A 230,565-nucleotide genomic window follows, 5' to 3' on the forward strand; every position below is an offset into this window, starting at 1 on the left:
GAGGCTGAGACGTCGTTTGAGGAGTTTTAAAGTAGCGTCTTCTCTCATCCAGTGAATACTGTCTGCTGCCAATCAAATCATTTGCGTAAATGAACTGGTTAAATCCATACCTCCAGATAAGGGGCTTTAGTTTGTTGGGAGTCTAGCTGTTGATTCAGATGCAGTATGCTTTGTGTTTGTGACTTGCTTCCTGAAAATGCTCCCTTTTTGCTTCAGATGTCCCGTCACTACATTGTGCCTCAATCCATAGAAACAAAGTTATTAATACTTTTTAATTTATAAAGGTTTTAAAAACCATTTCTCACGCTATGGGACTTCAAAGAACCTCAGAGAGAGACTTCATTGATGAATGGAGAAAACATGGAACAATTTTGAACCTTCAGAACAGATACTGGCCTTACCAAATTTACTTCAGAAATGCATCAGTGATTCATCCAGTAGTACACAAAACATCTTCTAAAGAACTACGGGCTTGATGTTCATGATTCAACAGCAGAAACAGACTGTGCAAAAATGGCATCCACACAGGAGAGCCAAACTGATAACAACTGCTAATCCAAAAGAACACAAAGGACCATTTGAGGTTTACTGAAAATCCTAAAGGTTCTTGTGACCATTTACATTGGAGCCATGGTTTAAGAGTGGAACGGTAGCTCCAAAATAAAGTGGCCTGGTCAACATTTGGGCTTAAATTAGATTCAGAAGCTGTGGCATGACCTTGGATAGGCTTGGATTCAATTAAATGTGGTCGAAATGAAACATTTCTGCAAGGAAAAGCTTGCCTAAACTCCTGTACTGTGATGTTGGAGAATTGCCAATTATTGCAAAAGCTTCATTATAGTTGTTGCCACCAAGAGCTCAAGTTTGGATAGGAATTATTTTCTCTCTTAGAGCCAAGTTTGTTTGGATAACTTTATTATCTTGGCAAATGAATCAACATTTTTTTGATGTTGCTGCTTTTTATATTTACTTTGTCTTTATAGGACACTAAAATATTTAAGGGTGACAAAATAACAAAATCATTTTCAGACTATTGTAGATGTTGAAGGATTTCAAATGTTATTTAATTCTTTAGTTTGTAGCTGTTGATCAGTATTGCCTGGGCCTGGTTTTTCTTTATTAGCAATAAAATGAATTGCTCAGTACATTAGAAAAATACTGAAAACAACAGAAAGGGAACACAATAAAAATCCAAGGAGATGCAAAAGCTGTAGTAACATTTTCTTGGCAAACACTGACTAATCAGTTCAAAGAATTCCACATCAAGTAAAAGTTATTTTTGATGTATCTTTTCTACTTTGCCAAAGTGTGACAAAAGACTGAAAGTCTGACTTTAGGTGAAAATAAATTGCGTTTAACAAACACTAAAATCGAACAGGAAGATATTACTCATTAGAAATGAATAATAAAACTGATGATATTGGTGCGTATAAGAAATCACACTGCTTTTTCTTTTTTCAATTTCTAAAAATTAAATTTTTCTAGAAGTAGAAACCACTTTTCATGAGAGAATGAGATGAGAGAAGACAGACAGGAAGTTACCAAATTACTGGACAACTATTGTTTTCTAAATGAATTTGTTTCCTATTGTATAGGAAGTGGGAAATAATTTTGTTATAAATGTCCATTGGACTAAAGCTCAGTTATTAAACTGCATATATTCAAAGCTACTGGATGCACAAAAGAAATATGGTGGAGATGTTCAAGACAAGTCCACAAATGAGCTTTCTTCTTGTCTGAATGTCTTTTATGTTTTTCAGATAAAGCTAACTACTGGCAGCTGCAAGTTTAGATATTGAGTTTTACTCTAAAAAACATTCCATCAACCACGCTTTAAACATTTCAATTTATCTTAGCATAGAAGCTGAGAGTGCCAGATCCTTGTTTGTTGGTTTATTCAATACTTAATTTTTGTTTCTTTTTGTCTTTATACATTCTTGTACAACCTTCATTTGTTTTGTATTATCCTTTTCACACCTGGTCTTAACTTGCTAATTGCTACACCTACAAAGTGTCAAATGTCACCATCTTTAAAAATGTCCTCTTGATTTTCTTTGTTCTTTCTCAGACGCTTATCTTTTGTTTACCTCCATCTGAAGTTTAGACGTTGTTTGAATTGCTCTCTCTCTCTCGTTCCTTTGATTGTTCTGTTCAAGCAACACCTTTTATTTTTGGTTTATTCAATTAAACCCTTTCAGTTTTCTCACCTCTCTGTTGCTTGCAAACTTTGTTTTGAGCTCTTAATGCGTGTAACTATAACAGCTAGAGTGTCTGACACTTTGGATGCCTCTCAGTAAATTAGAATATAATCTAAGACTTAATTCATTTGAGTGAATAAATATGAATGCTACAACAAAAACAGTACATATATTCATTACGGCATAATACAATGTAATTTTTAAATTTCTTTTTATGGCTTACAGCTAATGAGTTTCTAGCAATTGTTTTAATACATAAGAACAATACAAATATTTTTAATGCAGAATTGCTTTGCTAAAACCAACAAAGACTGCAGAAAGTTGTGCAAGATGCTGATCCATCAAAGATCATTATAGAAGAAGCTCACTGCTCAGAGTTCTGTACCTAGAGGCGGTCTTGGCCTTTATGGTGCCCTGGGCAAACCACCTTTCTGCCCCCACCAACCCTCAGCGCACACACCAAACTGTTGACCAATTTGCATAACGCCTAGTTCACATGGCCTGTTTTTTTCTTTCTTTTTTGCTGCGATTTTTCACCAGTGTTACACACCTGCCGTGTGTGGTGTGTTAAGACCAATTGGGTTCAGTCGGTACAACGTTGGGCTCTTGCTGCCCACCATGAGATGTTGCCCTGAGTGGTTGCCCATGTCACCCATGTCAGAAACTGCCACTACCTGTACCCAAGCATGTAAATAGAAAGTTTAATGAATGGAAAGACTATGATTGAAAAGAGTTGACAAGCAACAGGAAAGCTGCCACAGCCTTGGGAGGACTGTGGCACTTCTACTCTTTATTTATTTTTTCTGTGTGTGTGTTTGGGGGAGATTCTCAGATAATGGGGACTGAGTGCAGTTGCAGTTGGAGCTTCAAGAGCTGCGGACAAATCTAGGATGTGTGTTGTCCTTGGCAGGCTTCTTGTTTGAGCCAGTTTAGAGTAGATTATTCTAAATAAAACAAGGAATCTGCCATTGGCTGCTATTTGCAAATCAACCAATCCAAGTGGGCGATTTATTTTCCTTGGTGCTGATTGGTTGTATTCCCCAAAAGCAAAAGTAAGACTCCAAATATTAGCTTCTGTGGTTGTTTGACTGTGGATATTAAAGTGCATTTAGTGTTATCGTAGAAATAGATACTTATCTATGGCTATGGTCTCTCCTTTCCCTGTAAATGCATGAGATAAAGTGTAATCTTGTAACACCATCAGTTGTTTCCAGTGCAAGAGGAATCTCAAATCATTGGTTCAAAACAACACAGCTACTATTTTATTCCCCCCCCTAATTTCATCCCATTAATGTCAGTGAGTGAGGCGACAATAGGAAAGCATTTCAAGCAGGAAAAGTCTCAGATTTCCCTCTGAGGATCCAGGATTATGAAGCCAAAAACAAAACCAGCTACATGAGACTGAGCTACCAGATCCCAGGAGTTCAACATGGAGAACCACTACAAACATGATCAAAAGGAGGAATCAAACCCTTTCAGTTTTGACTATTTTACTTCAATTATCATTAGGTTATAGTGCTCTAAAATTTCTTTGAATGCATGACAGGAATAATGTGCAGTGCCATGTCCAGTCAAGCCCAGCTGCCTGTTGGTTATTGGCAGTGATTGTAATACACAATGTGGCCCTCTTCCATTCCTGCCTCTGTCTGTGCTTATTCTGCGAGTATGTTCAACTCGTGTTATGCAAAGCATCTGAGGCCAAAGAAATTAGCTCGTCCTGGCCAGCAGCCATATTGACTTGGGAAGAGGGCGGTGTGCTCAGAGTCCCGGTTGTTTTTGATGCACTATTACTCCAATATAAAATTTGAGCTGCATTTCATCAAAGCGTGGACTGAACTCGTGCTTCCTGTCTGGGAGCAAATCGATGTTCCCAACGCTCCTTGAGGAAATGAAAGAACCGTCTGGACGGTGTAATGAAATCTAAAACTGGGGATTTTATGAGATGCAGCGTTTGAGTGGCGTCTATCAAAAGCGTCTAAAAACAAAGTGGAGAGTCAATATGGATATTAACGATACTCTCCCACACAGATGTAGACAAATCAATGATGATAATCTCAAGTAATATCCCTGGAAGCTGTTCTTGCATTTATTTTAACTGAATTATCGTTATCCCTGTGAGGTTTCCGTGACATATTAATTGCTTGCCTAAGTGTTCTGTTTTCTAAGCACTTTGATTAATTGTCTTTGTCTTATCTGTCCATCATTATTGATCCATTAAACACACACTTAATCTTTGCTTTTTGGAACTAGAGATTTAATTACATCCGCCGATGCTGTACTTTCTGCCTAAGCACATTCCTTGCTCACCAAACACTTGTCACCTGTCTTTGCCCGTTACGATCCAGGGAGTTTTCTGCCTGTACTGCTAGCAAAGCAGTAAGTGTACATATGCAAACAACCCAAGTAAATGGACGTCCTCCAGCTGCGAGTCTCAGTGACGTGGTTTTTGTACACAGTAGGGGACTTTCCCTCTGTTCTCTGAGGTGTTTTCTCTGTTCTCAAATGGTCCTCAGGCTATTTTAGAACAAAGTGGCTGTAATGCTACATAAGGAAGTATGTACAATCATGGTGCACATTTAATTTGAGGCAATTTTTCTTATTTTTTTTTATGGCGCTTGCTCACAAAAATTAGATTGCTTATAAATATATTCTGCCCCCCCCAAAAAAAACCAAACATGTGTCCGCCGGCCAGTAATTTTTTTTTATTGCAGGCAAGACCTGGGCGTTTTTTTGTGCTCCTAAAGATGTTTTCACACTTTATAGCCCCAATCCCCGCCTGTGGTGGCGCTGCACCAAGAACTACTGAAGGAAAGTACACAAAGATGTCTGAAGAAGCCCCTAATTGCAACGTCCTCCTTTGCAAAATGTCAACAAAAATGGAGAGGCGTCACTTATGAGGTTTTAGGATTTAACTTTTGTCTTTGGTAATAGACCACCTGCCTTTTCTCCTGCTGGTGTCTTTATAACAGGTTAAAATGTTACTTAATTCCAGGACAATGCAGCTGAAATGTGTGAGCAGAAAAGACACACCTCATGGTCCCTCATGGTGGCTGCTCTGTCATGTTAGCTGTGATTTCTTCTGTTTTTAGACTTTAGTTACTATTTTTAAGGGGCCGGGGGGTTGAGGTACTACATATTTGGACAACCATTTCCTCTAGTTTTGGATGCTGTGCAGCTGCAAGGATTTTTGCTCTCACTTTTTTCCTCCCGGACAGTGGCTATAATGCGCAACCTTAACAACAGTGCATCGTTTTTACAACTGGGAGCGACTGATTAGCATCTGAAAAGTCAAGTAATTCCTGAACTGTGACCCTAAATCTCACAGGAGTTTAAATGTTGGTCTTTAAGCAATTTTTTAAAATTTTTTTAGTTGGTTGCAGAGTTTTGAAAAATACATCAGTAGAAAAAAAGGGAATCCTGGATCTCTGATTGAAAATACTTGCTCCGGCTTTTTTAGGGGGAAAAAAAGTCCCCATGATGGTGTTCTCACCAGGTAAATACATAAGTAGAGAGAACACAGCTGAGAGTAAGGGCTTCACTCATGAGCAGAGGAAGCTTGAGAGTCAGACGCAGGATTCAAACTGCACTAACACATCAAATCTGATTTTAGAAACACATTTTTAGAAAACAGCATTGTAAGAAATATGTTTTAATCGGAAAGCAGATTTTTGAGTGAGAGCACCTCTCTTGACATACGAGAGGCAAAGTAAGAGATATTTCCCACAAACTAATGTTCTTAGATTCTAAAAAGAATAAGTCCTTCATATTTTACTGCTAACTTCAGAGAGTCACTCAGGATGTTTAAGATAAAGAATCAATATCCCAGGAGCTTGTGCAAAGGTTTTGAAACGTAGCAGTTAACACATACTAGATTAGTGGAGATATATCAAAATAAAAGAGGACTCTCTCTTTTTATTAAATAATAGCTTTAGGAATAACTACAAAAGATTTACCAAGCTCAGGCACTTTGGCACATTTAATCATTTTGGTGGACCTCAAATATTTCTGTGTGAATTAATTCATGTCAAAGCAATTTATTTTCTTTACATAAATCTGTGTGAAGCCAAGGTCAGACTGCTACTATCTACACCGAACAAAAGTTTGCAAAAATTGTTGATTGAAACTGCAGCAGAATTGAGCAGAAACAAAGGAAGAACAAAACACAAAGCAGGTCGGTGAACTCAGTATGATAGATTTATTTCACACCTCAACACTTTTTAAGAACTTATTCAGCTGCACTTGTAGTGAGATTTTACACAGTTGCACAAAAAATTTAATTAGGGAATTTATAAAGAAATGTATTTTTTTTTTTGTTTATGTAGGGTGGATGACTGGGTATTGGAGTAAACACAATTTGAGATTTAATTCTAAAAAAAGGGAAAACAAATCTTTTGACTTCAAGATGAATTTGTGTTTGCAATTATAATCTTGATTAAAATACACTGAAGTTTATGATGAAAATGACAGTTTAAGGTACATGTAGACATTAACAAAGCCATGTATATTTCCGCACTAACTTGCTAATTCACCTGGTAAACATGCATTGCTTCTATTTAAGTCTAAGACATAATTTTCCACTTGCATCTGTGGTTTCAACAGTTATTACTGGACTGAACACCAGATATTTGGTTAGTAATATTCACTAACATTATATAGCCCAGCACTAGATGTAACGAATAGTGTGAACATGTTTCAGACAAATTATTTACAGTTTTTTTTCCTTTTCTATTTTTCAAGCAAAGTGGATGTCTTTGAATGGAGCTAATTGGCTTGGCACTGAGAGCCAGAGGCAGCCTGCAGAAGTCAAACATAAGTTTCCACTCTATCCAACAAGCTTTTCTTCCAGCTTTGAAATGGCCTGAAGTCTCTTAGGAGAAGTTTGTCACGTAGGTGGTCAAATGGTAGCTTTACTGAGTTGATATGTAAACGTATAATTTTCACTTTTTCAGAGTACCAAACAACAGCTTTTTTTTTGGTAAATGCCTTCACTGGTTTCAGGTCTACTAAAGTAACAGCATTAGATTAAAACTGAAAGCTTCAGTCAGACAGGTTAGAAACACCAACAGAGAAAGACCTTTTTCAAACTAACTCTAGTTGTAGCCAATCAACATTTCACTGATGCAGGCAAAAAAGGATGGGAAAAAAAATGAGGCAAACATTTAAAGCTAAAACATCAGTAGTAGGCCATACAAGAGAGGCTAAGTGTCAACACCACTTACTCATCAATTTGTACCAATCAGATGGGACTCTTCCCACCGTACCCGAGTTAAGAAGGGAAATGGTTGTCAGGATGAAGAAGTGCTTGTACCTTTTTCTTTTCATTCAAGAAAGTCTGAGTCGAAGGCTACAAGGCAGAAACTGAAACTCCAATAATAAGGACTTGGAGCTGTCACAAAGAATGGCATTAGTCTTCCTGATTGTCTATTGAACAAATCTGTAAGGTCTTCCTGATTGTCTATTGAACAAATCTGTAAGTGCTCACTGTTCAACACCCAGAATCGTATTACCTGTCTTTATCACTCTGATTAGTGTTTTTTTTTTTTTGACCTGATGTTAAGGTTGCCAAACCACCAGAGGTGAGAAAAGGTTGGAACAGAGTTGATGTGTGATCTATAAAATAGAATCATCAGGGACTTATCGATCTGAAACTTTAAGGGTCTTCTCAGACAAGAGAGTTGCTGCTGTTCCCTTTCTTGCAGGTTCTCTGAATGACAGGTAAAATTTTACTTGTCACCCAGAATTGTCACACGGTAATTGTAATTTTCAACAGTATTCACTTTGATTACTGTTTCTTGACTGGTGTTGTGACGCCTTTGTCTGAAATCATTGCACAAGTCTTTAGTTTTTTTTGTTTTGTTTTTTCACATTTATTTAGAGAAGGGACCCCCAACTCCTGTCCTCAAGGGCTACCATCCTGCAATTTTTAGATGCATCTACGTTGAAACACACCTGGATCAAATAAACTGCTTATTACCAGCCAATTGCAGAGCTGATTGGATGCTGGTGAGGGAATTCAGACATTTTGGAAAAGTTGCAGGACGGTAGCCCTTGAGGACTGGAGTTGGGGACCCTTGATTTAGAGGAACGTTCTAGACCTCTATGGCACCAAACGTGCACGTTCCACTGCATCAGAGTTTAATGTATAGATCACTGCAGCATTGCTCTCATTTACCTAAATTTGCATCCCCAATATGTGGCACATATTTGGGATGTTAGTGACAGGTCCTGCATGTCATGAAGATGGCATTCTTCCCCCTCTGCATGTGTGGCTTCTCTCTGGGTACTCTGGCTTCCTCAGAAAGTCCAAAATCAAAATCATTTAATTTGCTGCATAGTAGTTTGTACTGTGTTGCTTTGTGATGGACTGGTGACTGAGTGTGGATCAAGATGCTAGTAAACTGTTAAGAAAAACAAGTTCCATCCAGTGTAATGTCTTAGAAATGAAGCATTGCAAGAAATTCTGCCATTGTTTTTTGTTTTTTTTGTTTTTTTAAATCCACCATAACTGCTTCATAAACAAAAGATGTATAATTAATTTGGTGTCAAACAGCAGGTACTGTTGTTTTTAAGTCTTGTTTTATTATTGAAATGTACTGTAATCTTTTTTGTATTGTTTAATAAACAGCTCTTACCTTTTTATAGAACTAGAAGTGAAGCTCATAAATAGTACGGTGATTTAATTAGTGTTAGTTGGTAACACTTCGGTGATACAGTGACAACGGTTGTCTTTCCGGTGATAAATGGTGTTTTCCTGTGATAAACATGTGAAGCCTGGAGCAGAGCTTAGTTTATTAATTACATCGTTAAACACAGAGAAGATAGAGTTGTTTTACACATTTGTGATGCTTTACAATTTCACAAAGCTGTATCTTGGTTAGCTGAAACACCAAAGCCTGTGTGCCATATCCCTAGAACACCCCAGCAACCAGAAAAGATGATGATTTTTGCATTTTTGGCAAACTTTGCAGAGTTCTGATGACAAACGGGCTATTTTTATGTCTTGTGTGGGTGGTACACCGATTAGAATGTGTCACCTTGTGTCACCCGACTGTCTGAAACAGTCATCACCCTTTTCCCCCTCTGGAGTCACTGATGCACCGCCCAACCAGGGGCTCCAGAAGGGGAAACACGGCACAAGAGGTTTATTACACACGGAGGCTGATCACAGCTTGGGAGCAGGGCGACCCTAAAGGCGAGGCATCCATGCATTTAAATAATCTATTGGGCCAACTCCTGCATTTGCATATCTGGGCACTTCCATGCCACTGGGGCACTATGATTCACTTCCCCACACCAGACAGTGCTCTTACGAGTATAAAAAAAGGAGGATATAAAGCTTGTTTGACTGCTTGTTTCTTCTTTCTTCTTAAGCCGTGTGTAATAGACGTAAAGACATCTGACCGTGGAATTATTTTGCAGTTTCACTCTGGAAAGCAGGCGTTTTGTTCACAAGGAGGTACCTGACAGGCCTTTAAATGGAGAAGAAGACTGACATGCGTGTCAATTTAACAATTTGCCGGTTTCAGTTCGGAGGGGTGGTTTTGTGGTGTGCAATGAAGCAGCAACACATGCTCTCTGCTTCTCACCTACCTCTCATGGATACTGTAATAGATACAGCCTCTGAAGGACTTGGGGATGGTCAGACTGCTCACCTGTTAAAACTGACTTTCTCAGTCAATCTTTGACAAAGTATGCCGCCCGTTCTGCAAGCAAAGGATCTTGGGATTATTGGAGGGTATTTATTATTTGGAGTTGTAGCTGTACGTGACACACAATGGGAAGTAATTAAATCTGAATTCTGACCTTATGTGGTGCTACAACAATTCCCTGTTGTGTACTTCAAGTGTTTTTCTTAACAAATGTCGAGTGCTGATATCCAGCGGAGCACAACACCGACTCAACAGCAAGCGACGGGAAGGGAACGTGGGGTAGTCATGCTCACACCACTGAGGCTATTGTGAGGATTGTCAGGGAAGAAGAAGAGCACAGAGGAGCAACAGAAATGAAAGATGTTAGTCTGCCAGTTTGTCACAAAGGCGGTGTGCTCCTGTGTGATAGACTGGCAGACCGTACCAGCTCTATATCCTCTGGGACATGCAGGCGTCTGTTGTAGAGTGACATTCTTTAAAGAAGCTCTTCTTGCTTTATGAGGGCAGAGGGAAGCTGCTGGTTGTGTGTCTTATTAGGGCTGCTTGTGTCTGCAAAAGGTTTATGACCTGAAACGGACAGAAAGCCCACAATCAACATGATGACCTAGTGGATGGCAGCAGCAACGATACAGCAGATGGATTCTCTAAGTGGCGTCTGAGCGCATCTGAAAAGCTGAAACCTCTGTATAATGACAAGCAGAAACAAGGGTACTGCAGAGAGAAAAGAAATTGGAAAAGAGTTCAGATCAATCAACCAGTCATTATGGTGTGTGACAAAACAATTAGATTCTTCGGTGCAGTTTTGTTTTAAGTCATCATCTAAATGCATGCATTTGTGTTTACTGAATCAATTTTTGCATAGTATTTGTTTTGATGATATAAATTATTTACAATAAGTGTGACAAAAATTCACTGGTATGAAAGTCTTATCTAAAGTAGACTATGCAAATGTCTTTGTTTTACTTAAACTTTTACATTGAATGTTTCAAAAAAATAAAATGAATGCTACTTTGTTTCTTTTTTATACAAAAAATCACTACTGTGCTGATCATAAGATCCTGATTTTTGCTTAAGTTTATTAAGGAAACAGATCACTGGACTTCATACACACTTTTTAATGATTTCCTCTCACTTTTCCATTTTATATTGACTTCAGCTTAACTGTTTGATTTTGTAGCATGTTTGCAAATGATCCAATGGCAAAACTGTAATTTGAAGGAATAACTCAAACAACAAAGATGTTCTTGTTTTCTCCCTAACAGTGGGCACAGTCTCTGAATCTCAATTATGGGGATTCAGTTGAGATTGCAATTGAGTTTAGAGCCTGGCTTTCCGAATTTAACCCAATTCAAATACACTAGTATTAGAAGACGATTAACTGGCTAGAAGGCAGTGTTCCAAAAACATCTCTAAGGTGTCAGATGGAGCGTTAGAAAAGGCTCTGAGCCTTATTCAACTTCTGCTATAAAACTCTTTATAGGTAAACAATTTTTTTTTCAAGGACTCTATGCTTTGTACTTGCCTGTTTCAAGTTAAACCATGGAAGAAGAGAAGTGAGAGAACCTTTAACACTGGGAGACAGAGAAAAAGTAGAGATTTCGGTGCGTAACATATCTTTACAGGGAAGAAAGAAATGTCTCAAAACTAAGCTTGATGGCGGCAGGAGCTTGGGTTTTATCTGAAGTTATTACTGTTCAGTTTTTCAATTGTATGATGTCAAAATACAACCTTTAATAATTAAGCTCAGATGCTCTGAATGTTCTGCAAAAAAAAAAAAAAAATCCCCTCAGAGAAGTTTTTAAAATCTCCTTTGTGAGACTATAGATATATTATTAATATGTCCATGACAAATGATGACTTTACATGGACTTTTGCTGTTGAGAAAGAATTTGTGCATTTCTCTCCTTTTAAACAGCACATGAGGAGATCTCTTGTGTAAATGCTTGAACAGCTGCCAGTAACAATCCTGCTTCCTTAAATCAAAACACCGTATTTTCAAAATCCTTATTTCAATGTTTTGCTGAACATTTCTTCGCTTTTGTATCTTTTTTTATTTATTTATTTATTTTTTGCTGTTGTATGTCGGTGTCTAGGGGCAAAACAAGTTTATGAATGTATGAATATGAATGTATTTAATAGTTTGGAAAAATATCTCAGGAAAGCAAAAACATGTTGTGTCCTGCAGAGTAAAAAATAATAGCTATGGAGAGTATATCCATGGCAGAGGTCAACGCCCCACTAAATACCTTCCTTCACTTTATGTGCTCTAACTTTTTCTCAGATACTGTTTGTCTTTCCTAGTTACTGATCCTAATTAACAGTCTCCAGTGTATAAGCTTGCAAGCTTCTATGAGCCACATTTTTTGACTGTGATGATGCTTATATAATGCATTCAAAAGGTATGTATTTCTACTACAAACTTCAACGTTTACCAGAATTGTATATAAACGTTCAACACAACGTATCTGGGATGACAAAGAAAAAGTATGCATGCTCTTTTGTGCAAAATGCCTTCATTTTAATCACCTTGGATGGCGATGTGTCTGTGGACGGCAATTGTGATGTCGTGTTATAGATTCACATCGGGTTTAGATCTGGACTTTTTTGTAAATGACTCTGGCTGTATGTTTAGGGGTTGTTTTCCTGTTGGTCAACCACTTCACCCACATTCTGAGTGTTTTGCACCCTGTAACAGACTGTCATTTATTCACATTGATTCATCTTCCCATAAACTTTTACCAATTTTGTTGTCAATGTTGATGAAAAAACATCTTATTCCGTTCAAAAACCTTCAAATAATTTTGGCCTATCTGACTTCAGGCTATGGCAAAAAGCAGGACTAGAAATGATTGAGGACACTTAACTCAACAATGCATGTTCACTTCTTACCTATATTCTGTCACCATTGTTGGTAAACCTTGAAACTTGGAAACTGAATTGAAAATACATGTTAGATAAGAGCTCAGCATTAAGAAAGCACTACCTCCATCAATTTTGTGAAGTGGGATAAAAAAAGAAAAGGAAGTCACATCGGCAGAAATGATTTCTTATTCTGTAGATGAAGAATTTTAGAATTCCAAATGCAATGCTTTCTGACTGCGTATTTTTAAATGGATGTCAATTGATGTTCTATAAAATGAATATTCTGCTGATTTATAAACCGGGAAGAGTTTAAGTATTTGCATTCTTGTTTCTGATATTTTGTTAGTAACTTTAAAGTAAGGGGTGTGTCTGCTAGCTTTCCTTTCGGTCCCGATCTCTGAAAATGTAAACATTGTAGTGTGGTATAACAATGTACCAGGAGCATGTTTATTCTAAACTCCCTTGCGCCTGATGATTGATTTCTGTTAGCTCTAAGTGCTGACTCAGTTGAAAGAAGAAAGTCGTCTGAAGGGGGAACAAATGGGCTGAGAGATGCACACACAGAACCATTAAAGACGTTGAGCTCAGACTAACTACAATGGCTTTGATCTGCCTGCAAAATACTTTGCATTATTCTCAGTCATTGCAATTTGTTTTCGTTCACAGTCTAATCTTTAAGTTTCAGTCGACTACGTTTGTTTTGCCTTCACACACCTACCTGGAGGCCAAAACTCAGCTCATGCAGCAAGATTACTCTTGTACTGTTTTATAATTTGTAAAAAAATCCATATGAACAAACCACCAAAATATTCAGAGGCCAGTGCCAGAGAACCAAATGTACCTCACATTGATCTTATTTTTTTTTCTTCTCTTTTCCTTCAAAGGTTCTTCAACTTTTGGACATTTATTTAATACTCCAAATTGTCCCTGAAAACCTAGAATTCACCTCTGAGAGAGATAGGAAGAAAGACATTTGAATAAAGTTAAATGTTTATCCACCTGTAGAAGTTTACTTTATTTACATTCTTGTTTTAATATTGAACTAACTGAAATATACTTGATACTACAAAATAATAATTGACCCTATAAGTGATCAGATGCAATATGATCTGATCACTCAAAGTGCCAATATTTGTATTTTGTGAATTTATATTTTTATATGTCTTGTTCCTTTCTATTACGTGTACAATTAAGTCTTGCTTTCGAAGTTTTTAAGATTTCTAATAGATGCATACAACTGAGTGGCTTATCAATGCCTACAGTTTGGAGATTTATAAAACCTTGAACATTCATCATTTTCCTTCCACTTTACCAATGTGTCTTACTTTGTGTTGATAAAAGTGAAATCCCAATAAAATAAATTTTGCAGTTGTAGAGTGACAAAAAAGTTAAATGAATTTTCAATGCACGGCTTATGCAACTTAAAAAAATATATTTTCCCAGTTTGCTGAAATACCAAAAAAGCTGCTTGTCTATTGAAAAGGCAAAACCTGTGTCCATGAATTTGCTTGTGATGGTCACTGATAAATAACTACTGTAAACACTCCTTTTGTGATAGCCGTTTTCCACTTACTAACTTTTCACTGTGGTATAAAGTGACCATGGTAAATCATTTCACTACTTTTTCTCAATCAGTGAAACTTCTTTGTAATTCCTGAAAGCCGGAATGCTTCCCCCAGGACCTCAGCTCTTTCAGTGATTAGGGTAGCTGAACTCTTGCACAGTGGGCTTTTTGAATTAAGCCCCCCGCCTCTTTGCGGTAGACCACTCACCAGGCTGATGTTGCAGGCTAATTGGCCTCAGGGCTGGTGAGCAGTGTTCACCAACGGTCCTCAGGGATCAGGATAAACCGGTAGAAGGAAAGGGTTGCTGTGCATCCCCTACTGTCAGTGGCCACTCAAGGCATGGACTGCTAGTCCTTATAACTAACCCCTGCTGTGTGTGGTCAGGACCCGGGCTTTAGCCGTAAGAAAAACTGGAAATTATTCAGTTCATGTTGGAGGAGATAAAAATAAAAAATAAAGTAACAAGAGATGCAGGATAAGACACTGTGGACTACTAATTGCAGACTGCAAAAGTTAGAAATGTAACTTTTGTGCAGTTAACAGACTAAATATTGTAGAAGAATAACCCCTTTACCATCTTAATTCAGTCTATTTTTCCAACTCTCTTGGAAAAATGGACTGAACTTGTATGGTACTTTTCTAGTTATGTTGACCACTTAAGGACGTTTACGCTAAATGTCACATTCACACAGCAAATGACATACAACATGCCAACATGCAGCATTTTACCCAACAGATCTCTAGACTATAACTAACCAGAGTACACCCAAGCTGTCTTAGGCTCTTTTTTTAAACATGTTTTTAAATGTCATTCTCAAAATTAATTTGCTAGAAGTCCAAACATTTAAGCAGTTGGATATTGGATTAAATTCTTAGTTCTTAATCTCTGCTCAAATATCTTTAAGGCGAGACCCAACGGATCTCTAATGCAGAGGTTTAGACTTTTCCTTGTGAAAGATTATGGTAACACATGCAAAAAACACATTTTTGGTTTCTGTTTTTGCTAAATTATTTTTACTAATTGTGTTGTGTAAATAGAAAGCACACACACAAAACAAACATTGCAAGTGGCCCAGAAAGCTCCATTAGCTGTGGAAATGGTCTCCCCTAAACTTTGAACCTAAGATTCAAAATCCAAACTTTGCTCCCCATCCTTGCATTATAAGGATAGTTGATCCTAACCCCAATAAGCTTCCATTCAGGACAAACAGCTCCTTTAGAATACCTTAAGAAGCACAAACATAAAGGTCTCCTAGTGGTAATTACAGGTTTGAAGACCTGAGGGCATACCCACATCTCCAGACCCTTTTTACTGCAGTACATGGCCTACCATTTAATACGCAGGCAGTATAGAACAGTATAACAGTAATGAGGGCAATCATTTTATGCTAGTACCAAACCTTGTTTAACTGGAATCACAAGCTGAAATGACGAGCAGAAGAATCATGTCGGAGTGTGTGTGAAGGCACCAGTTAAATTTACGGTGCAGTAAACAAGGCATGAGAAGGCAGTATAGCAAAGACTCTACCATGGTATGAGAAAGTATTTCACCCCTCGCAGTTTTCTTCTTTTGTTGCTCTTTTTTTTGTCACAGTCCAAGAAACTTTCAGATCAAAACTCTGGGTAGATGTGAAAATGTTTAAGTAATTTAATTTAATAAATTGAGGGGGGGAAAAGCAACATGCTGTGTCCAGGAAAGCGAAATTGATACTATACACCACTATGTGTATTTCAACTTCACTGTTGGCAATCAGAGCTGGCGAAATATGACAATAGCTGCATAACAGTGGTTGCATTAATGTAAATACTGCAGTGGCAAAATTTTATTTTAAAGGATATGGATTTTTATTCACAAGAGATATGTTAATTGATTAACATGATATTCAATTATTTAAATATCATGTTGATCACGCTCGCTTGATTCACAAGCATGAATCAAGCAAGACAGATCTTTAAACTTTGAACTGGTTGAGAGAGCAATTAATAAATACAGCACCAGTCACATCTGTCAGTTTTATTTAGACAACTGTTTGCTATATTCACTCCTTCTTTCTTATGACCCTAAATTATATAGTCTGTCACACACAAGGATTTAAAAGAGGAATGAAGTCAGATGAGACTGTTCACACAGAGGTCACTTTTTGGAAAAAAGTCAAATGAGTATATAATTTAGAACCACGCATTAAAAAACATCTTTTGATTAGGAAAAAAAAATAAAATTGTGCTGTTCATACTGTCATATTAAAAATATCAGAAAAAGGTCTCATATGGGCAAAAAAATTTTAGATTTTTTCCATTTTTGTCTGGTGCTCCATAAATTAATCTAGATAGATTATGGAACACCAGCAAAACACAATAAGGGCCATTATTTAGATGGAAACATAGAACAATGAAAAACCAAGTAAATCCAAGAGTGGATTTTTTTTAGTGACTGACCCAAAACAACGTTTAAATAACTGCAGGCCTCACTGAGTTGAGGTCAGTGTTACAGTGTTCAGGAATTAAGAAAAAGTTTATTTGTACCGCACTGTTTCACAAATAGACAGGCACTTGGTCTTCTGTAACATTTGAAAAAGTTGGAACTTATAACCTTGCATGTTGTATGCACTGGTATAAAATATTCAATATTTTTTCACGTAATATCTGTGGCCTGAAGGTTGAGAGGCGGTCATAGCTGAAGTCTATCCTTGGAAAGGTGGACGCAGTCTGAAAAGAACTTTTACTATTTAGTATAATGCTATTGTACTGGATTCTCAGCAGCAAAATCAGGCGGTAGTGATGGACAGCTGAAAAGGAAAGTAGCTTGAAAGTTGGCGAAAAACATGGGTGTTTTTTTCTTTTTTTCCCCTTTCCTCAACAGATTCCACAGGAATTTTAAATAAGAAAAAGCACATTGAAACTGTCTAGATTTGTGGAGATGCATTATTAGAGGTGATGATGAAATGGGAGCAGAATGCTGTAGAAGGTGACTTTGAGAGCTTAATTTACTGTCAGGAGGAAAATAAAAGGGGTGACAGGTGAGAGAGAACATCATAAAGATGAAGCTGAGGGAGCAGCTGTCAAAGTGTTTCTGTATTTTATGAAACATGCAAAGACTCCTATGCTTACAGTTATGTCTGTACTCACCCGACGTAAAGTTCTTGGAGAAATGAAAAATGGAGAAGGATGTAACCAAAAAAAAACTGTCAGAGGGAAATGTAATTACAACTAAAAAAGCTTGACTTCTTTAAACTAATATTTCATCAAAGCACATTTTCATCCAGTTGCATCAGTGATCTTTGTCAGGAGTCCATCAGCATGCCACATCTTGACTCAAAATTTGACCGCTCTTCCTTGCAAAAGTTCTCCAATTTCATATTATGTGATGCCACATCATGTCCATGGTCTTCTTTAGAGCTGTTTTTCTGTCGCACCACTTTCCTTCCAGTAGATCCATCCATTTTGTGATTTGGATGCTGACTTTGCCTCCTCCTTATCTTAAGCTTTCCAGCAGAACCTGAAGGTTTACGTGATAAAACACTACAGAAATATTCTAAACTTTATCATTTACAAAAGAGTTTCAGCTGAAGAAAATCAAACCCACAACATAATTCTGCCGCCACCATGTTTTACACTGTGGTTGTTACTGCTTAGTGATATGTAGTGCTTTTTCTGTTGCAGACACGCCTTCTGAATTAAATTATAAAAAAACTTCTGTGTGTGGCTCTTTCACATTATGAAAAATATTTTAATATCCTCAATCAGTTTTGACATAAATTTCCTTTTGTCTCAGATTTATTAATTACTTCTTGTTATTCTTTAAGCGGAGTGTTACAGAAAGCCGGCAAATTAATGCAAACACGCACCGTCTTCGGAGATTTGCAGCACTATTCAATAAGGTTTAGGATTATGACAAATCAACGACAGCTCAAGCACCACAGTTCTAGGGTGGCACTCTAATTTAAACTTCAAGTCACAAGGGCATGCTTTGGATGAATAACATAGCAGACTTGTGCTGGAAGATGGTGAATTTCCGTCCGTTTTTCCTCGTTTGTGTGACAAGCGAGTCCACTTTCTTGTTGCTAATACCCAATTAGGGAGATCATTATTGATTGAGGTGTTGAAAGTTGACTGCTAATCTCCCTTCTGTCAGGCTGAGGCGATCAATAGGTGAACGTAATGAGCAACCTGGTTCCTCGGCGCTAATAAACAGAATTAGATTCTGACCGGGGTACATATTTGTAAACCAATAGATGGGCAGATTCAAGTCTTGGATATCTGTTTACTTCTTTCAAAAAGCAACTTTGTTAAGCACACATGACAAATGGCATTGTCAGGCTGAAAAAAAAAACTATTCAACTTATTTGCTAGCAGCAATGCTAATGTCATCAACAAGCACTAATGTCTGTTCAGAACACCTGTTTTGCTCCATAATCTGTTGTATGGACATCTATCGAACAGTTTTAGCACCTGCATTTAAATTTCTAACGCCCCTGGGTGCCTATAAACAAAGCTTGATTAAGAGTGAAGGTAAGCTAATGCCACCAAATGCAAGAGAACAGCATGATTATGGCTAATTACTTCCAGAAGGCAATTTTCTCCCCCTTACACTTCGTTTTACTAACTTTATGATGAAAGTTAGTCATGACTGAACAAGTGACTGTATTTGACCCATCAAGGTCAGCTAAACAATAAAACAGAGTAGAAACCCTTTATGTAAGACGTAATTCGCTTCAAGGACGGAACAATTGTTCTTCACATTTGGATCCAACCAAGTGATTAGATTTAATACTCGTAGAAAGGCATCTGTTTTCCATTTGTGACTTTAACATTATTCTTCCCATCCTGTGAAAAACACAGGATGGAAAACATGTACTTAAAACTAACAAATGTCACCTGTTTTAGTGTAGAGAAAAATGTCATGTTGCCTCCTTGTTGTCAGTTTTCTCTGAGAAGATGCTACACGGCGCCACGCCGCAGTCTCTAAGGGCCTCCTCAGTCTGTTTTCAGATGCGGTATTAAAATGCAGGCAAACTTTAGGAAATATGACACACTCTGCAGCACATTAAATCTTGACTTGTGGGATTGGTGGCAGCCACAAATACAAGGACTGGTGATAAATAAAACCATGGTGGCGCTACCTTTTTGTAAGAGAGATCTATAAGCTCCCTTGTTTTCAAATGAGTCGATGCAACCACTTCCTACTTGCTCTTATGAGCTACTGCATAATGGTGTTTGTGGATTAAATGATATTTATGTAGCTGCCAATATTTCACAAACAAGTAACATTACCAATAAATCTTATTCAAATTCAATTCATGTCAATTCAATTTATTTATATATCAACAATTCACCATGAGTGTCATATACAGGCACTTTGAATCTTGATGGAATGAATTTACCTTTTTTTTTCCAAATACATTCTTTCCAGTTTTATTCTTAATGTCAAACAAGTCAGTTTATTTATTGAAATACACCATTGTTTATAAGGAAACCCACCAGATTGCTCCTGGACGATCATGTGTTGACAGTGGACAGTTGATTGCATTGTGCTGTTGACTTTGTCACAATCCCCCACATTGAGCATGCATGTAGCGACAACAAACAGGATAATTCCCCTTTAACAGTAAGAAACCTCCAGCGGAACCAGAAAGGCACAGAGTGAGCAGGATTGTAATTTCAAACATAGTAGTGAGATTTTATTTCTACAAATGGCATCGAGAAAAACAACTTTTAAGATTCTGAATTGTTGATTTTCTTATCAGTTGATTTTTTGATTGCATTGTCAGAGATTACTACAGAATTGATAACCAAATCAAATGTCATCCATCTTTACAATGTCTTCCTTCTACCTAATATCTGAGAATCAAACCTCATTAAGAATGATCCTTAGGTGTTGCCATTGATGTACAGTTGAATTCTGGTATTTCCACAGAGGGGCATCCTGATCAAAACTACCTGGACTGACTTTTTTCACCTCAACAGGTCCAGTCTAAGCTCCTTCTAGGTGATGCAGCTTTTTATCTCTGAGGATCAACTCACCCACTCTACTGGATGTTTATCCCAGCTGCATGAATTCAGGATCATGTTCATGGTGCACACCATTCACAAGGTTTCACAACATGGACTGACAAAATTGAGAGCTTTGCTGCTTGGCTCTGCTGTCTTTTAGATGAGACTGACTGAATAAATGGCTACATTAATGCAGAAAAAGCTTCAATATGTCTGTCCATCACCTGCCCCATCAACATCACCCTTGAGTAAAACATCAAGATACCCAAATCCTTCTGCTCGAGGCAGAGACTGACCCACAAACATGAGGAAAGTTCTTCAGATTTCTAAGCCTCTTAAAATATATTTAGCCTTCTTGTGCATGTCTAAACTAATATTCGGTTGTACAGACACTATTTCTAAAACCTGCTTCATATCTGTGGTGCATGAATTCAAGTCAACTGTGTAGAAAATCTTTGAACAAGTGTTCCAGCCCAAGGCGCTAGAAGATGCCACAAATCCTCTGTAGTTCTTGCCTCAGAAGCAGGATGTTGAATGTTACTGATGAACTAAAGCCCAGGAATGGGCCTGATCCCTTCATACCATTAATCTTGTTGGTATGTGTCCAAGATACTTCTCACTTTCTGGTTTGTTAAGCAAAAACCTGGTAGAACAACAAGTCTACTGAGCTTAACAAATAAACTAAATTGGTTGCAAGAACTGCACCAATGGACAACATAGAGAAGCATTCTTGTAATGACATGATGCGGGGGAATATTGGAAAGAATAAGAGGTTCTTAAAGGAACAGATGCCAATTTTAGATGTCAGATATGACTGATGTGCATATACAGCATTTTTATAACGATTAAAGGTAACGTAGTTATGTGATTGTTTTATAAAATGTCAGAGTCTAGCCAAGACGGCATAATAACCCTCGTTGACAGCTTTGTTTCACGGGAAACAAAGCTGTATTGTATTGTTTCAATTGTAACAATACATACAGGTAACTGTTTCATAACCCAGTGCGGAACATTGGTCCTTGCCATATTTTCTTTTCTTACATCCATTTGAATGGTGCTTATTAATTTTCTTCATCATTGGGTTTGAAATAATTTCAGCTTTATAACATTTCATCTCCGCAGAGCAGATTTTCCCTTTGTACACTTGTTTCAGTGTATTGTGCTGTTCTGAACAATGTGTGGAATGAGTTGCTACGCTCAGACATTTAGAGAGAAATCCACTGTAAGCAGTAAAATATTTACCACCTCCAAACTTAAAAAACAACAGCTGCTTTTTTCTTATAAACCCGAGTTGATTAAACTGCATACTGTCCTTATTTTGAACTGTTAATAACCAAATTACCAAATCATCAGCATTGACATCATTTCTGTTGAGTCTGCTAGTTTTTCTAATACTTTGCTATACCTGATAAAAATTATTCAGTGTAGAAATATATTTTTTTGTACCTCAACAGGGATAATAATGTTGGACTGCTATTATTTTAAACATAGCTGTATGTGTTGACACTAAACATACGTTTTTTTTTCTCTCCTTTTTAAGATAATTGCCAACAGAAGTCCTAACATCTTGTGCCAGGTGAAAACAAAACCAGATCCCATAATGCATCTGCATCCAAACAGCTCTGCTACTTTTAAGCTTTTAATTTCTGTATAGCAACCATTTACTCTATTTGGCTGCACCATGTTTTTTTAAAATGTATATTTAAGTACTCTATATTGTGCAATAGAAACGTATATCAGTATAACATACACATAATCATGCAAACAAGTACTTACAAGTCAACACTTTCAACTGGGTTAGTTTGCACTTTGCCTTCGTTCTGCAAGTTTGGACTTTCATCACTTGCTAGCATTGGTGGAGAGTCTTTTTACAGGTAAACTCCTGCAAAACTTTTGTCTCCTCATTTGCAAAGCTAGGTTAAGCTTATGTAAAAGAGATGCATTTCTGAGTACATTGGAGGCCCAGGAACAAACATTTCCCTCTCCTTCCCTCCCCTTGACAGACGAGTGACAGCTATTTAAATGCGAACTGTCATTAACAAACACAACCCTGCGCGACACCTGCTTTAATCACGGCAACAAAGGCGCAGCGAGTGGCCGAGTAGGAGCCCCCTCTGTGTGTGATATTCAAATGATTGGGAGGTGCAACATACAAAAACAACAACATCAAAGAATAGGCTGTGCAGGGAGAGAGATATGCTGCGGCTTGTGCCTCCCACCACCACTATTAATCAGCTTCATTTTTTAAAGAGAATAAAGTGCGAAAGGCCTCAAAGTCACTAAATCACTTAGCCTGAGATCGGCATGAAATTATTATGCTTCTTTTAACATGGGCCTTCTTTTTCTTCAGATATCAGAGTTTAAGAAAGTCGTTGTAAATGCCTGCACAAAAAACATTCTTGAAAAAAAAAAAAAAAAGAAAATAACAGGAAACATTTGCTAGTTAGGCAAATGTCTTTGACTTGTTTTGCTACACGGTCGTGGTCCTAACTGGTATTGTTCTGCCCGGTCATAATTTAAATGAGGAAGTCATTGGGCTGTGACTTCTAGCATCCAGGCCAAGGCCTGTGCACTTGTAACTAATGCATTGCATTTGTTTTGATTAGTTGCTGTCTTTTTCTTTGCTTTTCTTTTCAAACACCCCCCTCACCCACCAGCTGCGACTATGGCGGAACATCAAGCCGTGTTTTCAGCAAGTTCCCCTTTGTTTGCTCTGCCACAAATTTGCACAGATTAAAATCAGCAAATGAAGATAAACATTTCAGAGCGTTTCCATCACCCGTTTGTTCCTCAGCGATGTGTATCATCGGTAAATATAAATCCCGGCTGCAAAAGGCTGCAGCGGCTTGCAAATGTTCAAGGAACTAAATCCCCACACAGCAGCTCTCCCTACACTGTCCTGTCAACATACGTGCTATGCAGTTCAGACGTTTGTACATATCGATCATAGATATGAGCGATATATTTTAATGATGTAAACATCCACAGTTGTAAGTTGGAAAATTACAACTGTTCTGCTACTCGGTCGTGTAGCAAAAAACGACAAAGTAGTCGGGTAATTCTACACTATTCTAGGGTAGAATTCTACCCTCCAATTCTTCCTGGAAAAAGAATTGTAAAACCTCAACCATGTGTATTTTGTAGTGATTAAGTCTCTGATTTAATTTTGGCTGGAATGTTTTTTACTCTTTTTAAAAAATAATTTTTATGCAAATTGTTTTCCTGGCATGGGACGCAGCTTTTAAACACTGGTTTTTACATTTTCTGAGTCCTTTCCAAACTACTTTCTCTGTGTAAACAACCTGAAGTGTCTCCGTTTCTGCCACCCAGTCACTGTTTGTTTATTTTTCCAGCTGTTATGTAGAACTCATTAGTAATGGCATCATTAAATCAGTCCCATTGCATGATGCTTCCATCACCATTCTTGACAGTTATTTCAGTTTTCTTAGGTTTGAATGTATCACCTTGACTTTTCCAAATGTAATCCTCATTGTGGCAAAACGCAGTTCGATTTTCTCTTCATGACTTTTGCTTTAGCTTAAGACCATCTGCAAATTCCAAATGTTCTTGGAGGTGTCAGTTCCAGAGAGAGGACTTCTGTACTGACCAACGTCCTCTCATTCCAAGCAGATGTAAAACCGCTTTCACTGTTTACAGTGACATTAGAAATTGCGCATCTGGATTTTTGGATGTTCTTGAACATCCCAAACATTTGTCTTTCACTTGTGATTGACGGTTTTTTTTCCAGATGGTTAAAACTTAAACATGTGAGGTTGTTTTGCTGTGCCAGTGCCAGTGACACTGTTACATTAGATATAGTGAATTAAACATCCAAGATTTTTTTTAAAAACTTTAAATCCCCCAGCTAGCTGGCTAGAAGATCACAGGGTTTTCCAACAGAATAATGATCCCAGACGCACATCAAATCTGGTTTGGGATTGGATGACATAAACCAGCACTAAGCTTTCTGCAATGGGCTATATAGCAACTCCATTTACTATTCAGGAATTGTGATTAAAACCCAGGTCTATGCCAAGAGACCAGCGAATTCAAACTAATTCTACCATTCCACCAGAGCGTGTAAATATCCAGCTGGAAAGCTTGTTGATGCAGAAAGTGTGCGGTCTCTTTGCAACTTGATAAAGAACATTCACCGAGTATTGGTGAGGGGGAATGCATTTGAGCTGCAGATAATCAACAATGAATTTAAACTTATACAGCCACTTTTGTTTATGAAATACATTGCAATAAAGTTAATGCATTGTTTTTTTTCCTTTTGTTTTTTTAGTTGAAGCATTGCTTCTTTTTGGGACAATTATTCCTTCTGGTTTTGGAAGCTGTGCAGTTGGAAAGATTTACCCTATTTTGTTTTTCTTTTCAACAGTAGTTACCATGTGTAACCATAGTGACAAGCTTTTCTTTTATTTTTTTGTAACCAGGAGAAGCTGACTTACATTTCAAAAGCTCAAATAATACGTGAACTATGACCAGAGTTGCAAAAGAGGCTTCATGGATGCAGAGCAGGGCCAAAGAGCAGAAAGAGAAGTTCAAACAAAGATGATGATCCTGACTCCATCTCTCTGCCCAGCTTTCTGACCATACGGTCAGAGATTTAAAGAGGTGTGGCATAAGTGAATGAGTCATGTATGACAGTATGGAGTCATGTATGAAGAAAAGGTGTCTTCAGTCAGAGGCTTCTTCTTCACTTCGAGACTGACTGCTTCTAAAAATACTTTCTGCCCATCATCATCCACAAGTTTCTGAAGGTATTTGTTAAATGTTGTTGCGCTACAACATTTAACATTCCTTTGCAGTTTAGTAAGGTATTTTTGAATCTGATTTAATAAAAATTCTTAAATAAATCCCGCAAATTAACATAACTTTTAAAAATGTTATATGTATGGTGAAATACACTCCCGTTTCTGCAGATCTGTAAAGGAAGGATTAATTGAATTTCTTCCAATCCTCTTTGAAATGCATTTTCTTAAAAGATAAAAACTCATTTAAGAAACAATCCTGGAAACCCATTTGAATATAAACTGCTAACTCCACAACCCACTATTTCTCTCACATATGGCACTAATCTGACCAAATCCTGAGGAGAGGCATACATCTGGGCAGCAGCCCAAGCAGCAGAAGACACCTGCATAGCTGTTAATTGCCTTAGCACAAGTTTGGAACCACAGTAACTGTAATTATTAAGACATCTGGCACAAGAAGGGAATACATCATGAGCCTCTTTGACTAATCAAATTTAATCACACAACCAAGCTGTTGGAGATAATTAATGGCCGCGGATTACAACTTCAGTCATCTGTCGATTGTTTGTCATAAAAGTTGTAATCACGATGTTTCACACTAAACTATATAAAGGTTAAAGAAAAGGTGATTGTCAAAGTAAATGATTAGCAGTTTTTTTTTTTGCTTCAGAGAAGATTTACCTTTTCTTTTTTTTTGTTGCTGTACTTTGAGTGAGCTGCATCTTTATCAGATCTTGTGAAGGAATCTTCAAAATCTTGTGATTCTGATCCACACTCATTAGTTTTCCAGATCTCCAGTTTTTTATGAGAAGTTTGTTAATCATATTAGAGGCAGAAGTTTAGTTTTTTTTTTTTTTTTTGGTAAATTAGTATAATGTAAAACTTCCATCAAACATGGCAGATAGAAAGATCTGCTGAAAAAGTTTATTTAATGAAGTGAGTTAATGTATGCATAACCTCATATGAATTCTGGGATTTAGCATAGAGATACTAAAATATTTAATCTGAAGTTCTTAAAATGCAGTAAAGCTACATAAAGTGAATGTATAATGACAGATAAAAATGATACTATTTAATTTTCTAACTTTTTGTTAGCAGTATTTTTCTAAAAGACAGTGATGGAAGTTTTCTTTTTTCTTTGCAATTAATTCTGAGTCTCAAATTAAATCTGAAAGGTATGGAGTTGGTTAATTTTGAAGGATGAATATTCTGCAACAACAATGTTGCTCATTTAATAAGCATTCCTAAATGAGTTTAGTCTAAAATAACTTTTTTTTAAAAATTTTAAATCAAATTTAAGGAGCTGTACTGTGTAAAGTTGTGACTGTTACATTTTTGCAGAATAGAGAATGATACAATTTTTTACTTCATTTTCATAATTCCATAATGAAGAGATTTAACCTTCAAAATCTGAGATGAAAGATGAAAGATGAAAGATTTTCTAGGTTTTTCAGTGTTCAAGGTGGAAATTGAAATTTATCTACACACATGTTTCAGTGTGGGAAAAAAATCTGTTGTTTCTAGCAGAAAACAATGCATTCAAAGAAAAAAAAGTGGAAACATGTTAGAATATTTAAATTTAAAATAAAAAATTGTAAAAGATGGTGCACTGGGTGGGTCCACCATGTGCAGAGGGCATATTCCTCAATGCGGTTGTCCTGGTTTTTATCCTCTGTCTCGGTCCATTTGCTGCATGTCTTCCGCTTTTCCTCCCCACTATTTATTTGGTCAGGTTTACAGTTTGTTAAATTTAGTAGCGTCAAAATTTTCTTTAAACAAAACAGCCTTTCGTTGCCATTCTAGAAATTAAACTCTTCTTGTAGTTGTTGATCAGCTTCTTCCCATGTTTCTACTGGTTTTGTGACGGTTGATTTTTGGTGATGAGCTCCCGGTTTTTGTGGTTGGAAGGGCTCTTTGTCATCACCCTAATCTTTAACTCCCTCCACAGATTCTCTTTCGCAAGAATGACATGCAGGCATTCTTGCTCTTTCAAGACTCATGAACATCAGTGACTTTTTGTTATTCGTCGGTTCTAGGGTTTCTGTAATTGGGGTTACTACCTTTTTTTTTTACTGTTGGCCCTCCAGTTGGCACATAATGCCCTGTGTTGGATGCTAAGCTAGTTTTTAAATTAAATATAGTATACAGGACACCATGAAGCCAAAAGATGGGATTAGAAATTCAACTTCTTTATAATTAGACAGTTTTTGGTAATCCTCCAAAACATGCTGGTTGTAAAATTTAAAAAGAAAGGTTTGGCTGCAAAGAGGCAGCTTGTTCTGCAACCAGCAAAATTTCCTTTATATGATGTCATAAAACTCATAAAGCCAAGATCAGGAAGAGGTTTGGGGAGCTTTTTAGTCTAAGAATAAGGCAATCTAGCTGACATTTAGCTGAAAAATTGGTGGAAGTCACTTTAATATAAACCCATTGATTTCTTCTTGACAATAATATTTGTTAAAAAAAAATAAAAAAAAAATAGACAGCCCCCCCTGCATTTCCTGGCATTTTTATGCTATTATTTTTGTCAGTAGTACAAACATACATTTCCAGACATGGCTGTTATTTCCATTTTCTTGTTAAGGCGTTTAGTATACAGAGTGGTTGCTTTGCATTTGAATTACATGACAAGTTATCTAGTGTACAAAACATACATTTTTCTAAGTACAAGTAAAAAGGCAATATATATTTTTTTAATACAACTAACTCCATACATGTTTAACATTAAAAGCTCCTAAATGGCAGCAGTAGTAGTTGCAGTAGAAAATGCACTTGAGAACTCAACAGACTGCATTGCACTTTAATTCAGTCAATGTCTGTATTGATTTTATTTACATAGCAGATTAAAGGAGGGCTCAGGTTATCCCCATGCATCGCTGGGTAGTTTTTTTTTTAGTTTTTTTTTAAACCATACATGTTGGGTTTACTTTGGTTGGTTTGTAGCATCTGAAGCATTCTGTTTGGAATCCTGCACATTACCATAACACTGAATAGTGATCATAAAGCTAATATCCCAGTCACTTATACGTGATGTGCCTTTTGAGTCAGATCCCAAAAATGGTTTTTATTTGTCTCCTTTTGATAAATATACTCCCACATTCTCATGAATGTCAATAAGACTCCACTCCATGTCTTTTAACAACATTTAAATGTGTTATTTTGTTATGGTTCAGGCAGCTCACATCAGTGACTGAGAAGTCATTAAAGCCCAACTTTGAGCCAAATGACAAAAAATAGGGAATACATTTTTTCTCTCACCTTACAGCGAGCTATCGCAGCGGGGCTTTTTCCCCCCAGCCTTTGGATATCTGTAAACAGCTTTGTTTTCCAGAAGGCGTGCAAATGGAAACCTGCTGTGCCTTAGCACATCTGGGAATGCTGCATTTTCTCTGCAGTCAGGGACAGGGTGGTTGGAAATGATAGCAATAGCAAAAACAATCATACTGAAAATTAGAGGGATAAATTGTTTCTTGATCAGATGGATAACTTGAGTTTGTAAGTATTCAGTAATTATCTAAAGTTTTTAGCCCATTTTACCAGCTGATGTCTTTCTTTGCCAGAATTAAACTCACACAAAATGGGAATTTTAATAATCATATTACAATAGTAGTGTTAAAGAAGCAGATAAAATGCAGCGAAAAGGGCCAAAAAATAAAAGATAAAAAGGATTTTGTTTCCTGTCATTACTAAAAATGGCATAACAATATAAAAAGTGACAACAAATAATAAAAAAACCTAAATCATAGCAACAGGCCAAACATTACAAATTTGTATTAACCAGTTATGCAAGAATAAAATATAAAAAAAAAATAATTTTGCATGACATTGTGAAGAAAAATTGACACCATGTTTTGGGGGGAAAAAAATCAAAGCAGTATTCAAGTTGCAATTGTACAGTAAAAGTCGTTTCTGAGTAGGAATCGGTGTCACAAGGACACAACACTTTACCGAGATAAAATTTGACAAACACAACAAAAAAAACAACTCAAGACTGAAAAGAAATCTCAAATGATCTGGGCACATTCCATGTGGTTTCCTAAACACACAATGTAAAGTTAATCAGGATCTTTAAATACTCTCCTCTACACTTGTGTTACTCACCAGGAGAAATAAAAACTAAACATGCAGCAGGCCAGATGCAACAGTTGTGTGTTCATGTCTTTCAGGTGTATATTCGTGCTTTGCTTTGATAAAAAAGACCATCATTTTGAAATTTTCTTCATAACTAGTTTAGCCCCGGGCTCAAAGCCTTAGCAAATCTGCAAGATGTCTCTGTTCTTCCACAAGGGGAAAATTGATTTCAAAAGCAGACAGTTCTGTCCCTTTCTGTTTGAATACAGCAGCCACATCCGGCTTGCAGAAAGCAACTCGAGAGGCAAATTGAGCATTTATATTGGCTCGAACTTGAACGCAGCCAACGCAAGGCATCAATTTACCCTCCTAGGTGAATATGAAGTAATAAACAGAGGGGCTCCTTCAGGAGTGAAGCATCAAGCTACACATGAGTTTTGGATGACTGCTGGGCGAGAAACCAGACTTATTCATTTTTATAAATATATATATATATATATATATATATATATATATATATATATATATATATATATATATATATATTTTTTTTTTTTTTTTTTGCATGTGTATTTAAAAAAGCTCAAACCTTGGGTCTCTGCAGGTTTTATTACCAGAGTTTAACATGCCACCTTCAGAGTCCAGAAAACTCAGCACAGACTTAAATGTTTATATCACAGCTGCTGGAATATATGAAGATTCTTTGGTGTAAATGCAGGTAAATGTAAAAGAGGGAAAACAGAGAAAACCAGAAACTGAAACTCATCCATCAGGAGAGGTTGGACCCTTCAAGGAAGTTTTGTTTATAAGTGTTTCTTATCGGAAGTGTTCTTGAAACGTTTTGCTTACTGAGACTTACAGTATGCTATTGAAACTTACACTACTGTAGATGATGTGTAGAATGTATATATCTTTTACAGGAGAAGCACACTCTCCCTGAAAAAAATAAACAAAACACTTGAACTGCAATTATTTGAAAATGTGCTGCAAATACTTTTTGCAAATAAGAAAGCATTTTGTATTCTTTAACATTTTCCAAGGTTGGAACAAACACAGAGAGGCATCTTTTAAAATCCTGGAATGTTCAGGGTCACACATCCTTAACTATTATCGCTTCTGTTGACAAAATGGTACAGTCATTATCTTGTTGAAAGACCCATAATGAGTCATTTCAGTTTTCTGAGTTGCAGCACTTTGAGCACCCAATCACAGTCAGGATGAAGGCAAGATTACAATAGCAGTGATATTAAATGAATGAAAGGTAGGAAGGATTTACAAATCAAAAGGTGAGAAAACTGCTGAAATCTGACAAATGACTGAAAATTTGTGAAGTAATTGAATATATTCTACCCTTGTTGGACTGACGAGATAAAAAAAAACAAAAAAAACTTCTTTTTTTTTTTTAATTTTCAAAGTGACTTTACTACAGTCCTACCTCAAGCTTAATAGCTTAATATAATATATAGCTTAAATTCTTATATGGGAAAATCATTACAAAAATGGGTGTGTAAAATGTGTTTAAGAGAAATTTTAATTGGTACCTCATCAGTAATGCTTTTGTGTATTTCTGGATTTTATTTTGAACATTAAATACTAAACTAAAAACTGCAGCACATGTAGAACGGAATCTACCTGATAAAAATATTGATCAAAAATATTAATGTAACTGTTTTTGTGTTTGTGTAAGCTAAATGTTTTATTTTTAAGTTGAATCTAAAAATAATTTCTGAATTTTCTGAATAGTCACTTCATTCAAAACCGAACAAATGAAGTTTACGTTTAGTACATTTACATAAAAACAGGAATTTAATAACAGATCTGTTGATCTTCAGTGACCTTACAAAGCTGGACAACTAATAAATTCCCTTTCATTTGTCATGCATTATTAGATTAGAGTTTCATGTCTTCATATCTGAACCCAAAGAAATGACCTTAAAAATCTGCCACAACCAATCCTTCCTAGTTGAATTTTCTACAAGTTTTGTGATGGAAACTGATAACAATCACCTGTATTTTCCTTTCCATCCTCAATCTGCCCACACACACTTTACTTCCCCTTTCATGCCTTTCATGTTTTGAATCTTATCCTTGGCTTCTTGTTCAGTGCACAGAATTTACTGAAATTATTTGGATTTCTTTTGTTCCTTCTCTTTTTTTCCCCCGCTCTTTTTGCTGATTGCAGGGAGGTAATAAGTACCTGAAGGCTGAAGGGAAATAACACATTTCACCTACAAGGCTACAGCGAGCAAATTTTACAAACATACACAGGCTTAGCAATTGGTCAGTTATTCACTGGCTTTATTTAAGAAAATAAGTAAAATAACAAATAACAAGCCTTTTTTATTGACAAGAGCCAAAATCATTAAATTTGAACCCTCTGTACCTTATTAAAAACCTCAACTGAGGCTGTTTTATGCAGCCCAAACATGTGCTCTCTTTTAAAATCAGAAATTAACATAAGAAACAGATATTTTTAGATTCCTCCGTGTCTTTTACCTCGAAAGCAAATGCAACTTTTAGTGAGATTAGAGAAGCCGCTGCACAGTTCCATCTCCTGTGACTTCTATTTATACTTTTAAGCAACTTATTCTATGAAGAATCAAAGGGTTTAATCACCATATTTTTAACATTTTTTAATTACTTCATTCACTTGTGCATTTCATTATTTTTCATTATCTCTCAAACGTCAAAGAAAAATATTAATAGTTTATCCATTAATTGTCATTTTGCAGGCTTTTGGGTTTATATAATTAAAAAGTTAGCGAAAGATATTTATGTTTCTATTTTATTTTATTTTTAAGATATGGATTTCATAATGTATTTTGCAGAACAGAATAAAAAGCACAACACGTTTACTGAAGTTTCTGGTCATCCGTAACTATGCAGTTTTAGTTATTACTTCATTTTTTGGAGGGGGGGGGAGGAGGCTGAAAAGAGTGCCACCTAGTGGGATATTTCACACCAACTCTGTGTAAAGTCATACAGCAGAGCGACATTTCATAACTACTTTGACAAGCAATGATCCAAAGTATCTCTTTATCTCACTTGTAGTATATTTTAATAATGTCAATATATAACCGCAACACATACTTCCTATTAGCAGGAGTTTATTTAACGTTATCTTGGTTGACAAGGTAATCTATAATATCTTATTACAGTCGACTGAATTGGGGATTTGAACCAGAAAAAATGGAGATAACACATTGTCCATGCATGATGCAACTTTGGATCAAATCTCCAAATATGTTCTTATTTTTTGTCCTTATGACATGGAAAGTGTACAAACTAGAAGAAAGATAATTTGTATGCATAAACAAAAAAACATGTGCCTGAAGAACAGACCCCTAACAATACTTTTAATACTGAAAGACCATGAGGGAAACGTGTGGTTCCTAATCACTTTCTGGTTATCTATATTATCTATAACTGACTGATATCTAAGAAAGATGCCAAAACGGAGAAAATCCCCTGAAGGAGCCGTGCGAATGCGGTCCTGCTGGCGAGACGTCAAATCAGATTTACGTGAACCGCTTTAGGAGATAAACCAGGATGTTCCACGTTTTGGGGTGTTCACATCCATTTGTGTAATTAACTGGGACTGCTCCTGCAAGGGACGATGGTTAATAAGCTCCAACTGGAACACGGAGAGGCAGGTGAACCTGTGGCCCCTGAGATGTTAAACACAGACGAATAGATGCCACGGCACACGCGCAGCCTTGTAAATCAGATAAAATGCGCAGAGGAACGGGACGCAAATGGGCCTGACAGTGAAAGCTCAATATCGCACAAATGGACGGGGCCCTCTCATCGATATTGAAAAACCGGTAACCTTTCCCAGTAGCTGGCTCACCTCTTCTAATGCTAACACACTTGACGTTCATTTACAGGCTTTACCCTCTTCACAGCCCTTCAAAACCTTTACATGTGAAGGCTGGCCATAATGGGCTGTTGGCTAAATTAATGTAGATTTTTTTTATAGCTTGGATAAGAAGGATGTGAGATGGATGTATTATCTACTTACTGGTAGTATTCCTCGCTGTTACATATGTGATCCTATCATTAGAAAGGACTTTTATTTCAGGGTAGAGAGGCCGGGGAATGCAAGGCCGGTTGTTTCATTTCCATCTACAGTAGAGGCAGTGACCTGCTGACCGCCCTATATACTGTGTAAATCAAGGCATAAATAGATAGATAATTTCAAGAGCAGTTTTAATGGAATCCAATAGCTCTCCTTCAACTGTGACCCATTTACATTCTTTCATTCTCTACCGCCTCTTCTGCCTTTAAATAAAACTCGAGGGGCTTTACTTACACAGGTAAAATAAGAGAGAATACCTTATTATTATCACACAGCAGCGGTAGGATAAAGGTTTACACTCTTTGGTGTGTGTAATTTTAGGTTGTATGATGCATTTGATTTGTTTTTCCGAATGTGGAATGAATAAGTAAAACTTGAGTGAATTATAAACAAGCACTAGATGCAGAAATTTGAATTTTGCCCAGATTTTCCCTAATCCGCACTTAAAAATCAAAATCTGGAGATGAATAATTATGTGTCTCAATGGCTCACAGAAGCAGCTGACAGTTTTCAATAGCCAGATTATTGGGTATGCATAATTTTTGCAAATATATTTTGTTAAAAGTCTGTGAATAAAAGCTTTGTGACATGAAGCTTACACTGACCATACTTTGTATTTACAGCACAGATCCTTCATGTTGTGCTCCAGACTGCTCCCTTGGAAATGGTAAATGTTACCATAAAAATATAACAGACATACACATATTTCTTTCAATTTCTTTTTCTGAAGACCATCATATAATATTTAGTGTCAGTAATTCAGAATTCTGAATACTTTTTAAAGTACATTTTTACCCCAGGTCCTGTATTAAAAATAGATTTCTTTTGTTTGGTTGTGGCCTAGCTCGGACGAGGAGGGCTCGTCCAAAAACCAACTGAAAATATTTTTTTTTTCTTCTGAAAAACCTGGGTACAATGCTACTTGACATGCTTCTTGCTGGTATTTCCAAAGTAGCGATAGATGTGAAAAAAACATTGCTGTCCTCCATTATCAGGAACAATGAATAATTACTGTTTTGCTGATGGGCTAGTTGTAAAAGGTGAAGTTATGTAAGTTCCATCCATCCATTTTCTAACCCTCCTGTCCTTTGTGTGGTCTGGAGGGGTGCAGGTGCTTATCTGCAGCAAACGTTTACGGACATATCACCAGTCTGTTGCAATGCTTTGACTTAACTAAGCCAATTTTAGCTTGGCCAAAATGTACTAAGCCATATGAACCTTCCCAGCCTTTTCAGTGGCCACACTTTTTAGGGTGATGTCTTATGTTTTGTTAAATTAAGTCATACATATGTCAGTATTTGCACTACACATCACAAATGGTTGTGAAATATACATTTTTATAATGCAGCAGAACAACAGACAGTTGTTTTACACAATTACCCCCCCAAAAAAGTATATAAATAAACAGAATAAATTACTTTTCTGTCAGTTTTCAGTGTTAGAAACACACTTTATTATGTGTGAATTGACATTTTATATTTTCTGATTGCTTTTCTGCAGGGGGCATTTCCTTTGCAAATTAGCTGTGGAAAATGACCAGGTTTATTGGAGGCGAATCTATCTGAGGTGTCTGTGAATATTGTTCAAATTATGTCTGATAGAACATTAAAAAGATTTCTTTGATCACGAGACACATCATCTCAACACTGAAATATTACTTTACTTTACAATAGTCTTAATTGTTGAAAGCAAGAGCAGATTGTGTGTGCTGTTTCTCTGTGTTTTCAATAGGACCTTTGAAAAAGAGTAAATCTTCAATGTGATTTTCATGGGAGGTTAGAATTTTAGCTAGGGTGTGTATACTTTTTACATCTCCTTTATCAGGACTTACAAATTTAAGCTCCATGTTTAAATAGCTGCAGTGGTTTTAAATATGCGCTGGCGTTTTACATGACTGTAGCGTTTCACATTGAGCTGCCATGTTTCATTACACTCCATCGATGAAAAGTAAAATCAACACTAATGCACTTGAGAACATTAGGGATCTGTTTCATGTCATAAATATTGGTTCTAATACATAAAAGACAGCAAAGACAAAGCTGGCAGGAAAACAGAACAAACATGCAGTGGCTGTGACAACCAGCGTATTCCAGGTTGTATTTCCTATTTCCTTTGTGTCCCTTTTTTTTTTAAACATTGTAAGCATGTATGCATCACTTACCCTTTAAATGTGGAGCACTAACAATGTAAAAAAGAATAATCTATCAAAGGGTTTAAAATGACTGCCATCCACCTATTTTATCTTTTTATAAACGCAGTAATGAAATGGCATTCTATACTTTGATAATAAGCCCGCAATAAGGAGTTTCACAGGAAGGAGACTCTAATCACGTTTTCTGTAATTGCATTGCTTTATGGCTAATCTGTAGAGGCTATAACACCCATGCTTGGCACTTTTATGAAGTGAGATTGTAAGACAGGAAGAGTGGAAAAGGATGCTTTTCTTGCTGGTTTTTATTTTATTAGCTTTTTGGTGAGATTCAGTCGGTAACCCCTCACCGTGGCCTTTTACTTCGCTTACGCTTCTCTGTGATTTAAATAATGAAACTGTCATGTTTTTCACAGAAGAGAGTGCCTTGGTCACCATCCTCTGTATCCTCCAGAGCTGAAATATAAAGAGATATTTTTTTGGTTTGTTTGTCTTCTTTTGTGCCACGTGTATGGAACTCCAAACGTTGTCAGGGAATTACCTTATAGAGCATGTCTTTTTTAAACTTTAATGTGTAAGTAAGAGATGAGACTCATGGAGAACTCCTGACAAACATTGCAATTCAATTTAAATGCCAAAAAATCCAAATGAAGCAGTTGCATGTTTTGGAATAAGCTTCAATGACTGAAAAATTACTGTATTTAGCTTTATTGTCATCCCACCAACTTTGATTTGGCTTCATTGTCCTTGCCATACCCATTGCATGATACCTCCACCACCATGTGGACAGCATGTTCATGTTCATAGTGAATTGCAGTCTTGTCTAATTGGAGTATGTTTTTCTTGCAACCCTGCCTTAAAAGCCAGAATTTAGAAGCACATAAATAAAAATATCAGTTTAGTTGACTTTTGAAGGACATTAGTTGTCTTAGATTTAATTTAGAGGTATCTGAGTGAAGGGGGCTGACAAAAAATTCAGGCCACTCCTGTCATATTTGTGTTGGTAGACACCTAGTCTATCACATAAAATCCCAATAAAATAGATTATAGTTTATAGCTGCAAGGAGACAAATGGGAAAAGATACAAGTGTAAGACAATTATTTCAGAAAGTATGGATGGATGAATTAGTCTCTTTCCTACCCAATTTCTCTCAATTTTGATTCAGTTTTTCTCTCTAGGAAGACCTGTAAGCCTACTCTCCCAATGCACATGTAATTTTCACAGCCTTTCTATAATATTCATTCATTTTCATGGGTCCTTGGTGATTTTCCTGTGAATTCACTAAAGTCCAGTTGCTTTTCCCCACTCCTCTGTTCCAACATTCCCCCAACCCCACCATCCATCTCTGCTTTCCTGACTGCTCTGCTGCGGCTCTGCACAAGTAATTAACACGAGAGCTACATCTGGGGAGATACCGCGAGCCACGTCGAAAAATTAGGCAGCAAAATAATGAGGGTTGAGGGACATGTTGGTCTGTGGTGCAGCACTGGAATCAAAGGACTTTTCACAGCTAATTGGAGAGGGGTTAAACTGCTTGGCTGCCTCACCCCTGTCCTGAGTCCTCCACCCAAACCTGCCCCAAGGAGATTAATGCCTTCCTTTTTATTGTAATTTCATGTTTCATTACCACACCAAAGTGTTTTTCCTCTTCTTTACTCCAACATCCTGCAATGTTGGGGAAACTGGTAACTTAGTCTGCACTCTGCATGGGGGCCAATTTAAACTCCAACCAATTACTTCTTTTTCTACTTTCTAGGGATTTGATAGGCCACCCAGCTGTGTTCCTTTCTTCATAGCTCGGTGTCCTCACAACTAGCTATAAGATTCCCACCGTATAAATCAATGCAATCTTCTTTCCGTTTAGCCAAATTAGCACAGTGTGAGAAGTAGACACCCCCCTCTCTGTCCGCTCCCTGGTTACAATGATGCCATCAGCAGCATGAGTCTGTATAATGAGCGCGGCCACGGTCAGCCGCTCAGAGGAATACAGTAAACACGCATCTCTCTCGGTGGCCAAGCTCGTGTGGATCGTCTGCATGGTGTTGCTCAGGATGACTGCACAGCAGCTAATTACAAGTCAGCCGCTGTATTTATGTGTATATTCAAGGAAAAGTCCAACTAACACTGTGTTAAGATCAAACCACACCAAATGAACAGTGCTGTGTTTGTTTTTTGAACTCATAATGTGTTTAAAAACTGTCACTTTGCGCCACTGATCTTAAAGTACAAGTCATTTATTGTAATTTAGTTTTTGGGGGGAGCAAGTGGAGAGTACATGGTTGTCTTATTAAAATATGCTAATACAGCATGGAGTAGGATGCCACTGTAGTATTGGCTTTTACAAACCTTTCATAAATCCCAATCCCAATACAAAGTCTGGATTTTTACTCTTAATTTCTCAAGATAAATGATTATTATAAAGTTGTCAAAAATAATGACAGAATATTTTTTGGAGATTTTATAAAACTTTCTTTAAATGGAGAAGTTTACATACACTGAAATTAGCATGGCTTTAATTTGGAAAAGCACCAATCTTGGCTTTATGAACAAATTTCAACCAAATGTGAAATGTGTGTACGGTCCTTTGAACAACGGCAAAAGAGCTTGTGAAGATGACGGCAGAAAATGGCAAGGGAATTATTATCAACAGAGAAGTTGTGAACCAAAATGGCCTGGGAGGTCACTCAGAGAGGTAGAAGCAATTACTCCAAAACCATCATCAAAAGTCTGATTACAGTTTCTAAAGGCACATAGGGATAAATACACTTTAATGTTTGAGAAATTTCCTATGACCTGATGGAAACAAAATGAAAATTATTTGCAGATTAACAAAATTCAGTACATGTGGAGGATAATCACCAATTACAGGATAGTGACATAATGTTGTGGGGAAGTTTTGCTGCAGAAAACTTGAGGAAATAACTTTATATTTAAGTGTTGAAGCAACATCTCAAGAAAGTTATGTTTCTAAGAACAGCAACCTTTATAATCCAAAGAGCCATTTTACCCTGATTTCACAAAAAGTTAGTTTCAAGCCACAGATTTTACATGACCTTTGGACAAAAAACAACTCATGTTGTTTGAAATGTGTTTATATTTAAAGAACCACTTTAATTCTATGATTGGCTTTCAACATAATAAAGCCATAACACCTTTGCTAGAAGAGGATGAATACATTTGGGTATATGGGCATATATTTTCAACAATTAACAATAATCAGGTCAATTTCTCTATTTGTAGTAAAATGCTCAAAGTATGTTAAGAAAACATCCCCATCGCCATAAAACCATTGCAAGCCTGACCTGTAGAGCCCAGGCAGATGGATTCTGTTTTGCTGTTTAGGCCACATTCAGATTATTCGAATGTTGCAGCTGAAATGGAAACTTACTTGACAATATACATTTTGTTCAGTCTTTCATTCCTGTTTTGATAAACCTGAGTAAACTGAATACTCAGTTTGCTGTTATTGACAGATTTATCCCTCCTGCCATCTTCTGATGTTACAGTCAAGAATTAAAGTGTTGTGTATTCAGAATGTATTCAACATATCTTGGATGTAAGGACTGCTTATATAAAGTACTGTTTTTGTCCAACCATTCTTTCTATTCTCTTTTTATTTCCAGAATCAACAAGGTGTTTTTGTCCACACAGCCTAAGATCATTCACTGTTTTCTCCCCCCTTTTGTTTTTTGTTTACCATTCTCTACCAAATTGTCAATTTACATCAATTCTTAATAAATGAAATGCTTTTGCAAATTTGCTACAAAATGCAAAAAGAACATGCAGTTTCCAGTCTATAATCAGAAAATGGTTTTGGCATTAGCTTAGGAACAAATTTGATAACAGTTATTAAAACTGCCTTTTAATGTAGAGGTTTTTAAAAGATCTAGTTTTTGAATCCCTATTCAGTGTATTTTCATTGTAAGAAACAACTGTTTTATTTTTTTCCACAAGGACTGAAACAAGGGTTTAATGTTATCTTTTGAAACCATTGGAGCCATTTGACAGAGAAAACTGAGATGAGTGTGTTTTACATCGGATTGTAGTTATTCGGTAGTTAAGATTCTTCAAAAAATGGTAAGTAAGTCTTTTGTCGTTGCTGAGGTACCATGACTTAGATCAGTTTAGGGGTGGAGGATAACAGGAAGGATACATAACCTCAGAATCTACTTTACAAATCCAGTAGTCTGTGAAAATGACAGGATTCTTAGTCTTAAAAGGACATGTAAAACAAAGAAAAGCATTTTCTTTGTTTTAGGATTTTTTTTGGAGTGATTTTGTTGATTTTGGAGAAGTATGAAAAATGAAGATGGAGTATTAAAAGTATTTACAGTTTAAAAATGATAACTGCTCTCATTGGTCTGACCTAGGACAATAATGGGTCTGCATGCTGGTCGGAACCACCTGGAGATTAATCCGCTGAAGACAGTGGACATCCACAAGAACACTGTCACAGTGCCTCTCAGTTTCCTAGGAAGCACCTTTTCTCAAAATTTGAGACTGTTCTCAAACTGCATTTTTTTACACTACTCAAAAAGTCCAACTTGGGTGAGGAGCTGCTGGTCATCCTCTACGCTGCCATTATTCAGTCTGTCCTGTGCTCGTCCACTACTGTGTGGTTTGGCTAAATCACAAAACACAACAGGGCCAAACTGCAGTGAATAATTAGATCTGCAGAGAGAATTTACAGGGCTGACTGTCCCTCCATCTGGTTGTTGTACAAGTCTAGGGAGAGGAACAGGGAAGCTAACATCTCTCCACATCCTGGACACAAACTGTTCAAACCTTTACCTTCAGGTTGCTATTTGCAAAATCCAGCTGCAGCAGAGACAGTTTCTCTCCCCAGGCTGTCTCTCTGATGAACACTTGACAGTCCCAGAGAGCCCAGATCTATATAACACTGTATATACCCATATTTACATAAAAAACTTTGTATTTCTTATCAGATTTTATATATTTTTAGTAAAAATGCTGCATTAAGAGCAATGTGATGGTGAAAGTGAATGAGTCAGATTTCTTGCTTTTCTGCAGAAACTTGGCAAATTGTGATTAATAATTTGCCAAATCAGCTGATTTTATAAATTCATTCTCTATTTTCTTAGAATGAGTTGGACCAACCAATGTTTTCTTTGAACTTTATGAAAGAAAGAAGCTATGCACATAAAAATACTCCATTCATTAAATGTCAGAACTCATGGAATGCGAGTTTAGATAAGTGTGACATTTTGATTTGGAAATATTTGACTGACAAAGGAAATAAAACAGAATTTCTGCTCACATGTACAACAGTTAAAGATTGTAAAACAGGCATCAGCGTTCATGCATCTTGGAAATAAAGTATTTGTCTTACCTGAGCAGTTCTACACCTGTGAACGGACAAGAGGCTCTGCTGTCGGCCATTACCAGAATCCACTATGGGGACTAACATAAAAGACAAATTAACTCAAAACCAGAGATTTATTTTAAAGTGCTAAAATATTGAACAGTGTTGCCTCTGTTTTTCATTGGAAACATTTAACCAAGCAAAAAATATCAACTGTCTTTTTATTCATACTTCCTCAAAGAACACAGGAAAAAACAAAAATTGTTTTTAGCAATTTGATGAATAATAACTGTGATGCCAAAATGCATCAAAACCAAACTGTAGTCCCTATACACAATGGCACCTTTTTTAAAAAAATCAAAATGACTCTATGTGTGAATCCACTTAATTGGATTCTCTAAAAGCAGAAGAGCAAGCTAAAATGACCCTTTATTGTACTAATTCATCAAGTCACTTTACTCAAAATGTCATGAGACTCCATTATAAGTGCCTGTCTCCATTTAGACTTCATTCTCTGCTCCCTTTATTGTGCTTCCCAATTATGTTCCCAGTCCAGGCGATGCAGTTGATATGGGATGGAGGACATTGCTTTGTTCGGTCCCCAGAGGGAGGCTGGAAGAGCCTGAGCTGCTTTTGCTCTTGTGACAAGTTTTCATGCAGAGTTTTATGAGCTGGCCAGTAGTGGCAATAAAGTTTTTCTCTTCTTACTATATACAGTTGGTATAAAAGGAAACTGTGTCATGTGAGCTCCATCAGATGAGATTTAACGAGAGTATAAATTTGCCTGAATATTCATGTGCCTGAGGCACTTCACAAGGACAGCGAACAACTAGAACTTCTTCAGGAAAATAGAATGTACCTTGACTATTCCTTAATTTTAAAAAAATGAATGATTTTGGTATATTCCATGCAAAACAAAAAGGAGATGCTTTTTTGAAAAGAGCTGCATTCAAACTTGAGAAATTGACCTACCAGACTTCAGCTACGGTTCGCATATTTGTCTTTTATTCTCTTGTCTTCTGTTTGGATTGTAAAATCCTAAGTTATCAACAATACATCTGTGATGAGAAGGTTCATTGAAACTCTTCTAGAAGAGACCTTGTTCTGTTGAGCTTTCTGTTTTTGTGATGAGCCACTTGAATATGCAAAAGTAACATTTTCTCTCCTGAAAAGTAAAAAATAAAATAAAATAAAATAAATGTTCAGGGTCCCCTAAAATGCAGTTTCTGTGTGGACATGGGCCCATGAACAGGTAAAACATTTCCCATAAAAACAAAAACACATTCCTATAGGGCAGGGTGTCCTACCTTTATCTTCAGCAAATAATACATTTTTGTTCTTTTTTTAATGAGTGGAATAATTTCAAATTTTGCTCTTTAGGTTTGTTTTTAACACTTTCTTTCCATTAATAAATTAAAAATAAAGATTAAACACCTATATTTGAACATCTTTAATGAAGATCAGAATGTTAAATTGGGAATTCAACATTTTTTATATCATTATGTTTATCAAACATATCAAACACATGTTGGAAGATGAAAAAGAAATATGATCAATATAAAAACACATAAAAAATAAAAGTTATCTTGAAGATTGGAAAAGCAATGAAATAATCCATTGCTTCAAGTCTCTAATATATGATGAGCAAACCAGCTTCATTTCAAGAGCCATAACATTTTTTTTCTTATGAACTCATCATGAAAATTGCTTTATGCCCCCTTTTAAGTCTCATTTTACTTCACCACTTCAGTGCTATAAGTATTTCCTCTGGAAAGAAAAAAAAGCCATGACTGACAAGCTGCCTTAACACACAAGAGTCAAGTAAACGCATCTCAGAAGCCGTAACAAGTTCATCTGAAACACTTGCAATTTAGTGTATGACTGGTATTAAATTACTTTTCCCATAAATCCATCAAAATAAAATAAGGAGTGGGGGTTGGGGGCGAGGAGCGGATATAAAACCAGGCCTACATCTGCAGCTACTCAAATCTGCATTCTGTCTCAATAATGAAATCTGAAAGAAAGCCCTTGAGAGATTAGGGATTCCCCTGTGCCAACAGATGTTTATGAAATGAAAGAGTTTATAGGAGGGGAGACCAGAGGAAGGGACAAGGAATCAGCCAAAGTCTAATCTTGAAATGGAGAAAAAATGTTCGGGATCCTCTCTCTCTGTGTTTTGCGTGGCGGGCATGAGAGGACAATGAAAGGGGGGCCGGTTTTCTACATTGTAAATGTATTAGAGAACAATCACCAAGCAGAGGACGAGGGAAGAGGGTGCTGCATCAGGATCAAGACTCATACAATGTTGCCTTGTCTTTATCTCGCTGCCACAGTCTCTGACAGACCTGCTGGAATTGACTCGCAGTCTCTTATTCCCACAAGCAGAAATCACAAACAGCTTCCCACTCATTCAAGTGCAGCTTCATTACCGCTTGAAATATGCGGCTCTGATTCAAGGATACATTGCTCTTACATTTCTCGTGATGTCACATTTGCATCCTAATTCACTCCACATAGAACAGCTGTGTTGCTTCTGTTGCCGCTGTAAGCGTTGCAAAGTTAATTATTTGATAACCCTTGACAACTAACTCTGACCTTGAGCTATGATAAAAACATCAAGCCATGATAAAACCCCAAGAAAGAAATTGCCTTAAGATGGGAGATGCAATCTTCAGTTTGCCCGCCGCACCAACTCAACAAAAAGAGCACTTGTTAAAGACCTCCACTTTATCAGGCCAGAGCTGTCACATCTGATTAGGCTCACAGGAGCTGTGAGGGCGACCCGGGAACGGCAGGGACACCAGGAGATTGGTTGGTGCCAAAGTTATGGGACTCACCACTACAACCTTCATCCTTTTTCCACCAGACGATCATTTGGAAGTGAAGTGGAGAATTATGAGAGCTACTTATGACAGAAAACGGTGTTCATTAGAGCATGCTCGACTTTACTGACACCTATAAAACCTCAACAAGCCGGAGAGAGAGCTTCGGCGTGGAATCACAAATGAACACGTTGGTGTTGTGCTGACAGATGAGTCTTAATTGTTACCTCTGGCGAATGGGACTTCACACAACAGAACAAAAGCTTCCCTCCCGGCGCCCCTCGTTTGATGCAATGTGACGATGACCTTGCTGCAACGCACCCTCCTCTAGATCCTTCGGAGTTTATCTTGACAGACTCCCAAAGACTTTCTCTCTCAGGTGTCTCACTGATAGACCAATTCATTTAACTCTGTCAGGATCCAAAGCTTTAGAAGCTGCTGCCTGATGAATCTCTATTGTTTTTCTGGCTGTTTGCACTCCTTGAGGTGAGCTGCATTGCTGTTTCAATAGCCTTTAGACTATTACCGCTTAAAAAATGGGTCTTTTTTCAATCAGCACAGGCCTTTCTGCATGTATTCACTATAACTGAAATCACAAAGTTGGCTTGAAATACAGAGCATTTGTTGGGATAAACATTCACAAGCACCAATTGTACACAAAAAAATGTATAAAAAAAACAGTGTTATGAAAGGTATTTGCCATCTCTCAGCTCTTTTTGTTAGTTTTTTTCCTCTTTTGTCAAACTGTTGAATATTAGAAACGAAATACATCAGACAAGAATAACTTTAACAATGAGGTTATTTTCTATAACATTGATCCAAACCAACCTGTAGACAAGTAATCAAGTAATTGCCCCCAAATAAATTGCAGCTTATTCTACCCTCGTCCTGCCATCAAACATTTTCAGTTCAGCCTTACTGGAGACTTTCTGAGCATGGACAACCAGTTTACAGCACCGCAAGCAGAACAACAAGTTTCACAACATCTCATACAGATTACAGTCTAGACTGTGACTAGGCCACTTCAGAACCTCAACTTCTTTTGAGCCGTTCAAAGGTGGACTTGAGTGCTTTGGATCATGGATTACCCAAGTCTGCTGCAGCTTAAAATCACAGGCTTACATCATTAATTTTGAAGATGTGAATGATTGTTTAGTTAGCAGAAAACTTGTCCTTGGATCTGTTCTTTGGATGCCAGTTTTGCTCAGTCTCATTCTTATTGTTGAATTATGAACACTCACCTTAAGTGAGAAAAATTGAGCTTTCAAAGCTTTGATTGGTCTGCATTTTTTCTCTTTTTGGTGACCAACTGGATGAATTGCTAATGTGCTTTTATTAAAGAAAGGTTCACTATTTCATGTTTTCTCAACTTGAGGATACTCTCTCATCCAGGTATGTTTTATTTCTGCTGAGGTTCCAAAGCCTAAGAAATGGCTTTAAAAGCCTTTCCAGACAGGTGACAATTATAATGTTTCTTGTCCGTACTTTACCAAAGGAAATGGCATGATTTTTTTTCTTTTTTTTTAGATCTTTTTGCATACTTTGTGTTGCAAAGAAGTTCTTTAAGATATTTCATCCCAGGGTGCAGCCAACCAATGTAGTTATTTTGTTAATTTGTTGTTCAAAAAGTTAAGATTACTGCTTTAGATTAACTTCAGCACAGTCATTTTAGCGTATCCCTGGTCAGAAAATATACAAGGTTGTTTTTAGTGATCCTTTTCTTACCTGACTCCTGGTGGAGCTCAGTTATGTTATTTTTAGATGGTTAAAGTCACTGCTTCACAGTGACAATGCTGTGTGCTTCCCACCATGTTTTATGCAAAGTAAAACTGCCCGTATGTGGTTTGGGACTTTGAGTCTGAGCTGTTAAAGTGGAAAATAAAAATAATAAAAAGCAGATTTCAGTGTAGAAAAAAATGTGAAGTAGGAATAAAAAAAGATGTGATGCTAACTCATATGTTCTTCATGGATTTATGTTAAGATTTTATTTGAAGTTCCTTGGTCTGTTTTTGTTCTTCTTTCCTCACCTGATTTCATTCACTAATTATCACACCTGCCTGTGGTTGTTTTTGAGTCTACAGCCTATTTAATTCCGGGAACTACTTTCAGTCACTTTTTGTCAAATCTTTATGTCCCATTTTCATGGGAACTCCAGATGTTCTGAAATGAATGTGTTTAGCGCAGAAAAGCAGGATAAGCATGATTTTACTAAATAAGCATCCTTATGTTGGAAGTATGATTAAACCTAGTAAGGTTTTTCAGCTGGTGATTAAGAATCCATTTCATAAAACAATAAAATCATGTTAAAAGAGCTTAATTTATTAGATTTTAAAGATGTGTGTTTAAAAGGACTTGAGGGAATATGAATTATGCCCATCATTTACATCGCAGTGAAATGTTACAAACATTCCCAGAGAAAAATGATCAAACATTTTAAAGACTACTACTAATTCAACAAATGTACTGCTGTCTGAAAGCAAGACAAAGTCATAAACTACTTGATTGTATGGTTTAGATGACCTTCATGTGTCCTTGATTCTCTTTTTCTGTTACTTAAGAAAGAAAATTGCATAATTTTCTCCTTTTCTGGATTAAAAAAATGAGATTAGTCACTTAAATCATCTAAATTAAAACAATATGTTCTTGATTGGATCACAATGTTGAGATCATTATCACACAAAAGACGAGTTGGATGTTTTAAGACAGTTCAGAATGATATTTGCTACATACCTCGTCTTTCTGTGTTTATCCGTTTGTGACTTATGTTCACAGAGTTTGACTAGTTTTGGAATTGGAGCTGATTAATCTAATTTCTCAAAATGTCAGGTTATTCTTTAAAGCCTTGCTTTATCTGCTTTGTCCCTTTAATCTGCATAACCTTAGTTGTGATGTCACCGAGTAAAGTACCGGGAGCACATGAGCCTGACAGAGTGAAGAACAATAGCAAAAATTTCTACTTTGATGAAGGATTCCAGTAACAGAACACATTAACTGATAAGAATGATTTAACAGCCACACAGAAAGGTCAAACACAGGTAAAAGTCTATCAATTATGCTTGAAAAGTAATTGTGAACACCAATAGATATTTTCTAAAAAAAAATGTTACACATGCCGAGTTATTTTTGTTATTTTTGTTTTAGGACATTATAAAAGTGATCTGGTTGCTTTATAATCTGGTTGACAATACAGACAAATACAGCTAAAGCTGACTTGTCTGTCTTATTGGAAAGTTATTCAGTGTTTAAATTATATGAAGTTTTTTTCATTATTATTATTTTTTTTATTCAGACTTGCATTTGTAACATAGCGAGTACAAAAAATAAAGTAGCAGTCAAAACAAACATTTTTTTTCCATTATAAAGTACAAACTTATTGTGCTAGCTGTAGTGAAATACTACTCCTGCTGAAACTCCATATTTATATTTACAAGAGCTATAGTAAGTACAACAGCATGGCTAAGTGTGACATGAAGTTAGAAAAGCAGCTTTAAAAGCTGTGAAGAGTTTTTTGCAATCCACAATCCCCTTACAAGAAAGCCAAATAACTTCTGATCTCAGACACGTTCTCTTTTTCCATACGTTTTTCACTTGATTTAGACTAAAAGCTTAATGTTAGGCTGTAGCCAGATCCTCATTTCGTTACAGTTTTTGCCTGCATTGCATCAACAAATCACTACAAGTAGTCAAGTCTGGCAGAGCAAACTCATCTCAGAGCAGCTGGAAAACCTCATTGCTAGTCGGAGAGTTAGAGTGGTTTTGCCTGGTTCAGCAGTGGGCATGCTGGTGTTAGATGAGTCATTGATCCTCCCCAGCAGGCTCCTCTACGGTGCAATTCCTCCATGTTCTGCCTCTCCCCTCCCCCACGCCATTGACTATCTGCCATAACGTTCCGCCGTCACAGCAGGACTTGATATGTAATGATCCTCTGATGGAGGGATGTAACATTTATCATGTGCTGGCAGATGTGGCAGGGTGGGATCTGAGGAGAGAGCACAGGCCAAAGCCAAAAAGGAGAAAGTGTGCATGTTTAGACAGGAGCTTCTTTAAAACTGACAGCGGGAGATATGCAGGATTAAGAGAAAAGTGACAGCAATATTGTCCTCAGGCTCACTATATAGGAAGATGGACGCTGTGCTTTGCTCAGTATTAAAAAAATAAAATAAAAAAATGTCACTTGATGGCAACATAGGGGATACTTTGAGACAAACTTTTCCCATTGAAAAGTGAGAAGGGTCAAAATATGACCATGATAGCCGTATGATATCAGAACCTGCAGATCATGGTCTCTAATCCAGACTCAATTTGAGCTGATTTTTGTTTATTTGCACTGCAAGTTTCCACTCAATTTAAACAGACTTCAAAATGTCCTTGTTGTAAGAACAAATAAGAATGAAAAACTCTTTTGCTGGTTAAAAATACTGTAATTAATGTTTTACAGTCTTTGCCTGTAAATATATAGAAACTATTCCTATCTCTGGTGTGCACTCACTGGAACCACTGCTGCTGTCATTTTCTCTCATAGAAAGTTCTCCTGGCTCACAGGCTTCAGAGTATCAATGTGTTTCATTCCTCCATGAAATCTTATAGTGAAGTTATCAAAGCTTTCAACTATGGTTAGACTGTTTGGGTACCATTTTCCACTGGAAAGTACTCCTTGTTCAGTGCCTCTGTCTTTCCCGGCTTTTCCTTTCCCATTGAAAGTATACTTGTGTTTTTGTGTTCTCTCTCTCATTCTTTACTTCTCAACCCCAGTTGTTTTTGTCTATTCTCTACATCGCAGCTTGCAATATCCCTACACTTTGATGTGAACTCAAAACAAGACAAAGTTCTACATAGACATTTTTTTGAGCCTCTATTTTTAAAGCCATGTGAGCAAATCCAAAGCCTGATTGGTTCTCAAAAATTGTAGTATAAGAATATGTGGATGTGACATGCACAAATGACCCTAAATACATTGAAAGATGAGTTGGGAAGCATTTTGAAAAAAAAAAAAATAAATTCTCCATATAACAGAGGGTGCTGGTTCATGTAGCGGACATTCGCAGCTCATATTCAGATTTAATTATCTTAGAGTGCAGAAGCCTGCAGGAGTGAGGTCAGACGAAGGACCTCAGAAGTAATGAGAACGAAAGACTTTTAAGGAGTGAGGTATACCGTTCGACCTTCTTGGACGGAGCTGACCAGTCGCCAAACACATACCAGCTGCAATTCTTGGCATGATGAGGCTCTGCAGTCCTGTCTAAATTATGGATTTCAACAAGTACGATATTTGTAGGAGAGCGTGAAAAATAGCGTTGTTCTTTTCCCTGAAGTTTTCTGTGTCATCCAAACTCATTGCTCCATATTCCTAAAATGTTTATCTCTCCACTGTTCACAATGGGAGCATTATCCAGCCATCGTTCTATTGTGCATTTTCAGGATTCTGCATTTCCATTGTAGTGTAACCTCAGTTTCACTGTTACTCGTTTATATTTTCCTAGTAAGCTCATACAGGAAAATTAAAACACAAAATATCATGAAAAAGTTCTAGATTTTTTTTGTATTTTAGAAAGTAAAAACGTACAGATTCAATGCAGATAGAGTATTATTCCAAGAATTCATTCCATCTAATGTTGATACAATTCAAACATAACAGAACACCATTATATTCAAGCACATCAGTGGAAGGTTGAGTGGAAGGAAAGTGACGATTTGGGGTGCCATGTCATCTGCTGGTGTTGGTCCACTGTGTTTTCTGAAGTTCGCAGTCAACTCGATCGTCTACCAGCAAATTTGAGATAACTTTTACTTTTCTGGTAACAAGCTTTACGGAGTTGATCATTTCCTTTTCCAACACTTTGCGAAAAGTACCAAAAGCTGGTCCAGTGACCATGGTGTTACCATGCTTGACTGGCCAGAAAACTGGCCAGTTAGAATATCTTTAAATTATTGTCAAGAGGAATATGCAAGACACCAGACCAAGCAAGGCAGATGACCGGAGGGTAAATATTAAAACAGCCTGGGCTTTTATTACACAGTCTTTACAGGATTTTCTGATTGTGAGAAGAATTTGTGGTTCCATCAATTGCAGTAAATTATCTGGATTATGAAGCTGTAATGTCCTCCAGACCAACACATAAAAACACCTTCCCTTTTGTCTACTCAGTCTAAATAACATTTCCCTACAGCTCCTGGGTATTAACTGAATCCATTTGGCAAATGTTAGATCGGTCTAACAGAAAAAAAAACCAAAACAAAACAAAAAAAACTAGTTGAAGCTCAACTTACTACAGGTCATAAAATAAATATCAACATTAGTGTATGTATGTATTTCAACATGTCTGAATAAACCCAGTTATTTATGTAAAACATTAGGTATTCTGTATATAATCACACCATCATGAATCATTAAAATGCCAAATTAATGACATGCATGCTCATGGTGAGTGTATGTGTATTTCTGACTTGCAATATAAAGCTGAATAATTTCTACTACAGTACTCCGCTATGCTTAAATTGTCTAGTCATTTTTGCCTTTGGGCATGAATAGCCCAACATGTTGCCATATGCTTGGGCTACAAAGTCCTAACCTTTTTTTCTCATCTTCAAAAAATACTTTGTTTTTGTTGTCCTTTGTTAAATTCAGAGTCCTAAATTCCCAAGGTTTTCCCCTGTATTTGTTGTTCTATGAAGAAAATTTTTTTATTTGGTAGAAGGTCAACTGTATTAGATCTTGAATCGTTTTTTAAAGTACAAAAGTTTGACCTCCGTTTTGACGGTTCAAGACCAGAAAGGTAAAAGCACTTCCAGGTTGGGACTCTTGCCTGACCTCTGTCTGGAATAATAAAGGAGAAATATTCAATAATACATCACAGAAGCTTTTTGTAAGAAGAAATCTGAGTCTTTTTACTAGACAGCTGAGAAAATACACAAAAAATGGGATTTAAGAGCAGCGTATCCCTCTGAGACAAACTCACGTCGTTTTTGATTACCGAGATGTGCAACTGTCCAAACAGACCTGCACTCTTCTGAATCAGAAATTAGAATCTTACGCCCTTAAGTGATTCACGTGCAATTTGGCGAATACAAAAACATCCCAAGTGTGCCTTTGCCTCCAGCTAATGATCTAAATTACATCTGAAGCAAGAAAAAAATAAAAAAAATAAAAACTGCTGTGTAAGTTAAAATAGTGACTCTGAGGTTGAATTATTATGTGTCCCTTCATGTGGCACAATGCTGAATTAAATAGCTGCTTTACTCATTTGAAGAAGAAGAAATGAAGAAGCAAATGAGAAGTGGAAAAAAGGAAAACAATGTCAAAGGACACTGAAAGAGATGTGTTAATTTACTGAAGGAGTCTGGAAGAGTTAATTAAGCCAGCTATAGGGAAGAGGAGAAAGTGCTGAGTCCTGGAGACACAAAATATTTATTCATCAGCCTATTAATGTTTAATATCTTTTTTTGCTCTGTTTTTTTCAAATGCAAGTAGGAAAGGAAAAAGCTTTGAACATTTGACCTTATATGTAAAAAGTATGAGGTGAGCCTGAAAACCCGTAGGGATTGTCTTAATCATTAAGAACCAGCTGCAAAACAAAAAAGGATATTAAATAAATGGAAAATATCTCACATCTCAAGAAAATGCTTTTGTACTCCTGGAGTTTGGTTTTCCACCACCTCACATTCAAACAGATCATCTACAACTGCATCAGAGCAAGGGCTATAACACTTCAAAGAAACATTTCTACACATTGAACTTCCATTGCATTTTGTCAGTTTGCAACCAGAGACTTGAATGTGTTTAGATCGCCTTGTGTATGAATGGTGCCATATATGTACATAATGTTGCTTTGTTTTAATTGAATTCAATGTGATCAATGAAAAGTAACCCATAACTGAAGTGAAAAGAAAACAATGGTTTTTAATTTCATACAGTAGTGAAATTTTACTTCCACATGGTGAGTCTATCCTTGGATATAAAATTGTTTTCAAGATACAACAGAAATGAAAGAGCAAAGGTTATGCGGCCCCTCATGACACAGGAAATCACTGACTTCACTTAATTTCTTTTTGCTTAGTCCCAGGAAACATTTTGTTGTGTAAACTTACAATCTGGGATCTGGGTGTGCTTGTGGGATGTTGTCACATACCTTGTCTTCTGTCCTTACCTCCAAGGTTCCCTCCCAGGTTACATCTTGGCTCTTTTCCCTCTGTGACTCTATCAAGCCACCTTGTGCAATAATCCACCCAGAATACCTCATCCAGGCAACTGCAAGGCTCCCAACTTCCTTAAATCCTCCAACCAACCTGTCTGCCCTCCAACACTCCACCGTCTATTCACAACACCCTAAACTTCGCTCATTCCTCCCTGACTACAAACTGTCCTCTGCAACCAGTAAGACAATATTCTCATTCTGCTATGTTCATTCCTTAAATGTTCTGTTCTGCTCACCACTTGCCCTTTTGTCTCAGTAATTCAAACCTCTCTTTGTTAAAGGAGCCTCCCCTGACATTTTATTTCCAATAAACTGGTTGAATATTTAGCTTGATTCCTGAGACCCAAAGCATTGGAAAATGTCCTTAGGAACACTAGGATCTTTTACTAGTCCTCACAAAATGAGATTGAAATAGAAATAATTGGTTTTGTTGCAAAAACAGCACCAGCTGAATTGTATTTGAATGAAACTGTTGTGTATTTTTTTCTAATATTTTCATTGGTGGCTCACAATCTGGCATTTTTATTTGCAGTCATCCCAAGCAGATAGATATCAGCATCGTATGTTGAATTACTTTATTTAAATGGAAGCATGTTTATTTATCAAAGGTAGCATCACATTTGTACCATTCTCTTTTCATTTTGAGGTGACTGAACCTACAGTGTCAAAGGCTGGGATAATGTTTTACAGCAGGGTCTTAATGATGCCGTTTGTCCATGTTTCTTTATCAAACCATTGCATTTTTATTGAGATTAAAATACACACTAGTGGAATATGTTTTGGGTAACTTCTGAAGGAACTGATTGTGCTGGTCTATATTTAGGGCCATAAGAATAAAGGGCTTAAATACAAATGCAGTCCGCATTTTACAGACGTTTGCACCTTTTTTATCATATTTATCTTCACATATACAATTATCCATTACTCTGTGTTGGTGTATCTCATAAAATCAAAATTAAATATGTTGAAGTTTGTGGTTTTAATTGTGACAAAATGTGAAAAGGTGCATGATTACTTCTGCAAGGCCGTGTGCATGAAGGATCTCTTGAAGATCGTAGACTTTTGGTCTCATCTCTGCATTCAGCACCAAATATCTGTTGATTATATGTTACACACAACCGTACATGCTCCATCGATCCCACGAAACGCGTCAAGTGAACCAACCTGGTATGGCTGAGGAGGAAACCCTCGTACATCTGATTTGTCAGCGGCCCTAATTATATGGCGACAAACGGGTTGCCAATCACGAGAATATATTGTGTGGTTATATCTCAGGAACTCATCAAGTCAACCCAATTAAAAGCTGCAATAAGAACAGACATTGGCAGCCAACATGGCTCTCATTCACTTAATTCATGATTGCCAATTAAAACAGAATAGCGTGCAAAGTTGTAAAGCTGTCAGAAGGGCCCAGCTAAATTACCCTTTTCCACTTTGAATGATGGATGCGTTCACTGCTCTCCCTTATCTTATTTATTCTGAGTGGTATGGGATGGGTGGTGGGTGGGACGGAGGGAGCAGGAAGAGTTTAAAGAGTGTGACGCTAATAAAGAAAGTTCCTCCTTTCAGAAAATTAGAATCTCCTGGTGGAAGACTGTCAAGCTTTCTACGAAGAAATATGTAATTAAATCACACACTTTGGACTGGATCCTTGTAGATAACTTAGTCATATTTAAGATTAAAAGTATAAAGTGAGATAACACTGCAAGTTAATTGTGCTGTTCCCCTTCCACATCTGCTTTGCAACAAAATACCCACCGTGCTCACAGTTGGCTCTTTGTCTATTTCTCTTTGCACAGAGTCATTTCCTCTATCATTGATTCTTTTTGATTCCATGTCAGTGATTTTGGAACTGAAGTTCACAGATTTAAACTTGAATTGTCTTCAATGTCTCAATGCTTTAGAAAGTGTCTAATGCGAATGTGAATCATGTCCCTGTAAACCCAAACCAGTGACAATGTCAGTCATGTTGTCTTGTGCCAACAGACCTTGCCGTTTTTCTTCCACACATGCAGCAGCATAACAAGAGCCGACCACTGTGATTAAATGCGCCAGATCATATTTACCACCTCCTACAGGGCTGGCATGAGCATTGCATTATTTTTCCAGAGCTTTTTCAATTCTGCTGTTGTGTAAAGTCTTGTTTTTCAGATATGCAACAGAATATGTTTTTGGAAACATTATGTAAACAAAGTTTTAGTATTTGAATGCAAAATGCAGAGATACACTTTACTATTAGCTTTTATTGCTAATGGTAATGAGCCTGTTTGTTGAGTGCAAAATTAGAAAATAACAGAGTTATTGGATGTTATTACTAAATCCCGTTTTCAACTTCAACAGCAAATACAATGCATCATAAGAAGAACAGGGCTTGATTCACTTTTCAGCTTTGCTATATACTGAATAATAATGTTTTTTGTTTTTTGCTTTTGATCTGTGTGTGTTTGAATTAAAGATTAATTCAAACACATATATTAAAGACGTCCTGAACTACTGATCTTTCTCTGTCTGGGCTTGGTAGGTAGCTATTATGGTTAATTTGCATCATATTTATGCTGTAAATCATGGCAGATATTCCAAGTACAAGCAGGTATACTGGTATCACCTTAAACACATTTTAGGTTTTTGACACTTTAAGTAACTTAAATAAAATATGAATGTAAAGACTGGTTTTAATTCATCATCTCATCATTTTTATCACTGAATAAATATACTCTGCTTCAAGTCTAGTGCTGTGATTACAAATACATTTATTTTACAGTTTTCCACATGCTTACTAAAGGTGTAAAACCAGTAGGAGGCTTTACTTTACTACAGGAATCAAACTATATTTAAACCAAAACTCATGTTTCTGCTTTAGTTTAATTTCTTTTAGAGGAACAAGAATGTTTGGTTAAATGTCTGAAAAGCAACTTATCCTGGCCGTGTCTTCTGCACCATTAGCCACTGTTGCCACACTATTGATGGCCTAATTAAGACGTGTCAAGCCGCAATATGTCACATTTTTTAAAAGGCTGAAATTGATAGCTCACATTAATTTTCAGTTTCTCCAAATGACCTTTAATTTTGCTCACAAAATGCGGGCTCGTGTCTCCGCTGGCAACATCCTCCCCATTTCTGCTTCTAAAACAATATGTCAAACCCCCTTTGACAACACACGGGAGGAAGCTACCTGCTCGCAAAAGGGGAGCGCCTGAAAGCCTAAATTGAAGTCACTGTCAGACTTCAACTATTCATCAGAAAATGATAGGCCATAGTCACCCTCTAGAATATTAGTTTAGCATTTTTATTCTCCTTTCATGTTTGATCAATATAGCCTTTGATAATAACCGTCCCTATGTAGTCTGGTGCTTTCAGCAATTTGCTTTTGTCCAACTTTTTTTATTGTGTTCCTCCTGGATTGTGTCGCAAAAGCAAAACAAGCCCCAGATCCAGTCACGGTGCTTCAAGCATCTGGAAAAAAGTGATGGTTTCCATTTGGGCCCCCGTCGCTGAGGGTTTGTTCTCGTCCTCAAGAGATGTGCTCTGTAGGCCAAGGTCTTTGCAGCAGATTAAAAGAACGTGTCACTAATGTCACCCCGCTGACGAATCAATGGTGAAGCGCAGGAAATGAAAGCAGTGACGGACACATCAGCTCCTGTCACTGCGTGTCTGCTCGGAGCCTTCTCTTCATCCTTGGCAGCCGCCGGGACCTGAGGGGGACCCTGTCAGCTGGAGCCGCCGTGGCTCCCGGCACAATCCTGAACCACGGGGGGAAAACCCACGGGAGCCGCACTTGAAAAGGGCTCACAAGGCTTCTGAGCATCAACTCAATCAACTTCGGATACTTTGTTGCTGCGCTGGGCCAAAAGTTTGGAAAATCCAGCTTCGGCTTGAGGTTTAGAGAGGCGAAAAAAAATCATCCAAGTGCGAAGAAAAACAAACAGATGGCAGTAAGTTCATAATGTGGTGTGACAGATTTAGTTTTTTATGTAACAGAGATAAGCAGCTTATCTCATTCTAACTCTCTTTATTCCTGATGATTACATCAATTTTTGCGATAATAGATTTGATCACCATTTATCTTCCTATTCCAGCTATTTATTCATAATTTTAAGTATTGTAAAGTCACAAAGACTTAGATGTGCATCTCTTCTCATTAGTGGAGATGCATATGAGTGTCATCTGAGTGTATATTTAACTTGCATGTTCTGGCTATTGCAGTGCACTTTTATCTTTCATGTGAAACATAATGTGATTTATAACGTTGGCCCACCTACAAACTTTACTTTTCAATTTACCGGCTGTTGTTTGATAATCTTTTGGGCTTCGGGTTAGTTTTATGAGGGGTGAAGACTTAATTAAGAATCTGTCACAGGTTTGTAATTGGCTACAGGTCTGGACTTTGACGCATACTTACATAAGTACTTTGCTTCAAATGCGTCCATCATGTTCATGGTTGTTTGTGATTGTGGTCCTTCGGGGAGTTGAAATTCCACCCCAGTTTTAAGTTCAATACATCCCTTAAGTATTTCTTACAAGTTTTCTATGTATTTGCAGCTCTGTGCATCTTTATTTGCTGAAACAAGTTTATTTCCACATTATGATTCTGCCACCATCATGTTTTGCTGAGAAAAATATATGTTTAGCATGTTAGTTTTCCACCAAATTCACTATTTTCACTTAAAATATGGTAAGGGGACCATCCTTCACATGTTTGACTTTGACTTTAATTGTGATAAAAATCACATTTATTTGTGTAGCACATATCTGCAAAAGGGCAGTTTAAAGTGCTTTGTATGAAAACATCAGAACATCGTAAACACATAAAAACCAGTAGCAAATATTACATTTTGTCAGATAACATCATCTAGTTTGTCAATACACATCAAATACACTGATCCGTGTTCTAGTTATCTTGAGGCAAAAGCAACTCTAAACAGGCGGGTTTCTACCCTGGATTTAAAGGAAGTCAGTGTTTAAGAATTTTTGCAGTTTTCTAGGAGTTTGTTCCAGATTTGTGGGGCATAGAAGCTGAATGCTGCTTCCGGTTCTGGGGATGCAGAGCAGACCAGAACCAAAAGCTCTGAGAGGTCTGAAATGTTGGGGCAGCAATAGCAGGCCTTTAATATATTTTGATGCTAAATTTGTGGATCATTCTTAACAGCTAGGGAACCAACCAATTTCAGCTATGCAATAAAAAGTTAAAGGCCAAAGTGTCTCTTAGGGTAAAACCATGCATATCTGACGTAATTATAAAAAGGTGAAAAAAGGCATGTTTTTGTGGATTCAGTGAACTCTCCTATCTCCACAGCTCTCTTCCCATGTGACTCCTTTTGGTTGATCGAGTTCTTTAGATTGTCTCTGTTTTGGGGGATTTGAGGTTCACTTCCTGAAGCAGCTGGACAGCTCCGACACCGCAGGGTCACCGGCCTTGGCTTGACGGGAAGGCATTTGATTTTCAGGATCAGGACGTTTTTGCTCCAGCACAAGCAACCACCTGGGCTTGTTTGTCTTCACCTGAGTCTTTCAAGAGGAATAAAACAGCGCTGCTTGTTTCCTCGTTACATGGTGGCCAGGAAGCGCGGGGGCTTGTTGAAGCAAACAGAATGCAGATGCTTGTGGCGTGGGGGAAAGAAGAGGAGAAACAAGATGAAGGGACGAGGGGGGCGATAACAAGCTTTTTTTTGCCAACCAGGCAGCCATGAGTCCTACTGCTCTGCTGGAGTGAATGCAACAGCACCAGCTTTTTCAGCCTGACTGCTGGAGCAGATGAACACACATCTTCCCCACCATGGGAGAGGAGACTGTCATGACAAAGCCAGTCCCTTTGCCTTTTTTTATAGTTTACATCCCTTCCTGCCCCTCTTTCTCTTTCTGTCTCACCCTGTCCCCATTTCTGTTTTGCTTGTGTTAGCTGTTGGTTCTTCCTTTCTCTTGGTCTTACATATATAATAAAAATGAAAGCATGACACATTTGGCACCTTTCAAAGTAGTCCTTTTTAAAAGCCAGGGTTACAGCTGGCAAACACAACTTGAATACACTTTGCAATCTAAAATGCACCTTTAAAATCAGTTAATTAAAAGTCAAGTGATGTACCTAAACCATGTTAAAAAGGCAATAGAGGTATATTTCATTGTAGTATTTCAGAAATGACTCACAGCAAATGTATCAAAAACACATTGGAGACTTCAGGTGCAAATCCAGAAAGTCTGTAGCGTTCTACGTCCTTCTGATTGTGGCAGCTGCAGTCACCTTGAATTTCAATCAATTCCGGCACATAAAAAGAATCCAGGTTGAGAAAAAAAAAAAAAAAAGTTATTGAAGCATTAATAGAAACTTCCTCAGCAGGAAATTTCACATCGTTGCTTTTTAGTATGGATGGCCTACAGAAAAATGGAGAAAAAATTGTTTTTATACTCAATCAGAGCAGTCCACTGGTGTATTCAGGTCATATATAGTTGCTACAGCAACATTTAGTTAGAATTTCTCACAATTGATTGCATAATGAGGTTATAATAATTTACACCCTCATCTCAAAAAAGTGGAAAGTCTTAAAGACATTTTGTTTCAGCAATTCATTTGAAAATGTGAACTATATATATCATATATATAATTTAATTCTTATTTATGAGTCTGGCATACATATCTAATGGAAATCAATTATTATTTTTGATGCTATGCATTATGCTGAATACAATATAAATATAGTGTGTCGTAGAAACCGTGTAGAAAGAGGATAAGCCACAGTAGGTCATTTGTTATGAAGATGGCTGCTCTGAATGCTGAATTGAAGAGGAAAACAAGTGGAAGTTAAAAGTGTTATGCATTCTGCAGCATACATATTACCTCTTCAGTACAACATTCTACTGTTAAGTTAACAGTCGGATACTGATACATGGCGTATACATTACGGTCAAGTACCCATAATGAACTGTGAGTGGATAGTCAGAGATTAAAACTTCAAAAATGCAAAGAAATGCACTGCAATCTCACAGATTCAAAATCAATTACAGATGTTCCAATTTGACTTTATTTTCCAAAAGATGCAGTCAAGCTCAGTTGTCTTGTTCAAATAGGCATAGTCTTTAAGGAAGCCCAGCAGATTGCATCAAGTCACCAAGTTGCAGCATTCACTTCACCTAAAACAAAAGTCTTGTGTCAGCTGAAGACTGATGCCACCGAGTCGTTAACTTTGAAGCAATCCATTCTCTTACAGAATATGCACGGAGTGACAGCAGGAAGGAAAACTCCTCTACTAGAAGCACAGTGAGGAAAGAGGTCAACAGCTTAAGCCCAAAGCTGCATCACGACAGAGGTTGCTTATGATAACATAAACACTCTTTTATCTTTTCAAAAATGGCAATCCATACAGCATTTTGGATGTTAGATAAGCAATACTGAAGTCATAATTTGTGTATTTGTGATCTTGTGTTCAGTTCAAAAAACGATGATTCCTGAAGTCCTCTACATTTTTGATTTGGTGCTTAAGAACAAAAATCCTTGCCTTGTAAGTTTAATGTAGAGCAAATTCGACAAGAAATTATAGGATAAATGTTGACAAGCTGTTTTCCCTTATGTAGAGGTTTCATAGTTACATATTTGTGTGGATTGAGAGCACAGCCGGAGCTGCCACTGCTTCCCTGTTCTATGTCACACAGAGCACTGAATGCAGCGAGCTCGGCTGAGTCATTAGGATTCGGCTCAGGATGCTGCTTCGTTCGGCACAAACCGAGGTGAATGAACATGTCTGTCTGCAGCTAGACGCCTCTCTTTCACAACCTGCTGTGACGTGTCTGGAGGGAAATTACTGAGAATGACCTTTGTACCTGTCTGTTATTCAAACCTTCTCACAATCTCAACTATTTACCCCAACATTTCTCCGTATCTTTCTGGGCTCTCTGCCCTCCGGCTCTCTTGAGGAAGACGGTGGCTTTATTTCCGGAGCCGCTCTGCAGAAGTGATGTCGCCGTCTGAAATATGCCACGTGTTCATGATAAACTTTCAGTAACATTGATTATTCACACAGATGCAGAAGATTGTCCTTGAAGAATGACTGTCTCTGCGGCATTGGCAGCCAGTGTCACAAACCACCAAGTCATAATTTTGCTTGCGTGCAAAATTGCATCTGCAAGCGTGACAACATTTGCAACACAGTGTATATCAAGGAGGATTAAGACAATTTTTATATGGTGGATACAACCAGTGGTAATGCTGAATCTGCTCGTGAGAAAATATGAGAAAAATAAAACGTCTACATTCGGAGCAGGGTGAATAAAAATCTGTTACAGTAAATTATTCCAAGTCTAACCTTCTGCAAGACAACTTCTAAGCTGCAACTCAGCAATATCACCCACCCTCGCCTGTAATCTATTTAACCCCAAGGGAAAAGCAGAGGTATGGACTAAATTGGTGTAATCTGAATAAGGGTTTCTTTTAGCCAGTGAGGGAACGTATCCACCTCCATCTCCTGCAGACCTGACAGACAATAAGGATATGACCATCTGAATCAATACAGCCAATCCCCCGTGATTAGGTCATCCATTAGTTCAGTTGATCTTTCAACCACCTTGATTTGCATCTGATGAAAATGTTATTGCTCAATACTTGTTGGATGATTTGTTTAAATCTTTTGCTTCTTAAGGGGACTAGGAGTAAGAATGTTTTGCTCCAGCATATGCAAATGAGTCCTATTTTATTTTACATTTTTCAGTTATGGTCCAGAAAGTGCGGGGGATTGGGAAGAGGTGTCAGAATGCTGGCCTTCTCTCTTGTACATCAAGACCTTTCTGCTGCATATGATCCTCTCCTGTCTGTCTCTTCAAAAGTCAAAATGTGTTGAAATGCAAGCTGGTGTTGTCTGCTGTCCAAACCTCAAGCCAGCTGGGACTCGGGGCCTTGATGAGTCTTAGTTCAAAACAAAAAAGATTAAATAAATAAAATAAATCTACAATAATACTTTAATTAGTTCTGTAAAAGCAACTTATTATACAGTCTTGCTTGTGTGCAAAAGTAGTGTTCTGCGATTGAGAAAGGAGGATTGTATATATGTGTCGCAAAGCTGGCAGTTCTAACAACATGAGCTCTTCAAGAAAGACTCCCAGAAAGATGGGGAGTTAGTTTATTCAATTTTTTTCTTATCCTTCTTCAGGAGGCTCCTCTGTAAGATCAGACACTGATGCTGGACAGGGAGGCCTAATTTACAATATTTGCACTAATGCATCCTGAAGGTGTTTGGTTTGGTTGAGGTCACAATCCTGTCTCATCCATAGGTTTAAAGTTTTCTAGTTTTTTAATATGTTCTATTCTCCATACATTTGGCCTGTTTAGATACTTTTGTGTTTAAATTCAGCCATGTTAGGTCCATGTTATTATTCACCTCTTTTCTTCATTTAACTGTCATCCATTTTATTGATTGTACTGACCTGGTTTTCATGTCACTAATATGACCTTTTCAGTATTTAAGCATTCCAGTTTCATTATTCATTGCCACATCTGTTTGTTCGTATCACTCTGGTTCTATGTCTTGTATGCCTGATCTGCAAATTCCTCAATTTTGAAGTTCCTGAAGTTGGCTCACCTGAGTAAGCAGACATGCACACATCGGGCCACCCTGCATTGTGCATATCGCTGTGGAGTTGGAGCTGAAGACACCATCAGACACCTGTGTCAACAAAGCCACTCTCATCTGGACAAAGCAGGCAGCACTGTGAAGACAAAATTCAGCCTGATTTGCTTTGTCAAAAACTCCAGAAGACATTAGTGGAGGCCTCAACAATTGCTGAATCGTCTGACAAATAGATCAGTTTGAGACTAAAGGACTTTGCGTCTAACCAGGTGGACAGCAGCACAGGAGCAACACTGTACTCTCACCATTCCGGCTATGTACAGAAATACTGAAGTGACTGTAGTTTTTGGCAGTATCAGAAATGATCAAGAAGCTGAGTACTCAGAGCTGGTGGACTACTTTGTGGCATGGTGAGGGAATAATCATCTCACCTTGAATGTGAACAAAACAAAGGTATTGACCGTAGACTTTAGGAGGAACAGGGTTTCACACTATTTATCCATCAAGGAAGAAGTGGAGGTGGTTAAGGATTATGAACACCTCTGTGTTCGTCCAGACAACAGGCTAAACTGGAGACTTAACAGTGATATTGTCTACAAGAAGGGACAAGACCTTAGCTGCCTCAAGAAAGCTAAGGTCCTTCAAAGTTGTCAGCAAGATGCTGCAGATCTTTAAAGACTGCCATCTCTCCTTCCATCATCTGTTTGAGTGGCAGCATCAGAACCTGGGTTTGAAAAGCTCAACAGCCTGATAAAGAAAGCTGGTTCTGTTCTGGGGACGACTGTGGAACCTCTGGAGATGATAGTGCAAAGAAGGATAAAATCAAGAACATTATGGACAAACCTGACCAAGCCTTTCATGAAACTGTTACACAACAACAAAATGTCTTCAGTCTGAGGCGTCTTCAGAACTGTTGCAATACAGACGGCTACATGAACTCCTTCCTGTCCATCAGCATCTACAGCAACTCTTTGAAGAACATGGAATATTATGATATACAACCACACTGAATTTTCCTCTGAATTAATCATTAAATTCATTTATCTTCTGTCATTTCTGTGTTCTGATCTGCAACAACTCCACTACATGAGAGAGGCACCCAATTCTTTGCTTTGCTTTAAATTTGGTAAGATAAGGTTTGGATCCAGCTGTTCACTCATTAAACCTTCTCTGTGACTCTGTCCATAATGTTCTTGAACTAAACACGTTTAGTTTGGAGGTCTGTAGGGATCAACTTTGCAGAATGTTGGCAACCTTTGTGCGTTACCTGCCTTGGTCTGCAGAATGAGGTCTGCTGACTGCATTCTGTGACTTTTAAATAGCCTTCCACTTCAAGACCTTTCTTTCTGACATTTTCAGTAGTTTCCACTTTGCTATAACACCACCAGCAGATGACTATATGATATTTAGTAGCGGTGATGATGTTGATTGACCTACAAAATACATGTCAAAGCGGGTGTCATAGTGATTTGACCAATAAGATGTAATTGGTTGTTATGCCTCCCTCTCACAGGTTGCCAACCAGATTTAAAACACAACAAACTGAATTTAATTGAGTATAAATACTCAAAAAATAAACAACAAATCTGTTAAAATTACCATTATGAACAACAACCCTCTGTCTGACTCATTTTTGTGAACACTGAGACAGTTATTTTTTGGTTTTTAGAGTATCAAAAGCAGAATAAAATCAATTGCAACATAAATAAGACCTTTTTCTTTGTTCACAAAAAGATATTTTACCGTTGAACATCAAGCTCATTTTTGACCATTTCACCATTATTCTGCTTTTCTACTTGTACTCGTCTTTTGTGTTTATGCAGTGATGCTCCCAAAAGCACATGTTATGACAGCTCTTTAGCTGTGAGCACATCAGTGCGTTTTGTCCACCGGGAAAATCAATACCTTGTTTAGAGCTGAAATTGGACAGTCAATGGGCACAATCATCTGTTTCCAATGACAGTAAATGCCAGTTACTGGAATCAGAATGTCAACTGTTTGCGACCGACCAACAATCAACACTGCAGATCAATTTTTCCACTTACTTTGCAGTTATAAACATCAAGCCATATAAACCCATACATTATGTATGGTTAGAGGAGTACAATGGATCCAGGTACAGGCCAAGATGCAAATCTGCAATGGCTTAGAGGCAAGTCCAGACTGTAAAAAAGAGAATTTACAGCACCACAAACATAGGATTAGCTATTTCTAGCTTGCGGGGATATCAAACTGCTAGTGTGTGGAGAAGTTGGTGAAAATGAATTTAAAGCAGTGATCTGACTAGCAAAAATACAGTTCTGTATACAAACTTCAGCATTTGCAACATAAATGAGAGAATTCAGAAAAATAAATACAAAAACATAACTAGGGTTTAAGAGTTAGATGTACAGTAGTAAAACAGGAAGGACTGGAGTTTTCAAACACACATGTCCTCATTTTTCTGCTGTCTATTTTTGTTCTATCTCTTGATTAGGTGCAAATTTATTCCTATCCTTGCTAAATTCTTGTCCTGCTTAAAAAGGCATGTCCACAATTAGTCAGTTTGTCCCTGTCCATTCTGTTTTTTGGACTGCAACAACTGTAATGTACAGTACATAGGTTTAACTAAATTTTAAGATTTTTGTGTCAGAAATCAGAAGCAACATTGGATTGTTTATAAAAATAAAAGGAGAACTACTTTTATTATTAGCTGGTTCATTTAAAAATTGCAGTTTATATCGGTGAAGATAAAAATAATACACAATGGACAACAATTATTTAGCTAAAAAACAACAGCAAACAAGCCCCATAAACTTAAAATTCCAACCACCCATATATGTAATTTATTCCAAAAGTGTTGAAATGATTTGGAGAAAACTGCTTGGATTTCTACAGGGTACAGCTCCAGAAAATCTGTCTGCAAACTGTGGTTTTCCTTTTCTTTTGCTTTGAGAGTAATAGTGTCTTCCTTTCTCTACAGTCTCTCTGCTCATTGGTACAAACCTTGCTTCACTGTGAATAATGATGTTCTCTCAACAACTTTACATAGCATCCTCACAAGGTCTTTAGCTGTTTCTGGGGTTGATACAAACTTTGTTGTTTTTTCTTCTAAAAAAGAAAAACTGTTAAACTCTTTTCTCTCTTTCATTAACTAAAATAATTTTAATGTTGCAAACATGAAAAGCTTAGTCAGATTTATTCTCACAGTGGGACAAAATGGTTATTTTTCTTTTTATACAGTCTCCAGTTTTAATTTTGTATAATATTTAATCGTGCGACCATTATTGTCCCCAAGTTAAAACTGCTGCAGTTAAAGTGTAGGTTGCAACAAGATATCTATTAATCTGTTGTTGATCATTGGTCCAGTTAGAAACATGAATCATCTGAGCTTTTGTTGAAACAGAGAAGAGTTCCAATACACCAAAAATATTCCACCTCTTTCATTGTCCCTTATCAGATCCAAGAATATTTTAATTGAGTCCAGGACTGAGATTGGATTGGCTCGGTTTAGATCAGTTCACTGAAGTAAGATTTGCACTTTTCAAAACCTCTCATCTGAACCCACTTAAGATGGACACAAAATCTTTTTGCGTTGCCCACAAATGAATGTTGCTCTTGGCTCATCGTTGGGTTAAGTTAAGCCACCAACACAAGGAGGTTAGCTTTAAACATTAGTTTATTTGTGAAAGGTGTAAAATCATCAATGCTGACAGTAAAATGCAGCCTGCCACTCCACAACATATTTTCAAGCCTCTCTTTTTTGCTGATGTGACAACTTCAAAAACAAGAAAAAAAAAAAAACAAAGTGTCGGCTAAACAACTTGCCCTATGTTTTCATTTGAACAAAACAAAATGGTTTCTTTTTTCAGTACATTTTTTTATGTTTTACTTTGGGATTTCTAACAAACAGAAAAAAGAAATCCAACCCTGTTGTCCTTGGGGATCATATTTCATTATTCTTCCATCAGACGTTATGGTGTCCCTTCGCTGTTTCTCGTTAGTGTTTGAACAAAACGACCCATCGAGATATAAATGTGTGTGTGTGTATGCGTGTGTGTCATTGGGGAAAAGATAACAGTAGTCCAGGTGATTAGAGGTCACTGCATCCTGGCTGGGGGTGGAGCTGGGTGGGTGGGTGGGTTGTCATGGAGGCGTGGCCGTTAAATGCTGGAGTGGGAAACGGAGGGGGTGTGTAGCGGGGACGCAGGGCCACATCACCTCGGGCTTCTCCTGACCGCCTGTGATTGATGGGGAAGAGCTGATGAGCCAAGCTCCCAATGTCACTCTACAATTAAATAACTCTCACCGCCGAACTGCTTTGGACCCCTCCTCCTCCTGTACTGTCATAAACCTCCCCCGTCTCCTCCCTTTCACCTCTTTCTCTACTCTCATGCTCTTCCCACTCCCCTCCTTTCACTCTTTGCCACTCTTTAGATTTTTTATTTTTTATTTTTTTTGAAGACATGTGACAATCTCAGTATGATCCACTCTAAAATGTCTCCTTTGCTTTTGTCACTTGTTTACCACAATCCAGGAAGCAGGTGTTTTTCCTCAGCTGCTGGTTGTCCAGTTCAAACTTTGCCAGCTGTTCTTCCAGGTATGACAGACAGAGGCTGCTCTTTCTATTAGTTCGGGTCAGTGCTCCCTTCCTAAACGAGAAGGAGCTGCACTATTGTAATGCGCCTGTTTCCAGAAATGCAAATAACGCTGAGGAAAAACACAAAGAAGATAATCCGTCCATGACTAATGACTCTAATATGAAACCTAATGTGGAAACAGGTGTTTAAACTTGGATAAAAATATATAAACCATGTGCTCTGAAGCAAACTCCAAAGAGAAAGCTGGAAGAGACTGCAAAGATTTTACTTGAATAGTGTGATGATGCATACAGAGTTTGCTGCATATTGCCACTAATTAGGCCTATGACTAATATTGGTTTGTTCACAGTGGGCTGTAGTTCATAGAAGCCAACCTTATTCTGCATTCTTTAGTCACCCAATGAGCTCACTTTGGGTAACGTATAAAACTCTCAGCGCACAAATGTGTATCTTCTGGATAACATTTGGGATGTTAGAGGGAGTGAAGATGTGATAAACGGACTTTTGAACATAAATGTTCCATGCATTTCAATCATATTCGTCATTCTATAAAAAATAATCTGAAAAGTGTCTGGGTTTTATTTAGGGGTATCAGATTAAAAAGGACAAAAGACAAATGCACCCCAGACTTTTCACTGATTTTATTTGAAAAGCACATGATCAGTTTCCTTCAGCTTTTGCTTGTTTTTTTTGTGGTTCTTTGTCTTGGGTTGTCATAACCTCTAGTAGAACATGGAGGTGGCAGTTGAATGATATGGGAACGCTTTTCTTCAGGAATGGCAGAAACAAAGTTCAGAGCTGAACATGGAGTCGGCTAAATGCACAGAAATGATTGAAGTAAACCTGTTGGTGGTCAGAGATTGAGGTTTGCCTCCAGCCGGAAAATGACTGCAGACATCCAGAACCAGAATAGAAATGGTGTCAGGATCCTGTGTGTGTGTGTGTGTGAGTGAGAGAGTAACGCATCTTCTCTAGCGAGGATCTTGGTGAGGAGCCAGGGCAGTCGACGCACGTGGAGATCATCAGCCTCATCAGGGTGTGGAAACAAAGGAGATGCAGATCCGTCAACCACTGCTGGAGGATTAACGCTACCGGTAGTCTCTCTCAGGCTCTCTCTCGTTGTCTGCTAGTTTAGCTGATGTTTAGTCTTTGAGCTTGTTATCTTAGTCTCTCAGCCTTGTGTTGCTCTGTCCAGGTTTCATCAAGGAGATTTCCTAGTTGGAGTGATCCCTCTGTTTCCTCCTACCGAGTCTCTTTCCTGCAAGGAACCTGCCTGCCTGCTCCGCCCATTCCCAGTCATCATTAGACTCTATCTGGACCTTCGGCCCACTTATCCCCACCAAAACTCCACACGGGATCCAGGACAACCTTCCCCCTACGGTTCACCTGAACCGCCTTACAAGTAAGCCGCTTCTATTTGCTTAAGGAGCACTCACCCCAGACCACCAGTAACACCGCTCTGTTTCAGGTGCCGCAGTTCGCGCATAGCTGTCAAATCCCGAGACGCTACGTGGACCTGTCTTTGTTATCCGATCATTTGTTAATAAATTCCCTTCTTCTTACTTGGACTTGTTGAGTCTGCATGTGGGTCAGAAGATTAGAGCCGAACATGGCAGAATCCTCCAGCCAATCAGACCCAGCAGAACCAACTCAGGATCCCAATCTGGATCATGCTGTGCTCGTCCGTCATGATTCCATGCTCAAGTCCTTATATGAGCAACAGGTTAACACTAACCAGCGCTTAGACCAGTTTTCCCAGATTCTCAAGGACTTTTCCCAACGACCGGTTTCTGCAGGCCCTTCTCCCGCAGTTCCGCCACCGGCTGCAGTCCCGCCTCCTGCCCTTGCCAGCGCATCCGCCTCACCGGCGCAGACATCTCCCCTCCCCGTACGATTCAAAGAGGTCTCGCCACCTACTCCGGAGCCCTACGCAGGAGAAATAGGTAAATGTGGAGGTTTTTTGTTACAGTGCTCTTTAGTTTTTTCCTTTTCACCCCAGGGTTTCCAGACAGATGCAGCAAAGATCTCCCGTAATTGGGTTGTTAAGGGGAAGAGCGCTTAAGTGGGCGGAGGCTAAGATGGGACAACAAACATTGTTTCAGGGCACTTATGATTCGTTTTTGTCTTCGTTTAAGCAAACCTTTGGTTATACAGAGTCTCGTTCAGAGATTACCCGCAAGCTTTGGAAGTTAAGGCAGGGTGGCCAGGCTGTGGCAGATTTCGCTATTGATTTTAGAACTTTGGCCGCTTCTTCCGGCTGGAACACGGAGGCATTAAAGGGAGCCTTTCTGCAGGCTCTGAATGACAATATAAAGGACTAATTGGCTTATCGAGATGAACCAGGATCATTGGAGGATCTCATTACACTAGCTATTAGGATAGATAATAGGATCCGGGACAGAACCCGATCCAAGAAGGATCTGCATTTCTGTTCTAACATGGCTGAATCCAATACATTCTCTACAGATCTGAGCCCTGAGGAACCTATGCAGATAGGTAGAACCAGACTCACCCCTGAGGAACGACAGCGTCGTTTGAGATCTGGAGCCTGTCTTTATTGTGGTCAGACAGGACATTATGTCGCCAACTGTAAGAATCTGCCAAAAGACAAGGCTCACCATTAGCTACGGGAGGAGTGGTGGGCAGCTCTAAGAAGAATTCCCGTTTTACCTTACCATGTTCATTGATAACTTGTAACCAGTCCTTCCAGACATTTGTTTTAGTTGATTCTGGATGTGAACAGAACCTCATGGATAACGATCTGGTTAATCAACTCCACATACCCACAGTTCCCCTTCCTACTCCAGTTTTGGTCTCGGCTCTGGATGGTAAGGCTTTACCAGTTATAACTCATCGCACTATTCCCATCGAACTTTTAGTGTCGGGAAATCATCGGGAGATGATAACCTTTTTTGTTTTTCCCTCACCTCAGTCGCCAGTGGTTCTAGGCTATCCATGGCTCAACTGCCATAATCCTCACCTTGACTGGAGGAGCAGTCGGGTGGAGTCTTGGAGCAAACACTGTTTATCATCATGTCTGCAATCTGCTCTTCCCCCAGCAGTTTCTCATCCAGAGGATGAACCCTCCCCAGTCGACTTGGCCAACGTGCCATCCGAATACCATAACCTCCACATGGTTTTCAGTAAGTCCAGAGCTCTCTCTCTCCTCCTCGTCCATACGATTGTCCTATTGACCTCCTTCCAGGAGCACCTCTGCCCACCAGCCGTCTGTACAGCATATCCAAACCCGAAAGAGAGAGCATGGAGAAGTACATCAGTGAATCCCTGGCAGCTGGCATAATCCGTTCATCTACCTCACCCGTGGGAGCCTTCTTCTTCGGTAAGAAGGATGGAACACTCAGACCTTGTATCGATTACAGGGCGTTAAACCAAATCACTGTTAAGAATAAATACCCACTACCATTACTCGCTTCAGCTTTGGAACTCGTTCAGGGGGCCACCATATTCACCAAGCTTGATCTCCGTAATGCTTACCATTTAATCAGAATGCGAGAGGGAGACGAGTGGAAAACGGCGTTTAGGACACCACTCGGCCATTTTGAATATTTGGTTATGCCCTTTGGTCTCATGAATGCACCAGCAGTGTTCCAGTCGCTAGTTAATGATGTCCTTAGGGATTATCTTAATCAGTTTGTTTTTGTCTATCTTGATGACATCCTTATTTTTTCGAGATCCTTAGAGGAACATAGGGAGCATGTTCGTCTGGTTCTTCAGCGTCTTTTGGAGAACCAGCTGTTCGTGAAGGCTGAGAAATGCGAGTTCCATGCGTCGTCAGTGACATTCCTGGGTTATGTTTTGAGCAGCGGGCAGGTGAAGACGGACCCGGCTAAGGTTCAGGCGGTCTTGGACTGGCCAACCCCAACATCTCGTAAACAACTTCAACGTTTTCTGGGGTTTGCCAATTTCTACCGTCGGTTCATTAAGAACTATAGTCAGACTGTCCTACCTCTCACCAGCCTGACATCCACCAAGGCTAGTTTTAGTTGGTCACCTACAGCAGAACAAAGTTTCTTAGAACTGAAGAGGAGGTTTGCTGCTGCGCCCATCCTCATGCAGCCTGACCCCCTGAAGCAGTTTGTTGTCGAGGTGGATGCCTCCGATTCTGGAGTGGGGGCAGTTCTGTCACAAGTTTCTTCCAGTGACAACAGATTACACCCCTGTGCGTTCTTCTCCCGTCGTCTATCATCAGCAGAAAGAAACTACGATGTAGGAGATAGGGAACTTTTGGCCATGAAGATGGCTTTTGATGAGTGGCGTCACTGGTTAGAGGGGGCTGAGCATCCCATTGTTGTCTGGACAGACCACAAGAACCTTGCTTACCTTCAGCAAGCTAAGAGGTTGAACCCCAGACAGTCCCGCTGGTCTCTCTTTTTCTCCAGGTTCAACTTTACTATCTCATACAGGCCAGGTTCCAGAAACACCAAGCCAGACGCACTTTCTAGACTCTTCTCCTCAGATCATGACGCACCAGCTGCCACCATCATTCCACCATCGTGTAGTTGGAGCCCTTTCTTGGGAGATTAAGGACCAGGTGCTGGCAGCTCAACAGACCGAACCTGGTCCTGTTAATAAACCACCCAACCGTTTGTACGTCCCTCTTCAGTCAGAGCTTCTTATTCATTGGGCTCACACAGCAAAGTTTTCGTGTCATCCTGGCATTAATAGAACTGTCACCCTGATCAGACGGAACTTTTGGTGGCCATCTTTATTTAGAGATGTAAAGGACTACGTGCTGGCCTGTTCAGTTTGTGCTCGTAATAAGACTCGGAATCAACCTCCTAGTGGGTTACTTCACCCACTTCCTGTTCCCAAACGTCCCTGGTAACATATAGCTCTCGATTTACTGGGTTACCACCTTCAAAAGGCTTCACCACCATCCTAACTGTCGTAGACCGTTTCTCTAAGGCCTGCCACCTGGTTCCCTTACGAAAACTCCCCACCGCCATGCAGACTGCTCAGCTCCTGACCAAACATGTGTTTCGCCTGCATGGCATTCCGCTGAAATTCTTTCTGACAGAGGTCCGCAGTTTGTTTCGAGAGTTTGGAAGGGTTTTGGGACAGCCCTGGGAGCCAAGGTTGCCCTTAGTTCTGGGTTTCACCCCCAGACTAATGGTCAGACTGAGCGTCTGAACCAGGAGCTTGAGGCCGCCCTTCGTTGTCTCTGTTCTTCGCACCCTTCCTCCTGGAGTGTACACTTACCTTGGGTGGAGTACGCCCACAACAGTCACACTTCAACTGCTACTGGTCTTTCTCCTTTTGAGTCTCTTGGTTATCAGCCTCCTCTGTTTCCGTCGGATGAACAACAAGCATCAGTCACCTCTGTCCGCCATCACCTCCGCCGTTGCAGACACATCTGGGCCCTTACTAATGCTGCCCTCAACCGGACGGCCGAGGTGAATCGCAGATTGGCAGATCGTAAGAGAACCCCTGCCCCTTCATTCTCACCTGGACAGGAGGTTTGGCTTTCCACACGTGATATCAATCTCAAATCATCAAATCGCAAACTGTCCCCTCGATTTATTGGTCCTTTTAAAATAACCTCTGTTCTCAGTCCTTTAGCCGTGCGCCTCAAACTGCCTGAGGGATTGAAGATTCATCCTGTTTTTCATGTCTCCCTCCTTAAGCCTGTTCGTTCTAGTCCTCTTTGTCCCCCTTCCGGACCCCCGCCGCCCGCCCGGGATATCGATGGCCACCCTGCCTATGACGTCACTAAGATCCTGGCTGTTCGTCGTCGGGGTAGAGGATTCCAGTATTTAGTGGACTGGCGTGGTTATGGGCCTGAGGAACGGTCTTGGGTTCCCCGTTCGTTCATCCTCGACCCTGATCTCATTCGGGACTTTGAGGCTTCGCATGGGTCGTCCTTGTCCCGACCGCCAGGAGGCGGTCTTTAGTGGGGGGGTGGTGTCAGGATCCTGTGTGTGTGTGTGTGTGTGTGTGTGTGTGTGTGTGTGTGTGTGAGTGAGAGAGTAACGCATCTTCTCTAGCGAGGATCTTGGTGAGGAGCCAGGGCAGTCGACGCACGTGGAGATCATCAGCCTCATCAGGGTGTGGAAACAAAGGAGATGCAGATCCGTCAACCACTGCTGGAGGATTAACGCCCTCTCTCAGGCTCTCTCTCGTTGTCTGCTAGTTTAGCTGATGTTTAGTCTTTGAGCTTGTTATCTTAGTCTCTCAGCCTTGTGTTGCTCTGTCCAGGTTTCATCAAGGAGATTTCCTAGTTGGAGTGATCCCTCTGTTTCCTCCTACCGAGTCTCTTTCCTGCAAGGAACCTGCCTGCCTGCTCCGCCCATTCCCAGTCATCATTAGACTCTATCTGGACCTTCGGCCCACTTATCCCCACCAAAACTCCACACGGGATCCAGGACAACCTTCCCCCTACGGTTCACCTGAACCGCCTTACAAGTAAGCCGCTTCTATTTGCTTAAGGAGCACTCACCCCAGACCACCAGTAACACCGCTCTGTTTCAGGTGCCGCAGTTCGCGCATAGCTGTCAAATCCCGAGACGCTACGTGGACCTGTCTTTGTTATCCGATCATTTGTTAATAAATTCCCTTCTTCTTACTTGGACTTGTTGAGTCTGCATGTGGGTCAGAAGATTAGAGCCGAACATGGCAAATGGTTTCCATCACAGTATCATAATGACTTACAATGGCTAAATGCAGAATGTGTGGCAAGACATGAAAACTAATGTTCACAGATGTTCTCTACAATTACAGAATCAGATATTTTGCAATGTTGAATGAGCAAAAAGTGTCTAGCCTTCAAATGTTAAGAACTACCCCAAATGAATAACTAGGGGGATGTACAATACTATCCCACATTTTATGTTTTTCTTTATAAAACAATTGAATAAAACTGCATATTTTTGCTCCACATTTGCAATTAAAGTCCCACTAAATATATTATTAAAGGTTATGTCACCCAACTTTAAGAAAAATAATTCTGGTGGAAAACCCACCAGGCACATCAACCTAAACACAAAATCCCTATAGTGCCATAAATTTGTAGCAGCATCAGGATGTGGGAATCTATAAAATGATACGTTTCATAAAATGTCGAAGTTTGTTGTTGTAGTAGAAAAATAGCAAAAGTTTAGTTTTTCACAAAGTGTACATGAGAAATGCGCTGTTTTTACATGCTACTGGCAGGATCTAACTCTCAACGCAGCAGGAGGTGAATGTATGATTCCTCTCATTGGTTAAAGATGTCAAGGAATTTGCATTGACTTATTTTCTCTTCCACTTCCTCCTCTTACCACTACCAAGGCATTGATTTAGCAGCATACATGCCATCTGCTGCCAAAAACTTGGCAGCTAAAATTTTTTGGTTCTCCGTTGCTTCTTGCCAGACGCACCGCGTGTGTCTTCTGGCTTTATCACCTCGCCAACTTATTTTTTGGTTTACAAAAAAAAAAAAAGGAGAGAGCGAGGACAGAAAAAACTCCATCCTCTCCAGTAAAGAGGGGATTTGGCTCGGATGAGAGCGTTATTTCCCGTCTCCAATCCGCTCCTGCTGCCGCTGCCGCTGCTGCGCGTCCCTTGTCGCTTGTACAGTACAAGAGGGATGTAGAGACTAAACCCCGAACCCTGCAGCTGGGGTTCCCTGCACACCACCGAAGCGACAGTGCGCAGGAGAGAGATAGAGAGCGAGAGAGAGAGACAGAGGGAAGTATGGAGGGAGGGAGGGAAGAGGAGAAGGTGAGAAACAGAGACGGGGAAGAGTCAGAAGCGCCATCTCCCTGCTGTGGCTGAGCGTTTACGCGCGATCCGAGAACACGTCTCCAGCCTCTCCGGGACTAAATCCACCATGATAACTTCCAAACTCCTAATTCTCACATAATCTGGCTTTCTTTATGGGCTGCAATAAGAGAGGGAAGGTGCAACTTTTACCAACGGAAATCATCCATGTGAAGTTCCTTTGGTAAGTAAATGTTCATGTTTTATTTTTATTTTTTAAATAGAATGTGCATTTATATATATTTTTGGATTCATTTCCACTCTGTTGCTCACTTAATTCATGCATTTGCTTGGATTATCTGTGCATATTTCATCCCATCGTTTATCCTGTCATTAGTATTCCACGGACACGGGTTTCCTGCGGCGGGCGCTCACGGGGATGTTTACTGTCGGCGCTTCCCCGCTGCCTGGCGCCCCATCATGCGCTTATTTGCCACCTCCTGATGTTCTTAATGTTCGCTGCTGGTCTGTTTCCCCCATCAAACTTCTAATCGGTCTGCCGAAATGATTCGCGCATGTCTTAGTTCTTGTTTCATTTCGTCGGGGGAAACCGTGGCTGGCTGATCGGATCCAGACGCGCTGCGAACTTTTCCTGCACGCTGCAGCTGTGTTGACAGCTAATGCGCAGTGATTGATGTTTAACAGGAGGGTCAAAAGCAGCGAGGTCACAGAAAATTTATCTTTGAATAACTTTGGCTGCGTCCATGTAAATGCCGCGCAGTTTGACCAAGTTGTGGGCTTTGGAGTGAAGTCGATTTGCATGATTTTTACTCAAGTCTCCGTTCGGCTTTCTAAACAAAATAGAGTGTGTGGTATTTGGCACTGACTGCATTTAGTTATTTCTTGAGTGCACTAGAGTTACAATTTCATTTCTATTTAATAAAAACCCTATTCAAAATGTCATTTTTTTTTTTTTTTTTTTTTTTTTTTTCCACTAGGTGAGGATGATTTTTCTTGTAAATCTGATTGTTTGCATGGTTGGAGGTGGAGGTGAGGAGTGGTATTAACTTTTTCATGACTTTTTAGACATTAATTAACATTGCTGCAAATTTGTTACACTCTCAGGCTCAGATAATAAATCATTCTTCAAAACAAATATTTATTTTTTCCTCCTACATGGGATTTATGAGGAGCAACGTTTTGTGTCATAAAAGGTTTAGAAACTCAGAAAATGTATAAATATTTATGCATGGGGATGTCTAAAGTTAAAAATGGAATTTATTAAAAAAGACGACAAAATACAGAGATACATGACAATCTTAATAAAAAGAACATAATTTTGGTGTCCAAAGAATATGAATTAGGAATACAAATTTCTTAAAATATTGGGAAATCTGGCTCCTCGCAGACATGCTGTCCTTGTTCACCCTGTTGTTTCTGATTTCAAACTACAGCTTTTGGATATTGCATTTAAATTTCAATTCATAATTGGTTTTGGTGGCAGAAGTTTGGACACATCTGGCAAAGGGGATGGTGGGGGCATGAGGGAATGGCTAAACCAATAACACTGTTGACTCTTGCTCAAACTCTTTGTATACAATTCATTTGTATTAATGAAAAAGCAAGCTTAATCGAATTAATTTAATATATGAATTGCTAAATTACAATGCTTTTTCTTACTAAACTATTAATATTCTGATTCATTTATACTTACGTCATTTTGAGAATATTTTTTCAGTGAGTCACTTTTAAACCATTATTCTCGGCCGCAGCTCCTGATATATGAGAGCAGCATAATGAATTTAAGATTCCTTTCTAACCTTTTTGTTTTTATCTCTAACAGAGTCAGTGCCCTCATCCACCCAGACCCCACCCCTTTGAAAACTTAGTTGAAGAAATTTATTTTTTAACTCATTTTTGTGCCTGCTTAATATCCAATTTTAAATATACAGTGTTTGTGCAGCAAATGCTTTATTTGCATGCGCCACATAACGTGACAGACCCCCAATGGCTACATAAAATTGATCACCTCATTCGAATGCATGTGTGAACTCACATTTGCTGGTTGTCAGCGTATCAGAAACCTTGATACTGAGAGCTGAAATGCAACTGAAGCCATGGAAGTGACCCCATTTCCAAGTTTTATTTACATCTAATGTGGAAAAACAGCTCTTAAGCCCTTTATGGTTAGAAAGATAAGTCTAGGAATAGAGATGTTTCTTCACACAAAACCACCAGAGGCAACTAGCATACTTTTCTCTATACTTTTTAATACTTATTTTTCCATAAAAGCAAACTTACTTTTGCTTTTTCTACAACTTAACCTCCCAGCATCATAACTATCTGTATGTAAACATATTTATATTCTGCTGTGAAGTTCAATCAGCTGCATATCTGCTTGAGAAAGTTGTATTAAAGCAAATCAATGAAGGAATGGTAGGAATCAGTGAGAGGATCCTTTCAGCCAGAGGGCTCAGGTTCAAGCTTCTGGCTCAGCATGAGTCTGTGCTCTCTCTCTCTCTCCCTCAGTGTGCGTGTTGTAAATAATCTGAAGGATAACGCGGAAGCTCCTGCAGACAGTAAAAATCAATGAATCTTCTTATTACGGTTATTACAGTTATGTGGCAACTACTTGTTTTATTTCAGGAACACAGAGAAAAGCATCACTGGTGTGTGTGCTCGTTACCTGAATCAAAAAAAAAGAAGAATCTTGATTTAGAAGCTGTCTTAAAACATATTTAGCTTAAACTTTGCACAACTTTTTATGCCATTTCCCGCTTCACCTTCCGAGTGATGGATGAGCTGACGGATATGAGAGAGCGTGCGATTGCTAAAGTGAGAGCTGCGGTGCTGGTAATCCTGTTGTGAGGCTGGAAAATGGGATTAGAGCAAGAGAAACAGAGCCAAAGGAAGACTGGAAGATGCTTTACATTCACAGCTCTGGCTCACATTTTCACTTAAATTAATGACATCACTTTGACACTGGTCAGCAATGAGTCTCTGGAGGTGACCCAATGCTGATCCAGACTCACCTGCTGTCAGATCGTTGATTCTCTCTACTGATGTCTGAAAGTACTGAAATTCAGCATCTGTCTCAGAATAACATGTTGTCCCCAGGTGTTGGCAGCATTATGCTGTGGGGTTGTTTAGAAAGTGACAAGGCAGATAGCCTGAGTTATTGAGACATCGTTGTGTTGTCTGAATATATTTAAGCTAAAGCTAAAAAGCTAGGTTTTTTTTCTTTCCTGTCTTCAAAGTTAGAAATATTTTTTAGTTTTGTAGCAAAACATTGCAAATATTTTACTTGCAATCAAGTTTACGTAACTTCCACATTAAAAAAAACTATCAGATTGTCTCTTTAAAAGAAAAAATTGGAAGTGCTGTCCCTTTGTAAAAGTTGAATAAGTCAGTTGTGTATGAATGTTCAAGAAGTTTGCTCAAAATCTAGGAAGCTCCCTTTCTACAATATGACAATACCTTGAGATATTTTTTCATTGTTTGTGCTGCCAACTCCACTATGAAACATGGAGGTGATGGCACCATGTTGTGACTGTTGTTCTTTTCAGTAAGGTAAAGGAAGTTACCCAGAGTTGATGATACTTTGTGAAAATGTCTGATTTCACCCCCCACCTGGAAAACATGTCATGTAGGAACATTTAGATGGTTTGAAAGCATAACATTGGAAAGACTTTCACAATATTATGAATATTCTTACCTTCACAATATTATCTTCCTTATTCAACAGAAAACAAAATGTCTCTAAAAGTAGATTTGTAAGGTGTTTTTTCTTTGAAAAGTGAAACAAAACTCTTGAACGTGCCTGCAAGAATTAGCCTCCATCTGTCAACACATTTATTCATAAACAATGCAAGTTAGAAAAACTATTGTAACGATAAAATTAGAAATAATAGTTGAATGTGACTGAGATGGTTGTGTTATGCTCTACGTGGCAGAACATTTCTCATATAACACAGAGGTGGCAACATGATGCTGTGGTATTTTTCAAAGCAGCCAGAAAAAATGGCCGCACTTGGTTATACTTTGTGTTGATAATTTATTTCAATTAAATATAAGAGGCTCGCTTATTGCAATCTTTAAATTTGGACTTGTTGACACTAAAACATTACATGCAGGGTAAAACAACCTCATAAAAGAGGAAGCATTATGTCTCTTTAAAAGCATATTTAAGTTATTTTCGCTTTAAAAAGTGACATAAAACGCTGCAGTTTGCCAGCAGTAAAGACTTTTGGCTCCACAGTCACACTTTTTTATTTTTGAAGAAATTCTGCCTTTTCTTATCAGCACTCATCATTCTTGCTCAAAACAAGATAGAAACTCATCTACTATGATAATACAATTAGATATGACTTTTTTACTTTATTTTTTTAATCAAGATTGTATCTTTTTATACTCATGCTGAGAAATTGTAAGCCTACATGAAGATCTTGTCATCACATCCACGTTCATGTTTTGCCAGTCGAAAATTTCATCTAGATTTTATGCTTTATTTCTCCAAAATGATAAACTGCATCAAGAAGAAAAATAAAACATTGATTTCTTCGGTGCGTGACATGCCTAATAAATTAAAATCAACTCGATGGTAAATCAGAAGAAACTCATTAAATAAAAAGCCAATATCTGCTTTAGTGAGCCCACTTCTTGTATGCCAGAGCTGCATTATCTCCAAGCTGTATGAGGCTCCCATCTCTCCTCTCTCACTTTGGAGCTTTAGCAAAATGACATGCAATAAGTCGGCTTGACTCGACCCCGTCGAACAACACCAGCGCTGCGGCCGGCCTTCGCGAGTCATGCTGCCCTGCAGCCACATCTGCTCCACTTTTCACCTCTGCCACTAACTCTCAATAAAGAGTGTGTTTATGTGTCCATATTTTTCGACTTTTTCAGTCGATTGGGATGAGTTCATGCATTTTTTTTTTCCCTCCACAGCGTGCGGGCTGAAAATACACACGAGTATCAAGTAAATCTGCAACTGGTGAGGATTTCTCTTGCAAACATTCAGCTGTCTGTGCAGAGGTGTTTTTGCAGCTGTGATTTATTTCTGTATTAATTATTAGCGTTGCCTAATGACTTTCCTGTGGTGAAGCACAACAAATCACTTCCACAGGATGTGTGTGGTGTGCGTTTTTTTTTTCTTTCTTTCTTGCTTGAGGGGAATTGAGAGGAAGTAAAATGAGAAGTGGAAAGATCTGTGTGGGAAGAAAGAGGTCACTGTATGCCAAAGCAATTACCTTTCTCACCCAGGGCTGTGCCAATACTCTACATAGAGGAGAGACACAGAGAGGTCAGAGAGGAAACAAACATGCACACGTGTGGTCAAAAACACCATCCTGAAGTTCACATTCACACATAAATCTTCGGAAAACAGTTCCATGCAAAGATATTCACACCCATTGACCCTTTGCACATTTTATCAGATAAGAGTTTCAACTACCGTATGTTGTTTAACATCATGCACATGCATATTTGTGAAGTGAATGGAAAAATGGCGCTTAGTTGTCAAACTGTTTTAGTTATGAAAATCTTAAAAGGGTGTTGTGCTGTTGTATTCGGCTTTGTTTAGTGTAACACCCATAAGAGGAGAGCATCATGTCCTTTAGCCTTTTCATGAATGTATTTGTGAATGTAATTAATTATTAAAAGTTGTGTCATAGACAATCATATAGTTTTATTTTAGAAAAAATGGATTCTGTTCATAACATCTTTTATTGTCCATATAACAAATTGTTGAGCAATAGCATTGCCTGTTAGAGTCAACTGTTGCATACTTACCTTGCTGCTATGCTTGGTGTTGCTGCAGGTGAAAAGCTAGACCCAAAATATATGCACAAAACCAGGCTATTGAAAGTTGTGATTTCCGGGACAGATGGCTTTTATGCTTGTTTATAGGTCTCCATTTTGCATTTTTTCCTAACATTGAGCTCATCACTCATCAATCTGTAAAATGATTCCCTCCACAAAGCTGTTCCATGTTACAAGAAATTTTGGGGCCTTCTGGTGTCTGAAACACATCAAACATGTGGAAGATGCAAACTGGTGGTAGAATAAAAAAAATCATTTGAAACAACCAGAGACAACAAACCTAAACATACGGCCAGAGCTAAAATGAAATGGCTCAGGCCACTAAATGTATCTACGTATTAAAATTGATGTTCCTAGATGCTCTCCGTTTAATTTGACTCTCCAGCTGTGCAAACCATTTCCATCTATTTCAAAATGATGCACTATGTGTTGGTTTATCACTCAATATCCCATTAAAATACATAGCAGTTTGTGGTTAAAGGATGTAAATGTGACAAGATGAATATGTTTGCGAGGCTCTGGATGTATTGCAGAAGATACTGTTGGACCTCAAACAGCAGCCGTCATATGAAGTTCCCAGGATGCTTTGTGACATGAAGAACATTATCTGTCAAAGCCCGCCGCTGTCCTCGGCTCTGACAAGTCATCATGTTCTGGCGTCATCAGGGGGGTTGAGAGTCGGTTGTAGCACGTTGATGGCAGCGAGACAAACCCATAACCCCACCCCCACGCCTTCCAAGCCCCCTCTCGCCCCTCCACATCCTCTCTTGCGCTCCAGTCGGAGCAACATGGTTTTTCCCACTCGGAGTGGAGGTCAGGATCGCCGGGCCTCCATGCATGCTGCTGACAGCTCAGATTTATTTTTAATCACGGTGATGAGAGCGTGCACCGCTCAGATCATGTGGCTTGCTAGAGTTGAGTGGCGAGTCCTATTCACCGTCACCATCATCTTATAGAAAGGGAAAATATGACAAAATAATGACCTTGGTGAGAGGAGGCCTGGATAATTGTTAGGCTGCTGAATGGTGTTTGATTGTTATGCTGTCGTTGTCCCGCTCAGTGTGAAATCTCTTTGCTTGGATTCATTGAAAAGCCCTGTCATTTCTCCCTCCATCTTACCCCTATTAACACTTTGACCTCACCTGATTCTCTTTGCAGCATCTGTAGGTGAGAATGTGTGCATTGCATTTACTGCCTGTCCGCTCTATTCATTTTTTCACCTATTTCCTTAGGATTGCTGGAAAAATGCCATTATCATTGCATCGGCAGGCCCATTACGTGCTATCAGAAGTGACTGCGGTCATAGAGGCAATTCTGCTGACACTCCTCTCTTTTCTCTCCTCTGTCTTTGTCTTTCCCTTCTTTTCTGTTCTGATAGGTGCCAATTACAAAGAGTCAGTGTCCAAACCCCCAGTCAAGTCCCCGGTGCACCTCTCAGCCAGCTCTCTGGGTCCAAAGCGGCACGAATAATCCCACTTCCCTTCTCCGATAAAGGAGAAAGAGGAAGTTGTGCAGCAAAATGCAGAATTTGAGTCATTTTCAACCCGTGTGCTCTTTTCAGGGTCCAATTGCTGCTGCTTTCTTGTGAAACGCAGAGTCCGGACTGTTCAGATAAAAGCCCAAGGGTTTTGACATTTCAGTTCTTTTTAATTTTTGCTCCTGTTCTTGCTTCACTGCATTTTGGAGGGGAGCCCAGACGATGGGTTGGTGTTGTTCAGGCATATGCAGAGCCCTGGCTCTCCTGGTGCTCCTGTTTGTCTTGAGGGGGAGAGGTTGCTGCTGTTGGGGGCTGAGTCCCAGCTCTGGGGATGGGGAGAAGTCCCTGCGCTCTGATCCGGACTCCTGGGAGGCCCTGCACAGGAACAAACGCAGCTGGGTATGGAACCAGTTCTTCGTTTTGGAGGAGTACACAGGAAACGATCCTCTTTACGTCGGCAAGGTGAGTGATCCGTGACACGGGTTATCAAAGCTTAACAGTCTAGAGCAGCAAGGGACAGACATCAGCACAGTGATGCCAAAATATATTCATACCCCTCTGCTTTTTCCAAGTTTTGCTACATTATAGATTTGTTCTAAATAGATCATTTTTTCTAAAAAAAAAACACAAAAAAAAAAAACCTTTTCAAAAACTTGTTTTCAGAGATTTAGGTAAATTTCCAAAAAACTGTAACATAATTTTGCAATGACACTGAAAACCATTGCATCCAAGTTGTACTGATCATCCTTCTGATGCTGCTTTCAGAGAACATGGGGTAAATTCAGTTGCTTCTGCTCACATCCAGAACTGAGCAGTTTGTTTTCTTGATCAACTTGATTAAATCACACCCTAGCAGAGAAAGTTTAAGCCTAACGACCAGGATTCAAACATGAGCAGAGGATATTTGTGAAAAAGGCAAATAATTCTGATTGCAGGAAGATATTGCTGGGAGATGTGAGACACATTTGAAAACAAATACGAGTTTCAGTATCAGAGCTGAAATGGAAGAAGTTTTAAACCCCCAGGATCCTCTTTAGATCTGGGGAAAAAAAATCAAAGAAGTCACCAAGAATGCATTGGTCACATTAGTGAAGTTTTGTTCAGTTGCGGAGCTAAAAGTGCCATCCAGAAAGTCAACCAGTTCTGACGAACACCAGCTATAAGACCTCCATGATGGATTAGCCACAGGCAAACCACTGTTCAATAAGAGGTATATAGAAACCTGCTTACATTTGTCCAAAATAGAACATAGCGAATGTTAGACTAAGGGAAATCATAAAAAAATCAAATAAAATAAAAACTTTAGTCAAATGAAATCAAAATAGAACCTTTTTGACAGGACGTTCATTGCTAGGTATGGAGAAAAAACACCACCATTATGCTAACAGGAATGAGAAATATGTTTCCAGTCACTAGGTAAAATGGCAGCAGCCAAATAGAGAAATTCTTCGAGGATACCTGCTCCAAAGACTTGATGATTCATCTTCCAACCTGCTTGATACAGCCAAGATAACAGAGGATCAAGCGTACTCTTGAGGAGCAGGCTGTGACTGTCCTTGCATAGCTAAATCAGAGCTCAGACTTGAATCCAAATGAACATATCTGGAAATGCTAAAAACTGGCATCTAATGATGGTATCCATTCAACCTTGACAGAGCTCGAGACAATCTGCAGGGAGAAAATACCCCAAAACAGATGAGCCAAGCTTGTAGATACCTAACCAAGAAGCCTCGATGCTGAGGTAGTTGCCAATGGTTGTTAAATTGTTTAGCCATGGTTGTGAATACCTTTGAAAGATAACAAGCTTTTGGGGGGAAGAGGATAGTTGCTTCTGCAGGAGATCATTGTGAAGAAAATATAATGAAGAGATCTGAATACTTTCTAGTGAGAATGTATATCAGCTGTGTCTGAATCTTTCTTTGCTTAAAATATTTCCTTATGTCTGCAGGTTTGGTGCACCTGTATGGTAATATGTATATCAATAACCTGTTAACACAGAGACCTGCAGAAACTGGGACACAGCAGAGTTTTTACAGAGTTGTGCATATTCCCACTGTCCTATATAAAATGCTAAACAAATGAAAAGACTCCTCACAGACTGTGTGGGAAGAAAGGAACTCTGCATTTTATTTCAGAAAGCTTGGTTTTAAAAAAAAATATGCTTTTAGTTTTGAGATCTGCATCAATGTGACAAGGTAATTTGCATTGTAATAAGTCCCCAGGAAAAGTATAGATTGCACAAATGTACCTTTTTGCTGCCCTGCCAATGCCCAAGCTGATAGGTCAAAGATATGCCAGTTTTGGCAGGTAAATAAGTACAAAACCCTCATAAAAACATTTAAAACAAGGTAAAAATATGGGGACTAATCCGTCTTTTATGAGAGTTGGCAGTGCAATCGGTTCTTCACAATTCTCACTTTTTTTGTTCAAAGACCAACAGTGAAAATAGCCTACAGGTTTGTTTTTTTTTTAGAAAATAAAATAAATAAAATAAATAAATAAAATACATGCTTGGAGCATCATACATATATATATATATGCAAATATATATTATGGAAACTGAGTGAAATCAAAGATTCAGCTCTACCATCTAACTGGAGGAAAAATCTCATAAATGTTACTGCATAGAAGTGCAAATTAATCTCTGGTAATCATTTAGTTTTTCTCGTAGTTCTCTCTCCTTATGCTCAGTGTTTTCTTCAGGTTTAGTCACTTTGTCTTTTTTAGTAACAACGCAGCTGCAAGGTTAGCGCTACTTTACTGCAAAGTATCTTTAAACTCCGTAGAAAAGACATTTCTTGTAAGGTTACATGGTACCAACAGTACTAATAAAAAGTTGAACGTGAGCATGAGTTAAAACGCATCATTCTTTTACAGTTTTAGGAATTTTTAAAATATGTTTAGAGGATACATAGAAAAAATATAAGCCATGTCTCTTCACTTGTTACTTTCACATACAAATTGGCACTGTTTCACATACAAACAGTTATCTGCAACCGAAAGTTAGAAAAGGAAAAGCATCACCTTATAACTCCCATAAGCTACGGCTTCCAAGGTTTTGGGATTGTTTATTAATACATTAGGCACAAAATTAAAAAATAACAGCTAAAACCAAATCTGCTCTTGTTGTTAAGAACAAGGTAGCATGTGCAGCATAGCCAGTCCTTACTGGCTAGAAAAATATAATCAAAACTCATATTAGTTATTGTTTTAAAGCTTTCAACATTATTTTGTGTTTAATGCCGAGGACAAAAATTAAAATGAACTAAATGTCACAGAAATGTAACATTCTTACACTGTAAGATTCTTACAGACACTGATTAGTGTGATTACTGTTATTACCTTGTTAGGGTTTGACACTGGTTTTTCACATTCTGTTACTTGAACATAGACGATTAATAACACCGATAAAATGCTGGAGTCTTTTGCTCCACATGGTCACAAGGAGGAGATTTTAGGGTAAAAGTATATCAATATATTTCTAATTCCATTCTATCTGAAAATCCTGCTGAACATATATTGTGTCTTGCAAAATGCTTTTGCAAAAAGAGCTTGAACTTCCTGGGGATTAGCCTCCTTTCTCCACCCAGGTGTACGCCTTACGGACAAAACATTCATACCACTGCAGGTGAAGTGATAAACATTGATTTGCTTCCAAACTGTGCAATGTTCTGCAGGAAAGTATTAGTTTTTGACACTCGTGAGAATGTTACTCTGTATTGCACCGCCTACCTTCACAGAAGAAATAGATCTACTGGGAAAATTTGTAGAAATCAGATCAAAGAGCCTCACTAACCTCCACTACCAGCTTCTGCATCTCCAATACCCTGACATAAACTAAATGCATTCTGCAAATTAAAATCAGACATTATTTTGCTGAATAGCAGTAGAGTCTAACTGGAGGGACTGAATATACTTTCAATCTTGGGAAAGGTTTGATAACCCTCTGAGTGAGGTGGAAAGGGATGTTTGGGATTTTATCCCTTACCTCTTAACTCCGTGACCCAATCTCAGAAATTCCAATGACAATGAATGGATGGGTAGAAATACATAGAAAGTTATTTTATGCCTTTATAAAAGCATAAAATTGTTTATTTGCATGCTAGCAAGAGATACACCAGGAAACTTACCAGAGATTATACGTTGCCAATTTTCCTTTGATAAACTAAACCCTAAAAATATTTTCTGTTATTGAATGCATCAATCTTATAAACTCCCTCCATTTTACAAAGCAACTATCAGCATTCATTATGATTCATCTTTTTATAGGTAAGAGTTTTAAAGATATGCTTCGATCCATAAATTACAAAGATCTTGCAATGGATTTAGTTTTGGTTGAATTCCAAACTACCTCTGAAACAGAAACTGAAACACATTTTTTAATCTGTTTTTGTTGCTGAGAATAAAAAATTGTAAGCGAGGAGAATCACCATCAGTGTTGGCCACAAGAAACCTGATCAGAGCATTTCTATTTGTAACTGTTGGTGTGAGCTCATAATCCAAATATAAAACAGCTAAAAGCGTCTTAAAATTGTTGTATGAAGAGTGTTAAGAGAAAGGACTCTTTACTTTAAAATAGAATATTAATGTGCAAGTTCTCTCGTCGTGTAACTGTGCAGGCTGTTTCTTCTGAGCTTTTAGCACCACCAGTATAAATGGGGGCCCTCCTGCTGCAGAAAACGGCACATGCATGTGCAGTACAAGCCAGATGGTCCTCGGATTGGTCTCTAGATCCCCGTTATCTTGCAGAATTTTCTGGTCTTATTATTAAATTAGTTTTCATCTTTCCGCTCATCTGCGGGATAATCATTCTTATCCGCCGCGTATTTGCCGGGTCTGCTCTCGCAAGCCCATTTCCTCACCGTCTCTGAACTGAATTAGGATCTCCAGCTGGAATTAGGATACATTTTACTGTCCCATTGTTCTTCTCTGCTTTTGTGCCAGGAAGATGCTGCGAGGGGAAAGCATCTAAATCAGACCGAGCATATTTGCGGCTCGGCTGGAGTTCAGCTAAGGGTCATTTTTATGTCCAAGTGTCCGTCGTGAAATATTGTCATTTGTGATCTGTGTGTCTCCTGATATCTGTTAAGTCTGACTGCAGGGAGGGGCAGTGTGGACCTTTATCATCTTCTGATGCTTTGTCTTTGTCTAGAGTAGCCCTGTTTCAAAATTAAATAGATTTTGCTGAAGAAGCTGAAGTGCCTTTTTTCTTTTGCACTGTCTTGGGTCTGATTGCTTTTCTTGTTAGTAAATCCTGAAGCATGCAAACAGACTGATTACTTATTCATAGACATGTAGTTGAGAGCTTCTTATCTACATGGAAAACACACATTTATTTTCAAGTTTGTTCCAAGAGATTCTCCTTGTTTTTCTTTTCTACATGTGTGGAATGATTTTTCAGTTAGTTTGCTTTTTAAGGGTTTGCCAAACAAATGACACAGTTCTACAAATAAATAATTCATCAGATAAATATTGATGTGTATGACAAAGAAAACTGTGAACTAAGTATCATGTTATAAGTTAAATTAAAGTCAATTGCAAGTATTTTTAGGTTAACTTACGGACCTCAAAGGGTAATTTAACTCAAACAATTCTTGGAAAATGTTTTTTGATAGTCATTACTATGAAAGGTGACACCAAAAACCATAAGGTTGTTAAAGCAACCTTTTAACACCAAGACATTTTAAAACAGCCTTTTGTTTGTTATTGATTACACAAACATTAAAATGAGTATGTATATTTTGTTTGAATAATTGCATTGTAACTATGCATGCAAAAAACAATCCATTTTCAGCACCTTTTCAGAAATTCTATTTTGATTCATGATGCAAGTAGTGTGACGAAACACAACACTGAAAGTGTGAAAAGTTACACGATCTACATCTTTACATCTAACCCCCTACCCAGACTAAGTCTAACCCTTTCAAAAATACTGAAAATGTGATTCCTTTTCTCCCGATGGGAGGCCCAGGCTGCCCAAGAACTTGAGAGGCTGTCACATTATTTGTTCCCTCAGATCATAGCTGTCACACAGTGTGGGTTTGTTTGGTATTGCAAGGTCACAGTGCTGCTGTAAAATATCTGGGCGGGACACCCTGACCTCGAGCGACAAGGGAGGTCCTGCCATGTCAGGAAAATGACCTTAATAGAAATGAATTCTTCATGCAGCCTCTGCAATAAAAGATGTAGGGAGACAATGAAATAGATGCAGCTGCGGCTCTGAATTTCCAGCACTTTTACTGGCAAAACCAGACCACCAGAGTGGTATGAGCAGTAATTGCTTTCATCACTTGTTTCCTCATATCTAACATGGCAAACAATGGAAATCTGTGTCCAAACAAAGGCACAGTCTGCTGCACGACTTGCAAGGCTGGAAGCAAAAGGAAAATATGATACAGTTGGTTGGAAAATGGGAAGTCATCGCTTTTGGCCCCGGCCTCTCCCTTTGCATCTGCAGTCTGCTTGGCTTTAATGCATTCTGTCAGATTCTGAATTCCACAACCAAATCTCTCATTACGCCTTGGCACTCAGCCTCGGGTAAGCGTGCTGGCCTGGAATCAGCTGCAGTCACATCAAGCTGGCGGAAACATACATTAAAGGGGCTCTGAAAAGCTAAACAGAGATTGGTGATGCTTGTACTTAAACAAGCGACAACGCCGCAGCGATTCAGTCACTTAACAAACACTTGCACTTTTGGTAAACATGATGCTATTAACAGATTCTGCTGGGTGTTCATGCTGCTAAATATTTGCAAAGCATCTGCTGAGTAAGAGAGGTTCAGAGGTAGTGTTTATGCAACGTAGCAAAAAACTTAGTAGTTATATACAATTTGGAGTGTATGTCTTTATGTTGCATTAAGTGTTGTTGCTTTAAATCTTGAATTTTTATGTTTTCGTGTTTGCAAGCATTCTACCAATTTTTGAATAACTTCATATGCACATGTAATGAACCAACTATTTTTTTTTGTGAATGAGGCCCAGTTTTCTACCATTTGATAAGAATATGACATTTTACTAAACTAACTGTCATAAAAGGTATTTTTCATTTTAATAAAAATGCACTCTATATGACAATTATTCCATGACATTGAAAATCAGATAGGAAATAAATGACAGACGTCAAGAAAGGAGCACACTCCCTATTACATGTTATAAAGCTCAATAGTTCCCAAATGGGGTCTCACCATCAGGATGGCAGCATATCCATGCTGAGTGGAGGAGCCTGGCAGTAGTTAAGGTATCCATGATGTGTGGTCTGCACACAACTTTTTGAATGCCAATCATGTTTCATGCCAAAGCTACACCCACATCACACACATTAAGCTGGCAGATCTCCAAGGCATTTATTTTTCATCCTTTTGGTCCAATACTACTCTGTGTGGCATCTTGCTGTTGCTATGGCTGTAATTAAAATGATCTCATCTCACAGCCTGACAAACACACCCTTACACTTATAGATCATGGAGCACTATGCTACCTATGGAATATTGTTCCAAGCTTGTGGGAAGTACGTACACCTCGAAATTGCACCAAATAGGCAGGTAGCTGGTAGAGCAATGGAAATTTTGAGTACTTCAGCTATTTTGTAATTATGCAAACTGTTAAAGAGAAGGCCTGGGATCGTATTTAGCAATCAACAGATGAGTTGGAAAAAAAGGCGCCCTAGTGGTCATATACATTCATATTTGATATATTTAAATATCATTAAACAGTCATTTATTTCACTGACTGAATCATAAATAAAACAATTTATATAGATTAATTACACAAGTTAATTATTTCAAGCAGACATTTTTGTTAATTATGAAAAATTTCCACTTACAGCTAATAAAAACACATAATTTAAGATGAAATATTACATCAAACTAATAAAAAACTTTTTAATACAGAAAAGCAGGTTTAATGGAAAATATATTTAATACAGGCTCAAAGATTATTTTCAGAAAGTACATTTAATCTGACAGACAAGCCTCATCGTAACACATTTTAATGAAAAAGACTATAAATATTTTCAGCAATTTAAAACACACAAAAAGAAATTTGCTCAGAAGATTGCACAAGGTTGAAACTATTGCATTATAAATGGCAGTATACATTACATGTTGCTAAAAAACTCATGAAAATGGGATGTTCTATCTTGAGCAATCAGGCTTAACTGAAGGTTGAGGTCCAGATACTTCTCATATTCTTTGGAAATTTCTTCGACGGAAAAAAATACCTTTTGAAAAGATGTCCAACGAAAGCAACATAGAACATTTTGTCATAAAGCCTTATTTGACTTCCATGTAAAATAAAACTTTCTTTATGTGTTTCTGTCCAGTGACATTAGAACAGTCTTGGAGATCTCGGTGACTGTGGGGCAGTTTCATTCCAGTGAGAAGGGCACATAAAGATTAGACATAATTTGCACTAAAATCTCTAGATGGGTACTTTATCATGCTTCCTTTTATTTCTCAGCATTAGCACATTAGCTACAATGATTGTTCATGATGAGCCTTTTTTGACCTCATGGGGAGATTTTGGGGGCCTGAAAGATAGCAGTTTATTCAATATTCAGGGGGGACAGGGTAATCCCACAGATAATTACATTGAACTGAGCACAATATGATGCAGGCTGCTTCATTAGCATTCTACTTGGCGTTTACTGTCAAATGGGTTAGACTCATAGAGCACAGGGTGCTGCTGCAAAGGTCAAGCTCAATGGCATCTCCTCACACTCGCTGGTGCTGCAAACACACCAGAGCAGCAGCTGGGGAGCGAGAGCAGCTTTGTGAGCCAGAGAGGAAAGAGGCTAATTCAAACTGACAGAGGGAGGGGGACATCATACACCGTTGCCCAGGGACAGGAGCTCACATTGCGGGGAGCTTGTAAGGCATCCTCGAGGCCTGTGGGGATGGTGGGAGAAGCCTTTATCTGAGCCTGGGATTCAAAGAGGATAAAATACAGCAGCAAAAAAGCTGACAAGAGGGTGGTTATCAGCAGGGCAAGAGAGAGGAACATTGTTTACACTCAGTCTCTCCCATATGTGTATTGGGGGGCGGGGGGCCTGGAGTCAACACTGCATTGGTGACTTTTAGATGTGAAATTTGAAGCCTACAGGGCAGTGAAGGCACAATGAAGACACTGCAGTTCAGACGGAGGTCTAGTTAAGACCAAAACAGACTGCAGACTCGACTCAACAGTGACTCCCAATTCTGGCTCCTTAAACCAGCATTAAAATTTGGTGCATAGATCGGACTGGCAGGGAAAATGAAGCTGCTCTTCTTCAAATCCGCCAGGCAATATCAAGATGACAAAATCTGGACAATAAGTGAAACTAAACAAGCCCTTTCTGATTGGAAAGAAGATTAAATACGGTTCTGTCTCGTTTGTTTCTTTGAGACGGTACAATCAATCAATTCTGATGTCCATCAGTTGATTGGAAAACTAAATCCAGGATAGAGACTGGAAACAATAGGGCACAGCGCTCAAGTAACAGAATCCTCCAACCAGCACCTTTAAGTCTCTCTAATGAACTACTTTAGTTGGTTGCATTCAGGTTTGTTTCTGGGCAACCAAAGGATTCTTCTGGAAGTTACCGCCTTCCTTTGACAAATCAAAGAGGATTAACCACAATGAAAATATACAAGAAGTATTACATTAAATTAGTTGTGGAAAAATTCTTCCATGGTTTTCTTAGTTGTTACTATTAAAATATGGCAGTTCTCATACTGGCAAAAATTGTCAATTTGTTTTTCTTCCAAACTGATATAATCTCGTATGCAGAGCTAGTCATTTTGAGTATGGATCTTAGTGATTAAAAAAAACAAAAAAAACAAAAAAAAAACCAATATTAATCAAGCTGCCTGTTTGGTCTTATATTAATTAAGACACATACATAATGATGAATAAGAGCAAAACAACAATTTATTATTATTATTGTGCAATCCCAATGTTACTGAAATGCTACTGCTAAAACTTGTTAGCTTCTTTTGCCTTAAAGAGATTTAAATTAAGTTTGCTTTTGTGCTTGAACCAGTTTGTTGTAAATCCCATTTTTGGAAATATCTTGCAAATTAATGTTGATCACTTACTTGATATACATTACTTTAGTCAGATTCAACATGTTATACACTCATAATTGTTATTTCTGTAACAGTCTCATCTACTAGCAACAAACTTGAAGTAGAAATGCATCATTGATTGTCTTTGTGTTGTGTACAGAATAAATACTCTTATGGTTTGTAATGTAATCCTATATAGGATTTAGTGATATTGTGGGCAGTAGAAATAGTTTTGCGTAGAAGCTGTTGTATTTGATCTTTTACGGGGTGTGTGCATGTTCTTTAAAGAGCATACTTTTATCTGAATATGCCTTTACTGAAGTTTCCTGAAGTGCTGATGTATTGACTTTTTAGCATCCCCAACAGGTCAGATCTTGAATAATTCAGGAGAGGTCCTCCGCCTGTGCAGAGAGTATAGATGTATTATGAATACACACAAAAGTTAAGTTTCCAAATCTCTGTATTCTTCCTCAACAAAGTGGATAACAAGTGGCCTGGAGACTATTGCATTTGGTCTGATGGAATTATCAAGCATTTCTCTTTGCTTTGAATAAAGTTAGCAAGTTTCATTTGGCAGTTCATGCAAGTTTGATAAACCTTTACTCTTTCCAGTCCCCATAGATGGGTATGATAAGTTTAAAAAAGGATGGTTTGGGAGTCTCTTTACTTTTTGTGAAATGCTTGACTATATTTGTGCAGATGGACGACCATAAATGGACTTGATATAATCTGAGAGGGAGAGAAATAATCTTGAGATGGGCACTGAAGCTACTTCTGCTCAAGATGCAATGAGATTTTAAGATGTACATTTTTCACGGCTAGACATTTTACAATAATATCAGTTCTTACTGATGTCATTTCCATCTCAGTAAATTTGTAGATTGTCGATGTGCCTGAATACAGCAGTGAACTGGAAACAAAGGCAGTCACATATTACTCCTCGAATATAAAAGCTAAGATATTGAATTTCCCATCTTTATGATGCCTGTGTCATTCCAGCATCCCTTAGGTAGATGCTCATTATGCCAAGTATGGTTTCAAATTGATTTGTTTTGTATAACCTGCTGTTGCTGGTGGGACCCTGGGTTTAAAGTCTATCAAAACTCCCAGAGATTTGATTTTGACAAAGACTTCCAGGCTGCCTCCTAATTTGATTGCTTTCCACTTCAAGATGTATTCTAATTTCAGGAACGTATGACTGACAAAGTAAGTTTCCTCTTTTCAGGTTAAGAGAAGAAGAAATTAAGGGTTAAGCAAATGTAAAGTCAATTAGGTTTCCTTGTTCAGTGCACTATTTCTTGAATCAATGACAGATGCTACATTAGAGCACCAACCAGGAATTCTTGTATCCCAGGCGGAACATGGAAAGCAATGTTTGTGATTACAATTTTGTAAAAGAAATTGCTCAAATTAATAGCTGCCATATTGTTGAACAAGCATTGTTGTTTGCTGGGATTGAGTTTAGCATGATTGCATGCAGACATTGAATGAAAATGACAATAATTTTCCAGGTTTTTAGTTTAATGTTAAAATTGAAGTTTCAATGAATTAATTAGTTGTTCTTTATAAAACATCAACAAGTAACAGGTTGAATTTAAGTTGAAACCTATTGTGACCTCACAGTATATTCCTCAAATTCTCTGACTGACCTTAGCATGCTAACATAACTATCTCACAATAATTATATCAGAAGCTGGATTCAGTTTTATATTTATATTTACATTTGATGTTGGTTTGGTGAAAACGACAAGACAGAATATCTGGAATAAGGATATGAAAGTCAAAATTTTAATCTATGAAACCATCAAACATTATTGTAGATGACGGACAGTTATATAATCCTGGGAGTCTCATGTTGAACCTGTTAAATTCTGGTTCATATTCAGAAACAGCTCATCTCCATCAACTTTGTTTTGATTTCATTTTAAAGATTCAACATGGAATGTTTTTAGGCATCAGATCTAGTCTTTTTACATTTCAATAGACTCACAAACATTATGTGATCATAGCAAAAAGTGGACCATAGGCAAAGCTCAGAGTGTCATTAGAGACACGTGATTCCCATCGCTTTGCATTTGGTTGGTTTAGGGCTTGTTTAGGAGTGAAGTGAATATGGCATTAAACAACAGCGGCTAATGTGGATACACAGACATAAGTTTTAGCAGATTATAAACTTAAGAATATTTTCCAGCAGATGTTCATTTAAGATCAATATGTTTGATTACAGGCTATTTTGCTAAGGTTGAGGTTCCAAGGCAGTGTGAACAGTGGTCTCTCACCAGATCACGGCCCAGTTTTTGCAGATTCATCTGTATGAGTTACCCTGGAGCAACGTTCACTTTCCTTGGCACTGAATGGCAAAAAGAATAAGGAATAGTGTAGATATTAGCCTCTGTTCTCATGCTATTACAGTTTCCACTGTGTGAATTAAAGCATATTACAGCACAATTTGGATTAAAACTATTGAAATAGGCAGTTACAAGCATATTCAAAGGAGCTCTCACATTTTTGTTGACTCCAGCTACGGACGTGCTGTTGTGGCCCATAACCCTCAAGAATGCTGGTGGTTCAAAGTAGAACGTAAGAATGTGAATTTGAAGTAACATGAAACATTTGCCATATGTTCAGTATTAATATTAAACTATTTGATAACCTGTGTGACAAAGGCAAATGCAGAAACCTGTTGGGGGTAAATGTAACCTGTTGGTAACTAGCACATGCTTAGAGGGCTTTTTTCCCCCTTCAGGATCACAACACAACAATGACCACAATCTCTCAATTTCTGTCTGGTTTCCACAGTTGCCAGTTGTCTCTTAATCCAAAGAGACACTTTTTGGCTTCAAGTATATAGGAGATTTTCATCCTGAATATACAACTGATGGATTTGCAGCAGTTGTGTGATGCTTTCAAATATTCACCAAACTCTCCAAATAATATTGCTGTCCTCAATGAATCAATACCATTCATTATCAAGGCAGTCCTTCAAAATAAAACCAGGACATACCTGGTACCAGCTAGTTGTACCTAAAAAAGTGCCTGATGGGAGTAAAAAAATAAAAAAAATAAAAAAAGAACAGGGTTCAGTAAAATATTTATTTGACTTCAAAACCGGAGATTTTCTTTTCCAACATCTTTCTTTTTCCTTTGGAAAAAAAGTCAATGAGATACATAAATGTATTATGTCACATTAACCTGATTACAGAGCAGTCTAGCTTTTATTTATGTTTGTGCACAAGTATGCATGTTGAAGCTGAAACTCTCTGCGTCTATTCTTCTCCAGCTACACATTTAAACATGCTTGACTCATCCCCACTCCACCCTCCCTTTTCTAGACATTTACCATCCAGTGGATGAAGGGACCCTAATATCCTAAAACCAGGGATGCATTGGCCACCTCTCTCTGTAATTAAATTCAGTTGTAATGAATCATACCCCCCTCCTCATAATCCTAAAACAGACTCTATTTCCACTGGGAGGGGAAATGACCTACATGTACTAGAAAAGCTCTTAGTGTAGTCTTCCTTGCTACAGCTTTCCATCTCGGAAGTAAGACAAATGCTCACAAACCTTTTAAAGCTATGTAAAAAGTAGATGAGTGCCATACGCTTATTTCCATATCAGTGTTGTTCATTATGCATCGCATAGATCACATGGGGCGTAGTTTACAAAACCTGCCTGCAGCTTTGAGCGGCTCATAACACAACGCAGTGTGTGGGTTTTTCTTAATAACATGGTCAAACATCCCTTTCTTCAGACTTTTCTCGTTCAGCTAATGTTTTGTGACTTGAATAGCAATGCAATGCGCAATGGCTCATTGCTTGGTGGAGATGAATGCGTGCATATAACACAAGGTAATTAGGGTATTGTAAGAGCAAGTCGGCAGGCTAATGCTTTTGATTCACAATGGTGCCACTGTACCTTTGCTCTTTGTGCTGTATTTTATCATTTGCAGACCGTGTTGGTTGCAGCCCAAGATACTGTCAGCGACTCATTGTTTAAAAAAAAAAACTGCAGCTGGCAGCAGGGAGAACACAAATATAATGTGAACCTTGTTTTTCCTCTTTTAAACATCCTCAGATGGAGAAGGAAAAGATCAACCCGGCGTCTGTGAAAGAAAGCCCATTAATTACGATTTCTATCTGTTTTATGTTTGAATCACTGTGTTCAGTTCATTAGTCTTACTTATTTAATTGCCCCAAACCATTAATTGAATGAATGAATTCCGGCTTTTGTTCTTGCCAAATAATAATGATTCAGTATAAAGCATGAAGCGCTAGAAGACTATTTTAGTGTTGTCAAACTGCTGTTTATTTTGGCACATATTATGCTTTCTTTTGTATGTTAGTCTTTTAAAGAGCAGAGCTGAAAGCTTCTAATACACATGGTAGCATGTGGTGGATACATTATCAGAATAATAACACCAAATCCACAAACACCTGGCAGGAATAAAGCTCATTAGCTCCTAATTCTGTTTTCATTTTGATTAGAGCTCTTGATGGTTTAGTCGTGGTTAGCAGCATTGGCACGGGTCTCATCATTATTGTTTGGTCATTTGAGTTGAGGAAAGACTTGAAACTGCGACAATTGTCAGCACACTGAACGTGCTAGTATGAAGTACTATCTGTTCTTGCTACTTTTAAATGTTTGAGATCATCAAGCAAAATTTTATAGCCGACTAAGATGATCTCAGTTAATACAAAATGCAGTTTTTCAAATGATTATTCAAGGGAACAAATGTAAGGAAAGAAGAACTAATCAAACCAACCTAAACCAACTGTGAAAAAGTTAATTTCCCCTTAGGAACTGGTTGGCAGTAACAACTATCATCAAGCTTTTGAAATAACTGGCAAAGTCTTTGCAGAATTGTTCAAAATTAGTTTTATCTGTGTGATATTTTTAGCATTTTAAGTTTATGGCACAATATCTCAATCAGATTTATGTTCAGACTCTGACTAAGCTACACATTTAATTAGTTTTTTTCTGTTAGACTTTCAGAGTTGCTGGTGTTTTTGGGGTAATCATCCTGTCACAAACCACAAGTAAACTTGAGCTTAAGGTCATGAACTGATGGCTAGACATTCTCCCTCAAGATTTTCTGATGCAAGGCAAAATCCATTTTTCCATTAAGAGTGACACTTAATATAGGTCCTGATGGAGCACAGCAGCCAACAATGATCTTAATAAAATTGTCATTTTTTCAGAAATCTCGTGAGTTTAGCCCAGATCTAACAGGACACAGCACTTCCAAGAAGTTCCACTTCATCATAGAAATTTGAGATGGGCCTTTGTGTCCTTTTTCATCAGTAGGTGTTCACCTTAGATCTCTCCCATGGATGTAATTTTCCGCCAGTATCTTCCTTTTTATCAAATTATAAACATTGACCTTCACAGCGAGACATTATATTACCCTAACTCTTGTTCTGGATTTTTTTGCGACCTCATGGAGGAGTCGCTCATGTCCTTTTGAAGTGATTTGGGCAGGCAGTTCACTTTTGGGATGGTTCACTACTTTTCCATGGTTTCTCCATTTGTGGATAATGGTAGTCACTATGGTTCAAAACCTTAGAGATACCTCCTAACCCTTTACAAATGGAAAGATATGATGGACTGTATTTTTCATCTGTTCTGAAATTTCTTCAGATTTGTGCAGAAATTGTTCCATTTTAAGATCTGTTAGCCTATTTAATGTGGTCAGACATGATCTATTGAAGTGATTTATTTATTCTACATCAATCAGTAATCAGGTGAGGGTGTGTCTAATAAACCAAACCAAAAATCTAAAAGTCTAACATCAATTTTAAACAAGTACTCCTTGCCATTGAGAATGGAGGTAAAACTACAAATCCGAATCAAGTCATTAATAGACCTAACCCTAACCCTAACCCTGTTAGGTAAATGAGGTGGCTAAACAATATCGCAATAAAACAGAGCATTTACAGAAGTTGATTTAAGAAAATATGATTTTCTCTAAAGTGGAGACGTCAATTAGTGCTGCTAAAACCAACTCCCTATGTTTTGATTCAGGTCATGATTAAGATTAGGGATTTTTTTTTTACTTTTAAGGCTTTGATCCCAGGTAGAAGAGAACAAACATTTTTCCTGAGCAATAATGGAACCAAAAAGCTAGGATATAGGTTTTTCAATTATGGAAAAATATATGAACTGCATACTAATTTAATTTTAATCAATTTTAAGATTGTATTTATTCTTTTTTGGTTTTCAGAAAAATATAAGCAGTCATTTCTGTATTTATTTTTGAATTTATTTTTGATCTGAGACATATACGATTTTCTAAATGAACAGTCTTGCAGGGAATTCATAGTTTGTACAAAGAGACCCAAGCAATTCATAAAAACCCTGTGCTGAATACATCGAAACAATTTTTACAATATAAATAACTCTAAAGTTTTCAGTTACACTCAGCTCTTTGGCATAAATACATTTCTCTTCATTGATGAGCTGCTGATGTCTTTGTCAGTCGAATGACTCACTGCTTCATTCTTTTCTGAGACTGCTTCTCTTCCTATTTCTGAAAGCCACTGGCCTTCCTCCTTCAAAAACTGTGTGGCTTACATGAGGTTTAGCTTAATATATCAACCTGTATAAACACTATTATTTCAGCTTGATGCTTTCAACACATAATGACATTCTAACTAGTGGTGCATTGGTCATTATTACTCACACAGATCTTCCTAATTTAAGTAGCACCTCGTCAACTAAGTGATCCCTTTTTTCTCTTAAACTATGTATTAATAAAGTATACTAATGTGGTGGGATCTGGTACATGCTGTTTTGTCAACCAGGGAAACAATGTTTGGTTTATTGTGTAAAGCAAGCACTACGCTGGTTTACACAATGCTTGGTTTTAACTCAGAAATAAGACTGAATTAAAACTCTAGAATATACTATGCATTAATTGTGTTTGCAAAAAATAAAAAAATGAATAATTCTTAATAAATTAAAAGCAAAACTTCTATAAGGACTAAGCTATTTTTGACGCTACAGTAGAAACTGCTTTAGAAAGGTAGACAAGTAGCCATTTAAAAAGTCAAGGAGCTGTTACTGCAATAGCATGACAATGATTGGTTGGATCGTTCCTGAACCTTTTTGTGTTTGTTTAAAGCACAGCTGAAATGAAACAACTGAAACAGAATTATATTTTGGTAATCTTGTTCAGTTGGAGTTTTGCATAATTTGCTTGATTTTTCTTTTTTCTTTTCTTTTTTTTTTTTTACAAATGTCTTAGCAGGACATTTGTAACAGGAGTTTTGAGCACATATGGCTACATGTCATTGACAATCATGGCTAAAACAGTGAGTATGAGTGGAGAAGTGAGACATTCAGCCACTGTCTGACAGTCATTTCTGTGTCACGTTCTGTCATTTTTGTGTCATACAATATCATTTTGAAGAGGCATGTCTAGAAGGGTTGCTTTTGTGTCAGAAAAATGCATTTAAAATTTATCTGCTTTGAAAAATTTGGGGTTTCTGTTTGTAACTGATATTTTCCCTGTGAGATATTTCACTAAAAATAAAAAAAACATTATGGTATAAACATTTAGAAGATTGTTATTTTGATTCTGATTTATATTCCATAAACCGTAGCCATAGTTATTCACACTAAACTTGCTGAGAAGTTTTAGTCTTAAAGTACTAAAGGTATGGAAATGGAAATGTGTAATTAATACAAAGCCTTTGTTTAATGACCGGATGAAGGTAAAAAATTCTAATCGAGGAAGTTCCAGTGTCAGCTTTGTTTGAGTTACAGGGACGACTCTTAAGACTTAAGTGTTTGATTTAGATCCCAGATGCATCATTGAACCAAACTAACTCTCTTTCTTCTTTGCTGACTTCATGTAATTCATTTTAGAAATGTAATACATTTAGGATCAGGCTTCAGGATTTCTTGGCTCATCAAACCATAAATACGGTTACTATATTGAATGTGCTGGTGGCTGAATCAATCCAGTTGGATTTTCATTTTCTTAGCCCGAAGCATTCATTCAATTTCAGGGACAGCAGAGATAAGTAGATGTTCTTCTGCAAGTAACATTTAGATGAAAAGTGCTTGTTTCAGTATTTTTCTGATGGTATGGAGAACAATGGAAATTCCTGATTTTTAAACATACTGTATAGATTTTATTTTAATGGTGAGTCTTTCTTGCTATCTATTCTACTTTTTCTTTCATTTTATGTTGCTCTTCAATTTGAGAGTGGAGTAGCTTAGCGAAATGTGAGTTTTCTTTTATGGTTAATGTTTAATAAAGTTCAGTGAGTTGTTTTACCCATCTTGAGATGATGAAGACATCTTCATCTCAAGATGGGTACATCACATTCCACCTTTTTCAAGATAATATAATCAAACAAAAAGGTGGAATGTGATAGAAATTAGATGTAACTGTCACCTTTTAGCCAACACAGAGGAGACTGCTGCAGACAGTCAATGACATCCTCCACAAGATGGTTAAACCAAAACTATTGAAAAATAGGTTTGATCTTCATAGAGATCCATTTTTGGATATGATTGTAGCATAGCTACAATGCCTTAGTGTAGTCTTAAAAATCTCAGATAAAAATATATTTAGAACCATTAACTTTCAGCTTCTTCCAGTCACTACTGCAAGACAATTTTCGTTCTCTTTTGTAGCAATGGAGAGATGTGTTCTGTGGCTCCAGACACCCTGTCTTCATTTTTAAATGTTAGTTTCTTTTCATTGTAGAGTCTTTTCACACTAAATTGTATTCAATTTTAGAATATATTCTACCCAACGATATCATTTGTACATATCCATCTGAGATTTTGTAGAATCTTGTGGTTGAACAGAAGTTTGAAGTATTTGCTGTGACGATACTCTGTACTTGGAAGCCAGCCCATTCATTTGCTATAGCGGAGATGAGTTCATATCCTGACAGTTCTAAATTATGCCGAGGGGATGAAGCTATGCAAAGACTACCGGGTGATTCAGAGATGGATTGGGCTGTGATCTAAGGTTGTTATTGAATTTGGCTCCTGATATCCCTCAGAATGAAGAATGGAGTCAGGAGAGTGATTTGGTCTTTTTTTTTTTTCCTGATGCGAGACTAAATATATTCACTACTGGAGGGATTGTGTACACATCAAAAGTCTTCCTTCCCAAAGGTTCTCTCATGTTGGGGTTTAATAAGGTATTTTATTGTTTGAAGTAGTAGTGCTTGTTTGAGTTGTTTATAGTCCCTTTGGATTGAAGCAGCAGTGCAGTCAGTTGTGCGAAAGAAATGGCATTATTCTCATGTTTTCCTTTCCTCCTCAAAACTGGGCTTCAGTTACAGTTAGGGTTTTTTATTCTCTCCTCAAAAAAATAAAGAAAGGTTTGAGTCACAGAGTTCACAGTGTACTTCAATGCTAGAGGTGGGCACACTTGTTTATAGAGGGAGCTGCCACACAGAGAAAGCAGGGAAGAGGGGAAAAAGCTCACGTAACATGGCTTCAGTGCTTGAACATTTTAGTTTTTTAAAGTGTTATTACAGCACTGGGATGAGTCACTGGTCAACGGCTTTCTGCTCTGCGCAATCTAAGTTCTTCATGGTATTATCTGCTGAAGCAACAAAAGCGCTGGAAAGACCAATTGCAATCAATTTGTATCACTCCTTTCCAACCAAAAGTGCAAATTTGGAGCCAAAACTCACCAAATCATCAAATTTGGAACATCTGAAATGTCTCAGTATCTATTAAGCCCTCTCTTGGTCTAAACCCCACATGAAGTCAACCACTTTGGATCTAAGTCACCATTTTGTTTCTTTTAAACAGTATCAAAAAAACAACAACAACAATCTAATCTTAAGGTTTTTAATATGCAAACCTCAGAATTACTCAGCAGAGTAGGCATTGGAGATCAAAAGTTATCAAAAGCTTTTTGCATCATCAAAGCATGTGGACGTGGCCAAGCCCCAAAATCTGACTATTCACCATAAAAAATCAAGATGGATTTACATCCACACGCAACCTTATAGCTGTTTTTCCAAAGAGAAGTTTTGTGGAAACATGCAGCACTTCATATGAGCAAGCGATTTGGACCTCTGAACGGTTGCAATAAGAAATTCAGGGACTTCTGAAACATTTATGAATAAGTCACGGCTACACTTTGGGTATGTTTTTGATGAGGAAACATTATAACATGATGTATGGAGGACATGTTGTTTGGGAATTTGTATAATTTCTTTATTTTTATATTCCATGAGCACAGGCACCTTTAAATTCCTCCATAAATTGGTGACCCCGACGTGACAGAGAAATAAAAGATTTCTCTGTGTGGCCTGAGATACTTGTATAAGAAAAGCGCTGATATTGCGATTTCTGTGTTGAGCGCTGAGAAGTATAAAAAGAGGCCGAGGAGACAGAGCTCTTCAATAAGAGAAATAAGAGATTTCTGTTGTGGCCTGTGATGTTATATTGAAATAGAGTAAAATGTTCTGGAGAACTGAGTTTATTAGGTGACATTTGTGAGTAAAAACTGCAGTATATGTTTTCATTATTTACTTATTTTTTATATCTTTCTTTCTCCTGACTGTGAGTCCTTGAGTTTAAAATTTAATGCAAATTTTATTCCCTTTTGAAAATAGTAATTTTAACAACAGTCCAGTTTTTTATCTTTTCTTTGACTCAGGTAAGACACTTCTTATCATCCGTCTGGTTCAGGAGTGGCTTAAAAAAAAGCTATGCAAAATTTGTAGTCTATATCATGGACTGTTGGCTTATGAAGCTCTGACTTGTACTGCAGTCCTTGTAATTTCTAATTACAATTTACAGCTTGTAAATTGTAATCTTAATTATAAACAGAAATAAATAAATCTTTTTATGTAATGTTTATAGGAGGTAAATTACCTTTTTAATGATATTCTAATCTATTGAGGTGCACCTATTCCCTGATTTATTACACTGAACAAAATGTCAAGAAATATTTATTCCTTGACATTTTGTGTTTTATACACAGATTTAAAATTTGGGGTAAAATGGAATTTTACATTTTATGTGATCAGATACTAACATGGCAAACTGATATTAAGTTAGTTAGTCAGGTTGTCTATTCTGGTAGTTAGCCTGTAGTACCTTCTAAAAATCCATGTTGACTGTGACTTGCTAGCTGTTTTTATAAAACACTCTAACCGCAGTAAATAGTGTGAAGTACTACTTTGGTTTCCATACTAAGTGTGTCTGTTTTGTAAAGAGGAATTGTTTTTAAAAAGAACATATCAAAAACCTGGGGGTGGGGGGTGTATAGGAAAACAAGCCAGAGAAAGCTTTGGTTACTGCGATATGTTTTTTTGTGTATTAGTTTAGAACTTTAAATTGAAGGAACGGAAGAGTGGAAAATTATTGTTGGTTCAAACCTTTAAGAAAAACAAAAAACAAAACCTGTTACCTGAAACCAACCCATGTCTATTGAGGGACAGACATGTTGTCTTTTGCAGAGCAAAAAGAGTTATGTAATATAGAAAAAGTGCCTTATTTTCCATCACTGACGCTATGTGATGGGAAAATGCTCTGAAATCCAATCATGAACATAAAAGCCTTCAGCAACAAAACTAGGAGTCCTTATATTGGAAAACAAAAGTGACATTAACTATATTGACTGCCGGCTGATACACTGTAAGCTGTCTGCAACACTAAATTCTGCTCAGCTGCGAGAAACTGTGGAGAGGCTTACTTGATTTCCACAGTCCTAATGATGTTACCTGTGCAAAGAAGAAAGCTCTGCGTGAAGCAGTGCAAGAGCCAAACAGTTATTTAGGAGACAGGCATCAATGCAAGCACTTATTATTTATTGTCGCAGTGCAGACTCTGATATTAAATTCAAGCAGCATTGTTTCATCATAGTCAATTGTAAATTGGGTTAATTGAAGTTTTTTTTATCTAAGATGACCAGATCTACATTTATATTATACCATGCCAAGTTAAATCATCCTTTTCATCAAGTTAAACAGCTATTCCATGTAGGTTTAGATTGGTAACAAAAATCTTTTTGAATTTCATTGGCCCTACTCTTCAGATTCTTACTTAAATTTTATTAAATGCAAATTAATTTCTTTATCTTAGCAGCACAAATTATCATGACAGGTTAGTAGTTTGCAAATATAATGAGAAATTGGATCAAGCTGAAAATCCATTCATATAATTACAACGGATATTAATTTTTCAGGACTTTCATGCAAATCACCACCTTTAATGGTGTATTTAATTTACCAAAAATTAAATTAAGTTACCTAAAGGCCACACAATGCAGAGGTCGGTCTCTGAACTCCTGATTAGTTTCTGCACAACTCTGCCCAACAATTCTGAAAGTACTGCAGGTGTCCTCTTAGTGCATTCTCAGAAATCACTGGGTAAATAAGACAAGAAGCCAGGGTCAGTTGAAATTAAATGTTGCACAGAGAGCTCTTAGCATTAATTATGTATAAATGAAAGAACACATCAGAAGAGATAAAAAGGACAAGAATGGGTAAACAAATCTCAGCTGAATTTACAGTGTGCATGTGAAGTGTGAGTGAGTGTGCAGCACCTTGAGGATGATTGGAACAAGGTGAATTAGTGGTCATTTACAAATTTAACTCATTAATACACAATCACTGTAAATACACCCACGTGGCTTTGAATGCTTAGCAACATTCCTTTTGTTATTACCCAGTGGATTAGGTTTGATTTGTCTTGTTTTAAAATATGTTTTTAACCAGTGTGACATACATTATGATAATTCTGGGCACAAATACTATGCTTTAACAATCCAATAAAGGGTGTAGCAAGGTGTGAACATTTCTGGATCTAAAGTAAATGCAAGATAAAATTGTGCTTATTTCAGTTTTGTTATAATCCTAGGGTGCTTGGATTTAGTTATATTTGTGTCTTTAATGACTCCTTGATATTTATTACATATGGTTAAGTCTTGCCATATTCCATTCAGTTTCTGTATGGATTATTGCTAGAAAGTCTTGCCATATAGGTTCCTTTATATGTGTTCAGTTTTTGTATTCTCTCTTTCTGTTCTTTATGCTTCTTGGATTTTGTTTCCTTTTCTCTGCATTGGTTTTTTCTCTTATTTTGTTGTCTCAAGGACTCAGTTTACACCCTAAAGTTAATTATTCATCTTCCCTCAGTCTACTTGTTGCCTTCCCTCCCAGCTGCACCCTGTTAGTAATCAACTGCCTGCCCCTTGTCTACAAGAATGTCTACAATCACACCCTGCATTTAAGTTTGCATTATTCTTTGCTGGGTTCTCCTGTTAAGTCCCCAACACTCCATGTGTACATCACGCTCTGTTGTAAGTTTGCCTTTTTTGATAAATATCTCCATTTTACATCTGTCCATCTCTGCAATTGAGTCATTTCTATAATCTAAACAACAGAACACATTTGATTTTCTTAGTGTTTGTCAATCCTGAGGCTGTGTTTTTGTTTTTTTTCCCTTGGTAACAAATACATCAAAAAACCTGGTATTACTTGAAAACTATGTATTGCAACATTGACTATTTGCTACAAGTATGTGTAGTACAGGATTTCTGTGTAATTTCAAAGTCAAAATGTTATATTTTGCCAAGGTCAAATTTCCAGTCTTCTCTAGCTTTATTTCAAAGACATTTATACATTGGTTGGGTTTTATTATGAAACCTACAAACAGTTAAAAAAATATGAAGATGAAGACAATGAGAGGAAGGAGAGAATGGGAGATAATTATAAAAATTGAGCAAAGGTTAAAAAAACTAGATGGATGGATGATGGATTGATAAGTTGTCTGACGTATGATTGGATGAATTGATGGAAGAATGGTTGTTAATATGGATGGATGGGTGATTGGATCAATAGTAAGTTGGATGGATAGTTGGATTGATGAATGGACAACCATATAATGGGCAAATGGGTGAGAAATAGGTAGATGAATAAATGTATGTTCATAATAATGGACAATTTAATGGATGGATAGATGTATAGATGGATGGACAGATGGATGTACAGATGGTTGGATAATGGTGAAAAGATGAATGGATAGTTCAATAGAAGGATTGTTTTGATTCATAGTTGGCAAGATGGGTGGAAGGACAGATACTGGGCAAATAGAAGAAAAGATGGATGGACAGATGATAACTGGAAAGGTGAACAGAGAGGCAGCTGAACAATTAGACGACTTGGATACAACTTTTACAGGATGGGATAGGTATCTGACAAAACAAATATTTTGCCAAACTCTATTTCTTTCATATGTTTCCAGAATTTTCAAGATTAGGAACACTGGAAATTAGTGTCAACTATTATTATTATGGCCCCTGGGCATAAAGGTGTATACTTTAGGACAGATGGCCTGTATTACTGTTTCTGACCTCTCCTTAAATAAATTTATAGGATATATAAATAGTTTTAATGCTCACATTAAACCAAATTGATCAATCTCTCGCTCTGAGTAAAAAGAATAGAACATAATCACAGTTCAGATGACATTTGTTATCTTGATGCAACTTTCTACCTCTATGTTGCTGACAAATCACTTAATTTTAGGTTTGTTAATTTTTTTAATGGCTTACTGATCACCTTTATTAAAATAATAATCTTCAGTCAAAAACGGTTGACTGAAGACTAAGCAATCAGAGGAATAATAATAACTGACAATCAGCTAAAATGTCTTAAAATCCTGTAGTAATGTAAAACATTTTTTAATGCTGGTTTCATATTTACAAATCTGTCTTTATAATTAAACTAGGGGTGCAGTGATTTCCTGGTTGATATTTACATGTAAAGCTGATGTTATCCACTTTAGCTAAGGTCTAAAAATCAACCACTCTTCTGCTCTCCAGCGAGAGAAGCTTGACTGACTGACTGACTGACCAGCCGGCCTGGTCATGTCTGCATTTTTGCAGTTAACAGTAGTCATCCCCCTGTTACCACCTCAGCGACTTTTAGATTTAGCGATACTTCAGACAAATAAAAATGGTATCAGCCAAAATCAGGAGCGCAAGGTCAAGCTTTTTAAAGATTGGTTAACGGTGATCTTAAATACTTTTAAAAACTTACTCAACGTAACCATTTTATCAGAACATTTAGGCAAAGAAATAAGTTAAAAAATTGAAAATGTCACGATTTCATGTAGTTCTTGTTTGATATAGTGTTCCAAACCATGAGGAGGTCTGACTTCCGTGCTTTACCCAAACTTCTGCTGACTCTTCATGTGTTGGCCTCGGGGTCCTTTCAGCAGATGGTGGCTCATGCAGTAGAGTTGTCACACTCACTTTTGTACAGTCTGGGACACTTAAGGCAACAGCATGTAGCAGGAGAGGCACACTGCCTTTCCACAAGTGGCAGATGAAATCAAAGCTAACTTGTTCTTGACAGCAGAGTTTCCAAGTGTCATGTGCACAGTAGATGGATCTCTGTTTTCCATAATATCACATTTAGGCAAACTAGAAGACATTTCTTCTTCATGGATGTTGTCAGTGGTCTTCTCTGTTCCACATTGTTTTCATGGGTATTTATCCCAAGCACAGTGAGAAGAAATCAATTATTTTAAATCTCTAAATCTAGCAGTCTCATTGTAAGCACTGCTTCTTTGATATTACCGTACTCAAAAGAAATGAAGCAACATTTACCAAACAATTTTTGTAAATTTGGTCAGCTAATTGATATTAAAGCTTAACATTAAAACATGATAGTTTATTACTTTAAAAAGTAATAAAGTTTAAAATATCTGAAGCAGATGTTCTAAAAACTTACTTACTTACTAGGTTTATGGAACTAATTAGAATGTGAGTTAAATACTTCATAATTTTGTCTTCACTTCTTATATTAACAGTAAATGTTTCAATTCAAGAACATTGAATTTATATTATAATGCGGCAAAGCAACATCTCAACAGGAAGCATAACTTGCCTTTTTGTTATTTTGAAACATGTCAACTTTAAAATTTCACATACTACAATTTTTGATCTTAACTTTTAAATATAGCAGCTTAATCTGTAAAATGTCTTCAGTCAACAGAACATTTTCCACATCAGAAACCATGTCTTATTTTAGTAGAAAATTGTCACAGGGCAATCCAGAGCAACATCCGGAGCACCTGCACTCTTTCACTGACAAAAGTATAACATTGAACAGATACAATAAACTTGCTGTTCAGAAGCATAGAAGCAGTATTCAAGTTTGTTGCCAGGGAAAGAAGTTTATTTTTGAGTCATATGTACCTGGAGCTGGGTTTTGGGCATATTGTATTGAATCCCACAAAAAGTCTTTCAAAGACTTTGAAAGTTTTCATACGTTTGGAGGCATCGTGGAGATTCATGGCATATGTCAGACCAAGGAGCAGGAGCAAATGCATGCTTTGGCTAAACTCCCAAGATAATTGAGCGCCAACACTCCCTCGATAATTATGCTCACTGCATCTGGATGGCGAATGCAGATAATCATGAAGCAGTTTTAGGTGCCTCATCCACGCTGGTTTCTGTGCTTCCCGTAATGACATGCATACAGAAATGGGCAAAAATATTTCAATGCAAAATAACATAAGTACAAACAAACTGCACAGATATTATGCTACTTTGTCCAAATGAGTTATATAATATAGAAAAAATTGCCTTAAAAAAGCTTAAAAATGTGGTTTAGAGTTTGGAATAAACTGAAACTTTAATAAAAGATGGCGTAGCATTTCAAGTTCAATGCAAGACTCTTATTAACATGTTAATGAAAATGTTTTGCAATGACTTCATTTGAAATGCAGCAAACAAAACAGATATTGTACAATCCAGGGCTTATCATCCATCCTGGAGTTTCTACTATTTGGCTGTTTGTTGGTTTTACTACATACAATTTCAGCTCACCTTTCAATACAACTCATCACATCAAACATGTGCAACAGACTCAGATAAACAATTCTGTCAATTTAAAATAAATCCACAGAGTGATCACATGAGCTTCAGTCCACTCCCTCCCATAAAATCAATGATTCATGCCAAAGTAGATATTTCTTCTCTACATGGTAGATATTTGAGTCATACAGTTATAGAATTATTAAGAAAACCTTGCAAACTGCACTAAAATTTTATGAAAATTTAGAAGAGTAGGTTATTCAGACAAAACTAACACAGATTAATAAAGATGCTAAGAGCAGGTGCCAAAATTACAACAGTGTAACCTTAAATAGTACAGTTATCTACAGACTCTGAAAAAAATCTGATGCATTTCCGACCCACGCTAAGCACAACTCCTTGTATTGCAGGAAATTGGTATGTTCTTGATTGTATTTCTGACTTAAGCTGTTAATTCAAGTTTTATAAACATGTCATTTATAAGCATTCTGCTCCATTAACTCCAACATGGCAGTGCTACAGTAGAGCTCCGTATAATTACCAGTAAATTTTGGACAACTTTTCTGATTTAAAAAAAAAAGAAAATTGCTCTTGTCAATTTTTTTTATTCATTGGACAACATTAACAGTTAAAACTATATTAGCAGCATTTTTGCTTATTTGCATCTCTTTGTAAATGTGCACACAAGCGTTCGGAGGCTGCGTCCTCAGAGGCTGCCTGTGTCTCGCCTGATGTGACTGATACATCTTACTGACTCAGACGAAGCAGAAACTTCACAGGCTCATCTGAAAACCTCTTCACGGTCCCGCTATGACTTTTACTAAAGGCCATTTTCAATAAATGTCAGGCTCCAAATATTGGTAAACAGTTTTAGCTCTGATCAAATTCCAGAGGGAAGTTATACACCATGAGGTTACCATGTCTGTAGGATTACAGGGGTTCCACTTCCGAAATGGCACATTAAACAAATGGAGCATTTCCCTGTGGTGATGGCAGTATTTATTCCCACCACTGTGGAGGACTGCCCTTTCACTTCATGTCCCTGCTTTTCCAAATGTTAAAGCCGTCCCTTGCCTAGCCTATTACTTACGAAAGGTTGTTTCACCACACTACAAAGAGCACTTCTGGAAGACAAGCTGGTGAAATTCTTTTATTTAGTTGTAGCGATCAACCTTTTATGGCACATTATATATCCTCAGTTTACTCCTTGCTCTTACAGGTAAATTTCTCCTAAGCACTCTTTAATGTAAAAGTTGGCATCGTGCAAATTCTTGCCTTCTTTGATATGTACATGTAGTTGTATTGATGTTTTTTTTTTTCTATATTGGCTCAGAATCTATAGAGAAAACTATAGTTTTTTAGAGAAATACAAGTAAACGGTTCCTGAAATTGTGGGATTTATGGTGAATGGAGTAGGTGGTTATCTGTGTCCTGATGCAGATCTGTACTATTTGGATTGTTCATTGTCCTTGTCGGTCATCTTCCCCCAAGGATTGGGAACGACTGGCCGCTGAGAACGGATTATTGATGTTATTGTCATCGACGGTCACCTCAGAGTGCTGGAAGTCATCAGTGCTCTTTATGGGTTCACTGGTTTTTAATAAAATTCATATGTACCAAAAGAACTGTAAAACAGTTTCAGTGGACAGTGTTGAGCATTAAAACATATATCTTTTGTGCTTAATAATACTATAGTAATAATATTTCTCCATTCATTGCTATGACAATGAATGGAGAAAAGAATATAACGGATATTCCATTCTCCATCGCAATCCGTCTCTCATCACAATGTCATTTAATCATGATTATTTAGCTCAGATTATTTCTACTGAAGCATCAGTAAAAAGTGAAAATGAAATGTGAAACTTGACTATGAAGTGGGCTATTTCTTATGTAAAGGTGAATTTTTTTTTTTTTTTTTAATTGCGTTGAGGGATTACTATCCTTAAAAAAACTAAATATAAAGCTCTGACGTGGAGTGAAATTTTTAGGACGCTAATCCATACCTGAAGGGGGAGCATAATTAAAAGAACCAGAAGAGGAGATTAAATCATTTTTGGTGCTTCCGCATGTAATCAGTTTAAAGCCAGGTTTTTGTTTTTTTTTTCCTTCTTCTGAATACACTTTTCCTGACATTTCACTTACAGACAGGTTATTTGTTCAGGCATATGAACACACATTTTTAGCTCTTTCACAGATATTTATGTAAAACCTACTGGATTTGCTTTGAATCTGTTCCATTAAATATGCACATACAGCAGATACTGAGAAGAAAAGCACCCAGATGGAAGGCTTTGGAGAGAAGAAATGGAATAACTACCCCAGCATAGTCAGTCTGACTTCATTATATGGAAGTGGGACATGTATATCTTGAGTAAATGTAAGAAAAATTAGTAAGTAGGAAAGTTGCTGTTTGAGTCCTTTAGTATGTAATAATATACAGTTAGGCCCTGTTGTGACGCTGTCTTGCTGTGCGGAAAACTGCTGTTTATTCTTTTATCATGCTGAAGGTACAACCTTCTCTCATCACATGATTTAGTGATGGAAAGAAGAACTTTGTGTGTACTGATAGGCAGGAATTATGATTTTTCAAAACATTGTGGTAAATAAAACATTTGAGCGCTTATACTTTTTGTATGAAGTAACAAAGAACAAAATAAAACATCAGGTTAGAAGTCTTAAGCTGAAAAATTCCCAGTCTTACACATAGCTTTCTTTATACAGATAGGAAATATATAATTGAATGAAATTGCATCTTGCTACAGCTAAACACTGATTCTTGTGAAAGTGAAGTCGGTCTAGAAAAGCCTCATCTTTTTGCTGTCAGCATCTGACTTTTCTGAAGTTGTAAAGAAAATAGTTGAGTTGTTTCCAAGTTGCATTGAAGCAGCAAATGAATAAAAACTTCCGCTGATCGTAAAAATTTCAAAACTAAGCAGTGTTTTCTAAAACGCAGTTTGATATTTTTAAACATGCAAACTATTTACTGTATAAAATGTCTGAAACATTTACTTGTAAAGTAATAAAAATATGATTCTGAGGTTTTCCAAAAATGTAATTTAAAATATTGTCTTGTTCTCATGAATACCGACATCATGCATCATCTTGTCTTGTGAGCTCGGTGTATCAGGCCATCTCTTGTAACTAGTGCTGGAGCGCTCAAACACTGCAAATAAATGAGTCTTATAGTGTCAGAGAATCTGTTTGCAAGATTACGGAGATTAATCTAGTTCATGTCACTAACCTGGTCACTGGCACATTGTTTACAAAGAAATCAACTGAGAACTGATCAACAATTTACTGTAGAATACATTTTTAATGTATTGAAGTGGTTCAGAGCTGGCTATCTTCTTGATCAAACCAGAAAACAGCTGCCTCTGGATGTAGCCCTGTTTAAGCGCTGCAACCACTTTGATAATAAAATAATAATAATTTAAAAAAAACACAGAAAATGCACTTATTGCATATTTTACATAAGGCAGGGCGTGAAGGTAAAATACAAACGGTACAAATTGAATAACAGTAAATGAAAAGTAAAGGATATTAAGATAATTCTTCAAACCAATCATAATTTTTATACCTTTTTTCCAACCATTCAGACCTAGAATGTGTTTGGATTTGGAATTTGAGCATATTACTATTCAAATCATACACCTGCAAGCAGTCCAGATAAAAAAAAAGAAAAAAAAAAAGCCAAAGGTCCATGAACACAAACGTCTTCCTGCTTTGCATTCTCAGGAAAATTACATATTAATACGACATTAGCTACTCCTTCTAAAGGGTGAAATTTGCACAATACCCAGTTTGACTCACTTGGGTATTCATATTCGCATATAATGTTTATAAAATTGTGGGTCACAAGCCATATGTACGACCACTTTTTCATGGTGTCTCATTCTGCCCTAATTATACTTGTATAGGACAACATTTGTCAAAGTTGATGGGGTATGGAATTAGAAAAATGTTTCTAAAGGAAATGAGGTGGTCATCAGTCTAACAAAAGCTGTCTCATATTTGAAAAGGTATTGGATGGTAAAGTAATGATTGCACTGACGAAAGCCAAAGGAGTAAATATCCTTTCCCCGCCGGTCAGCACTTCATAGTTTAATTAACAAAGACTCTGACGACTCTCCTGAGTGTCGTGTGACCTCACAAGTGACCCTAGCTACCCCAAAACACCTATAATGTATTTTATTGCTGTTAAGGTGCCGACCATTAGAAACCACCAGGACTCTTCCCACCAGCACCCAGGAGATGCATCCACAGAAAGCAGATCTTTTAAATACAGTTCTTCTTTTCAAGCTATTTAGTCCTTTTCAGTTGAAAGAAATGCATGTCAGGTGGAAATAGTCCACCTAAATATTATTTTTGTTGGTAGAGTTCAAAAGTTGAAGAACCTTTCATCTGTTTAAAACAAGCTTTGTAAAGCAGAGTTGTTGTTTTTTTCTTCCCATTCCAAATGGAAGTCATGACCTGAGGAAACTGTGACACACACATGTGAGGAAACATTTGTGTGTGTAAAAGTCTACAGCGCAGTGAAGTTTACACAAGTTCCTGACATGAGAAAAGTTGTACAAAACTATTGGTATTGATTCATTTTAACTTGGAGGGATACAGGTTTATACAAACTTGTTCACGCAAAAGTAAAGATTTTATATATATATTTTTTTTATCATATGCTTTGTAAGTTGATTTACAATGACAAAAAAAATAAGATTTCTTAGCAGGGATGTCTCAAGTGTGACCCTGATGCCATTTGTGGCCGTTTGAATGTTCTGGATTTTCATTCCTGAATTATATTCTCACAACTTTTCCTTCTCCTGTGCCAGAATTTAGCTATGATAGTTAATATTTCTTCACTGTCACATTAAAGTTTTTGTGGTTGGAAGGAGATACCAAAATCCTAATGTGATTGCACATTGATTACATCTAAGCACTTCAAATGTTATGTTAAAATAGACAAAGTCTCTACTTGTTAAATGTAGAAACTAAAACATGCATGGCATAATCTACCGGCAGAGGTTTTTTTTTTTTAGGTTTTTTTTTATTAGAACATGTCAGTGAAGAGGATGAGCAGCTCTAGAGTCTGAAAGCTGGGGGAGGTTGAGAACAGCAGGCCAGGCTATATTTATAGCCCACTTTAACCTCCCCTACTGTACTGTATATCCTGCAGATGACCTTACCTGTAGAATTTAGGTCTTTATGCCTGCTTGATATATGTGGCTCTGTCATTGTTTGACTCAGATGCCTGTAGCAATATTACCTAAACTAATTTGTCTGAATTTTACTGGAGACACTTTACTCTGACAGCTCTTTAAAAATCTGGGATTTAATTACGGATTGTGTACATGTTCCATCGGTCAGTTCAGATAAAAATCCTTTTAAAGTAACCGATTGGATGAGATGCTGTATTTGACAGCTTCCTAAGACCGTAAAATTCACAGTCTTAGTTTTTTAGATTTTTTTTTTCTATTGGGTAAAATTGTATAATTTGATCATGTGATTTTAGATAAATATAATCCTCAGTACCATGAAAACAGATGTTGATCTTGGGGAAATTAGATAATATGATGACTGAAGATTCAATATGTCTCAGTAACACAACACACTGGTACAACAGAACAAGCTTCGACCTCGTCTGTTTTGTCTCTCTCTGTCATTTAGACACAGGAGTTTTTTGTTTTGTTGTTTTTTTTGCCTTTATACCTTTTTTGAATAATTTATTTTTCTTATTTGTGGAAAAGCCTGCTCATCTCTCTCAGTCCACCATACCTTAATGGTTTCTTTCTTCCCGTTGCCACCTTATATGGAAATAAAATTTCTTTTGATTGTCATACGTGGCTTTTCTTCACTTGCACACAAAAGCAAGACAAAAACATCCAAGGAGGTTTTATTTGATGAGAGAGAGGTTTCATTTTTTTTCTGTTTAACGCTTTGAAAAGGATCCCTACTCCTGTCAACCAGTTTTTTCCCATCATTTTGATTAAAACAGGTTAAAGCAGACAAAGAGAAAAACTCTCAGAAACCCATAAAGTGGCAGCAATATCTATTTTCAAGCCAAATAGTGGCATTTTATAGCACAATCAAGTAATGGTTACCATCAATTGCTATAAAAAATGTTGTATATATGAAACATTAAAGAAGTTTGACCTGCTCTTTCTTCAGGTCATCACATTTCTCAATTATGCCATTCATATGTGGTCTTAATAGCGTTGGATTGAGACGTAGTCCGTAAGAAAAGCTCAGCAGATGCACAGTTCCACCAGGTGTTTGCTAACTGCTGCTGCTGTCTAGAGGAGCTGAGTAGGGAAGGCCTGAGTTGGAGACTGTAGCTCACCAATATCTGAGTAGCTTTGGTTTGTTCAGGTCCAAAATGAGCAGCCATTTTGCTGAGAACATTTAACCCCCTAACCTACGGCGGAACGCCCGCATGTCATTTACCGGTATTTGATCTACTCTTAGTTTACTGTTAAGGTTGTTTCACTTTAATAATTATCCACCAGCAAATAATGACAGAAATTTTGGTTTGATCAAGAGTTTTATTGACCCACTGTCAACTCCTGACTAAACCAACTCACTCAAGGCTGTAGGAGTGAGGTGGGTAATTGGTGGTGTAAGTAAAAGCATTGTTTTACACATGAAGACATTACATTTGTCATTATTAACTAGTTGTAGCAATGCGTCACAAGAATAAATCTTAAGGATCTTTGAAAGCTGGTTTATTCCCCTTTAAATCGTTCCACATTTTTAAGAAAAATGCATCTCAAGGTTCAGCAACAGAGTTAAGTGTGTTGGTGACGGCAAAGAAAAGTCTGCTGCTGCATAAAAGATCTGCCAGAAACTGAATTAGCTTTGCAGGTTCTTGGTGAGGTCTAATGGGATGTGTTAGGTCACAGTACCGGTAGTATCCTCAATTTTGCCTCATCCAGATTTAGTTTCCCAAACGATTTCAGTATGCTCAAAACTATCACTGTGAGGTTGTGCTGATGGCTTATTTGGGTCATTTGTGGAACATGAGGAGTGGTGTTATGATCTGGTCAGAGGAAATTTTAAACACAGCAGGATTTGTGGAAGGATCATTATGGGAAGGTGCTGCTGACCAATAGAGGTTGAAGGAAAAGCACCGGGACAAGGTTGATAAGAAAAACATCTGATTTTGGTCACCAAATGTTTTATTGTTGAATTTATTAAACAAACAAAAAAATAGGTGCACAGGTTTAAGCTAAAAATGATTTTCCAGAAATGACTACAAGGTAAGAAAAAAGATTTGCTCAAATCCTGAGAAACCATAAAGTGGTAGTAATCCCTATTACTGCCACTTTAATGCTAACATAAGAAACTGCATAATGAAAGACAGTTAATGAAAAATGTGGAAAAGCATGGACTTTTATTTAAGTAAGAAACAATATTGAACAATATTTGGATTTTCAGAACCATATCCTACTGTAGTGTATACAAGTTCCATCCGTCAATCCATCCATGTTCCAAATGGAAATCTTAACCATGAATTCAGTTTGAGTTGATCATATATTAAATTTCAGAATCTTATAAAAACTATTCCTTTAAAGCACTTTATGTGTGCAAACTCATAAAGTGCATTTTGAAAAAGTCTTTCTAGTAGCCAGCTACTCCTTTTCCATTGTTGTAAAACTTCCTTCCTGACCAGTAAGGCAATGCAAATTAATTTATAATTCATAATCTATGTGCAAGACAATTGAACAAATGAAATACAAAGCAAAAATTATTGACCTTGATGTTCCACCATCCTCCAGTGCAAGGAAAATTGGCACGTTGTTGGTTTAATGGATTGAATCTTTGTTTATGTGACTTCTCTGTTATTTTTTTAAAATGTATCTGTTTTGTTCAGCCTTTTACTTCTAAAATAGATCTCTTTGTGTGGGATGACCTTTCAGACTACAAATATTTGCTAGGTTTTTCTGTTAATCTTTTAGCTTTGCAACGCTCTAGCCATTAAACAAATTGGTACTTTTCTTATTTTCACACATAGAAGCAATCAGCTGCACTCAGTTGTAACTACTAAGAAAATCATCAACTTGAAAATTATTTCAGAACTTACTTGATAAGTAATTTAATTACTTATCAGAGAAGATGTGTAGAGCCAGTGTGTGTAATTTTAACCTGAAAATTGATTTCACACTCAAGATATGCAACAATTATATGTATTTTTTTTTTCTGGTAAAGTATTATCATTTTTAAATTACACATTTCATATTATGGTCAATTAAAACAACAGGCAAAAGAATAATTTAGAAGGTTTTGAACATTTCAGAACCATCATTTATGGTAAAGCCAGTAACAACCCCATCTTTAATAAAAAAAAGCTACTGCACAGAACCTGAATTTTCATCCAGATCCTTTTTACATTTTTTTTAATTATTATTTTTACTTGCAAATATTACAAATAAAAACTTCCCATGAACTGCAGTAGGACTCTTAAAAAAAAACAGGTCTAAACAGTGTTATGAAAACCTATTTAGGACTATAACTGCTTGTTTCTTTGTCTTGAAGCAGGAGCACATTATTTCCTGCCAGATCCTGGTTGAAGGTTCTTTTGCACCAAAGACGAGGACTGTAATGTGTTTCGGAAAAGTGTGGCCAACTCATAAATAAACACATTTAGCACCTACATTAGTATTTTTATTTTTTTCTCATTCACACAAAGAACAAAAATTGCCTCAATGAGGTATTGGATTTCCATGCGATTTTCTTTGCATGGGGGATCTCGTCTCATACCTTTTAAGGTGGGAGAAAATCCCGATTCAATTTCCACATACGGCAACAGAGCCATTATGTCCCTGGTGTTATGACTCAGTCAGCAGGTGCAGATATGAGCTGTCGCTGTCTGTTGGAAACAAAACGAATGAATGGCAGTCACAATACTGAAAATCATTTTTCTCGACTTTCACCAAAAGCCGATTCTCTCGTGTGTACAGCTGCCGCCTCAGAGACACAGCGGTCTCATCCCTGCTGAAAACGGCGCCTTCAGCATTTTCATATTTATCCTCTAAAAATAACCGTCTGCACTTTGCTTTGTGTCTGCTGTCAAGTCGTGACACATGTCTCTATCTGTTTGCACTGGAACTAGTTGCAACCCTCACCCTATTGGAGCATTTTAATCAATAATTTGCTGCAGAAGACACAATTTCTCCTAAGCATAAAGAGTATGTAGCTCCTTTGAGGACAATATAGTGACACTTCAATTATTTTAGTTTATATTTCAGCTGCTTTTTCTGCCAGTGTACAGACACACCTACTGATCTATGTCAACTGACATTTCAGGTGCATTTTTTTTCTCTTTCACGTCTAGCAGAACAGCTGTCGTAATCATTAAAGAAACCTTTCAGAATTGCTTGTGGGAATTTCTTTCATCTCTCGATGTTTTCAGATAGAAAACTAAAGCAAATATTTGCTCTTCTTTGTAAAGCTTTCTTAAAGCTCTTATCAAATCAACAATTTACAGCTCTTATTTTGCACATTTTGGAAATGAACTAGATTTACTGTCCCTTACAAAAGTATAAATGCACCTTAAGACATTTTCCCTGAAAAAACAATCTTAAGAATATTTTTTTGTCATATTCTGATCTGTGTTTGGGTTGCTTTCTTTCAGTAGGGACAGGAAAGTTGAAAAGAGTTGTTTGGAAGATGGGTGAGGCAAAAAAAAAAAAGACAAAAAAAGGACAAAGGCTCTGGAGAAGCTGTAGAGAATTACAACTCTTTTAATGGGATCGCTATTAGCATGTCTCAGCAATCCACAAATCGGGGTCTGATATTAGACTGGCAAGAAGAAAGCAATGGAGACGTCAGACTGAGAAAAAAGACAGAAAATGATGAAAGATGGTTCAAAGAAATAAAAAGCAACTGTCAGCTGAGTTCAGGTATTCAGCAATCCCCTGGATTCTTCATACATTTGGTCCAGAACAATCCTGTCTGATGTTGCTAGAATAAAACTTTTGGCCCACGTTTCCAAAAAGTGTCAAAACTAGCCAATGGTAGCATCATGATTGGGGACTGCTTTTCATTGGCAAGAATCAAGATTTTTGTCTTTTTCATACTGATTTTGAAAAATGTTACATTTCTCAAAAATCTTTGGATGTCTGAAAAAGAATAAAAATAAGAGCTTTCATTTGTTTGAATTGCAGTGATACTGAACATCCATCCAAATTAACAATACAATAACCTCTCTAGAAGAAAGCTACAGGTTTGGAATGATCAACCCAAAGCCCAGAAACAAAATTTTACAGGTTTTCTGTGGTATTAGGTAACCATTTTATAGATTTGGTAAATCTGTGCGATGTATATTGGAAAAATATTGTCAAATTGGTGGCTACTTAAAAATGAATGCAGTTATTCAATCAAAATGGCCTTAACTTACTTATTAAAGGATGTGAAACCCTATGTAGGTAGGTCATTACATTTTTTTTCAGAACAGCATCTTTATTAGAGTGATTGGCATGTCTGGCATCTTCTTTAAAAGAATATTAATTGTGGGAAGGGAATAATGCAAAAAATAAGAAACAAACAAATAATATATTTATATTTGAGTTAAACTCTGACTCACAAGAACAGTACATTTCATTTAGAATATCTTCAATATTGATAAAACAAACAAATGCACAAGCTCATTCATTCAGATCACGAAGAGTAATTACAGAGAGCTAAGCCCAAATTTAAAACATTTCAACTTCACCTGTGTGGCAGTGGTCGACCTTACATGGGATTCATCTTGTTGCATTGCAGAGCTATTTTACCTCTGCACAACACAGACATGGATGGGTTTGGAAACGGAGTGCAATGCTCCAGTCATCTTACTTGAAAGAAGCTGAACACCTTCAGTCCTTCTGTTTTTCCCCAAATGTTTCCTGACCTGAAGTCAGGGTGACCTCACTGGATCTTCCTCCCTTGCAAATGTTTTATCTGTCTAAAATATTTTTTACTTGAGAATAAACTGAATGTTGAACTACACTGTTTAGAACTTGCTCTCAAACTTATCTTAAGTCTTTTGCGTGCTAATACTTGACTTTTCTGATTGTTGAATGTTGGTTTATTTTGTTTGTTTTATGTTTCAATGTCCCTCAAGAGAAAGCCAATAAAAGTTCTGCTATTACAGTATTGGTTACAGTAATATGATGAAGTGGCACTTGCAAAGGTTTCCACATTTTCTTTATTGTTTATATTTTGTCACGTTAAAACTACAGATTTCAGACCTCCTTAGGAGAGTGAGATGGCTTAGATCAGAACACATTCATGAAATGGTCCAGTCAGTTTTCATTTCCCTGATTGTGAGATCTTTAAAGGACAGAATATCTAAAATATTCCCTAAAACTGGATGTAACACACAATTTCCTTCTTCACTCCATATCCAACTTCACCTTTTACCCCCTGCACAAAAAAAATTACTCAGAAATTCTCTCCACAGATGCTTCAGTTGTCTCTGATAATGACAAGAGACAAATAAATAAAAGAAAGCACAATTTCTTCTGGCATACCTGTCAGAAAATTACAGCATCCACATAAGTCTGCTGTCGTAAAAACTGGTGCATACACAAATGTGACTGATTCGACCTGACACCTGAAATATTTTTTCCTGCTTTATTGAAACTACAGGATATATAAGCTGGCAGAATCAAAAAGTGTTAAATAAAAATTTAAATCCTAAAAAACGTACAAACATAAGTATGCAAGTGAAACACATTTATTCTTTTTAGGGGAAATATGCGACAATGTGTACAAATCCCATGCAACTGTGCTCTGCTTAGTGAAAACCCACAGTCTCCCTATAATTATTACTAATTCCCCACCTCCCAGTTGGAAATGAAAGAGCCAGTGAGCCTCGCTCTCAAAGCACAGCTCCATGGCTACTCACCAGAACATGGCCAAGTGAATAGATGAAAAACCAAGCATGTCTGGAGCCGATGTCACTGACAGCTGCTCCTTCTGCAAATGTAGCTCTTTTTTTGTGGTGGAGTGACCCTTTTATTCTGTCTAATGCTTGGTTTCATTAGATTTTTTTATATGTTTTAGTTGTACTTGCTGTACAGTTGGACGCAATAATGTTAAGCACTCAAGAAGTTAAAATTTTTGACACGTTATTGTTTAGTCTATAATTTACACTCAGAATGATCTCACAGTAAATCAATTTTTCCTAGAATCATTTTTTAAGATTTAGCTCTCTGCATGTTTCTTCCATATCTTTTGTTTTTTGATTAGCTGTCGAAGTTGGTGCTATCTTTTATTACCGTGCAAATTGTGACATCGTCATGTAACCTAATTCTGTAACATTTGGCCTAAAACCATTTTAGCATTGTCCTCTTTGTTGTAAACCTTAACCCCATTTTAATTGCAATTAAATATGTCATTATTATTATGTTGGTTTTTTTTCTTGAGAGAGTAATCTTGGGTAAGTGGCCAAGTCTGTGGAGGCTAACAACAGTTCTGTTTTCTCCATTTTTTAAGAAGAAGCATAATGCATTGTGTTTTGGGATGTTTGGGCTACTTTATGTTGTCAAATGGGCACCATTTATGTCATCAGGCACTAATCAGGCCTTGGTTTCATCAATGAAGTTGACCTAATAACTAGTACTTAACTCATTTGTGATCTGAGAAACGGGGAACATACTATTTTCAGGTACTGTCAAGTTGTTTCATGGAAGTGACGCCAGCTTTCAGAGCACTGGAAATGTTAAATGTGTGTGAAAGGTCATATCTGATGTTTGTGTTCACTAAACACAGGCGCCAATTAGTGTGGAGGGCCCCTCGTTATTGCCCTACCATGTTTGTCGAATTCTTGATGCATGTTTCTATTTGAACTCCTTTGTGAAAAATCTGAGAGTAGTTCTTTATTGATGGCTCTTAGGTAGTGGAGGGGAAAGCTGTTTCTCTGCTGCAGACTGAGTAATACTTGTGCTATCGTGTCCATTTTGAGGCGTGGAGGCTTCGCCGAGTGCACAGCATTTTATTCTCCTAAAAAAACTTTGTTCAGCAACCTTGAAACATCTGTCTCGCTCCTTGTGTATCTTTACTTATTTGAACTTCTAACAGGGATATATGTTTTTTTTTTTTCCTTTTGGTACTTTGCACATTCAGCAAGAAAGAGCCACTTTTGCACCTTCATGCATTTGTTTTCTTCATGTACCTGATGGTGAAAATCAACAATTCAAATGTTTGATCTCATCAAGCAGAAATTCCTGTTTAAATACTCTGAATCTTTGGGTTGTTACTGGTTCTTTCATGCTTTCTGACCTGCCTTCTCCGTCGCCGCGCGGTGCACTAGCAAATTCAGAAGTTAACAGGCTGGTCCCCGGAGAAGTGCCAGCACACAAAGTGATGATAAGTGTCAGGACTGATTTCAGAAGACTCTGTGTTTAGATCCCACCCCGCCTCGCAATTCCCCGGGGTGCCTTTGAGCTACACCACCAAGCAGCGCTGTGCTCCGTGCTGTGTTACAGCTTGCCCTCAGGGAACCAAAGAGGGAAGAATCACTAAGCTACTATTATGATTTTATTTTTTGATTTTTAATTTTTTGCAAGTGAAGCAGCTTCATGAAAGTAATAAGAACTGAGTCTCCAAATAGCACCTTAAAGTGAGAAGCTGGTATTTTCAAATGAGGCAGAGAGATAAAATCATTTATTCGGGTCTTATTCTTAATAAGAACCCCCCGCCTGTACATATCTCATGCAGCTTTTAGTAGCGACGAGATGTGGCGAGGTGAAGCAAGTAGCCTTTCTTTTTGAGAGGCTTTTACCACCGATGGGAAAGTTAGAGACACAGCAAGCCAAACAGTTCACTGAAAAGACCACATGGTGTGTTTGACCTGCTGACCTGGTCCGCTTTGTCCTTCTTGTCTGTGGCATTCACTGGAAACAAACTGCCACGGATGGCTTCCTCCAGATTAAATGTTGACTCTCTCCAAGACAGACAATTTACCTCGGCTTTGCTCCCGACAGCAGGAGATGGTGAATAAACATGGCGGGCTCCGTATAAGAGAGGCCACGTATATATGTGTACGTGCTAAAGCATGAGGACACAGCCAGTGCAATCATTGTGGCCCCTCAGTGCAGCATCTATCAGGGAGCTGATGGATTCCATTAATAAAAGACCTTTGGTGTTGTATCCTCTGTACAGCATGTAGTCTGTCAGTGCCACCAAAATAATATTGACCTAATCATTCTCCTCCCCTGGAGCACCGACTTACAACCTGAAATAACGTTGTTATTTATCCCATAATGAGATGTTGACATTTACAGATAAATTGAAAGAAGACTTTCGCCAATATCATTGCGCGAGTACAGGGTAATAAAAATAAAATGTTGTCCAATAGGCATTTTCTGATGTTACTCTACACAGAAAACAATGAGTGAAGCGAGTGACTAATTAAAAACTGCAGCAGACATTTTGTGCATGCTATGATTCAAGAGGAGGAGCGGTATTGAATGCCTTCAATAGATTTTTAAGAACAATTTTTTTGCTGAATGGAGTAAAACAATAGCTTTTTTGTCCTCCTTAGCTCCAGCTCAATTACAGTGAGAAAAAGTAAGTCTTGCCAAACCACAAGGCAACTGAAGAGGAAGGCAGACATGCTTTGTCCTGTCTCCTTTCATTAAAAGATCCTGACCAAGTTAGAGATTGAAAAAGTGAAGAGTTCTTGCTCTCGGATCGAACTTTGTTTAAGAGTTCGATGAGGTGGCAGGCTGACTCAGAGCCACAGCTTTCCAGTATTTATCGGAAGCTCTGGAGCTCTGTGACGAAAAGGAATATTTACTCATGATAACATAAACTGTTGTGCCATCAATCAATATGTTATGATGGTCTGTGTCAGATATGGACTTGACATTTAGTCAAACCAATTCAGATCACATATCTAATCTTTGTATCTGTGCTAAATTTGTTATTAGAGAATCTTTCTCATTCAGCACATGACCTTGTATGCTGAGGGATTTCATTTTTATATTGTCCACTCATTCAACTCTGCACACTTTAGTATAGGCCAGCAAGTCAATTGTTTCCTTATTTTTTCTCTTTGTTTACTTAAGATCTATATGGCAAGAACAGAGTTGTTTTTTCCCCCCAGACCTGCAAAAAACAAAAAAGCTTAGAGTTTCCTGTTCTTGACATATTTTTAGCAGAATGTTTTTAAATCTCCAGATGCAATGGAAACAACAATATGATGTAGACAGAGAATGAAAGTGACCAGAGAAAGTAGTCTTGCACGTATTATTTGTTTACTTAGATTTATAAAGGCCAAATGGCAAAAAGGAGTTCTAAATAAAATTTAAAACAATTCAGCATAGTTCTATAAAGTTTTAAGAACTTTTTATTTTACAACCAACCTATACCATGCATTTTCTTAAGCATCACTCTTCAGTCTTTTCATAGAAATAGTTCCTCTTTTAATCTCTTTTGTCATGCTTCGATGTTGAATTAGATAACCTTTATTCCTATATGTCTCTGTCCTTTTTTTATGTTTGCTATAGGCGTCCATTTTCTTGAGATTGATCATAAGATAAAGTTTTGTTGAATTTTTGAACTGCATGAATGTATCTGAGCCAAGGTAAGAACTTTGGATAAAATAAGCCAATTTATTTGCAAGGGCAGGGAATTATTACCTATTCTGTTCTTTTCAGTCACTAAATCTCAAGGTACAGCTGAAGAGAAGTGTTTGTGAATCTTAACAATAGAGCCTCAACTGGGACATTAATATGTTCAGTGTAGGCTGGACTGGAAATCTGCAGCTTTTGTTGCAGTCAATTTTACTTGAATGAAAAACATTATAAATAGGAGACTTGTGAAACACTGGTCATTTGGTAAATTTTAATTATGTTGTTATGCTCTCAATAGTAACATGAATCACTGGATAGTGGATAATTATTGCCCAGTTTCAGTGATATTGTTCTACATTGCCATTTACTGATTCCTGGAGGCTTTTATTTGCAGCCTGCTTGTGTAGAAATTAGCCGGAGAACTACAGCCCGACAAAATATGTTTAGGAAGCCTAAGTGGAAACTTTATTTGATCAAAGTAAAACAAAATGTCAAAAAAATCAGAAAAAACATGCCCCCGAAATGCGTGCTGTGGATTGTCTGGATGGTCATTTTTCAGTTTGTGGTTATAAAAAGAGACATTGACACTTTGCAGTGAGCTGACAGCTAAAGAGAATCTGCCTGCTCATCTTTGAACTCCAAACGCTTCCTTCACTTCATGTGTAAATAAAAAGAAAACGGTCCATCAAACATTTTGACTTCAACTATGATTATTCAAGGTTTGTTTGTGTCATCATGGTTTCTATTTCTTTCTTCAGAGTTTTTCAAGGATTATTTTGTCATAGTCATGATTTGAAAACGGGAGTCCATGTCAACTTTAAAGACCTGAAATGCTCTAGGATTTCATCTGTTAGAAGAACAATTTTTTTATTAACTTCACAGCAGAGTAAACATGGTGCAGCAAAGTGAAAAGTATTATCACAAGTAGTGTTATGTATGAAGTTGTTAAATTTGATACAGAACTGTGAAAAAAATATTTCTTCCTTTTCTGTTTTTGCTTTTGTCACACTTTGAAGTCTCAAATCATCAAACTGATTTTGAGACTAGAGAAACATATCCAGAGTAAATACAAAATGCAGACTGCAGATAAGAATTTGATTTAGAAATAGTTAATAATGGTCCCAACTAACCTGGCCTTATATACTGCAGAATTGCAGATTGCCTGGATGTTGCAGAATTGCAGAATTAATGGTTGTATTAACTAAGCAACAGCCCATCACTGTGCTACGTCCATGTTAGATTGTTGGTATGGAAGGTGATGGTCTCTTTCTGATATGCTGCAGTCATTTTATGCCAAAGGTAACAGGATGCACATCTTCTAAAAAATTTATTGTTTTGTCTCGTCGGCTGCCTGGAACATTTTCCTAAACATTTTTGCTATCCTCAGTTTTTTTTTTCTTTTGGAAAATGTGAGAAAAGCCTTTATGTTCTTCTTTTGTCAGCAGTGATCTTTGTCTTGGTACTCTCCAGTGGGTGCAATTTTTTGCTGTCTCTTTCTTATTGTAGAATCCTGAACACTGACCTTACCTGAGGCAAAGTGAACCTTGAGTTGTGTTATATGTTGATCACCTGGGCGGTAGACACCAACAAATTATTCCAATGTATTTTTTAAACATATTAGACAGTTTTAAAGATATGTCTTCAGATTTTAGGTGTGGTTTCTAATATAGTCTGTTTTAATACAAACTTATACATTAATGACATTTCTAATGAGGTTTATTAAAAAATAAAAAACAAAGAAAGAAAGTAAACACTGAATTCTTACCACTAAAGCCTAACATTCACAGTAGTATTTATATTTAGAAGTATTTTTCTACTTTTTGGCCATTCTGTGCATGCTGTGCAACACGTCTTAGATACTGACATTAGTTGTTTAAATGGTTGGATTATTTTCTTTGGTAGCCATTATACAATTCATCGCTGAACAGACATAATGCTTGTAGTAAAGTTTTAACACGGCATTACTTTCATAAGAATGATATTTTGGGCTCTCAAGTTGCTTCACCTCGGTTTCCCATCTTTCAATGTAATCTAGTGTATTAAAAACACATTGCGTAGTTCCAGAAGTATGCAAGTCAAGAGGACGTCGTGGAAAATTGAGCTCTGACAAGTCTTTGAAGGATGTGAGTTGTTTGTTGAGGAGCTTTTATTTTGAATAGCACATATACTTTGGGATCAAGGGTGTGGAGTGCAGCGTTTTGATGTTTTTTGTTTTATTCATTTAGACTATCATTACAGTGCCAGTTCTATAAATAAGGAAATTTAACCTTTCTACTTGTGACATCATTATATAAATATTGCAATTAATTTTTGTTAACAGAAAACTTGTGCCAATCTTTTAATGAATGGCGTAACAAATTAGTCCTTCTGCACCCACATACATTGTTAAATATGTGCTAAGACACAGCAGTTCTGATTATTTTTTTCTAGGAAGAAACAAATCTTTGTGATGCCCATAACTTGCTTCTTGTTTCTTTCACACTTACACTCTGCTGCTGCAGCTGTAAAAGAAGGACTTCAGAAAATAATGCAGTTGAATCTTTTTTTTCTTAGAATATATATATATAGTTTTTATGTAGGGAAATATAGATCACTTGTTGTCCTCTTGATTTAAAAAAAAAAGAAAGAAAAAAAAAAAAGACTAGATTCCTAAACCAAACTTAAAGACAAACAAATCAGTCCTGCGCTCATTTTCAGGGGATTATGTTTAGTGGGCAGCTGCAAGTTTTCCAGAGTGGATGAAAAAGAAAATAAAAAACATTTTCACAGAATAGAATACGCAAGGCTGCGCTGCCAAAGACCTCAAAATGTGGTCTCTGAAAAGTTTGAAATGTTATCAAGAAGTTCCACAAACATGAAACTTTGAAAAGATTTCATGGAAGCAGTTCAAAAAGAGCGCGGCAGAAGAAAATATGTGAAGGTTAGTGGCATTTGTGAGAATGTGAAGCGCTTCAAGGGTGATCCAGTTCAACCTGGAGTAGCTGTCTCAGCCTTTGCTGTACAACACAACCTGGAACGAGAGGATATTCAAAGGCAAGAAAAAAAAAATACTGAAGGAAGTGGAGAAACATCTGGACTTAACATGTCAAGCATAAAATATGTCACTTTATGGACTGTTGAAATAAACAAAGTGGTAAGCCTGTAAGAATATCAGGAAAGAAATCCTTCATCAGGATATAGGATATCAGAACAGCACATTTACAGATTTGCCAAAGAAAATGTCATTTGGAACTTTACACTTATTTTATGGAAATTAAACATAATAATTTATTAATAAAAATGGTTACAAATACATGCACAAATCATACCTTTTCCCTACATTTATGTCCTATAACGTTTATGTATTGATTCTTTTTTGTATATATGCTGTTATCACTTGGAAACTAAGGCTAAATTCCTTGTTGCAAATGCAATCCTGGCCAGTAAAGCTGATTCTAATTCTGATTGTTTGTGTTAATCTGTCATATAAAATCCCTGTAAGGTACTTTGAACATGATGGTATGCAAACTTTTTCAAAGTATGTCATGGCAAATCACTCCAAATCTCTAACTGCACCTTAGCTTATTAAGATTTATGGAGAAACTATTGTCCAATGATGTAATGAATGTCTATGTGGTGCACTGATACCGGGCTTCATTAACTTTAAGTTCAGGATTTCCTTAAATATATTAACCTTGGGCCAGGTTGCAGAAACCCAAAAGACCTAGGCTTTTCAGAGATTATTTATACAAAAATGTATCTCTATATTTATATTTGATGTCTTTTCTTTAAAGTAAAAGAAAATGCAAAACAATGTGCATTACCTCGGTTTAATTAATTACAATAGGTTTTGATGTCTATCATGTGATTTTGTTTGACTTTATGACGATTTTTTCTTTAGTAATGACCATTGCATACTTATATTGCATTGAGTGTCAGCATTTAGTTCTTGAGAACAAATGTGTTTTTTTAATAAAATGATTAATGCATAATTATTCTCCTGATCTGATTTGAATGTCTTCTACAAACACCAGGTATTGTGTTATCTGTACACATTTACAAATGAGCAAATGCCATTGTTTGAATATTAAATACTTCATTAGGCTTGACCTCAAAATTGCATTTGATACACAAATGTGCTAATCTATGGGAAAATCATAAAATGTGCAGAAACACGACACACTTTAAACTATAATGCAGTTAAATCAATGAACTTGGCTTGTTATCTCTGAATAGGTTATATGAGGTATCACTCTCACTGGTGTAATCATAATTTAATCATTGCTTTAGTGAGGATCCTGTGGGACAGAAGCCCTGAAGTCATCCTTTATTAAGCCAAGCTTTTCGACTAAAATATTAAAGAAATTTTGCTCCAATAGATCATTAAGTACCTTATATGACAGTTCCTTGTTCTTATCTTTTAACAGCTGCACTCTGATGTGGATAAAGGAGATGGCAAGGTGAAGTATGTGTTGTCTGGCGAAGGGGCCACCTCTATCTTCACTATCGACGAGAACACTGGAGACATCCATGCCACGAAACGCCTCGATCGGGAGGCCCAGGCTTACTACACCCTCCAAGCTCAAGCCATTGACCGGATAACCAACTTACCTGTCGAGCCAAGGTCTGAGTTTGTGGTCAAGGTTCAGGACATCAATGACAATGAACCAAAGTTCCTGGACGGGCCGTACCTGGCAGGGGTGCCAGAGATGTCACCTTTAGGTAAGCCTCCCTTTTTTTATTGTAAACATGATTGGATGAGTTTCTCTTTCAACTCTCGGATCACTTTCTCTTTGACTTGCCCTCGCTCTAACGTCTCCGTTTGATAATTTTCCACCTCGCTGAATCTGTCTTCCTAGTTCTGCCTCTAGGTCATCAGGTGGGTTGGGACGTGTCCTGTGTTAATATGAGTCCAACACTTTGCAAGGCTGAAAATTGTGCTCATCAAATTTGACTTAAATGAAATGTTGCTTGTTCATGAGCTCTGTGTAAATCAAGGTCAAGGTTAAACTTTTACTAATTTGCGCTTCTCATGGTCAGATATTACGCCTGCGAATATGTTAACAAATAGGAAGTGTGGCATTCTTCTGTTCAAGGTTTACTGTGACTTGATAAGAGTGAAACTTATGTGAAAAATGTTAAGAGTCGTACGTATGTGACATCTGAAGTGCATTAAGATAAGCACATAAAGAATGGACTATTGAAGGACTCCAGAAAAGTACATTCTTGATTTGAACTACGTCTGTGAAAGGTTACAGCTGGCTCCGTTTTTAAGATAAGACAACAAAATATTTTATGAAAATGGTGTTGCAACACTGCTTGTGACAGCCACAGAAAATCTTCTCACTTCAACATATTAACCTACTTTAATGTTTTGTTTTTTTTTGTTTTCTGGAACCACAAAATTTTTTTTAAGCTATTAGCATGAGAAAATAATCAGATAGTTGTCAACGCTATGTTTTACATTTGATTTGATTTTTGATGAGTCACATAAGTTATTTTGCCTCGTTGAATTTATTCTGTGATAAAATCCAATGAAGAATTCTTTGAGAAACTACAACTTAATCTTATGCTAGCTCAATAGACTTCTTATTATCTGGGGTTGTCATTATATTTTTCCTAAAAAGAATGGATAGCAGCCTATTTTTCCCAGGGAAAGCTTCACCCAATATTCTGTTCATTTTTTAGGAAAGGCAGGTAAAATGCTTGTGCTTGGTTGACTAGCTATATGGTAGGCAGTTGCATTATTGCACAATGAAGTGTAGCAGGATGGTAACATCTTTGCAGAGTTGCACAACCCCAGGCAGTATGTTATATTAAAGTTTAGTGCATAAGAATGAAGGTGTTTTTGGAGATGGTTGGCCAAAAACCTCCCCAATATTGACTGTCTGACTGCAAGAAATGCATACAAATGTGATCAAGGACATATAAAGTGTTTCATTGTTGTTTTTCTTTTCTTGTTAGAAGTTTGTATTTTATAATCAAAATTGCAAAAATTAAAATCTATTAAGTGTATTTTTATTATTTTTTGTATCGCCTAATACCTTATGTTTATCACAATACCCATTTTGTATAACAAAATCTGCCTTGGAGGTTTGTTAAATAGACCAAAACAAATGGTAAAAACATTATTTATACAAAGAGAAATGTCTCTTGGCATTATGTGAGTCTCCTCCAGCCATATTGAGTTGTTTACAGATTCAGATCTTTAAACAGATCACCATCTCAGGACGACATCACTAAGCATAAAAGAGCTTAAATTTACGAATGCCATCCAAGTCCTAGACTGTCCCATGACATCAGAGCTGCATGTAGTATTGCACTGAAACCAATCCTGGAGGAGCAACTACCAAATTAATTCATGGTCAAAATTTCTTCCGCAGTTCTGAATTAGTCCCTACTATCTTGTTGAAAATATGAAGACATGTAAATGAGTAACAAAAACATCCCAAGGCCTTTTAGTTGAACAGGTGGTTGAAGAACACAACATAGTCACCTTGTGTTTTCTTTTTAATCGGAACATATTGTAACCAGTTTGGCAAAGCTAATTAGAATCTTTAAGTTCATTTTTAAAGGAAGCGTGTTCAAAGGGATAGAGAATCACTTGCTAAACTGACTTTGTGTTTCGTCACTTCTAACCTAAATAGCTAACCACAAAAGTCCATGTAGTAAAGGGCTTATCAAAGTAATCATTGAAATATATTGACAAAGCATTAAACATTAAGACATGGAAGCAAACTAAATTTTGGTTCTTTGAGCTTTTTTAAGTACGAGCCAATCCACTGTATAGTGATGTGAAGCCCTATGAGTAGCAATTTACATATTTATTGCTTTAAATATGCCAGCACACACCTCTGGGCTTTGAAATGTTGATGAGTGACATGTGTTTGAAAACTAACTTAAGGTCTAAATCCATCCCGACACCCATGGGCATTTTTTTTTTCCTCCACAAATTGGTGTTCATATTAGCTGAAGCTTTCGAGTACCTGCCTGCTGAAAATGTCAAATTCTAATGAACACATTTCTATCCATCCATTCACTTCCCTCTTCACCATGACAACAAGGTTGGCAAAAGCATTCCAACATCCCCAACTTCCGCCAGATTCTCCTGGGGGATTCCTGAGGTGATCCGAGGGATGCTGGGACCTGTGGTCTAATCACAAGTGAGACACAGTATTAGCAAAAATCTAAGGATTAGAGCTGTGAAAAAAATACTCTTTATTGTCAATTATTTATTTAAAATTAGCAGTTAATTAAAATTACAAATCATAAAACAAAGTCAGATTCCTGATACTTGTGGTCTTTAAAAAAGGGAATCAGGATTTTTTTTTTTTATTTTAAACAAAAGTCTTGATTAATGTTGTGTAGTTCTTAGTTGGAAAGTATAAAAGGGTGTTTGAAATGTTTGTACACTAAAAATGTGAACCCTATAAATTCCATTGCCTAAACTTTTAATTCAACACAAAATAAATTGATTTTAGGCAGAAAAAAAAAATCTTTACTATAGTAAACACCGTACCTGTATTTATTTCTCCAGCATCAGACAGCAGTGAGTGGAGCCAGTGAATTGGCACAAGGGGCAGACTGGGGCACAGAGAGTTGCCAGGACCTTTTCATCTTGGATGACCCACTTTTCATACAAAGCATTTGTTGACAAGATCAAGTCTTTGGAAGAATGTTTTTTTTTAAGGATGGGTTTTATTTGTACTCTGATTGGAAGTTGGAAATCATCCAGTTTTCTCAGAAGTACAATAAACACAAAGACTTACATGTCTTGAACTTGAAAGAAAGGTGGAAAGTGTGAATGCCGTAAATAAAATCAACTTAACCTGTGCAAAGAGATAAAGCAGCAAAGAGTGTAAACATGCTTTTTTTGTATTTCATTGCACTCTTTATTGTTTTTACTCCGAATTCTCTGAAACCATAGAATAATAAATCACAGCCTACAAACTGCAAAAAAAAAAAAAAAGAAGTTCTTATGTTTAAGATTTTTTCCAAGAAAATAGTAAGAGGCACATTTAATTGGATGACATTGGTGAAACTCCATCGGAGATGTAAGTGCTTGTGGTTAAGTGGTTACTGGAAGGAATGTGGGTGAGTGAGCTCTGCCCACTGAGCGAAGCCTTGAGGAGAAGAAATGACAGCTTGAGATTTTGGTGAAAAGTAAAAGGTGAGAGACCAACTTTTTCAGTTTGCTTACAAACTGACATCTCACTCTTAAAAGAAAAAAATAAACATTTTCACCTGTCTAAAACTGTGGGTTGCATCCAGTTGGTGAGTGTAAAATTTAAGTCAAGTGTAAATAAATTCACAGATGGATGAATGTATTGATCGATCCTCTTGACATGAGCAGGAAACACTTTGTAAATTAAATGTGAAGTAATGAACTCGCAATCTAAAATGGAAAGGCATCAAATTTAACTTGGATGCAGATGAAAGATTTCAGTTTGAGTTTGTTTATTATTTGCATTTTTGAAGAATATCGCTACCACTGAAATATTTTCAAACTGTTAAATGCAGCCAGTAACTGTAAGAAGCACCGGCTTGTGATCAACAGAAATTGTAAGAGATTTCAGTTTATGCGTTGAGAATTTCTGCTGCTATAATTAATGTCTTAGTTTTTAGAAGATCTGTTTGTTTTACCTCACATCCAAAAGTAATGAGACTTGAATTACTGCAACACTGTTGTTGCTCATTATGGTATTTCTGTCTTTGACATGCTCATATTGATAAATAAATTATTTATATTAAAGAATAAGGAAGAACTCATGACTTCTGATGAATTAGTGATATCTTATCTATGTTGTAGTATGAATTATTTGATGTTAACCGACTTTTTTTTCCCCATTGCAATTAACAGCGCACATCATGTAGAAAATTAACAAAAATATTCTTCTTTATTAATAACAGCTAAGCTGAATGGAGTTGTGTTGATAGCTGTGACTGAATCGCTTTACCATAACCTCTTTCACATGGAGTGCATGAACAGAGTTAAAGCCATCTTTGCCTCAGCGCCTCACACAGACAGCAGCATCCAGGTATAAGTCAGTGATAACAAAGGAGCTCAGGCATTTTTAGAACCTTCAAAGTCAAAATGAGTATTTAACCAGGCATACAGTGACACCAGGAAGCCTTCCAAAGGAAGCAGCGCTTTGCTTACAGCACAGGCGCAGAGATCTCTAAAGGATTACACAGCTGACTGTCAACTGGAGGTACAGAGCTCAGGCTTAAAGAACCAGAGGATTAGAGTACAAGGGCTCCAAGTCTTGTGTCCAACCCGAGATAACACAGGAAGTCGGTGCGCGAACTACAGAGGAGGGCACGTTTACACCCTCGAGTACTGAAAAACGCAGTGACCTGAGTCACTTTATTTACTCTGCCACCTCCTGTGAAAGTCTTCAGTGCAAGTTGTGCAGCCAACAAGAGAATAATGCATCACCTCTCTTTGTAAATATCTGCCCAGAGCAATCACCAATGCGATAAAGAAGAGGGAAGGGCCAAGCACCTCCTGTCCTCAATAATTCCTTTATAGATGCCTTTAAATCATTAATGGTCACAGCTTTGCCCCACTGATGAATGAGTTCAATTTAGAGAAAATCATGAATTTAATTAAAGTAATTAGAGACAGAACTCATCCAGAAACACTGAGACCTTTCGGCCCTAGGATCTCTGAAGGCTTTTGTCTTAATCACTGGAGAGGTGTCAAATAAAAGACAAGAGAGCTCGAGGACAGTTGGAGGTGTGACAGTCATGAGGCCAGGCCCTCTCCTGCTGCACCGCAAAGGGCCAAAAGAGCAGTTAGAGGGCTCATTACAAGCATGGGGAATGTAATGTCAACCCAAGGCCACAGCTCTTGAATTTACTACTCCAACTTTATCCAGCTGTCATACTTCCTGTCTAATTCATAAAAGCACCAATGAAGGATGAAGTCTTTTTCATTATTTAAAGTTGGAATTGGAAGATCCTTTGTTGTAAATATGCAAAGTTTTTGTCACTATTCATTATTAATGAGCATTTCAGGTGGACATTTAAGACTTAATCCAATCCAGCGAAAGAGCTCTGGAAAATTTATTTCTACAAACGTTTCAGTCTGAAAATTGAATTGTTCAATAAAAAGCATGGTATTAATGTTGAGTTGTCATGCATGTAGTCAAACCGAAAGGACTAGGAAGTGTAAACTCAGAAGCGGTGGTACCGGTACAGGGCAGCCTTGCTCCTGTCAGACTGCCTCAGGGGAGCTGTAGCTACTATCCTGTAGCCTGCCACTATCATTGTGTGTGTGTGTGTGTTTGCGCGTGAATGAGTGACTGACTATAGTGGGAAGCGCTTTGTGGTCCTCTGGACTTGATAAGGTGCTACACAAGTACAAAGCCAAAGACAACTTAAAAATACATTGAGTGTCTAGAAGTGTCAAACTTAAGGCCCGTGGCCAAATTAGTCCCGCTGTAGCTATTCATGTGACCCTCTATATTCTTGGGGGTCACATAAATTGAACTTTAAGATAACAGATGTTATTTTTAAGTCAAATCAAACCTGTTTTCATTTGTATAGAACCAAATTACAGCAATGCAAAGAGACGCTAAAAATATTCTGAGTAAACTTGGAATGTAATACATAGTTTTATTATTACTGCCACAACCAGACCTTTGAGGACATTTATGATCTTCATGCTACCTGAAATGCTGGCTGATAACTTAAGAGATGTTTTACATCATCAAACTTATATCTACATGTTAATTTTTTAAGGGGAAAAAATTATGAACAATATCAAACCAACCTTATGTGAGAAAGTAATTTTTCTCTGGTGGGGTGCATGTTGGGATGGTTTTGGGCCCAGAGCTTTTGATGCATCTGTGGGCCTTGGGGCCTCTTAAGCTCACAGAGAGGTTTTGGAGGAATTGTGGTGTTGCTGTTTCTGTAGTGTTGGCCCGAGAGAGCTGTTACTAGGTTGGACTCTGTCTTTGTTGCTTGGCTATATTGTGAAGAATGCAGTCTCAAACTGCAAGTGTCGTACTTTCTGTTTATCTAAGGGCCTGAAGAATTCCTGCCTCTGCTTTATGATAGGCACACCACATTTATTTTAGTAACTGACACATGACAGTTGTCCACCAGAGAAAAGGAAATTATTAGAAAGTGTTTTTTTTTTCTATGCAACTGTGGAGAATGGATGAAAAATGTGAAGCTCTGTGCCATCACATCAATGAAGATGGACAAACATTAACAGGGGGCATTGACAGGCTGACAGCCTGGTGAAGCAGAAAGAATCAGTTCAGATATCTAGATGCTCATCTGTGATTTTTCTGTTTTTTCCTTTTCTTTTCATCCATTTTACCCTGCTGGCATTATAACAATATTTATTTATGTTACAGAGGACACCAAAACAGCTAAAAAGTTCCAAGTTAAAGCTGTGCTCTGTGCAGTTCTTTATGAAATTCTAATTTAAATCTCCTTACATGAAGTGATAAACCCGTAATAAAAAAATCTGACGTTCCCTTAGTTCTCTTCCATACAGTCATACAATTTGACCTTGGTGTGTTAAACTACCAGTAATATAACCTGTCAAAACTAAGAGGTGATGATATAATCTAGGTGTCCTTCCCCAGCTGGCTTGGTGATAACTTCCCCAAGGTTTTTTATTTTTACTTTTTGCCTTTATTTTGTTCTCATCTAGGGCCAAAGCCTGTTAATTCTGCTTTATGACCAAAATGGAGAACTCTAATGTTCAATTTCATGATCACTTCATTCTGTAAAAGCCTGTAAAACACATCTCTTGTAAGAAGTGAGACTTTTATTGGAAACTTTTCTCTTGAGTAAAAAAAATAGTTGATAAAACAGCACTTTCTGTCGTATATTTCCATTGTGCCAGATGATGTGGAATATTAAATATATCAGGCTGTTACTGTGCTCTAAAAAAAGTATTTTCTACTAGCAGATTTCTGCTCTTTGGCACACTAAACTGCTTCAATTCATTATACAGTACTACAATCATCAACTGATTTAGATTTAGAAGGAAAAGAAACCAAACTTTCCCCATGTGAATAAGTAACTGCCCCCAAATTTAATAAAGGGTTGTACTAACCCGGTTTGTTGAGTCTTTTACATCCACTGTGGAGGAATTTTGCCATTCTCTTTTTTTCTTTTGTTTTTTACTGTATTGTTTGTAAATCCTAAACCCTGCTCCAACCATCCCACAGTATGCCAAATGAATTTCAGTTAGAACTTTGACTAGGCTCGAGGGTTCGACATTTTCCTTTGTACTTCTATACAGGTTCTTTTTGACCTATGATCCAAAATAAGTCAGTAGTCATGGCGATAAGGGAGTGGTAACTATCTGATATTGAAGCTAGTTTGATGATCTGAAACATTAAGGTGAACTACAATCAGAATCTATGAAGGCCAATTAATTTTCCAGAGGACTGTATTCCCATGCTAGGCTGGAAAAAGCCGTGCTCTGTTAGAATGTCTGTTTTTTTTTTTTTTCAAGGTTATTTTAACAATGCCTGGTGTTGATGATTTTACTGCTGCCAAGTTAGAGACTGCCTGTAGGCGTCAGCTTTAGGACCAGCACTGACGTCTGGTCTAACACAGCAAAAAATACCCTGAGCCATCACAGTTGTTTGTGATAATGTAAGAGTTTATTAAATAGCTTTTCCTCCACATTATCAGATGGATATCAATTCTTTGACCTAAAATTGCTTTCTTCATGCACATTAAACGAGCCCAGTTGGAACAGAAAGGCTCATTTATACCATAATGAATGTCTTACTGAAATTGAATGGCACTGATTTTTGCTGATTATGCTTTTGCCTGGAAAATGTTTCTGTGCTTCACTTTCTGAGCCAATAGCTGTCAGTATAATTCACATGAGTCAGGTGTAACGAGGAGCAAAAAAAAAAAAGAAAAAAAAAAAGAGGGTTTATGTTCTCTGTTTTGTACTAAAAGAAGTGTGGGAGAAGACAATGCTGTGCTGAATGCAGACACAATTTATCAGTTGTCAGTGGGTGTGTGAACAGTTGGGTTTAAGAACAGATTTCAGTGTTGGATGCTTGGTGGAAGTTTGGAGATTTACAAGAAACAGCAGGATACCATTACAGGACCAGACCACGTATCTGGACTTTTATAGCAGTGCACAGTGTCAGTTTTGACCTGGAGGTAGTAATCTCAATCATCATTACTGTTGCCTTTTCCAGTATTGTCTGCAGGTTATGATTCTTTCCTTTCCTCCATGTCTCCTTGCAGGACTACTATTTGGGTTTTTTTTCCAACCATTTTTTACTGTTCTGTCTTAATAAATGAAATCTGAACTTAATAATAAAAAGGATTACGATATAATTGCTCATCAATAAGACCAATAAAAAGGATATTAATGTCAAAACATTGCATTACGGTGAAGTTATGACCTATACATTAGTCAGTGATGGCATAATAATGGAAATTTTGTTCAAAAGAGAATGTACCGTACAAAAAGGAGCATGAGTACCACGGGGAAAAGAACAGTGTATGTTAAATGGTACAGTTTGATATTTCTGTGGTGTTCTTGTGCCATATTCAGATTTTTGGAAGAAACTACTTTTTTTTTATTTTTTATTTTTTATTAGCTACACGCCAATATACAAAAATAATAAAAACAAATGCTTCATATCACTTTAAGGTAAATAATCTATTTAATATTTGAGTCTCACTCGTTGAACATGATAATTGAAATAGCTTCACTTTCTGATTATATTATAATATGGTTATATAAACTTGATAACCAGCCAATTGTCTGAATAGAAACTGTTAATAATGCATCAACACGCTAAGAATAATGAATAAATCACCATATATTAATTTTAAAGTGTGTGATTATGAATTTGGCTAATCTTTCCAAAGTGTCAGCTTTAGGTTACTCTAATTTAAAAAATGTCTGTCTAGCACACATGCACTTTTATATTGCATGTGTGCTATTAATATTTCTGTTGCTTGAAATAATTTGCTCCATGCATATTCCATAAACTTTTAATCTATATTTTTAATTAGTTATATAATAACTGGTAAAGTTAACTAGTCTTTGACAAGTTTGAATAGACACATCGTCTAACCATCAAAGTATAAGACAGCTGGATGGCTTCTCTGACTTTTCGCACCAAATCTAAATAACGTCTTCAGTTCAGAACGTGGCTATGATTATTTCAATTACTTACATTTCACTTTGATCATACAAGTGAATTAAGTTGAAACTGGAAAAAAAAAACATCATCTAAGAAAGTCACATATATTACACTGAGTTATTGACTTTGCAGCAATCTCATATTTAGCAGCAATGAAATGGAATAACTCCTTAATATTGCAGCATTTACTGACTTTACGCTGCCTTGCCTTATTTTGTTTTTATTTGTTATCATTTGTTTTGTCTCTTCCAGATGTCTGAATGATAACATTTTTTCTGATCATGAACTACAGTTTCAGTCCAATTTTGTGCTTTGTCTTTTATACCACAACCAAACACAACTTTGAGTTAAATTATAGTGTTCAAAAACACATTTCCTTTTACAAACAGCAGCACAACATACTCATTTAAATACCAAAAGCACAAAACATTTCCTTCTGTGCTCTGTAAAAAATTGATGACATTTTGAAAGAACACCCTAAACAAGCAAAGGAAAACACCTCAGATGTTTGCACCCTATGGCTGCAATCTTTCACTTGTTTTAAGATATAATTTGAACTTCACAGTTGCAGAACAATATAGTCTCCAGGAACAATTTTTCCATCCTAACTCTGTTGGATGTGACACTGCCTGTGCAAGTCTTGTATTGTAGTGTAAATACAGGAGTATTTATTTCTCATTTGTTTCTGGAACTGTTAATAGATTCTTATTTAGCCAGAGTGGAATAAGATAAAAAATTAAAAAAAAGCATCCTGCTAACATTACCAGGGGGCATATTTGACTTTTCTGAAGCCCTAGAGAGTTGCACTTTTTTGAATTTACTTTGTTGTTGTTGACTGAGACTTCATAAAATGACAAAGAAAAGGGCTGCTTGGTGATCTGTGCAAAGCAAATGGCTAAAAGTCTCAAGTGGACTGTAAAAGATCGAGGTAATGGTTTAATTCTGTTTCGGTTTCTCTGTGAATTTGTGGCAATAACAGGGTTGTATTTGTTCATTCTTGTTGGGGGGATAAAAGTGTTTGAAACTCAGTCAAGCAACTTGCATGAAGCAATATACAAATTCAGAGTAATCACCAGTCTCAATGAAAGAAGACAGTGTGAAGACAATGACTAATGAGATTATTTAGTGGCTGAGAAGTTACATTTTCATCCCTCTCCTCACTTGCTTTTCAAGTCGCATTTGTCACACACTGAGCTGATATGACTATTTCCACATTTAGCCCAGCATGACTTGGTCCTTGAATGTTGTCTTGGAAACTAATGAGTGGCCGTCTGCTCACAGGAACCATGGTGGTGCAAGTGGCAGCCACAGATGCAGATGACCCGACTTATGGGAACAGTGCCCGGGTGGTCTACAGCATCATCCACGGGCAGCCATACTTCTCGGTGGAGCCCAAGACAGGTAGGTGTAATTTCATCCCACCCTCTTACAGTCATCACACACAATTACTGTAAATGTCAGACAGTGTGGATATCTCTGTGTTTGTGAAGTAGGCTCGGTGAAGAAAGTGCTGTATTATGTTGTGTAATAATAAAGATTCCTTAACAGTCATATATCCACTTTTAACAATCTGGTCCTACACTAAAGCCAAATAAAGTACATTTCATCAAATTGGAAGGTCAATAGAAAATGCTACACATGCTATACTTTGTTCTGTTGTTGCCATTTTCATTGTTAGAGAAAACAACCTGTAGAGTGTTGAGCATTATTAAACATCTGGACCAGACAGCTTATGGCTATTGATTTGAAACAATACATAATATTGGATCTGTCTGTTTTAAATCTCACACTACAGCTGGTGCCCTTTTGTCCTACTTGAGTACCCGTCCCCCAGAATGTCTAATTACTTTGAAGAAAGTAGATATTAGCTTCTGCGTGCTAGAACAGTTTCCACTGTGCATATGTTTGTGAATAAAGGTTTTAGTTGCTGTTTGATTTATTAAAAACCAAGATTATAAGTGTTTTTTGAGGGGTCTCAAGTGTTTTAACTATTCATGGACAGTTTTGGTCCCTAACCGCTGCGGAAACTTGGGATCCACATTTATGTTGTTACAAATAAATGTACATTATAAAATGAAATAAATATAAAAAGCAGTTTTTATGTTATTTATATACATGTTATTTCTGTATGTAAAGGGAAAAACCTAACTGAAACAACCCAATAAGATGTGAAGATGCATATACTGTCATTCTTAAATCATAAATTACACATAAATTAAATGGATTTTAGAAAGCTGGCTTCAATTTAAATAAATCACATCACATCAAGTAGAACCTGTCTGACAACATAAAATTATTTAAAAAATTTTGTTTTGTCATTTGTGTATTTAATAAGGGGAGGGTGACCCTTTGATTGATTACTATTATTTTCCTGATAAGCCCTTACTGCTTGTGGCCCACATGGTAAAGACTTTAAAGCCCAACTTCAAAGATTTCCATTTCTGCTTCACATTCACACATGGATTATGTGTCCACTTAATGGTCTTGCCATCTTTGGCTGAATGCTGAAATGTGTTATGTATCCTGGAATTGTTTTTATCATTATTGCCTTTATATGAAATATATTGCTACCAAAACAAAAACAAAGTATGAGCATCATCATTCAGTGTTTGCTTTCCCCCTTTTTCTTTCAATAGTTTTCATGAAATCAGTGTCCCCATAAACTGATTGCTTTTGTTTTTTAATTTATTTTCAGACATTATGATGCACTACATATACTAACTTCAATGCCAACTGTGGAAGCGAACACTTTACCCTGCAGTTAGATTTTGAACATCTGTAGATGTAGTCAGTTTAACTAACACATTGTCATACTTGTGATAACAGCTGTGAGAGGGGAAAATTATACACTTGCACAGCTTTAAATTAGCTATTTAATGTAAAATCAGGCTTTTGTCTGACGCTGTATTTTGACTGAAAAATTAAGATGTTATCTAAATAATTTAAGTGCTCCACAGGCCTTGAGAAAAATATTACGCTCCCATCATTATTTATTTAAAAAAATCTCATTGATTAATATCTTGGTTTTTTATTGTTTTGTTTTGTTTTTAAAAGTGATGTGATTTTTTTCATTGTTAGTGGAAGCAAAGCATTTCTATCAAAGCTTACTAATCCACATATTTAAAAAATATATATCTAGAAGACCCGCCCTACGTTTTTACTGCAACACATATGGGGGTTTCTACTGGAAATGTACCTGCCACAAACCCAGTTCTTGACCATTTAGCCTGAAGGTTTGCATCCACCAAATTGATCAATATGAAATGGATACAGTTAATATGCATTGTGATAACCCAATGTAATGCAAAGTCTGCTGAAATCAAACAAAGTTCAATCAGTCTTTCAGAGACCAAATACTTCCATTAATTGAGTCTATTTGATTGTAATTTAATCTCAGTATGAATGCAGCCTCAGATGTTAGAGAACATAAATGAACAAACAGCATCATAAAGACAAAATAAAAGGACAGGAGAAAGTTTTAGAAAAAAATTATGGCTGGCTTTGAACCTTGCACACAGAAGTATGAAATTGATAATCTGAAAATTTTAAGAGCTTGTTGAAATTCCAGACCTACCAAAACACAGGCTTCCATCCAAACTAACAGGCTAGGCAATGAAAGCATTAATCAGAGCAGCAGCCAACAGGCCCATTTAAACTCTGGAGGACTCAGGTTGGAGGATCTATGGGCGAGAAAACCATTAGTTGTGCACTCTAAAATTTGGTCCTCTGTGCCAGAGTGGCAAGAAGAAAGCCGATGTAGAAAGGAAGACCTGAAGAAACATGTTTGCAGTTTGCCACAATCCATTTAGACAAAATAGCAACACTTGAAAGTAGATGGTCAGATCTGAAGAAGCCAAAATTGAACCTTTTTCGGTCAAATGTCGAACAGTATGCGTGTTGAAGATGTATAAAACACAGTAAAGCATAATGGTGATGTAATCGTGCATCAAATCGGCCCAATTCCGATAGTTTCACCTGAAAAAAATATGCGTATGTGGTACTAAGTTGTATATGTGTCCGATAGTTTTCAAAGCGTCTGCAGTCTGAATGGTCATATCTCATTTTATCCGACTCTTGCATCATTAACATGACAGATTAATATTAATTCTGCACTGAATAATCCAGGTGCATTACATTCAGATGTAAACAATGGCTCAAGCCAGCAATGCTAACTCTCAGCTTTCTTCTTTCTTAGTTTCCTTCATTTTTGTCACCTCTCATTGCTCGACATCTTTACAATCTGTTCATAGGTGGCTGCATCTATTATTACATCCGTGAACACTGCACTGCTGTGTGACATCTATGTTCTTATTCTGTGCATGTGGGTAGTTTTGGGATCGTAAAATGTTCACACAAAAATCTGACTGCAGCCGCATTTAATTAGCAGTATGAAGAACATCTACACACAAACAGACACACACAACAAAAACGCACAAAAAACGAATTCAGCAAAAAATCTGAACCTGCTGTGAATGCAGTCTTACCAGCCAGAGCTACATGTTATAATGAATTAAATTAATTGTTTCCTCAAGTATTTGTATCTTTAAATATGTTTAATTGTTAGAATGAACCAGTCAAACTCTAGGCTAGTCAAAAAATTGCTGTTCATAGATGTTTGTTATTTGATCACACTGAGCTTAAGCTACTTAGGAAAGAAGAGCAAGCAAAAATGTAAGTGGCCACGTGTGCAAAACTGACAAACCTCAAAAATTCCCAGCTAGCAATTTCTGCCTTCTTCACAATTATGTGTTCCTGTTCTGTTTCCCAAAATTCCAAACAAAGACATAATTTATAATTGCAATCTGACAAAAGTTTGAGATATGAGGTCTTAAACTGTATGCAACAAGCTAAAAAAGAATAAAAAATGACAGCAGTTTTACAAATATTGGTGTTGGAAATTTAATTTTAATCCATGCCTACTTTTTTCAGTTTTAGATGATACATTAAATTCTACAACCTAAATAAATGGGCTCAAAACATAACTCGAGCAAGTAATGTAAAATGGGATAGAAAAGATCTCTGTTTCAAAACAAGAAAAGTCTGTAAAATGGGTTTTGAAAAGCGTGCAACATAATTTGTGAGGTGGTGTTGTGTTGTGTAATACTACTCCATGCCACTAGGTGGAGCCGCTGGTAGGGTGTGTGAGAGAACGGTAGGCGAGTGAAGAGAAATAATGAAGAGAAGGATAATGGCGTTGTATTCGTTCTGTAGTTGGATTTGATGTGCTGCGTTAAATAAAGGCACAGATGTTCAAGAACGTGTCTTGTTTCTACACCATTACAAATTGGCGACGAGGGATCCTGCGTGTGCGTTTTTTTTTTCTTCTGCTGAAGTTTTTCTACCTACTGAATTAGCATGGCTGCTAACGTCCACCCACCGCCGTCGTTTTTGCCCTGCCCTGGAGAACCTGCTCTACCATTCAACATGTGGATGCGTATGTTCAACAATTACTTGCTCGTGATTAATGCAACAGGGAATGCTTGGCCTGACGCCAGAAAGAGAGCGACTTTATTGCACTGCTTAGGAGCAGAAGGACAACGAACGTTCTACTCATTAACGAACACAGGTGACACGTTTTCTTCTGCTGTTGCCGCTCTAGAAAAACACTTTTCACCGAAAGTCAACATTGTTGTAGAAAGGCATGCTTTCAGAAAGCGAACACAATCACCACATGAGACTGTTGAGCAGTACGTGACTGCTCTACGTGACCTTGCTTCTAGATGTGACTTTGATGATAAGACCGAAGAAATGATCCGTGATCAGTTAGTTGAACACATATTCAACTCCAGAATAAGAGAGAGACTCCTACTTGAACCTGATTTGACTCTAGATAAAGCTGTTACTCTTGCAGCACAAATGGAGTCGGCAGCTTCCCAAGCTAAAGCGTTAACAGCTAATAGTGATGGCCATGTCCAAGCCATACAATCTCGTTCATACTCAGCTACGAAGAATAACAATTCCGTCCTTCGACCTACCAAGGCATCTTCTGCTACGTCGATTCCTGCTAAAAGTTGTTTTAGGTGTGGTTCAAACAAACACCTGGCTAACTTCCGCCAATGCCCTGCTGCTAAAGCTACATGTAAACTCTGCCAAAAAGTTGGTCACTTTGCCCGTGTCTGCTGCTCATCTAAGACGAGACAGGTCCGTGAAGTGCAGCTACCAAATCTGACTGTACTGTACTTGAGAGACACTTTGCATGCATCAAAAACCCTACAGTGTGACATTGAATTACGCACCACAACTTCACCTACCAAGACACTTCGACTCACTGTCGATACAGGCTCTGCAGTTTCCATACTGCCACAGGAAACCTACAAAGAACATTTCAGTGGTACACCGCTACGTCCCCCTGACCTTCGTTTGGTTACGTATACAAAAAAAACAATTCCTGTTCTAGGATGTTTACAAGTTGAAGCGAGTAGAGGACTTACTACTGCACCAGCTACTCTTTTTGTTGTAAAACAGGGAACTCCTCTTCGAGACTTGATGGAAGCACTGCACATTTGCATATCTGGAAACGCTGTTTTGCCACCATGCACTGCCCCTACTGCTCCCGTGATGACAACAGATGCATCACAAGCATCACTTACCTCTGCTGCGGCTGCTGCTGATATAGGTTGCGTGAAATCATTTGTTCATAAAGTAAGACTGGATCCTACAGTTAAACCAGTACGACAAAAGCTTAGACGCCTTCCCTTTGCGGTGAGGGCTCCAGTTTCAGCTGAACTGAACCGCCTCCTGAAAGCTGGAGTCATTGAACGCATTGATGCATCGCCATGGGTTTCACCAATCGTAGTGACAGGACGCAAGACAGGAGGGATACGCTGTGCAGACCTCCGTGAACCAAACAGAGCTGTTATTACAGACTGCTATCCCTTACCACATGTGGATGAGTTGTTTGTCAGTCTACAAGGTGCAACTCTGTTTTCTACAATCGATCTAGCCAATGCATACTACCAGCTACCCTTGCATGAAGATAGCAGAGATTTAACTGCATTTATCACACATGAGGGTCTTTTCAGATTTTGCAGAGTTCCTTATGGCCTTGCCTCCGCTCCTTCAGCATTTCAAAAGATGATGGCTGAGATTCTAAAAGATCTTCCTGGTGTCCAGAATTACCTGGATGACCTCATCATCTATGGTAAAACTCCTGATGAGCATGACGGTAACCTGAACGCTGTTCTCCAAAAGCTCAAAACTGCTGGTCTTGTGCTGAATGAAAACAAATGTCATTTCAGAAAGACATCTTTACGTTTTTTGGGTCATGTCATAACTGCAGATGGCATTCTCCCTGACAAAGCACACATTGACGCTGTTTTGAATGCTCCTCCACCCACTGATGTTGCTGCATTGAGATCCTTCCTTGGGTTGGTCTCTTGGTACTCCAAATTCTTGCCCAATTTTGCAACAATTGTGGCACCTATGCGTTCTTGTGGAAGTGGGACAAGTAACTATATATGGACTGCAGAAGCACAGAGAAGTTTTGAAGAAATTAAGCAGCTTCTGGTGAACAGCCCTGCTCTTGCACTGTTTAACCCTTCTTTACGTATTATTATATCTACGGATGCCAGTGATTACGGATTGGGTGCTGTCTTTGCACAGGTTCAGCCTGATGGAACAGAGAAGCCTGTGGCCTTTGCTTCTCGCACACTGTCTGCAACCGAAAAGAAGTACTCTACTGTCGAGAAGGAGGCACTTGCATGTGTGTGGGCTACAGAGAAATGGAGAACATATTTGTGGGGTCGACGCTTCACCCTTCGAACAGATCATCAAGCTCTGACCACACTTCTGAGCACAAAAGGAATGAATCGAGCTGGACTGCGCATTGCACGGTGGTCAGCTCGCCTGCTATGTTTTGATTATGATGTCATTTACCGACCTGGTTCTCAAAACTACACAGCTGATTGCCTGTCACGCCTGCCTTTGCCTGCGACGTCAGATCCTGTACCGGATGTGGATCCGGAAGTGGTCGCTGAGATTTCTGCTACTCTGTCCGCTCTTCCTGTTACTGATTTTGATTCAGCTTGCTTCTCCTGCCCTGAACTGATAGACCTGCGCGCAAAATGGAAAAAGGCTGGCCTGCCTCCATTAAATCGGTCAGTGATACACTTGCGCCATACTACAAGATCAGACATGAACTTTCCACTTACAGTAATTACGTCCTCAGAGGTGCGAGACTCATTGCACCACTTTCTGTCAGACATACTCTGATTACACTTGCACATGAAAGTCATCAAGGAATTGTGCGAAAACAACGTTTGAGAGACCTTTACTGGTGGCCAAAAATGGACTCACAAGTTCAGGATGCTGTAAAGTTATGTGTAATGTGCCAGTCAAATGATAAAACTGCCCAAACACGCCCTGCTCCTCTTCAGCCTGTGCCACTGCCAGATGGGCCATGGAAAAAACTTGGACTTGACATTGTAGGTCCATTTGACACAGCTATTCCGTCTTGCAGATTTGCTATTACATTGACTGATTATTATTCTAAATGGCCTGAAGTTGCGTTTTCACATACTGCCACTACGAATGATGTTATTCAGTTCTTGTCAACTGTTTTCAGTCGTCATGGAAACCCTGAGAATATTGTTACAGACAATGGCACTCAGTTTACATCTGGAACCTTCTCATCATTCCTCCAGAATAGAGGAATATCTCACACCAGAACTTCTGTCTATTATCCTGCTGCCAATGGTGCTGTTGAAAGGTTTCATCGTGCTCTCCGCTCCTGCATTCAAACTGCAATACAGCAGTCTACGTCGTGGAAAGACACTGTCTCAGAATGGCTTCAAGTATACCGTGCAACACCTCATGCAACTACATTCACCTCTCCATATGAACTTCTCTTTGGGAGGAAAATGCGTACTAAATTGAATATTCTTCCTTTGCCTCCTGCTACATCTTCACTGCACGACAAGGCACAACGTGCAGTTCTGAAGCAGCAAACCAAAATGAAACGCTACGCTGATGCCAAGCGCGGTGCAAGAGTACCTTCATTCCAGATAGGAGAGAGGGTGAGGATACGGAATCCATTACATGTTCCAAAAGGTCACCCTAAGTTTACCCTCCTGCAACCATCACAAAGATTAAAGGTAAACACACCTTCACGCTGAGTGACGGAAGGAATTGGAACGCATCCCACCTTGCACGCTGCACTGCAGTTTCTGGACAAGACTCTACTATGACAGGACTGGAAAGGGTTCGGCCTGATTCACTTCCTCATAGGAAGCTTCCTCGTGCAAAACACAAACCCGGTTGGCACAGAGACTTTGTTATGTCTTAAAAGTTATGTAGAAAAATAACTGTTTCGTAAAGTTATATTTACTGACTTTCTTTGATAAAATGTTATTTCATTTACTGGTTACTAACATGGGTTAATTTGTTTTATTACGGAATTATTGAGAAAAAATCTTGTTAGAGTTAAAGGGTTATGTAATCCTTATTAGTACATTTGTTTCATATTTCTGTTGCTACAAATATGCAGATAATTTCAAGTGCATTTGGATAATGGGTTGTATTAGCAAATTCTGTTCAAGTATACTGTAGAGGAAGTTTAAACCTTAACAAGGGAGGAAATGTTGTGTTGTGTAATACTACTCCATGCCACTAGGTGGAGCCGCTGGTAGGGTGTGTGAGAGAACGGTAGGCGAGTGAAGAGAAATAATGAAGAGAAGGATAATGGCGTTGTATTCGTTCAGTAGTTGGATTTAATGTGCTGCGTTAAATAAAGGCACAGATGTTCAAGAACGTGTCTTGTTTCTACACCATTACAGGTGGTTTGTTGATTTGTAGGGCGTATTACTCTGAGAAAGTGCAGCTGCAGTCCTTGCTACATCTTCATATCTGGCTCATTAGCCACTGCCCTGCCGAGGCTTTGCAAAACTCATGCAAAGCAGTCTTGCAAGGAAACAGAAAAATAGAGGCCATTCCATAATATTAGGCTTCATCCTCTGCCTAGAAGCAACACGTCCACACATGTTTTTGCATCTTTATAAATGTAGTTCCAAATCATGGACTTGGAAAAAGCACTGCAATGCAGGGACACTTTTATCTCTCAGACACAGAAATCAGAGGGATGCTTCACAAAACGAACTCTTCCATAACCAATCATTTTCACCGTAAACATTCATTAAGCCACAACACTGGAAAGAAATAGAGCAATTCTGAAATAAAAATAATGTGCATCACAATAAAGAAAATAGCTTTGTGGCGTGCTGGCATAACGACTTTTGCAGCCTGAGAAGGAAAAGATGGGACAAACATCAAAGTTTAACATGAGCTGTAAAAAGCCTGCATACAATCACAGGGAATGTTGTTTGTTCCCTCTTTCAAGAGAACTTCATCTAATGAAGCTTCTTGCTGAACCTTCATTTGCCAAGTTATCCATATTAACATATTTTGGTTTGAACAATCAAAGTTTTGATACCCTAAATAAATATTCCTTTTGTTGGTAGTCTTTATGTCTCTGCAGTCCCTCTGAAAACTTTCCATAAATCTTTGGATATAAGTCAACATCCAAGAAGCAAAAAAGTCAATACCTCGGTAGACTAATTAAAGAGTTAATGTGTGGTGATGTCTTTCTCTTCAGGGAAGTGCGCTTAACTCTTTTTTTTTTTTTTTTTTACACTGGTAATATAAAAGAACAACTTATAGCTAGTGGAAGATTGTTTCTACAGAACACTGTATGTGCTAAAGGGGATTCATGGACTCTACAGTGTTTATAGTCAATTTATTTTTCAATTAAAAAAATTCACATCACTGAGAGATGGATCACTAAACAGATTCAACACTGAAAACTTGGAAGTTCCCGTGTGGCTTTGCTAAAATATATTTTCAATGCACTTTCTTAAGCATTGTGATTTTGTAGGATTATCTCACTTACAACTTTTAAATAGTTTTGTATTCTTACTAACAAAGTTGCAGAACACAATTGTCATTTTCCAAAAAAGCTAATTTAGCTTATATGCATTAAAGGCCTAGAGTTTCTTTTATTATTAGACGCTCAAATTGCCTTGGTTCTTCAGACCTACCTGACGTTTTAACAGTATACTTCAAAGCTGTTGTTGTCCAGGTTTACACCGAGGGGGTGCAAACCTGGACAACAATGACAAACCGACATTGCCTACTGCTGCTGGCTTACTGCTGGAGGACAATTATCATCCTTCCACTGCAATCATATGGAACAAAGTGATTCAAGCAATAAATGACTAAAAATGTTCTTGTTGAAGATTTGCTACGGTACCAGCACACCATCTATAAAGGTTGTCTTAGATGCAGTCCAACCTGAATGCAAACTAGGCTGATGAGAGCAGGTTGTTCTAGCAGACTGAAAACTGGTGTTTTATGCCCTATCCAACAATTACAGAATTTTTAAAATACATAAATAAAATATTTATTTTCACTTCTTTAATTTGGAGTGGAACCCCACCTCTTCACCTATCCAGCTTGTACCTTCCTCCAACAGTCACTGGGGAAGAGGTTATGCTACACACTTATTTTGAAGAGGTTTTTTTTTTACAAGTAACCCAAAGTGAAAGAGATTTTCAATAAATGAATATAATGAGTAATAGCTATTTTTTAAAGCTAATCTGTCGTCTGCTTGTACCGCGTTATTCGACAGCTAATTAGTATTGTTTGTCGTTTAACCCACAGTAGTTTGGATCCCAACTGTCTGTCTGTGACATTGTCGGCTTTTAAACGCAAAATTTGGGGATTACTGCCTTAAGTGATTAAATCCATCAAAAGAAATGTGATCCAGCAAAAATTTTCTAAACTGGAGGAGGTCTGATAAAAATTCGATCACTTGCCTCTAGCTGTTCGATGCTCTCTAACAAAGTTGGTGAGAACACTTGCACCCATTGATGACTCTTGAATGAGATTTCATTAGATCAATATCAATTAGAGTGAGAGCAGACATTTACATAAATGATGTTCAAACGGCGTGTCTGCCCCATAAACCTCCTATTATTCTCATATCATGTTTTCTAGACTCTCGGCTCAATGACCAGAGCTAGTACTTTCACATCCTCAGCTGAGGAGTTTCATTAAGCTAAGTGGATTCTTTGAATCCCCAAGGTTGATATTTGGAAAGCTTTAATGGGATATAATTACTTGCTTTGAGTGGTCTGTGTTCTTTCACAGTCAAGTGCAATACTCACTAGGGTTCAGTGTATATTAAGTACATTTTCATCGGAGCACACACAGTATGAAATGCAAAGGCACAAGAACATGTTCACCTTTCTGTATGGATGAACCGAGCTAAGAGCGTGCAAAATTGTTGTTTACTACCCTTCATTCTGAAAGGGACTCTAAGTAAAACGTTGTTATGGGCTTGATGAACAATATTTAGGCTTCTGAGTCACTAATTTGTTTTGAAAACATACAAAGTTGTGTATCTAAAGAGTGTCATAGATTACTCATACCCATTAAGCCTACCTAGTAACAACAATTTCAATGTATTTTACTGGGAATTTTATAGAGCACACGAAGCAAGCACATAACTGCATTGTACAGTCTTGTATATGCAGACATTATTCATGGTTTAAACATTCAGAATTACATTGATGGTAGTCCTCTGCCTTATGAATAGGTTTTGTTATGTATTACATGCAGTGTGAGAAGGAAGCAAAAGAATCCAAATGGATGATTTGTGATGCTACAGAGCTCTGTGTATCACTTCTGACAAATGACATTTAAATGGTGACTTTAAAACTTTCAACATCATAGAAAAAAGAAAGGGAAAGCATCGAAAATCAGAAACTGATTCAGGTACTACATGTAATAGATTCACAATCCCTTCCCCCACACCTTTTTTGTAACAGTTCTCATCCGTTCCTACAGTTTTAAAAAACTATACCGTCTACTATCGACACCAGCTTGTTCTGGATTGCAGGAGGCTGGTGTCTGTTTCTGGGTGTTGTTGGGCAAAAGGCTGGATACACCCTGGATAGGTCATTAGTCCATCACAGAAAAACTTAGAGATAGGCCAAATAAACATACACACACACACACACACACACGCCTACACACCAAGTCACAATTAAGAAATATCTTTTAAAGATCAATTAACACAACAGTTGTGTTTTTGGACTGTGGGAAAAGACAGGAGTACCCAGAGAGAACACCATGTAGAAAGATCCAAGGATTTAATCAGTGTTGCCAGAAGCTGCATTATGTAACTTTTACAAATAGAAAAATGTTTTTTTTTTTCTTTTTTTACATTAAAGCTATCATTAGACTGTGACGCTATTATAAGAGATCGATGACCTCTGAAAACCACCAACCTCCCCGTTTCTCTCTGCTACGCTACAGCTGGTTTACTAGAACAGAGCCTTCCATGAATGCTCAGTCTAGTTAGTATGGCACCATTACCACATTTAGCAGCGTGTATCCGACACTGAGTGGCAGCTCTAAGATCTTCCTCCTGGTGTTGATTTGTTGTCTTTGATTGAGAGCGATGCATTTTTGCAAACAGGGAGGAACTGGGAGGAGGTGGAGAACCTCGATCTTTTCACAGATTTTCAGTCTCATATTACAACATGGTGACAGTTTAAACAAATCTGTAAAAGTTACATACTGCAGCTTTAAAGGATGGACGGAGGGAGGGATGGGTAACATTTAAATTATGTGACAAGAAATAAAGTCTTTATATTCAAATGTTTTTCTGTGCTCAGTTAGACTTTTTACTTTCCACACTTCATAGAAACTCTGCTTTAAAGTAACTTTATCCCTTTGTGCATCCTGCAGGCATTCATACTTGTGCCTTTAACATTCAAATAATGTATAACAGTCAAAAAATTCCCACAAAGTTTGTTTTATCAGGTTTTTGTTCTCACGCTACGGATACACATCCATTTAAGCTTCCAGCATTCTTCTGCCTATTAGCACTTGTTGCAGCAGAGTAGGAGGCTCACATCAGCTGTGGGTATTAAAGGCAGTCAGCCAAGAAATTGATAGTGTAATTATTCTTAGTGTTAGGGGCAAAATATCATGAGCTGATTACAGTTCACTACAACAGAACTGCAAACTGTGGCATTAAAAACAACAAATCAACTATTTCTAACATTAGTTAAAAAAAACAAAACTTTTCTTTAAAGAAATTACGTCTTCAAGGTACTTTTGAAATTATAAATACGAAATTAAATTTCACCTTTATTTGTAAAACAAACAAACGAAAAAAAAACAAAAAAACAACAACCTGTAGTTGCAAAGTCTCCTGAGTGGGTGAGTCAGTATCCAGCTTTTCCAAAGAACCTTTAGAGCTATTATTGCTGTTATTTGCAGTTTACTCTAAACTGTGTCTTTTTCCGGAGGTATTCAATACCTCTGCTCATACCGGCTGTTAAATGGCCTGTTTTTTGTGTGTGCTTGCTCTTAAGTCTGTAACATCCCGTTGGTTCATATATCTTTCAGAATACACCCCGGGGATGAGACACTAGCTGTTAGTCAGCAGCCCAGGATTGAGTGTATAGCAATCAGTGCTGTGCCTCCATCTTTATAAGTTTCTAATTAGTCTCATTTGCAGTACAAGCCTAGACCATGGCCCCTGCTGACTTTGACAAAGTACCGGAGCCGGAATACATTCTAAGCTTTACGCTGCAATTCTGTGCTGGCGATTAACTGGCTGAGGGCTGATGGCTTTAGAAGGAATTCATGTGACCCCGTGTTCAGTGGGTAGCATCCTGTCTCTTACAAGTTACCGAAGTTCCTAATCCCAAATTGAATCCACAAGGTGCCCTTGGGAAAAGAGCCTAATCCTGAATAGCTTCAACAACTTCCAAGCAGTGTATAATGGAAAATACAGTTTTAAGGTGCTTACTTAGGACTGTATTTGGTAATATATATTGGCTGATTACCTGCAGTTCAGTCTGAAGGTGAAGCTGAAATGGTAATACTGTCAAGGACTATGCTCTAATTGATGACAGACCTCAAGGAGGTTTTTGAACAGCTGCCTCCAACGCCACGCACCTCAGCAATATGGTAAAGTCCTTTGGAGACAATTAAACGAGCACATTAGCACTGCTAAGCATGCACACACGCATAAACCTCTAGTAAGCTGCAATAACAAGAGCGGAGTTCAGGTTATAGGAAATGCCAGGTGCCTGAATGAGAGGATTAATTACATCCTGAGGGTAGTATTTAAAGATGTGACAAGGCGACGTGAGTATGACATCTGAATATGACAGGCACTCAGGTGGAAGAGGAGCCGTGGCGGACTGAGCCGTGTCTGCCCGTCGGACCAAGAATCTAATTAAAACCGAAACAGGTCACACAAAGGAAAAAGCCATGTCCAATCCTTATGTGGCATACAGCTGTGAATTTTCACACTGAGGTCAGAAAATGATGAGATTGGGTTAGTTATGGATATTAACATGTTTCTTATTTTCTTTTCCTAAAACATGAATCTCACTATGTACCCTTTTTTATTTTTTTATTTTTTACTTTTTTTTTATTATAGTACACGTTGCTTTACACTGCGTGGTTGCTGTGGCTACTGAACTAAATCAAGAACATTACAGCTGAAGGCTAGATATAAATCTGGCTATCTCCTGCAGTTCAGGCAGGTAATATAGAGCATCGTTTCCCAACGGTGGGGTCTGGACCCCACTCTGGTACATGGAAAACAAGCCAGGGGATGTGAAATGATCCTCAGAAGTCATCTTCTGCCCCAATTGTCCCAAATAGATTTAAAAAGCAGTCACTGATAATGAATGAAAATAGTTTGGTATTCCTTGTTGCTGCTTATTTCATTGCTATGGTTTTGTTTCCTGTGTCTGCTTCCTTTAAATATTTCAATGTAAGGCAAAACAGCTTTTCAAAGCAGGATGTACTGTCTATAGCAGTAGACTGACAGTTCATGTATTTGCACTAAATCACTAAATATACCATGGTTGCTTAAGTGTACATGCAAAGTAGTAGAAATCACACATCACCAAACTAATGTAATAATAGCTAGTAATTAAAGCAAGCAGATGGATATTAAGGTTTCTGCGTTGACATAATTAAGCAGAAGCCAGTGTGATTTTAGTATATGGAAACTCAAATGGTTATAAAATACGTGTCTGTTTATGGTAAACTGTTTCTGCATTTATTTAAACAGTTGACATCTAGCATCGTCTTAATTATATTGATGGAGCTGTACTTTTCTCCCACTCCAAATAATAGTTTTATCTTGCAGGAAGACAAAAGAAATATATAAAAATGTTTTATATAACTTAAACACTAGACCTACATTTTTTACAAACAAATCTATTTTAAAAATACATTTATTTTTCTTCCTATTTTGGGTGTGTGACAGTTGACTCTTTTGTCCCCATCTGTCCATTCATCCATCCATCCACCCTTGTGCTATCTGCCCGATGCATCATAACTCCATCCAGTTGATTTGATATCAGAATCTTCATACATCGTCAAATTGCTAAGAGTAAATCTAAATGCTTTTAATTTTAATCAGAGGCATAGCACACAGACAGTTATATTTTCCATCATTCTGATGTCACACTGACTGCAGCTTGTTTTCTTTCACACACTGGTTTTCATGATGCATGAGTCCACCACTCTGGCCTTTTCTGCCCTGGTATCATGCGGCTCTTTCAGTCTTGTGGATCCCTGGGTGGCTATGGTAACTCGTGATTAAAGCACGAGGCTTGAATGTCACTCAGTAATAAAGTACCAGAGCTGCAGGTTTTATTCCCTGTTTGTCTGACTGTTTTTTGTGTCTGTTGAAAGAATCTATTCCTTGTAAGTGGACCGCCTAAGGGCTCTGCAAATCACATACTGCACCCTTCATGTTTAAGTGTACATCACCTACATCAGGAGATCTCATAGCTGCACGCTGAGCCAGAGGGCTCCTCTAAAGCCAGTGCTTTTATTTTCCCCCCGTCACAAGACAAATGTCAAGTATCCAGGCTTTAGGAGGGAGCGCGGCCCACCCGTCTGCCGCCAGTGGTTTGGAGACAGCTAGATGAATGTGAGGCTACAATGCGTCTGGCTCGCACCGGAGGCAAGGAGTCACGGTGCAATGAGGAGGCCGTGCTGTGATAACGACAGAAGGGTTTTAATCATCACCGCTCCCCGGGAATGACACCAGCGCCGCACGGGGTAACAGAGACAGAGAGCAAGGTGGGGTGGGGTGGAGGAGGGCGACTGGCACCCAGCAGACAAACAAGCAGCTTGTAACATCCCTGTGTGGATTAGCACTGTTGCTTGGTGTGAAGCTCGTGTTTTTCTGGAAAGCCAGCAGGAGAAACATGTTACCCTTTTATTGTGTTTTGCTTTATATTTTTTTCAGCATTGCAAATTGTCTAGTACCTTTTGGTGTTGATTTTCTGAAGAGTGTAGATTTCAATTGTCCAGTATTGGGACTGAACCCATGACCTAGGCATTACAAGCACTGCACTCTGACCAGCTGAGCTATCCAGCCATACATAATTTTGAGTTTTTATCGATGTAAGAAAAATGTACATAATCTTGACAAAAACAGTGAAATTCTAATGTTTTTCAATATGCATAAAGATTTAATTTAAAGCCTCCTGCTATTTGGAAGGGTTGATTTTCTGAAGACTTTATGCTTCAATCTGCCAGTATGGGGATTGAACCCATGACCATGGCATTATTAGCACCACGTTCTGACCAGCTGAGCTAACCAGCCATACATAATGTTGAGTTTTCATCAATATATGAAAAACGCACATGATCTTATCAATAAAGATATGACAAAAGTGCTCATATTCCAGTGTCTTTCAAAATCAACTTGAATCATAGTTTAATTTAAAGCCTTGTGCTATTTTTCAGTTTTGATTTTCTGAAGAGTGTAGGTTTCAGTTGTCCAGTATGGGGATTGAACCCATGACCTCGGCATTATTAGCACCACATTCTGACCAGCTGAGCTAAGCAGCCATACAGAATTTTGAGTTTTCTTTGATGCAAGAAAAACTTACATGATCTTGACAAATTCCGTGCTTTTTAATATCAATATGCATAATGGTTTAATTTAAATCCTCCTGCTATTTTGAAGGATTGATTTTCTGAAGACTTTATGTTTCCATATATAATGTTGAGTTTTCATCAATATAAGAAAAACTTTGAAAAAATAGCTCATATTGTAATGTTTTACAAAATTAATATGCATAATAGCTTAATTTAAAGCCTTCTGGTATTTTTAAACATTATGTCTGTTTTTTCAGGCTTATTAAGTCAAAATTAAAACTGTAGAGTACCTCACAAAATTGATTTACAGCCCTTGAACTTTTGTACATTTTGTCAGGTTACAGACAGAAACGTAACAATTTATATGATGGAACAACGCAATGTAGCGCATAACTTTGAAGTAGACAAATCTTCTCAAATGTAGAGACAGAATTTTTTACCCACTTAAAAAAAAAAAAGCTCAAGCTCAGACAGATTGATTGTCTCTTAACATATTTTTTTCAAATTTTGCCACATATTTTCAATTTGTCTGAAGTCAGAGCTTTGACTTGACCACTGCAACACATACCGCAAATACAGTATTTGTCAATCTAAGTCACTCCGTTATAGTCCTGGGTGCTGTATTTAGTTTTCTTTCTGCAAGTTGAATATTTGCCCAGTACATTGTTTTTAACTGATTTTCCTCCCAGATTTTTCCGTATTGAGCTGCATCTGTCATCCAATAAACTATGAGTTGATTTGCTGTCCTGGCTGATCTAAAGCATCCCTAAAGTGTCGTGGCATCATCGCCTTATTAGACAGGGGGTAATGTGTTAATAGTCACGTCATTTTTTTTGTCATTCCAGTATTATGCTGTTGTCATTTTTCTCTGCACATGGGATTTCACATTTTGGCAAGAAAGCCCAATTTTCATCTTATCTGAGAAGACAACCTTCTTCTCTTTCCCTACCGACTTCTTTACATAACTTGTGGCAAACAGCATCTCTACTACTGTTTTTCCCCCACAACAGTAGCTTTCTTCTTAACCTTTTGTTTAGGAAGGCCGAGTTTGTTAAGTAAAATTCAGGTGGCCTCAGCATGAGTTGTGAATTTCTCCAGCTCCTCCTGAGTTACCGTGGGTGCACTGGCTGTTTCTTTGATTTATTGTCTCCCTCACTGGGCAGTTAGATCAGATGGACTTCATGTTGCGGTAGATTTACAGTTTTGCAGTACTCTTTCCATTTTCAGAGATGCTTAAATCTTTGCAGTTTGTGTGATAGATTGTACATGATGGAGATGATTTATTTTAGCACACCTTTCACTTTATCATTTAGCACTACCTTTTATTGGTGTATCAAATGATATTCAAATGATATGCACTCTAGTTGTAATATGATAAAATATAATAATGTTAAAGGGACAATATTACTTTTATGCTTTGGTGGCAAAATTTATTTCTCCCATTTCCAGCTCTGGAAACTGAACATATTTTTATTTCCTAAGCTTTTATGGTAATCGCAACATTACCCAGCTTCCTCTACATATTCAGTTGTCCCGGATATTTAAAGATGCCAATGTTTTTTCCATGTCGAAACATGCATGCCTGATGATTATGAAGCACAGAACCAGAAGGGGAAAAAAAACTTTTGTTTGCATCTTGCTGATATTTACTGAGCTTTGTGGGATTGAAGTCAGTTATCTGATGGAATTTAGTCACCAGGGGGATCAGTCGATGATGTGAGTTGCGCTCTTTAGTTGGCCCACTCCGCATACAGATTTTAAGTATACATGTATGGATGCATCAGATAAATACAGCAAATGGTTGAATATTAAAGCATTTGCTTCTAAAAAAAAGCATGTTATTTAGAGGAGAAAGGCATTTATTTTTCTCACAACCGAATGTTGCACTCTTCATTAAACGCCATGATTTATAAAAAGAAGTGAGGATTATTGTTTTATTGACCGGCGTCATCCCAGTGTGAACTCACAAGCTGTGGCTTTACAGAAAAAGAAGTGAGCAGCTCACTATAATTTAACTAACTGAGCCATTTACTTTGAAAGCCAATACCATTGTCAGGTGGTGGGTCTGTAATGACATTATTAAGGAATAGCAGAGAAAATAAATTAAATACCAACAGGAAATCTTTTTTTATTTTTCACCATGACCAATGGTCAGAAGGAGGCTTCATTTTCATCTTCGTCTTCCCTCTGCGCAAAAATTTAATGTGTGAGACCTTTCTCATAACACAGCATAGTGGGAGAAATGTGGACAGAAACCCAGTAAACGGAATAAAATCCACAATAAAACACTTACACTCTTTCAGAAGTTTTCTGTTTTTTTTTTGATGGTCACACTGAAACAAATATAGCTACTTTATAGTTGGAAGAGTGAGCTCAAATGCCTCCACAGAGACATAAAAGACTAAGTGTTTATCATGGCAAATGGCTTTGCCTCCAACAGTGACACAACCAGAGCTTCTTCTTTTCCTCTGGCATTTCCCTTTAGAGGTCGCTACAGCAAGTCATCTGTTTATATCTAACACTCTGTTCCACATGTTCTTCTTTCACACCAACTACCTTCTGTAGTGGCACAACTAGATTTTTTTTTCATATTCTTTTTAATATTGAATATCCCCAAATTTAATATTTTTGTGGCGATCAGTAAACATTGAGTGTGGGAAGAAATATAATCTACAAGAAAAGCAGCACTGCTTCCTTAAGATACAGTGACTTCCTCACTCCCATTTCTCCAAACAGCTGTCACCAGAATATGTGATTTTAGGGAATCATACAGACATTCTGTTAGTTTCACTTTTACCCCATAAAACCAATCTGTATTTTACTAATGAGGGTTTGACTACGGCACTCAACAGTATTCAAAGATGTTAATAAGACAATTTAAACTCTGACACTCTAGTTAGTTTTCTCACAGTAGCATGTTGTTTGAATGACTCTGTTGATTGAATGACTTTTCTCATTATTTCATATAAAGTCTGCAGCAGAGCAATTTGTTGATGGTTATGTTTATATCTGTTCGTGTCATGTTCAAGGTGGGTGTGTGAATGGGTTGTTCCCTGACTCTTTTGCTTTCAAAATGTGGTATTCACATCCATCGTGTGCACTGATTTCCTCATAAGGCACAGATGGTATAACCTAACAATAAAGTATTATTCCCAGATTAACCTGATTATTATGGTAAAACACTGAGGATTATCACCTGGAGAGAGAGAGAGAGAGAGAGAGAGAGACAGTAATGAGTTACTGCTATCAGGAGAAATCAATAAATTTTTTTTATACTGACATATGAGACATAAAACATTGACTCAATGAAAGACAAAAACACTTAGCAGACATAATATAAGATCACAACACCAACGGTCACCTCAGTGGTCTGGTTGTTGACTCTCATCTTGAGTTATCATTTGAAGCAACTGAACCGTGTTTTGCACTCAACCCTACGGTTTGAGAAATTGTGTTCCTTAATTTTGTGATTTGTCCTGTTCAATGATCATGGGGCAGAATTTGCTTCCCAACAGAGAGAGTTTTTGTGAGTGAGAAAAATCATACACAGACATTCCTTACAGATAGTGCTTACTTTATTACTTTTCTGTGTTGCAAACAAGACCAACACATCCATTTGACATATTTTTATTAAAAATATATTGTCAAGGAAACAGTCTGTTAACTGAGTGATTGTTGATTAAGAATGTCATAACCACCCTACTGTATTAGAAAAGTGCATTTTAAAATGAGATGTTTGAAACTAGTGGAAAGGTTGCTTTTCATATATGTTGCATATTTTTAGTTATTTCTAAAATACGGTATTTGAAGCCATACACGTTCAAGGAAAACTATTTTTTTTTCTTTTCAGAGTTTCCAATCACTTTCATCTGAAAAAACATCAACAAATAAATTAGCAGTAATTACTCTGGAAAGAGAACGCAAACTTATGAGTAATACTGAAGAGCCAAAACTGCTAAAGAAAGTTCATATACCACAGAGAAAAAGACACAGTTAAAAGAAAATACTTTTTCATCCTTTTAAAATGTCAAGGTAGCATCTAATGCCTCATCAATTAAAGATGGCACGTAGCTCAGCTGCGCATTAATATTAGCTACTTTCATATCTAATGTTTGCTAGCAGATTATCTTAAAAGGTATGCCACCTATTCCCTGATTGTGTCATTTTCCTTTTTATGTCTTGAGTTTCAAAAACACTATCTGAAAAGTACCACATGTGTATTCTCCCTTTGTCAGCGGGCTGCATTTCAGGAATTTAAACATCCTTAAACATTTCTATGTCACCTGTAGATAAATTTCCTCTGTCTTTATTTTTTGTGTCATGCTTAATCAGATCTTAAAATAATTTTGTATTGTATGTCAGATAAATATAGCCTGGGTAGATACAATAAAGTCTGTTTTATACTGTGATTTTATGTATTATGGGAAGAAAAGCTCTACAAAACAACCTAGTTCTGTGGAACAAAGTAATTGCAACAAACTAACTAGACCATAAATCTAATTACATGTTCCTCGCTTTGGTCAGAACAACTGCCAAAAAGCAGTTGTGAAAACTATTAATTCTTTCAACTTGTTGTGATGGGATTTTGGCTAAGTCGTCTTCTTCTGTGCAGAATTATTTAGTTCAGTCACAATGGAGCAATGGTGCAGTATAAAGTCATGCCATAGCAGCTCAATTGCATTTAAATATGGATAGTGACTAATACCACTCCAAAATTTATCTTTTTTCTTTGTTCATATTTGCCACTGTTGAGAATAAATAAATCGACACCACTCATAAGTTGACTTGCTGGCCTGTATGGATCATATTCTTATCATAAGCTGATGTTCAGACATTCTCATTAGGATGTGTTTGAATACATGAACAATCAGCTTCTTCAGCAATTACCTTATATGGCTTACCCTCCTTGTGAATGGTGTTGATGACTGTCTTCTGGACATCTGTCCAGTCAGCAGTCTTCCCCATGAACATGTAGCCGGCTGACCCGAAGTGAGAGACCATTTGAAGGCTCAAGAAACCTTTGAGTCAATTAGCTGATTATGGTGCAACAGCATTGGATTCCCGTAATTATCTTTTCAACATTATTCAAATTTTCTGAAACAGAATTTTGGGTTTTCATGATCTATAAACCATTATCATCAAAATTACAAGAAGCAAAGGCTAGAATAACGTCATTCTATGTGGTTATTCCATATTATATAAGAGTTTCATTTTCTGAGATGACTGGCAAAAAATATTGCACTTACATTCAATATTCTGATTTTTTTTTTTTTTAGAGGTACTAGTATATACACCAGGGCTGACTGCCTGAAAGGAAATGAGTGAGCGGAGATTAGAGTTTGGGTCAGGTAGCCTCACAAATGTGAATGGGCAGGTGGGAAAGAATGACGAAGGAAGGAGAAGAAAAATAAATGAATTTTTCTTAACATGGCGCTTTAAAGTCAGATCAGTGTTTGTGAAAACAAAAATTTCAAAATGAAGAGTGTACATATCAGTCCACAATAAGCACAACAGCTCAGGAGGCGTAAGCCTAAAATACTGGTATCTAGGGAAATCCCACTGTGCAGTTGGAAGCCCACCAGTGTGTGGAAGAAGACGGAGGCGTGTTGTGGTATATCTGTTTCAGGAAAGTTGTAATCTGAGTCGTTGTGCTGCTGACTGATAGGATATGTCTGTACTCATCAGATCAGTGTTGTCTCACTGTGGGGAAGCTGACCGTTTTGGCTCTTTTATCCAGTGCCATCCATCAGAGTAAGATTACGTTATTATGCTATCCCTGCATGGGCCACGGTCTACTCAGTTTTCAGATTCGAATAACTATAATGATAGAAATAAATATTGCTGTCTCATTTTATATATAAAAAAATGTATACTTGTGACTCAGTCTGAACATTTATTTTATGAAGTATTTCATTGAGAAGTCAGTAGAAGGTCAACCAACGAAAGCAGAGAAAGCTGCATTGCTTTAGTTTAATTTAGTTTGATTGCTAACTTATAATAATAATATATTTCATTTAGAAGGGCTTTTTCTAACACTCAAGATCATTTTGCGGAGAAAGTAAAAAAAAAAAAATTATAGACTTTCTGTGGCATAAGGAAACCGATATCCTTATGCCACACAATACGGATATACTGTGGACATCTATTCTTATGTACAAGTACAGACAATAAACTCATTGAAATCTATCTGACTGGAAAGATTTATAAAGACAGCTCCTTTTGGACTCCAGAAAACCACAGTAAAGCCATTATCCACAAAAGGAGAAAACATGGAACAATAATGGACTTTCCCAGGAGTGGTCAGTCTACCCAAATTGCTCTTAAGAATTCATCAGTGATTCATCCAAGGTTTTCAAAAGAACCCAATACAACTTCTAAAGCACTACAGTCTCATTTACGCCAGATAAGTTCAGTGTTCATGATTAAATTATAAGAAAAAAAAAGGGAAAAATGTCTTTTATGAGAGCGTTTTCCAAGCATTTGAATGTTGTGGAAGACATTATAAGAGTCACATCCTATGTCAGTATCCACACGTTAAACATGAAGTTTGAGGGAAAAATACATGTAACTTGTAATATATGGGAACCGGAGGATATCTGCCTTACCATTCACATACTCTGTTATTAAATTGGATTCCATGCAATGTTTTATGTAATTTCAAGGATTAGACTTAGAAATTCATTAGGTTTCAGCTCTGAGAACGAGGCCCTATTTTCATCCTCTATATCAGACTGCGAATTTGATAAAGTATGAAAATATGATTCATTTATTCAAGAACTGTGCGCGGCGGCTTTATGTGGTTCTTAATGAGTAATCTTCCATACTCTGTGGGAATCTTTAATAAGTGCCATTTAATGAATGAAACACGTTGTGTGGCAAATCATTAACTTTGAAAGCACCCCTGATTGCTTTTGAAGGATTACAACTCTTTTCTTTGATTTAAATGGGTTGCGTTAATTTTTCTGGAATTATCTTTGTATTTAAGGGATAAACTCTAGATTAGAAAAGTGCCATAAATAAAAATATTTTCCTCTTTAGTCATTTGAAATGTTTACCTCTTTGCTTTTGCAGCTTGTATTTAGAGGGATTCAGGTGAAACCAGACAAATGGCAGTTATTTGATGCCAGCGTTGTCACATCTCTTATCTTTTTTCGATAGAGATCAATCATGACAGCGGAAACAGACAGATGATTCCTCCCCTGGCGGCCAAATTGTCCCCTTGCATGTGCTCACTTTTGTGACAGTGTCTGAACATTTGCCTCATCATACATCAAACTACTAAACTGTTTGGATTGACAGCACTTTTCAAGCAAAGAACACGCACCAATCACAGCCAACGTAGACTTTCTCTTTGACTTGGAGAATCCTCAGAATTGCCTACTGAAGGATTGATGTAAATCGTCTTTAGCAGTGTGAAATGACATCTTCAGATCACCTAGACGTTGAAGGACTTGAGTGGTGCAGTTGCCTAAAGGCTTAACAGGTGATAAAATGTCAGTATATTTTACATTTAATAACAGCTAAGTAATTTAAATCTCCTGCTCTTGATCATCAGATTTACAATAAAAACAGTGAAATGTACTGTGTTGTGAAAAAGTTATTGCCCTTCACTGATTTAATGTGTTTTTATTTTGTTGTCTGATACTGGCCTGAATAACCAGGCCAATATCAGACAAAGCTATCCAAACTAATCAGGCCATATGTAAAAAAATATATACATGCTGAGAGTCCTCTCATCTGTAATGTAGGGGTGAACCCTTTTACTTGCACACCTTTTAACACCATGCTTTTTTTCCCACACAACTTTCTGTTATTATGCTCGGATACAGCACTTAGTGATTACTTTTTGTGGCTAATCTTCATTGTGGAAGATGTAAATAACTGAACACATGAGTGTGTGTACTGACCAATGTTTCTGAAACAAAAAAAATAATAATATTGATTTTAAATAATACTCTATTTTTCAAGATGAATAGAAATGAAAACTTGAAATAATGCCACTCTATGTAATCTATGTATGAGTGTCACTTTCTTATTTTAATGAATGGAATATTTTGATGGTTCTCAAATTTATTATAACACTTTAAATGTTCCATAAAGGAGAGATCCCATACTACTGTAATCAAAGAAGAATACTGAGATGAAATTTGAGAAAATGTTTGCCACTCTTATCATCTTCTCTCTCTTACTTTGCAGGTGTCATAAGAACAGCTTTGCCCAACATGGACCGGGAGACGAAAGACCAGTATGTGCTGGTCATTCAGGCCAAAGACATGGTGGGCCAAATGGGCGGCCTCTCCGGCACCACCTCTGTCACGGTCACTCTCACTGATGTCAACGACAACCCACCTCTGTTCGCTCACAGTAAGAGACCTTTATCTGACTGCCTCCACAGTGCTGATTGCGTTTGTACGTGTTCAGCAGCTACTTAGCAATCAGAATAAAACCTCCACATCTTTTTTTTCACCATTTTTGTTCTCTAGGTTGAACACAGCTCTTAAGATGTACTCTCACTGGAAGACCACTTGAACTAAGAGAGGGGAATAAGGGCACTCGATCAACATAGTAAAAATGCTAGGATTTTTTTTTAAACTGATGAAAGAAAGCGCTTTAAAAATTACTTTTTCTATATTACTTTTTAATAAAGAAAAGCAGCAAGTATTATTCATTCAATCAATTTTTTTGATTGAATGAAGTTTCGCAGAAAATGAATGAAGTTAATTTTTAAAAATTAATATCGGTTATCAAACTTTGACATGTTACAGTAAATTTTCAGTCTGAGAGCAAAGTGCTCTGCTAGGAACATGTGGAATAATCAAATCTCTGATGTATAACTTATGAATAAAAATAATGATGGAGCTGATATTTAACAAGAAGTCAATGAAAATAAGCTAAAGTAAGAGAAATATGATCTATCTTTTTCGTTTTAATTTTGTAGAACTTAATTTAACAGAAATTAGGGCTACATTTTTTTTTCAAACTTCTCTTCAAGCTTTGGACATGTAGACTGAAATTTTGCGACAAGAATCATTCATAGTTAAATTGAATGTAGAGGCATCTATGGATATCAATCAACAGATTTTCAGTTAGCTGTATGTCTGGACTTTGACTAGGTCATTCTAACTCATGGATGTCTTGGTTTTGGCAGAAGGTCAGCTTGTGGTGTAGTTGGAGTTGTACTATACTTGTACCATTTTCAGATGATGCACTGAATTCTGCTCTGTAAGATCTCCAAAGATTGGGATGTTGTTTGAACCACAATGAATCGCTCAACAACTGATTCTCTCTGTTCACTGATGCTCTCTAACAAACCTTTAAGCCATTTGCTGGTCCGACTGGAGCGCAGTAATCACTGGACTGCCATGAAACTGTATATAAAAAGACTTGTATTACTTTGTGAACTCTAACGGAAAATGGTTCCTCTGGATTTTATTTAAGAGTTTAAGATTGCAAAAGCTGAGAAAATTAAACAGTTATGAACATCTAATTCATGAATCAGCTGAAAACCTGAAAATAACTTGGATAACTGACAAAAAAAAACTTTGTGTAACTACCTTGCATTTATATTTTCAGGACTTTTCCTAAAAAAATTTTAAAAAACTGTCTATAAACTGTGCAACTCCCAGCTTCGTTCTTCATCAAAGACAGTCATTCCTTTTGCCTCGGACACCGAGATCAGTCAGGTTTCTTTTTTTTTTTTTCCTATTTCTTTCATTTTGTCAGCCCTTTGCACAAGCTGCTAATGGCTTCCAGGAAAAGCTTTACGATTCAAAGGCATGCAGTTCTCCTCATGATAATCCCGAAGCACCGGCAATCGGTTTACTGCTGATAGCCCGACCGCTGGTCCGGCTGGAGCGCAGTCACCACTGGACTGCCGTGAAGCTGAGTCAATTTGCCGGTCCCCGGGGTGAAAGAGAGATTCAAGTTTGCGCGACAAGTCATCAGTGTCGTTTTAACCCAGCGCTGTCACACTGAGAAGAAAGAGACTTTAGAAGAATTCTGGGGGGTTTTGCTCCTGCTGTTGTGCTCACAGGGTCATGGGTCAGAATCGATATGCCATTACAGTGCTTCAGAGCAGATTGAATCCAGGAGCACTGCTTAGTTGATGATATGTGGGGAAAAGGCTCAGGACAGGCAAGAGTAGGAGGTGGGTGCAAGGGTAATAGGATAGGAGAAAAGTATTTTTGGGGGGCTTTTAAAGAGCTGCTATTCCATGGCAAATTAAAAAGCCATTATAAAGATTACATGGTGGCAAACAATGTCAGGCAGATTAGCATTTAGACTGTGGCTGAGGGAGACACTGAAGAACACAGAAAGGTCTGGTAATGAGCTCTGGTTTGGTGATTGGGGAGATTATGATTATGAATATGATTCCCTTCTTTATTCTTGTAGGAGTACTTTAAATTCAGGGGGTCAAACAATAGCGTGGAGGACATGATGGAGAGTTTTTGGAGTAATAGAATCCTTGAGTGGACATTTCATCCAGTGAATTGTAACAAAGGGATTTAAATGCAACTCCTGTTGTTCTTTTCGTCTGGCCTGGACAGCCTCAAACTGAGGGAATTTTTCATCTGGCTTCATCTATTCTTCTAAAAGTAAAACTTGTGGAACACTATGAAGTGAAATTAGTCTCGCTGTCCAAATAGGATAATTTATTTTTTTTTGCCCTCTCTGCCTGAAAACAATCTAACTAATCCAATCTATGAATAATCTATCATATATATGTAATCTATTATTGCCTTACTTTTGCATCAGTTGTTTTGCTTTCATTCTAACTTTATCTAACTGTTTGCATTTTAGGTTTTTTTAATTGACATTTTCAGATTATTATTATTATTATTATTATTGCTCAAAACTCATTTATTGATAAGAGTCAAGTGGCCCAAACAATAATTAGCAACAAAAATAATAGTCAATAGAGGGTAATTCAAAGTTTCTAAAATAATATCCATGATTCCTTACAAAGCTGAAATGCAATGAAAAATAAACTAAGAAAAATGACTGTAGTACACACGTATAAAATGTAATAATAGCATTGCATAAATGGCTGTTTCCCTTTTCTCTAAGCAATAAACCATAAACTATTTTCTGAAATTTATCAAAGGATCTAAATGAGACTCCTTTAATCCCAGCCGTGACGGCCTCTATGAGGAGAAATTTTAAATTTTGCCATATTCATTCTTTCAAATGTGAAACTTCTTGAACACTGTGAAGTAAAGTTGGTCTGGCTATTTTAATAGTATATATATTTTTTTATTTTTTTCTTCTTTGCTGACTTTACCACAAATTGGAGTGAAAACTGAGATTTATGCGTCACTGCCCCTGCTTGTTAGTCTAACGCAAGCGTGGTGGTCGCAAAAAATAAGCACATCCATTACAAGCAACCACTCCTGTCCTTCCCTTTGCAGAAAGCTATCAGTATACGGTGCTGGAGTCGCTACCAGTGCAATCTGTGGTGGCCAGAATCAAAGCGGCAGATGCTGATATCGGCTCCAACGCGGAAATGGACTACAGGATCATGGACGGTGACGGGCCCGGCATGTTCAATATAACAACAGACGAGGACACACAAGAGGGGGTTATTATCCTGCAAAAGGTAGAGTTTGGAAAATAGACATATTTTCACAAAAGAAAAACCTGTCAGTTTTACTCATCATGACCGTAGCAGATACATAGGTCCTTTTTTTAGACAGGTTTTTACATACCCTATGTTTTTGTGGCAAAAAAATAAAAAAATAAAAAATAAAAATAATTGTGGATTGGACTATATACTATAAAAGTATAATATTAAGTAAAAAAACCACATTTTTGTGCGATGGGGGTTACACAAAAGTTGTAAAACAATGTTTTAAGCATGGATTGTATGCATTTAAAACAGACAACCAACATTTTTATTAAAAATAATCAAATAAAAAAGAAAGATAAATTATGACAAATGCCAATCATTTTTGGAAAATATGTTGCAAACTAGAGAGGCAGTAGTGGACATTTTTGAAAGTTTGTGTGTCTGTGTGCTCATTAATTAAAATTAAACAGCAGTTTAGAAAGAAAACATACATGGTGGTGGTAGTATGATGGTCTGGGTTGTTAAATTGTCCAGGATCTTTCTGCCTGTCTGACAAGAAGCTGTAAGAAGACATAAATGAACCCTGTTCATGTACTTCGCAGCCTACCATCATAAAATATATCTTCTGTCCATACAGACATGCAAACAGAGATGCATGCCTGTACATGTGTATACATCTATAGTTTTTACAAACATGATTACACAATTCATGCATACATCTATATAGCAGTGTAAGATTTTATCATTTTACATTTTAGGGCTCTAAATGGATTACTCTATTACCCGGTAATTTTTTCTACATTCACTTTATTTGTTCTTATTTTGATAAATAAAGATGGACAACAATCATGTTCAGTATATTATTGTTAGATTTCCAGTCATGGGCACAAAGCATTTTAACACTAATATTTAACACCATATGTTTTACCTCACTGTAGTGGGATTATTTATTTATAATTAAATGTTGTGGTCTTTTTTCTGCATCTGTTCATTAATATAGAAATAGTGCAGTACATCATAACTTCTGGGGAATGGGTCAGATTTCCAGGTTTTAGTCTTGAAATCGTCTCTTCAGGCCTCTTGAATGTGACAGCTCATTGCTGCCTCTTCTTGGTCAGAGTGGTAGAACCATTGTTGACCACAAGCAGTTCTTGTCAGACTGGCCAATTTGATCCTTTGTTTGTTTCATACCAAAACTCAAACAAATACAAGGCAGAAGTGAGTCTCTGACAATGAAACTGTCAAATCAGCGTGCTCAGTATATTACATTTTGCACAGAGAGTTTAATAAGCCAGACAAAATGTTTCAAAAGCATTTATCTTTGTACGCTTTCATCCACCCTGTGTGCCTTTCTTTATAATCATCGTTGGCTCATGTATGGGACAAAGTCGCTACAATTTATCATCAAATAACTTTGTCTGACAGTGTGTTAAATTTTAGGAGTGCTGGAGACCACAACCTTAATTGTGATCAATATCACCAAACTGGGTAAATGAATATAAACGTATCTGCACACAAGCTGTTCATTTATCCTTGACAGACAATGGTGATATTTTATGTTTGTACAGAAAAGGACAGTGATAAAAAAAACATTTTGAGGCACTTTTTTGTTTGACAAATAACCAAATTAAAGCTGCCATAGGTAACTTTGATAAAAATGTTTTTGCATATTTGCTAAAACTGTCACTATGTCATGCTGGTAGCATATGAGACAAACAAAAAAGTAGAAAAAAACAACACTTCTCCAGCTCCTTCCAGTGGTCCTACTGCCATCTGCAGAAATACGTCTCTCTCAATTAGAACAAGACGGAATGTCTCAGCACTGTCAATCATTCTCATGTACATGCAGCTCACACTCTTATCTGGATCGTATTCTACTGTCAGGACATAGTGACAGTTTCAACAAGTATAAAAGGCGTTTTTTATAAAAGATAGCTTCTTCAGCCTTAATTCAGAGTCAAGAAAATGTGTGATCTTCATATTGGTAGCTTCCAGGTCTCAATGAGTATGTGAAAAGAAAGCAATAAGGAAAAATATGTAAATATCCAGAATGTAATCCTTAAAAAAAATATGTCCACCCATCTATCTGTTTGTTATCCATCCCTCCAGGAGTCATTCTCTTCCTTTTATTACATCTTTCATCCAGTTAATGGATGTTGTGGAGTTAATATTTAAGACCATAATTTTTTTTTTTTCCATAAATTTAACATGTCTTATATGTTTACTCAAGAAAAACTTGCCAGAAATGGGCTACAATGTCTGAAAATGAGAAAAGACATGGAATTTTTACAAAAAAGCTGTGCGGAAACCTTAATGTAACCCATTTTCTGTTATATGTTTTTGTTCCTTTTTTACCTGCAGCCCCTAGACTTTGAGACAAGAAGTGGCTTCGCTCTAAGAATCGAGGCCACAAACAGGAACATTGACTCCAATTTCTTGAGCCTCGGCCCATTTAGCGACATAACTTCAGTGAAGGTTGCCGTGGCAGATGTGAACGAGCCGCCCGTCTTTTCTACTCCGCTTTCCAAACTGAATGTTTCCGAGGACGCCAAAGTGGGCACCTCAATCGGTAGAGTCTCTGCCCACGATCCAGATATCTCCAACAGTGCCATAAGGTACAAACACCGTGCTTCTCCGCTGCACCACACAATAATAGGGCAGAAATCTGATTGGAAGCAAAAAACCTCCAGACACTTCTCTTCCTTTCAACTTTAAGTTATGCAATTAGTTTACAGAGTTTTGCGTAAAGGAAAAAAAGTAAACAGTACCCCAAATATGCAAACAAATTGCTTCTCAACATTATCTACAAACACAGACTCCACAGAGCCTTGGAAGTCCCCAATCTGGCTGTCACAAAGACAGCAGCAGATGGTGGGCGGGCCAAGGAGTGCTGCATTTGCAAATATAAAATGCCATCTTGAACAAGAGAAGGGCATTCCTGCAGGAGGGTCAAGGCCCGACACTTGCGCAGTGGCATTTACGACTCAAAACAAGCACTCACATTGTCAGTCTTTACAGTGTCACTCTCGAGATGCCCCTAACCCCACCACCCCTTTCTGCTCTAATTGAATGAATATTGTATGGTGTTCATGCTTGGTCTGTTAGGATTGTTAGTAATCTTAATCAGAAAATCTAATTACTGCTCCATTGTAGCTGTAAATTGCCTTTTTTTGCCCCCGTGACTGTTATCAGAATCAGCAATATATTTCTCTACATCTGTTGAAATTAAAATTACTGTGGAACTAATGCTGCCACAAGAGTCAAATTACACTGCAATAATATCCCTTGGATGTATGCTAATTGAAGCTGTTATTTTCTTTTGAAAAATAGGCTCACAAGTATTGAAAGGACTCGATAAGTGTTGTGTGTTGAGGGACCGTCTTCACTTTTATCAAAATTTAATAGGCCTCATTCTATAAGTTCCAAAAAAAGGTGACATGATCTGTGACATTTAGAGAGCCATTGGAAAAAAAAAATATATATTTCATGAAGTTCAAAATCAATACAAGGAGGTAAGTATGGAGCTTATTATTTTAATTTCGCACAAACTGATGAAAAAGGACAGAACAATGTTTTCCTTCAGGTAAAAGAAACTACTATACTTTAATGTCAAATCAATACAAGTTAATCTCATTTTTAGCAATATGTCATGTGTAATATAGATGAGTTTCTGTGCCTAGGTACTCCATTGACAGGAACACAGACTTGGAGCGTTTTTTCAACGTTGACGCTTTGAGTGGCATCATCAGCACAGCCAAGTCTCTGGACCGAGAAGCCAACTCCATCCACAATCTCACCATTTTAGCCATTGAGAACTGTAAGTCGATCAACAGAAACAAGATATTGAGAAATACAATATATTTGTTCAAATTCTCCACTGTTAGCCAAATCATTAAGTAACTGTTATAAGTAATAGTAGTTTTCAAGTAATTGTGCTGGAAGACATGGCTGAATCTGTGGGAGGGTCCTTCCAGAAAGGGACAGGAAAAAAAAAAATGTTAATCAGAAAACTCAGTTCCACTGAGTTACAAATGCAGAATTACATTCAATTGTTATTAATAGTAAAGAATGGTTATTACTATAGTTGAAGTATAGGATTCGAATTCACAAATAAAAATCACAAAAAATGATTGTACATGCACGTTTTAGAGATAGCTCAATGTATTTTAAAACAGTATAAAAATGTACCTATATATATGACTTTTTTTTTAAAATAAAATGAAATGTAAGACTTTTTAAGACATTGAAAAAAAACAAAAAAACATTTAATACAGTGACTGCCGTAAAGACAGTTTTGATTGTAGTTATAAAACAATACAGAGACAATAAGTTTATTGTTTCAATAGTTAAAACATTTTCGATCGAAGGACAATGTGTCTCATTGTGGGTGACATGGGATTTGAGAAAACAGAGCAGATACACACACAAAAACAGAGAAGCACCGTAGTTTGTGTAGTTTCCATGTAATGAAACAATAAAATCAGTTGAACCAGCGTCTCCTTCAGCAGCCGCAGTACAGGGAGAAACACAGCTAAACATAGAAGCTCTGAGCTAGTAGTAAAATCAATGATATGAAGAACAAAGTACACACAATCACAGCAGTAGCTTCTTCTGTTGGTTTGAGTAGTAGGGAGAGACCATCATTGTTCTCTCTGGCAGACTACAGTCTGACCTTTAAGAGCAAGAGCAAAGTTTCCTTAACACATGCCTCATATCAAAGTTAAAATTGTGCAGTGTCTTTCTCAGGGTAGAGGGAGTCACCTTTGTGGCAACAATGAGCCAAGCAGGTCATGTGATTTAGTTTTTGAAGACTTCTTTTAGTGCCATACAGTCTGCTTTCAGGTTAAATGTACTTAGAAAGTCATTTTTGAATGTCCTATTGAATGTTTTTTTATAGACCATTTTCCATACGATGAAATAGCTGATTTCAAGATCTTTAGAGAACTCTGACTGACTGACAAGCTGCAACAAGCTTCTTTTTTTCCTAAACCACTCAAACAGCTGTTTCATTCTCACCACAGTTCAGCAGTCAAGATCACAGCAAGCTGAATGTGAGAGATTTGAACAGGCCGAACAAAATGCTGAGTAGCCATGCTCTCATTATGTTCACCGCATACATATGAGATACACCTGCTTGTGGTTGAAGCCATTTTAAGTATATATATACATGGAGCTTTCCAAATTTATTCTACTTAAAAATAAAATACTTTTTTTTTTTTTGGCATTTTAAACAGCATATTGGAAGTTATGTGTTAGTAAAACACATAGGTTGTTGTAGAGTGTTCTATTCTTCTCACACAACTGTATTTTTTAAAATATCAAAATATGAGCTTTAGGGTATGTTTAATCCTAAAAGAAAAATGGCAGCAGTGTCTTGCCCCTCTCTTTTTTTTCTTCACATTTTTGTACATTTCTTGAAGAGTCTCTTCAAACATGGCTGTCAATTTATTACACCATTACTTAAGATTCTGTCCATTTTCTCTTTCTACAAAAATGCCCCCCAGGGTTTAGAGAAGTGTCATTTAGCCTGTCAGTAAAAAATTGTCACTCCTCTCAGACTTCCTAATGCCCATTAGTCTGCAGTACAGGGGAAATTACAGCACATAGTCACGGGGTTGACGCACGGCTGTCAGGGAATGTTAATTTACACACAGGACGGTCACTCTGACCTCCATGTCTCCCTGAGCCGTGGGGACGAGATGCTGACTAAGGGCAGACAGTCTCACCCACGGGTGAACAATGTTAATGTGATGTGAAGAAGTGCCGCATGCCTTTTTTTTGTTCATCTGTCAATGCTACAAGGACGTGAACACCTCTTTTTTTTACCCCTCTTTGCTTTGCAGTCCCATCATTTTACTGACATTACGCTAACACAGTGGCCAACTATCATCAGCACACAACCCACTGAGCACTTCAGACAGCTGCGTCACACCAGTATAAGTTAAGGAAGACTAGCAGCCTGTCAGCATTGCACTTCTTCTGTTTTCCTATCTTAAAAGTGACTGCTGTATAAAGACTGTTCAGTTTAATTTATTTATTTTTTTTATTTTCCAAACCTTTTATGCTTCTCCACTTCAAAGCTGTTTTTATTTACGTCTCATGGCACACAGATGTACTTCCTGGTTGATTTCAGAAGTGTCGCCTGATATAGCACAAGAGAGAAGGCGGGATATAATAATAGCCATATGAAATGTCACAACAGTCCCTCATGCGTGAGGTACTGACTTCTGACACACAGTGATACTCATGCACTGTTTTCAGCTAAAAAACATCTTTGATTTGAAGGTTGCTGCTGATATTCCCTGCCCTCCTCTGCTTTCTGACATTATTAATAGTAAATGAGTTCTATGTAGCTAAAAAAGAGAGCAAGTATGCTTCAGTGGAGGCTTGCTGGGCATTTGAGCCGGAGTCACTCACATTTCATCCGCCCTCCGTTCCGTCCAGTCCACGCCAATGACAAGTCTGTGGCCCGAGGCTCTGCGCGCCCTTTTTATCACCATCAAATAAGTCGCCCCGAATGTCAGACCATCATCTCTGGGCGGCATCATGGCGACGCCACACTAAATCATTGTCCCGCACTCAGACGCAGCCATTTAGCCATCAGTGTGTGTCAAGCAGACAGAGCCGTGAAGCCAGTTGTGGAAGATGGTTCACGCACATAGCTTTCTCCGACAACATGCCTTTACTGAAGCTAATCGTTCACACAGATCGACAGCAGGCAGGTTACCTGGCGTCTCTTTGAAGTAGCTTGAAACTTACAGTACGGTACCGTGACGATTTGTGCGTTCACAGATTTCTTCAGACTTATCATTTTTTTATGTATTCACAAGATTTGTAGACAGTCAAAAAAAGGCAGATTTTAGAAGAAGTCAACTCTTCTTTGCAGAATACTTTGAAATCACCCATAAAGAAAGAGCGTTTTTGAGATGAAGGTAATTCCTTGGTAACTAAATCTTATTTACATGTAGAAGTTAAGACACTTTCAAAAACTTGAATTTGTTTTTGGAAGTTTTTGAGTCGGCTTACAGAAATGTGTTGACAGGAACATGTTTTGTTGTGAAGATGTAAAAATCATTATCTACAATGCTTTTAGCAGCTTATGTGTTAACTTGCTTGCTTATAACTAGCATCTTTTTGAACATTAATTAATACTATATACAACTAGCTGTTTATGTGCTACAGTAGTAGCACATAATACCACTGTATCTGCCACTACATGGTAGTTGTTCATACTTCTGCTACACTGCTGCCTCAGCCTTACCTGATGTTCTATAGTTCATAATGAGCAATATGACAAGAAACAAATCAAAACAAAAAGGAAAATACTGTTTCATTTAGTGAATGTTTATTGCAATTAAGCATGAAGCATCAAAAAATAACAAAAAACACTCAGTGATACAGCCAAGAAGGTCAAGGTCCAGTAAAAGCAGAATTAAAAATGAATTTTGCCGAAATATGTGAACCTGAACCTTTTTCTTTGTATTTTTCCCCAGTGGATCCAAACCAGATTGGGAAAGGCATCACTCTGATCACGGTGTTGGACGTAAATGATAACGCCCCAGTCTTTGCAATAGACTACGAAACGCTCCTGTGTGAAAACTCAATGCCAGGGCAGGTAAGACCCAGAGACATCTCTGTTGTCGGTCTGGCATCCTTTCTTCTTTTCTTTCCCTCTCTCTCTGTAAACTCCCTTGAAGTTTGACACACAAAGACAGCCTGCTGAGCCTCACAGCCATTAAAACTCTCCCCTCCCTCTAAACAACTGCATTGTGCTCAAACTGTATCTGTTTTGCAGCTCAGGGTTACGCCAGGTGGACAGCATCATTAGTAGGAGACACAACCTCAAGATTTAATAGGAATTGTAGGAGTTGCTGTTCATTAGAGAACTTTCTCTCATTCACTTTCTTGCCACTGTTCTTGAGTTAGCCTGGGGTCTTTTTTGCACAGTTGAATGTCATTTTATGGAAGGATGGAGTGGTGTTTTATAATAGTTTCATAATAATCCTGTCGTGAACAAGAGCAGAAAGTTTATCTTAGTATTGTGCAATGACATCCAATGCAATTTTTGCTTCTAAAAAAGAAAAAAGGGAAAGTAAACTGTGTCCATGCATTGCATTTTCCCCCTCCACATTTGGCCCCATTCTTGCTGAATGACTTGCGTTTTTGTGGTGGTCATTTTTCAGCTCTTGGCATTTGGAAAATACAATCAGAGGCAAAGGCTAAAGAAAGCATGTATGCCTGAAAATGTACAATTGATCAGAATGATGCATTTTTATTAGAAATGGCTATTAGGCCATTTTAAATGTGCTATTTGCATTCATATGTTGTAGTTCTCTTATCATTGGGCTCATGGTGGCTGTGTAAAAAAAGGTAAATGAGTTTATTTGGAAAAATGAAAGACAATATTTTATTCTGAATGTGTCTTTTTTTGTTTTTCTGTGGGCATAATTTCTGATCTCAGAATTGTTTTACTTTAAAGAGTTCGCACAGCCTTGCAGGCTCCAAATGTTCAGGCATTTTGTGTTTTTTATCATTTGTTTTAATGAAAATCTCAAAGTGAATCTTAAAATACAAAAAATTGAAGCTCACTTTGGAGGACATTTTGTCACGTTACGACTACAAACCTTACTGCATATTGTTGGGATTTTGTGCAAAATACAAACAGAAAATTGTGAAGTGGAAAGGGAATTATTGTTTTTTTTTTTTTTTGTCTTTTACAAATAATATTCTGGAATACTAGGTGGGCAATATAATTAGTTCCCTTTATTCAGATACCCTTAAATGAATCCATACAAACAATTTCTCTTAAAAAAATCACCTAATTAATAGTCTGTGTGTAGTTTAATCTCATGCCGTGTAAATAAAACAGTTCTGCATTGGCAGCTGTAACATTTGAAACATTACAAACTATGGAAAAGTTCAAGATGTTTTAGTTTATTTGCAAGCCATTATATTTTGTAGCTTAACTGAACTAAGATTTATATCAGAGTTTAGTCTTAATATGTGCAGAATACTGACTTTTACCAAAAACAAATACATTCCGTCAGAATCTCAACTTTTGAAACTTATTGGATACTCAGTGCAGTTCTTTCACATTCACCTAAAAAATTACAGCAGAGAAACTTAACCAAAGTGATAAATCAACAATCGTATCAGCCTCCAGGACATGAGGACTGCCATTGCAGATGACAGCATCATCAGGAGGAAAAAGGTATAGCAGATCTGTAATTACTCAGCTCACGCCGACAGATTGCTTACCTAACCCCAGTGATAGCTGAGCTGCCACCTCCCCTTGGTGTAGCCATTGGCTCCTCTGGAAAGCGATAAGCTTCAGCCTCTGTGTTTGTCCACCCTGTGAATTGATGTGATGCATTCAAATTCTGCCAAGATATGTTCAAAATTATTCTACACAAAGAACTGCTATAGTTCGGAGCTGAAATATACATTAGTATACATATATCAAACAAATAAAATAGTGTTTAAGTGAAACCACAAATGATTTTTGATGCTGTATCTAGATAATACGTACATTTTGAAAGCCTGAAAGTCATAAGAAATTACAAATGTCTTCTGTTTTCTGGAAGGAAATGTTTCACGTATTCTAATAGGCAAGAAAATCTGGTCTAGATTAGATATCAGTAGCGATATGTCAATACAAAAGTCATGGTTATGTCAGCAATTTCTAAATTAATTTGATTGTATTATGTTCCAAAAGTTAAAAAAAAAGAAAAGAAAAAAGAAAAAAAAGACAAATGAAAAGTGTAGAACTGACTGTAGAACTGGTTAGATTTTCTTTTTGTCAATAAATAAATTAAGCAGGCATAGCCAATCACTAGATAGGTAGAATACACAATATAACTTCTTTTTTATTTAATGGCTGTGCTCATGTTTGAAAACAACTTCACTTTAACAACCATGCAGAGTAACACAACCTTTTCCAATCAGTTCTCACCAGGTCAGAATACTGATCTGCATCACACCATTAAATAACTTAGGACAATGTTGCAACCACTGGAATTGGGTCTGAATTGTCTGATGCATGCCCCGAAAGTTATTTCATGATTATTTAATAAACATGGTGAAATCACTTTGAAGAAAATCAACTGTAAGACAGACAATAATGTTTAACTGTGCAAATAGGAGCCTCTCCTAACAAAATTATTTCATAGAGAGCTCGTTGTACTGGGACTTAACAGCTGTGTAGCCTGAAGAAAACCATTTATCAGTGGGGTAGAAGAAGAAAAGGTGGCTTCAAAATGGCTATGGAGCGTAAAGATTGAACTTTGAAGCAGTGGAAAAAGGTCATGTGGTCTGATGAATCCAGATTTGTTCTGTTCCAGAGCAATGGCTTCTTATGGTAGGAAGGGCAATGGATGAGCTGATATATCCGTCTTGCCTAGTGTCCGCTATGCAAGTCTCTGGGGCAGTTTTATGATCTGAAGTTGCTTTCAGTGTACAGGGTCAGTAGACATTGTGAATTTACCAAATCCCCAGATCCTAGATGAATGCATTTTCTTTTTTTCTAAAAATAAATAAAAATAAAATAAAATCCAAAAATAAAGTATTTAGAAAAGGAAGTCTACAAATAAATTTGAATGTTTGGGATGTGCTCATAGCAGATACCTGAGTTTCCCTCTGATAGTAGATCTGAGCAAAAAAATCTGAATTAAACCAAGACTTGCTTGAAATGATAGACATTTGACAGTAGAACGAAAAAGTTTGCTTAAAAGTACTGGACTTTGTGTGCACTTTGGTTGGATGAGAATAAACTTGATATTTTAATTAAAAACAAATCAGGTGGGAGTGGCATAAAGCACAGATTGAAATTCTATAAAAATGTATATCATAGCCATTGGCAGGCATGGTGGAGGATCTGTAATAATATGAGCTCATTTTAATAACAAAGGTTCCACTGAAGAAATGTACTAAAATTAATGTTTAGTTTTTTCCTTTTTAATTCAGCATACGATTTTAGTTTATAGCAGCTTTTCACACATCCTTACTGAGTGTGGAGGGTGTTGCTGTTTTAGACAGCAACAATTACAGCTGTAAAGAAAGTTTTTTTAACCTGTTTCTTCCTGTTGTTAAGACGAATCATAGCCGCAGACCAGAAGTGCTTGTTTTTGTTTTCATCTCTCACTTTTAACAATTTCTATTCAATCCCATTCAGACACAACCTTCTGGTGGGCAACACCGCGGTGCACCGGTGGGATCCCACCTTCTGACTGCATAATGAAGGCAGGGAGGATGGAAATTTCATGATGAAATTTACACCCAAAAACACATACAGAGCAAAGGGAAAGAGAAGGGTTGACATTTGAATGTGAAAACACAGTTTGAATTACAACGAGGTGTCTGCTGCCTGTTACCAAACAGACTGGGTGGACTCATTACCTGTCTGATATGCGCTCCACCAGCTCCGTGATTCCTAATTAATGAAAATGCTCCTGTTGTGTACTGTATGTGTGGATGTCGGTGTGAACATGTTGGATGCACTAAATGGGCTTGCTAACCTGTAAAAGCTTTGTTAAGGAAAATAAATAAATATCGCAAGCTGCCCACGGGTTGTCACGCCCATTGGGTTATTTAGAGACACAGCAAAGATGAAATAATAACATTTGCCAGCTAGGGCCAGAGTTGACTCTGCGGCTCTGTAGCTCAGATTAACAGGCAGTTCTGCTGTGGAATAACCTGCCATTTTTCAGGCCTAATTAAGGCAGTCTCGTGGCACTGGCTCTCTCCAGAGATGCCACTTGTTACAGTTCATTGGTGCGTCTGTCTTCTGCCATAATATAAATTGATATCATGATGGGAGTGGAAGGGGGCAGAGGCACTGTGGATTGCGATGGGGACAATGGGGAGGAGGGGTGGATTCACATTGTACAATCACTTCATTGTAATCATTACACACATGAGTGGATCTGGGATTCTGCTGTCCCCAGTCTGCTAGCAGCTAAGGGAGGTTAGTCAAAAATTATGTGAAGAGAGTTCTATATATAGGCGTGTGTTTAGAGTTGTCCCTTACCAAAATTGCACAAAGTTACTATTTGACATTTTAATTACTGTTGTGCAGAGGGTTAAGCTGGACTTATTCAGTATTCCTTTTAACAGCTCAACTCTTTGTGGAGTTTATTAGAGGATTTGTGTCTTGATTATTTTAAATATTGTACCAAACTGCCCAATTTCTGCAGATAAAATCCAAACAAACTTTCTTTTCAGATTTTACAAAATTGTTATGGCACATTTTTTTTAGCTGTTTCTGATTGAGTGATTAGAGTCCTCTGTACATATACGTCCTGTTTTGATCACATATTTACAGTTAGCCAACTGAGAGTCAAATTTAACCTCAGACATGTGAGAGAGATGCCTGAAAACAGTGTTTCTCTAAGCTGTAACTTGCTGTTAATTTGTGATGAAATTGTCCTTTATATACAGGTTTACTGTGAAAGTGGAAAGCATTTCTCTATTACTAATGTAGCTTTATTAAAACATTAAAACAAACTAAATAACCACATCAAAATCAAAAAGGTAAACTCGATTGTCCTTGCCCGTAGGGGAAGGTTTAAAAATGTGAGACAGCACATTTATTTCACTTTAAGATATATATTTTTTTATGTTTGTGTTACTTCATACTACTTATGAAGTAAAAAATGCATGCATGCACAAGACCCTAATTCACTTGCAGAAATATGATTTACCGGTACATGCCATGTTAGACCCCTGGCAAATTAATATTTTAATTAATATTTTAATTATATTAACTTGTTTTTATTTCTGTCTAGAGGCAATATTAATGTCGTTGGAGTGGCTCAGCCAAACTCCAAACTTGAATCTTGATTTGGCATGTATCTTTTTTTTTTTTTCTCATTATCAAATCGTAAACTTTCCGGTTGGAAATTAATTTGACCTCAGGGGTATTGATAATTTTGGCCTTTGAGCACACATCTCAGGGCATAGGCTGCTTACTGGTATGAAAGTGTAATGGAACTTTGAATCCACTAAAATTTAACTCATACCATTTCTACAGTTTCAATTCCTTCTAATGACTTTCCAGGTATTGGAGTTTTCTTTGACAACATCGACCATGGAGCAACAAAGTTGTCACTGCCGCTCAGTTGGTTTCAAAAATACTGTTTCTTTTGCAGTAAAGACATATGATTTGCAAGTATGTTTTATGTAGTGCAACTGGGTCCCAGATAAGTCCTCACAAGGCCCTTCATTTCAGACTATAAACACTATTGTCAAATACCTTTTTCCACCTTCTTCCTATAATTACATCTACCTTTTCTGTTCATTCCTTAATTGCAGCAAAGCCTTGACTGTCAGTACAGCAAAACATCTTCATACCTTTGGTCACCAATTCAGATTATCAGTTTATCAGAGGTGTTGCATCACACTGGAGGATGAAAACAGATATACCACAGCACAAGGAGCAAGGAAAACATTAGCGAGCAGAAGCGTGGCATCTGTTCTATAAAAAGAAGAAGCAAAATTTAATATCAGATCTCACCAGAAGACGACTTATCCCCGACAGCTTTTGCTTGTCGGGATCATGTCAACAGACGTGCTCTTGTAACAAGCCGAGTCTGTGCAAATGACTGAGTTGGTGTGGAATGAGAGAAGCTCACGGAGGGGAAAATAATTGAAGATATTGACAGATGTCATTTACAGAACTCCATATATTGATTCCAAGTGTAATTTATTTTTTCTCTAAGAGTGTGTCCTGCATTAGGGTGCAAAAAGTGAGTGGGTGCTGCTAACTGGCGGGTCCGAGGAGTTACGGGTGTCATGTGTGGGTGATGTTTGGGGCGTTGATGTCGTGGGAAGCAGTGCATGGAGGGAGTGAGCGAGGTGGTGCGAAAACAGCATGCCCACCTCCTCCTTCGTCAACACAACCCCTGGTGACAGCTGTCACGTCACCATGGCAACGAGTGCCACCTATTTCTTGTGATGCTTATTTATACTCTTAGTTCAACTTTGAAGTAGCTGGCTTGATCTTATTGTGTGACTCATCTGCGAACGGGGTTTTAAGGTAGCTTAAAGGGAAAGTCTCTTAGCCGGCAGAGCCAGTCACACCCTGCTCAGAATCGGATAATTACACTTTAACAGACAGTCTGACGCTCATAACAGCACTGCAGACTTTAGAGAGGGAGAGGTGAGGGAAATAAGAAATGTAGTGTTTATTTGCCGTATATAGAAAATGGAAAAATAAAATGTGCGATAAGAGTTTATTATCACTGAGATTGCAATTTGTCACTCAAGCCATGCTAAATTAGTCGACATCACTTTCGTCATTAAACAGGCCACATTTTCAAAACGCCAGACTCAAAGGAACACAGATGCTTTGTGTCAGAGTTGCAGGGGATTGTAGTCTTTGTGGTTCACTTACACACTTAGGGGCATTTGTAAGTAAACTGGGTAGGTGTGTGTGTGGTTAGGGGTGGGGGAGTTAAAGCGGGACTGTTTGAACTGCATGCTGGTGAGAAAATAAAAAAGAGAGACTTTTTACTTGGCAGGATGCTCTTTGTGGAATTACTGCAAGTAAACGCTGAGAGAACAGTGAGGATTTCACCTATGAAAGCTTGACTTCATCATTGGGTGGAAGGATGCATGAGGAATTAAAAAACTGCTCCAGAGAGGGAAGTTTTAAAAAGACCAGACCGAAACTTTAACTTTAGAATAAAGATAAACATCTAAGGCTTCAAAGATCATCAAAGCCACAGAAATATAACTAAATAGATAAGTAGATAAGTAAATACAAAAAAGTTAGCAATATATACAGTAACTGCCCCTTTACTAAAATATAGCAGCATTTAACCACATTTCAAGTTTAGTTTCTGATCGCTATCTGATCTTTTGTGGCGTTCCTTAGTCACAAAACAACATGACTAATAAGAGGACCACAGGATTGCAGGTATAGCAATATTATAATGTAGTCAGTATCACGATAATGATTGCTAATTAAATTATTATCTATTCGTCTTTGAGTTTCAAGACATGCTTAGCTGCATAGATAGCAGTCACATTCACTGCTCCTTGACAAGAAGATTGTTTTGTTAAGTTTTATATTATTGTGCATATACTTTTTCATCTGCTCAAAGAGTGCCTATATTACATTAGTCCTGTTGTTAATGTTGCCTGGCTATGTTGCGCCTCTAATTTAATTAATCTAAGTATGTCAGCATGTCCTTAAATAAATGTCCTTTCTATTCATTCATTTCGGGTTTTAATCTTTACTATACAGTCTGTTCAGATGTTTTGTGACTGCTGCTTTTCTGGATGCATTTTTTATTGCTTCTTATTGCCTGCTATGATTTTAGATTAGATTCCATCCTAATTCATATTAAATACAGTTAATTAACACAAATGTAGTTGATATAGCAGCAAGTTTTTCAGGACTTATATATTCACACTCACATTCACTCAGAACTCACAAGACTCTGAATTGAGTTACCTGATTGATCATACTGTTTTGAAATGGAAAATTCTGAGTACTACAGAGTCAAACAGGTTTATTCGGAGTATCTTCTTTCAATTCAGAGTTTGTTAAGCCCGCTTTCTGAAACAGGACTCTGGTGTGTGGTTATTCATCTTCTCTCAGTTTACCCTTTTCCTTCTCACCCAGTTGCACCTTGTGAATAATCAACCACCCACCTCTTGTCTGCGATCACACTCCCCTGTATTTAAGCTCCTGGATTTTCATTGCTCTTTGCTGGATTCTCCCTTATCTTCTGCTCCCTCCCAGGTTCCTTTGTGGTTTCCAGAGTTCTGAAAGTTTTACTATTATTTCATTATTAAAGTTCTTATTTTTGAACCCGTCAAAAAAAACAACCTTGAGTCCACACATTTGGGTCCTTGTCAAGACTCACTAAACTCAACAATTTCACTCTAAAAGTAAAAAGAAAAGTTTTTACAGTTTTTATATGTTTTTCCATCTTTAAAAGCTATATGATTGCTTTATTGCAACTGCTTAACAAGCAGCAATTTCTCAGGCCTGTGGAGAATGACTAGAGAAAGAGACAATAAACAATAAGTAGCTAGGATCAGAAACTGGGGCTAGATTTTAAACATGCCAAAGTTGGCAATGATTGGAGAAACATTGCCTCAGCCAGTGATCCTCCATTTCAGCTTTCACATTAAAATGGTTGGCTCAGAATTGGATGTAATCAATATGAATACATAGATCCATCTTGCCTTGTGTCAATGGTAGTGGTGGTATAATGATATTGAAAATATTTTCTCTGCCCTATTTGGAGCCTATAGTAAGAACTGAGAAAGGATTATTTGAGTGCAGTGTATGGGAAGATTACCATAATGAATGTACAACCAAAAAATTGTTAGCAACTGTATGAGGCTTGTAAGTCAATGTGGAAAGAAGTCACTGAGGAAGGTTTGAAGCCTAATGAAACGTAGGCCTCTAAGAAATGAGACAGTTTTGAAGCCTAAAGGATGTCCAACCCAGTCCTAACAAGGTGTGTTAAATAAAGTGGCAAATGGATATCTGTTCTAAACAAATTCTCTGAATCCTGCTCCAAAGTGAGAAATAGCTGCATAACTTTCCCCTCTGTATCTTTTTTGATCTTACATGCAGCCAAGCATAAACTCAAGAAACCTTTAATTCTGTGATTCATCGGTCTCTCCGGTCGAGCCTTGCGACAGGCACCAGTCGGCTGCCGCCGTTAATGTCTCTAGGAGAGAATTTATGTCTAAAGCCGTGCCTCTCTCTTCCTATCTCCCACTCAACCCATTAGAGGATTCCCCACCAAAGGTTTTGCAGGAACGCCTTCCATCAAGAGCCACGCTAATGAAAGGCATTATACATTACAAAGTGTTTGATTTAGGGATGATTTACAGTCTTTTTCCCCTCAGCGTTGAGAAATGGAAACCTTCCCTGAGATAAGCTCAGAATCCACCTGCGATTTTCAAAGGACATCAAAGGGTTCACATGGTGTATAGGATTCATTGTCGGCGTTAAGAACCACAAGAACAGCTTTCTATCAGATCTGAAATTTCCATAACAGAGTGAGAGGCATAAGAGTTATTATGTTTCCAGGATCAATGGCAGCTTTGGTGATACGCGGCCGAGCTCACATACGCTGCATGTTTGGGTGCTGGATCGCTGCCTCTGCCTGTCGCTGATCTGACGCCGACACAAACATCACTTCTGTCTGTTTATACAAATATTCCAAATGTTCCTGAGCTGCAGATGATAACCTTTTTCTCATCTCCACTCTGTATAAATTCCCCCAGCTCTGCAGAACTGAACTGTAAAAACAGACGGCTGTACTTTCCTATAACCTTTCCGTTGAGTGACCAATGACAGAGCCTTGCAAAAGTATTCACACCCCTGTTGCTAAGTGCTATGTGCTATGCCAATACAACATGGTGCATGATTATTGGAAGTGGAAGAAAAATATGTTTTCAATCATTTTTTGCAAGTAAAAATCTGAAGTGTAATGTGCAGTTGTGTTCATTCCTCTTTATTGCCCCTAATTAAAATCCTCTGCAAGCTATTGCTTCCAAATGTAACCTTATAAAACATAAATTATCTGTAATTTATTTTCAGTTTGAATTCTGTTTTCTTCTGCAGGGAGAGTATCTATTGGGATGCAAAATTAATTAAACAGTTTTTTGAAATTTTTGCTGCCTACATAGTAATAAAATATTATTTTATCAATATTCCAGATGCGGTTTACATCACACAAAACACAATTAGACAGCAACATTCAGGGCAATGCGAAAGACAGTACAGAAGTGAACAGTGCACCATTGTTACATTCAGAAGTTGCAAAGTAAAAGTGCAAGAAAGGTTGCTCAGAATTGAGGGTTGCACACCAGCTTGAACACACACACTCTACCCCAAACGAAACATGGTCTCTTCAGGTAGTAAAACTAAGTCTGGGCTTCTCTGCTGCCTCTCTCCAAAACTCTATCCAAACTCTATCCAAAATTAAACTGATGGATGGATGGATGATGTTAGATGTTGCGACAGACATCGGTTGGTTGAAGGTTCACCTTTCAACTCTGAATGGGCATCCAGATGTTGATAGAAAATTGTGAGCAAAGGGAGCTAAATACAAATGCCTGCCACACTTTTGAGATTTGTATTTGTTTAAATACAAAAATGGAAAGCTGTGCAGCTTTACTGTTCAAATCTTTGTACTACTTTAACCCAACCCAGAATCATCTGGAGAGGCTTAAGGGGTACCAATACTTTTGCAAGGCGATTTTTTTTTTCTCCCTCGCTGCCAGTTTTAATAATAGGCATGAGTTTTTTTTGCCACCTACACAAATACTTAATACCTGACAGCTTGTAACCAGCAGCATTTAATCATAGCTGACAACTGATAATCCATGTCTCTGTCCTGATGGTTCATTGACTTTCATTTTTCTCTTCCTTGCCCTTCTAGTCCCCCCTCCTTATTTTTGTCTTCATGTTAGACAAAAAGCTGTTTGGTGCTGGAAGATGCGATAATCATGTGTGAATTGTTTCTAAAAATCTCTTGGATCACATCCACGGGTGTCAGCTGTCACAGGGTTGAGTTCCTGGATCTGCTACAAAAGAGTCAGGAGGCTTGATGTAAATTTATGTGAACACTGCCACAGTAACTCCAACTTTGATGACCGTCCCAGTGGCTATCATTAATCGTCCACATGGCATCTTGGTGTGTGATGTTCCTCTCATGTATAGGATGTACTCATTGAGGTCTTTTTTTCCCTGCTTTTCTTCAGCTGGCTGCTCAATTTTTTAAGAGATAACTCGATTTCTAGAAAGTGTGTTTTGTATGAATAAACTAATAATTATGGCACATGCTGCTGGGTGTGGATAAATTGGATTATTTAGTAATAATTCCTCCAATCTTTATAGTTGTCAGCTCTGTTGCATAATAAAGGCAGCAAGGCTTCTCTTAGTCCGAGGTTCAGAAGCGAAACGAAAAGAGGCAAAACAAACGGCGTCTACTTGTTTCACTCACAGATATGAATTCTTGTCTTGCAACGCCTCGAGCAAAAGCAGTTCTTATCGTGAGTCATTTTCATTCCAAATAATGAAGTAAACATGCCTGGCTGCACAGCGTACACATTTATTTTGGACAGCATTAGTGTCACGACACGCAACGGACTGAGCTGACATTGTATTTATTTTTCATGTGGTGCTCAAGGCCAACAGATCCGATGCTGCTCGGGATATTAGAATTAGAGGATTGTGTGTGTTGTCAACTTTCCCAGTGAGAGTTGGAGTTTCTTTCTCTTGCTAATTGCAAAAACAGACAAGGCTTTGTTCTAAGATTGACTAAATGGATTTGCCAAAAAAAAAAAAAAAGCTTTGAGAAACAGTATTGATTAAAAAATATTTAAAAAGTCAATCAACTGTTATGAAAGGCAAAAAAATAAAAATGGGTAAAACACATCAGTAGTAGTTTGGTCCTTGGCATGTTCCCATCTTCAGCATGAGACATTCAAGCTAAGAAGCATTCAGTACACTTTACATCAGAGGTATACAGATATATTTTTTTGTGATTATTAAATTGAAATGCATGTAAATAATGAAATATGCATGTAAATAATAAAACAGATTGTTTAAAATTATTTTGTTTTAATCAAGAGTCCTAATCTGTCATATTTTTATAAGAAACATTTGGTCAAACCAGGAATGAAAACCAAATTCTGAGTGAAGTCCAATATACAGTTTTTTGCCTTTTTCTCTCCATTATGTAGGAAAACAGTAGAGGAAAAAATAATGATACATATTGATATTTAATAGTCTTTTCTTAGGAGTACAGAATAGAAATGGACAAAATTACAACATATAGGTAATTGCCAAAGATTTAGACTGACTTGGAACCAAGTGCTTCACAGTTTGCCAAGACAAATAAAAAAATTAATACATTTATATCCTTGAATGAAATGAAGTCTTACCATCTTTTATTAGATTGCTGGAAAAGCTGATGATTGTCTTTGTACTGATTCATGTTCTGAGATGTGAAGTATTTAATCAAACTTGGCCCGTTTTCGTGGTCTTTTTGCACACAGTTCTAGGAGAGAAACTTCCTGAAACATTCCTAAGTTTCTACAGCATCTCATTTAAATGTCACACCATACATCATTTTCAACATTCCTTGGAAGTGTCCATGTTAACCAGGCAAAGACTGCAGCTCATTGTCACTTTCAGCTGCCTCTGAAGAAAAGTGACTCCTTGTGAAGCGTCATGATAAAATACTCAACTTTACAGCAGCAATAAACTGTTTTATAACCTTTTGATGAAAACGTTTTAATCTCGACAGCCAGGTTTTTCCTTTCGCATAGGATCGAGATGCTTGTATGTCATCCTTTTAAATTATCTATGGTGGTATTATTTTAAACAATGTTTTGTTATTGAAAAAACTTTAAATGTGCTAAAGCCCAACAGTTGGGCCAGAAAAATAATCTCTTTGAAATAATTTGCTTTGGAGAAATCACTTGCTAAAAGTAAACAGTTTTACCCCGAAGAGGTTGCTAAACTCTTGCCAAATAAGCACTTACTGTACTACAGGAAACTAATGACACGGAGCCCATGCCAATAGTTATAAAACAAACCTTCTCCATCAATAGGAATTAGGTTGGTTTTCTCTAATCCACTCACTCGGTTGCTTGGCCCTTCAAACAGGATTTGTCACTTGATGTGTTTAAATTTGTCATAGTGTGTTTTAGCCTAGAATTAAAGAAACTCAGTGTTTCTGACTTTATGCAGTTTTTCAGAAGTTTGTCCCAGATTAGAGGAGTATCATTGCCGACTGCTGTTTCTCCATGTTTGGCTCTGGTTCTGGAGATTCAGAATAGACTGGAACCAGAACACCTGAGTGGTCAGAAAGATTGATATGACAACAGATTTTTTTATGTGTTTTGCTACGAAGCCATTCATTGTTTTGCGCACTAACTGAAGTATTTTAAAGTTTATTTTCTGAGCTCAGATGCACAGACCCACCCAGTGGCCAGATAGGAGTTGGAATAGTGAGTGCGGCCACAGCAAATATTGAACCACAGCGTTACTCAGCTTTACAAATGTGTGATTTACTGGCGACGGGTATTCTGCAGGATGGTGACTGTGTCAGACTGTCTGCAGTGGTTTCAAAATGGAATGAGCTCATAGCAGCACTCGCAGGGTTGCAGCAGTGCTGCAGGGCGTTGTAAAAGTCTCCAACATGACTGAAAAGAAAGTGTCTAGATTTGTCGCCAGTTGTTTTTTAGATAAAGAAAAAAAAAAGGTTGCTAACAGGGTGTAGAAAGTGGCTAAATATAGCGATAGAGTTTACAAGTTAGCCTCTGTCATCCTGACAACAGCCATCCCTGCACTTGGCCACGCCCCCTTTACTCCGCCCACTTTGCTGGAATTTTTCAAAATGTGTAAGGGGCGGGATTATGTTTTCACAGGAAAACCAAACCCTCATCTGGAAATTGCTTTTCATATTTACTCAGATTATATCTGTCTAACATGAAAGAAAATTCTTTGGTTAAATACTTTTACATTACATTATGCAACAATGCACTCCAAAGTGATATACTGAGGAAGATTTTGAGCATCCATTGACTCCATGAACCCATTAAGCAGTTTACAACTTCAGTTCACAGCAGCTTGGACTGTGGGAAAGGATAAAGATCACCAAGCTAACTGATCTGAAACTTCTGTTTTTTTTTGTTCCTCTCTTCCTCAGGTGATTCAGACCATTAGTGCGGTGGACAAGGACGAACCTCTGGACGGACATCGCTTTAATTTTGCCCTGGATGGAACCGTCGCTGGCAACCTGAATTTCACCCTGCGAGATAACAAAGGTGCAACTGCCTTTCTGTGTCACTCTTTGATGCTGTTCAAAGATAGTGCTTTACTCTTTATTGTGAATTTATAGAAGAGTTCCAGATGTAAACATACACAGAGAATCTTTGAGTGTTTGATGCTAAAAGCACCAAAAAAAATCTTTGGAGTCAGTAGAAATTCTTTATTTGGATTTAGAAAACAGAAAAAAATGTTTGATTATTTAGAGCTTTATTTTGTCATTTCTAGTTTACGTAGTTGTTTTTTTTGTTGTTTACCCTTAAATTTCTGAATTGCTAAATCTTTTCATATATTTTTCCTATTTTTGTTCAGCTCTAACTTCTGTCACTCTTTTAGTTGTTCTACTGTCAACTAGCTACATAAATATATATTTTATGTAAAAGTAAGAATTTTGAATGAGCCATTCAAATGATCTATTTTTGAAAATATAATGTTTTCTAAGACAAGGGATTTTATTTCAGTTTCATACAGTTGTTTACAAGTGTTGTGTGTATTCATCACATCTCAGTGCTAATTGTAATTCAGATGTAAGAAACAATAGACAAAAAGGTGACGCTGAGTTTCTTTACCAGAAACAAAGGCACTCCAAGCAAAATGTCTCAGCCGCACAACATTTTAAAGCATCTCTTAATAGTTTTTCATTAGTATTTTATTATGAATATATAACATTATTGTAAAGATTAATTAAACACAGGTCTGTCCCAAAATTTCAGAAAAACACACTAACTGCCATAAAGTGTGTTCTGAGTATTTTCCACATGTCAAGATGGGTTTGCGTTGTTTCTAATTCAACCAGCCAATGCAATTGACTCTTCCCATCCCTCACTGGGACTCTGCGCAGCATGCACCACCTACGCCACATTTCTGTTTAAGACATGAAGCAAAATCAACAAAACCATATGGTACATGCCTCTATTTGTAACACCACGTAGTCTGCGACAGCATTCTTTTTCTACCAAACAATGTACCTTTAACCTTTTGACACAAGATGCAACTGCCTTTATACAGTCATAATCTGCTACCCTCCCACACATAAAAGTGGGTGGAAAACTTCATTTTAATTTCTATGTAGACGTATGGACTCGAGAGAGTTGTACTTGACTCTGTGATTATGTGCTTTCACAAATCCCTGCTGCTTTGAAAAGAAAAAAAAAAGCATGTTCAGGGCTGATAGACTCTGAGGCGATGCCCTGTGTTGAGTGGTGCGCTCACCTGTGTGGGAGATGAGTTGAGGCTGTCTCCATACCTTTTCTCAAGGTGCAGCAGCCATCATGCTGTGCCAGAGTAATCCACATGAGTGTGAACACGTTAGACACTGAAGTGTATGTTGAAGGTAATTCAGGTAGCAGACTAGGAATTATCTAGTCTGTTTTGGAAGATCTGTTTCGTACCTGAACGGAGGCGAATCAATTTTTGAGGGAGTAGCAATCAGTCCAGGAGAACTTTGACTAGTTTTGTAAGAGAATTTTTATGCTTACATAGCAGATACATATCATGTATAACTTCAGGAAATATTGGTTTTATGCATTTAAATTTGAAGTATTTTTTTAGGATATTAAAATCTTTCAGTCTTCCAGCTGACCCAGTATGTAGGTGAATTTGGAACTAAATGAACAGAGTGAACTCAAAACATCTAGCCTTTTTAATAGAGTGACCAGAAGAATTAAACTGTTAATAAGAAGCCAAAAATGTCCTGCTTTTAGTTTGCAACATGCCATGTAGATAAAGTAACAAATCCATTAAAAAAGATACAGAAAAATAAACTTTTTGGCCTGCATGTAAGAAGATAACTGACACTACACTTCCCTCTCAACATGCCACCCCCCCTGTGAAACATGGTGGTGGCAGCCTCATCTGGCAGCTGTTGAGAGGCTTTTCTTCATCACCTTCACACTTACGTAAAGTTGGAGTGGAGCAGTGGAGATGTGTTTTCTGGAGTAAGTAATCAGGCATTTCTGACTGGTAAAGGGATGAATCTGGGTTTGGCAATCACCAGGGCACCAGTACTTTTCGATCTGTATTGCTAAGTGTAAAGTTTAGTAGACTTATGATTATAGGGTTTTGTTGTTTTAAACAGGTTGTGGTCTTTGTCCGATTTACAGTGAAATTAACTACAAATACCGTGAAATACAAAAGTAAAAGGACAATTGAATTCTCCTGACAGTGGGGGCAGGTTGTAGTTGATACCTCAGGTTCAGACTTGACTCCGCACCTGGGTGCTTGTGGAAAGCTTTCACAGAAGAGTTGAACCTATTTTTGATGCAAAGGGTGAACCAATGCCATTTTAAAGCTGTGAGTTGAGCTGTTAGTTGAGTAAAAACAAAATATGCATTTTGGTTTTACTCAAGGAACACACTACATCTTTAACTAAACACTAACATGTTTCCTGAGTTCTGATCTTAATGATGCTTACATGGCTTAAAGTGGAAATGTATCTGAAGTCTTTCCAAAAAAAATCACATAGGCAGCAGAATGGATATAACCAACTGTTAGAAGCAACATTAACAACTAAACACATTGCCTGACGGATATTTTTCCTAACTTTGATTGGTGGTTTCTGACTGGGAGCAGTGTATTTCTGCAGATGGCAGTAGGGCCACACGGAGGAGGCAGAGGAGCTTGGATTCACACATTATCTATCTCACGTTCTACTGTCATGTCATAATGACAAATTTAACAAGTATGTAAAGAACACATTTTTATAAATGCTACCTGCGGCAGCTTTCACGAAATTTTTACCATACCATCCATCTAATTTAATCTTTTTTACTGATATGTGCATTTTGTTTTTACTGAAGGGAATATATCTACCTCATATCTTAAAAGCTTCTTTTAACATCTCTTATGTAAACCAGCTGTTCTTTTTATTCTTAGGTGATCATGTTTTCTTTACAATAGAGGCCCTCTTTGTAATAAATTTAACTTTTTTTTCTCAGACATCTGAAAGCAAATGAAGACAAAGGAACCGTCTTTTATGGTGAAATCTACATTTCAATCATGGCGGCTCAGTTTGAGAGTGAATTTCATTCTATTGATACAGCCGTCATGAAATGCTTTTGCTTCTATTTAGCTGCTATAATGGTTCTTTGTTTTCCTGATTCTCTCTTTCATACTGAGATTTGACATAAAATTTTACTATAAAACGAAAGCTGTTCTTAGCCAACAGGTGGTCAAGACCACAGGAAGGCACCACTGTGGGTCATGTAATAAACTGTTAATGACACCATCTGTTAGTCTTTCTGGTGAAGTCATTCCAAAATTTATGTCAATATCTACATTGGATGGATGCACCATTAAACTTGTGTTTTTCTCTTTTTTGCAGACAACACTGCCTCCATACTGACGAAACGAGGTGGCTTCAGGAGACGGGACCAGGCCGTGTATCGACTGCCGGTGTTGATTACAGACAACGGAAAACCCGCCCTCAGCAGCACAAACACGCTTTCGGTGCGCGTATGTGACTGTGACTCGGATGGCGTGGCCCTGTCTTGTGGAGCTGTGGCCTACACGGCAACTGGCCTTAGCACTGGCGCCCTTCTGGCTATTCTGGGCTGCATCATTACACTTCTGGGTAAGAACTGGATGACCTCAGTGTCAGAAACATAAAACCTTGTTCCAGCTGTTTGTTTTTTCTCTTGGCTGTTCTATTCAGTGTAAAGGTCGGAGTGGGCAGCTTTAATATTGGAAGAAGGTTACAGATACAGATTTCATGCTTGTATTTCTTGTTTCTGTTATGTGGATCTTCAACTCAAGTATTAAATGTGCTATTAAAACATTTCTAGGAATATTAAAACATTATTAAAAGGAAGAGCAGTGAATAAACAAAAGTTTATTCAAAGGTGGAGGAATAAAGTAAAAGTTTGTAATTTCTAGACTTGATAAATTTTTCCATTTTTCTTTTTAAAGTAGAAACCCAATATTATTCATAGAGCATTTCCTCCACTTTCAGATATCTCCTCTTTTTTCTGCTACATCTTTTTTTGTATCTGACAAGTGCATACAGTTTACAAATTATGATTTTATTTATTGAGAAACAAAAATGTCTCCCACCCAACTTGGCCTTATATACAAATAACTAATATTTCCCAATTTTGTTAAATGGTTACCTATGATAAGACAAAGACAAGGACTCCATCTCTGATTTGATGAAACAACAGAAGGCTTTTTTGTGGCCTAGTGAAAATCTGGATTTGTATGTGATGAAGAATATTTTAGGCAGGTAGTTCCTGCCTAAAATCTTCCATCGTATTTTCAATGCATATGAAGTTAGTTACAAAACTGGCCTTTTATCACCTATAGTTGTATTATTTTCTGAAAACTTTGTATCATCTCCTGCTTCCATTTATTTTGGTTATGACGCACAGATGACTTATGAAATCCATTCTAATAGTATGTCTGACAGAACTAAAGAAGGTCTTAGCGACCTCCTGCTGTGTTGGATATTTATTAAAGTCACATAGTCACATAATCACATTTCCTCATAGCTGAATCCATAAAATCCCTTTAGGTTGATGGTTGCCAAAGCAGTTATGAAATGCTGTAATGGCATGTACTAATTGAGGGAGATGTAAAGGAATCAGTCGGTATTTGCCATTTTATATCAGAGAAGAAACAAAATTACTAATGGTTGAAAATACCTCATATCTGTTTTGTGCTGTGGTCTCCTTATCCCTACAAATAGCTGAAATCCACCTATTTCCACACAGCTCCTCCTTGAGTATAACCAAGCTTCCTCCGCACACAGAACCTCTCCCCGACGCCTTTCCCAGTCTGCTCCATTAGACTAGTGGCAGCAGCAATTAGAAAACACTTGGTGGAACTGGGCATCTGCTGAGCTTTTTATATGGTCTACTTCTCAGTCCAAAACACTTAAGAATGGTTGTTATTGAGTGAAGTTACTATACTTAGCTGATAATGAGAAGCCTTGTTGTGATGACGTGCTGAAAGCAGTGTGGGGAAAGAGCAGGAGTTTCTTAAAGAGACAGAGGTCCTGTTTAAGTCATGTTTTATATATACAGCAGTTTTCTAACAGCTGAAGCTAACGTTACATTTTGAGTAATACCCCCTTCAATCGCAGTGAACCTCTCTATCTCTCTAATTGGTATGTTGTGGACAGTTGTAGCTGACATGTTTAATCAATATGTTGTGTGCTGTGGTGATATAAAAACATGTTGCTGCACAATTTGAAGAAAACTATTATCTTGGTCAAGGGAGAAGATTGTAAACATGATAACCCCCCCAAAAAAAAACAAGCCAAGTCAAGGCTGTCTCATTTATTCTTACTGTTCATTAAAATTTGTCTTGTTCAGTATATCTTCTTCTCACCTGGGAAACAAACTTTAATTGCATTATTGCCATCTGCTGGTTTGGGGTTTATTCATATGTGTCTCGTATTCCACAAATTTTGGAACTGAGAAAGGAGTCCATTATTTTTAAGGTCTTTTGTGTAATTAAGTGAAATTAGCTGCAATTTAAAGGTAGCTAAAATGCTTCATTATTTTTCTGAAGCAAAAATAAAACGATGCACACTCAGGGCTTCCAGACTTTACCATCTGCTTGGTTCTTGTGCATTTTTCATTTTTCCTACCTCGAGCTTGCAGATAATATTCTGTTCCGTATGTTGCATTTGTTTGTTGGTCTTGTTGAGTATGTTAGCAAAGAAAACGGATACGATATTTTTATATTTAGCTTCTATTTTGTTCAATTCTGTTCTATAAACATGACTGATAGATGTTGGTATCTGTGTGAAAGCAGCACTTGACCCTACAGTTTGTCCCTGTTTCGTTCTTTTAAAATATTCTCGCTTGCAGAAAAATTTGACAGAAAAGGATTTGAAAATATAACTAAAAACCTGATTTCCTTTTAGCAAAAGGAAAATACAAACTGTTCCTTTTTTCTCACCCCTTTGCTCCCATTAAAATTCAGTCCCTTAGCAAATGTAGGGAGTGGGCAGTGCATTGACAGCTTATACACCCTACATTGGCACTGCTGTGCTCCCTCCTAATCTGCCTGAACTTCCACTTTGCAAACTCCGCTCTGTTTAGCTGTTGAGTTGCAATGGGAATTTATTTAAAATAACAACCCCTGCAGTTCAGAGAGTAGTTCAGATGTAAGTGAAGGTAGTGCAGCCATTCAGTCCAGTACTTGGAACCAATGAGAGCCGTAGAGTTTTCAGCCAGTCCTGATCTGTCTGCAGGCGGTTGAAGAGCCTCGACATCTGACATTCTAGCACAGGTCAAACCTGGAAGGAGAAATTTTCACTTTAATTTCCATAACCGGAAAATATAGTGACCTTGGTGAGACAGCTCTGAGTAGCCGCTCTGATGTTTACAACTTGAACACCAAGAAAATCCAATAAGAGCAATTATGTACAGTGAATGTTACTGGAAGAGGAAGTTTTGAATTTTAGTTAAAAACATTGAAGGTGAAAGCTCAAACTTTAGCTTTTTGTGTCAAATAAACCAAATATGTGACTGGCTACAACAAATCGAGTATCCCTGGGGATGTTTTTAGTTATTTACAGATTCTGAGTGTGTGAATAATAAGCTTTCCAATAATGGTAAACACCTGGAAAGAAATTAAGTACATATGATATTTTGAATGTTGCTAGGCATCAAACGTGATCACTGAGAGAAAAGCCCTCAAAGTTTCAAAGGTTGTCCCAAAACCTGATCAGCAGCCTGGGTGTAAAAAAAGGCTTCATCTGCTTTGCATTAACTTCAACCCCTGCATTGACTGTCATCAGGTTTACTGTGCCTGGGAAGGTGTGCAGACAAAACCTTCTACAAGTCATATTTTGTCAATCTTATTGAGTAAAAATATATATTTTCTCTAAGTTTTCAGCTGTTGTCCCTTTTTCCAATAAGTCTGTGAACTTCTGTCTTGTGAGTCATAGAGTTGTCTGTAAACCCTAAATAGTACCTAAGGTAGAAGTTATCACCGAAATGATGATGGTAAAAGCATGCTACCCTCGCCCTGTTTCATTGTTGTAATAACAATGTCCATTGTTAGGTTTTAGAGTGTTGTGCCATTAAGGATCATAAATCATTATGCAATGCAACAATATCTCTTTAATTTTCTTGTCTGCGTTTGAATGTTATTTTCTAAAGAAATTCTCAGATTCATTTCTTAAGCGTCCAATGAATTAAAGAGATTATTGAAATGAGTGCTAGTGCATTTTAAGGATGCTCTGCTTCTGTTTTTGTGTAACAAATGTGTAAGGATGACAGTAAAGACACTTGTAAATGAGCATTCATTACCACTCTTGCGCAGATGACGCAACTCTGAGCTGTCACCTCTAGGCAGCATTATTACTCATATAAACCCGCAGACACAGTTTAGCTTTTAGCTTTTAGCTGATTTTCATTCATAGAGTAGAAGGAAGATTTAAACAGTGCATTCAATAACTGTGATAAGGTCAAACTTCTCTCTTTTGTTCTAATCCTCTGGTAGTTTTTCTCACCATCAGTTCAACAGAACATGCCTAACATGTTGAATTGACATTTTAAAGGAGGCAACATGTCAGAACAACCCAAAACCAACACTTTTGAACAAGCCCTTAATTGGTAGTATATTCTAATTGTGATGACCTCACACACTCAAAAGACTTGCAGCCTTTATTGGATATTTACTTGAATGGGTTGCAGGGTGTGTGTGGTAGGTTTGAGGGGGTATATGTGCAAATCAAACCTTTCAGACTTTTATTTGGAGGACATTCTGAAAACTTTACAAGAATCCATAGCTTTGTGTTGCTATATCACATTAAAAATTGAATGGTTATTGATAGATTTGTAAAGCATTGGACCATGTTTTTCTGTAATGTCCTAAACTTGATTTGGAATTCTGCTGAACTTGCATCTTTAGACCAAATTTAACCGAGCTATAGCATGTGGTACAATGCTTAGTTTGGCATATGTCTCCATTTCTTGACTTAGTTGCAGAGGAGTTCAATTATACGAGGGTTTTGTTGAAGAGTTCCTGTGGTATTAACTTTTTAAAACAGTGGTGTACCTATTTCTTGGCCTAGTATTAATGCCTAAGGTTTTCAGACTAAGTTTCCTTTGCATGTGAATTTAATTGTGCATGATGCTCTGTCACCATCTATCTATTTAGCACAATTAGATGAGCATCTTCCCTCCTCTACTCCTCTTCCTCCTTGTGAATATTGGTCCCTGCTCTCCCTCTGTAGTGGAACTGTGTCCTTGGCTTACATTAACCAGCCCATGCGTGACCGCTCTGACGGATCCTTTATTCTTATCTCCGTTGATAGGCTTCCATCAGGAACCTTTTCAATCTGTAGGTTGCTATTGAGGCCGTGATTGCGTGTGATTGTGTTGTTGTGGACGACAATCGAGCTTGACTGCATCTCACCGCTGTCACTCTCAGGTTCTGTCACTCTTACGTTGCCTTTTTTTCCTCCCCTTTTCCTTTTCCACTCTCAGTTTCTCATCAGGTGACCACCAGTAATATCGTTGCCAGTTATCTGTCATCATAATAACAGCTAGAACATATGTTACATGTAGATAGCTGCTTTTCCCAGAATGCATCCCTTACTTTGAGAGCTTCAGCCAGTATAGATGATAGAAAACAGGCAGTTTTCACCTTCCAAGCTAAAAACCACTAAGAGCTCTGTTTGCATTTACATTAACTCTACATGCTCATGAGCTGAGTGGTCATCAATCATGGCTTGATATTTTTAGATTTAATTACCAGGCTTGTGCTTCATGCATTAATAGCTCCAAAAATGCCTGAATACAACTGCACTTTTGAAGAATGTCATTTTAAACCCATTTTATGATCCAGCCACTTTGGAAGATATGTCTAAACTACTGAGACGATCATTATCTCGTTAAGATCCTGGGCCGTTTTTCCTCCAGTGCAGGTCAGGTATGGCTCAGCCCTCCTGAGAGCCAATTAGGATATTACGTAGCACTCCAAATCTCCAGGCATTTATTTCTATCTGGACGTCTGACTTGCTTATCAGATCTATTTCATTAATCTCTGTATATGTTTGTGTGTCTCTGGCTGCTCTGGCTGTCCCCTGTGGAAGTCTTGTGTGTTTGTTTCTGTTTCGACATCTCCAAAGTAGTCAGAGATATTTTATTTTCAAGCTGTTTTGTTGGAAGTCGGCCTTTTCTTTGCTTGAACAAGCCCATTACCAGCAGATTTAACTCTTGTTACACATGGAAAAAGCTGAAAATACCTCACATGGGAGAACTGGGATGAAATGGCTCAGAGCTTCCTAAAAGGATCCATAGAGGAAAATATAAACACAAAAGTTTATGGAGGAGAAAATAAATACAGAGTTTGAAGCCTGTACTGTACAGACTAATCTACAGATGTGGACCATTTTGTAGGGACCCCTGGTAATGACAAAAAAAAAAAATGGCACTGGCATGATCTTTCACCTAGAATGAAGAAAATAAAAGACATGTATTGTTAATAAATTTTTGGAAGTGTGAAGAAAGCATGTTAAGGTACCAAAACATTTTCTGCCATCTTGGTACTCAAAACTCAAGATTTTCTACTCCATATGGAGATTGTTTCTAGAAAACCAGAAGGAATTTCACTATAAAATTAATTACCGGTACTGTTAATAGCTTACTGCCTTTTATCACTAATAGGGACAAATAGTTTTCCTGAACTAGTATGAGCAATGAAATAATTAAAAACAACACAGATGTTGCAAGTAGAAAAACTGTCAAAACAAGGAGGCAGTCTTAGTAAAAACGATTAATTAGTGAACTGATCAGATGGTCACCAAAGCATGAGTAGATCTGACAGTGTATGTAATGTACATTTTTGTGTTCAATCATAATGTTGCTGTGCTGTCATTCAGTTACAGCTTCATTATGCATTATGCAACACTGGTTGTTTTAAATGTGCACAACTCAAGTAAAGAACACATATCTTGTCATGTCAGACCATGTTTAAAAAATGTGAAAGCTAGGAAATAAGCCTATAAAATGAGTTTGATCATCAGCTTTAGGCTGGGAAATAGATTATCTGTTCAAAAGCTTCATGAAACTTAAAGAGTGATTTTATAAAATGGTAAAAGTTATTCCAAAGCTGAATAATTTATATTAGTCTAATGTATGACCTGTTGAAATGGGTTTTTTTCTAGCTAGAAGTAGGCTAAAGCAGTTATCCTTAGTCCAAGGTGTTTAAATATTTTGAGCATCATGCATATTTCAACAAGTATAAAAGTTGTTAAAACTGGAAGTCAGCACTTCCAGGTGCTGAATTAGGTAAAAATGTTTAATAGCTGAAATAGCACAAAGGTTGCAAAAGCAGTTAAGTGACCAAAGAACATCAAAAAGATTACAGGAGCACGTGTGTGATATCCTGCATTCAAAGGTATGGAGAAAGCTTCGAGAAGCATTGCTGAAGAACAGAGGAAGTCCTGCATAACTGTTGTGATTGTGCCTGTCTGCTGTCATTCATCACTTTGTACATTCGCAGCAGCAGACAGTCACATCCCTGAAGGAAAAAGACACCTCTTTATGTGACCAGACAAAGTTTTTCCATTCGCTCTTTTCAGTGTGTTGCTCTTGTTGCAGATGTATTTGCTCTTTCGGAAAGATTGTTTTACCCAGGTTGAATTCTCAGTAAACAAAGCTCAATGTGTGGGTGTTAGGCAGTTGGGGGATCGAAACCTTCACATTTGATTAGATCAATCAGACATTCCCTCTAGTTCCTGTAGTCTAAATGTTTAAGCATTGCTGTTATTTCTCTTGTAGCTCATTACCATGCTGGAAAGGGTGAGTTAGTCATTCCATTTGTACATGTAAATCTAAGCATTTCTATGGAGGCTCTTCCGAGGGCAACAAATAACTTTTCTATTCTATAATGAAGGAAGATCCAAAAACACCAAAAAGATATTTCAGAAGCAAGTACAGGATAGAATCTATGGCTTTATTTGAGAAACAATCAATGGGCAAACAGGAAGCTGAAGAGCTGAAATAAATTCACCAATTCAAACTGGCCAAAGAAAGCACAAGCAAGAGAGTGAGGGAAACAAAGTCTGACTGATGTGAAGAAGAATGAACACGACATTAACAGAAAACCTAGCAGAAAACATATACACTTGAATATTAGGAAATATGGCAAAGTGTTTCAATATGGCAAAGTCAGTAAAAGGGGATCAGAGGCCCTTTCTAGAGAGAAACAAGCTCTGTAAAATTGAATACAAGGAAAAAGAGAAGGCACCCAAAAACGACAAACTTAAAAGTAAAGGATTTGTCAAGTCCTGCAAAAAGGGAACATAAAAACATGCCAAAATATTAAATAATAGGAGCATTTAATAAAACTCAACTTTTCATCAGATGATTTAGCTATACAAATGCTTCAAAGTTCTTGGCACATAGTTTGTTCTTTTGGGTTAACATTTTACACATTATGAATGATTTATACAAAAAAATAAAATAACAATTTGGGGTTTAAATTGAATAAAAGGGTGCTAAAGTACTGCATTTCCTATTGTAACATGTGATTTAATATTCAAAAATGATGTAACCAGGCAACATAAAGTTTTTAAAAAGTGTTTAGAAGTAAATTAAATTCTAGCTGAAGGAACTCTTTCCTAAAATCAAACTTGTGTGTGTTTTTGTGTCATAAATTAACAATAAGTTCAAGTATACGGTGTTCAAACAATAAGTTTAACTTTAACATAAAGTGTAAATCTTTATCTGGTGCATTTTTAGTTAAAACAAAACATCTGATCAGTTCACTTCAGCCAGTGAAGTTTCTCGCAGTGGGTACAATATTTAGAAATGTTATTTCTGGAGTAGCAAGACTTCATAATAATATCTCTCACCTGGTTTAAAGTGCATCTTATAGTATATGTATAGTATATGTCATCTTTCTAATTGTTTTAGAAAGATGACATGCAGCATTTCAGCAACAGAAAAGCCTTGAGGAATTAATTGAACAATGCAAGCTTCCTGTGCGAGGCTTGTCTACGTTCTTCTTTCATGCCTGTGTCAAAGTCGTTGATTAATTCATCTTTATTAAACAGAGACACAGACTGTGTGGGTGAAGCAGTGAGTAAATAACCTGTTACGTGTTCACCTGAATCACACATATAGAAATACTCTAATGAGAAAGCGATGCCTGCTGGTAAGAAAAGGGCAGGAGAGAAAATTCACCTTGTTCACTATCGATTGCGTGGGGTAGATCATTTAAACAATTCAATTACAGCAAAAGCTTTTGTAGTGCGGAATTGATCTCCTTTTTTTCCTCTGTTGTTCACTTAGTTTACATCTGTTCTCCAAAGTGAAGAGTGGGTACCTGCCGTACCGTGGCTGCGTTTGCTAAAACGTCCAGGCTGTAAACTACATCTCTCAAAAGAGCCTCGGAACAAACTATCTGTATTCTCGACCATCAACCAGCTCCACCTAGAAGGCTGTAACTGGATGTTGGCCTGTTTCCAGTCAATGAAGCATTGTGTCTGCCTTCTAGGCATTAAACCCTTAAGAGCTTTGCTGGAAAGCATTTGGAATATTCTATTTGGATGTGCCACCTTGTAATTCATTTTAGCGCAGCCTTGGTGAATTGAATAGAATTTAGAATGACTCGGGGCGCTAAAAACAGAAGAAACAATCTCCCTTGGATATGTTTGGAAGCACTAAAATGTGTCCTGGATCCAAGGAGGGTAATTGGAAAAAAGGGAGCACTCAAAGTCCCAGCGAGCTGCAGTATTCTGTGTTTTCCGCAGGATTCCTACACATTTTGTCATGTAAAAATTCTTTTTTTTTTAGTTCTCAGTCCTTCATGTTAATTTTACAATGTAAAATACAAAAGTTCACCATGTATTCAGAAATATTTATACAGCAGACATGCTTTTAAATTTCATTGTATGGATTAAGTATGTTAAGTCACGACGGAGGAAAGAAGAAGAAAAGTTGAACGAAAAGGGAATGAAGGAAATGAGGATGGAAAGACACAAAGGATAAAGGAAGTATGACATTTTTCTAGACTAAATTCTATTCTAAGATTATTATTTTTCCACAATTATCCTTATTTGGAAAAGCGGAAATTCTAATGTTGGACTTTTCCAGACCCCTATGGTACCGTGGATGCATGCGGTTGCCAAACAGCTAACAGAAGGCTGCCCATTCATCTCCCCAGTCCTTCGGTGTGACATCGCCCTCCCTCCCTCTCATCCCCTCTGTTTGCTCCTTTATTAGAAGGTGTGAAGTGGTCTTTGAATTTGGTTCCTGGGCCTCTTTCTCTGCCGCCAGCAGCAGCTCGATGCCGGGCAGGAAAAGAAATATGGACCAGTGGAACGATATTTCACTGGCACCAGCCTGACATTGATGGATAGAGGATCATTAGACGTTTGCCAGTTTGCTTGGGCGTGGAGTTATTTTCAGCAATAATGTATGGGAAGAGGGAGCAGGGGTTGAAGGAGAGCTTCTGCTATATGATCTCAGAGGCCCGTGCATTCAGCATGGTGGCACTGTGAACAAGTCTGGAAGCAGAATGTGGGCGGCGGAAAACACAAAAATAAATTACATCAAAGGTTTTGCTTTGCCTTCTCAGCTTAATATTTGAATTGTTTATGACTCTCAGCGCCTTTTTCCACCATTAATCTTTTGTCATCTAGTCCAATCATTTTGATAATTTAATTTCAGCTTAGTACTTCCAGGTTTCTCTTTTACTTTTGACAGCAAATATATTGTTTAATAACGCAGCAAGATGTCTGGGTTAAACTGAGATTATTAATACTTTGTACTAATTCTGTTTGCCAGTTGCACAGCTCTTTCTCTCCTCTTGTTTCACATGGTCATGAGAGAAGATTTATTTTGTGGTTTAATGACCAGATTTCATTTCCTTGGAACCTATTTGATTTTTATTTTAAAATGTCTGGCTTCACATTGCCATGTGCTGAAATGAGGATAACAGGAGAGATTTTTTCTCATATTCCTTCTTCATGATGTCAAAGCAAAATAAGTTTTTTCCCCAACATGGGTTTCAGACATTGGCATCTGAAATGTGTCTAATGGTTTTTACCTTAAATTCCTTATTATTGTATTTTCCGTATATTCAGGCCAGCTTAGCTTTTGTAGCCATTTTAATAAATCTGCCTTGCTTGACTTCCCCATGTTGAAAAACAATTAAGAAAAATGAAACTATATTCAATTACACATTTATATGTCCCTACTGAATACATATATTCAAATTGAAGGATGAAATAAACAAAAAAAGAAGATTTGTGTTCTGAAATAAATCTGAATTTATTTTTGGGATTTTTCCACCTTGTCACTAAAAATGTGGTGGACACTGTATGCCATGTTAGAACAAATACACTATTTCAGTTTAAGGCAAATCTTGACCTAAACCAAATCTAATTACATTTTTAAAAACAGTTTTGTTTTGTTTTGTTTTTTCTCACAGATAAGCAAACTGCTATTTTTGTTCTTGTAAGGAAATGCGGCGATCTTACCTAACATTATACTTGAAAATCGACGGAACTTGAATTCCAGTGAACAATATTTTTATTAGATAAATACTTCAACTTTTCCTCGTATGCTTACTTTAAGTCTCATTTTTTAAAATTGGAAGGACTACACTATATTTTCTCTCACTTGATGTATCAAAGAAATAAAAAATGGCACACTACTCCTACCCGGTTGTCTTAAGTCAGTGTGAAGTGATTATCAGCACACAGATGATACACATCATCCACAATTTCTCACTCCAGGATCTCTCCTTCTCTCTCCTTTGCAGTGATGGTTCTGTTGATTGTGACAATGCGCCGGAGAAGGAAGCAGCCCTTGATTCTGGAGGAGGAGAGGGACATCAGGGAGAACATTGTCCGCTATGACGACGAAGGAGGGGGAGAGGAAGACACGGAGGCCTTCGACATGGTCACCCTGCGCAACCTGAACATCATCAGAGACCCCGCCGCACGGCGAGACGTCACGCCAGACACTCCCACTTTTTACCAATACACTTCTGTTTCCCGCCCGTCCTACAAGTCGCTGCCTGATAACGTGGTGTTTCGAGAGTTCATCTGGGAGCGGCTGAAGGACGCCGACGTGGACCCCACGGCTCCCCCGTACGACTCCCTGCAGACGTACGCCTTCGAGGGCAGCGGGTCAGTAGCTGAGTCACTGAGCTCGCTGGAGTCACTAAGTACAGACTCGGACCAGAACTACGACTACCTCAGCAACTGGGGGCCGCGCTTTAAAAAGCTGGCCGATCTGTACGGCAACAGTGACAGCGTGTTCTCGTAGCCCCCAAATGTCTCTCTTAGTAGTTCTGGAACTTTAAAACATGTGAGTAATATATTGTCAGAGCAAGTGGTTTTGTCCGCCTGGGTGCAGCTGAGGAAAAGATTCAAAGACAACATAAGTGATTGAAGGAAAAACACTTTGACTTCAAAGGTGTTTTTGGTTTGTTTACCTCCTAGTATGGGCTTTCAAAAGCGTGCCATGGTGAGTTTTGACACTGACTTCAAAAGTGGCTTGACTGAGGAGGAAGCCTTGTGTGCAAAAGACATTAAAGGTTTCACATTTTGGGCTTGAGTCCAACCGCTGACTGCAAAATGCATTACATGTGGAAGCTTTTTTTTTTTTTTTTTTTTTTTTACAGGGAGAAACCTGTCCTTTCATTCCAGTGATGGGCACAGTCCCAACACTCCGGCTTTGATGCATTCCTTTGCTATCTCTGTGCTAAAAAACAAAAAGTTTCTCATGAAAGGCTGCCCCCCTGGCAGCTAATCAGTAGTCTCTGGACTGCTCAGATGAAATATGAGAACAATTTATGTTTCTTATTACCGTTTTTTTTGCAGAAGACGGTTGAAAATGGCCTGTATTTTATAAACCTTTACACCCAGAGCCACATTAGTCATGGACTCGGTCATAAGTCTTAAAGTTACTAGCCAGACTTTTCTGTAAAATCTGATCAAACGCTCTTTAGATATTGCCACCTTCAATATTTTTTTCATCAGGTTTTCTTTTTTGTTTTGGTATTTTGTCTTAAATTCATCCATCCACTGTCTACACGCACTTATGCCGGCAGGGTTGGGGGGCTGGTGCCATTTTATGGCAAATCCCAGTTATAAATCCTAGAAACACACCTGTAAAAATGGCCACACTTCTGCTGATGTCACAAGGGGCAGACGTGATCTAGTTGTAGGGATTCGTGTCTGCTCTCCAGTTTTTGTAAAACTTTGGCCAACCGATTGCAACCAACTCCCATTTCCTTTTAGGAATTTCTGCAATCAACTAACAAAATGTAATAAATATATACTATATCACAAAGTAGATATTTTTGTACCTGAAAAATTGAGTAAAATAGGCAAAGGAGGTGAATGACCTGTACCTGCTGTTGTAGTTAGCACAAAAAGTAAGGACATATTAGTTTGGCTCACTCTGTATTTGCAGTAACAATGAATTTTGGAAATGAAACAGATATTTGGAAAGCCTGCCTGTTTTTTCTTAAATTGTGGCACATTTGTAAGGAAAATGAATTTGTAGGTTAAGCAGTAGAGTTGAGTATTTGGGCAGCACACCTTTTTTGTTGGATGGCATCATATTTTTCAACCAGCATTGAATCCATCAGCCAATTTGGTTCCTTTGGTCACCCTGGCATGTACGACACACGTAAAGTTATCCCACAAGTGTTTAAAGGGGGTTGTGGCAAAGACTGTAGGAAGAGTTTGGCTCCTTAAGCCAGTCATACTGCATAAATTCTGAGTAATATTCCAAAGAACACCAAAGTTGTTGAAGATGACCAGAATTTCACCCTTGCTGATCAGTTCATGCAAAGTTCTTGAAAACAAACTGCTTATTGTTTTACTTTAAATTGGAACGGAAAGGAGAAAAAGTTTCCTGCTGGTAGCTGCACAGCTGCTGCATCACCCACCGCTACCACCAGCTATGGTTGCCAGGCATATCCACTTTTGATGAGCCAAATCCTACCTGTTAGCTCTACTACACTTGCTTCTGCCAAACATCCTATGCAGCCATTATCTTTCCAGTTGCTCTGCAGCCAGATGGAGTGAAGGTTTATGGGGGAAGTGTATTTATCCATTGAGTATAATACATTAGATTGGTATGTGCCAGTAAATAAGCATTCACTACCATTCCCACTACATTGCGGCCTAACACGTATGAAATAAAATTGAAAAGTGATGAACATGAATGAATGCCAGTCAGACAGACCCAAAAAAAGTACTCAAAATCTCTGAAGTCCCTTGAATTTTGTCACGTTAAAATTACAAATAGTGTTTTTGAATATTGGTTTTAATTTTATATGGGCAGTAGGGAATGGGAGGTTGGTCAGACTTGATAGGAAGTTGGGTGGAGGTAAATACAGGACAATCATAGAGGAAAAACTGCTGGAATCAGCAACAGACTTGAGATTTCGGTTCACCTTCCAGCTGAATGGTAGCTCTCAACAGATAACCAGAACTACAATTGAATAGATCAGATCAAAGCATGTCTTTGCGTCAAAATGACTCAGTCAACGTTCAAACCAAGATGCATTATGTTCCTTCTGACAGAGCTTGAGTTATTTTGTAAAGAAAAAAAAAACAAAAAAACCCTGAATTGCAAAGCTGGCAGAGATATTTCCAAAAGGACTTCTACGCCGTAATAGTAGCTAAAGGTGGTTATCCAAAGTACTGACCCAGGGAAACTGAATACAAATCAACATAATACTCTTCAGTATATTATTTTATATAAAATTTTCAAAACCAACTACTCTTTTTTTCTTCTTTTATAACAATTATTTTCTAAGCTGTGTTAGTCTCTGTTGTAAATTTGAGGTTGTAAATTGACAAGTTGTTAAGAAGTTCAAGCAGAGTGGTTACTTCTGCAAGACAATGTAAATATAATTAAACCGGTTTATTTTCAAAAGCCAATCAACGTCCTCTTCATTTTTACCATCCACAGCAGTGCTGCTCAAGGCCTGGGGATCCACAGAGCTGAACAGGTCACAACTTGAACTGTCCCTCTGTCTGATGTCATTGTTTTGTATTTTTCTTCATCTAAGTTTAGTTCTTCTGGCGGTCCCACTGACGACATCACAATTCAATCTATATGGTTTATTCCTGCTGGCTCATGTGATATCATCAGCTCAAACACTAGGATTATTAGAGGTTTTTTGTTTAATGTCTGCTTATTAGAAATTTTGTATTGCACAGTAATAATCCATACTTTCACGACTGTGTCTTCAGTATTGTTGTACATTTATTTATGAAGAAAAATACACCTCTGGCTAGTATCTTTAACACTATGTGACACACAGATTCATACCTATAATACAGTATAACCAAGTACAGTAGTTGATGTGCTAAGGAAGTTGTGTGAATCATAAAAAGAAAGACATCCATCAGTTTTATATATCAACAGGGTGACAGAGAAACACAAACTCTTCTTCTCCTGAAAGTACATTTTGCAGATGTCGCGATGTAGTGTGTGTCTCAGTCTGTTTCTACTTCTGCCTTTCTATTACCAACAGTATCATTTCTCAGCTATGAAGTCGGGGTTTAGTTCTGCTTTTCTACAAGGTGGGAGCGTGAGATCAGCGAGCCTTGATGATGGATTTGTCCGTGCTGTGCTAGAGATTCACAACACCTTGACTTTAGGGGGTGGGGCGAATCAAGTATTTGTTTTTAAAGTGGCTGACCTCACAGAGGTCTGGTTTGTAAGTAAATTAATTTAGCTTCTGTAGTTTGCAAAGTCCAGCATATATTGTAATTTTAAAATTGAATTTTAAGTAATGTACGGTTTGAATATCGATGGTGAACGGACACACTGTATGATAATCATATTGTGGCGATTTTCTTTTCTCTTTCTTTTCCCAGCTTAAACAAGTTATGTTGCAACTGGGTGTGCACATGTGCAACCGCTATGTATTATTTATTTCAAAGAGGCAGAACTGTGCAAATGATGTTTTTATCTTTTTGCTGAAAATAAAATTGATATTCAGTTCCTTAAAAGGCTTATGGGATTTATTTCAGGTTATCCGAACATAAAGGTCATCTCTGGCTAGAAACTACGGACAGAATACAGTAGCAGTAATAACCAATGACTCTGAACTTGTTGCCATCATTAGGGACCTCATAAAACTAGAAAAGGACTCAGGAGGGGAGGAAGCTTTCTCTGTGTGGCTGTTGCAGCTGAAAAAGCATTAATGCTCCACAGAAAGTTGTTGTGATGCCTGTGAGGCTCACCAACGCTCATTTGGGAAGCTTAGTGCAAATTTTTCATGTCCTTTTGATGCAGTCAAATAAAGTCCACTTGTTTTGATGTTAATCGCTGCATCTCAAGCGACTAAAAAAAAATGTTAATTGACTCCCCTCATTTAGGAATGTAGAGTCAAGAAACAAATTAAATGAACCATGAACAATATAGTGGATTTAATTAAACGCTGCTTTAGTTTCCACACACAAAGTGGTAGAAGCATTTTGGTAAAAGCTGAGTCTATTCTCCATGTAATGGAAGGGAGGTATTTTTTCAGTCAGCTGATCAGCAGTGGGCAACAACAGGTATGAGAGCAGAAAGTGCTAAGCTACCCAGAAAAGCTTATCCTGGCACTTTGTCTGACCTCTCTTGTTTATTGTTAATTCAAAGTCTTGAAAAGTCTCTAATAGCATCTAAAAATTTGTTAGATCTGTCACTTATCTGAAAGACCCATTAGAAGGTTCAGGAATTGTCTGATTGGGCTACATTAGATATACTTGCATGAACCAAGAAGACATGTTAACTAACATGTTCTTTAGGGCATGCATGACTCACATTCTCACTTTACTGAGAGTCTTTTAATTTAAAATGTATTTTAATTTCAACTTCAGGGCATTTCTTAATTCAAGTGACATGCATTTGTTTTGAATATCAGCCACATGATGTTTTAGTAAAAATCCAAACAACTGAGAACAATTCTGAGCAAAACCCTTTCAGATTTTTACATTAAAAGCTACAGCCATACTGCTCTATGTTTAGAGTAAATTAAGACTAAATTTAGGTTCAGGGGGAACAAGGGGTGCTGCAACATATGGCATGGCCTTGATCTCCACATCACAATCTCAGTGTGGGATCACATAAAAAAGACAAACCACAGAGATGGGCTAAATGCACAGATTAGCTGTTCTTTAAAAAAATATATATATAAATAAACTTGGAACATTTGTGCCTTAAAAAATCCTCTAAATTAACCATTAATTATCAACAAAAAAGTCTGACACATTTTGAAGGGATCTTCTGCTCACATTAATGCCCAAGCTTTGAACAGTTCTCAGCTACGCTAATAGATGCACAAAATGAATAACCTCAATGTTTGTAATTCCATTTTGTCATTTTTTTCCCCCCCCTAACATTTGACTTTGTTTTTTCCCGCCTTGCTCAATCCAGATTTAAATCAAAGCGAAAACAGCTTGTGTCCCGAGCCGTTTCAAGTAGTCAGGGCTCCATGAATACAACCGACGGCATAATTCATAGTGATGCAAGAGATTGCAATGGACTTGTTAGGTGTTTTTTTTTCTTGGTAAATATGTCGTCTTCTTACAGGTATTGACACATTTTTGCAAAGCTTTGAACCTGGAAAAGACAGGATTTTGTCAGTGTGACTTCAGAGTAACTATAGTTACTGTGTGAGAGCATTATTGTTCAATCAAATCTTATTCTTCACTTGTTTTTTCTGTATTCAACAACAATAATTATAACTCCCTTCAAAGCCTGTTAGAAATAATGATCATTTATAAGAGGGTCTTTCATAAGTGCATGGTGATAATAAAATCCACTGTTAGGTCGACATTATTGGTTAATTTTCTCATATTACTTCAATAAACGACCCTGTGACAGCAACTTCGTTAGGAGCAGGAACACAAGCTTATTTTTATGTAATAATCATATTTTTTAATGTCATCAATTTATTTTGTCTTACAGAAATCAAAGCTTGATTTGATCAAACAGGATACATTGATTTGTTTTCTAAGCAAATCTTATAAAATTCTAATAAAACAAGAATACAAGATTACTCTCAACTAATTAACACTTTATAGGTAAGTTAAACAATGATGTGAAAGAGGCATTCCTCTGAGGTATATATGCAATGATCAACCTTAAAAATTAGTGGAACGCAGCAAAAACACCTTGGAAAGGGATTGTTTATGCAGAAACTTTTAGGTTTATTATCATTCCTGGTGAAGACGTAATAAAATAATTTTGAGAAATGCATTAATTAAAAATGCAAAATATATCACTGAAAATTTTAGAACACTCTGACCTTCTTTAACATTTTATTTTGTCAGAAAAAATAAATAAATAAATCCCACCAAAGAAAACTAATGTTTTAACAAAATCCCCAACTGTTGAGACCCCAACAAAGGTCACTGAAGCATTTATTTTAGTTTATATCTTACTTTTTTAAACAAAATAACTTCTCTTGTCCATCAGTGAGGCAAAATGAAGTATGTAGATTGACACTAATATAAGAATATAAAAACAAGAACTAAAAATAACAGATTACACAGTAAGGTCAAGCTTACGGAATAGGACAAGTAGGTAGTGCAGTTAATTAAAAAATAACATACTCAGAGTAAAAGAAATGTGCAAGGATACCTTAAGTAAAGTACAAAATGTGCAGGTATATATATGCATAAGAAAAATAACAGACTATTTACAGGCAGTAATAAAACAAGAACATGGATGTGCAAATAGCAGCGGCAATATTACTTGAAATTAGAAAAATTTTGCAAAAATCCTCCAAAGTGTATGTATAGAAAGCTGCATCAAAAACTGGTATTTTAGGATCATCAAGTTTCCACAGCAACCATTAAACATTATCTACATTTCAGCCAGTTGTTTAGTTAGCAGGCCAGAAAACATTTGTCCAACCCTTACAAGTTCAGCTTGATAAACCCAACTAAAAAAAATATTTATCTGCTACTAGGTGGTTAGGTCAGATGCGACTAAGACTGAGATGCTCAAAAAAAAAGAAACACTTCTGGTTGGTCAGCCGTAAATAAAAGGATGAATTACGTGGAAAATCTCATCATGCATCCAGTTATGTAGGGTGAAGGATCTGTGATGCTCTGGGCGTTTTCCTCCTGCATTGACCCTGGGAACTTCAAGTGCTTTTCACAGTGGATTATTTGAAATATCTAGACATTAAAAAAAAAAAAAAAAAAGGAGACTTCTCCCAGAAAACTGAAAAATTGTCTTCATTGGATCTTTCCTACTTAAATATCTTTGCTAATGAGTGTAGCTGATGCTGTCTGTTTCTTTTTAATCTGGGGATTCTTTCATCTTCTGAGGCAACATGGAAAAACAATCCCAGTAAAGATTTAAATGCACCTGTAGTGGTATAGAGCTGCTAGATGATTTGATCTCAAACTTTTAATGTAAACTCTGGTGTTGATAGCAGCAGCTAACAGTTGTTGATTTTGAATGACCCGTCGCTGTCGATCAAAATCAGCAGGAAAGTGTCTTTAGCTGTCTGCCGCCTGCTATACTTATAAGCAATCAGGAACATTCAGTTATCAGGCGTTCGATCGGGACCTTGGCTGATTGCTTGTGTTGGCCTTAGTGCCTTGGCTGCTGAGGCCTCTGCCGCCTGCAAGCACTTCGCTCTATTCTTATCATAACCGTAGATCATCAACAAATTGCCCTTACAAAAAGGTGGCCATTTTCAGAGACTCTCAGCGAGATGAGGAACACGCTTTCCCTCAGATTGTCTGCTGGAACATCACTAATAGAGTTTGACCTCCTGGCATAATAAAAAAAATCAGTTGCTGTGGTTGCCTTTTTCACTTCATGTGCTATACAGACTTTTGAGATAATTTCTCTTTCAGTTTCTCTGTTCTTCAACAGCAGTGCTTTCTGCTGCTTAAAGTTTCGTAATTTGTGATTTTTGATTCCACTTTTAAAGAGAGCAGTTTTCCCTGAATAAATCTAGAATGAAAAAAGCAGAAATAAATTGCAATCTGCTTCTTTTTTTCCCCAAAGCATCATAGGATAGTAGCATGCTGACTAAAAGCAAGTGTAGATTTTTATGAACAATGACATCTGATTCATAAGCTGTAAGAAAGTCATTAAGATCACATAAAAACAAAAAAGTCATGATTTCAGGGAGATAAAAAATTTAACATGCTCCCTTGTTGCACATGGACTGAGAGATCAGTTGATGTATGGGACTTATATGTAAGCCAAAGGGGAACAAGGGTCTTGCATATTTATATATATATGGGTGAATATTCATTTCGGTGATTAAGCAGGCCGAAACGAAACAAAAAAAAAAGAAGTCGGCCTACATGGGTGCGCTCGGATGTTGAGCAAAAAATTAAAGCAACATAATCTGCTCTGCGTCCATCGTGGGTACCTGTTTGTTGCTCATGCTCTGCCATCAGCTGGATGACTACTCAGAGGTCCTTTGAAAATGAGCAAAGGGAGGAAAAGAAGATCAAAGGCCGTTGCAACACCATGTTTTATTCTCTGTCTCTCTCAGCAGCGCTCACGGCTTGCTTGCCTGCCTTCAACGGGAGAAATGTCAGACCTCAGGTTTGTGTACTCTAAAGTTCCTCTAAAATTAGACTGGTCCCAGACCTGGGCAATATAAATAATTCTCTTGAGAAGTTTGGTGTGAGTGGGAGTGCAACAACTTGCTCAGATAGCGCCTGGGGAGCAAGGCGGGAGTGGAGGGGTCGGGGGAAAGTGGGTCACACTGGCAAGATTATGGTAATAAAATGTAAAAGAAGAGAAATGCACGAAAATTGCTGGATGGTGAGTCAAAGTTGCTCTATGATGAAGACGTCAATGTAAGTTTGCAATAACTGGGCAGGGTGTGTGGAAAGGTGAGGGAAGAGAGATGGAATGTGACCAACAATCAATGTGTTTGTTTCCCAAAGGTCAAACACAAAAAGATATCAGTGACAATAAAGGGATCATTCATCTTTATAATTCCAGCTGTTTCTTTTCGGTGAAATTACAACTTGTGTGATTTATTCTGCCGGGTTTCTTTAGTGTCTTCTCAGAGAACATGCAAGAATCGTCACTATGGCAATGTAGTAAGAGAAACCTTTTAACCTGCATTTGGCACGAGGTAGATCTCTCTGAAGGTGTGACAAAAACGTATTCACTTAACACACTTGTATTAACAAATCATTCCGATTTGTAACCTGCTTGTCAAGGTGAGAATCTTATTGTGTTGTTTTGAAAAGTAAACTACTTTTTTGCTTTTCTTTTCTTGTCTGTTTGCTATTTGATCAAACCAAATGAAAAAATGTAAGACTCTAAGAATTCCACTTTGAATGCAGTTCTTCAGTACAATGATTCATAAGAGAGTAACAATTTCTCCCTGGAAAAAGATTTCACAAAACATGCTTTATATTTTAGGAACTAATTCACAGAAATGCCAAAAGGAACCTAACTTTGCTCTAAAATTAAATGTTAGTCCAAACTACATAAATTGACCAGATTTTATTTTATTTCCATCAACAAAGTTAAAGATGTGCAAGTATAAAATTAAAAACACAAAAAAAACAATCTTCAGGGATCTGGGAGAGTTCCAGATTTTGTGCTTTGATGTACTTAGTATATTAAGGGATCTATCCTCTTCTGTTCCCATTTACATGTGTGACTGTGTGACCGATCTGCACATAGATGAATTATTGTAATTAGAAAATGATGCACCGTTCCCCTCTCCAGCAATGATTGGCAAAAACATGTCAGGGCAACACCAGCATTAATGAGCCATAATCGACACAGGCCTAATTAGCGGCGCTTTGTACTTTTAGGCAGGTTTATCATCATTAGCCATGCCTGGCTTGACGTAAGAACTGGAAATGTGAGGGAGAATAAATGTTTGTTTTTCATGTAGACATGGAAAATAGTTACATGCTACAAGTGCCTCAGTGGAGATGTGTTCCTCTAGGCCTACAGTTCCCATCAGAAGGGGCCTCGGGGCTAATTAGATCTCAAAAGAGACAGGAAAGTAAGTGTGAAAGTAAACATGCACATATTTAAACAAGCTGTTTTTAGAAGAGGTTACTTGGTTATTTTTAGTTCAATTAAATCTATCAATAATCTATCAATGGGAATATTATAGCCCATCACATGCAATTTAATATGACTACTGAGCATTGTTGGAGCATCAGTGTTTGCATTTATCAAGCTAAATCCATTTTAGGTGATGTTTCTATTTTGGTATTCCCTTCCTTACGTATTCTACAATTGTTTGTCCAACATAATTGAGAAGAATTAACACCCATCATTTCTTCTTCTCTCTGCCAAATTGCATTGTTTAACACAGATAAACTAAGCAAACACTCAACCCTCTGCTCAATAATTCACAGGCAGACTTTCCTTTCAGCTACTGAGGTGCAGGCATGCAGGGTTTATTTTCCCAATAAAACCAAATGGAACAATGAGATGATGGAATTATCCTGGTTGTATTTAATTGAGTTTGACCAGGTCCCTGCTCGCTGTCCGTCTAATCTCCTCACAGCGCTGTAGTCTCACTCTCGGGAAGACGGAGGGCGGCCGATAAACTTTGAAGCTTACGCTAAGAACCAGCTCACTGCACCTCCTGCATTATTCATGAGTCCGGGACTAGAGCATCTTCAAATGGCTTGTCATTTCTTTTTACCCTCTGTCACAATGGCCATATGGTACACAAACACAGAGGAGAGGAAAGCAATCGGTGGGACAGAGTGGCCAAACTGGAGCACACACAGTGCTTTCCAAATATATTAACTCTTTTATATTTCATCATGTTACAACGACGAGCAACATCTGGTTTTCATGTGGATTCGGACATTTAGGAAGCCATACATTTAATAATGTCAAGCCCACTTTGTTATGATACCCTTAAAGAAATTCCAGTGTAATTATCTGACTTTTAAAGTCAAATGATATATAAATAAAACTAATTGTGCATAATTTGTGGTACTGCCTGAGTCAATACTTGTGGAACCAGCTGCAGCTGCAGCTCCAACTATGTTGAAGTATCAGTGTCACACATAATGCGTGAAAAATTTTCCATACTTCTGGCAAAATAGCCACCCTTTGAAATCTTTGTCCTGTTGGAAGGAGAGCCTCCATTCCAGTAGAATTTTTATTCTCCAGGCTTACATCATATCTAAGCTTTGATCATATACCATTATCCTGTCACCACCATATTTTACACCTTAATTAATTATTTTTTTTAAATTAATGTGACAGAACAAAACAATGTAGCATGTAATTGTAATGTACAAGTGTACCACAAGTTAATAGTTGACTGTCAAGCAGTTAAGTTTGGACCAACCCAGCCTGAATTTGAGTCATAAATCCAAACTCTACACTGAAAGATGCCTTTTAAAGAAAATGTATTATTGTTATTAAAACCACTTCTACTACTAGAAGAAAGGATCGTTCCCACAGTTATTCGAACACGTGAGTCTTCAGGTATTTATACTAATTTTCATATGTATTCATGGGAGGGGAAGCTGCTCTCTATTTGACACAGATGAAGAAAAGGTGCTCAGCCACATGCATGCAGACAGTTTTATACGTCTTAAATTTAGCATGTGCCACACTTTTCTTTAGCTGTGATGACTTCCTGGAGACATTGACTGAATGCTGTGAACTTGTAAACAATGTCCCTCTCCTGCTATTACTTAAAATGTATTGCTATATCAGCTCTTCTGTTTCTTTTGGTGTGCTGCGCTGTGTCTTCTCACACCCCCATCGGTCGTGGCAGACTGCTCATATCGAACCAGGTTCTGCTGGCAATTTCTTCCTGTTAAAGGGAAGTTTTCTGCTCCGCTGTTGTTACATGCATGATCAGTACTGTAAAGTCAGTGACACAAGGCAGGCGATTGTCTGTTGTCACTGTATGCTCATCCATGAGGAGTGAACGCTGGAATGGCTTGATGCACTTTGTTGGGTTTCCTTAGGCAGATAACTTTTCAAACCAATTTGAACAATGAATTTAATCCACTGTTTGATAAATAGATCAACTGAAATGTATGTGCGATTGAACTGAAATTACTTGTTTGTAAAGCACCTCCAGAAGAGACCTGTTGTAAACTGAAATGAAATGAATTAAAACATTTTGAAAATGCTGTGTCACTTTAATTCAACTCATGCTGATCTATCACAAAAAATAAAAATAAAATTTAATACATAGAAGTGAAAAGGTTTAAAGGTTATGGATGTTTCTGTGAGGCACTGTACATTGTTTGAATCTACTTGAGGGACTATGTACTCTTGAGAAAGCTTTAGAATGTAAAAACCTACTTTGGCATATTTTTTCCTCTTTCAACATTCAAGACCAACCTCCTCCCACATATTTCACCCCACGCAGCTCAAGCTGAAGGTAGCCCTGTTGTCTTCCCGAACTCCTTTGAAAACTTATGAAAGGACACACAAAGGGGAACAATCAAAAGTTTTTGGAAAAGGTAACAACCACACTCAGTCTCCACAGAAAACAAAGGATAGGAATAGGAATCTCCCTCTGCGAGGCGCAGTTAATTTTTTTTTTTCCTTTCAATCTTATTCGTACGCTAAACAAAGTACGGAGGCGTAATTATTGTTCAGGTTTACGCTGCACGGTTTTCAGTTCTACCAATTCTTCCCTCAAAATCGGTGACATTTTGTCAGTTCCCTCAGCCAGTGTTCCACACACTGTTTGTGTTTACAGAGTTTGTTTGTGTGACAAAGCCACGCAAGCCACATCCCCCAAGGTGACTAGGATTGCCGTCATTCGGCCTCCCTAATGTGTGCCATTCAGCATTAACATATCATTAGCTCTTTCTGGGACCATTCAGTCAGAAAATTAGAGGTCTCTAAAGGCCTGCGGTTCCATCACTAAGGCAAAACCAGTTGACACCTTCACTTCAGCGTTCTTAGGGAGAAAAGAAAGCAGGATAAAGACATGCGTGGGAGTGAGAGTGGGTTTCAGGTACCCCTTTATTAAAATGATTTCCAAAAACTTTTGTGCATTTTGTGACTGGATTCAATGAGGTATAATTTGAAAAGAATATTTAAGTGACTTTTTTCTTTCTTTTGGCGACCTTCACCTTGAAGTAAAAAGATGGTGCCAACAGATTGTGGAATGTGATATAATTCCATGTATGGTTCCCGAGGGCAGAGATGGATTCTCCTACGGCCACATCAGCCTCAAAGCAATTGGTTAAATGCTACTGTTAAAAGCCTGTCCTTGCAGAATGGTCAGGATGAACGGCTCTGCTTCAAAATCTAATGACAAAACATCTGGCAGATAGTTCCAGTGCTGCGGTGGAACTGCCGTAGATGAAGCGTTTAGTCTTCGTAATACCTTGTTTTGACACCTGTAATGGTATGGAGTCGTCCTTGCTTTTGTTGTTCGTGGCAAAACATCACCTAAATAGGTCGAAGCTCCTCCTCTGCAGGGTAATTGCAGGTACAAACTGAAGCTAAGTAGAAATACAAATGTGCAACAACATGAACAGCTTTTACAGATATTTTCTTTTAATCTGACTTGTACATTTGGTACGTGTTTGAACGATAAATGCTGGAAATGTTCTCACTTCAGAGGGCTTCTCGAGTTCACCTATTTACTGCAGAAGATATTTTCTTTCTGTAATTAGCTGACTTGGAAGGCATGCATTAGAATTCCTGCACTCCTGTTTGCAAATATATCCTATGGTATATGTTGAAAAGGTATACAATAACATATATACCTTTATATTAAAGCTTTATATTTCTTCTTCGTTGCAATTGTCTTTGATAATTCCAGCAATTTTCCAGTATTTACTACAATTTCAGTTACAGTTTTGTTTTAGAAATTGGAAAAATTGGAAAGAAAATACGTATTTTTCTTACCAATTTTTTATAGTAAGTTTTTTTTTTTTTCTAGTAGCAAATAAGACATTATTTTTAAAGTTGGATTTCTTACATTACGAATAAATAAATAAATATATTTTTTCTGTTACAAAAGCAAAAGGGTAGTTAAATTAATACAAAATAACAGTTAAGTCCAAAATCACATTTTAATTTCCAAAAAGACTCTGTTTTTTTTGTCTTTAATAAACAATTCGTAATATACAACCAAAATTAAGTATAAAATTGCAATGTGAGTTTTGTTTTGTTGTTTAAGTATGTTTTCAGCTGTAATACTACAACCGTATAAAATGCTGAAAATGACAGGAATAAAATTATATTAGAATTCACAATAATGTATGACTATTGACTGTGCTTTTGATAGAACTAATTGAAATACTTCAAACACTGCAGCGACTGTTAAATGTTGTTTACCCATTCAGACAAAAAAAAAAAAATAATAAGTGAAATTCTAATGACAGTAAGATACTGTTGAATGAAAGTCATGAAGTTTATTTGAAACTTTAACATAGCTTCAGATGAAAAAATGGACAAGTATCAATCCATGTACCTGTTTATCCTTGCAGGGTCATGTGGGGGCTGCTGCCTGTTTCCAGCTGAAAGCGGGATACATCCTATACAGGTCGCCAGCCTGTGCCCAAAAAAGAGGGATTCAAGACAAACGCACACACACACCAATGCACGCCTTTACGCACATACACACTTCTAAGGGCAAATTAGAGGGACCAATTAACCAAACTGGCATATTACTGGACACAGAGAGCCAGAGTACCTATAGAAAACCCACACACCCACTCATTCTTCCTGTCTAAATATAAGCTAGCAGTTCAATAAATTAGATACACAACAGTTTAAAATTGTGTTTATTATTTTTTGAACCAATCACAATTCCTGTTTTGCCTTTGACCATTCAGTGCAGATTTTAGTCCATTGATATAATAAAATACAACAGAAAGAGTTTATGCAAAACATTTAGCAAAGTTAGTGCAGTTATCAAAACAGAAATCATATATCCTCAGCATGAGCCTGAACGCTCCCAATGTCTGTCAGTATTTCCAAATCCTGCATGGTCCTCAAGAGTCAAATTTTAGTCTATTTAATTCATATGTATACAGCATTTTCCTTTGCATTCTCCAACATATTTAATATGAAAGCCAGATAACCTGTGCTGTTGAACATGTCAAGAAATTGTGCATCAACAAACCTCACACAATGCATACTGCATAATCACCACTGCTACAGCATTTACACAACTTCCACTCCTATATTACAACAAGAAGCCAATAATAGTCCAACCTTTCAAAACCTGTTGGTGAAAATCCATACAGTAGTTGCACTGCAGTGTTCAAAGCATTTGAAAAAATAGCAGCATATAGTCTGGAAATTATGGTAAATTAAAGAAATATCTGTAAATACTATGTTCAGTCAGTTCTAAAATAAAAAAATAAAAACTTCAATAACCAAGGCGTTGCAGAAATTACTAAAACTATTCTAATCTCCGCAGTTGTTTTCTATAGTTCTAATAAATATATTTTAAGTCTTTTTCTGTGACTGAATGTTTTTTCTATTTTGTAAGTATTTACTATTGCTGCTATCTGCTGTTACCTGGAAACTAAAAAAAATAATAATTTAAATTTTATTCTCAATATTTGATGGAAATATGAAATATATTTGACAAAAAATATGAATTGTACCTCTTTAAATCAAGTCTGGTGGTTGATTACTGGAAGTACATAAAAAAAATATTTGATGACTCACACATATAAGAATGTTTATCCCCACTTGGACATTTTATGAATATTGTGTATTTCTTATAATTCATTGGTATTATTTTTGACATCATCAGTAGACCTTTTTTTATTACTCTGCAGTTCTACAAAAAAAGACAGGTTTAGGCGGCACAAGGCTTCAAAGCCGAGCCAGTGGGAAAAACATCAAGGTTCACACATACTAGCAGTTAAATAAAGCTATCTGTCCCATGGGGATAAGTTCGGGATCCTGATGGGCATATCTGGACAAGCAAATGATAAATATTTTCAAATGGACAGACATTAAAAAGTCACTGTACATTGGCTGAGGCTGACTAATCCTTGCTGGGGTGTGTGTATGTGTGTGTGTTTCAAGTCCAGGAGACAGAAGGAAGCTGATCCAATTCCCTGCTTCCTGCAGGACACAGATCTGCATTTCCACTGCACTTTGATGAAACAGCAGCCAAGCTGTCCCCCTCCATTAACAGCTCCTCTGATTTTGCACTGTGCTCTGACAACCCGGTAAGCTTGAGCATTTGCCTCAGTGCTTGTCTGTGGGTGCATATTGTAAATAAGTTTTAGTGCATATGCTTGTTGTATGAGTCCTGGGGAGGCAGATCTTCCACAGAGCCTTAGAGATGAGATCAGACTGGTCTGTTTATTTTTAGAGGGAGTGGACAGACAGAGATCATGAAGGTTAAAGGAGAAAAATATGTATATCAGACCTAATTTCTGTCTGCAGCAGTTCTAATAGTTCATTTAAAGATTATAGTTGGAACATATTTCAAAATTGCTTGTTAACATATCAATTTTGGGGGTTAAAGTGGTTACATTTTCAGAGTTTAACCACACTATAATCCCCCTGTGGAACTACTGAAGATGCCAAATGATAACACTGTCATTGTTCTAATCCAGAAGAGGAGGGCTGGTCTCCATATGGATAGGAGACGGATCGTCTGATACTTTGATGTGATCACCACCACTTGGAACTTAACCGACTCAAAACTGTGAAGATGATGGTGGACTTCCAGTGAACATGTCCCACATTCCCTTTTATTCACACTGTCATGAAAATAATAACTTGACTACCTTGTGTGTTGTAGCGTTCATGCTGGGTCAGGAGAAATGTAATTTCAATATGTGAATTATCTGGTTCATTCCAATGAACCCCTTTATAATTTTTGTGTTTCCGTCTTAAATATCTGACTATCCCTCTGCATGAGTGTAATTAATTAGTTTGTGTTATGCCCATTGTTGTGCATTTACGTTCAAAGTTTTGATGAGATTTCTAAAAAGGTCATCTGACCGCTGAAGCCATATCCTAGACTCTCTTTTCATTGGCTGATAGCATTGCACAGTTCCCGTGCAGCTGTTGATCTGTTAACCCTATCTGATCGCATCCAGTGTAAATCCAGTGTTTGTTTGATTGTGACTCAAGTTGAGTTGGGACGGCCCAGTACAGACTGATGCAGACTTTAACCACGACTGGGAAATCAGGGGTAAACGTGGTCAAATTATTGTATAGTTTGGCAACAGCTTTGTTGTCTTGTTTAGAAGTCATGGTAGGATAGAGTGGGCGGTAGATTGGGGACTTCCTCTGTAGTAATGGTCCAGTCAGTAAAGCGGACCAAAGGTGAGCAAAAAGGTAAGGGTCCCCACCTGTGGTCCTGAGATAAAGATCATAGCTGTAAGAACAAGATCCAAGATAAGTGAAATAAGTTCCTTTGTAGAATAGATCAAGCCTATCCTTTTGAGATAAGGTGAGGATCTCTGTCAACTCAGGGGAAGATGAAGCGGTGTCCCGACTCCCCCATAGGAGTCCATTGAGGTGGTTTGGGCATCTAATCGGGAAGGATATCCCACTGCGGGGGATCCAGCAATAGGACTGTATATTTTTTCCTTAATGGAAACATCTTGGCATCACCCAAAATGAGCTGGCAAGAGAAGCTGTGCAGAATGCAGTATGTTTTTTTTTTTCTTTCTACAATTTCAGATACTTAAATATTTGAAGTCATTTCACTCAAACTACCAAGTGAGTTGTTCATGTCACTGAATTTTGCAGCTGCATGTTGCAATTATGAAGTGACTGTAAAAGCTGGCTTCACTCATTTTGATAACCCATCAGTTCCATACAGTAAACAATGTCACCTCATAAATCTAATGCTTGTAAATGTCTTTTGCACATTTGTTCATACAGTTTTTTTAAGTGAGAGGAAAAGTTAATTGAAGTTCATACTGTTCATACTGTATTATAAACCAGAGTAGATTTTTACAACTTCTATATTTATCACTCCCCCTGGCGCTGGAGAGGCTGTTTCTGTCATGCTCAGTTACTAAGATTTTTTTTTCCTTATTATTATGTTTGGTATTGAAAGAGAACTGTAAATACATGTCTCATGTGGCTACAAGTCTTCTACTATGTAATTACCACAGTTTTGTGTTCAAATTGAGCTCTAGCCTGATTCAAGTGAAAGTGATCATCAATCAAAAGGACATTTGTTTGGTGAATCATAGAAATATTGTTGAAAAAGGCTAAAAGTTCCGGCAAAACTACAATGTTTCAAACTAGAATTACAGAATGAAACTCAGATGGCAACAGCACTGTATCTGGGTGCAGTTTTTGGCACACAGTTTTTGAATATATTGCCACCAATATGTGGCGGTATATTCATTGGGCTGTCATCTCTTAATATGTGTGTTATTAGTCTGTGACAAGGACAAAGTTGTATAAACCAAGCACAGTGTTTTTTTTTCCTTCCAAAGTAATATTTTCTAGGTCACATCATTCCAACACTGGTTCAGTATATGAACATGGCTGGTGGCTCAAATACTTCGACCTAAGGGTCTGTTAAATGCCACGCAAGCTTGTCACGTCACCAAACACCGATCTTAACAGCTTGAAGGGCAAAAGTAGAAAAAGGAAGAAAAAGAAAGAAACATGGCATATTTTTGTTTCACCTCCAAGTTGACGCGTGCACACAAGATGGTTAACAAAAATAAATTGGTCCGAAATTGCCCAATAAGTTCAGATGCGGTTGTAATGTGGTTTAAATTGCATGCCCTTTCCGTCAGTGGAACAAACCCTCTCAATGTCAGCACTCTCTCCCACATGTTGAACGCCTAGTTTGCCATGCAATACAAGATCTCTGGGTCTGTTTAGTATTCACCCACTTGAGTTTCCTAAAGGTTACCAAACCTAATTAGACATTTATGCAGGATCTTCAAAGGTCCCTCCGTTATTAATGATGTGCTACTTCTGAGGACTGCATCGATGCCTTTTTTTTCTAACTCAAGAAGCAAGCGCCTCACAATATGCACATACACAATGTAAACATGCAGACATGGAAAATGCAAGAAGAGTCTGATGGCTGGCTGGTGGTAATTACTGAAATGTCTGGAAGAGATGCAGTGAAATACATAAATACAAGGTTAAAATCATCAATGAAAGGATGCCCCAGATGAGTCCAATTCTGGCCAAGCTATAACTAAGCCTGGAAAAGCTCCACTGCATTATGACATTTCACCACTGATTAAGCTGCAGGTTATGCCAAACTTTAACAAAACAACAAGAAAAAGCTAAATGATCAATAATCCATGTATTTGACAAGGTAAGATGTTCTAAGGATAAGAGGGTCCAGTACCATACCAGCAAAGGGAACATTTTACAGTGACTGATAGCACTTTGTTTTGCTAATTGATTGCTGAAAAGAAACATTTTGACACCAGTTTAATTATTTTCTGTGATGATAGCAAAAAGGCCACAAAAGAGATAGGTTTCCAGTAAAGTGGCATTTTTTGGATGTCTAGTCTCCATAACATCCAGTAGAAATTATCAATATGGCAACTGACTGTTTTCGAGAACTACCATTATTATTATTTGGTAATAACAATGGCATTAAATGCATACATGTGGAGGATGCCAACCAATAAAATTTTAATTGACATTGTGAGCACATTTTCAGCGACAGATGCTTCCTTTTGCCTAAAATAAAGGGTTACTTTATGGCAGATCATCATAAAGTGGGGAATCATCTGTGGTGTTGTGGGTCTTCTTTTTTCAAAACAAATGTAAGAACTGTGTTAGCGTTTTCTTCATGAGCTCTTTGAAACAGGGTAATTTTGAACTAAATCTAGTGGATTCTGATTCTAGTTCTGATTCGTTCCCACAAAAGGAAAAGGATCCATGAATATCTTTAATTTAACCCAAAAATTGCTTACCAGACACATGTTCAGCCTTATTCTACAAAGATCTCAGTTCCCAGATGTAAATCCTACAGAAAACATGTGGCCTGATCTGAAGATCCAGAGAGGGAGTGAATAAGAGAAGACTTGACACTTAAATAAGACTGTTCAAAGACCCCTTTCTCAGTTTTCTCCAACCCTCTGAAATCTTGTAAGAACCAAAAAAGTGCTGCCCTATTTTTAAATGGGTTTATGCAAAGCTCTAATATCAGGATTGAGAAAATAAATGTTGTTTTCAACTGTTTCTAAGATGTGGATTCATGTCTCTTAGTCATTCAATTCACTGATTTATGTCTTTAGTTAGGTTTTGATAGCATAAGTCATGTGTGTATGCAGACAACATGGTAAATTAACTCTTGGCATTCGCACGACCCCCAGGAGAGCTGCAAAATAATTTCTGGGGGTCGCCAGATGGTTGCTGAGAAAAAAAAAAAATCGAAAACAAAGTGACTCATTTAGACTGGATAATGGTTTGTATATTGCTATGCCCGTGCTAGAGATTGGGAGTTATGTGAAAAATAATAACTGAACTTCCAAAGAAGAAGAAGACCCTTGAGAAAAACTCTATCCCTCTCTCCAGTTACAATCTCCCACTCATTCTGTGGGATCTTGGAGTGCTCCCAGGGGGATGTCCCAGAAAAACCTCCAAATCGGCACAGAAGCCATTCTGATCAGATGCTGGAATCACGCCAACTCTGGATCTACAATGAGCCTCAACTTCGCCCAGGATGACCTGGCTTTTCAGCAGAGTATCCCATCATTTTGGAATACTTTAGTATTTAGTCTGCAAATACTAAAATGATGTACTCAAGACTTGATTAGTCAATGTATTTTACCTTTTGAACGGAAGATTCAAACATGTTTAAACAGTCCTTTAATTTCCGGTTGTTTGGACTCTCTAACTCTGATACTAACTTTAGCAACCAGCTGTTAGCTGGTGTTCTCAAAATGCTCTCAAATTGTTCAGATAAGCCTCTATTTTAAAATTAAAGTGCCTTTTTTAAAATATAAACCTTTTAAGTAAGAGTTATACTTTCTATGAAGTCCACATTTATTTATTCTAAAGGTTTTTATTGGTCTGAGGTAATTGTTTAATCTTAAATGTCATGTTTTTATTAGCTGTGAGCTGAATATCATTACTGGTAATAAAAATAAAGCCTTGAAAAGATGAGTGTGCAATGACTTAGCAAAGGACACAAAACAAACAACAGAAAAATAGAACAGAGTAGCAGTACCTGATATTGGCACAGCTTTATCCATTTTACATTGAATATCTCATTTCTGTGAGTCTTTCTGTCATCTTGGCGTGAGACACTTTTCGATTCTCAAAGTCTTCCCCACTACTTGTAACATTTCTTCACTTCAGCAACCCTCTTAAAGACTACGGTGCTGAAGTAACAACTTTTATCTATCTGAGGTAACACTCTAAGAAAAATCTTGGATTTCAATCAATTTTAAGAACTTTTCTAAAATGAGCTACTTTTAGTCTTAGAATTCTTTGAGAATATGGACCCAGTACTGTGTTTTATGATAATATAAGTTTGTGCTTCGCTCTGTTGTCCTTAGCACCGTGGAGTCCAGTTCAGCTTTGAATGTTTGACCTATCAGATGAGATCACACGTTGACTCCAACGGGAAAGTGCGTTGAAAGAGAGACTTCACGTTGACAAAAACTTTATTTTTCTTCAATTATTAATTTTCGTTCAGGAAAAAAAAAAAAAAGTTCTATTTTTCTTAAAACCTGATGACATATTCCCCCATTTTGACATGGATATACATAATGTGATGAGTAATCATGAAGTAATTACAAAATACTGTTTACATCCAGGCTCAGATATGTATCAGGAAACCAAAGTTGACAAGTCGCCAGGGAAAAATATCCGGTTTTCATTTGTTATTTGACTTTTGGATTTTAATCAATTATAAATGGCAGCTAATTAGAGATCTTCAGGGACCATCACTCCTCTGATGTGTCAACGTCTTCTAAATGTACTGTATGTCACGGAGGTTGGACATTGACAAAAAACCTCTCACTACTTCACGGATTTAGGTGTCTTTTTCCTGAAGAGTCTTCACCAATCATCTGTGAAGGAATGTGCTGGGTGCTTGTGAGAATGTGCATGAGGGCGTGAGAGAGAGTGTGCGTGTGTGCGGGCGTGGGAGCGTGTGTTTCATAATAATAAGGCGGAGTGAAAATGAAGAGGAGCTAAACTGTGCAAGTCATTTCTCATTTCCTTGCTTCAGTGGCTGTCAGGAGAAAGCCCCACATTTTTTGAATGATGGTTCAGACAACAAAAAGTGAACAACAAACCCTATGGCTGTAAAGAGGAAAAGGGAAGGAGAACAAGAAGAAAAGAAAGTACTTAGAAGAAAAAAATGACAAATGCATGTTTTTTTAAAATGACCAAACCAACAAACAAGGCAAAAATCCCAATATCAATACCCTGATAATACCACAGAACATGCCCTTAGAGTGAAACATAATAGAGGGAGGGTAAAAAATCACCTGTACAGTTGGCACTCGTACAGTTTTAGAAGGACCTTTCAAGGGGCTGATTTAATGTGAGAGCATCAATCCTTTTGCAGCGCAGGGCCTTGACAGCAAGTGAAAGTAATCTCTTCTTTATTAATGGGACTTTTCACTTTGGACCCGGGGCCTTTGGTATTCCATAATGGTACTTTCACACTACAGACCTAAAGAAAGAACAATATGAAATCAGATCAAGTGGATGCGTTATGAATCGTAAGTGGGAAGCATTCCTTTGTACATTCAGAAGCGCTCTTTTAAAAAGTGAAGGTGGGGGAAGAGAGAGAGAGAGATATGCAAAGCTAAGCTCTGAAAATAGCTTACACACAGAATATTTTACATTCTTTAAAAATGTGTCGAGGGATGTTTTTGGAGGACTAAACCTTTTAAAACAATAGGGAACACTTTAGGTTTCAAACTATTTTTAACATATAGTCATTCTCAATCTAAGGATCTCCTTTTAACTGTAGACCTACTAACTTTTCACTTTTGTTCATCAGTTGGATGTCAGCAGCAGAAGTTTTGGGCTAAAATATACCCAGGAGCTGCAAGACTTACTATTTTCAGAAATAAACCTTCAAAAGGTTCAGCTTAAGATATTTTTTTTTTGTTTCTAAAGATTTTGGATGTGCTTAGTATTTTATAAAATTTTGTGTTATGGCTTAATCTTTTGTTTGTTTTTGTTACCATGAGTGTGCCAACAAAATTAAAATATACCTAAAACTAAAGACTTTCTCCAACTTAATAAACATGTAACTAAATCTGAAATGTTGTAGTTTACAAATTACTGCTGATAATAGACTTATATGCACTTATTTGCTCCTTGAAATAATGAAAAGCTTGTTTCCATATTGCTAACTTGAATCTGTATCCTGTGGTGGAAAATTACTACAAGTTAAAATCTGCTGATCATGTTATATGAAATGCTTGTGAACTATCACCAGAACTATTTGGGTTACATGTACAAGGCTGGGAGTTATTTTCCACAGCTGCATCAGAACCAAACTGTCTCACCCCTTGTTTTGAATACCTTATCCTTGGTATAAAACTCATGTGTTGTCTCTGCCTGGAGAGCTTTTCATCCAGACCTGCTTCATCATTGATTGTCCTACAAGCTCTCTGTATTGTGCACAATATATGAATAAACCTGATTGAGTGATTTCACCTGACAGTACTTGGTAAAATAGTTTTTTCTCGACAACAATACCCTGAAAGAAGAAACCCGTAATTTCTACTGGGTTGTTTGTTGTTCACATTTTGACTACAACTCTGTTTATGCAAATTTGGCCTGCCGAAGCTGAGAGGGTCACTGCCCTTCACAAGCCTGTTGCTTGCAGGAACGTTGGTGAATTTGACGGGGACAGAGGGAAGCAAAGATGCCTGTCATGAAAAACACACTCCCACTCTAAAGAAAAGTTGCACTTTAATATTTCTCTGGACTGCTTTTAATTTCTGTTACTATGATTTCCATGCAGCTTTGTATTAAAATATATATCTTTTTTTTTTTTTTCAAAAATCTTGTGAAAATGAAGAGTAAGTTTGAGCACTGTTCAAACTCTACCACATGAAAACTGCAATAGAATAAGGTAGCTTTTGAAATAACTGTGTCCATTAAAGTAGAAATGTCATGCTGCCCATCTGCTTTGTTCTCAGTTCCTAATCTATTGTGTACTATTTGAAGAGTAAAAGCCGTAACTCAGATATTGTGTGACTTTCTATTTGCAAGTTTGAAACCATTAATCCAGGCAAGATAAAAAAGAAAATCAGAAGTAGAGAGAAGCTTCCTCTTTTCACTCATGGGCAGAGGAAGTTTGAGAGCAAGAAGAACGTTTCAGACCGGAAAGGAGGTTTGAACAAACATCATCAAATGTGAGATCCTTGAAATCCTTGACAGAGGGCAGTGCAATATCTGAACAAAAATAAAGAATCCTATTCTTAGATTTAAAAAGATACACTCTTGAATAATAAAAAGTATTTTAATGATTTATTTATTATTTTTTACTGTGAGATCGAACTCTCTCACACATGCTGAGAATAAACAATCTGATTAAATGTGAAGCCTTGTAGGATGGAGGATTCCTGCTGGTGTCACTTATGTTACAGTAGAGGCCGGAAGTTGTTCTCTGCTGATGACTCTTATGTTTATTCATACTAATCATCACGCCTTGCTATGGTCGTGCTTGACATCTCTATGTTAATTTAATAAATAGAACTCACACCTTAATACATATTTATACATCTACTTAGTCTCAGGTAGACACAACCACTTGCTTTCTGCTCTCTGTCCTGTTCAGTGCTATTAAAAGGTTGGAGGCTTTCTATTCTCATCAGGATAGAACATTTTGAATAAACTGCATCTGTTAGTTGGACCAACAACAACAAAAACAACACTACAGACAAATACTAACTGATTCCACTGGGTGAATGACACTGCATTTGTAAAAATTATGGAAGTACATTTCAGGACAATCTAAAGTTTAAAGATCATGAGAACACAAAAGTTCATTCTTAACGGTGCTGGACATTATTTGGTTTCATTTCACATAAAAATACATAAATATGGGCAGACTTTATCCAAAAACTCACACAGTGCCTCATGTAAATGTGTGCAAACTGTTTCAGTGCTGGGGCTTTATTTGCTTCGTTGAGCTCATTTTGGACCAGATGTGCAAATATATTCATGAACTTGTCATTTTTAATCTGAAGAATGAAATTGTCTTTGTGCTGCTTCTTATGGAGTTCTTGCTGAAAATTCCCAAGATCTCTATAATTTTCACAAAAATACTCACAAAAATACTTTTTGTGAAAAGTATAAGTACTTTTCACAAAACGTATTTATAACCTACAGATTCAGCACCCATTGTAATCCACACAGTAATATTTAACACAACCAGTGTTGCAAAACTCAAAATTTTTTCCTCAGATTTTAATCTTTCTATGTTATAATTATGTTCACATTACCAAACTGAATGTGAATCATTCGCTCCCACTTCAGAAGCTTAAGGCATACATGCAACTAATGAAAGAAGGAATGGCTCTCGAAATCCTTTCAGGCATCTTTTCAATCATCTCACAGTCTGCCTAATGAGAGTCCCTCTTAAAGACCCTCCAGTGTGCATTGTGGTGCTGTGTGATGAGTTCGGCTCTGGGTTTGGAAAAGGGGAGCTGAATATCAAACCTGTGCAAAGATAGAGACAGTTGACAGAGTGAAATTCTTCACGTTGCCATAATGGGTATAATTACACAAAGAAAAGGGCTGTTAGGTTAAATTACCCGTAATATTCACCGTGGATAATGGCAGAAATTCAGAAGGTTAAATGACACCAGTAGCCGAACCCCTTTTGACATCAAGGTACAATTGAAAAGGAAATTATAACTGAGCTTTTACAGGCAAGTCCAATGCATGTTAGACGGTGAAGATTGGTTTGAAAAGACTTTTAAAAGGCCTTTAGAAGCTTTTGTGAAGTGATGATTTAGTCTAAAAAGCACTGGCCGGTAAGATTGTTTCCAACGGTGGTAGCTATTTGAAGCCCACTTTGAGTTCCAGGTATGTCTGGAAATGGTCCTGCTGAGTGCTGCACCTACTCATACAAGAAACCACAGCCGGAAACGCTGAATAAATCCTTACAATTAGTTGTTTCCATTGCCTTTTTCTGTCTTATTTCATGTTTTTTCTTCAAAACAGACTTGTGCATGATTGTTTTTTTATATATTCTTTCAGTGGGTACTATATTCTCTCTGGTTCAATCCCTGACCTTCACAGCCAGCAAACCGCCCAATTAGTGTATGGGCAGGTGAAGAGGGCTGGCCCTGATCACCACGCAATTACTTCGAGTCATCCCACGAGCAACCGCCTACACAGCTGCATGCGGTGTTTGTCTAATGACCATGAAGAAAGAGGGGAAAAAAAGATCCGGTGTTGTTCTGTATAGCTTTCTGACTATAGTTGGTTCCCAGCAGTTGCATTTTCTTTATACATCTCAAATCAACTTGTGTCTCACTTTCACTTCTCTCTCAACCTTAATTTGCAAGAAGTTATAAAGTAAGTTGCCTCTCTGCCCTTTTGATTGCTGGCTGTTCAAAATAAGTGCTTTGATGGGCTCTCAGATTTGCACATCACACAGCATAATGCATGTTGGAAGAGTTGACATTTGCTGTATGCTGAAAAAAAAGCAACACATTTGAGACATGAAGCAGTTAAAACAGTGAAAATATCCAATAAGATTTTCAAAACTTATGAAAACCAGAAAGACAACAAAAGTATATCAGAACGATAAAGTAAAAGTAACACAAACGTAAAAGTGTTGCATTTACCTGCAGCCAATGTTTCCCAACAATCAACAGATAAAACCATGGAAGCTCATTGTTAAAGAAGCTGACTTTTAACAGAGGACTATATCCCAGCATATGGCTAATTGAGCAGAAGGTTAAAAGGTTGAAAAGCATGAACAAACAATAGATATAACTTGACGTGAAGCCCATTTAAGAGATTAAAGAAATATTCACAAGGTGTGGAGTGTGGGTAGAGTCGGTCCTTCAAGAGCCACCACACACACTGTGCTTCCTTAACACTTCAGCAGAACCTCAGAATTGCCTCCACTGATG

The 230,565-nt window shown here is 37.5% G+C and overlaps 1 protein-coding gene and 1 long non-coding RNA gene across 4 annotated transcripts; one reads left to right on the top strand and one right to left on the bottom strand.

Moving 5' to 3' along the window:
• Positions 1–58,705: 58,705 nt before the first annotated feature.
• On the bottom strand, positions 58,706–61,336 carry LOC122823995. The gene is made up of 3 exons (XR_006369435.1): positions 61,222–61,336; positions 59,512–59,614; positions 58,706–58,783 (listed from the first exon to the last, which is right to left on the bottom strand). It is a non-coding gene; the product is annotated as an uncharacterized LOC122823995 (long non-coding RNA).
• Positions 61,337–73,537: 12,201 nt separating this feature from the next.
• On the top strand, positions 73,538–207,514 carry LOC122823996 (cadherin-7-like). 3 transcript variants are annotated; one of them, XM_044104132.1, is made up of 13 exons: positions 73,538–73,731; positions 78,435–78,480; positions 80,686–81,246; positions 127,606–127,900; positions 138,610–138,729; positions 163,453–163,620; positions 166,665–166,852; positions 169,184–169,437; positions 170,503–170,639; positions 174,316–174,437; positions 188,512–188,629; positions 191,953–192,201; positions 203,361–207,514. In XM_044104132.1, the coding sequence occupies exons 3-13, from the start codon at positions 81,007–81,009 to the stop codon at positions 203,867–203,869; spliced, it is 2,400 nt and encodes a 799-aa protein (XP_043960067.1). In that variant the 5' UTR covers positions 73,538–73,731; positions 78,435–78,480; positions 80,686–81,006; the 3' UTR covers positions 203,870–207,514. The 3 variants fall into 3 exon arrangements, with proteins under 3 accessions (XP_043960067.1, XP_043960066.1, XP_043960068.1); XM_044104131.1 differs by lacking the exon at positions 78,435–78,480; XM_044104133.1 differs by lacking the exons at positions 73,538–73,731; positions 78,435–78,480; positions 80,686–81,246 and adding an exon at positions 104,062–104,117.
• The last annotated feature ends 23,051 nt before the right edge of the window (positions 207,515–230,565 follow it).

Source organism: Gambusia affinis, linkage group LG21 (assembly GCF_019740435.1).
Source record: "Gambusia affinis linkage group LG21, SWU_Gaff_1.0, whole genome shotgun sequence".
NCBI classification, from domain to species: domain Eukaryota; kingdom Metazoa; phylum Chordata; class Actinopteri; order Cyprinodontiformes; family Poeciliidae; genus Gambusia; species Gambusia affinis.

Excerpts from the sequence above, each read along its gene's own strand:
- LOC122823996 (XM_044104132.1), top strand. The coding sequence starts at position 81,007 with ATGGGTTGGTGTTGTTCAGGCATATGCAGAGCCCTGGCTCTCCTGGTG. Across the intron at positions 81,247-127,605 it reads ATCCTCTTTACGTCGGCAAG|CTGCACTCTGATGTGGATAA; the intron begins GTGAGTGATCCG and ends ATCTTTTAACAG. Across the intron at positions 192,202-203,360 it reads CTGCATCATTACACTTCTGG|TGATGGTTCTGTTGATTGTG; the intron begins GTAAGAACTGGA and ends TCTCCTTTGCAG.